Source organism: Lepisma saccharinum, chromosome 25, assembly GCF_977018435.1.
Source record: "Lepisma saccharinum chromosome 25, izLepSacc3.1, whole genome shotgun sequence".
Lineage (NCBI taxonomy): Eukaryota > Metazoa > Arthropoda > Insecta > Zygentoma > Lepismatidae > Lepisma > Lepisma saccharinum.
The window spans coordinates 20,192,885-20,431,653 of NC_139253.1; the positions used below are offsets into that span (position 1 = coordinate 20,192,885).

The 238,769-nt window shown below is 37.6% G+C and overlaps 2 protein-coding genes across 11 annotated transcripts; both read right to left on the bottom strand.

The window, feature by feature from the left end:
* Positions 1 to 52,571: 52,571 nt before the first annotated feature.
* LOC145978921 (calpain-A-like) lies at positions 52,572 to 238,354 on the bottom strand. Of its 10 annotated transcripts, XM_083111900.1 has the most exons (18): positions 238,100 to 238,354; positions 229,071 to 229,215; positions 102,906 to 103,082; positions 101,088 to 101,157; positions 99,154 to 99,271; positions 97,868 to 98,002; positions 96,933 to 97,101; positions 94,559 to 94,740; positions 93,478 to 93,725; positions 85,978 to 86,141; positions 83,426 to 83,643; positions 81,702 to 81,744; positions 80,681 to 80,722; positions 73,296 to 73,431; positions 69,518 to 69,619; positions 61,136 to 61,263; positions 59,779 to 59,974; positions 52,572 to 54,598 (listed from the first exon to the last, which is right to left on the bottom strand). In XM_083111900.1, the coding sequence occupies exons 1-18, from the start codon at positions 238,180 to 238,182 to the stop codon at positions 54,513 to 54,515; spliced, it is 2,442 nt and encodes an 813-aa protein (XP_082968026.1). In that variant the 5' UTR covers positions 238,183 to 238,354; the 3' UTR covers positions 52,572 to 54,512. The 10 variants fall into 10 exon arrangements, with proteins under 10 accessions (XP_082968026.1, XP_082968029.1, XP_082968027.1 ...); XM_083111903.1 differs by lacking the exons at positions 229,071 to 229,215; positions 238,100 to 238,354 and adding an exon at positions 169,868 to 170,195; XM_083111901.1 differs by lacking the exons at positions 229,071 to 229,215; positions 238,100 to 238,354 and adding an exon at positions 154,349 to 155,035.
* On the bottom strand, positions 183,515 to 205,342 carry LOC145978981 (uncharacterized). The gene is made up of 5 exons (XM_083112037.1): positions 205,181 to 205,342; positions 197,303 to 197,378; positions 195,617 to 195,831; positions 185,424 to 185,548; positions 183,515 to 183,528 (listed from the first exon to the last, which is right to left on the bottom strand). The coding sequence occupies exons 1-5, from the start codon at positions 205,183 to 205,185 to the stop codon at positions 183,515 to 183,517; spliced, it is 435 nt and encodes a 144-aa protein (XP_082968163.1). The 5' UTR covers positions 205,186 to 205,342.
* Positions 238,355 to 238,769: the final 415 nt, after the last annotated feature.

Sequence of the window (238,769 nt, forward strand, 5' to 3'; positions counted from 1 at the left end):
TGCAACTTTGTCAATTACTAGAAAGAATAGATATCTCCTATGATTCCCAGATTAATTTGGAATTTATATGCTGATCGAAAATTTTTTGCCTGGTTTCAAAATTCTATCCAGGGGGCTAGATTCACAACTACAGGAATTCCACAAGGAGCTCCACTCAGTCCTATACTATTTAATATATACACACAGTCTCTACACAATGAACAATTGGAGGATTTTGAACTTATTCAGTATGCAGATGATTTCTGTTTTTACAGAATTACTCCACAAGCAACACAGGGATTAATAGACATGACACGTTTAATACATAAACTTCAAGCATGGTTTTATGAAGTAGGTTTATCTTTCAACAATATAATAAATCTCAAGTTATGATTTTTAATTCTCGTAGCCAAAATGTATTTCCTAATAATAGTAATCATATTTCTGACATCCCAGTGGTATCTACATGTAAATATTTAGGAATTCATTTCGATCGTAAAAATAATTGGAAACTGCATATAGATTATTTAATAAATAGAGGGAAATCTGTCCTAAACATTCTTCGTGGATTGGCAACTACTAAGTGGGGCAGTCAACCCACAATTATGTTACTATTTTACAGAAACTGCTTTCGTTCCTTATTTGAGTATGCGGCTTTCAGTTACGGTGGTGCGTCCTCAAAACAGTTACAAAAAATTGATGTACTACAACGCAAAGCATTACGAATTTGCTCTGGATTGATGAATTCTAGTCCAAACGTAAGTGTTTATATGGAAAATAGAGAGATGGCTCTATCTCATCGGCGCAAACAATTAACAAATAAATTTCTTTTTCAAACCTGGGAGAATCATAATCATCCATTTAATTTGCTATTTGAAACACAAAAACAGTGGGCAATTATGAATGTTATAGATCCGATCAACCCGAAATTTTATTTTCTTCATTGTTATTGTATGGATCCTGACGCGTACCAAAATTCTTTCACATATCATTCACCTCCAGTATATAAATTAGATTTGCCTCTTTATGCTCAGGCTAACGTCCAATTTTTAGATCATGGTCAGCACGCTCGGTATAGAGAAATATGGCCAGATTTAATTTTCATATATACTGATGGCTCCAAAAAATTTCAGGATGTAGGTTGTGCGTTTTATATTCCTGAAATGAATCAACACCAAATATTTAGGTTACCAGCAGACACTACAATTTTTACAGCAGAATGCTATGCTATTTACCGTGCATTAACTTATTCCATACAAAATAACTATTAAAAAATACTCATTCTAACAGATGCGTTAAGTGTCTTACAGGCACTAACATCATCATATCCTCAACTATGTCATCAATCTATTTTCATTATATTGATTATACAATTAACTCAACAAGCACAATCCAAAAATATTACTGTTCAGTTTACATATGTCAAGGCACATCACATTAACCAGAGTAATAATATGGCAGATATGTACGCTAAGAGAGCAAGGGATTTACCTCAAATATCTTTCATCAGACTCCCTTATACAGATCTATTACCTAGAGTTAAAATTAAAATAAAAAATCACTGGAAAATTTGGTGCAAGGAACAATTGACGATGGTAGGTCATACATATAGATGGCTGGCGGAATTTGATGCAAGTCAACCATGGTTCCACAGATGTCCTCTTCCAAGACAGGTTATAGTTTTTATTAATAGATTGCGAACTGGTCATGTACGTACACCAGCACATTTAGCGAAAATAGGTATTATACATCAACAAAATTGTACATGTGGTAAAGATAATCCAGATGCCAAACATTTATTTTTGGAATGTGATCAATTCTCTCACCAACGAAACATATTATATAAAAATCTGATAAGATTAAAAATTCCATTTCCTATATCTTTACTTTCTCTTTTATCTGATTTATCAATACCAATTATTTGGATTTTATATGGATACGCTCGAAAATGTCAAATTGAATTATAAACAGAACATAGAATGTAAAAGTGTAAAAATTGAAGATTGTTTAGTGTCATCTGTTGCGTATTGTAAGGAAAAGTTGTGTAACAGAAATCCCATACCACAGACTAATGATGTCCCATAGTATAAATACAGAAACATTGGCCAAAGTCGACAGTGTTTTGTCTGACAGGGTCAGAAGAAGAAGAAGAAGAAGAGGGTACACATTATTTTTAGAAAGGTCAAGTTCCGTTCCTTTTGCGGGGCAATAGAAAAGCCTATGCTCTTTGGCGGCAACCGGCAAAACGCGGTTAGAGTAGTGTCGACTTTTGAGAGTGCGATATCTATTGGCAAGCGGTTGGGTGAATTTGTGTGCACTGACTTTCAGACGTGAGCGCGCGCGCGCGCGCATGTGTGTGTGTAGTGTTGTGTTTTGTACACTATGAATACTGTTAGGAGTTTGAAAGAAACTTCATTTTCGCGAATGAGTGAAGCAGAACGAACGGAAGTAAAAAGAATGGGTGAGCCCTCACCAGACGGACCTCTGCATTGTTCAATAGGTAAGTACTCACAAACTTCAATCATAAGCATCCCAACCGAGTTATTGTGGGTGGGGCGAGGGCACTCTGTATAATACCCAAATATCTTACATACACAAAATATTATTTTCTGAACTGGACGTGTCCTCCCCTCTGTCCCTCTTAACGATGCACGTGCTTTCAATGCTGAATGAATGTCGGTTAACATATGGTCGGTGTAATAAAAAGTAGATTGCGAAGTATGGTAGTCTTGCATTGTACATACCTGAGATTGCATGTTATACTAATTAGTTTGCATTAGCCATTACTAATTGTAAATTGCGTAATTAAAAGAGTGTTAATTGAATAAGAAATCTTGTATTACTTCAAATGTAGCGTGATTTTTGTGGGAAATAGTTGAAAATAAGTTGAACTGTTATTCTTACTTTTTCAATTAAATATGAAGTTACAAGGGGAGAGGAGTAAATCTCCATTCAGTATAAAAATTTTATTGTGAACACCCGTATGTGAACCGCACGCGACGCCACTGGTAACAGGTAGGTCTACTTTCAACAAATAACTTACCTAATCTATCTAGGCAAGATAGCATTTTAATCTTCTTTGTCACACTAAAAGGAAGCAAGAAAGAAATCGTTGAACTCAGAAGAGAGAAAATTTCCAAAAATGAAGGTAATCAAAAACTGACTCTCAGTACATAAGACACCGTGTTTTTCAGACCCATTTTTAAAAGAAAGTAGTGCATCTTGTACGCCGGCAAATACCATGCATGAAGTTTGATTCTATTAACTCTTTTTAAAATGTTTAAAATGATGTAATAGTAATAAAATACTTACTCACATTAAATAACTTTCTGGAATGCAATATATATATTCGGGGCATACACAAAAGAATGGTGTGGTTACGTTTTTATCTGTCGGTTTATTACATGTTTATTTTAATTTCTGTAACATGTGTGTGTGTGGGGGGGGGGGATGGCAGTTACTGTTTTGTTTATACTATGAGAAAACCAGCATGTTGACCACAGTGTTATGTTCACTGGCAATACTGCAAGACGTAAACTGAATGTCTAATATTTATTCGAAGATAGTTGAGAATTTCCATCAAGAAGAACGTTTTGTTACTGATTATAATGTACATAAGCTTCGTGAAAGTAAGGCCAAATCTAACTTTTATAATCACGCTGGAAAGAACATGGCCTTTGATGCAGATGTGGAGGGAATTTGCATGATGACGTCAAAGTCCCAGATTTCTGTCTAAATGGGAGTCCACAACAGGGTCAGCGAAAGTACAGATAAAGAAGCTCCCTTATGAAGGAACTTTCTAAAGCCTAGAGAACAGAATCTTCTACGTAATTGCTGCTACTTGGACTTCTTATAAATCAAATGAACAGATGGAATAGCTGCTGTTCATGTTCTGTGAATTTATCCTTCACCAAAGTTTTGAGCAAAATAATATCTCCTGTCTACATTTTCACTCTTCACTGCAAACAAATTATACAAAATAGTTCTACCCAATGTCAAAGGGGCTGACGGTAGTGCCAGGGGGAGCTGATGGCAATTCTGGCTACAGGGGCGTGGCCCTTGCACACGTTTCAGTTATTGTTGTACAAGTTTGATTCATGTAAATGAACGGCTATTGCAATTTAACAACATAGTTGGTGCTTTACATAATACTGATAAATGTACGATTGATTTGAATTGTAATGGCAAATTACTTAATTTTGAGATCAATACTGGAGCTTCTGTAAGTGCTTTTTGCAACAATGTCGGCCTTCAGCCCGTTGCCAAGGCACACGACACACCGGCTCGGTCCCCTCGAAAAACCAAGACCGTGCATCGCTGCCTACCAATTATCTTTCTGTTATAATATATGCCACGACTAATTCTCAGTTCCTGCGGGACATGAGAGCCCGCATCCAAAAGTTCGGGTAAGGGTCTGCTTTTGAAAAATAAAATTAAAATTAAATTTATGTTTACTTATCTAAGAACTCCAAAATAAGGTAACCATTCTGATGCTTAAACTTCCATCGTGATCGCACCCACATCCCACTGACCAGTGAGGATACGCATGCGAGTCGCGAACGAAATCATCATAACCTAAACTGACATCTTATGGATTGATAAAGCCTCCGCCTCACTGACCAGTGACGGCGGGACACCTCACCAAACCAAAAGGATGCCAGTTAATTTGTACTTATGAAACAAATTTACTATAAGGAAATACCTATTAACGATTACAAATTTATTTACAAATCCAAACAGGGCCTCCCCGATGGCGCAGTGGTAGCGTCGTCGCCTTGTAATCGAGGGGTCCCGGGTTCGATACCCGGTGGAGGCACAAGCGGTTCGGATCCCACTTTAAACTGTAGGTCCAGTCCCGATTAGCCTTACTGTGCATAAAGTGGACTTAAAACACCAAATCAATCAATACAAATCCAAACATAGTTAAGTTAAAATAAAAATATACAAACTTCTGATCAAAAGAAAACTACAAAGCCAAAATAAAATTTAGATCAACAACGACTCCGTAACATAAACTGAAATTTGCTTTAGAGTAAACATAAAACCCAGAGAGCACTCTCTTATATAACATGTCCATATCCCATCATAGAACTAACACAGCTTTAAGTTGGTTTCAAATAACGGTGACAAATTATTAACTAAAGGTCGACAAAACTACTATTAACCAAAACCAAAGAAAAATTTGCATAACATCTTTCCGTAAATTTCTATTTGTGCTTCTGTCATATTTTCACATCTGCATTATGTTCTCTAGAACTCATGAGGTAAACTACCATCTTCAGGGTCAACCTCCAAAAACATCATAACAAAATATAAGGGGAGCCTTTCTCTACCCAATATCAAAGCCATGTCTCGGCCACAAATTACAAATGTCCACGTGGAATTCCTTAACATAGGGGACTCTATGTCTACCCTTTTTGGCTACTCACATTGCAAAAGCAAAACAATAGACTTTTACATTAAATGATTTCTAGAAAAACTTATATACGACCAGTCACCTATTATAGCTGTTTCAAAATTACATCAAATATAAACCTAAATAAGAGAAACCAAGAAACTTTCCTTAACGTTCCGGATACTCAAACTTTAAAACGGACATGAAAACTATATGAGCTGTGAGATTTAAAAGGCACCCTCTGACCAGAGGTATGCTCTCGGAATAATGTAACTAAAGAAATAAACTTTTAATTAATTGAACCTCCTGACCAGGAGAATTCAGAATGATTTAGAATAAAAATTAACTTGACGAGAAGGATGTATATCGTTGATGAGCTTAATTTATTTAATTTGAATTTACATCGGAGCCACACTGACCAGTGACAACTTCGACAGGATTTAAAATTTATGAATAATTTCAAAGTTTAAATGATTAAGATTAAATATTTATATATGAATTAATTATTTATAAGCCTGCCAAAATCCCCTTTAAGGATCATGCGACCAGCACTAATCCTGAAAGGTGGCTTACGGAAAACCTCAGACATTGTGGAAGGGAGAGCTGACCAGCCACTCCCCACACAAAGCCCGCATTCTCCCAGCCCTGGACCTCGACAAGCGATTTAATCACCTAAAGATTCCGGAATCTACTGATCAACTGATTCAACTGATTATTTTGCCAGCGAAACGGCTGGTATTTATACTCGCGGGATTGCGCAATTCTATTTCCTGAACAAAAGATTTGAGCTTACTGAAAGTTATTTTTAGCCTAAACAATTACCCCGTTGAAAAAGCATATCGAGAAACACAATGCAGCAAAACTTACAAAACCGCGCAGCGCCGAACGAAAAATAACCCATTGTTGATAAGAAAGAAAAAGAATGCAAGCTTCAACTTGCTTTGCGTTCTTTTTCGCTTGGCAGAAACTGCGTTACAAATTTTAACAAGGATAAATATACATTCAAAAAGATTAGACTACAAAAGAATTTATACGAGGGCTATCGAAAAGTAATTTGATAATAAAGAAAATTACCAAAATTTATCAATCGTTACATTTTGTTTACAAACATTATATCCTTTCCATACCCATAAAAAAATGGGTCAACGAAGGGAATACAGATTATGATTATGATAAAAGCTTTCTGAATCAACTAGATATTTGTAGGTTGAATCTTTAAACCTTTCTAACATAATTCATAATTTTTAATTAAAATGAATTCATATGACTGACCTTTTCCCCTTTCAAATTATGTTTCAGAATTATTATACGTTTAGGAGTACTTTTCTTCGCTCCTCAAGTTTAGCCTGTGTTCTTGTAGTGTTTTGTGCCATTTGTGTATTTCAACGTCATGAGACTGTGAAGTTACACCCTGCCTCGTCATTGTGGGCTAGGGATCCTGTAATCACCAACTGGATACTTGGTTACAGAAATTACTTTGTTCCAGCCATTCAAATCGTTCCCGAGCTCTCTGCAGCCATGTCTCGGCCGCCGGTACAACGGGACCCGCACCCTCGAGGTAAGTCAACAACCCTCGCCAGCTACCGTTACTTCCTGTGCCTCGCGCTCCTCTTTGGTGACGTCCATCTGAATCCCGGGCCCATCCAACGGAACGCTACCTCCCTCTCAGTTTACTACCAAAATGCTCAAAGCATAAAAAATAAACTCACAGACTGCACTACTCATCTGACGGAGCTGTTGAACTATGATTGCTTGGTTTTTACGGAGACCTGGCTGAAGGATACTGTTCCAGACAATGAACTGCCTTTTGCGAATCACTTCAATATTTTTCGAAAGGATTGGTCTGTTGTAAGGGGAGGGGGTGTCATGGTGTGCGTAAATCTGAAGTGGAAAAGCAAAATTCGAAATGATCTGAACCGTGATTGTGAAATCGTGTGGGTTGAACTTAACATGGAAAAAGGTAGGAAAATTTTAATTGGCTCATATTATCGACCGAACAGAAATTCTCCCGTGCAAATTCTGGAAGTCTGCAGGGATTCAGTCTTGGCAGCCTTAATGTGTGGTGACGTAATGCTTTTTGGTGACTTTAACCTTTCAATCGATTGGAACACTCAAACGTCTGGTACTGCAAACTGCCCGGCTGACCAATGGTTCATGGACACATTCGTGAATGGTATTGGTCTGAAGCAATTCAACATGCATAAGATGCAACTTAGACTACGTCCTGGCAACACTGCCTGATCCAGAAATATCCCCGGAAAAAAACATTTTAGAGTGCCACACACGTAAATTTGCCGTTGCGTAGAAACGAATTTTCGTTTCGTCTCCCTCTCTCTTAGCATCACGTGTTCTACCCTGCTCGAAAACCTTCGCTATTGTTGCCATATTGTCATTCCATTCCTGGACACACTCGCGCAAACATCATTGAAAACAATTGAATAGTGCTCCAGCTCGCGGTTCCCACCTTTCGGCAGGGACGCTAATGTGGCAATATAGCACGGCGTAGTGCTTGCTTCTTTTATGCAGTGCATGTTCATTGGCTAGCTAGTAACTAGTGTTGCCAACTGTAATAATGAAGCACTATTTCTGTCACGTAAGTGGAAAGGCAGGTAAAGTGGCGGTGAGTTTTGTTGGATTGGAAGCACCATATTTTTATTTTATACTAAGTATTTGACCGGTTTGACGTTGTGTGCGTGTATTGCGTGTGTGTATGTAAAAGTGTGTGTTTGCTAATGAACGTTAAATTCCATAATGCCTCCAGTTCTGTCGAAGTTGAAATCAAAAACCTTGCATAGCCAAGCTCGGGAAATTCTAAGCAACGTGCACGCGTTAATGAAGGAGGAAGCCAGTCATGGTGTTAGCATCCCAATAAAGCATTTTGGCAAGAGAGCAGCGGCTGCGACTGGAGTTCCTGAAAGAACAATCAGGGCTATTATGAACGAAAGACAATCTCTTGAGATGTCAGAAGGCCCCTGCACATCATTCCACACTCCCGGGAAAGAACGACAAAGACCAGCGACCAAATCGTCAGTGGATGCTTTCGATGAAAACGTTATCCGTAGGCGCATATACGACTACGCTCTGCGTGAAAATGAAGTGCCGACATTGAAAAAATTGCATGTCAAATTACAGGCGGACATAAATTTTGCGGGAAGTCAAGAGAGTTTGCGACGTTTGCTGCGAAAGATGGGATTTAGGTGGAGGAAGACACAAAACAATAGAACCATTCTGACAGAAATGCAAGATATTCGCCTTAAAAGAACAAGGTTTTTGAGGCAAATAATGCACTACAGACGACAAGACCGACCAATAATATACATAGACGAGACTTATTTGCACAGCACAGCCCAGAGCGGCAAAATTTGAAGAGAAGAAAAAAATAAGCCTATTGAAAACTGTGATCGAGCGAGATATTCTTTTGCGCTGAATAGTATTGAAATAGCATAAGAAGTCTCATTATTTATTTTATATTTTGATGTTTTAGTTAGGAATATATTGATTTTCAATTTTCCGTTGCTGCGTAATGACCGGGGGGGGGGGGGGGGTCGAAATAGAGCGGCATCTGCCGCCACCTCCCAGGGAGGCAAAATGACTAGCGCCGGCCCTGGTTCATAACAAAAGAAAAAGCCGCGCAGCTTATCGTCCAGTGGCAGTATATGTACTTGTTATTGTTGTGGAAGCCGGCATCATTTGTAAATGTACAACAAAGGCAACCGACTGTCGCCGATCTCAGAGAGGAAATAATAATACTGCTTGAGGAGGAGTGTTATGGTGCAATTGTAGCGGTTTAACACGTTGGCATGTTATTATCTGCCGTTGCAGTTCCATACCAGTGTATACGGGTTTTGGGAGTGAAAAGTTAGAACGCCACCAGTGCATTAATGCAATGAAAAATAATATATATATTTTTTTATTTTGTTTGAAATCACTCAAATAAGGAATCGTATGAAGAAGTCTTCTATGCAGCATTTTTGGTAATTTTACTTATGTGTTAGTTCATATTTTGCGAATTTTTAGTCCATATGTATGTAGCTACATACAAAGCCACTTGTTAGTACATATTAATCCTAGTCCTGGTATAATGCATGACGTTTAAAACTCAACGTTAGATAGACCTGAATTCTCTAATTTTATTGTTGTACGTAACAGCTGTGCATCGGCGCACCGCAGCGATTTTTCTATCTGGTCCATTAGCAACACTGCTTCTTTAGTTCTGTCGCGCATTGCACGGCAGAATTATCTGCGCTGGACTCTACCATCGGACCACGACTTGCTAGATGTCCTTGTGTACCTGCCCCCCGTGGAGAAGAGAAAGTCTCGACCGCAAGAGCAGCCTTATCGCCTGTGGCGGAATGCACCCTGGGAGGACATTCGACGAGCTCTTCATTTCTACCCTTGGTGTCTGGTGCAGGATGATGACGTCAACAAATCAGTGGAGATGTTTGTGGATGTACTTCAGGCCGTGATTAACGACTTTGTGCCGACCAGGAAACCGAAATCTACAAAATATCCAGTGTGGTTTGACAATGAAGTTCTCCGGGTGTTAAAAAACAAAAAGGAAGCCTGGAATGTGTGGAAACATAGCCCCAATGTGCATACACAACAAACCTTCTGTAGCATCAGACGTCACTCCAAGTATTTACTTAGGAAGAAATACAAGGACTACGTACACAACGTAACAGCACAGTGCCTTACCAATCCAAATAAATTCTTTACATTGCTAAATTCAAGAAAGCAAAAATCACGCATCCCCATGGAAATCAAGTACAAATCGGAAACAGCCTGTGGAAATAAAAGAGTGCACTTATTTAACAGTTTCTTTCACGAAAACTTCTCCTCGCATGCTACAACCAACCCACTCTCCAACGTGCAGTCGGTCTGTTCACACTCTCTATCCACTATCAAAACCTCTTCTCAAGAAGTTAAATCTCTCCTTGCCTCATTACCCATACACCGCTCTTTAGGACCAGATGAAATTCCCACGATTTTCCTCCGTAACACTGCCGACTTCTTGGCTCATCCTCTCTCTCTCTCTCTTGCTAAATAGGTGCTTCTCTGAAGGCGTGTTTCCTCAGATGTTCAAGAAAGCCAACGTTATACCCATTCACAAATCTGGAGATAAAAATAGTGCTACATCATACAGACCAATATCACTCCTGTCACCTCTGTCTATAATCTGTGAAAAAATCATTAAGGAGAGATTATTCAGATTTACATCTCCGCATATCAGTACTGTCCTACATGGTTTTCTTCCTGGTAGCTCTTGCTTGACTAATCTTTCAGTTCTCCTTTCACATGCCACTAGAGCTATTTCCAAAAATTCCCAGCTAGATGTGATATGCTTGGATATTTCAAAAGCCTTTGACAAAATAAACCATTCTCTTCTTATTCACAAATTACGAACTAGATTTAACATACATGGCATATTTCTCTCCTTAATCCAGGATTATCTACACTCACGTACACAACGTGTCACTCTTTCAGGCGTATCTTCTGATTTTCTTCCTGTCTTGTCTGGGGTGCCCCAAGGGAGCGTTTTGGGCCCTCTCTTGTTCATCCTATACATGGACGATCTCCCTCAAAGACTTTCCTCACTTCCTGTCAATATATTCATGTTTGCTGATGACTGTAAACTTTTCAAAGAAATCTCAACCACGCAAGATCCTGTGATTCTCCAGAATGCTGTTTCCGAACTTGTCACATGGTTTAAGCAGTGAAATCTACAACTTAACCTGCAGAAATGTTCCTCCCTCACAGTCTCTTTAAAAAAGAACAAAATACATTCTCATTATGTTCTTGAAAACAATTATATTACTTCAGTTGCGACTCAAAAAGATCTAGGTGTTATCATAGATGAGAAACTGAACTTTAAGGAACACATCGCAACTACAACTAAAAGTGCAATGCGCCTCTTAGGCCTCCTCTACAGATTCACTGAAATTGATACTCCAACTTCTCTTAGCCTGTTTTTCAAATCATTCATTTTTCCGATTCTTGAATACTGCTTTCCAGTCTGGGCCATGGCTTCCAATACAAATCTTTTTAGCATGGATTCTGTCCTCAGCTTCTTTACCGCCATTGCTCGTCATAGAATTCCTTCTCTGCGGCATCTTCAGAAATCTGACATCCTGACTACTTTGAACATCCAGTTACTGCAGACCCGACGCGATATGGCCGATATGAAATTTTTCTATAAAATCATCAATGGAAAATTAAGATCTGAATTTCTGCTTCCAGAATTCAACTTCAGAGTTCCCTCTTGATCGACCCGAAACACTGAATTGTTCCACACCTCCACCACTAGGCTTTCATTTATACAGCATGCTCTATTTCACAGGCTGCCCCAGTTCTACAATAAACTACCCACAAACATAGACATTTTTGCCCCTGAAAGTATTTTCCGATCTTCCCTAAAAATGAACATGTAAATCTTTGTTTGTTTCCTTGTTTATGCTTTATGTTTATATTTAACCTTTCTTGTTTTTAGCTAAAACCATCTTGACTTGTTCTTGTTATTTGTTAGAGTTTTCAGTGTAAAATGGCCTTAAAAGTGCTGTATCTGAAACTTGAAATAAATAAATAAATAAATTTTAAAATAACCAATAATCCTAAAAATTCATGTGTACCAACAGTAAATAAACACACAAAGATATTTTTGTGTTGATCTTTGATCACATCATATGCATATATCTTATTATCTAATTATTATTATGGGGAGGCATGTGCATATTTTCCAATGGATGGAAAGCATGACAGCAAAAAGTTGGAAAACTCCTGCCTTATGTCAAATGAATATGTGTATGCTTGTTCTCAACTTTCTGTTCAATCAACTTCTAGTTTTTTGGCTGGTCATTTTATGGCCCAATTGGAGACAAAGATTTATGTTACAGAAGATAGGAGTCCATAGTGGTTCAAATAAGGAAGTACTGATAAATAACACTAGTGTGCAAAAAAAAAAAAAAATTTTCGAGCCCAGACACCATTCTTGCTGATTCTTATGTAAAATGACCTCCTGAATCCGAATATGACCCCCATTTTCCCCATCACCCACCGTTTTTGGGGGGAGTCCCCTACCTATTTTTATCATTTTTCGATAATTTGAAGGGATGAATAGGATTATTTTAGCCTTTACATTTCTTCTGAGGGGCTAGAGAGGTGAAAAGTTCTAAAACATGAACATTTGTAGCAAGGAGGTAGATTTGGGGGGGGATTTGCCCCCTTAAATTGTAAAAAAAATCATTAAAAATGATCGATTTTTTCCAGTTTTTTCGCAATTTTTTCACTTATTTTCTACATATTCTAGCTTCCAGCCCCCTCATCCTCCCCCAAACACCCCCAAATAATGAAAATATATAGCAACAATATATAGCAACAATAATAAAAATATATAGCAACAATATTAAAAATATATAGCAACAATAATAAAAATATATAGCAACAGTTCGGAAGATTCACTGTACCATGCTGGCGCTCTCAATACCTCGCGGGAACAAGTTTGCATAGGAATTTTCATGCTTTGACAAGTTTAAACTTGCATTGCTCTAGTCACTATAGTCCTGCACTGGAATCCTTATCTTCCCTCAGTATAGGTGAATGCTCAGGAGTAGGACCCCGAATGAAGGGAGAGGGAGGGACGGGGAAGGTCGGCTCAAAGGTACCCGTAAATCAATGGCAAGACAGGTGATGCATTTCAATTTTTGAAAACAAAATTTCCTCGTCTCAGTGAGGCTAAAATCAAGGAAGGAGTTTCTGTGGGCCCCCAGATAAGACAACTTTTCCAAGATTCGCCGTTTATTGAACACCTGAATCGAAAAGAAAAACGAGTTTGGCTTGCATTCCAAAACACGTGTGACAACTTTTTGGGTAATAACGAAAGTGATGATTATGTCGCTCATGTCAAGGAATTGCTGTCAGCGTACAAGGCCATCGGGTGTAACATGTCTCTTAAAGTGCAAAAGTGTATTTCCTTCACTCACACCTGGACTTCTTCCCTGAAAATTTAGGAACAGTTTCGGATGAACACTGGGAACGGTTCCATCAATAAGTTCGAGAGGAGATTTTCAGGGAAGTGGAACGTGAGCATGTTAGCAGAGTACTGCTGGTTTTTGGTACGAGAAACTTCTACCTCAGTGTACAAAAGGAAAAGAAGCACCAAATAAAGGTACTTATCTTATTTATTTATTATTCTCTAGATTTATTATTTTACATTTTATTTATTATTCTTTACAGCTGAAATATTCTTTTCACCCCTCCAAATCAAAATCATGGCCATAAAATATCAAAAAGTGATAAAAATAAAGGGCCTCCCCCGAAAACGGTGGGTGATGGGGGAAAATGGGGGGGGTGCACAAGGTATTGAGAGCACCGAGCACCAGCATGGTACAGTGAATCTTCCGAACTGTTGCTATATATATTTTTATTATTGTTGCTATATATTTTATTATTGTTGCTATATATTTTTATTATTATTGCTATATATTTTTATTATTTGGGGGTGTTTGGGGGAGGATGAGTGGGGCTGGAAGCTAGAATATGTATAAAATAAGTGAAAAAAATTGCAAAAAAAATGGAAAAATCAATCATTTTTAATGATTTTTTTTACAATTTAAGGGGGCAAATCCCCCTTACTTATGAAGTACCTTATAGTTTAAGTAAACAGGTAAAGAAAGGATATAAGTATATTGGTTTCCGACAGGCGCGGAGCGTCGATGTAAGCCGGGCTTACACTTTATTAATTCTAGTAAAATGTATGTAATTATATGGCAAAATTCGTAAAAACTTCAAAGTTCATCTCGGCCTGATACCAGTCTTCGAGATCCTGTTTGTTAGATTGCAACACTTCACACCAGATGGCACATGAGAACTCCCGCCTTTTGCTTGGGGAAAGTTGTAAGCCGTCTGAATGTTGCCTTACAAATTTCTGACCGCGAAGGAGCAGTGCCTACCGTCGCCCACCGTATCTGGAAGGAGAAGAACGAGGAATATAGGGAGAAGAGCGCGTCGAAACCCTAGGTGTGTAAACCTACGGGCAGAGGCTTACAGCAGCGTTGCAAACCTCATGTTTAGAAAAAGTGTTGTTCATGGACGTCCGCAGTATTTCTTTCCACCAGGGAGGATTAAGCAAAGTATTTTTTTCAGGGGTTGGGGTAAACTAGGTATATTTCCCTTCTCAAAATATACTAATTCAATTTGAAGTTAACATTTTTCTGCAACGCCCTTACAATAATTAACAATTTGATGTGACTGAAATGAAATTATATGTGTGAAAATGGTTGACATTCATTTTTCAGGAAGTGCCTCCTCCCCTTGCCCCTTCTGGACATCCATGGTGTCGTTTAAACTCCGAAATTATTCTACATACTACTAAATTCTTCTGGGATTTTCATATTATAAATATTAATTTATAACAAAAACAAATATAAATTTGAATGGTTCAACCAACGACATGGGTTCCACGTTATGTGAAAAGTTTGAGAAAATTCAACCACAACGAAAAGCGGCCCTGTTGTTTTATTTATATCTCCAACTTACAAACGACTTTTTAAACTTGTGCGAGATTTAGCACCATTATGCTTGGGTTGGCTTCACTGAATACGCGCCAGCGAGACACAGGTCCTGTAAGAGGAGGGGCTCCAGCGTTGTCGGGTATGAATGGTTGACTGTAAAGGAAATTTGAGCCGGTGGTGCTTCAAGGAGGGTTTTTTTTTTCCCCAGGAACAGGGAATTCTGAAGCAAAAAACTAACAGGAAGGGGAAAAAGGAGAAACCTAGAAATGAGCGGGATACGGGAAAACTAGATACACATTGATGTGCTAAATTCTTGTTGTTTCTGTTTTTCGCTTGTAGGAGAGCATAAACATTAGACATATTAAGACTCTGTTTTCCGTTTATGTATGAACTCAGCTGGTAATAATTGAGCTAAAAAGTGAAATAAATAAGTAAATAAATAAATAAATGTTAATGAAAACTGAAGATTGAACCAATTTTACAAATTTCATGTCAAATGTGAACCAAATATTATTAATTACGTAGTCCGTGATTCAAACACTCTTCGAACAGCGTTCGAAAAGCCTGTTTATGATCTTTTAGGTGCTAGATTTGCTTTTACACTATCCTAAGAAAACACTTACATGTCCTTTGATAGAAATTTCTGGATATATCCCTACAATTTGTGAGCATTTCTTTTATATTTTATATTGTATTTTTTACTAAATATAGGGAATTTTAAGGCAAGAGAGGGAATTTATTTATATCCGAAAGGGATATTCCCCTCACAGTCCGAAAGATCACTGCTTTGAGCAGTGACCGATTTTGGATCTGGTTTCTTTTTGTTTTCCCCTTCTTGCTGTGTGTTTGTTAAAGTCTCGAGGTAGCTATTGCTTTTGCGAATTCCATCTATTGAAAAGCGGACTGTCGTCCCTGTGCTGTGGTGTAATACAGTAGTGAAGTGCATTATGGAATAAAATGAGTGTGATTGTGCGGTGGGGTGGAGAACTTGTTGAAGACGCCGTTGTCCAGCAAGGATTTTGCTGCCAAGAAGAAACTTGTGGATATAGGTAGGCCTACCCCTTCCTTCTCTAGCAGACATAGTAACAGAAACGAAAAATAAAGTGCGCCGATTTTGCGATTCATGATACGGAGCTGATACTTGGTAAAAAGTATTCAGCACTTTTCTGTTTCCTTCTGTTTTCGTTTGTTTATTATTATTCATTTTATCTAACTTTGCATATTTTTTATCGTTACGTTACTCATTGTGATAGGAATAACACTGACTTAATTATCAGATATCCAGAATTTTTAATTTGGTGAAAAATTCCAGGGAAGTGTTCTGAAAAAAATGGGGGGGGTCGGGGGTCGATCTGTGTGGATAAATCACTAACCATGTCAGCCCAAAAATAAGCACAACGGGAAATAACCTTCATCATGATAGGCTTACACTGTTGGAAAGGTCACGCTCCGCCACTGGTTTCCGATGGTATACTGTCATAAGTAACATATTCTAACTGGGTATCACCACTGGTAGTAGTTGTCAAGAAGTCAAATGATCTTAGATTATGTGCTGATTTTAAGACAGGGCTGAACACTTTACTTGAAAAAGTAACTTACCCATTACAAAAATTGATGATATTTTGAATGCATTAGGCGATTCTGATAAGTATGTGGTACTTGACATGAAGAATGCATTTCTACAGTTGGAAGTACATGAAGAGTCAAAGAATTCATTGGTAATAAACACTAATTTTGGTTTAGTACCTTTTGGATTGCATTGTAGTCCTTTGATTTTTCAACATGTAATGGATCAGATATTGACAGGAATTCTATTTTCCAAATGTTAATTAGATGACATAATTATCTGTGGTAAAGGACTAGAACAGTGTTATAAAAACATGAGAAAGGTACTAGATCGTCTACAGAAGTATAATGTGAAAGTTAATGCAAACAAGTGTTTTAAATTTTTTTGCTATGGAAGTTGAGTATTTAGAATTTTGCATTTCTGGTGAAGGAATTAGACAATCCTTGAAGAATTTAGAAGTAATATTAAAATGTGCTGTACCTAGTAATGTCAGTCAACTAAAGTCATTCTTGCGAGGTATTCATTTTACCACAGGCATATACCCAACTTATCAATGTGTATACCGCATTTGTATGAGGCCTCCCCGATGGCCTTGTAATCAAGGGGTCCCGAGTTCGATTCCTGGTGGAGGCACATAGTGGTTCGGATCCCACTTTAAACTGTAGGTCCAGTCCCAATTAGCCTTACTGTGCATAAAGTGGACTTAAAACACCAAACCAATTAATCATTTGCATGAATTGCTAAAGAAAGGACATAAGTGAGAATGGACTTTTATTCATAAACGGGAGTATGAATTAGTAATGGAAATGGTGCAGGAAGCAGATGTTATTTTTCCTTTCGATGTGAATTTGGAAATTGTACTAATTACAGATGCAACTCCTGTAGCAATATTTTTTTACAGTAGGACCTTGTGGCTGTCAAATTGAGGAGCTACAGGCGGTACAACTTGGATCTACAGATTTAGGAGGGTACAGTACTGCTGCATTACCAACCACAGTAATATTATAACTTATGTGGGTTCGATTTAATATAACTTAAAATATTACAACCTGTGCTCTAACAGCTCAAGACAAAAAGTTTAATTTCCCAAAGTTAAATAATTTCACAATTAAAATGAATACTCAACTTTATGTTCAATCAACTTCTAATATTTTTTTAATGTGTTTCAGAATTGTTATATGTTTTTAAAACCTCCTTTTAAAATAACCAATAATTCTAGAAATTAATGTGTGCACTTCTAAAGTGGAATTTTCCATGCATCCCTCATCCCTCCCATACTCTATATGGAACCCTTTTAGGTCCAAATATTCTCCTAAGAAAATTATTTTCAAATACTCTCAATTTATGTTCCTATTTTAATGTAATGGACCAAGTTTCACATCCAAAAAATACTAAGGCAAAATTACTGTTTTGTATATTTTAACTCTTAGTTTCTTAGATAAGAGAAGATAAAAAATTATGAAGGGAAAAGTAGCATGCATTTCCTGAATTAAGACTGCTTTCATTTCCTCTTTAATATCATTTTCATTTGTTAGTATTACTTCCAAGTACAGCACCTTGAATAGGTAGTGTGGAAAATGGCACAGCTTCTGTGATTTATGGTGGTTCCTCTGAATTATGATCTGCTAAAAGTGCTTGTGTTGCCACAGCTCCGTGGTATTCGTCTGTTTATAATGGAAGTAAATGGAGTTTTCGCTGCAACGTCTGATCCTTTTACATGAAGTATTTCTATGAATGTGATAATTGCTATGATATTTGGTACATTGGTCGTGAAGATATTAATGGACATTCTAGACAGTTGACCACGTCCTGTTATCGTGACTTTCATTAATAATACCGGAGAAAATATATGCGTGCAATGCTCTTGGTAACTAAATTTTTGAATATGAATTAGGTTCATTATTATTATTATTATCATCAACATTTCTTTTAAAGAAATACACACTGAAACATTTGCATTTTTTTTTTACTGTCGCTTTTGTTCCCCTTGAAACTAATCACGGCGATTATGATAAATGACGATTACATGAAACGCCAAAGGAAAATCGACAAAACTCCCAATGTACCATTGACATGGGTGTAAGGAAACTTTCAGACCAATGGGACAAAAAAAAAAAGGCATCTCTTGTTGTTTGACGTCTACCTAGAGAGCTCGTAATTATTTTGTAGTTTTAGTGGTAATAAGGTTAAAAGTATCATTATCTTATAGAATATATGGTATATGAAGAGCAGCGATAAGTAATAAAATATTTGAAGAGCCCAGGAAACTGAAGCAAGAAAAGTAAGTAGCAAAAATGTTGCCATGCACAAACTGCGAAGATCTGCAAGCTGAACTTGCCAGCAAAAACGAAATTATAAGGATTCTAGAAGCCGATCTCTTACTGCTCAAAGAAAATGAAGTGTGTGAAGAAACTGTGTGTGCTTATCAAGAAAAATGGAGTGATGTAGTTAAATCACGTTCGTCGCGTTGCAAAAACCCCCGTCTGCCGAGCGGAACTTATTGTGGAAAAAATTTCCCACGTGCAATACTGGTACACAAGAATCAGTTTTCAGTGTTACAAGACATTGCGGAAGGAAGAACTTCCAACAACGACAAAGACTCTGGAGCAATAAAGAAATCCGTCACAAAGCGGGCATGCAGCTACAAAGTGCAAGTATGTAACAATGGATCAAAACGTGTGAAAGGCAATGATACTAACAACATAAGGAACATTGTCACATACGCAGACAGTCATGGGCGCAATCTAGCTCCACAAATACATGGACTTACCCCAAACATGCGCTGCAGTGCTATTGTGAAACCTAGTGCAAGGACTGAAGAGGTCACAAAAACAGTAGTTGAAGATGCAAAAACGCTGGGTGCAAAGGATAATGTGGTCATAATAAGTGGTACAAATGACGTCTCAAGAAACAACGCAGATGCCATCATCCCAAATCTGTTAAATACTTTACAAAGTCTAAATCACACTAACATAATCATTGCAAATATTCCCCACCGCCATGACTTAATGAAAAGCTCGTGTGTAAATTCAGAAATTACCAAAGTAAACCGTAAATTAGAGAAAGTATGTAAAGCCTTCAAAACTATCAAACTTTTGGATCTAAATTCAATGGACAGGGCACTCCACATGCAGCACGGCTTGCATTTTAACAGAAGAGGAAAAAATCGCATTTGTCAAAGGATCATGGTTTGGTTTGAGTTGCTGTTTTAAGTCCACTTTATGCACAGTAAGGCTAATCGGGACTGGACCTACAATTTAAAGTGGGATCCGAACCACTTGTGCCTCCACCAGGTATCGAACCCGGGACCCCTCGATTACAAGGCAATGACGCTACCACTGCACCATGGGGGAGGCCCTCAAAGGATCATGGATATACGTAGTTAATGAAGATTATACAGACTGTTCTACCATCCCTCTCCCTTTGAAACAAACCCCCTCTACAGTGAACGTGGAATACAACACAGTGCTAATTACATGCAACAGTGGTGATAGTGATAGAGAAATGTTTCAAGAAATTCCAGATACAGGCAGTGGTGATGATCATTATATGGAAATATATCATAAAGTGCCAAATGCATGCAATGGTGTTAATGATGGTAGTGATGTAGAAAAAATTCAGAGTTCAAAGATAATTACACCACGTACATTAAGATCCTCAGAAAGGGTAAAGCGTGTGCCCCAAAAATGGAATGAAGATTTTTTATGGTAAGTAGTAACAAAAGTGAAAGAAGAAATCTAGAGTGTCTAAAGCAGCCAAGTGGTAATTTTAGCGTTGCTCATTGTAATGTACGGTCTCTTGTACCAAAAATTGATGAACTACAGTGTGTTACATTACTGCATGATTTTGATATTGTCGCAATCTCTGAAACCTGGACTGATGCCTACACGCCAATGGCATCTATCAACCTACCAGGGTATCAGATCGTGAAAAATGATCGGATGCATAAAACCGGAGGGGGCATTGCCATTTACATGAAAACAGAACTGAACTTTCGCATTGTAGGTTATAGTGACTTGGACAATGGCAGTGATGTTGAATATATCAGTATTATTGTAAATAATAATAGTAGAAGAATAGGTGTGTGTATTATATATAGAGCACCAAACATAGCGTACACAAAACTCTCCATTGTAGAAAATCTACTCTCTGAGCTATACCCTTGTGTAGACACCCTCTTGCTGCTGGGTGATGCAAACTGTGACTTCTTAAAACACGAATCGGACACTATGTATTTAAAAGCAATTTTTAACACATTTGGCCTGACTCAAATAATCGACAAACCCACTCGAATCACAGCAAATAGTAGGACACTCTTAGACTTCATAGCAATAGATAATACTGAGCTTGTTCACGGGTCGAATGTTGAAAACCCTATAGGTACCTCTGACCACTGTCTCACATATGTATCATTGGTTTGAGAGAAGCCCATAAAGCAGATGAAATACGTTACATATCGTGACTTTTCTAATTTTGATAGTGATAAATTTGAAAATGATATGAAAGCCGTAGATTGGGAATTGCTGAAACCTATCCATGATATTGAAGACAAAATAAACTATTTTAATTCAAAAATCATCAGCGTCTTTGAAATTCATGCACCTACTAAAACGGCAAGGGTAGGTAAAAAATATACTCTATGGATCACAGATAATGTAAAACTAGTAATGAAACTCAGGGATAATGCCTTACATAAATTTAAAAGAACAAATAACCCACACGACTGGCTACAATACAAGGATCTCCGTTACTTCACAATGTCAATTACAAGGCAGGAAAAGAAAGCATATTTCACATCCCATATAAACAGCAGAAATATGAACACACATGGTACCTGGCAAAAATTAAAAGATTTAGGTATTGTTGATAAAACTACAAATAATATTGATGCCCTTCCATCTAATCTTAGGGATGCAGATGTTATAAACAACCATTTTGTTAGCATAACACAGAACTTCAATTTTTCTGAAACACTTATCCAAAAACAGTACAATTACTTCATGACAAACAAGAATGAGAATACCACAGATTTATGTTTCACAATTAAGACAATAACAGAACTTGACATATATAAGGCAATACATAGTATACACTCAAATGCAGCTGGAGCTGATAAAATCACAGTTAAAATGTTAAAGTTATCGCTTCCCTTTGTACTGCCTGCACTAACACAAATCATCAATTTCTCTATCTGCACTGGAGAATTTCCCTCCATATGGAAGGAAGCTCACGTAATCCCACTAGCAAAGAAGAAGAATGTTCAAAGTCTTGATGACCTTAGACCAATAAGCTTGCTGCCTGTTGTCTCCAAAATTATTGAAAAAGTAGTGTGTCAGCAACTCACCAAATTTGTTGATGCGAATAATATGTTACCAGAATTACAGTCAGGTTTTCACAGTAAACATAGTACTGCCACTGCACTCACAAAAGTAGTAGATGACTTCCTTCATTTCATGGATGAATGGAGTGCAGTCATACTAGTCCTCTTAGACCTCAGCAAAGCCTTCGATAGTGTATGGCATGATCTACTTTTAGCTAAACTCAGATATTATAACTTCAGCCCATTAGCAATCAAGTGGTTCAACTCGTATCTTACAGACAGACACCAGAAAGTACAAATGCCTGGCACTCCACTATCATTTTCAAAATCTGTGCCAATAGAAACTGGGGTGCCTCAGGGATCAATATTTGGGCCACTATTGTTTACTTTATACACAGCAGACTTATCGAGAGCAATACAAACATGTACATATCATTTCTATGCTGATGACACAGATATACCTACCTAACATGCCAATTACAGTTAGACGTGATGTTATGCTCCTCAACGATGAATTAAAAAGAATTTCCACCTGGTGTGATTCCAATGCACTGATTTTAAATCCCAAAAATCCACATACATGTTACTGGGGAACAGACAAACAATTACGAACGACAAGTATAACGACATAGTCTTGAAGATATGTGGGACGTGCATACCGCATAAAACAACATCTAAAAACCTGGATTTGGTGATTGATAGTTCTCTTACTTGGACAGAACACATCAATGGACTGTGTAGAAAATCATTCTACATTCTCAGAAATTTATATAGGTCTCAAAATTATCTAACAGAAAAAGTTAAACTGAAGCTCGTTGAGCTCTTATTGTGGTCACTCTTTGATTACTGTGATGTAGTTTATGGTCCTGGGGTCTCAGTCAGAGATAAAAGGAAAATTCAGGTGATGCAAAATTCTTGTATACAATTTGCATTGAACATAAGAAAATATGAACATATCCTGCCTCATTTGAACACAAAGAAAATATTAACAATGGACAGAAGAAGGCATCTGCACTATATCACCTTCATGAACAAAATTTTGAAAGAAAGTAAACCAGATTATCTATTTAGAAAACTTAAAATAGGCTCTCAAATACACTCACACTTCACGTGAGGGCATAACAAACTTTTTACATGTCATTACAGTACTGCCTCCTTCAAATCATCATTCTCGGTAAATGCAGTTTCAACCTGGAATAAATTACCCATAACAATAACTAACCAATCAACACTGCATGCTCTTAAATCCACAGCAAAGGACTATCTACTATGTAAACAGTTTGAATCTAGAAGCACGCACGAATAAAAATACACCCCACAATGTATTAATGTCAATGTAAGAATTTGGTATTACTTCATGTCAAATATTTCTATTTTTGCACCATCAAAGATTAACAAATATGCATTTACGTGAACATGTGTGTGTGCCTATATATATATACAGGTATTGGACAAAATAATGGAAACACGAGTCAGAAGTGGGAGATAGTTTCAATGTGCCTGGTAATACTGAGCATGGCGGAAATCAACCTTCTCTTGTTTGTTGCAGGTAGTATGGACTGTGCAGTGACAGTAGAGTGAGGCAGTGTGGTAGTGCACGTTGTTCAGGTGTAGTGATTGACCAGTATAGCAGACCTGACGGAGTTTGAAAGAGGTCGAATTGTTGGTGCGCGTTTCACTGGAGCATCTGTGAGCCAAACAGCATAGTTATGCGGTGTAACACGAGTCACGGTCTCGAAAGTCATGACCGCATGCACAGTGCACGGTGAAACAGGGTCTGCTAAGCACAATAGTGGTTGAAAGACAAAGCTGCAGGAAAGGGACCGCCGGGCCTTGAAGCATATTGTGACGTTGCAGAAGAAAACAATGGCCTCCAAAGTGACTACAGAACTTAATCAGTACCTAAACACCCCGTGTCATGCAAAACAGCGAGGCGGGAACTGCATCAAATGGGCATCCATGGGCGTGTTGCTATTGCCAAGTCCCTAATAACAGAGACGAGTGCTCGAAGGTGACGTGAATGATGCAATGACTACAAAACTTGGATGTTGGAGGACTGGAAACATGTCATTTGTTCAGACTAGTCAACCTTTACCCTCTTCCCCACTACTGGACGTGTGTTTGTATGGCGAACACCCTCGGCAGCATACGATGTGGACTGTCACCGCCCGACTGTCAAACATGGTGGCAGCTTTATTATGGTCTGGGGCATTATATCATGGTATTCGACAGCCGCCTTGTCACATTACTACACAGTCGGGTCTCGTAAGCAGTGTATAGAGAAATCTTGGGTAACCAGATCCACCTAATGGTGCAAACCTTATTTCCAAACCGGAATGCCATCTTCCAGGATAATAATGCCCCCATTCATACTGCTGGCACTGTTCAACAGTGGTTTAGAGTAGGGATGGCCAAACGGATCCGGATCCGAAAAATCCGGATCCGTTCGGATCCGGATCCAAAAGTTACGGATCTGGATCCGGATCCGAAAATTCCGGATCCGGATCCGGATCCTAAAGTTTCGGATCTGGATCCGGATCCGAAAATTCCGGATCTGGATCCGGATCCGAGAGTTCCGGATCCGCGGATCCGGATCCGGGTCAGAAAGTTTCGGATCTGGATCCGGATCCGAAAGTTCCGGATCTGGATCCGGATCCGAGAGTTCCGGATCCGGATCCGGGTCTGAAAGTTTCGGATCTGGATCCGGATCCGAGAGTTCCGGATCCGGATCCGGGTCTGAAAGTTTCGGATCTGGATCCGCATCCGAAAGTTTCTGATCTGGATCCGGATCCGAGAGTTCCGGATCCGAAAATTTTGGATCCGGATCCGGGTCCGAAAGATTCGGATCTAGATCCGGATTCGAAAATCCGGATACGGATCCGAGAGTTTCGTATCTCAATCCCATTATAATATTACCACACCTTAAAGGGTATTATGATCTTCGATTACAAAGAAATTTTTCGTTAGTTCTACAAGAATTTTTTTCAAGTGTTGTTCCTACAATACTTTGCTACGCATCGGCTAACACACTCGTGCACACATGTCAGAGGTGATTTTGTAAATGCCATTGAAACGAATATGTATTCATTCGAATGTATTGGAAATGAAAACACACATAAATGTGAGACATTCCATTCCAGGATGAAACCTTTAACACATATAACAAGATAGAAATGTTATACAAAAATTATACAATTGTTCTACAGTTACAGTTCTACAAATTAAAATAAAACATTACAATATATGCAGTGTTAAATAATTACAAAGTGTAAGACTAACAAGGGAGGTTATCTAAGTGTCCCCCTCCGGTTTCCATGAAACTTGGCAGTATAGTGGTGCCCAAAGGAAGAATTACGTGTTTTTTTTGTTTCAGCTAAAAAACGGTTTTAGGGGGCAAAACCCCCTCAAATGTCAAGATGAAGACAAATTGAAGTGAGGATCTGACCCCTGTGTCCCCCTCCGATTTCCATGATACTTGGCAGGTGTATAGTGGGGCCCAATGGAAGATATACGTGTTTTTTTGTTTGAGCTAAAAATCAGTTTTAGGGGGCAAAACCCCCTCAAATGTCAAGATGAGGACAAATTGAAGTGAGGATCTGACCCCTGTGTCCCCCTCCGATTTCCATGATACTTGGCAGGTGTGTGCATAAACGGGCCCAAATGAAGAAATACGTGTTTTTTTTGTTTCAGCTAAAAAACTGTTTTAGGGGGCAAAACCCCCTCAAATGTCAAGATGAGGACAAATTGAAGTAAGGATCTGACCCCTGTGTCCCTCCGATTTCCATAAAATTTGGCAGGTGTATAGTGGGGTCCAATGGAAGAAATACGTGTTTTTATGTTTCACCTAAAAAACGGTTTTAGGGGGCGAAACCCACTCAATTGTCAAGATGAGGACAAATTGAAGTGGGGATCTGACCCCTGTGTCCCCCTCCGATTTCCATGAAACTTGGAAGGTGTGTGTATAAACGGGCCCAAATGAAGAAATACGTGTTTTTTTGTTTCGGCAAAAAGTTGTTCTAGGGGGCAACCTCCTCTCAAATGTCAAGATGAGGACAAATTGAAGTGGGGATCTGACCCCTGTGTTCCCCTCCGATTTCCATGAAACGTGGCAGGTGTATAGTAGGGATGGCCAGATCCGGATCCTAGCGGATCCGAAATCCAGATCCAGAACTTTTTTATTTTAATTTGTAGAACTGTAACTGTAGAACAATTGTATAATTTTTGTATAACATTTCTATCTTGTTATATGTGTTAAAGGTTTCATCCTGGAATGGAATGTCTCACATTTATGTGTTTTCATCCCCCCCCCTCAAATGTCAAGATGAGGAGAAATTGAAGTGGGGATCTGACCCCGAAACTACGTAAATGTGGCATAGGAAGAAACAAGGGGCATACGGCCTCTCTATACACCTATCAAATTTCATAAGAATCGGAGGGGGACACAGGGGTCAGATGATCCTCACGTCAATTTGTCCTCATCGTGACATTTGAGGCGGGTTTTGCCCCCTAAAACAGTTTTTTAGCCGAAACAAAAAAAAACACGTATTTCTTCCTTTGGGCCCCGCTATACACCTGCTAAGTTTCATGAAAATCGGAGGGGGACACAGGGGTCAGATCCTTACTTCAATTTGTCCTCATCTTGACATTTAAGGGGATTTTGCCCCCTAAAACAGTTTTTAGCTGAAACAAAAAAACACGTAATTCTTCCTTTGGGCCCTTCTATACACATTTGAGAGGAGGTTGCCCTCTAGAACAAATTTTTTGCCGAAACAAGAAAATACGTATTTCTTCATTTGGGCCCTGCAAGTTTCATGGAAATCGGAGGGGAACACAGGGGTCAGATCCCCACTTCAATTTGTCCTCATCTTGACATTTGAGAGGTGGTTGCCCCCTAGAACAAATTTTTTGCCGAAACAAGAAAACACCAATTTCTTCATTTGGGCCCTGCAAGTTTCATGGAAATCGGAGGGGGAGACTTAGACCTCCTTGTAAGTGTATTAATTAATTACAAATCGCGCACGCGCGCACACACACTATATATATATATGTATATTAGCAGGTAACAATATGTTATAAGCACATTCTTACTTTCCAAAGAAGCGCATGTGGGATGGCAAAACGGATCCGGATCCGAAAATTCCGGATCAGGATCCAAAAGTACCGGATCCGGATCCGAAAGTACCGGATCCGGATCCGAAAGTACCGGATCCGGATCCGAAAGTTCTGGATCCGGATCCAAAAGTACCGGATCCGGATCCGAAAGTACCGGATCCGGATCCGAAAATTCTGGATCCGGATCCGAAAGTTCTGGATCCGGATCCGAAAGTTCTGGATCCGGATCTGAAAATTCCGGATCCGGATCTGAAAATTCCGGATCCACGGATCCGGATCCGAAAAATTTTAGGATCCGGAACCAACCGGATCCGGATTTCGGATCTGCCAGGATCCGGATCTGGCCATCCCTAGTTTAGAGCATGCTGATGAGGTTGAACATTTTCCCTGGCCCACCCAGTCCCCAGACCTGAATATCATCGAGCCTCTGTGGGCTGTTTTGGAATCCAGGGTTCAGCATCGATTTCAACCTCCTTCGTCTCTACCTGAGCTGGAGGCTGTGCTCCATGAAGAATGGCTTCAAATTCCACTCACCACCATTCAGGACTTGTATCGGTCTATTCCGTCCCGAATCCAAGTTGTATTACATGCTAAAGGTGGCCCAACACCGTATTAATACATGATGTTCCAACTTCCCCAGGTGTTTCCATTATTTTGTCCAATACCTGTGTGTGTGTGTGTATATATATATATATATATATATATATATATATATATATATATATATATATATACTTAAAATTGTATTTAGAATTTAGTTTTATGTGTATACATATACTCATTAATTGTATCTTTACAGTTCTTATTTGATTTCAAATTGTCCATACGTTTTTCTTTCATCTTTCTTACATATTTACTATTATTATTATTTTTGGTTTTGTTTCTTTTTATCTTATTGGATATATATACCTTTTGTAACTGTAGACTGTATTCTGACAAGGGTTAGGTGGGAGAACAGCGTACGCTGAAAGTCGCCCGCTCAATAAAGATATATTATTATTATTATTATGTTCACACTGATGTGACTAGTGACACAGACACTTCCACACTGTAAAACAGAATTCATTGCGCATGCAACAGCAACCGCAACCGTTCAGCAAGTGGCACATTCAGCACACGTTCATATCTCGTATTCGTGTGCTGCTTGTTACTTCGGTTGGAAAGCTCCTTAAAGGAAGGGTACCCAGATCAAAGTGACATGCTACAGGGGTAGTTCCCAACAAAGTGATAAGGGACATGGTACCTGCAGTCTATTAGCAAGCATTTGCTTCTAATTGTGTGAACAACAGATTTAGGCAACACGATAAGCCGCATGTGTCACTTTGTCGCTTAAACTGGGCCATTTCCTCAATAGCTTGCAACATGTTGCCGTTGTTTATTGTTCGTGCATGCGCAACACGATGAAGTCTTGCTTTAGAGAGATTGCACAATGAAGCAACAAGGGGCATGTAACACTTGTTTGAGGATCTCATTAAAAACGCTGGCATGCCCATCATGCCATAAAGGTGTGAAACATTGATCTTGATTGGCTCGTTTCCAAGCGACATGTGTCACATCTGAAAGCTGCCTTGGACCAAAGGATCCATGTCGCATTGGTGTGAAATCTCCATATCATTTGTTGCGTGCCGCTTTGGTCTAAAATCTCCTTGAGGAAACAGTGCAGTCAGAACTTGTGTCCCTATGGTTCGAAAGGCTGCATTATATACCGACTGCTCGCTTCCAAATTACACTTGTGGTTTGTCGCCTCGGCATGAAATATCTCTCAGGATATTATTTATATTCTAATAACATAGACAAATAATATAGTACACAATTCATCACCTGACGTCCGGAATCACAATGCGGTGTTTCTTCTTGTGTTACGCATGCTATTAATTTTTTTTATTTTACTTTTTCTTTCCAAATTAATGCCATTTCATGGCTGCAAATCGCTCCACAAATAAAACTGTTTCCATCAATTCATTTACCGTCTTTCAAGACAAACAAATCTACACAATATATTCCAAAAACTGAGCTGTATTACTTTCATAAGAAAATTAGTTGCGTTATTGATTGCACTGCCATCTATGTTATCATCCACCTCGGGAACCAGTTTTTGGGTAGTTTTTCACACTACCTATGCAAGGTGCTGTACTTCTAAGTACTTGGAAACTGGTCCAAACGACATCAATAATTAAATTTTGATTAGTATCTAACGTTCGGTTTCGGCCTGTAAGCATAAATTTAGTTTTATCTTTGCTAACTTTCAAACCTATCTCCTTAGCTGCTTTGAAAAATATTTTAGCATTATTCTTAATTGTATTTACACCATCCCCTAGTAAGGCTACATCATCTGCATATACTAGCAACTGAGTCAGACCATTTTAGTCCTTCATTAGTTTCTTTTACCTTCCTAACAGCATATTCTAAGGCAAAGTTAAATATTAGTGGAGATAATGTATCTTCCTGTCTTAACCCATCATGAATTGTAAATTTGCCAGACATATTAATACAATTATTGTCTAGTACTGTTTGTTCTAAATGGGTGTATTTAAGTATGTTTAATCAAGCTCTTTGATACAAATGATTATAAGATTTTCATGTCTGATATGGTTACTTGCTGGTTTTTTTTTCTATTCAGAACTTCACAATTTTCTTTATGATGCTGAATACACCCACATGTCTACCTCTCTTCCATGTAGTACACACTCGAGTGCATTTTGCAGACCAGCAAGGCTCTGGCATCTTGACTCGGAGCTAGTATAATCCAGTGGCGTCTCCTGACCCTTAACTTAAGGCGTTGGCAAAAAACGAATTCACTCATCCCCCTCTCATTTCTGTAAACAAATATTACAAATTTTCTCCGAACATTTTTGGTGTAAATTTAGAAATATTTAGAAAAACATTAAATTACATAAATTATTTTAAATGAAGTAAATACTTCATTTAAAATATTAATATATTTGAAGGGTAAGGAGAAGCAAGGACTTGCAAAGAACAGTTTAAACGAGAAAATTAATGTTCACTACTTCGCCATACAATTAATTTTTAAAGCACGAGTTTCAATGATCTTAACGTATGTGGACATTTCTAATTCCAGTGGGGGAGAAATTCTAGTAACTTATGATATTGTATGTATTATATATTTAACAACCCACGTTGGCTAAAAGTTTACAACCAGAGGGGTTTTTCTGAGAGGCCGAAAGAAAAACGTAACACGGTTGACACCTGAGATTTATTGCTAATGTGTGATGTTTCATCGACCATGATGGCCACAAAGTCTGTGTTTTGAATTTCATTGTAGATTTCATCTCTCAGAACATCCAAAACTGAATTTATTAAATCATTTTGAATGCCTGCCAAAGTACTATGAAAAACTGTAGAATTTAATAAATGTTCTTTTAATGAGGGATCATACTCGGCACTTGCAATAAGAAATTCCATGTAATTGCCCTTATTTATAGAGGCTGCATTTTGCTCATGGCCTTGTAATGGCAGTTCTTGATTTGCTAAATAGTAGACGGCGTTAATCAACCTCTGTAATATATCCCTGTTCTTTTTTACTTTTTCATTGTGTAGCTAGCTCTATTTCAGCTTTTCGTTTAGTATCCAAAAGAACGTAAATTCTAGTAGGGGTGGCAACAAAATTACAAAATTTGAAGAAACTCGAAAGACGCAATTCAGACTCATTGTTTTTTTTTTCACTGCAGTTTTGAGATGATACAAATCTGCATACCCCTCATAATTCCAAACACTTTTTTAGTTGAGAATAATAAACATGCCCAACAGTAACATTTATTCACCACATCACACCCGCAAAGCCAGTCAGAAATTTCATAGAGTTCTTTTCGAAAATGTCTCAAAACCTTTTCCAGCACCACTTTTTCCTTTAACAAATGTAGACATCGTGAGATTCGGACATGGTCGACCATTGTCAATCACTTGGGCCTCCCCGATGGTGCAGTGGTTGCGTCCTCGCCTTGTAATCAAGGGATTCCGGGTTTGATACCCGGTGGAGGCACATAGTGGTTCGGATCCCACTTTAAACTGTAGGTCCAGTCCCGATTAGCCTTACTGTGCACAAAGTGGACTTAAAACGCGAAATCAAAACCAAACAAATTGTCAATCACTTGTTTCTTCTCTGAATACGAAAGCGAAGAAAAGGAATTATTTAAATACTTTTGCACTATTCTCCATCTTAAAATAATCACATCACTTCACACCACACATTTAAAAAATAATGCACAACAATCACGAGCAAAACAACGTGGAACGTGGGGTGAATGAAAGCCAAATCGTTGTGAACAAATACAACGCCTTGAGAAGCAAATCATGGTGGTGGGTGGCAGGGTGCGCATGCGTGGTCATCCTATGTTTTGGCAGTGGTAAGACGTTGGATTTCCTCGGCAACATCCTGCCTGTCCCGGACCGATCTGACTTTCTGACAACCACTGCACGCTGCGCCACGTTTGAAAACTACTGGATGCTCGAAACTGACAAAGAAAAACGCTCAAAATCGTAATTTATGAAAGTACAGAAACTTTCTTCTTTATGTCATTTTCCTTTGGCCGTTGACACACGACTTACACACCCAGAGAAATCGCCACTGGTATAATCCTATGTGGGGTTTGCCAATGTGTGCTTCTGGTTGTCCTTTCACCAATCATCTTTGACAATCGCCAAATGTGGTAAAACAATACAAACCAATCAAGTTACTACTTCTTGTCTAAACAGAAGATCTGGTTGCTGTGAGATAGTATGTTGTGTCCATTTTGAATCTGTACAATAAGATGTAAAAAGATCAGAATACTTAAGTATGTGCACTCCTGTTCAGAAAAAGTGGCCCATGCTTCAATTGTCCAACCTCATAAAATGTGCCTCTATGTGAGCAGAAGTGTACATGTTTGCTTTCAATGTTTCGGTCTTTCACATGCTGACCTTCTTTAGGAACTCACAAGTGCAAGTTTAAAACACAGATAAAATTAGTAAAGAAGAGCAGGTTGAAAGATATTAAAAAGATATTCTTGACTTCTGTCCTTTGTTCAGTGTACAACATGAACAGAAAATACATGGTATAATCTGACTTACCTTCTGGCTAGAAAACACATTAATGTTACTTAGTGTTTCTTTTAGTCAGTTTTTTGGCTACAAGGTACACGTCCAGTACTTTGGCCCTATTTTAACTTATTGCACAATATACAGTTGTAATGCAGATTTTATTAAGAATATTAATGTGATTTAGGGATTCAGGACAATATGTATTTCAGAGTACTAATTTATTTCAGCTGCATTGGGTATAATGATATGAGCAAGAGGTTAGTGATCCATTGTAAACAGCTAGGGCCTCCACGATGGCGCTGTGGTAGCACCGTCGCCTTGCAATCAAGGGGTCCTGGGTTTGATACCTGGTGGAGGCACACAGTGGTTCGGATCCCACTTTAAACTGCAGGTCCAGTCCCGATTAGCCATACTGTGCATAAAGTGGACTTAAAACAACAAATCCATCAATCAATCATTGTAAACAGCTCAATCATCACTACATATGTAGAAGTTTAACACATTCGGGTCTGGCCTCATAATACAGCATTGTTACCTCTGGTCTGCGGTTTTTGGTTGTTTTTCAAAAAATCATAGAAAAAATATTTTTAATTTGTTTTTATTTACCACATATTTCTTAAATCTACAGAACTTCCTCCTTTCAATGAATAAAAATTTGTTAAATTTTATTTTCATTTTCAGACGTTTTTTAATCTTTTTTTCAGCAATGTTTTGTGAAGAAGAAAAAAGTACAACATTGTAACAAATGTTAATTTAGAGATATTTTAAGTTCGTAATCTGGAAATTTCAATAATTAACTACATAAACTATCAATACATCTTTTGAATCTTGCATAAGAATACTTCTTATGTGCACATAACGAAAAATAATTACAAATTACAAGTAATTATCTTTTGTATGAAAAAGTGGCTGCAGGACAGGACCAGACGATGTATCAGTTGGTTCTGCATCATCTGTAAAAATTAAACAAATAAATAAATAAACTAAATAAATAAAATAAATTTTCATTTGACATACACTATACAAAATAATAAATGGAAAAACTAAAAATAGATCAGTGCATGTATGAGAATCAAGCAAGAGGCAAGATGAATAAAAATTACCTCTTCTCACTTTATTCATAAAATACTAGAGTTTGCAACACTGTTTATATTGTCGACAATAATTATTACGAATATAACCTACCTTCCAAATCTTCAAATTCATCTGCATCATCAAAATCGTCGCTAACTTCAAACTCTGGGGCAGAATCCTCTATGCAGTCTGGATCTAACGACGCCATTCTAAACAATGCACAGTACATCAACCCGACAACAAACAGTCACAGGTGCGAGATAAAAATAGCACATGAGTACCTAGCGATCGGAATTCCAACAGAGGGGCTTGAATGAACACGCGCATGAGACGAAGTACGTGCATAGCCCATCGTTCAATCGGCAAAGCAATTGCATACCTCAGGAAGGGCTATGCCCGTCGTTCGTCCACATTGACTTTAAGTGCACTGCGGGCTATGCCCGTCGTGAGACCCCAATGTGTTAAAGAATGATCAATTTCCTTTTTTACCATTTTCTACCTCCTGAGTTAACCATGACAATGAAGATGAATTGGTGTAATGGGTGAAAGGAAGACATGCACAATGAATCTGTCAGGACAATGGCAAAATCAACTTGCTTCATAGTTCTACATTGAACAATGAATAATTGATCATTCCAAAATGCAATATTCCAGAGAATAATGCACATAGGCAAAGTACATGAAATCCTCACAAAAACCTATACTACTCCCACCTCCCTCCTGATGAATAAAGACACTGAATTAGCATTTATGTTTTCTAGAATACACAGCCCACCTTACGTCCCACCCACTGTACTTGTTCCCTAAATTCTCAAGCAATGCTTTCTTTGGACTACTTCCACAAAGCATTTGTAAGAAATATGATATGAAATTAACCCAATCACACTGGATATGCATGATTGAGGCAAGAATAATCCTGTACAAAAGGGGTACCCTTCTTCCACCCCCCACTTCCCTAACCTCTCCCACCTGAGCTGTTCAATGACAAGACATAATACTTAAATCCTTGCAGTCAACGTTTCATAGGCTATGAGTGCAAGGAAATATCACATCCCCACCCATTGCCATGCCACGCCCGCCTAATTGCCCTCCCAAAGATACACAATTTTTAACATTGCCATTCAACCCTCCGTACAGGATGCCCATCACCCATAATTCCCTCCTCATGTCCTTCCCTCTATATTGCTCCCTAGCCTTCTGCCAAGCATAACGTTGGCTCTTTGCGAAGCCTTCGTCAAGCTCTCATTGACTTTCAAGAAGCTTTCGCCAAGCCCACAATACATTTATAACAATTCTTGCTCAACCAAATGGTAGCAAATCCGCAACCATTAATTATGATCAGGATAAATATTAAGTTCAACAAAATTTTTGGAAAATGGTTTTTGATACTTTCCTTATGAGAAATTCTGGACAAAATTTAGAGAGAAAATATGTTCGAACATTGTGGAAAATAGCGCATATACCTTCAAGCAAAAATTAAAAATCTACATATTTGTTACCAATTAACTATGATCCCTCCTCTCCCTCCTGATCTATCGTATTGCTGGATATAATACTTACAACCTTCCCGGGTTCGATCCCCGGCCGGTTCAAATCCGGGAACTTTTCTAACGATGGAAGCGGCCCCGGCGCCCACCCAGCGTCGAATAACATGGGTACCTGGGGGAAACCCTAGGGGGTAAAGGCGGTCAGGGGCGTGATGCTGATCACATCACCCCCACTCACGACCGGATCAAGAAAGTGTGGGGCGTTACCCCCACACCCCCTATACGCCTTCATGGCGTGGTGCTATGCACAGGGGAACACTTTACCTTTTAATACTTACAACCTCTGCAACATTTCAAAAGCAATTACTGCAAGAAAACATTCATTATATGTGTGTGTTTTCTCTTTGTTATAATCCAGCCATGTCATGAAAATATTTACAGCACACTATTCTCAGATCACAACCTTTACCCCATTCCCAATTCATTCTGCAAACTAGTTTTTGTATGAAAGCATACTGTTTCTCTCCACCAATGCTTTTGAATACAAAATTGCAATTGAAATGTCAGTAAAACATGACCACATGACATTCCATATTGAAGAACATCTCACATAACTTTTAAGTTAACACAAGAAAGACTAAAATGGAAAGTGTGTTCTCTGTTTGTGGCCAGGATTGTACTACGAAATTTGTACTAATCACGTTGCTTATATTATTATATTTGTTGGCATATGCTGCAAAGAACAACATTGGTTTCTAGGAAACACCGTGCATTTTAAAAACAAAACTAAAACCCAACAATCACTTCTGTATTAATTTGGAAACTCTAGTAAAAATGGACTTTTTATGTTGTTTAACAATATAAATATATTATTAGATATTATTATAAACATTTTCCCTTTAATCACAAAACCTAGAGTTTGTAGGTCAGTGTAAGTTAGATCATGTAACTATTTGATTGTTGTTATTTGCTGTTGCTTTTCTTCCATATGTGTCTAAATGCGACTACGAGGATGAGTGATGGTATGATGAAATCAGAGTTGTTAAAGGTCCAAGAACAAGGGGTGCCTATCCCCCCAAGGCCAATGGCGCAATCCCCCCACCAAATCTCATCATGTATCCCCCCAAATCATGTGGTAATCTACACAAGGTATTTAATTACGATAGTGTGTCTACTGAAAGTAACGTGTTTTTTTTTAAGCTTTATTGAACACGCTAGACCTGTGAATGTCAATATTGGACAGTCACAGTCTCGAGGAAAAATTTTAAATGTTGAAAACTTTAAAAATTTTCTTCATAATCTTCTTCCGATAAATAATTACAAGTAACAATTCACAAACAAATTTTAAGTAAAGTAAATCGCTTTTAGCCAAGTCAACAAAATATAAAAGTTTGAAATACTGCAACTTTGCTTTCAGTTAAATGTTTACTTCCACAAAACATAACACAATGTAACCTTGTTCACTCCTATCTTACAATGTGAACTAAATACATATGCTTCAAAGAAAATAATTCAAACAAATAATTCATTTTCATTAAATCATAACTAATTACATTTATCACTTCTACTGAAATAAGATGATATTTTTACATTTAAAATAAATCAAGAACGATCTTCATGAACACTCTTCATTTTAAGCTCAAAAGCTCCTTTCCTTTTTCAATACTACAGTTGAATTTCTTAACATTTGATAAATTTTGTCTGCTAAATACCATCCTTCCTTCCATCCAATGATGTTAATTCTACATAGTTATATTTAACATTGTTAACAACATACGGATCAAGACATAGATCAAATAGTTTATAGATCTGTTTATTTAAGGCACTACTTTGTTGATGGTTTTTAATTAAGACAAAATCACCAGGTTTAATAGTAACTTCATTTCCAATTATTTCCTTCAATTTTGACTTATACCTTTGCCGCATTCTAGTTCTAGCCATTAAACATTTATTTTTCCACGTAACGTTCTGCAAACCTTCAGGCCAATTAATTTTATCCAAAATGGCATCCCTTACTTCGCTATGTAGAAATAATTCACTTGGTGTGTATCCTGTTACTTCTGAAATTGAGTTATTTAAAAGTCCAATTACTTCAGATAAATATTTACACCAATGTTGATGATTACTGTTCACATACAATCTTAATAACCTAATTATTTCTTTATTGTACCTTTCTATTGGGTTTACGAATGGTGAATAAACAGAAGTTGTTATATGTCTAATGTTGTTTTCTTGCATATATAAATTCCACTCTTGAGATGTGAATTGCGATCCATTGTCTGATAATATAGCTTTGCAAATCGGATAGTGATAAAAATACTGTCATTTTAACTTGTTGATAATTTCCTTAACATTTGCTTTTCTGAGTGGATAAGCCATTACATATTTTGACATGATGTTGACTATCGAAACTATGTAAGTATATCCTTGAAATCCTGGTAATGGTCCAATAAGATCTATCGACAACATGTTATGTGGGTTCATGGAATAAACGTGCAATTCTTTTTTGTTTATCTTTATAACTGCTTGTTTATTTCTAGCACAAGACACAGAGTTTCTAAGTTATTGCCAGTGGCGTCTTGTGGCCTCAAATTTGGCCGGGGCTTATTTTTTAAAGAATTTAAAATATAATGACAACTCACATGAATTACAAAAATAGGTATTTTTTTCTTCTAGACTACAAAACTGGACTTACTTTTTTGAAAGAATTTAAAATGTAATGACAAATTACATGAATTACAAAAAGACAGGTATTTATCTTCTTCTAAACTACAAAACTGGACTTATTTTTTTAAAGAATTTAAAATATAATGACAATTCACATGATTACAAAAGAAACAGGTATTGTTGTGAAACATACCTTTCTACGAACGTTGACTCCTGTTCTTCTGCTCAGCAAATTTTGTTATTACTTTTTCGTTGAAGCCCTCTATGTTTGAAATGTATTCTATCTCTATTGTAAGCAAGTGCCAAGGCATTTGGTCTGTCTTGTCCCATTGCATTTCTTAAGGAGATTTTAATACGCTTCAATGTGCTGAAACATCGTTCAGATTCAGCTGTTGCCACTGGAGTTATTAAGACTATATTTGTCATTTTTACTGTTTCTGAAAAGGTACCCTCTAAATAATTTAAAATAAAAAATGAATGCAATCTACTGATAGAGTTTATGATTTTCAACTCTTCACTACAATAAAGAATTCAAAGTTCCCTCTCAGTTTTCCCTCCTTTATGAAGGGATAATAAATCTGGGAAGATGCCTCTGTTTAAAGATTGTTCTCTTTCATTATGTCCTCGTAGAGCAAGTTCATGTCGACCACAGAATTTTAAGCAATCGATAATTCTATTTAATATATGCCTATTTTTCCGGACAAATTCATTCTGTCTTGTAATTGACAGCCTATGTCCTTCATCAATTTGTCTTCGAACATCAACCCTGCCAAACTCATTCAAACATAGCGAATGAAAGCCACCAAAACACTACAGAACATCACACGAGATCGAACGCGACGCAACGGAATTAGCCCCGAATCAGCACTCAAATCCATTGCACTCTCCCCTCCTCTTTCTGCTAGCATGTGACCTTCACTGTAGCCTAGGTGGGTGTAGGCCACGCCTTCCTTTGCGACGTGCCCCGGAAAATGATAATTGACATCAATGCCGCTAGGAGCGCTGTCGTATCCATTGCAACAGACGATGAATTTAGGTGGGTAAAAATCGCCTTTTAAAAGACTGTGTGATAGTTATGCATTATGGTGATTGATAATTACGTGAATACGTCCATTTTTTTTAGGGGCTAAGCCCCGGAAGCCTCAAGGGACAGACGCCACTGGTTATTGCCATGTTGTTTCTTTCATTTTTGGCCAATAATATAATGATTTACATTTTCTGTAGACCTTGAAATATCCGAAATGACTTTGTTTATCGTGTAATTTATGCAATATCTTTGGTACTAATGAAAACGGAACAATTAATTTCCAAGAATCATCATGAGAATATTTCATAAATAAAATATCGTCATGTAAAGTATATATCCTTTTAGTACATTTTGATGTTTTTCCTTCCTTCAATTTCCTAATAAGATTTATTACAATAGTTATGTAACCTTTGACTCCTCTTCCAAAATTCGACTGTCTCCTCATCTTCCAAGTCTAAATTTATATTGTTAATATACAAATCAGGAACAAAAGAATGTTCTGGATATCTGCTTAAAGTATCAGCTGCTTGATTTAAAGTTCCAGACACATGATGAATATTGATGTCGAAACTTTGAAGTTTTAATGACCATCTATTTAAACGAGAGTTCAATGTTTTATTGGACTCCAACCATGATAAAGATTGATGATCAGTATATAGATTTACCTTGGAGCCTGCTACATAAATAAGAACTTTTCAAACGCCAAAAAGGATTGCTAACCATTCGATTTCATGAATGCTATAAAATAGTTCATTACCTCTAAGTAGCCTGCTAGCATATTGGATTACCTTTGGTTCATCGCCACAACAGTCCTTTGGATCTTGCCACAGCACTGCTCCTATACCACGTCTCGAACCATCGGTGTTAATATTAAAAGTCTTTGTAAAATCAGGTTGAGATAATTAACTGCTGTAATCTTTTGAATGCATCATTATGAACATCAGTCCAATTCCAAACCTTCTCCAGTTCAAAAGTTCATATAACGGTTGAGCTATTTCTGCAAACTTCTCTATAAATTTGCGTCTCCAATTTTCCAAGCCTAAAATTTTTCTCAACGCCCTTGAGTAGGAGTAGGAAAATTTTACTAAATATCAGAACGTCGTCCAAATAGCATATCACAAAGTTACTAAAATCCATGGAGAAAATCTTGTTCATTCTATCTTGAAATACAGCAACAGCTGATCGAATGCCAAAAGGTAAATAACAAAACAAATATTGCCTTCCCTGATAGGAAAATGCTGTATACTCATATGAATCCTCGGTTAAAGGTATTTCAAAGTATCCACAAGATAAATCAATGGATGAAAAATAATTTGCACCCAAAAGGCGTTGTAGCGTTCATTTATGGGTTTGACTCTTACTTGAGGTGTAATTACATGTTGATTTAATTTCCGGAAGTCTACTACTGGCCTCCATAAATCTCCTTGTTTTGGAACTATGTGTAATGGATTCAAGTATGGAGATGATTCTTGATAAATAATCCCCCATTTCTGCCATTTTTCTAACTCTTCCTCCAAAGCTTGTCTTTTAGACATAGGAAGTGGATATGGAACACTAGTAACTGGAACTTGTGTGTCTATCTGGATTCTATATGGTTCAACATTAGCATGTCGTGGCTTATCTGAAAACTGAATGTAGTATTTCCTTACAAGTTCAAACATTTGGTCCTTCTGCGAAGCATTCAAAATTTCATTATCAGATATACTTTCCTTAACCACTTCCTTTGAGGGAATGTACTCCGTTTCATCATTTAACAAAATATAATTACATCACTGCCATCATTATTATTTAACATAATTTCCTTAGTAAAATCGTCACACAGTTCTCTTCCATTAGGATTTACAAGTTTAGAATTTTGTTTTCTAAGGTCCAGCATTGCCTTATATTTTCTCAAGAATGGAATTCCCAAAATTAAATCTGCATTCAGCTCCTTGAGAATAAACATTTCTACAGGAAAATATTTATCAGCAATTTTAAGAGCAATTACCTTCGATCCTACAATCTTACATCTCTTTGATCCAGTAAAACTACAAAGTTTTATGTCATTCACTTTGTCAAGTTTCATGTTCCCAATTAACGTGGATAGTTTACACCAAATATCAAAATTTAACACATTAGCCTGACTTCTTGTATCTATGTATTTGATACATACGTCCATGTATAACATGTATAACTGGAACTTCTATTAATGCAGTAGCTGTACCGTCTCGAGTGGAAAGCCAGTCTGGTTCTTCCTCAAACCACTCAAGCAAAAAAATAACTTGTAAAACATTTGTAAATTTAGATCCTATTATCACCAGATTTCTTCTGCACTTCATGCCCCTGCGATAAAAAGCAGAGAGAACGAGGCACATCTGTCTGCCATTTCAATTGAAAGGAGAATTATTCACATTATTTTGAGAGTTTAACGATTGTTGTCGTCTAGTTACAGGTATATATCCAGGAATAGCTGATGTCAATCCTGTATTACTTGACATACTAGTTTGAGGTGTAGTCTGGACTTGTGATGTGTGATAACCTTGCCAAGTTGATGAAACTCTTTTAGCTTGAGTACGATGTTGTGTATTAAAATAATTACTGTACTCAGGTCTATAACTACTCACTGTTCGTGTCATAGAAGAATTAGCATCATCATAAGGCACAGCTTGACCAGGTTGTACATCATTAGACTGATATCCATTACAATACCTGTTTCTGAGGAAATTTCTGCCTCTTACATTGGTTCCATTATTAAACCTATTTCCAAAATTATTAGAATATATTGGAGTATTTCCATTTTTTTAAATCTCCTAAACGATTTGTTTCATTACCATTATTGGCAGGATTCAATTGACGATTACCATTATAATATGTTCGTCAAAAATTTCGCTGTTCATGTCTAGATTCACATGTTTGAGTAGACGAAGTAGTCATAGATTTGTCCCTTTTAAGGTTCACCTGTTGAACATTCAACTTCGTTTCGGTTTTTTCGCACCTTTTATAATATTTTGAGACTTCGTCACTGTCAAATTCCTCTTCTGGAAGATACATTTCTCCCCTTCTGCTAGTTTTCACAAAGTCTAATTTTCTTAACACACTTGTAAGTTCATCTACAGATGTTATTTCATGGCATGTTATATTATTAGCAACGTAATCTGGCAATTGACTAATAATAAGTTGAATAACATCAATGTATTGAGGATAATTTACAAGATTACAGTAACTTGAATATGTTTTCAGAGCAATAAATTCTACTTATTAATCATAAAAATAAAAACCCAACAAATAACTTTCTTAACCCACTACTATAATTAACATTTCCATGTTGTGACGCTTCGTACTTTCTATTTCTCAACACTTCTAATTGTAACTGAATAACCTCTGTTGACGCGAATTGGTTCATAAACTTGTGAACGAAATCATCGTATGAAGAAAATTGCCGTTTATGTGCTCTACCGTAAACCAATATCCTGTACGATTTGTAAAGCACCGTTGCACGCATTGCAATCTCAAATGTTTAGGAATACCAATGCAATCCAAAGTGATAGTCAATTGTTCTAAATATTCTCTAGCAGATCAAACTTCTATTTTGCCGGAAAACTTAGGAAGATGATCTAATTCATTAATTTTTAAACATCTAGTTCTACCACTATCAGATGCAAAATGTATAGGCATGTTAGCTTGATTTCCAACATGACAACTTGCATTTGGATTAAAAATGTAATTTCCCACAAATTTTCCTTGAGGACAAGTGCTATGTGTACTATTACATGTGTTATGCTGATCAACATGTCTAGAATGTTCTCCTACTTCTTTCCTAAAATCGTGTACATAACTACGATGATCCTGGTTAGGTTAGCGGCAAAGCGGAACATTGATCAAATCAGCAAGCTCATCACTTGTACACCAAGTACAAAATAAAGGATTACTCTGAACAGTACAAGTATCAAATGATGTTCGATGAACATTGTCACATACTGAGTTTGTCGACGTAACAGATCTAAAATGAAATGGATTTGTAACAAGACCTGTACTTAGGTTGGAAGTATGCCTGCCTACATCATGAATAAAGCTTTGAGCAACTCGTGAACCAATATTATCTTTACGTTTCCAAGTAACATGTTTAGGAGAACGTGAACATTTTATCAATCGTTTGACATGTGTTGTTTCCGATGAAGCTTGAGGATCGGAGTCTGATGAACTCAATCCGGAATCCATTCTTCGGTTAGGTTGGCGTGTTGCATTTACACTATTTATTTGAATTTCACAGTTACTACGGACATTATTCGTAGTTTAATGTTGTTGTAAAATTTGTACTGTAGTTTCCATGGTCGACAACCTGTCTGTTTCCTGCTTAAATGATCATTGGATTCCTGCAGTTTCTTGTTTAGCTGATCACTGGATTCCTTAAACTTCTGATCTAATTTATCCATCATAGAAAGCTTAATACCTTTAATGGTGACCAGAAGTTCAGAAAAATTTGGAGTAACAGTTTCAAAATAGGATGGCAATTTGAAAGGATCATATTCGGGATTACATTTAGAACAACAAAATTGTTCACTGGTGGTAGAATAAATACGCCAGTGTGTTGCAGTTATCCTTAAGCAATTAACATGATACCAAGAAAGACAACTTACACACTGTATAGATCTCAGATCACTATCAGGATCATTGCAACAGGCAATATTCACAGATGTACCAGTCTGCTTACTTACCAGGTGTATAAGCTTAAATCTGCTGTTTTGTAGTCAGAAAAACACATGGTTTGTTCATAGAAAGCAACAAGAAATTTATTCAAAGTACTTGCCCTCGCGAGCTACACATTTTGCCCATCTCTCGGGCAATTTGTGGATACCGCGCCAAAAAAAGTCCTTCTCTTTCGAGACAAACCACTCATCAAGCCATTTTCGGACGTCTGCATACGAATCGAAGTGCTGCTCAGCGAGGGCGTGGCCCATCGACGAAAACAGATGGTAGTCGGAAGGGGCCAGGTCTGGTGAATAGGCGGGATGGGGTAGCACCTCCCAGTTGCGTGTCTCCAAGTAGTTTTGGACCAGTCTTGACGTGTGTGATGGGGCGTTGTCGTGGAGGAAAATCAGCTTGTCATGTCTTTCTTGATAATCCGGTCTTTTGTCACACAGAGCACGGTGCAATTTGATCAGTTGTTGGTGGTAGCGGTGGGCAGTGACAGTTTCACCAGGTTTCAACAGCTCAAAGTAGACGATGCCCTGTTGATCCCACCAAACACACAGCATCGTCTTCCGGCCGAAGCGATTTGGTCTCGAGGAAGATGTTGATGGTTGGCCGGGATCAACCCACGATTTCTTGCGTTTAGGATTCTCGAAATATATCCACTTTTCATCACCAGTCACAATCCGATGCAGGAAAGACTTTCTTTTTTGTCTGGCAAGCAAGATTTCGCATGTGTTTTGGCGTCTCTCCAGCTGCCGATCGGTCAATTCATGCGGCACCCATTTTCCGATCTTTTGAACCTTTCCCATGGCACGTAGACGCATGGAAATGGCTGCTTGAGTAACACCCAATTGCTCGGCAAGCATCTTTTGCGTTTGGGTATCGTCCTTGTCCAAAAGAGCCTGCAATTGATGGTCCTCAACCTTCCTGGGCCGATTTTCACGCTTCTTGTCGCTCAGGTCAAAATTGCCGTCTTTGAACCGACGAAACCAATCCCTGCACGTTGTTTCCGATACAGCACTGTCACCATAGGCCTCCACAAGCATTTGATGCGATTCAGCAGCCGATTTCTTCAAATGGAAGCAGAAAAGCAGAGCTTCCCGCATATGCTCTTTTTCTGGCACAAAACTAGACATGCTTACCACAGGAACACTGTCTGTTGTTGTCTGCACCTGCTAACGATGTGCACTGATTTGTGTTGGCAGATGTCCAACTCATAAAAACACCAGGTATGGCGTGCTCATGGTAGCTTCATACGCTCACTAACGCCATCTATGAGCAAACAGCAGATTTAAGCTTATACACCTGGTACTTCCCCATCTTGCACTTCAGATGTTGAATTATTGTTGTCGTAATGAACTGTTTCCTTCTTACGATTATGTCGTCTTACCTCTTTCCCTGTTTTATCAGCCATAATATACACAAGTTTCAAAATTGTACAAGGGCAATCAAATTTAAAAGTTGAGAACTAAATACATTCGTTCCTCAAAATCCGAATATACATTTCATTAATCGAGTCCTTTTCACAGTCGCCAAAGATTTGAGACGTGGCCCTTTGCCTAATCCCAAATACCCTTTTAGTTAAGTTCACGGATTGCACAAATAAAAATGTAGATACATCATAATTTCGAATTATATATCTATATTAACACACTTGTACAATCACAATGATAGATATTATTCACAGCCATTTCTTAGATACTCAATTTTTATCAACAACTTTTCAACAAAAGAAATATGTGTCAGTGTTGCAAGCACCTTATTTTTTCCCCCCAATAATTTCATAATAATTGTGATTGTCAATATTGGGACAGTCACAGACCGTGGATGCATTACCCCTCAAAATATTTTGTTGAATAGATAATAATTCATTTTATCTTAATACAATAGCCTGTTAAACTGTCCATATTTGTTAATGGTTCAAAAGTTGAAATAACTGAAAGCTAGCAATCTCAAGTGTCATAATTATATAAATATCTATTTAAACAGTGTTTGTGGTTGGAGAACAAGATTTCAATAACCCACAATTTGGTTTTTTAACATAAAGTCTTATACAACTTAAGATCAAAAATTTCAGAACCCTATCTAGAAATTCCTATGACTGGGATGAGAATATAATAAAGTGTCTCCTTCAAATGACTCATCCCCTCTGCTTGGGGTAATTACAATTTTTTTTAGTGATCCATAGCAATAATTACATGGATTTCATATTATGTGCAAATTTCACTTATTATAGCAAAATTATCCTGCAAAAGTTAGAAATGCGAATTTGACACTATTTTTCCTCTTACATCAAGTAATGTGCAAGGCGTTACTATGAAGTACACAGTTACAACTATTGCAGCATAGCCTACAGGGAATCAATAATACAATAATATTGCTAATAGAAATATATCATCAAAATTACCCACCTGTTTTAAATTAAATTAAATTTGGTTGGCCCAAAGCAAAAACATACAGCAGGCCAATGTTAATATTGGTCGTGGTTCCAACGTTGGGCCAACGTATGGTTTTACTACATTTGCCCAACGTACTAAAAACTAAAGAATGGATAGGTTTGTTTTCTGATATATACATAATTTATTGTGAGGCCAAATGTAAACAATAGTTAGAGTTATTTATGAAAATGAAAAATACACAGCACTTTCTCAGTCACATGATATCATGATTTTCAAGGCACCATACTTTCAAGTGGTAGCAACAAAAACCTTCTAGAGTTTACTAATTTTTCCATCTTTCATGGAATTTAGTCTGCACATAACATTGCTTAATCACCTTCACAATAATACCTGTAATAATGTTCTTGTTCTACTACAGCAAAAGAGACAAACAATAAGCAATTCCCAACATATTTTATATTCATGGCAGCTGACAAAGGACTGGTGAGTGACTGCAAGTTAAAAATAGCTTCTACTTTCATTATAAATATATTATATTTCCAGTGTGAGCTGTGACTGTAATATTTGAAAAGAAACACTGTTACATATCACTTATTTTACAGTCTAGAATTTTCAGCATTCTCCTGAAAGTTGTCTTAGCATTAAAAAGTTGTTTATAAAACTGATTTCGACTCTCATTCCCATGGTTGGGCAAACGTTGGCTCAACGTAAGACCAACGTCAATTTGCCAACCAACGTAAAGCCAACCTTTCCCACGGAAAGACTGAAGTTGGCACAACGGTTGGACACTAAACATTATATTACAGACACTAAACATTATATTTTAAGAAATTATATTATTAGTAAATATCGATAATATTTTTTTATGTCTTGTAATGCAGCAACAGTCTCATTCTTCACAATTGTCTCATGAAAATAGCAGACCCGCATTTCTCTAGTGCAAGATTGCGAGCGAAGCGATCAAGAAAATTTTTATATCCATTTCTTTGCAGGCTTGCAAGAATATTAATGTAATGGGATCCCTCGATATTTACTCTTTCCCATGTTCGGCGCCGAAACGTGCGCATACCATATCACTAAATATAATGTTCGAACCCTAAGGAAATTCCTTGACAATCTAAGATTTTAAAGTTTATTAAGAGCTCCATATCTCCTCGCCTGAAATTTAATATTCAATCCTTCAACCTAGATATTACTCCCTCCAAAAGAAAAAATCTCCAAGCCACATTTTCTGCTACAATCTCAGACATAATATTAATACACAGGAGTTGGATATCGCCCCAAATTTAATGCTCAGCCAAAAATTCCCACGACAATCTAAGATTTAACAATTATATTCAATAGTCTGATATTGCCCCCTCCCCTGTTTTACCCTCAATACCCCACCAGCATCCACGTGTCAATTTAAGACCCAATGTGTAAGAGTTGCATTGTACTGTTTCACATCAAATTTCCATCACAAAAAAATCGCCCGCCCTCCCAAAAAAATAAGTTGCTTGGACATAACGTAAGTTCACAATCCCACCTGTGTGCATCATCTCTCTAAATACTTCATTTTCTTCATCTAATGGATTAAATATGATGTACCTGAGGTGTAAATGTCTTTACCTTTATTTTGGAAGTAAATGTTGAATTTTATATTACATTAAGGAATAAAATCCCCCCCAAATTTTTGATGGCACAATCTGTACCACAATCGTCCCCCCCCAACCTGTAGGCACCTCTGCCAAGAACCCATAAATTCTAAAGGGTTCTATTGGGTTCTGCTGCAGGACCAGAACCTCTTTTCTCACACAATTTAAATTTGGTCCAAGTTGTGTATTGTTTCATTGAAAAAAGGTTCCTTGACTGTATTGAAATTGTTCCAGAAAAAAGGTTCCTGGATAGTATTTAAATTGATCCATGATAGAAGGTTCCTGACCATATTTAAATTGTGCTGGAAAAAAGGTTCCTGGATCGTATTTAAATTCATAATGTAAAAAGGATCCTGGATCGAATTGAAAATTGAAATACTTTAAACATGAGAAGGTTATTTACGACCTAGAACCCATGTACACTTGCTGATTTTCTCGTCTGGATGGGAATTGAATTTATTTGCAATTCCTGGGAAATTAACAACCCTGCGATTGTTAAAGATCCAGAAATCCATACATTATAATGGATTCTATTGGGTTCCATAACAGGAACCCCTGCAGGACTGGAACCCTTTTTCTAGCACAATTTAAATTCGATCCAAGCTGCATATTGTTTCATTCAAAAAAGGATCTGGGAAAAAGGTTCCTGGACCGTAGTTAAATTGATCCGGAAAAAAAAGTTCCTGGACCGAATTGAAATACTTTACTGATAAAATGGTTCTTTAAGGTCCAGAACTCATTTATGCTTGCTGATTTTCTCTCCTGGACTGGAATTTAATTTATTTAAAATTCCTGGACCTTTAAAAACCCTGGATGAAATTGATGCAGAACACTAATTCCTAAGCTGGAATTGGATCTTGAGACCCCTGGTGTCATAGCATGCTGTGCTAACCACTCTACCATGGAGGTTGGCTCACTTAGCAGCTTTATAGCATTAATTACATTTGTTCTGCTACTTTTGTCTAATTACAATGGTAAGAATGAATTATGGAACTGAAGTAACTTTTTTTTTACGATGTGCTTGGAATCCAAGCAGGCCCATGGAATTAGGAACTGGTTTCCATGAGCTAGTGCTGATGTATGTGATTTCTATCTCCCTTGCCGCTAAAAAAGAGATGAAAGCAGATGTCATATAATAAGTGGTCAGTACAAAGTACCATAATTCACTGCACACCTTGTTTTTTTCAGTCCAAAATTTGGTTTATAATGTTTCATCACATAATCGTCACATTGGTGCATCAGGTAATGATACTAATGATAGTGATACAGAATCTTCAAACACAGAAGAATATATTTTCTATGTCTATGCTTTGCAAAACTATAGTAAATTTTCTCAAGTCTAATACACAAATCAATAACGGCCAATGTGTTAACTTTTTTTTTCCCTGGACCAGAGAAATGTTTGCTAAACTGTCACGAAGAAATGGTATGTGTCGATTTGGGCTATTCAATTTTAATGTATATTCACGAGTATTCCGCACATCCTAATCTTGCAACAAAGAACGTTGACCTAGTAATAAATGATTGTTAAGTACAGGTAATACTGGCACAATTATTATCTGAAAATTGAAAGTGGGATTTACATATTGAAGCTACAGCAAATAAGGTTAGTGGGTTTGGTTATGCGATAAGAACAGTAAGAAATGTAGTACATCTAGAAGCAGCAAAAACACTATACTATGGCATCATTCACTCTGTATTACGATACGGCATCATTTTCTGGGGAAACATGAACAAAAGCATTACATTATTCAGACTACAAAAAAGAGCTGTTAGAATTCTGGCAAATGCTGCAACAGATGCACCATGCAAACCATTATTTCAAGAATTACAGATATTGCCAGTTCCATGCATATACCTACGTATATGAAATCCTAACAGGCATGAAAATTTGTCAAAATACACACGCAGCAAATAAGGACTACCACACCTACAATACCAGGGGAAAGAATGACTTACATATGGAATTACACAATACCACATTCTACCAAAAAGGGGTAACATATAATGCTATACGCTTATTTAACATGCTACCAAATGCATTCAAAAACATAAAGTAATTGCCAGTATACAAGTTACATCTAAAAAGATTCCTAAAGGTACATTGTTTTTACACAGTGCAAGAGTACATTGACACTGTAAGTGGCAGGAATAACAACAATAATGTAACAAAATAGAACTGCCCTATCATTAGTTTTTTTTGTTTTTTTTATATATTTTTTCCTTTGCTGTTTGATTTCATTTATCTAGATGTAAGTATAGGTGACTATTTAATGCTCAAAATATATATATATATATATATATATATATATATATATATATATATATATATATATATATATATATATATATATATATAAATAAATTTTAGGCAATATATCTCAAGAAAATAACATTGAGCATGCATTTATTCTCCTATATTTATACGATATCTTGTATCTCATACTATCTATTGTATTTTATATTATATTATGCCTAGAATTTTATAGATGTATTCTAAATGTAAATGTACAATGTGACAATTCCAAACTTTTGTAAAGTTGAATGGATGCTGATAAATCAATCAATCAATCAATGCAGAATTCTGTACACCGGATTGTAATGTTTGGCTTACATTTACAATGGTAATGCCTCTTATCTATTGGCAACAGGGAACAGTTTGTGACACACATTCACCTTCGTGAGGTTGCTGCATTCCCCTCACAAACACAAACACAAACACACACACACACACAAAAGCCGCAGATGGTGAAGTTGGGAAAAATGCTAGTGTTGCCAACATGATGGTCTTGCTCTCAAATTTGAAAAAGAGGTTTCCTGCTCTCTGGCTGATCGAAACAGGTGTGATCAGGTGTGTTTCTTTAAAATATGTAGATATATTTCTGCAGTTAATGCTGCAGTTACGAGAAGAGTAATAACCAAATAGAAGACGATATATAGATTGCGATGACTGAAAGCTAATATAGAATTATCAAGCAGAATAAACTTTGCCGTCGTTTGCAGTAAACAGAATCATTTATAACAGAATAGCACAACCACTCTTTCCGAATGTTCTGACCTGTCTGTAAATTTCTCTTGCCTAATGTACGTATTTGGGAAATGTCTCGTGTGGTTGAAAAGATTCATTTTCAACTAATATACTTTAATTTCATCTAAATCCGTAGGGAAGTTGTTTGAATGATTTTGTTTATTTTACTTCACATTTCTGCCAATTTTTGACTGATCATGAAGATGCGGATGAGTGATGATATGGAGAAATTAAAGGGACACTCACAAAGAACATCCATACCCAGGCCAAGATTCTATTCCGGGACCCCTGCTAACCACTCCGCCACGGAAGCCGGTCTATCGACACGTCAACAATTGTATTACTCACGTGAACCGATGTTTGGTTTTGTATGAAATTGTTTGTCTTCCTCTTAACTACTTTCGTTGCTTTCACAGTTAATGAATATTTTGGAACTATTACCCTTTCCACGTGCAATAAAATCACATCCCTCATCAGTATCACAGGGAGCAGTAACTTCACTCCCTGTGGAATTATTAGGGCTCAAACACTGAGAACTACAAGATGAGCGAAAAAAAGTGTATATTTTTATTGATTTGTTAACTGTTCGTTCTACTTATCTTATATTTCTTGCTTTTTTGAGAGCCTATTCCCATATTCAAACAAATGGTTCCATCTTGTCACAATACGCTGGGTATTGGTATTAAACAGAATACAGACAGCACAAGTAACTTGCACAGCTGAAGGTCCGTCACTTATATTACAAAGGTTGCCGCTCAACTGAAATAATTTGAGTCTTTAAAAAATCTTCCAAGCTCATGGCTACTTGACGTCCAGAAGCGTCAAGTATTAAATCCTATGTTACTATATTTTCTGTGGCTTTTTTAACCAAACTTTAAAAAAGTAAAAAAAGAGACTTCATTATTCTTGGTATACATGTAGCTTAACCTTACACAGCAATGTCACAAATGACGTCACAAACGCTACCTCATATTGACCAAACAAGTTGTCTAAAAGTTGAGATTTTTACTGTGAGTTAGGTTAATGCACGGCTTTCTCCATGCAAAGTTTCAGATTTTTTCAAGAGGACCCATCCGAGATATTGAACCCTGAAAACTGTCAAAATTCTATAGATGGCCATGTTTGAGCCCATGCTGAGAAAAAGGGTTGCATTTCTAAGCACTGATATTATATTTGCACACATCCCGCAGGTAGGTGTACACATGAAAAAAAAAATTGAAGCCTTAGACTAAACCACTTCATTAAAAAAATCTGACTAAAAATCCAATTTTTTAACTATTGTTACCCAAATTTCCACCATAAGTTTTGTTCTTAGGATTCAATTTTGAGCAAAACATACTTGAAGATCATAGAAAGTATGCTTCATTAGCTTCAAATTGAATTTTGTTTCAGGTCTCTAGGTCTAATGGTTTTTGAGATCTTAAGGTTTCCATAAACTGCTATATGTTAAAAAAAAAGCCATGCGCCATGTTGTAAAACTGGCTGGCCCAGGAGAATTAAAGACAATGACAATAATTTTTTTGAACATTGGTTTTGATATCTAGAAATGTACAAACGTCTGTACTAAAAATGAAATTGTTCTAAAATGGTCATGCAACCAATTATTTTAAAATTGGTTGATTTGACATGGATAACCCCATAAAATTGATAATTTTAATAACTAACATTATCTTTGGGTGTCTTTACTTCATATGCCAGCAAATATTTGGCACAACCGTTTTTTCTTTCTTTCTTCAGGTTTGAAAGCATTAGTGTACTGAATTGCATAGTCGTTCTCATATTCTATCAAGTTTTACCATGCATGTGCATGTGCATTGCAGTACATCAATGCTGGCTCACAGCATTACCTTTTAAAATTTATTTTTTCCTAGTATTCGGTTATGCACCTAGGATATGACTAAGGGGGGAAAATAAGGGTTTTTTTTAGTAGTGAACCCTGTATTTTTGCCATCTTTTTCTGCATTTGACTTAATACCAGGTCAAAGGAGTATATAATCACCTCACCGACATATGCAGGGGAGCTACAGTCCCTCTGAAATTGAGAAGATAAAAATTTTCAATGACAGCAGTAAAGAACAGTACATGCAAACTCCCCTTTAAATGACCTCTGATTACCATTTTTGTCTTTGAACAACTTTTAAAACAAAGGCTGCAAATTGCAATTACGAAATATTTTATAGTGCATACTCCTCCCCTAGCTCTGCCACTCTGTCCTCCCCTACACCTCCGAGATTACCACACATGTCTTTCCAAAAATTCATGTGTTTGAGCACTGCTAAGCATAAGTGCCTGCTGTAAAATAAACACTTTCTAGTTCCCACTGCACATGAGAGTGTAACACAGTGGCGTATTTGGTAAACCAACTTTTTTGTGTAGAAATTGTTGGACTTCTGTTTTTTTGTTTTACTTGCATTGGTGTCTCATTTATATTATATCAAATTAATATATAATACATATACACAATAAATAAGAATTGTTACGGTGAACCTCGTCAAATTTTCAGAACATGCCACTGGTGTATATATTTTTACAAAATTGCACAATATGTGGCTTGTGCATGTAAAGATTAATATAATAGACTCTGGAAAGTTTGCACAATCACTATTGTACATTACAAATAACAACAAAGATGTGTATTACAAAAGGGTTCAGAAATTAAAGAAATTCATCATGTTTAGTACTTATATTTTGATTATGAAATATATCAAAGCATGACACACTTACAAAAAATCATACACAGAACAACTTACTGCTATTCCTCTATAACTAAAAACAGATTGCATAGTTAAATATGAACACATATACTTAAAAATGTTGGTAACAGAATCGGGACAAAATAATACTGTGCTCTTTAGAACAGGTTTGTGATGTAATATTGAAAAAGGAAGACTATTCATACCTGGTAAGAAAGAATAAGATCGTAAATGAAATGAGTTTGTATATCCTTATGCAAAAAATCCATTTATTACACCTAACCACAAAATAGCTATGAAATATGGCATGTAAAAATTAATTTTAAAGCTAAACAAAGAAAGCTTATTATTTATAAAAATTAAGAAGTACATTGCTCAAAAATCTTATTTACACTTGTTAAAGATAAATATATGGAACTGTTTTAACACATTTTTTCACCCAGAGATTATTACAAATGTCCAATAAAAAGCACTAGAATCCTATAAAATATAAATTTAAGACTAAAAGAATCTAAAAACTGATTTGCAGCAGGACTTTCAAAATAATATCATTAATATGTTAATAACGTTATGCAACACAAAGTTTTTTTTTTTCTTTTTAAGGTTACCACTTCACAGAATCTTATACACACAAGTCTTTCTTTACATATGACATAATAAAATAGAAATATGTTCTCAAAATAAAACTTTTCTGCTACGACTCCACTATAACTACAGCAATTTCAAAGTATGAAAAAGCTGTAATCCATTTCAGAGCATAACAATCCTTTCCTTGTTACTTAAAGTTTCATGTGCGTAGTGTAAGTTGGGCATTGCATCCACTGAACTCACAAATAAAAGAATTTCAGTGTCTCAGCATAAATGATTGCCATATTTCCTGCTCAAAACTTGCAATAGAAAAACCCATTCACTTCCCACGAACACTTTACAAAATTCCTGTTGCATAGTTTTTTGGACTTACATGGAGGGTACAAATTTAATAACTTTATTTACTGACAACTGCAGTTAAATAACAATGTTGGTAAACACCAGTTAGTTTGAGAAAGTGTTTAATTATATATTTCCCAAAGTAGTGATTATTTCCATTTAATACACATTAGGCCACTAAATTCATCACCCATACTTTGCCTGAGGTATTGTAACTGTGCACAAATACATCCCAGCACTAGCAAAAATTTCAGATCTTAGTAGTGCTGTCACACTGATAGATTACATGGCTACTTATGAACAAATAAGCAAAGAGGTTACATAGCAATAAGCATAAATGCATGTTGGGTTACAGGTTATGTAAAGTATGCCAATATTTTGTCCAAATACATGTTTTGAATAAGAAGTGCATGTCACATGGAATTTTACCAAGTTTATACTAAAAGTATTTACCTTATTCAATAATGTCTAGATGCATTAAAAATTACAAGAGAACAATGTTGCCTGATGGAATCTTTAATATATTTTAATGAAATACATTAATGAAAATTGACTGATTATTAAAATACACAAGGAACTAAAATGTTTACGAAAATGGTCAACATAATTCACTGTTCATAATTCACTTACTTATAATGACAAAATACTATAGTTTAAAACTGCAAACATAAAATATATTTGTAGCTGTCTTGTGCAGTCTTTACTTTGTGTCTTAAGTACTTCTTGTTAAAATAAACTTCCAAAAGGCAACATAAGTTTTCATATTTATTAACAATTGGCAAAAAATTCCATCAAAGGGACCTAAATAGTCAGTAGTTGCCACACAATTGAAAATAACAGTAAATGTAACATATCAGTACACAATATAAGCAACAAATAAATATACATATTCACACATACACACATATATTGTACAAAAATTTACAGATGCACTTACATAAAAAATTACTGAAGGAGATATACACATAGCACATTTTTGATTTGCAACCCTATGAATACAATGTATTTTCAATCCACTCTTCAAGAGTGAAAGAAGCTGTATTTGTTTCATCTGGGTCTTTTTCTTTGAAAGTATCTGAAATAGACAAAACATTATGGCATATTTTAAAAACTAGTTACTTGAGTGTACATATTGAATTCTCGTAACTTTCATGTGATTTGATAGGAAGATTTTAGTTTTTGGAAAATTTGTGATGGTGCCTGAAAGGAAAGGGTGCAGATGCCCTTCCCCTTAGAAGACATAAGAAAAACTTTGCAATTAAATATACTTTTGTGCAAAATACATGTTATGGATCTATTTTGAGGAATATGAAACCTCAACTAATGTTCTTATTGTCTTTTCACTTCCTCCAGGGTTGTATTTGAAAAAATCCAGTTGGGTGGGGATAGGGATTCTGTATATAGTACAGCATTCATGGACTAAAAAAGTTTTAAGCAGTAGGAATTTCCCATCATCCCCCTTATAAATACCACCTTATTAAGATCATGTTTCATTTAACAACTGTGCTGGTTATTGGCCATTCATATACTAGCATTCAAGATTAAAGATATATCATCCTCCACTTCCTTGTGACAATGCTAGGCAAGAAGTCAAGTACTTTTACATTACTCTGTACAGAAATTTTAATTCTTCCCTGTACTTACCAATCATTGATTGGTGAATAGAAACCAGAAGCATGTAATGTATCTGAGCAGTCAGCATGCAAAGTGATCACTTGGTGAGCATTGCTCACATGATTTTCAAACAGACTTTCACTGCATTAAACACTGGATGCATCTAATTGACACAACAGTTGTGCAACGGTTGGGATGCCTACCGTCATGGACACTTCTGGGTTGTAACAAACCCATTTACTTTCAATGGCCTCATTTGAACCCAGAAGTGCCCATAACTCTACATGCTTGGAAACCCTATTTCACTAGCTACTATTGAGCAAGTCTTGTTGACAAATTCATCAGGGTAATGAGCATCCAACTTCCCCTTTACTGTATGTCTACTGATTTGGAGTTCCACATGTCAGCTGTGTCATAGACAGACCTGAGATTTTTTAGGTTCTAAAGAGTGTGTTTTTAGGTTCCTAAAATAGGATTTAAAAATCAAAAAGTAGGTTCTAAATTTCCTAAAATAGGTTCTACAAATCTTAAATTAGCCTCGAAAAATCCTGAAGTAGGTTCCAAAGAGACTTAAAATGGTTCAAAATTCCTGAAAAATACTGATTAGGTACAATCATTAAAAACAAAATTTTAAAACGTATATTAACAACCAAATATTAATTTTCTAACCAAATTTTCTAAACAATGTATTTTTATTTGCATAAAATTTGAAATCGAGGGGAGGAGGGAATTCCTCCTCTGTGCCCCCTGAAATTGCCCTTGGACATCAACGTTTGCCCCCCCCTAGAATTGACTTCCATTGAAGGTTGGGGGGAGGAGCAATGCCCCCCACCTGTAGTTGCACCACTGAATAGTACTATACTTGTGCTGTTAGCAAAAGTTACTTTGTTGATATGAAGAATCAATTACATATATGCAATTTGCTGCACAATATCAGGGTGGCTACTCACCGGAAATTCCTTGAATTCTGGGAATTTTGTGTGAATTATTGGCTCTGGGAAACATGTGTGAATTTTTCTCAATTGACGTGAAAAATTCCAACTTTTATTAATCCAGATCCATTGTATTTATACATATTTATTAATGGCCTGATTCTTGTTTTCTACAGTTTAGCTTTTATATTTATCGAGGAAGGAAAAGAAAAGAAATCTGCATGGAAAATAAAACAGAATTATCTCAATCTGTTTAGTTTGTTAATGTCCTTTTGCAGAACACAATCTATCTGATAGACAGAAGATTATTGCAAGATATGTTGAAGTTGATTAAGTAAAATTGAGTTTGAAATTGTTGTAATTTTTTTTTTTTTAATCCCATAACATTTGTGATTTGTAGATGTATTTTTAGTCTGAGTATGTGAAATGGCAAATTTAAACTCCGCACCTTAAATTAAATATATATATACCATTTAATTGAATTACAATTTATGGAAACATTGAAATCGCACAGACCCTTTATGTTGTTAATATATTTGTGTTTGTATGTGGGTGAGTGGTGAGAGGCGGCAATACTTAAGGCTGAAATAGAGAAACCATCAGTTTGTACTTTTGAATTTTTGGAAAGTTTGCCTTGTAAACTGGGAATTATAGTAGAATTTTATCCTAGAGTGACCACCCTGAATACAATCTTTTTCATGTTATCCACAGTCAAACTCTGTTTTTTGTCTAGGTGGATCATCTTAAATGCTGAAAATGATCTTTCACCAAAAACACAGTCAATGGTGGAAATTTGAATGCTGAAACATTACTTCGCACAGCATGAATGTCACAAAGAACCAAACTGATGCGAAAATGAGAAAGACCACATGGATCATAAGTTTTCACTTTGGAATGTGCAGGTAACACTGGCACCAGGCATTTTGCTTGTTTAGAGCTTTGAAAAAACATCATAGACTGGGTGGGAGGGAAATCGACAGAAAGCGTGTTTGAAACACGTTAGTCAAAGATTTTTTTTGGTACCAGACCAAGCAAATATCTCTGTGATATAAAAATCCTGAAAAACCTGAAAATGTATAAAGACCTAAAAACAGGTTTTGATTTAGGCACTTTAACCTAAAATAGGTTCTAACAAGCAAAGTAGGTTATTTTAGGCACTATAAAACTTCATCAGTTGCTGAGTTTTTCAATGAAATGTTGATGTAACTTGTTATTTCTTATTTACCTACAAAACCTAAAATCTGAAATCTAGTCATAAAACCACAAATTCACAGATTCAAATGCAAATTTAAATTTGCTCTACTTATTAATTTATTTCCTTCCTCTTATGAACATATCCAAAAATGGCTTCTAAATTGATCATCACTGTATATACACTATGGCTGGCAGTGATTCAATTCCCTCAAACATGTATGGCATTTCAATATGAGCAATTCATCCTCCACGTTAATTCATATTAATTGTTTAATTATTTGCCACAATTTCATAATTGTACTGGCTTATTCAGTCTGATAGTGGCATTATCCAATGACTGCACTGTTTGAAATTATTTTTCATAGTGTCTTGTTGACTGTTACTTCCGGTTCAGTGCTACTTAGCAATTCTTTCACCCAAGATGGTGAAGAAATGTTGGCTTATCTCTCTCAGTCAACTCAGTTGCAAGAGTAGAGTCTGTTTAGAAATTACCAATGCATTAGGCCATGGAATATAGAGTTGCTGTATGATTTGATGGTTTGTAGATGAAGCAAATATGTCACCATGTGTTTGTATCCACGTGAAAGTCAGTTATGATTTCTGCAGAAATCCCAGTAATAGGACATAATATCTATTTTTCACTTTTTACGAAAAAGCATTGGTGTAAAAGATATATGTGGTACTGCTGGTTGATTAGTGTGCAAAGGTTGTGCTGCATTATCATTGCTCTTGATACTTGATGTGTCTCCCTGAAAAAACTGTTCAGTAGATAAAAATAGAAAACATAGTAAAACTCACCAGAAATTACCATGCTTCATCAGGAAAGAGGTCAAATACGGCACAGAAAGAAATATACTCAGATCAATATTGTTTTGTAGGAATCCATGTATGGCTGTAACTATTGAAGGATAAAAACTTGTGTAACAGCCTGATGCAGTTGGTAGGTGTAGAGGAGCACGTGGGATCATTTCTAATGCACGAAGATCCTCTTCCTCAATAGTAATGTTAAACCAGAGGCATGGTGTGCATGTAACCTGTGTTACCGCAGGTAACAGAAAAATGTGAAGAACTAAGAAGTTGTTTCAATAAAATAACAACAATGTTAAATACGTTAACCGGTAGCGTTGCCATCTAGTATATATTGCAGAGGACATTCTTTTCTGCAGCCGACAGAAGCGAAGAGAGAGGCAGTTCTGCTACCCTGAGAAGATAACAAGAGGAGAGGGCACCAATGCAAGGGTAGAGCGAGGGAAGACTTTGGGGCAAGTGTGCCATAGGGTTTTTCATATGCTTGTTCAGGGGCCCAGTTGCCGGTTGGGCCTGCTGGAACAAGCCAGTGTTGTCACACTATTTCTCTGAAGCAACTAGAGCTAGACTGCAAAGCCAAGGCTGGATTGAAGTACAACTGAGACCGGTTAGGTAATAGTCAAGAAGATAGTTCCTTCATGCGATTCGTGATTTGGAGAAACGTTGCACCAAAATACTAAGTTGGCAACAGTAGTACATACAGCTGGACTTCTCTTCCACAATTTGACTGTCCCTGGAAGAGCGGAATTCTGTCGTCTGCTCACTGCACAAATGTCAAACTGACCCGAGAAATGTGTGGTGGTTCTTCTTCCCCTTTCCATCTCACTAACTCTCTAGCCTTCTTAAACCCGAAGGTTCACTGCTGCATCCATCTCAATTGCAAAGAAACAAAGAATTGACAAGGCTAGACCACTATTCATTGGATTTTCATGGTAATTGTCTGAAGAGTGGAAGTTCTATCTAGGAGTGTTTGTGGCTAAATCATGAGTGGATTGCAAAGAAAAAGAACGAAATGAATAAAAATATAGATCAAAGGCATGTTGTTGTTTTTTTGGAGGGGTTGGGGAGATGATAACGTATAGCAGGATAATTGTCTACTGATGGCCGGTAACACTTTTCACGCCACTGTGAACAATCTTCCTGAAGGACTGTGCTGTAGAAGAACATTAATCTGTACTGAGTAGAATATAGCTTGTGAAGAGATTTTTTTATTTTTAAGAAGTTGTTTTGTTTCTAACATTGTTGAGAGAATGGTTAATGTATAGTTGTAAATACATATGAAAGATTTGCTGTGAATTCAAAAACATTCATGTACAAACAGAATAAACAAATGTACAATAGGAAATATTGCTATAATTTTTTTTTAAAAAAAATTCAGATGAGTTTACTATTACCTAAATTTGCATCATTTACCTCCTGCACTATTTAAGTCAATTTTGTCTGAGTAAAATCACTGACAGCGAGATATCTACTAAACTAAAGAAGTTTGGGTTTTAGAGAAAGATAGGTTGATAAGATATTATATTTCTCTCTATCCATTTAAAATAAAAATTCCATCTGGGGGTAGGTGGGGGTGTAAATTCAGAGCCAAAAATACCATAAATTTGGTGTTTGTGAACAATTTTAGAGGGGTGTTGAGGAAATTTTGGGGGGTGGATATTGGAGGTGTGTGGATAAATCACACTGTAGTGAAAGAATATACACATACCTATCATAGACTTCAGCTTCACAGCACACATAATGAAATCATCAAATGACATGGTTCCGTCCTTGTTACCATATCGGTGGGCAAGAATATTCAGCAAGCGATTGTTGATCTTGTATCCAGCTGAATGAAGAGCTTGGCGGAGTTCAAAGGCACTAAGTTGACCAGCATTGTTTTTGTCATACATTTTAAAAACATTCTGAAATTAACAACAGCACATGTAAATTTATAACAGCTATTACTACCTTTGTATATAGAGGCAAGGTAAAAAGTTCTGACTTTTTCAATGTGTGGCCCTGTTATTATGTTGTTCCTGTATATGGTAACTCCTAACAACCCAACATCTTATCTCATTTGATTTATATGTGCTAGGAAATATTTCAATTTGCTGATACTCGTACAGATTAAAATATCACACTATATGAGCCTCATATTAAGCAATTATTAACTTTATTTATTTGTTGTAAAAAATTATGATGGTCTTATGTTTATACTAACACAACTAATGTCTGTTGCAACCCTTAGAAGCCAAATTTCAGTTATCAAAGAGTAATCATAGTAAAACAATGCTCCTACGTCCATAACTTATGGTACTTACAAATTAACATGAGCAATTGCAACACACATTGTTGTAAGTAATTCTTGAGGGTATTCCCATCAGTGAGGCTAATTATGATTGGATGAAACCGATGAAGAAAGAAACATTTATGCCCAGTCAGGTCTTAAATTCAGAACTTTGATAAAGTACATGTGGAACTTTTGTACTGGCAGGTGTTCACAACATTCTCAAAACTGCAAATAGGCATAACTTAATGCAGAATTGAACTTGGGGCTTAGCTTTAGGGGGAAGGAAATAAACTTGGGCATAACTTCCACAGGATGGGGGGGGGGAGGATCAAAACTTGTCCATCCCATAAAAATCAAATACTATTTTGTTACATTTGATAAATCATAAAAATTACTCCATCCTCATGTCCCACGAGGTTAACAAAAACACCCTTGTAATAGTTTTTCTTGTATAATGTCTTATGAAGGGAGCGTGTGTTCTCCTGAAATGTCACAACGAAAAACTGTTTTGTTATGCATGTAATAATCGTAAACTACAGGAAAATAATCACCCTTGTAAGTTATAATGAGCCTTAAAATTTGGGGGGAGGGAGTGACCTCACTTACCCCCACCAGGTTATGCCTGTAAAACTGAATTAATTAAACCTGGCAATGTTACACAAAACATTCTCACTTACATTTCAATATAGCTACAAGAAAGAACATGTCTCCTTTGAAACGTCATGAGATAAGCAGTTCTATGAATATGAAAGTACCATCTAGTTCTCAATACCTTTTTCTAACAGTACTTTACCTTCCAGTTTCGCACGGAACTCCAAAGGGCCTTAAATTCCTCAAAGCCTAGCTTCCCTGATCTGTCTGCATCCATCATAGCTATCATGCTGCGGCACACATCCTTTGAGAATCCTTCGAATTTATGTTCTGCAGATAATGCAAATCTAATAAATATTTTGCAAAAGACAGCCGAACACACATTCACAATTACAAACAATTCTCATTTCTATATTGAATGATGCTTGATTCACATTTTATCCTTAAATTCTGTATTCATGTGGTATTAATAACATTAACACTGGACCTTATGAGATTTCTGCAGTTTTTTTCCGAAAATCTTAATGGAAAGGGGATGTTGGTTAATGAAAAGGTGCGACAGAAGAGCACAGTGAAATCCATATATATTTTCAAGCTGACAAGAGAAAAACATATCTGCCAAGCTAGTCCCAATTGCAAATTATATTGCAGGTGTGATTTATCAACTCGCTCATTTGTAGTGTGCAGAGGTAAGTTCACATTTTAGAATATTCTTCATTTGCATATGCACTACAGAGTTTTCATTTGTTCATTTTCAAACAGAAACCTGATAATATAAAAAGGAAAGTTAAAAATTGTACTTACGTATGTGAGTATATTGTTCCTCCTGTAGAACGACGTTTCAGAGATTGACTATCTCCTTCTTCAGGTTCATAAAAAAACTAGGTACTTGACATAGTACTGCGTCAAAAATGTAATATGAGGATTGTGGTTGAGGGTTGGTTTGGATACATTTAAAATATTATGTTTTTTCTATTAGAAGTACGTAAAAAGCATGTTGTTCCCTAAGAAAACTTGTACAATAGACCTATTCACAGGTAAAAAGTTAAAAATCTAAAAAACCTGCTTGAAAAACAAAGCAACTTGCAGGTTTTTTAGATTTTTAACTTTTTACCTGTGAATAGGTCTATTGTACAAGTTTTCTTAGGGAACAACATGCTTTTTACGTAGTTCTAATAGAAAAAACATAATATTTTAAATGTATCCAAACCAACCCTCAACCACAATCCTCATATTACATTTTTGATGCAGTACTATGTCAAGTACCTAGTTTTTTTATGAACCTGAAGGAGAATAGTCAATCTCTGAAACGTCGTTCTACAGGAGGAACAATATACTAACATACGTAAGTACAATTTTTAACTTTCCTTTTTTATATTTTGGATTTGTGAGTAACACGCGACCAACCTACAATATGCTAAACCTGATAAGTGTGAAGATTATTAGTTTCAACACACGTGAGTGCTAAACACAGTTCTTTACTCAGAGAAAAAGTATGAATAACAATATTAATTTGTAATTACAAAAATAAGAACCCACGGTCTGGCCTTGTACACACCTTAACACCAAAGGTCACACTATCAACACCAACACAGTGCTCTACCCAACAGAGCACTCACTGAAATCTAAGAAATCTACGCCATCCTTCAACAAATTACTAACCCTGAACCCTGTACTCGTAAAGATTCAGACAGCAAGAAGAAACAAAGACCAATGGCCAAACTCCCCACTACCAGGGTACATATAGCTGCACATCCCCCAGTGCTGCCGAACAATAAGAGTCTGAACTCTCCCCAGGTGAACACTATAACCTTATGACAATGAAGGCACTGGGCCTTCAAGATCAGTTGCAAGAATAAGAAGTGCAACATGGAAATGCAGAATTCTTTCCATATGATACTGACACTTAGAAAATTTACTGTTCTGTAGGATATACCACACACATGAAGCTTCGGCCAGCATATTTAGATTTCTCATTCACCTTGCAGAAAAATGAATTATATATCACTGAATTGAAATAGTGTTGCTCTTCAGCACATCAAATCTCATTGCTGCTGTTATCACTCTTCCTAGATTGAAGTCTGGGACAACACAGATATTATGGGGTTCTCACCAGGATCTAAACTTGGGGCTTTGTGCCAAAAATCTTTAGCTAATACCCAGTGCATCAGCATTACTTGAGGACCATTGCAACTCAGTGCTTCCTTTGCATTCATCAAGTTATAACAAAATTTAATATTTTATGTCTGCTTATGTGTAGATTGTGCTAATTGTAATACCTTCATAAACCAACTACATAATGCGCCCAAATAAAGAGGTTTAATGGGTGACCCCCAAAGATCAAATTTTCTTCCACGCAAATCACCGTGGATTGCATTTAGCAGGTTAACAAGGATCTGGCATCTGTACTCTCAGTCAGTATAATCCTCTGTGGGGTTTGTGTTCTGTCCATGCGTTTGTGATTGTCCCTTCATCCATCTAGTCTTAATATTTCAGAGGTTTGTTTGAGTTGGTGTTTTAAGTCCACTTTATGCACAGTGAGGCTAATCAGGACTGGACCTACAGTTTAAAGTGGGATCCGAACCACTTGTGCCTCCACTGGGTATCGATCCCGGGATCCCTTGATTACAAGGCAATGACGCTACCACTGCACCATGGGGGAGGCCCAATAATTCAGAGGTGAATAAGGTAAAGTTTAGTATGCAATCTAGAATGCTGCATCGAGGTTTTTTTTTGCTCGATCGTCTAATAGTTTGCACGGATGATGCTAGTTGGCTTACGGAATAGACTGCTTCTTCGATCGTACAGGCAAACGATCGTTATACACTCGAAGCCCAGTAGTTCATGTATAACCGTAATTTGTCTGTGGTAGTGGGACTTCAAATATGCTTTGTGAAGTGAAAGGCTGTGAAATTGAAACTTAAGTGAACTAAGTCATCATTTCAATGTTAAAATATAATTTAGTCTATCATACCAATATATGAAAATGAATAGATGATTACGGGCTGATACTACAAGCACGAATTTTACACTTATATTTGTACGATTATTGTCACATTGAAATGATATTTGTAATTCTATATATTCGAGCATGGGAGAGTTTGAGCGAGGGAAAGTTGTCCAATGCAGTACTCTAATGCAATCTTAATGGGGCATTATCCATTGTCTATTTCCATTTTCTATTCCATCTATTTCTATTTTCTCTTCCAAATATGCCAGTCACGAAAGCCAGAAAACAGTGGCGATGGGACTCAGTGCACTGACCACATGCCACCCAATGAAAAAGCTGCTCTGTCAGAGCTTGGCTCTTTAGGGGGCTGTTGCACTCACACCATTGAGTTTAGTTTCTTATACCAACTATGGCCAAAGAAGTGTCTCTTCTACCTTCAGAACAACTACTTTCTATCCCGATAGTTTGCTAGCCACTACTTGAGGGTGAGATCACAATTTAAATTTTGCTACAATTTAAAATAAATAGTACACTGAGCATCCCCAACTTTGAGCACCGAGTGTCTAGCGCAATACAATGAAGACTTTTCTTTATTCAAAGTATTCACATTGAATACTTGATCAGTTCAAGAATATAAATATGATTCCACTGTTCAGCCTCAGTAACACCCAACATAAACTGTGTAATGCAATCTGTTCTTCAGATCAAAACATGCTACAAACTTACATATTGAGCCTCTACAGATTGTGAAATTAGCTCATTGCTAATGTATTATTAATACCACATGAAATTAAATATACCACCAAGTACAATATGCCCGAAACGTGCATTTCTCATATAACTGACCCAACACCAAACTGGGCTAGTGTACAAACCCATCCAGGATAACAAGGAAAAGCAGCAGGAATAAGCACATAGATGGATCTGAAGGTGAAGGATTAAAGCTCTGAAAAAGAAAGGGAAAAATCTTTTAAAGCTCACGAAGCAAACAAAGCAATTTATGCCTATAAAAAATTAAATACAATACTAAACCTTAAGTCAAAAGAAAGGTGTACAGTAGGGTTGGTAATGTACAAGAAATTATAATAGAATCCAACAAAACACTTTGTCAATCTCTACATAAAATGTTAACTGTAAAATAATTTTAAGTTACTTGCAGTAAAGTATTTTAATCATTTGTCTATTATGGTGATACTATCAGCTGTTTAATTGGGTCTAGGATACTAATTATGATGGTGGATTGTCACCTGTGTTCTTGAGTAAAATAAACAATTGTAAATTGAAGTTTCACTAAAATTGATGGTGGATGAAAACACCTCTTTGCAAGTAACGTGGAATTGTTATGATGTTACAAAGTGAATTTCAATTGTGTTTGTTCAATGGCTCTAAATTGTTCAACTTTTTTGATCAGCAAGGAAAAATAATGTTCTTCATTTGTATGCATGCAGACACCTTCCTTTACACATTTACTAACACAAACTTAATTAATAAGATCTATTTTTCAAAATGTCTAACTGGAAACAGTTTACTCAAAGGTAAAATACCTGAAGCTACAATGTTATTAATTCTGGAATTACTAGCTTCTTTTTTTCTACTTTTGTACTGATGTTGTTTGATTATTTATACTCAAACTAGAAACTGTTCTCTTTAAAGTTTAATAATTTACGACATTGATCATGTGGCTAATTTGCAAGAGAATTTACTCATGTGCGCAATTTATGTGAAGATTTAGTACAATCAAGTAGGAACTTGCTCCATATACAACAAAGTATTCTCACATTAGGATTTGGCACACACAGAAGATGTAGTAACACAATTAAGCCTTGTTTCCATATTATATACACTGAAGTTGCTGACCAAGGCTGTTTATTAAAAAATTAAAAGCACACGTAGTGGATATAGTGAGAAAGAAGGCGGGGAAAGACATTAGAGGTGAATGGGATAGTGAGAGAGTGGTGCAAGCCCTGGAAACCATTTGGGACAATGGGTACTGCAGATTAGTGAAGGTCTGAATATAGGTTCTTGTTTGAACCCTGTGCTCATGGAATTAGTTATGAATGAATGGGAAAAGGAGGAGATAAGATAATTTTGTTTTGCAGATATGTGGATGATTGTTTTGGAATATGGAAGGGAATGGAGAGGCAGCTGAGTAGGCTAGTTAAAGAAACAGAAGATGAAAGAAAATGATATTCCTTGAGCTCGAAACTGAACAGGAAGGGAGATTAAATTTCTTTGATATTATGATGAAAAAGAAGAGAGGAATGGGCATTGAGACCACATGGTATCAAAAGAAGTGTTCGGCAGGAGATTTCTGCCACAAAAGAAGTGATGTGAGCAGAGCAACAAAACAAAATTTTATAAGGAACATGGAGGACAGAATAAATAAAATATGCACAGAGAAAGAAGGAATCAAGATCAACAGCCTGTGGGAACAACTGGAAGAGAACGGTTATGAAAAGAAAGACAGACACAACATCAACAGAAGGAAATAAATAAAAGAGAAAGGCTCAGAAGAGAAGGAAGAAAAAGACATTGTTTGGCATAAAAAGTATGGGAGAGGCCACAGAGAAGATATGCAAAGTGCTAAGAAAAGTAGGTGTAAGAACTTACAGGAAGGGAGGATGCACCATTTTAGGTATAGCCAACAAGAAGGAAGAAAACAGAAGAGGAAGGGGTTGTCCAGGAGCTGAAGTGTAAAGAATGTGAAAGTATGTACATAGGTGAAACAAAGAAGAGACTGAAAGACTGGTTAAAGCAACACATGGATTACATGAGACTGTAGAGAAACAGGAATGCCATATTCAAGCACACTAAAGAAACTGGACATGTAGTAGAATGGGATTTGGTGGAAAAAAGAAGAAAGAACTAGTGAGAAAATGGAAGGAGGGCAAAGAAATAGAAAAGAAAGGAGAAGACATAATGAACTGGAAATGAGGACTTAAGATAAACAAGGAATCAAAGCAAGTGTTAGAAAAAATTGAAAGGATGAGAAAAAGGAAGGAGGAAATAATGAAGAAGGAAGGAAGAGAAGAGATGAAGACCAGGGGGTGAGGAATCATCCACATCCAAAAAGGCAGGAGGGGTGGGGAATGGTAAAGACACTTGCTAATCTTGACCTGTCAGTGATGGAGAACCATTAGTCACCTGTCAAGAGGAGATATGTATGTAAATTCCTTTAGAGAAATCGTCCCAAGATATGAACTCAGGACTAAAAGTGGTTAACGTTGTAAGTGCCAAAAGCGAAAGTGTTGAGAAATCGCATCATTCAGCAAATCAGCCCATAAGAACGTTCACACTAGTGCCTCTTTACATGCCCTTTGAACTACTTAGAGGGCTACCAGCCACTTTTCACGTTTACCACATTATTAAGAAAGCACATTTCACAGTTTAACGTGGAAAACTGTGTTTGAATTCTTGTGGCACTTACAGCGTTTATCAATTTTAGTCTTCAACTGTCAACATAATGTGTTTCTGAGTGCCTAGACACACTGTTGTGTGTATAAATACTTTCTCGTTGTTTATTCCATCATTTTATTGTAGTTCTTTGTCTGAGAAGACCCTAATATAGGGTAGAAACATTACGTGTAAAGTGGTTTTAATTTTTTAATAAACTGCCTTGGTCAGCAACTTTACGAGATGTAGAAATTTGAGCAAAAAATGCAGACTCGACCAGGACTCAGACCCGGGTCTCTAGCATACCATGTCATTGTTCTACCACTGAGCTACCAAGCCAGCCCTGGCTTCACGTGATTTTTTGCTGTCGCCGGTTTACCTGTATGGAATTGTGTGTCAGTGCTACAGGGGGATCTGTTACCTTTCAAACACTTAACTTTGATGCTACCTGGTTCCTCCCAGCATAGAGATGTAAATTACATTAGGATTTGGTAATTTGGCACAGTATGTTAGAGGCCTGGGTTCACATCCAGGTTGAGCCTGCATTTTTCGCTGAAATTTCTACATAAAATATTCTGTTGTGTACTAAATATTAGTGTATTTCCCTAAATATTTATTTCTATTTTATGTTTTCCTTTGGAGAATAGCTGCAAGCTACTACTTAATCATCTGTACAGTTGGATGCATTTATATTCCCACTTTTTCATAGCTGGAGACCAGCCAAGTAGCACAAGATTCTATGCATAAGATTGATGCCATTTGGGTCATAAGTTGCTGACAAATTTGGAGTGCGAAATACAAGGTTTACCAGGAATCAAACCTGAAATTCCAGTTATATAAATAGAAGCAAAAAATGGGATACAGGCATACCTGACTTGCTGTCTCAGTTGGATACTGCATTTTTTGCCGAGATTCTGAGATAGAACATTAGTGAGTAGCATATAACAATGCAACCCCACCTCACATATCTAGATCTATTGAAAAATTTCTGGAGATGTCTTTGTAATATGGTATACATATATGAACACTAGTAGAAAAAATCCTGGGACTGACTGACTTATTGTTCCACGAAATGCAATGACAGGGTGGTATGGGAGTCAGAACTCTTCCTTAAAACTTCACTTTTATTATTATTTTTCCTCTTATTCATGATTGCATTATATTTTTTTACCAGCGCTTTAAATTATTCCCTGCCCCACCTTTAAAAAATCTAGGTGAGTGCATGTTTCCTACAATTGATATCGCCACCTTTCCCAACTTCTAGACTTATGATCAGCAACAATTATTTTTCTCCATTGACTGATATGTAGTCATCATTTCAAATTCTGTCTCAACTTTCTGTGATTTTCTTGACTGAAGCAATATTTCTTACTTTAATAAATGTCGCGCTTTCCTTTAATACCAGAATTACCTAAAAATCTAGATCCTGGAAGGAAAATGTTCCTTGAAATCGTTTCAATATAATATTTGTAGCATTTGGTATAAGGCTACTATATGCAAAGAGTCTCACTGAAATTTGACACTGCTGTAGATTGTATCCTTATTTACATAGTGATTTAACCAATAGGCTATCGTGAAGATGCGAGACGAGATCACACCAGAGGGACCTGATCCAAAAGTTAAAAAAAGTAAAGTAAAGTGCTCCCCTGTGCATAGCACCACACCATGAAGGCGTATAGGGGCTGTGGGGGTAACGCCCCACACTTTCTTGATCCGGTCGTGAGTGGAGGTGATGTGATCAGCATCACGCCCCTGACTGCCTTACCCCCCCAGGTACCCATGTTATTCGACGCTGGGTGGGCACCGGGGCCGCTTCCATCGTTAGAAAAGTTCCCGGATTTGAACCAGCCGGGGGATCGAACCCTGGACCTTTAGCATGGTAGTCAGACGCGTTACCGACTGAGCCACCGGGACCTGATCCATTGTTGAAATTATTTTTTCCAAATAATAGTAATTTAAATTTTCCAAACTGAAGTAAGCTATCAATGAAAATCACTGATACAGTATAGATATTCTGTGGCACATATGATAAGCAAAATATACCTTTAAAAAACTACAATAGGAAAACTTTGTCATTGCCTTAGTCTATTTTTTACAAATCTACTTTAAAAAATGTTACACTATTTTCATGATAAATGCTTAAAAATACAATACTATGCTATACTATTTATACAATGCTAAGCCAAAAAAGCAATTAGAAAAACAATTAACTACAAAAAATTGAATAAAACTTTTGCTTACCAAATGCTTGGGACAGGGCAGTGTCACGGCACAGTACACCACACAGAATGGAAAGTAACAAGTTGATGTAATTATCTTGCGATTGCGAATTAATGGGAGACTCTAACAACAACAACAAAGAGGAATTAGATTATGCTAGAAAGAACACCAAAACATGTACACGCCACAAAAAAAGACAGAAAACTTCTCAACCACAGGTAGTAGTGTTTCTTGGATTAGTGCAAAAACCATCAGCCATTTGGTGTTCCTTCTAGCACAGCAGAGTAAGTGAGGATAAGTTCAAAGCAAAGCTGCAACATCTAGCAAAAACAGCAGAGGTATTTTTTTTAAAAAAAAAAAAATACAAACATTAACACTCAATTTTCAAACAGTTAATTTCTCTTTCTTTTCAATGTAACATATTGGTTATAAATTATTTGCAGTTAATAAAATTAAACAGTAAAACATTATTATGTGATTATATATTAAAACATTATGTAGCTACACGAATCATGCATCATCCATGAAGCACAATCATTTTCTTTCAAATAATGCCAACTGTTAGTATTCTTAGTGCAAAGAAAAACCTTTGGTAATAAAATAACTAAACGAAAGTGCATATATTATATTTATCACACACAACTACATTCATAATTGTGCTTAACCTGTTAACTGGGTATTTATGAGCCTGCACGTAACCTCCCTTGGAATTTCTATACTGCCAGGGAAAATTACGACAGACAAGGGTCAGTTGTAAAAGTGGCCCTACAGTCCGAAATAAAACGCACCTGCTAAATGAAAACAATATCTATCTATATTTTGTATTATATTAAGTATTCAAAAATAAAATGCAAAATAACTCAGCATTGCATGTACACTTATGGCTCAGTGCCACCATTTCTGTTGTAAGAAGGTTAATGCAGTACATTGCATTTCATCATGGTGTACTCTTTATGAAAAAGAAACATCAATTACTACAACAGACTTTGGATCCATTACGACATTTAGTAGAGAAAACAACAAATATTACTGAAGTGACATTAGTTCGAACTAGTTATACCCAGGGAATATTAACTACTAAACAGCATGGACATAATATGTCATATCCACAACAATATACTGGAGGAAATATATATTTTTTCATGCCATACCCAGTTAAAATGGTTAATGGTGGAGTTAATAGTGTCTTTATGTTCATTAGCTGTGCTATTTTGTCGCATCCAATCAAAAGCTTCATTAGTTCCATGTGGGAAACTGTTCAGAGTTGATACAGAAAAACAAATGCACATATCTACAATGAGCACACACAAAACATAATTGAATGCATATAAATATTACTTGTGTGAATTAACTTTATTACAGAAGTACCTTCAGAGAAACATAGAAGTTAAAACAGTACAAAAATAAAATTCCTAATATTAAAGTGAATATGTGTCTGCAGTCATATATGCAATGTGAATATGAAGCTGAAAATTATTTTTTTAACACACATTTCATAAATTATAAAGAATCTTATGTGCAGTCACAATAGAGCTCAGAAAAAGTCTCGCATGAATTCCAGCATTTTAAAATGTCCACAATATGTAACATTATTTATGCGATATTTACGCTCACTTTGTTGCATAACTGGAAAACTAATACCAATAAACACTTCCCTGTTAGGTTATTACTGAACGGAAGCCATCATATTAAAAAGGAATAAAAATATTTGAAATATTTCTCCCACTTAGTGTACAAATGTTAATGTGATGTTTGTATGTAGGCCCAATTCATTTAGTATGATCAGAAGAAGTTTTTCAAACTATGTCTTCTTCCTACTGGTTTTGAATCTGAATGCTGCTTCAAAAGAATCTTAAAGTATTCTTTAACATAATGTTTGGTATCCATTTTAGGGGAAGTTCTACAATAACTACTTTAAGAAAAGATTTTTTTGTGGATTTACTAACTTTGCATTGCACAGCATACAAAACAAAATTATATATTAACAGATCTCCCTAGACAGGTGTTCTAACATGAATCAGGCTATCAGCCTCCCCAATAACATTTTAGTCTCCTAATCTATGGACCACTTGGCTCCCTATCCCCTACATAGAAAATTTTATCCTGTGATTTAGGCTAATCATCTTATCCATAAAGTTCCATTAGATCTGCAGGGGCTGCATAGTAGTGTTGCCATTGGCATTGCTGATTTGGAAATTGCAGTGTTTATGACTCTTGACTGTTGGCCCTTTTAAGGAAGCCTGAGACAGATAATTAACCCCCACCCCCACCTTGCCAGAACACACAGAAGCCCCTAAAAGGGCAATAAAAGGAGAAGTTTCTTCTCCTAGTGAGAGAATCCCATGCATCATTTTTGTGAATGTGTTGACATAAGTGCAGGTCCAGTGCTTGTCTATTATTTTTACACTGCATAGGCTTCTATTTTTTATTATTATTGTTTGCAGAACCACTATTTTTATTATGCTGCCACGGCCAGATAAGGATGCATAAAGGGGCACTGAATAATTTTGGGAGAAGTCAAATGAAGCACTAAATTTATACTTCTTTAGAGGGGATGGGAGCACTGAGTTTTACTGCGTTAAGTGCCTATTACCAAAAAACGAGACCTGAAATAATCAAAGAATATGACTATTAAATACAACGTATGGGAATTCTGATCATTTTTTAAAAAATATCATTAGGTAGAAGGTTGTCCCTAGTTGTATTGGAAGCATTTCGTATCTTGTTTTTCTCTAGAAACTAAGGACTTACAACTTCTTGGATTTGATCAGTCCACACACACATGCTGCATGCTATTTATTTTAAACCTCGTACAAACTGGGACGGAAAATGCTACAGATACTTAGTGAATACTCTCATTTGCATACAGAGGTTTTTAAAGTTAGTAGCTTGCAGTATTCTTCCAGGCAGAAGATGTGACCTCAGTGTGAAAATTGGCTCAAATACTATTGAATAATTCATGTTAACACTTAACTGATATTGTTGGCTCATATTTGACCTGATCGAGTTTGTTTTTAGAAACTGTCACAAAGTAGTGCGCAATATCAACGAAGCCATATTCTCTCTATGCTGTTTTTTTTCTGGATTTTTTTTTTCAGTTTCCACTGGATGTCATTGCATTATTTGTTCCAAAGCTAATTTAAAATATATTTTTTTCATTATATTGAAATATAATATACCTTTACCTAATTGAGTCAGGCACGATCTGATAATACCATTAATATGGCAAAATTCACAGGTTGATTTTCTAGATGCAAGTAAGCTTTGTCAAATGCAAAATTTAAAAATATATCTTTTGCTGAATCTGTGCTAACATGCGAGACTTTTTCTGTCATGTGGGTTGCAAATAAACTTTCAGCCTGTAAAAAACAAAATAAAAAAGGAAAATTTTCTACCTATGGTGTACAGAGAAGGTGACTGTAAAATTAAAACACTGTTTACCTGCAGTTAGAAACTGTTAACTGTGACGAGAGTAGCGTTATTATTATTTTTGTCACTTTTCTAGAAAGGAAATATCCAAACTTATTCAACAAAAAAATGTCAATGTTAATTTTGTTACTATCAAGACTGATATGTACATTGATCTTGAATTAGATAACATTCTAACAGCTTTTTGGAACATAAAAACTAAACAGTTTTACTGAATCTACTAATTGACTAGTCTCATTCCAAGTCTTGTAATTGAACATGACCATGCAAAAGATACTGATATTCAAGCTATTTGATTTGAATTAGTTTGATTTTCATCCACAAGAAACTATTGAAATTGAAATAGGCCACGAAGGGAGTAAACACATACCTTTCTTCAAAGCAAAATCCAAAATTTCCTTGAGTTCCATCCAATCCACTTCCATATCGTCTCCTGCTATCCTTTGGAAGAATTCTCTTACTTTTTCATCTTGAGCTTTGGACTGGGGATCGGGATCAGTCACAACCTGAAAAATTAAAAGTTTGTTTATGCATTTTTCACAGCAGTGTTAACTGTAGTCCCAGGTTGATTAATAATTTCTTAAAATCTGACAGAATTTTATTGTGTGTGGTGATTTTTAATAAATTCTGTAAAAAACATATCAGTATCTAGATTTCATCATCCACCAGACTTTGTTTCAGATCTTCGAAGTTCTTGTTGTCCCTCTACAGAGCTGAGATGACAACTAGCATTTCTCTATTTTTTGGCCAATATATTCTGGATCTCTCTTCAATATAAAATAATGTTTCTATTTAACATGCCTGTCTTCATTGTTTTCTAGCAGAACGTGTCGTATGAGCTTGTGACAAATTGTGTTGTGGAAATGATTACAGTATTAAACATCTGAAAATTGTCTACCTGCCAAGAAAATGTTCTCCATGCTATGCCAGACAAATCAAGATTACAATGTACACTGCTGAGCGCATGGAGTGGGGAGGGGGAGAGAAGGGGGTGTCTTTGACAGATGTAATACCCCTTCCCTCATAGCCCATTAGGCCTGGGAATGGGTGTCCCTTCATCAATTTCATCTTCTTATCAATCGTCCTCATTGTCACAATTAGCTAAAAGTGGCAGAAAATACACTAAATAACAAAAATCAAATCAATTCTTAGCACATTATTCCTTTTAAAACATAAAAATATTTTTAAAAAGCCAGATACATGAACATCGTAAAATATAGCTTGGGCTCTAGTAAAGTAAGTCACACTCCACTCTTACAGAATTCATGAGGCACTGATCATGTATATCCCTTCTTTACCATCAAACACACACAAGATTTAGAAAACCTCATATTAGGATTGCTGCCTAAAAAGCTAGTATGTTAATGTGTCAGACATGTCAGGATAATAATTAACAGTTATTATGTTACCTGCAAGAGTATAAAGCAAATATTTGTGTCTAATTGTAAAGTGAGAAGTTTTTGCATGATCATCATCAACATATATTGTATGTGCTTAAATATTATATCTACAAGTTAACCTTCAAGAAAATATTACAGCTTGCAATGGATTTTTTATTAACTTCACCATGGCATGTATACTTCATTAAAAACATGCAAAGATTGTAGTCAAAATTCTGATTTTTCGTACAGCAGATTAACATCCTTTGGTTTTAATTACCCTGTGATTGTTCATTTTCTATAATATTACCAATAAAATGCTTGCATAAAAACAGCAGATATATACTCATAAGCAGGGAATGGATTTATATGTAATAAAAATGTGCTAAATATGTAAATACATAGTTATTTTCACCAAAATATGGAGTTAAAAAATATGTACTTAAAATTGTAAGAAATTACCTTTTTAACAATATAAGACACTACATACGTAACCAACTTTAAAATAATTGATTGTGCTTCTCTCGGCATTGTAACTATTACTGTCATTGTCTTCAAGAAAGACCAGAAGTTAACCCCATACATGCAAGGGTGGGGTTAGCAATGTGCAGCTCGACTGGGACTCTTAAAATTTTGCCAAAATAATGTTTGTAACAACCTGGAGCTGATGCTTGTGCCCTCATTCTACAATTGTAAATAAACAAGAATTTCAAGTGTTTTACAATAGCGAAAGCAAACAGTTGGGAGGTGTAAAATAGAAAAAAACAACATTGTTTGGATGACAGAAAACTTGTAATTAATGCAATTGGAAGATAAAAAGATTGTAAACTTTAGTTTGTTTAACATTGCTTCAAACTTTTGTCAGTTATTCGCAAGAAATTCTCCCAACTCTTTCGATCACACAGGGGCATGTAGTTATTGAGCAAATATGGAGTATATGTTGAGAAATGTTCTGAAATATGGAAATAATATGTAAAAATAACTAAAATATATAAAATATGAGCCAAAACCTAATATATAAAAATATGGAAAATAAAAACTGTATGTTTCGAGTCTACATGCCATGATGCGCAAAGACAACACAAAATATAACTAATTTCAGCTTCATACGTAAATATGTTTTTACATATAAACCTGTTCCCTGGTCATAAGTAATAATTAAATTTTTAGACAAATTTGATGACAAATTAAAGTTACTCATTTAAATGTATTTCCAATATTTATAGAACTTGTATTACCTAATTTAGTTCAGTACTACATCCTAATCAATAATTTCCAATGTGTTAGTTATAAATTCAGTTTACATGGATTCGTATGGTGGAGTTTTCTTTTTCAGGAACAAAAGTTATGTATAATCACCAAGAGTTGCATACAACAGTTGCAAGAAGAAAAAGGTAAGTGAAGCTTACTTTTGTTCATTTGGTTGAATTATAACTACAATGTAAACAATCAATGCCAACACCTTCACCAAGACTTCTAAATCTACAAATCTTGAATTATGAACAAGACGAAATGGTAATTCCACACACTGACAACTGAAGTGAAGTGATCCACTCTCTCTGAGCCATTATTTTCCTGTAGTTTACGGTTATTACAAGCATAAGAAAACAGTTTTTTCTCTTTGTGACGTTTAAATGTACATTTAATGAATTCAAAATGAGAAACTCGCTACCAGATGTGGAAACCACAGGAATATATAATATAAGTTGTTCATGTTCAAAAGATTATGTGGGACAAACAGCAAGGAAAATGGCAATAAGATGGCACGAACATGATTTGGACATTATAAATCTAAACCCAAGAACAGGTTTGTCAACTCATATCATCGAAGAGAAGCATTTGATTAAAAAGAGAAGGGTTTTAAAAAGATTAACGGGAAAAACAGAGTTGAATGTCTGGGAAGCCTCGTTCATTGCAGAAGAACACTGGAATAAATTAAATAATGAAAATGGTAACATAGATCCAGTGTGGAGTTTTCTTTTTCACAAATGGAGTAAGCCACCATCTTTAAAATTTAATGTAACAGAAAACATCAAGAGACTTTGTGAAAACAATGATGAATTTGAATTACCTGATGATATTTGGGATTCATAATTTTAAAAAATAGACTGCTTTTTTCACAGTTAAGTTGCTATATTACAACAATGTAACATTGACAACATCCATTATATAACAGATTCTTTTTGTTTAAAAATTACTAACCATTGTTATAACTGTATCTTTAGTCAAAATGAAAATAAATGTCTGATGAAAGGAGCGTGTGTTCTCCTGAAACGTCACAAAGAAAAAACTGTTTTCTTATGCTTGTAATAACCGTAAACTACAGGAAAATAATTCTATCATGCAAGCAATGCGTACATACAAGAAAAACTATCTCTCTGAGCCTTCTAAAACTAACAAATCTTGTATTAAATGGCAGATGTCCCAATCCCATCCCACCCAGAGGATGTCTAAAACTAACATTCTTTTAAAACAGATGCCATTATGTGTGTGTGTGTGTGTACATATGCTTGAAATATTGAAATTGCATTTATGTACTGAAAGTAATGTGAAAGTTTTAAAAGGGTCAACATGGACAATTTTAAACAGTCATGAACACACAGAACAAACACTAATAAGTTAAATAATGAATATTGTTGAGAAAAGCACAGACATTAACAGGACAACATGTAACAAATGTTCAGAAAACAGATCATATATACATCAAATAACACATTGTATGCTGAATTATTTGTAATATATTTAAACAAATAAGGTATTACAGAATATTCTTACGTGAAAAACATGCTTCATCTGGTTACTATGACAGTTCTGCATGTGTGCAAGTTCATGAATTATTAAATTAAAATTTTAGCCTCACGTTAAACATCAGAGTACTTCTTATGTATGCCTCCGATTCATATTTTTGCATTCTTTATATTAGTCTCTCTCCCTGAACCAAAAATCTACATTCTGTTGGCAATGGAGACAAATATTTTATGTACCCAAGCAGATGGTATTATACTAAAGCAGTTCCTTGAAACTGTAACTAAATAATCAAACTCAATGTTCTCAAAGTAGAAAAATATTTACAACAATAATTAATAATTCAGAACAACTTATAGCAGCTATCAAATTTAAGAATCCTTGGAATTGTTGAGTGTTCACTACAGTGAAGACATTTTAATCTTTTCATTGGGCTTTGCTAGATACAAAGCTTAAGAATGTTAAATGATCATGTTTTGAACTGTAATGTTTACATGCAAGATTATACACACTTGAGGTTAAGCTTTTATTTTTATGAAGTCTACTCTTCAGTAATATTATTTATGTATATTTAGTCCTTACAATTTTTTAAGTCTTTAAGTCTATTTTTTTAAAAAAAAGTTGATCAAATTGCGATCGCACTCAAACAGCAAGTAGATTCAAGACAATTTGCACAGAAATATATTCAGGCAGGAATATACTACATGGCAGAAAGTACATTGAACTTTTTTACAAATGATGTAATAGACAATAGCATGCATATTATATTTTTTTTTATTTTTAAATTTTAATTTTTTACTTTAGCAAATATGTTTTGCATGCATTTAAAGATAAATAAAGTTATTGCAAGTATTAGAAAGTGATTTGAAATCTACAGAGACTTAATAATTATGAATAGAAATATTAGCTTATTCTATACTAATTGAAAAAAGCACTGATCAAAATAATGTAAAAATACTACAAGTATGGAGTATTACCACCAAATGCTAGGAATTTTATTCTGAAATGCATGGAAAAGTATGAGTGATCGAAAAAATATTTTGCGGCACAAAACGGCTCCTTAGCAAAAACCCTATGTGGGGGTCATCATGATCAAGCAATATTTGCCTGTGCAGTAGCTCAAACCACATGGTCGCTCCGTTGTAGACTTGAAGTTTTCTTTTGTTTTTTGTGGCCAAAGGGCATGAAACTTTCTGAAATCTACAGAAGAATGAAGGTTTAATATGGAGACAAGTTGTTTGAGTCAAAGGAGAGTGTGTGAATGGGTACAAAGATTTAAAAACAGAAGATAAAATGTCAGTGAAACAGCAGATTGAGCAGTGAATCTGACTGCAGGTAAAAGGTAAAAAAAGGTAAAGTGTTCCCCTGTGCATAGCACCACGCCATGAAGGCGTATAGGGGGTGTGGGGGTAACGCCCCACACTTTCTTGATCTCGGTCGTGAGTAAGTAACGCCCCACACTTTCTTGACTGCAGGTAAGTCTCACTTAATGAAATTGCTGTAGAATTTAACAAGAGTTACAGCTCTGCATACAGTATTGTCCATGATGACCTCGGGTATAGGAAAGTGTGTAGCAGATTGGTCCCAAGGCAGCTGTCCGATGATCATAAGCATGCATAGGAGACAAGTTATCAGGAGCATTTAGACCACTATGCTCTTGAGGAAGATGCTTTTATCAATCGAATTGTAGTAGGAGATGAGTGCTGGATGCACCATTATAAACCAGGGAGTGACACACAATCGATGCAGTGGAAGAACCCCTCGTCTGCAGCAACAAAAAAATTGAAGAGACAGGCCTTTCCTGGGAAAGTCACGCTGACAATCTTTTTGGATGTCAATGGCCCTGTTTAGGTGCACTTCTAGGAAATGGGTCAAACTATGACTAGCGCTCAATACAGTGACATGCTAGTGAACAAGTTTAAGCCTGCGATATGATCAAAATTCTGATCTAAGCAATAATACTCTCTCAAAAGGAGTAGTGTTGCTTCACCACAACACCCACCCTCATGGCTGCGCAGTGAATGCACTGTGCATTTTTAAATTTGGAGTGTTGAAACATTCACCATACAGTCTGGACTTGGTGCTGTCAGACTTTCACTTGTTTGAACCCTTGAAAGAATATTTGCAAGGTCAGAAGTTTGCAGATGACAACAAAGTAATTGAGGCAGTGCAAAGTTAATTTCAGGCCACCCCTGTTTTCTAGAGGAGTATCCAAAACCTTGTGGAATGTCAAAAAATAAGACAAATAATTTCCGTAAGAACTCTTGTAAAAATGTTAATAAAATTCCTGTTATTTAATGATTTTCCCTAGTACTAGTTTGGATATAAAACCTAGGCATGTTCTTATTGCCACAAAATTTCTTGAAGTCATGCAAGTTTGACTTTCTACATTGGAACTATTATGAAACACATTTGCAAAATTATTTTTAAGAAATGTTTTGCAAGATTGCATAACAATCACTTTCAATGCTGACTGACACTAGGTGCACATATCAAATTGTCAGCAAGATCTTAGCATGTCAGAATATTTTGCTCTGAAATATTTTTACACGAGCACAAATGCTCTGTGTGGAAGAAATCTATTGAATATTGTGTTACTTCTATGACTTCTTATTGGCGTTAAAAAGTCTCATATCGAGTGAAATATCTGTATGAGTATATGCTCTGTTAACATTCATTTTATAGTGTACACAAAGTGTATGTAATTCCTTTTATAAATAATTCATTTCATTCTGTTATATTTTATACCTGAAATAATATAACAAATGAACCAGTCAAAATTTAAGTTCTGCATATTTCAGAAACAGAACAATTTAAAGTGTCAGAAGGGGTTAGATGTGATTTACAGAAGTTGGAGCAACAGCTAAAGCAATAAAATTGGTCAATAGAAGTGACAAACATATCAACGATACATGGACATATTACAGTTTAAGAAATTCTCAAAAGAGGAAAGACTACTGTAAAGCATGACAAACTTCCATAAGTTACACATTCCTTCATTTTCTTTGTCAAAAATACAGATACATATTCAAGAAAACATACAAGGGAAATATATAAATGAAAGAGTTAGTAAAAAAGTAGGGATGGACCGATATGAAATTTTGGCCAATACTGATCAAGTATTGAAATAAAATTTACCAATATTTCCAATAACCAATATTTTACCAATTTGACATAAAAGTACAAATTTTCTTTGAAGCACTTGAAAGGCTTATTCACTTCTTTAGGTAACGTGTGCAATCAGATGACTGCAAATTATTTCACCTTAGAAAAAACTATGTTTAAATATTTACCTAACAAAACCAAAGTATATGAATTACAAATTTATATTAATAAAAATATAAAACATAATTTTGTTAGGCTCTTTATAGCAATATAGGAGCAGTAGAATTATCAGCAATATGGTCATATTGGCTGATATGATAGTGTACCGATTAATCTGTCTCATCCCTACTAAAAAGTATTGAACAATGCAGACATTCCATATACAAGACAAATTAAAACAAAGTTTGGAAATGCACAAATCCCATAGTTCATTCACATATTCTGGAACAAAGTCGAAACAAAACTATAAAGCTCTGTTAGTAAAGGGAAAAAAGGACACACAAGTACATACTTGTATCTAACTTACTTTTGATGGACCTCTAACAGGATCTCTTATATGCCCATCTCCCTATAAATTTGCAGTTTAAATGTATTAGTTAATAACACAGTCAATATAAGTAATAAAAAAAAACAATAATATATTGATTGAAATTGGCTCTCTTCCACTGAAAGAAGCAGCAGCAATTACTACTACTAAAGAATGTTTTGCAAGTAAAAGCTTAGCTTTATAGAGGCAAATGATTTCACAAAGAGTGAATTTAAATCCATACCAAAGCAAAAAGAAAAGTGAACTGACTGAACGAAACAGTGAGAAGTATTCGCTATGCATTACTGAGCTATTTATTTCCTATCATCTTACACACTGTAAAAATATAACTTTACCTCTCAAAAATATTGCATACATATAGGTTAAGTCAATATAGGTTCTAGAATGTTAATCACACACCTTTATTAGTGTCATATCAAGGGGTACAACTGGATAAAATTAAAGATTGTGTTCACCAGTTACAGGACAAAGTTAAATTTCTAAAAGACTTTTCATTTCTCTTTTCAAGTATTCTCACTTCATAACAGAACTAATTTTGTTTTAAATTTGAGTCACTATTTCAATCAAAATACACAACTCATATTAAACAAAATGTTAGTTTATATCAGCTGCTATCCAGTCAAGGTGTAATATAATGCACACTAATATTAACTTGTTCAAACTGTTCAATCTACAAACCTCAATACTAAATTTATTACAGTGTGTAATGATAATAGGTCAAGTTACTACTTTCAGACCATAATGTGCATGTCAAATCTATGCCACAGAAACCAAAATTATTATTTTTCATGCATCTTCATAGAACTATTGTGAACAAGCATGCACTAGGTAAGAGTGTTAGAATTCAAACTACTACTTTTTACTAAAGATTCCACAACCATGTTAAAGATGACACAACTAAAGATAAAAAAAATCAATAGCCACTGATTCAAATATAAAGTCTAGCCTTTAAGTGAGATTATGCAAAGGAATTTGAGAGTAGAGAAAGTTTTATACATACCCTCTGATCAATATCTGTTGTCCCAACCTCTTCGTCAATTTCTCTGTAAAAATCAAATCGTGCATGTTAATATATGTTATTTCAATAACAATAATTATTCAGGATATTGATTAAAATCCATAGACAAGTAACCTATTCACATACTTCTATTGGGAAATACATTTCAGCAAAAAACAATGGGTTTGTGATATTCTTAGGTATCATTATTTAGTTTCATGTAGTCACAATCCTCTGCAGCAAAAATGCTTAACGATTTTACTCATAACAAACACCAACTTGGCCTGGAAATTTCTGATTAGAAATAATTGCAAATTTCCCAAATGCAAGGTAAATTCAGGTTTCGAGTAATTGTAAAAGCACTGAACTATACACCATGTACTTACATTCTCCACCCATCTCTTTAGCATTCTATTAATTTCAGAAATTCAAATTCAAACATGTATGGTGATAGAAGCCATCAAAATTATTAGAGCATATAAAAATAGATATGTGAATAATATAAGCACACATTTCAAGTTAAAGGTTAAGTTCTCAGAAGATGATGTTGATTGTTGCAAGTATGATCAACAATTAGAAGCAAAATGATTTGTAAACAAAATATATAAACTGGAGCCCTTTTTAAACAAACTAGATATTCCAAAGTAGTCAATCCCACTACCACTCACCTGAGCTGTGCTTGTTTCATTACTGCATGATGTTCACTTATTCATGATTAACAGGACGAGAGCAACATATTCATAAAAATGCTTTTAAAAAGTGGACAAAAGGTTCAATGAGATCTTTCCTCTTGGCTGTTCAGAATTCGTGAGATGTCACACATATTGGCTACCTTATTGAAAACTTTTCTTTCAGACACTATGACTTTGTTCCTTAACTTTTTTCACAATGGAGATATTGACTCTTGCCAGGGAATCTTTAGCAACTGCTGAAAGTGCATGTTACTTGTGCATTATGTTACTACTAAGGGTGAGATAATACCAATACACCAGCACAACCCTAGGTATTACATTCCCTTTTTCCAGAATAGGATATGTGAAATGAAGCAGTAGGGGTTTGAATATAGAATCAAGTGGGTAATTACAAAAAAAAAGGGTTGTAAACACCACTTTTAAATAACATATCAAAGAAACATAAGTTTTACACAAAACAGTGGGCATTTATGAAAACAAATACATTTACATGTCTCGAACATGAATTTATGGTAGCTGAGGAATACTGCATTGACAAGCATGTGAGATCTGAACCTTTAATACATAATAAAGACACTCAGGTTATTAGCCACATGGCATTAAAACTTTGAGAGCAAAATGTTCACTTATTTTCAGGTAGTTCAGATTTTTGGAAACTTCCACAACTCACCTGAGGTCAGTGGCTTTGCAAGTAAATGTTACTATTCTTCCAGTGGAGGCAGAAGGGAATATTTTCTAAGGGGCATATACCAGGTAATAGCATACTAAAATGTATATTTTTGGCTAAAGAGCATTATTTATCGAGTTTATCTTGTTTGCTGGGGGAGGGGCAGTAAGAGGGGTGCTGGGTAACTGCAGGAGGGGGACATACAACCTTCCAACCCAACCTATGGCACAGTCACTGCTTGAGACCCCCTCTCCATCAAGTCAAATGTTGTGCCTTTGACAATAATAGCCATTCAATTCTGATTTTAGCACATAACGCATATGACATAGCAACAAATTACACTTATATGTTGAACAAAATGTACTTACTCCATATTATTCTTTTTCTCAGAGAAAACTCTGAGGATGAATTCTCCTTCCTCGTTTGGCTCAAAGGTTGAAGGTACGATGCAGTAAGTTCCAGGTGGCAGTTTGATGCGAGCACTAACCTCACGAAGGTTGATGAATGATGGTGACCTAGCTATAGATGCATTATATTTGTAGAAATTCAGATCTAATGGCTTGGGCAGGTTTTCTGGATCTTTCAACTGCAAAATACAAAGTTAATTGCATTACAATTATGTAGTTTACAATTATTTACAGCATAAAATGTAGGCAATGAATAGACATTTTATGATTTGAATCTCAATAGTTGAACATCTTTAATTACATTTGGGAAAGAATGTGCCACTGACAATAGTGAATGTAAAATATGCTTGTTATGCAAGATACAGTAGAAAATGTAGAACTGAGAGTAAGAAAATTCACTTGTGAGAATTGCTATACAACAAATGCATATCTGAACAATGAAAAAGTACTTAACAAGAGTGGTAACTGTCACTTTAACAATTTTCTTGATGGAGCACAAGAGCCACATGAGGTGAAGACCTACTAACTATGTGCTGGATGGAAGTTAGAATTTACCTGGTTACTTATAGAAGTATTAGTTTTTATTTACCATAGAAACATCTAATATAAACACACAAAGTACACACTAGTGAATGGAAAGAGGAATGCCCAAAAATAACTTCAGACCAGAAATGTTAAACAGTGCATTTGAATATTGAACATTTGGTGATGTTATTTCTTATAGCAATTATTGGGCATGAATCTCTCTTTTTTGACGAAAACTCAAAATGTGAAATAACACATTGTTACATTAATTTTTAATGTTTTCGAAAGGTGTGAAGTGCATTTTGCTTCCACATTTTGTCACGAAATGATGTGAAATGAACTGCAAAATGCTAAATAAACTTAACCCTCGTTGGTATACGTGTGAGCAAGGTGCTCACCCTGGGATATAATTGTAAGTTTTTCAGGCCCAGATAATGATATTACTTTCTGGTCTTGTGTAGCTGTCATTTGGAATGTCTATGGCCAGATTATACCAGTTATAGGTTGTGGCATTGTTCTCAGTCTGAGCAGACACGTCATTTTGATGACAGTTCGTGTTAGGTTTTGTGAGTACCACGCTAACACATAACAACCACGTAACCATTTTCTGCAAATATATTTTATTTCTGTGCTCACTGAATTCATGTTGTGTCACTGTTTTCTGTTTTGATTCTTCAGTAATTATTTTGTTCCACTCCATTCATTTATTATGGCTGCTATTTATGGATAATGAACTTTAAAATCTGATATTAGTCACAAATGAAGAACAGCAGTTCCGAGCATGGCTTGCTGAATCAAATGATGAGAAAAGAGAAATCCTGTGTAGAATGTTTGATCCTTAGGGCCCAGAAGATAATGTTTGCTGATGAGTCATTGAAAAGTGATAATGAAAGCAACACTGATCAATCTCATAAAGATGAACTTTTTTTTACTTCTTTTATTGCCCTTAATATATTGGTCGGGTTGAAACTATGAAGTAGAATGTATCACACTCTAGTCAACAAGTAATAAATTATTGAATTTATTCTTAATGTTTTGCAAGCTATTAGACATGAAAAGTAAATTCTTCATAAAATTATAAACATTGTTATTTTTTTCTTGATAATGTGTCTCTAATAATAGGTAATCGGTAATTGCAATACAAGAATACAATTTTGTTATTATATAAAAAATAAGATATATTTTAACTTATAAGTGATATATATTAGGCAATGCATATTTATAAACTATTTTTAACGTGATGATCCTTAGAGATATTCGAACAATAAAATTACTTGTAAGCACGACACTTACCGTGTACCAACCACATTACTCTGGAAGACTTATACTAATGAAGGGTTAAATACGAAATATAGGGTTTATGTACAGACGAGACACCTTCTGAGGTTTGAATCATCGTAGGAGTTATGCAAATCACAGAAAATTGATTAATTCTGCTGTAAATATTTGAGAAGCAAAAATGGACACTTAACACACTGATAACTGTATAAATGCGTTATTAGAAGTGAAATGTTAATTTTGTGTAATAAGTATAGTTTTATACTTTTAAATTAAATTTAGGGTTTTATTCACCATTTTAACACTGAAATACCATTTTATATAGTGCTCTTGATCCCAAAATATGCAAAGTTTTTGTAAAATCTTGACCTTTTATTCACCAGAAATATGTGGCTCCAGCAATTATTTAGCTTAATAACAGACCTGGATTTAGATACATGGAGGCTTGGTGCTAATATCATCATGAACCTCACCCTATTCCCCCCGTCCCTCCATACATAATTTCAGTTATGATTAGGGCCTGGGTATATATGCCATAGCATCTCCTTTCATGTAGCCAAACAAAAGTAGCAAATGCCTAAATTGAATACTTTTATTTAAAGTACACGTAAGTTTAGTAATAAATTTCTGTATGAAATACCCAAAATACACATTACAGTGTTTTTTAACAAAGAAAAGTGTAAATCTTACTGAGAGAACTTTCAACTTACATGATACAGAGCAAATCCGATTGTTAGACACTCCATGCCCATTTTCCTCTGTGCCCGACGATTCTTTTGCATTAGCGCAACTATTACTGTGCACTTATTATCTTCATCTTCTTCATCAGGATCTTCTAAAGTAATCCGGTACTGAGGATTGTGCCAAAATGTCTCTGGAAAAGAAGGTCAAAATTTTAAAAATCTCAAACATGAAATTACTTTATTGATAATTTTTCACACAGTATTTGTGCATACCTTATTTTAGATATAAGTTTGTATTTCTGCTGTTGTTTGCAAATATTTTATTTCTTTATTCTGGAGCATTTCATGGAGGAGGATTGTTGCTCCTCTAGGTGTTATGGTGATTCAGTCAGTAGCATGGGTACCGCCAGAAATTTTTGTAGGGGGCAGGTCGGGCAAATGATTCAAGTTGAATAGTATTATTACCACGGTTAGAAATGTTATTATATAATAATAAATATTATAAAACAAAAATACGTTATATAAATGGGGAGACTCGATCCACCAATCGAGTCAATACAAACACAACTACTTTCCATTATTTCTTTTGCATTTTGTGCAGTTAGTATCTGAAATGAATTTTGATTAACTTTTGCAAGTTTTGTTCAAGAAAAGGCTTTAAATGTTGGGGAGATTTTTTTTTCATAAAGTTTGTTGTGTGATCTCTCACCTACAACTGTAATTATTAGAATTTTGGAAACTATGGAACAATTTGTTCTTTGGATGAAATGGTAGAATATAACCTTGTTGCTGTATTTTTCACTCCATGTTTTCGATCCAATGTATTTTTACTTTGATTATTCTGTTCAAGTACTAACTAAATTAACTTTATTTCTGTTCTTAACAATAAGAGTAACTTGTATCTTTAAATGAACGATGTCAATTTCCGGAGGGGGTCCACCGACCCGTCCGACCCCTCCTCCCGACACCCATGCTCAGTAGGATGTCAGATTCTTGCACGAGACCTTGGTCCCATTCCTGGGGAAGGTTATCTCATGCTAAGTTATGTGATGATGGCCTTGCATCTCTGGAACACACACAGTCTCTATTGAGTACTGAGGGGTTTAGGCAGCTGAAGCATAGCATTGATCACATCTCCTCCACCATTGTAAAGATTAAGAATATGTAAGGGCCTACCTCCACATGCCTTTGTGAGATAAAAGTAATGTACAAGGAAGGGATTTACCCTTTTCTTCATCCTTTTGTAAACAATGCTCCGATTATAACTCAACTCCTAGGTGTGTGTTAACAAGCAGCTTACAAAACTGCAGAATCCTGTTGTTACTTTTACTTGAGTTTCTTTTCAAGTAACTTCCAATTGTCCATATCATATTGATTAAGGTTTGATATGATGCAATTGGTTACAGTTTTCAAGAATTATTAATTTTGCACAATAACATTTTTTAAGAGCAACATTGCCAAAATGATCTAAATTCCACAGAACACATGAGTCATTCCCAAAACCTGACCATCTCCGATTTTCATGAAATTTGTGAAGTTGAAACTATGAATGGAACTTGGTAACTATGAAATTTTTTAGTTTCGTGCATCTTGTAATTGTTAAATTATTCAAGGTCAAAGTTAGCATATATTGCCCTTTTTGAGCCCACTTAGCTATACTAAATATGCTGTAACTCGGCCCCTATTTTGCCTAGAAAGCTCAAATAAAGCTTATTGTACAGGGAATTGAACAAGCTTTCCATTGATATATAACAAGCCTACCTTTCGATAAAAATATAATTTTGTCACGTGACCTTGACTTTTGACCTTGAATATCTCAAAACATGTCATCACCAAAAATCGTGTAAAAAATATATTTGGTCCTTCATACCATACTCTAAAACATATCAAAAAATCATATTCGGACTGCAATGGGATCAGAAGACACAAAATAATATGTGTAAATATTAGACTGATAAAAGCCCCATTATATGGACAATGACGAGTCAAATGTCCCTTAACACCAGTGGCGTATGCTGGTTCTAAAGAGTGGGTAATCTCCGACCCTTGATCCTCAAACTCCAAAAGTTTCCATGCAATTTATGTCAGGATCCATATTGGATTTAGGAGTATTGTGTCGGAATGTTTGTCTTATTGCTATGACCACAATCAATTAATTCTCGTTAGTGCAGTTTAATATATGTGTAGAATTTCAAATAATAAAACAAGAAAGTATTATAAAGCTATAAAAAAACAACCTGTGAAATATAAAATGAAAGACGTGCACTAGTGAAATAAATACCCGCAATATTAATTTAAGTGCAAAATTCAATTTACTCCAGGACCCTATTACTTGTGCTGTACCACATCCAAAGCATGCTGTTTGTCCAGTTGCACGTCAATACGTGTCTGTGCGAAAGATTGGAGCTTAACAAAGGAAGTTATGTGACTTTTGGATTTTTCATGTTTGACACAAGCGTTGCAAAGATTACAGTATCCGCCACGCGTCCATACATTCAGTCCATACATTTTCAGCCCCGAAAAGTAAGCACGGCCAACAAAAAAGCAAAGCTTATTAACATTTATACTTCCTGTCAACCATGGTGTTTTGTCATAATTTGCTTGCGAAAATGCCTCACATATTCCCGATTTTTGTCTTTGTGTGTAGAAATAAGTTCAAGCGATGACACTGGCCTACCTGTATTAACAAGTTGCAACTTCTCCTGAAAAGATCTTGTTCCAAAAGGTTTCACCAGCAAATCTTGTATCACATCCATTACCCTTTAACACAGCACTATCACGACAAACACTAACACCTAAATAAATAATAAACACGAAGCACAGCACGAAGCCAACGACTAAATGAGCTCGAAATGACAGGTTTTAAAAGTTTGAATAATTGCAGGCCAGAGCCAGAATTTTATTTCGGGATGGGGATCATCCCTTATTAGCAGCCGCCACAGAAAGTTGAAACAGTGGGGTTAGAAGTCCTGAAGATGAATCTCAGATTATTACAACGTATTATGCAAGGTGTTTAATCCTGCTAATGAAGTAAAATTAATTACCACTATACACTTTTTAAATTAGATATTTGTAGGATTTCGGGGAGGGGGGTTTCAGCCCCCCCCCCCCCCCGAGTCCTCCACCTGGCTACGTGCCTGATGATTTTTTTTTTTTCGTTTTATGTTTAATTCGTTCATCTTCATCACTATTAATCTAAACAGGCGGAATATAGCAACTTAAATTAACTAATATATATATATAATTTATTTTTGATATCTTTCCCTTTAAAAAATATTCAGTTCTCTGAAAGAAGTATTCTCGCTGCTTTTGAAGATTAGAGAAGAGAAACAATCACTATTTTTGTAAATACAAGGTTGGGGGAGTCAGCATATAGGTGCTTTAATTGCTTAAGCTTTGAATTTTAATTTAGTTTGCTTCATCTTCAATATTTAAGCTTTTTCCCTTTGATAAATTTATGTTCAAGTAACAGAAATCAGCAAGACAGAAGCAAATGTAAAGTGAAAATTAGTGTAGAATTGGTTTGCCCATGTTATTTAATTTTCCTGTGCTTCGCACTCTACCGGGTATGTTTTCCCTAGTTCAGCGGAGGGAACGGGAAAGGCTCTGAAGGTTGAGAGTGCGACCGGTGGACTCTCACAAGAAGGAGCTTACCCTGGCCACGGAATCACTGCACCTGAGAAGCAGTGTTTCCTCTCCCTCTTTCCTTTCTCCTCCCTCCTCGCCAAGGGTTGTAAGGGAAGAGGGAGGAATGACGTCAGGGTGAGATTCCCTGAAGTCATTCCACCAGCTGGAGGAAGGTTCCCGGACATTCAGCGGCAAACGGTTGGAAGCATTCGCGCGCTGGAAGCAAAGAAATGTATGCATCGAAATTGGTTTGGAAGAATATTGCGAAGAAATATGTGTGTGTGTGTGTGCGTGCATGCATATATATATATATATATATATATATATATATATATATATATATATATATATATATAATGACCCAGAGTATACGCCGCTGCTTAACACCCCCTACAAAATGTAAATGAGTTATCCTGGGTATAATTGGTCATGAAAGAAATAGGTTATGCACAGGGAGATCCCTAGTCGTGTGTGTCAAGCGCAGGTCCGGCATATTGTTGACCACCATATTGAATTCAACGCAAAAATTTCAAAGAAAAGGAGGTGATGTGATACATCAAATCAGGCTAGAATTTCACGAAAAATGAAGTGACTGAGGTTAGCCAGAAAAAAGTTATACGCATATCTTTCACTTATGATATATGCACATTATAATGTTGTTAATGTTCCTGTGAGCACACTAGTTGACGTCTCTCACACTCACATGGAACATTTGGCACTGTAGCAGGTGCAACAACATCGCAAGCAGCAACTATGCCTTCTCTCAGATGGTCAATATCACGGACTTTTAGTGCATGCACCATTCTCTTCAATGTTTCTGAAGGTAAATGTCCTCCTAAGATGTTAGATCTGCGAATGTGCAGGCCTTTTAATAGATCCCTGTCTGCCCATCAATCTACCTAGAACTTTACCATGAAGAAATTGCCACAATGTCCACATAGTGTGATCACACTCTGTCCTGTTTCAAAACTCTGGAAAAGTGCCATATCCTGTAAACAAGGATGAAAAACCTGTTATCTTAACAAATCCACGAAGCCCTCACCATTTAAGGTTCCGTTGTTGAATATGGACCAACCATTCCAGTTCTCCATACACTATAACACATCAATTTTTTATTCCAAAGGAAGTGTTACGTAATTGTTTGAGATACTTTTCCCAATATTCTTCACTATTCAACTATTTGGTGAATGTCGCTGATTGAAATCATATGCAATGGTGCATATACTTCTTTCTCTCCCAAGATGTCAGTGTTTTCTTGACGAGTTCCTAACACATTAGGAGCATTAAAATGTTTTGTGAGAAAATGGTTACAAGCATGCAGTAATAACTTTTTGCTGGTTAAATATATGTTGGATAAACCTTAGTCACTTCATTTCTCGTGAAATTCTAGCTTGATTTGATATATCACATCACCCTTTTTACTTTGAAATTTTTGCGTTGAATTCATGGCGATCAACAATATGCCGGACCTGCACTTGACACACATGGCTAGGGATCTCCCTGTGCCTAACCTATTTCTTTCATGACCAATTATACCCAGGATAACTCCTTTACATTTTGTAGGGGGTGTTAAGGGACATTTGACTCGTCATTGTCCATATAATGGGGCTTTTATCAGTCACATATTTACACATATTATTTTGTCTCTTCTGATCCCAGAATGATTTTTTGATATGTTTTAGAGTATGGTATGAGGGACCAAATATATTTTTTCCACGATTTTTAGTGATGACATGTTTTGAGATATTCAAGGTCAAGGTCACGTGACAAAATTATATTTTCATCCAAAGGTAGGCTTGTTATATATCAATGGAAAGCTTGTTCAATTCCCTGTACAATAAGCTTTATTTGAGCTTCCTAGGCAAAATAGGGGCGGAGTTACAGCAGATTTAGTATACCTAAGCAGGCTAAAAAGGGCAATTTATGCTAACTTTGACCTTGAATAATTTAACAATTACAAGATGCACGAAACTAAAAATTTTCATAGTTACTAAGTTCCAATCATAGTTTCAACTCCCCAAATTTCATGAAAATCTGAGATGGTCAGGTTGGAAATTGCACAAATCTGTGTTGATTTGGCATGGAATGATGACTCACATACAATAATATAACAGCCTCAGTAAACAAAGTATGTTATTGATATAACTACGGCTAAGTAAATACCATACCAGTTGGAATTTCATCACTGATATTGTTCAACTTTTCTCCAGAGTTAGTGTTTGCGCAGTCCAGAAAATTTTACATTGCACTTTTGCAGTCTAAACATCCTGGAAATTGTGCAAAAATGTGTAATTTTCATTAATTTGCAAAAGTATTTGTGTAAAAATGGATTTTGTGATTGAATGACAGTTAATTTTCATATTCTACATCATTTGTGAAATTATGAATATTTTAAAGTAAAACTGGCAGTTAATATGGTACCGTGCGTCCATTTCGATCTGCAGCCGAGAGATCGGGAGAAGCGTGGCGGGCGGCACTGACGGAGATGCAGACATTTGCGGCCTGAAATGCCCGCTTATTTTTATGGACATATGCAGACATTTATATAAATATTGCAAAACGAGCACTAACCTGTGTTATAAGAGTATGGTTTTAATTTTAGTAGCTTAGTGACTGTATGTGCCGATGATTTTGAAACGCCCACCTCTTGTGAAACACGGTGAAGAGGTTTGTTTGGAGAACATTCTAACGCTGCACCAATATCATTGAGTTTTGCTTCGGTTAGAATCCGTCGTTTTTGCTTAGGTGTTTTAAAATTTAACGATACAGTTTCTCGTAATTTAAGGACAAGATGTCTAACTGTATCTCTGTGTGGAGTTGAAACGCATGGGAATTTCTGTACAAATTACCTACACACGTCTCGACACGAGTTTGTTTTCACGTAGGTACGTGTCATACATAAAAAAATCTTTGTTCTAACGTGAATCTTGCGGCTGGCATTCCAATCATCTCACTGACACATCACACACACACACTACAATAACACAAACAAGTAACTGCAAGTAACCAAGAATAACACTCTTGCGCACAGTACGAAATTAACACGCTCTTGGTTAACACTGCTCGCCACTATATTTACAACTCTGTCTTCATCTAGTCGCGAAGGAACAAAAAACTCGAGCTCGGAGATTTCGGATTGCAAGGAAACTCACGAACACTATTGACTTTTAACGGTTTCTTCTACAGCGTAATCTTGATACAGTGTTGCACATTCAAAACCTCCAAACGATCCCCATCGGCACAAAACTCTTTCAAGGATATAAACTTAAGCAGGACGTTACTGGTCAAAACTATGATTAAAATGTTTTATTATCTGTGGCTCTTAACATCGTTTCTAAAGCGTATTTATTTGTGCATATAAGAGCAGAACTTGGATGAATTACAGAAGAACTTTTGCGTGTTATAACACAGGTTAGTGATCGTTTTGCAATATTTATATAAATGTCTGCATATGTCTATAAAAATAAGCGGGCATTACAGGCCGCAAATGTCGGCATCTCCGTCAGCGCCGCCCGCCACGCTTCTCCCGATCTCTCGGCTGCAGATCGAAATGAACGCACGGCATAATTGCAATGGTATACATATTAAAGTACAGTTAAGTGCTCTCCTCTGCTTTGCACCATGCCATAAAGGCATATAGTGGGTGTGGAGTTGGAGCCCCACACTTTCTTGATCATGACCCAGGTCTCTTACATGGTAGTCAGATGCCCTAACAACTGACTTACCGTGGCTTAAAGATTTATAAATATTCTGAATTGCTTTAAGTTGTTTCAAAGTTTAAGTATCAGTTTCGGTGGAAGTCTGCAGTGCTAAACACTAACACACTGAGTTTTACAAATGCTTGTGCACATGTATTCAGTATAAATGACAAAAATCAGTAAATTATACATTTCAATTTACCCAAATAGTTCCTGCAACCTCCAGCTGTGGCACCTCTCACCCATTCCCCTTCGTAAACACTTATTTCCCACTTCTTCCTGTCACTTGTTTCATCTTCTAGGAGAGAGTCTGGATTCAAGTTGCAGATTTCCAAGCGTGAAAAGTATGTCACAAAGTCCTTGTACGACATCCAAAACTCTCCATCGTCATCAAATGTAAGGCCAATTTCTTCTTTTTCTTCATCAGGTATGAATTGCCATTCTGCTGACCTGCAGCAGAGAGAAAAGGAAAGCATATGTAGACAAATCACCGCCTATATAAAACTTAACAATAACTAATTTACACTATTACCGAAGAATGGATTTATATGTACTAAAAACGTGTTCGATAAGGAAATATATTTTTAGTTATTTTAATCTAAATATGGACTTACAATTGTGAAAAATGGCAATTTTCATTAAGCGAGTGACTCACCTAGCTAAATAAAATGCTTAGTCTTACATGACATTAATTGCAATACAAAATTCAAATACAACCTTTGCTTTACTTTTTGTCACCAGAACAATGGACTACTTCTTTTAACTGCTGAAATGTGAATATCCTGTTCTCCCTAAAGACAGATTTATATTGAATGAAACTGCATTAAATTGATATGTAGGAAAATGTATGAAAATACGGAAATTACATGTAAAAATAACTAAATTTTGTGCCAAAAGATGATATATGTCAAAATATGGAAAATAAAAATAGCATTTCTCAAGCTTACACACCACAATCCACAAAGATAATACAAAATAATATTAACTTTTACATCACATAAAAATATGTAATTATATATAAATCTGTTCCCTGCTCATTACGTACACAGTAGCTAAAATTTCATGAGGTACCTGAATGGGTGATTCAGCTTCCTTATCAGCATAGCTCTGATTAATATGATTTCATGCATAACTGGGCTTCTAAAACTCACATGAACAAAAAAAAATGTATGTTCTCCACTTTCGAAACCAGATAAAACTTATTGAGAATTTTGGTATTTTCACACAAAACCATTAAAATTCCTATGTTATAAAAGTAAAATATAAAGGCATAATATACATACTTGTCACTCCATGGCCCATTCCATTCAGCTTCATTTCCCCAAGGATTCCTTATCCTGATTAGAGGTATCTTCCCGTTCATTCGAGGAGTTTGGATGTCCACCATTTGTACCCTTGTTATGCTGTAAGCATGTCCTTTGACTAAACCCTCAGAAGTTCTGGCTTCCAGTTCACTTGGATCAGGCTAATAGGGAGAAGGCATATTTATTCTTATCATTGTGGTATTTGGATGCAATATATATATAAATACCATATTGATAACACCATCAAGCCTTGTTACCATGATAACCAAAAATTCAAAATGCTGACCAAGACAGAATTTATTTTATTTTAAAACAAACTAAATGTTACGTTTCAACCTTCTAGCAAGATCTTCTTCAGACTCTGTACCATTTAGTTTAAGTTTTAAAATAAAATAAATTCTGCCTTAGTCAGCATATTGAGTTTTTGGTTAAATACCATATGAAGGGCCAGGGGGAAAAACGATGAATGTCGATTTTTCGCCCATTTTGAGATCGCAACGCCATCTGATAGTTCAGAAGCTGTACTATAAGAATGAGAACGGCCTTGGTTGGGAAACGATGAGAAGTGCCTGAAAAACGCATTATTATTTTGGCATATATTAACGTTCTTATGGAAAGAAATACTTTGTTTTTCATTTCCTGGCAAATTGTCTCGAATGAACATTCATTGTTTTTCCCCCTGGCCCTTCATATTAAATTATATTAGCAAGCAAGTACAGAGTTATGGGAAAGAAACAAAAAAGAAATTTAAAAAAAAGCATATCCATGGTAGTGATTTACTCTACAAACATGTATTTGTATTTTTGCATTCTTTCAGTAACTTTAGGCAAATCAATGTTTACAGTTTTTAGATCTTTGACTACTGATTTTTTTAAGAAGACATTTAAAGAAACAATGATATTTATAAAATTTCAAAAATATTGTTTATTATCTGGATTTCCACTTACCAGAAAATTGTTTTAGTATACTTTTTTTTCTTAAATAGTGTAAATTTGGCAGGCTGCCCAATCATGGCATGCATATCAGCTATGTAAATATCATGTTATGATGCTCATCATCTAAATCCTATCTATACACGTAGCAATGAATGGAAGTAAACTTTGGTAAGCAGGATTGCTATACAATTGTGACATTGCATCTTTCATCTTACAAAACTAAAGAATACAAAAATAAATTTTACTCAAATTGGAACTACTTACAATATTACAATAGTAAACAATGTTTTGACTATTATCAAAGTATTTTACTAGTACTGGGAGTATGGGAGGAAACCAAATAAAGAAAATAAACTAATAACAGACACAATGAGTCTTGATAATGTTGAATCTTTTAAATACTTAGGCTCAATTGTGAATACCAATAATTCAATAGAAGAAGAAAGAATTATAGAAGGAAACTAAGCTTTTTATGCAAATAAAAAATTATTACAAAATAATCTCCTCTCAAAAATATCAAAACTTAAGTTATATTGGGCAATTATTAGACCAGTGACAACATATGACTGTGAAACATGGGTCCTGAAAGATAGCCTAATACAAAAACTACTAATATTTGAAAGGAGAATATTAAGAAAAATATTTGGTCCCTCCAAAATGAGCGATGGCTCTTGGAGAACAAAAACAAATGTTGAGCTAGACAAGTTGATTAAGCATAAGAATATAAATCGATTCATAAAAGCCCAAAGACTAAGCTGGTTAGGGCATATCGAACAATTGTCCAATGAGAGAACAGTCAAAGAGATATATATAAATGGAAACCATTTGCCAAGAGGCCAGTAGGTAGACCTAAAGTTAGAGGGGAAGATGATGTTAGAAATGATATTAGAATTATGAAGATCTCAAATTGAAAGAAGGATGCCCAGGATATAATTAAATTGAAGAAAATCGTTGACCAGGCCAAAACTCAAAAGAGTTGTAGCACCAAGTAAGAAGGGAGTATTCACCATGCTTATATTACATCAAATGCAAAAAGGAACATGTACAGTCACAGATACTTCTGGGTTGTAACTGTTCCATTGACTTCAATGGAATTATTGCACACAGAAGCATCTGACTATGCATTATTCAATCTCATTAAATATAAAGAAGTTTATTATTATAGCATTTTAAGTTTAAATACATAAATGCATCCAAATTAACATAATTTTCTGGGTGTGTTAACTTTGTAAGCAGTTTTGAAAGCCAGAAAACAAACACGATGGGACTATGCCCTGACCACGCATCACCCAATGAAAATAGGGGCTTGGCAGGCCCTTGCCCTTAAAGTACTGTTGCACCACAGAGCTTAGTTTCTTTCAGTAACTTCACAAGTTGCAAAAATCTTACCTAACACTATTAAGTTATAAGAAACTCACCTCTATAGAACAACCCATCAACGATGATCGCTCAAAGGCCTTCAACATGATTTTAAAAAGATTAGGTGGAGCTTTGTCCAGCTCGTACATTTCCGTAACTCCACCTGTGAAATCCTCCATGGCTTCACAAGTTGTTCCGCCTTTAAGGGCTTCATATGAGCCATGTAATCTGTGAAGGGAAGTGAACAGTTTTATAATGAGGCAAGTTAAACAAGAAATAATGAAAGTTATTACAATGGTTATAATTTTTATTGTATTACACATGGTTAATATAAATAATATTGTTACTGATCATTTAAATCAAGTTCATTAAAATCTATGAGTTGTAGGATAATTTCTAGCATTTTGAGATTATTTTTCATTTAAAACTGCAGATAAGACACAATAAGCTCGACATGAAATTCTTACCAGCAGGGCTGATTAACAAATATTGTGTTCAAAATTGTGAGCCCTGTGTTAACTTGTCCACTACTAACTTGTTACTCGTCAACTAATGCTTCACAAGAATAAATAGAAACAAATTATAATGCAAGAAAAAAAAGCGATCCTATTGCACCATATTAAGCAAAATATTGATACTACTTTTGAGTTTGTACTGAATATAACAGTATATTTGATTAACTTAGATGAATGAAATTCACCTTATAAGAAGTAACTCGTGTGTGTGTGTGTGCAGGAATGCATCTATTTGGTTAAGTTCGTTTAGTGGGTTATTTATTTCAGGTTACATATCAAATGCTAGGTTCAGTACCCTTTAGCTTTACAGGATTAACAATTATAATTAGAGCATGGAGGCAAGACTTTTTTATGAAACATGGAAATTTGGGATGAAACACAAAAAGAGTTGATGTTCTGCAATTACAGTTGTCAGATGCGGTGTGAGAAAATATAGTCAAACTTGAATTTTCATTTCATAAACCAACTAATAAACTTACTTTGCGTATGCCTTTTCAAGAAGGGCACTCCAGAATTCATTAGTCTCTGCAGAATGAAGGAACACAAGTTTGCCATAAAAAGTTGGCAGCCTATCATCAACGACAACATCCACCCACCTTCCATACTGCCAAAACCTGTTGGAGAAAAAAGAAAATAGAATCTGTACACATTTCATATATTATAAATATTTGAATACAAAAATTTAGAAAAGAAGTAGAATACTCATTATTAGTTGTTTGAAGATCTGTGGCTGCTAAAAATGCAATTGCTTAATGTCCTGTAACAGTTTCCAACTGGTTTTCCATGAACCATGGAGTCCATGCAACCCATCCAGGGTTCACTTCAAAAAAACCTTCACACATTACGAATAGCATTATTAATAAAAATTGTGTGTGAAATTGCTAAATCTATTTGTTCAGCATTTTTATTCCCTACACGTACATCCTCATACGTATGAGGATGTACAGAGCTAAGGAGTTTGACCATTACAGTCACAGTTTTTAATAATAATACAATATATGCATGATGACTATCTGCAAGGACAAAAGTCATTTTACACAGACAATGTATGCTCAAGATTTGTTATACAGTCTCCAGAAAGTCAATTTGATTTAATATATATTATTAACATTTTATAACCCTCTTTTAGCAAACATTTATGACGTTTTACTACACGATAACAAAGCACAGAATTCTGCTTGATGTTGATCTTGATTTTCAAAGTCGTCAGGGGCTTACTTTTGAAAATCAATTAGGGAAGCACTGACCTCTGACATGCATCTATAATGAAAAAATAAGCTAAACTACTTCAGTGCCAACATTGAAATGATTTAAAACAATTTTTAAAATGACAACATCACAGGAAACTTCCTGGATCAGTACTTAATTTTGTTAGCAAGCTTTGTTTATTATAGAAATGCTTGTCAGGGTAAGTGGAATGTCATTTTTTACTTTGCAGCTAACTAAGTTATTACGTTTAGTTACTATGCACAGAATGTGTTGCATGCATGAAATGCAAACAGGCAGTCCATTTTTTCAAATGACCATCTACAATTAACATTAATTTTCTTTTAATCATAATAAACCTCATGTTTAAATATGAAAATGTAGAGATAAGAAAATTCAAGTAAACCATTATACTTGAAAACATCAAAACTGAAACTTAACAGATATACTCTCCCCCTGTAATCCCTGGAGTAAGTGAATGAAAACAAGCCCTCTGCTCAAGTAATGACTTGAGAGGGGTCGACCAATGAACGTGTGTAAATAATATTTAGAATCTTACCTGAAATGGAAAATTCCTGCATATTCATCTACAAAATTCTGATCATCTGGTACTACTTGATAAAATAGCTTCTTGTCAAGCGTAAGGTTAGCTACAGCTGCCAGAAGCCAGCAATCACCTGGTTAGGAGGAGGGAAATTTTATTACTGTATCAGCTACTATAAATGCATGTAAACCAACACAAATTTATCGTACCTCAAATACTTTCCCTTGTGTAGTCAAATGACGAATTTAGTGACTTCATAATTTATTATGGATATTTTTCCTAGGGGTTTATGGCCAAAGTACTTTTGTGATACTGTGACCTTGGTGGGCAAATGTATTGATATCCTGACTAACAATCTCGCTACCGAAGGTCCTGGCATTTTCTTGTATTCTTTCATATCTCTAGTGTCATCGGCCAGTCATTCCAATTGCGTGATTATCTTAAAAGGGGCAGAAAATGGGCACTAAACAACCCAACAAATGTTGTTACTGGAAAAATTGAGCTATGCTTCTAATTTCAGACAAACCCCTGCCCCTAAAAGACCTGTTAATTAGAAGTTTGATTCAGTGTAGCTAATGTGATCAGTTGAAGAGCAATTCAATCATTAAATAAGAATATTAGAACTGAATTGTGATAATACAGGGCAATTCAAAGACAAACATTTTAATAGTTGGTTCACCTATCATAATTAATAGGGCTCGGATAATTATGCATTTTTCATATGCAAATGCATATTTAAGGATTTTTAACTAAAAATTCATATTTCATATGCAGGTGCATATTTGTACGAAAATAAGTTGATGTGCATATTTTTGTACCCACAACCAACACCGAGCATATACTGTAAATATTTTTCTTCTCCTCGCTTCTCTTTTCTTTATCTTTTCCCTGTCTTTCTTGCATACAAATGTGTGGATGATCTGGAATTTGATGTGTCTGTCTTTGTTGCCCTAATATACAGTCCACTTGTATCTTGATGTTATTGAGTTGGTGTTTTGAGTCCACTTTATGCACAGTAAGACTAATCAGGACCTACAGTTTAAAGTGGAATCCGAACCACTATGTACCTCCACCGGGAATCAAATCCAGGACCCCTTGATTACAAGGTGGTGATGCAACCTCTGTGCCATCAGGGAGGCCCACTTGTATCTTGCAAAGTGAAACATGTGTTTTCTGAATGTAAGGCTATTCTAGCTAAAAACAGGAGTTTCAAGTTCGAAAATTTGAGACATCATGTTATCAAATGCAATCATGATCTTGATCTGTAATGTATTGTGTTTCATTTAACGACGAACCATATTAATTTTAAAAAATCTGTGTAGCGAATGAGCATTCAGAATAATGCATATTCATTGCCTGACATGTAATCCATCATAGTTTGTAATATCAGCATTTATAAATTAAACTAGTTTTTAAAGTTCATATTTTACACTTTTTAGTGCATATTTTGCATTTTTTAGTGCATAACTATCCGATCCCTAATAATTAACATCTGTGAGTGTGGGTTGATGCGCTGATAGAGCAACTCAATGTTTCTATATTATTATTTTCAGCCTGTAGTTCATTATTGTAACACCAGGAGGCCAGTGGTCGCAAAATGACTGCAACTCAGATTGAGAAGCTTTCTGTGTATGAACAGTCAAACAGCTGACAACGAACTACAGGATGAAAAGAAAAATTTTAAATAATACTTGCTCTATCAGAACATGCAACTCATGTTCAAAGTTGTGATGGGTAAAGAATTAGATATTGTCATTTTTTTTAAATCACCCTCTTTAAAGTTCACTTATGTGTGATATATATATATACACACACACACACACACACACACACACACACAAAGTTTCACTTAAATCTCATGTATTGAAGGTATATAAAAACCAAACTTTTTCCACAAGATTCTCATAGATACATATAGAGAGATCCTTTTAAAGTTTTATACAACTTACCTAATTCTCCTTGCTTAATGTCAAACCTAGATGCTCCTTCAACAAACAGATGAGGATCTGGCGAAATTTCCTGTGATAAGAAAAAAAAAGTCATTAAACTACTAACAGTGGCGAGGACTAATATTCTACCACACTTCCATAACTTAAATATGAAGATGTTATCAATATATGGTGTATAAATTTAATATCCACAAGATGTAAATATAAACAGTTTTGGATTAGATCCTATAGAAAATGTAAGTAAGGCAGCTACGAGGGTCATTCAAGGAAAAAGTTTACCCATGTTGCAAAAAATGTATTTCTTAAGTTACAGACAAAAATAAAGTTGCACCAAGTAACCTGGCCCTTTCTCACTTTTCAACATAATTTCCAAGGCGGCACAAGCATTTGTCCCATCATTGCACAAGTTTTTCAAAGCCATCTGCAAAAATTTTGGGGGTCCAGGGAACGAAGAACACTTTTCACGGCTGTCTGAACCTCCAAATTACTGTGAAAACGTTGACCCTGCAGCTGGGACTTCAGTGCAGAAAACAAGTCACTCGTGGCCAAGTCGAGGCTATAGGGGGGTAACCTTTCCCATTTCATTTCTCGAAGTTTATCCTGTGTTAGTGCTGCCGAATGGGAACTAGCATTGTCATCCAAAAGAATGACACCAGCAGAAAGGAGTCCAGGACATTTGCGGCGAATTGCTTTTTTTTCGTAGCCCGCACGAACATTGCATTGTGTGTAAATGTAGAGGAAAGATGAAAGAACACATTGCTAGTTTCATTTCATTTATCGGGCTCGTACTTTCTCCAAAAAGAAAAGGAAACTATTTCCTTGAACGATCCTCGTATAAACATACACTGAATGAAACAAAACATCATCTTAAAGACACATGTAAGTAGTTAAAAATGAAATATTTAATACCAAGAAAATAAAATTTGATTTTCCCTCTAGTTGATCATCCTGAACATGGTTCAGTGCAAGATGTAGTCTAATTGTTTGATCCCTTCTCTTACGTTAATTTGTTCTGAAGGTACATAAATAAGTTTGAGATTGTCACCAATATTTTATTGTATTTTGTGGGCTGCTTATGCTTTATGACTACTTTCTTAATGTATTTTTCAACAAAAGATTGCAGATATGTTTTTCTACGAGAATAACAAAGCAAGATAGAAGATGTGAATATGAAGATATAGAATAAGGACAATATTAACCTTGGGTAGTCAAATATCCAGAAATAATATTAAATAATTGATGTACAGCAAAGGATTAGCCAAAACAAAAGGAAGATAAGAAATTGATTGAACACACTAAGGAAGAAATAATTTAACTATACGAGATAGTGGGCAACACTTATGTAAGGATTTCATCGCATATTGTGCAATGGAAACAAGAGATAAATAAATATCAATGTACTCATATTGATAAATTTATAGATACCGAACTAAGCTGGCGCAACAGCATGTTTTGCCTGGTGGTGATGCATGGTCTGTGTGTCAAGTCCTATTACTGTTGTATTTTCAGGTTTTCAAGACCACAGTCTGCTACTATTGCCTTAAAAGTAACTCCCTAATTGTCCTTACAACGATATATCAAAACCAAGCCTCTGGAATTCCTACCAGGGATTGAATGGGACTGCTCCCACTGTGAGAATGCTAACTATTAGGCTATGCAAACACTCAATATTCATAGATAAATTAAATTAACTCATACCTATACACAAAGTATGTTCTCACAAGCAAACACCAAAAATCCAAAACTTCCACTTCTGGCATCTATCAATGACAAGAGCTGCAGTAAATAATTTTGATATAATTTCAAAATGCTACTTACATGTGGCCTTCTCCACTCGAAAGGCCTAGGTGGACTTCTACTGAAGAATATTGAAGCGTCTTCAGCTGGAAATTCTGCGTCTTCGAAGAGTTCTCCTCGAGCTAAGCAATCGCTCCGTAGTTTGTAGAAGTCTTGTATTGCACCTCTAGCCCGTATACCGGACCCTTTCTCACCAAGCTGCAAGAAGAGAGGAAAACCAATGAGAATTCAATTAATTTGTTTATCAGCCACACTTCTCACTTGTACTTGAATAAAATTAAACTGATGTTTATACTGCATGTGTCAATGCCATAGTGGGCAGCAGTCTGCAGTCCACCATTGCACCCCTTACTGCCCAATAAATGAGAAAAACTTCGCAATAAACTCTTACCCCAGGAATGTATGGGTGTATTAAGTACAGTATATCCAGTATGTCTGCCCACTGCAACCCCTCAGTAACTTACTGTTAGTGATGTAACTGTGGTAAGACTTTCCTAAACAGATGTCTGCTATGCAACAATTTGGTAATATCCCTTCAACGAATGCAGTTAGTGGCAAATTTAGAGGGGGGAGGGAGGGGTCAGGCTTAAGTAAAAGTTATGAAATTAGTGATGGTACTGAAACTTGAGACTAGAACGAGCCCACATCTTTGAGACGTGTCGAGGCAAGACCGAGACAGACCTGGTAAAATCGAGATGAGAATGTTAGAAACTCTCTGTTTTGAGACACTGGTAAACTATAATTTATGATATTTTAAAATTAACAGAAATTGCTTTCTTTTACAACTTGGACATATCAAGTGGATATCTACTTGGTTATTCATATGTAGGTTACATTTTATTTGCCATAATTGCTACATTCGTGCATCTTTGAACCCATGCAACATATAGCATATATTCAAGTTAAGATGTAGGTGTAATTCAAGATAAGATGAAGTTTTTTGATAGTAAAAACGTTATTAAGTAAAGTTATTTGTCTAATGACTTCTAAAGTTGGAAAGGTTTATGTTGTTGCACACACAATATGTTGCTTATACTATCTAATTCAAAAATAAAGACGAGACTAAGAATGACAAAAGCATTTACGACTCAAGATGACACGAGCCTCTACAAAGTCTCATCTTGTCTCAATACCATACATAGATGTAATCATGGACTGTGTGTGAATCACTACTGAAGAATGAGGAAACCCCTGAAAGAAAATTATAAATAAGAGCAGTTTGGAAATTTGAATATCAGGCAAATTTTCATATTTTATTCGTGTAATTTTCTCTAATTATGAGAGGGGTTAAGAACGAAAAGTAAAACTGATACAGACAATGATGGGCGCACTTCAGTTGCATCCTGCCGATTGCGTTAAGTGCTATGATTTTCAGTTTTCTTCTATAACAAACAAACCAATCGCTAACTTTGGTTTTTGCCTATTTCCCTCTTTTATCCCTTTACATTAAAACGTATTCTTCATGCGGTTTCGCAGCTGATAAAGAATTTTCGCAGTGTCTTTTAAATGCTTTTTTTCGTTTGTGCCTATTTCACATAATCTTATCTAAAACTGATTTTTTTTCTTATTGCTGCTTTCTTTCACTAGTCTGGCTAGCTCAACAGTATATTGAAGAAAGTAGCCTAATCTTGTTTTGTGAGTGTTCTTTTGAGAATTTCATCTAACCATCATTCACTCATCGTCGTCATCGCGATTAGCCAAAAATAACAATAGCATAAAATAAGAAAATGCAGTGTGATACAAAAAATTTAAGTCAACAAGTGCAACGGACTAAGTTCACTAATTATTTGGGTGTAATTAAGTGCCAATTTTACAAGTTTTTAGTGCCTATAAATCAGCACTTACCACAATACAAATACATACCTGTTTTTCAATGTTGAATTCGCCAAAGGTTAAAAAAGGTTGGAAAGGTTTCAGAATCTGCAATTTATGTTCAGTATCCCCCCCTTCTCCAAAAACAGTTCAATCGAGAGTACTGAAATGTTGGGTGAGCCATGAATAACTCGCGCAGACACACCAATGCATTTTTGAGAGGGGTTTCGTTCCAGAAAATTGAAAAATAAATTGGCTTGCGTAAATGACGACATGCAGACGTGGATCAAATTAAGCATTCGGCATAAATCTACGTACTTTATATCTATGATCACGGAGGAGGGGGTCTATGGTGTAGTCAGGAATTTTGTAAAATGTGGTTCTCAAGAGAAGCTATTATGCAATTTCTTTAAGAGTCAGAACAGTACGATTTTTAACATTATTTTTCATTTATCAATTTTTCAAAAGGAAGATGGATCGAATAGTGGTTATAACCCATGATGAATTAATGACACTCTTGGAGGGGCTGATGCCCCCAATTTTTGTCGCTCGCTAGTTTCGCTGAAAGTTTAATTTTTATAAAGTCTTTCCTTCTCAATTTACTTAGCTTTTCTGTCTTTTAATATAATCGTGACGATGAGGATGAATTATAATTAGGTGGAATTTATCAAGGAACTCTCGCAAAGAAATGCTCAGGGCAGGAGGGCAGGACTAATCAGGAATCTTCTGTGGCGTGAACCAAGTCTATGGGAGCTTTCAGACCGAAGCGACGCGGGCTCAATTCAGTCTGTAGATTGATTGATTTGGTGTTTAAGTCCACTTTATGCACATTAAGGCTAATCGGGACTGGACCTACGGTTTAAAGTGGGATCCGAACCACTATGTACCTCCATTGTTATCGAACCCGGGACCTCTTGATTACAAGGCGACGATGCTACCACTGCACCATCGGGGAGGCCTAATTCAATCTGTAGAAAAGCATTCATTGCGCATGCTCTACCAACAGACCGAGGAGACAATGCACGATATTGAGAAAATGGTCCAGTCTGAGCGACACGTCGCTTCGGTCCGAAAGCTCCCTATCAATCACGTTTGATCAGAGGCGGCTTTCGAGTTTCACGTTAAGAAGATAGGATCTTCTTTTTACACGCCCAAGGGCAGGTGAATTGCTATTTAATCTTGAGATTACGATTTATTGTTAGCTTTATTAAGCCCTTAATAGTTTGTAATTTTAATTTCAATCAACCACTTAGTAAAATTCCTGGTGGAAAGCAGCACCCTCGTTAAAAGCTGGTATTTTGTGTTGGGAAATGAAAACAAAGAAACTACCACCTATTATTATGCTTCTATACTTACCTTCTTGTGTTACATGTGTAGTTTCCTCGTAAAAGCCAAGAATTCGCAAGCACGGAGAAGAATATACCGGGTGTCCATAAAATCCCTTTACAAATTCAAAAATTCACTACAAATGCAAATGATGAGATATTTGAGTGAAACTTTTTTTATTGTACTCGTTTACTATTAAATTTTGTGCTAATAGTCAATTTGTGTATTTCCGGTAACATTGTGAAGAAAGGGAGGTCCTCGAAAGAGAAATGGCTACTCCGCAATAAAAGGCACAATGTGTGGCGTGGTTCATTGAAACAAAATCTGACACTCAGAATCAGCGAAACTTCAGGACTAGGTATGGGAAACAACCACCAGCACGTCCATCAATTCGTGAATGGCACAGGAAATTCATGGAGACCGGCACAATTTTGGATAAAGCAAGAAATGGAAGAAAATGAGTATCAGAGGAAGATATCGAACGTGTAAGACAAGCCTTTCTTAATTTACCAAAGAAATCCATTCGCACTGCTGCCAGACAGTTACAGCTACCACGATCAACAGTGCACGAAATCCTACACCACAACCTGCGATTGATTGCATATAAAGTGCAACTGTTGTATGCCATTGAGCCTAATGATAAACCGAAACGCAAAACATTCGCAGTGGACATGCTTCATCGAATATCGGAGGATGCAATGTTCCTCAACCAAGTGTGTTTTACTGGTGAGGCAACATTTCATGTTTCCGGTAAACTGAACACGTACAATGCGAGAATCTGGGACTCAGAAAACCCCCATGCGACAATGGACCTCAAATGAGACAGTCCAAAGGTGAATGGGTGGTGTGGACTGATGTTCAATCGAATCATTGACCCATTTTTCTTTTCGGAGCAAACAATTACTGCAAATGTTTACCTTGACCTTTTGACTGAATATTTGACACCACAACTGGCTGACCTTTACCAACAGGATGGTGCACCACCACATTGGGGATTAAATGTTCTTGTCTTCCTGTACCAAACATTTTTGGGTAGGTGGATTGGACGGGATGGCCCTATTCCCTGGCCACCTCGTTCACCAGACATAATGCCTATAGATTTCTTGCTATGGGGCTACGTTAAAGACACTGTGTATCGAACAAATGTACGGAACATTACTGACCTCAAACAAAGGATCACTGATGCCATTGCCACCATTGATGAGGCTATGCTAGAGAGGACATGGCGCGAAATCGATTGTCGCCTTGACGTCCTTCGTGCAACCAATGGTGCCCATATTGAGGTTTATTAAGTTATGAAAAAAAACTTCAATATATACTGCTACTATGTGACAAATTTCATTTAATTATCTCTTCATATGTGTTTGGAATAAAAGCTTGAAGTTGTAAAGAGACTTGACACCCTGTATAAACCAAGGGAGAATTCCCCCCTGCAAAAACCACGTCGCCTCCGACCGCGCGAGAAATATGGCAAGCATTCTATGAAGGATTTGAGGTCATAATTGGGGTTACATACGTACATCCCCTCTCCGCCTCATGCTTACGTATGTTTTGGTGACATTTGCAGCTGGCTACTTCGTAATATTAAATGAAACAAAATATTTATTCAGCTAAATATTCCCACTAAAAACAACATACGTTCAAGGAATTAAACAGAAATGCGAAGCCACAATTACAGAAAAGTTTTTATCTACATCATAAGCTTGCGAATTATCTTGTAACAGATAAGGTGCAGTTATTGCTTCAGATCTATATGACGTACGTCAGAGCAAGGTATATGAAGCTCCGATAATGGTCACTGGTTGAAGATAAGAGTTGTAAATATACCTTCAATATTGGAGCGATAGCAATGTTTAACACTTCACACTTCAAGCGCAAGACAAAGTAGTAAATTTGACAAGCTTGCTTCTTTTCGGAAAACCGCACGGATACTCCCACGCCCCCAAACTAAACTGTATGTCAGTTGTAGAAATTAATTTTGAAAATTTGAAGTTATGAGCGGTCGTTTACCACCAGGAGATTGTGTGCGATATTCCTGTTCAATAATATGGAAAAGTTCTGGAGGATATTGCAAGTTTAGGGAAACTTATATAGTCCAACGGTATATTGCATGAAAATTGTAAAGCATATGTCTGCAAGAGTACATGAACTTGAACTTGCATGGGATCAGAGACATTACACGATTGGGTTGATTTGGTGTTTTGAGTCCACTTTATGCACAGAAAGGCTAATTGGGACTGGACCTACAGTTTAAAGTGGGATCCGAACCACTGTGCGTCCACTGGGTATCGAACCTTGAACCCCTTAATTACAAGGCAACGACGTTACCACTGCGCCACAAAGTTGGTTTAATTCCGCTAAGAATATTTTAAAAATTATCAAGGGAAAACGTGCTCTTCAAATTTGCAGTCTTCTACAGTCTGTGGTTCAGGAATTTATCCAGAATTTGCCATCTGGGGCAGGGGGGTAAGTTCGTTTCTAGGAGGTTCAAAGGTAAATTTAGAGCCAAAATGGCCATTGGGGGGTGTTGAGGGAATTTTGGGGATTGTTATGGATGTGCTTTGATAAATCACTAACGGAAGGTGGTAACAAGGCAATCGATAGACGTTAGCAGCAAACCTTGGCACGCTCTTGAAAGCTGGCATTGTTCAATCCATGCTTTACCTTCAAAACGGAATTACTCAATATATTTCTATTGTGGACATTGCTTAAGTAGACTATATGAATTGTAACGCATTATATCGAAGCAGTACAGTGGGATCCATGAGTATTATCGTGCAAATTGTCCATGACTATTTTCATTAAAATTTCTCTTACATCCTATATGTTTTTAAGCGATGGATTTTTATGTATGATGTTGCAGAAGTTGTCAACAGCTTGTTTTGAGTTTTCTTTTAATTCTTGAAGCTCTTATTAGGTCAAATAAAGTGCGTGAACATAGTGATGGACAATTTGCAGGGTAATACTCATGGATCCCACTGTACATGCACGTGGAGACAAACAGTTTAGTTATATAGTCTACGGCACGTACGTGTTCGTTGACATTACGTGCACTGCGTAAACATGTTTCTGATGTTATGATGGGTTTAATTTAGAGACGAGCAACTTCGAACCAATCTGCAACCATATGGCACATTTAATATGTTAAAAGGTTAAGAGAAAACAGCAACTGTTACCTTCAGTTGTTTTCTTGACGGCAGAGAATATTTCCACTGTGGAATATCAGCTAGCGCACACTTGCCGTGGTGCCTCAGAGATGTCCGTTGAGATGGTGTCGGTTTCCGTCTAATTTCACCAATGTTACTGTCGATAACCTTACGTGGCGTCACTGCAGGAGGGACGTACCGATTATACCCCATTCTATTGTAGTTAGTATTCAACTGCCCTGATCGATATGGCGTTAATGTGAGCGAGTTATAGTTGACAAGCAAAGTGTCGTTCTCATTCATCTCGTCCGATTGGGTACGTTGGGGCGGAATTGTGATGTTTTGTTCAGTAACATTCTCGTTTATCTCGTCAGATAGTGTTCTTGTGGTGCGTTGATACACTAACGTTTTCACACGAGAATTTCCAGTGTACGTTGTGTCTTGTGTCACAGGAAGGTAAGAAGTTCCACTCAAAGTTTCTCGGGTTGCCTTAGTCTCCCATGTCTTGCTTACCGAAAAACTTTGTTCTGTCCTGCGAGACATCGTGTATCACCAAACAAAACACAAATATTAACACAAATATTAACTCAAAGATGATAAACGTTCACTAGCTAGTCAGCAACTGTTTTGTTCTGACACTTCCCTTTGCATATATATCTTATCAGCAGGAAGCGTACACTTCACCACATGCCTGATTGGGGCTAGCTGCATGATATCATTCTATACGCAGTTGATTATCATGTTATAACAATGCCGAAATGAGAGCATTACAATTGGGAAATATGAACAAAAACTTTCGAGAGACTACCGGTAATTGCGTTAAAAGTGGAAATATGACATTTACTTTCATATACATAGGATATAGGATATCATTGTAGTAAAGTGATATTTGAGTGACATCTTTGGATGTGTAATGCCCAATATGCCTAAATATATAGGTACTAACAAAAAATAAGACCCCGACCAGACTAGTCAGAAAAAAGACGGGATAGGATTAAAAGGGAATACTTTTCCGGCTAAATCTGGAAAGTCTGGTAACCCTGCCCAAACGAGGTATGGATATATTTGTCTTCATTACTATTCAGTAGAATCATTGTTGACTTCTCCAGGGCTTATACAGTCTCTTCAATTGCTTGCACATGCAACGAAGGCTACCTACCACCCCTTTATGTAAATTCCACAGAGATTATTTCGAGAGCGACAATTTACATACTAACGACAGGTTTTAAAAAACATCTAATTTGAGAAAGTCAATATTTTACCATCGCAGTACAGGTTTCCAACATTTGAAATCGAAATATGGACTGGTTTGTGGGCATTTGAGAGAAGCAAGTGAGTTGCCTACAGAACGATGAATCATGAATCAGACGAGATAGAAATGTAGAGAAGTCCACGCCGAAGCCATGATTTCAATATTAAGAACTTTGCAGAGAATTGTAGTAATATCCAAGACACACTCTTGCGGATACAGTATCGACACAGTACAGTCATGTGCAAAGATAATACGCAAATTGTCTATGGGTAGCTTCAAGTCACTTTTCTTTGCACCCTATGCAATTTAAGGGTAGAATTGTACTGGTGCTGGTACAAAAAAGTGGTGTGATTGATTGACATTTTTTCTCAATTTTGTAAACTCACCTTACTTAAAACAAAAGGGAATGATCATTGAGATGGATAATCTGTTTACTATTATCTTGACAAGGGTACATAAATACACTTCAAGTATTCCCATATACTCCCGCTATATACTTAAGTGCTTAAATTAGCACTGCCAATCTGGGCATGAAAAATCAATTGTGAAGTAAATACGAGTAAAAATAGAGCAGGCATTTACACATGGAGTTCAAAGCAAGCTCATTTGTTAAAACTATACACCCAATCATCCATTGTGCATGTCGTCAATTGGTGGTATGGATAAAATTTATGAACTTCACTTCCGTGTCGTGTAAGACTTTCCACTGTAATTTCATGAATTTAATCATGAGCTGGGGACGAGATTAGTGTCACGAAGGATCACACCCAAGTCAGACCGTGGGGAATGAATGAGAATGTCGTAGGTGGCTATTAAGATGTGTTGCAGAAATGAACAGAAAATGATTTCTTCCTACTGTGATTTATATCCAGACTACTGATCTTGCTGCAATTCACGCGCATTTCGCTTTCATGGCCCTTTCTCCTTCCTCCTCTCTAATTATACTGTTCGGCAAATTCGTTCATCAATTCATCATTAATCCTCACTGTCGAGAAGTAATAGGGACTAAAATAAAGAAAGGAGAAATGACAATAGTAGGGAATATCTTTAATTATTCATTTTGAAATCATTTACATACCCGGTTTTATAGGACCTTTCGTTAAATGATTGGTTGCTTGCTACGTTTCTTGCTTCATGGTTGAAGAAAGAATTGTTCATTTCAACTCCAGATATAGTATACACTAATCACGCACGTATCTATCGGGAGGGGTCCGAACCCAGGTATCTCACAAATAATAATAATGTTTGTAATTCGTTAATATAATTAATATCTATTAATAATAAAAATAGGCAATTTTCTATTATAGTTTTCTCATGGAAAGTTTTCAAAAAGAATATATCTTAATATACCTGTATAAAACGATAGTTCGTCCTATTCTTGAATATGCTAATGAATTATAGTTTCTGACAGCCACCAGTCACCTTCAAAAAGTTGAATCAGTAAAAAAGTTTTTATTAGGTTATTACGCACAAAATTAAAAAAATACTATGACCAACATTACTCTGAATGATTAACACAGTTGAATATGTTTAACTTAGAAGAAAAGAGAAATGAAAAGGATAAATTTTGTTGAGATCTTAACTTTCCAAATAGACAGTGAATACTTTTTTAATAATATATCTTATAAAATTCCCAGAATTCTTACATGTCTAAATAAGGCCAGAGGGTTAGTATCTGATCTTGTTGAAACCTACAATTTGAATATATGATGATGTATAAGATTGTAAGATCCACTGTATTATTATTATTATTTTATAATTATGTATTCAATTCTGTAATTTTGTATGACCAATTTTGACAGTGATGTACCTGGTTGTCAAATCGTGCTCATCACTTAATAATAATAATTATTACACGAACAGAAAAAGACTGCATTGGAACAGAGATACAACAGTATGTACGTGTTCATTATGTTAACTTAACGTGTAGTTAAGTTCGCTAAGCTTTGCATAAAATAACTGTCCTGGCAAGGAATGTAATGTCAAAGATAAAAAAGTAAATATTTATTGAATAAAAAAATATATTGTGTCCAATTGATGAAAAGTTCCTGATTAATATTTTATGCATATTATTTTAAGTAGTAGTGTGCACAAATCTATTCAGGTACTGTCAATTCAAAGTCGTATGATCCCAATCTAATCCTTGTGTAAGGTCGGCGGGAGTAAATAATCCTCGATTATACAACAGATGCTAAACAACCATATTTTGATTATTCGTTTTAAGTACTTGGTAACTGCTTCGGAGGGGGTCAGGAGGAACCCCATGAACCCCTCTAAATATGTCCTTGACACCAATTCAAGTCAGTGCGAGGCTCGTGCTGTATGAAAACCGCAGGCCGCCATTATTGCTTACACCGACATCCGGAGAGCTATGAAAGGTGGCAAACCCCGAGAATGCAAGAACATTGTTTTTACAATCTGCCCAGGCATCACGCAACTTGTCGATGGTGTGTTTCACGCAAATCGGGTGGGCATGCAACACGCTCAGGCTAGTTCTTCGCTTAGGATATTTTCCAGTTGCCACTCCACATTACAAAGAAAGAAAAAGTGACTCCAGAATTTGTAATCCGGGGGTGATTTCGTGACACTTATATTATTATTTGCAACATAGAGCTTTTAGTATACCAGTAAAAAATTATCATTAAATCAAACACTTGTACGTTTGTTCTGACATCTGCTACGACGAATAACAGCAGATTTTTGCTCAGCAAAGACCACATAAAAGTATTTCCAACGTTAAGATATAACATATTTTATAATATTTTTATTATAAATAAGACCAAATTGTAGAATGTGAAAGGAGACAATAGATTATGTTAATTGTAATAAAAGCAATTTCGTAACTAATTTATACATAAGGTCAACTAAAATATAAACAGTCAAATGTTTTAAAATAAGTTGTGACAGTTAAATACCATTACACAGAATAATGGAAATTGGGTCTACAGTTTGGATATTTCATCCCTGCCAAACCTCATGGCGAATGACTTCTACAGAACTGTCTTCCATAATTTCCCATTGAAACCTGGGTAATTTGGGGTACGGAGCTCAAAGCTGGTGCGAATTCTGCCCAAAATGAGGTCCATTTATACAACATGTGTTTTAGATATTAAAAATCCATCTGTTTGGCATCTTCCTGGACTCTCCTTCAGATGTAATTGTATAGTTCGGACGGCGACTGAACGAATGTGGCCTTGGTGCGAAACGGAACGACGCTGATGAATAGCAAAGGCTCACAACGCACGCACATTTCAGCAACAAGTTTTTTCGCTTAGGTCGCCATTAACAACAACGACGAAATGAGCGCCATGGGGAAATTATTAGGTTACGCCTCTTTCGGGAAAGCACAAAAGACGCGCCTGAGACACATCGTGACGACGCCCTCCTCGATGCACGCCATCGTTCATCGACGGGTATTGTTCAACAGAAGAGCCTACTTTTGATAACCAAATTTATTAGTGACGACAATTTACTTGTAAAAACTACAAGCTAATATAAATTTCCGGTTGTCTGTACATGAACATATTCAACAATATCTGTTCACACGTTAAAATAGTAAATTTGGATGAGACTTCATTTCCGCAATTTAGTTTTTGGGTGTCAGAAGGATTTTACCGTGAATTAGAAATAATTTTGCATTGTTGTTCTACTTTGTGTTATTTTGCATCTCTTTTTTTAATATCTCTATTAATTGTGTTCATGGGTGGATTACGGGGGAAGGTTGAGATGCGACCACCGGGTCATCTAAAACAATAAATCGTCAAGTGGTCGTCCGCCCCTGATGTCTAAAAATCAAGCGATCGACCTACCCTGGTGTCCAAAACTATCCCACACCTTCACCTTGACATCAAGAGATCGCCTTCTCTTGGCGTCTAAAAAATCAAGCGATCACCTTTCCTTGGCGTCTAAAAAATCAAGCGGTCTCCCTGCCTTGGCGTCTAAAAAATCAAGCGATCACCTTTCCTTGGCGTCTAAAAAATCAAGCGATCACCTTTCCTTGGCGTCTAAAAATCAAGCGATCACCTTTCCTTGGCGTCTAAAAAATCAAGCGATCACCTTTCCTTGGCGTCTAAAAAATCAAGCGATCACCTTTCCTTGGCGTCTAAAAAATCAAGCGATCACCTTTCCTTGGCGTCTAAAAAATCAAGCGATCACCTTTCCTTGGCGTCTAAAAAATCAAGCGATCACCTTTCCTTGGCGTCTAAAAAATCAAGTGTCTCCCTGCCTTGGCGTCTAAAAAATCAAGCGATCACCTTTCCTTGGCGTCTAAAAAATCAAGCGATCACCTTTCCTTGGCGTCTAAAAAATCAAGCGATCACCTTTCCTTGGCGTCTAAAAAATCAAGTGTCTCCCTGCCTTGGCGTCTAAAAAATCAAGTGTCTCCCTGCCTTGGCGTCTAAAAAATCAAGTGTATCCCTGCCTTGGCGTCTAAAAAATCAAGTGTATCCCTGCCTTGGCGTCTAAAAAATCAAGTGTCTCCCTGCCTTGGCGTCTAAAAAATCAAGTGTCTCCCTGCCTTGGCGTCTAAAAAATCAAGTGTCTCCCTGCCTTGGCGTCTAAAAAATCAAGTGTCTCCCTGCCTTGGCGTCTAAAAAATCAAGTGTCTCCCTGCCTTGGCGTCTAAAAAATCAAGTGTCTCCCTGCCTTGGCGTCTAAAAAATCAAGTGTCTCCCTGCCTTGGCGTCTAAAAAATCAAGTGTCTCCCTGCCTTGGCGTCTAAAAAATCAAGTGTCTCCCTGCCTTGGCGTCTAAAAAATCAAGTGTCTCCCTGCCTTGGCGTCTAAAAAATCAAGTGTCTCCCTCCCTTGGCGTCTAAAAAATCAAGTGTCTCCCTCCCTTGGCGTCTAAAAATCAAATGTCTCCCTCCCTTGGCGTCTAAAAATCAAGTGTCTCCCTCCCTTGGCGTCTAAAAATCAAGTGTCTCCCTCCCTTGGCGTCTAAAAATCAAGTGTCTCCCTCCCTTGGCGTCTAAAAATCAAGTGTCTCCCTCCCTTGGCGTCTAAAAATCAAGTGTCTCCCTCCCTTGGCGTCTAAAAATCAAGTGTCTCCCTCCCTTGGCGTCTAAAAATCAAGTGTCTCCCTCCCTTGGCGTCTAGCGATTGCTCAACCTTGCCCTCCCTTGATGTCTAAAATCAAACGATAGCTATTTAAATAGTATGTAAAAGCGAAATGGTATATATATACAGGGTGTCATTTTAATGGCGCCCACGGACCACGGAAACGTATAGAGGACATCAAAACAAACAACTTTTCTCAGTAACATTTTCCTCGTTGGTGCGTCGTTTCGGAGCTACAGTCGTTCAAAAAAGCCCGTTTTGCCGCCTGAATGCTGGCAACCACACACAACATTTGATTGCATTTGTGACGTCATATCCCGTCGTGAAGCGATGCGTTCCAGGGTTGCCAGGAACACACATAATCTGTGAAAAATGACATAGCTACAATCAGCCACATTATGTACCGTAAAAGAAAACGAAAAAAAGCGTTTTTTAACCTAACAATAAGTAAACAAACGATACGAAAAATAGTAGAAAGGAAATATAATTCAAGTGGAAGTGGTTATATCGAATTTTGTCTCAGCTTACATGTCAAATATTTGCAAATCTAGTTACCAAGTTGGCATCTACAATTTAGTCTATCCACTTCGTCCTTCTGATACTAGTTGTCTGTGACACTGAACAGATGACAAAATAGAAATGAAATAACTCAAAATTCGAAAGGTAAGCAACAGATAATATAATGTATATTCAGAGCATTATGAGGCAAGTGTCAAAAATGATTGAAAATACAGGGCTATAAGTAGTAGTAATACAAGCTCTAAGACGACTATGTGTTTATCTATGCACCGGATACACATGTAATAGTTTGCAAATGTGAACAGGGCAGTATATTCGGTACTGATTCACCATTAGATTGTTACTGTGGTTGTACTTGTTTTAGCCGTAATGTAACAAAGTGAACCTCGGATACTTCCGTTATCAGCACAAAAGTACAGCATGGCATCTGGACATAAATCTGTAGATATCAACCTTGCAACGAGATTTGCAAATATTTGACATGTAGTTGGGCGTAAACAGCCACGTGTAAGCTGTAAGTCCAATAAAATGTATTGTTGTTGATATTTTAGATGTAGACTGAGACAAAATCCGACATTGACATTTCATTTTGAATACGTTGTTTACCATTTCTCATATCGTTGGTTCACTTCCCCCTTCCCCTGAGATGACTGCTGATCTTTTGGCTGGTAGGCTATGGTGTTCGGTCTGCTGGACGTGTTTCTCGCTTCGTTTTACAGCTAATAATGTGGTTGGTAGTTTGTCATTTTTCACAAAATTTGTGTGTTCCTTGCAACCCTACCGTGCGCTGTTTCGCCGCAGGATATGAGGTCACAGATACGATCAAATGTTGTGTTGGGTTGCCAGCATCCAGGCGGCAAAACGGTCTTTTTTGAACGGCTGTAGCGTCGAATCGACGCACCAACGAGAAAAATGTTACTGGGAAATGTTGTTTGTTTTGATGTCCTCTATACAAATCTGTGGTCCGTGTGACACCCTGTGTATATATATTACATTACCCGATTAGATTTTCAAAATTTCATTTTTTTTTAATTCACGAGGGTTTATGACTAATTCAGAACGACAGTGAACATAAATCACATGCAAAGTATTTTCCTCTCTCTCTCTCATTAGAGAGAGAGAGAGAGAGAGAGAAAGGAGAAAGAAAGAAGACCCCTCCTAATTTTCAGTCATTCCCAACTGAAGATGTTTTGCGTTCGTCGGTGAAGAAAGCCTCCGTCGCCTGCTTCATTGGAATGAATGGGTGGAGAGAAATCTTGATCGGCAGCAGACATTTATGATTTACACAAAAGATTTATTGCCTCGCTTAGCATTTCCACATGCAGATGGGAACAACTACCATACAATTGCAACAGCAGAGCGCTCGTTACTGTAAAACAATCGGGAAGCTTGCTCTTCAGAGTGGCGGGGAACTCAAGGCCGTTGTCGGACGAGGCTTGCCTTTCATTCTAGGCGTATCACTCATCGCAGGTTTCCTTGCTACACGTGAAGCCGCTACGTTGCCACGATGACCCCTTTTCCGGTGAGGAGTGCGTTGAGATACGGGCGCTTTATTCTCGGCATCCGCTACACGTGTAGGATGTAAAATTCGACGCAAACTTCATCTTTTTTTCTTTTTTAACGTTTAGGGTTTTGTGTGTGTGTGTGTGTGTGTGTGTGTGTGTGTGTGTGTGTGTGTTAGAGAAAGGAAGAGAGATTGTCCAAAAACTCGGGTTTTGGGGCGAACGTTAGGCCTTGGATCGTTTCTGGCGAGACTTCTTGCGGCCAATTTGTTTTAAAAATCTCCTGTCTGAAAATATAATGAAGTGCTTAATTCTCTCTTTACAGATACAAAAGAATTAAATAAAGGGATCTGTAGATTCATACGTGGTATTTGATTCGTGCGTGCATAAGAAAATGAAGGTTGATATCTCAGATACTTTTTTTTAAATATTGAAAAATCGACATTTGTAAAATGGACACCTGTATATTTTGCAGAAGCACGTATATTATAATACGTAATTATTACTGTATTATTTAATCATTGTCCGACTGAGCAGGGACGGCGCTACAGGGGGGCTAGGGGGGGCTGAAGCCCCCAAAACTGGTCAGCCCCCTGCAGCCCCCTAGATTTTTGTAATACGGTAGATCGATCGAAAACTTAAATAGTAGAATTTTCCATTTTCCATTATAAAACTTCCATCAATGTTCAAATAAATTTTCTAGTTCGGTTAGATCGCAAGGTTATCTTATTTATGATGTTTGATTTGATTTGATTTGATTTAGTTTATTTTACTTCGCGTTTTGTGCCTCTTGGCTAATTTGCGAAGATGGGGATGAGTGATGAAATGATTAAATTGATGAATGGACATTCACAAACAACCAAGCCCGACCGGGATTCGAACCCGGGACCCTTGGCGTCGCAGCGCGATGTGCTAACCACTCGGCCACAGGGTCGGGCTTATTTATGATGTGTTGTAAAATTAAATAGGGGGAGAACAGCTGCAGATATGTCTGGATAACAGTGGCCACTGATCATTTATTTGTTACTAAGTAATTGGCCAATCTAGTCGTCAAACTTGCTACGAAATCTGGTGCCTGTCTGATAGGTGAACGTATTCAGTGACTGTGAGATTGTTCTTTGATTTTTGACATATACAGTTTCTGAATAGGTCTGGCAGGTGTGACAAATGAATTTTACATGAATAAGTAGTACGACGTTCAAAATCTAAAGAAGCGTTATGTTTCTTTTCTGTTTGTTAGTTAGTTAGTTCCTCATTGGAGTATCGACAATTGCACGAGTGTTAGCGATGTTCTCTCATTGGTTTCGTCGTTATATCTATTCTTATCGCTGCAAATATTCGAGAGGGACAAATACGATGATAAAGAATCAAAGAGTACACGAACTACCAGATTCTTAAATGCTAACATAAAAATTGGGCTCCCAGCCCCGATAGTCTAGCCGTAAACCTGATATCCTGGCTTGCATCCCCGGTCGAGGTATAACATTTCATTAAGTGGTTCGGTTGGGATTTCACTAAAAACTGTAGCTCTCGTCCATACTGTAGCAGTGTAGCGCTCTGTGCATATTGTGGACCTTAATACAAATCTAATCAACTAATCATTGCAATTCGGTGCGAAAATCAGCATGCTTGGGCAATTTTATTGCTCGCAGTCTTAGTCCCACATCTTAATTATCATTTGTGAGGTTAGAAAGCAATTTCTGCAGTACCGTCATAGTGGTATCCGTGCAGGAGAATCAATCTTTGATCCAATTCGGATTTTCAGTAATCAAAATGCTCAGTGCAAGGGTTGCAACCTTATTAATTGCTTTTATGTCAATATATTTGTCTCCTAATGGAGATGAATTTGTAGTGAAAATATGTTTGTTCCTTGAGAGTGGCACCTTCTATGTTGACGGTATTTCTCGTATCCTCCCCATTTTTAGCCTAAGTTCTGAATTTCAGTCGTTGAACAAGAAAACTTAAGATATTTCATCATGACAGCAGAAAATATAATATCATTAACACATTTTCTATTCAAGGGTGGTGGTGTTTATTTAGTACCACTTTTCTGAAGTACAAAAAGCTACAATCTTTTGCCGCTCCCTGTTGTGATTTGGACAATTTAGAGTTATGGCACACTATCAGGTAGAAAGGAACTAAAAATAAAGACCCTTCAGCACCTCCTTGCAATGGTTGAAACATTAAAAACTGCCTTTTACGAACTTTACAAGCTTTGTGTTATTGAAATGTGCATATCCCTATCAACGGCTGTTTGCAGCAAATCAGGTGTTATCTTCGTAATCGAACTGGTAACGAGACGTTGAGCGAGTGCTCTATCTATCGTCTCCTTGAGAAAGAGCTTGCAAAATCTTTCGATTTAAACAAGGTCGTAGCTGCTCATGAAAATATACGTATCTTATCGTATTTCTTGATGTGGTTCATTTTCTCATTTTAGCAAAAAAAAAAAAAAAAAAAAGTACTCAAATTCTTTACATAGAAATAGCGTCCACTCAAAAATGCCTTTGGAAGAGACAATAGAATTATTGCATTTTACTTCACATGAAAGATCCGTGCCTAAAAGTACTTTTGTGTGTGATGGAACAAAATTAAGTTTTATCTTTGGATCTAACTGTAAAATATGTCACTTAAAAATATACCATAGAAAAGTTTGACGTAAATACCTTTTAGCTGGTATAAGTTAGCCCCCGAGAATTTGACTGAAAACTTTAGCCCCCCCCCCCCCCACTTATTTCAGGCTGGCGCCGTCACTGCGACTGAGTAATAATGAGTTGTTTCTGGGTAATGACAGATGATATGGGAAATCTCTTAGTGCAGTGGTTCCCAAACTTTTTTCATTTCATGGCGCCCGTAGTGTTTCCAGATTCTTCCGCGGTGCCCAAGTCAGAATGTAGGCCTATCTAACACTTGCAACGCTCAGTGTGGTTAGGTTGATTGCCTTGAGTTAAAAATAAAACACAGATTTCCAATTCAGAAACATTTTATGTGTAAAAAGGACTAAAACCATGTGCAGACTGTCATTTCAGTAAAAATATCGGAACATTTCACTTGCACCTGAAGCATATTTCTTCAATATGCAATTTGAGCAGGAAAAAGTAAATATATTTTGAGGGTGGTAACTGATGTATAGAAATAGGGAAATTATGAGAATTGTCATAGGTGTGGAATTTTTTATGAAACTCTTTCTAATTATGGTTGAATTTAATAAAAAACAATTAAAATTGTACAATTATCTCCCTCAATAAATGTGATGAAACTTTATATTCTGACTGAAATTTCCTTAATTAGACTTTGCATATGTATTTAATAGAAAATATCGGTTTCCGTAGTGTTTTAGGACTTCTTGTTAGTTGTTGAGCTTATTTTCTATTTCTATGAAATTTCTGAAAAATTCAACTTTTTTAATATTACCCTCCCTGGTGGACTGTAAGAATATCCCCCCACTTTTCTGAGAAGATTTTTCTAACTACGTTCCTAGTTTTAACCACTGTGTAATATTTTTTACTCCAACATCCTAGGCGTTTCTATTTTTACACAACACACAGTGGTGAAAAGTCCAACGCGTGGTTTGCCCTTCAACTAGATAATGAACTGATGTTCTTTTCCCTACTACAGGATAGGCCTACCATCTGCTGATTCCCTTATCAAAATGTCAATACTCTGCAAAAGAACACCCCTATCTGCTCAGCTGTTGTGCTTATTAGATAGCTCGTCTACAGACAGTTCATCATCATCCAAGTTTCCAACAGAAAATTTAGATAGGAATGAACTAATTTCGATTTCTGGAGGAGTATAAAATAATTGTGGATAAAATTACTTATTCGAAATGTGCCAGATCATTTCTAATTGCAGAATTTGACTACCATAGCCTTCAACTTGTGTCCCCAACCTCGAAGAATTACCGCAAGAGAAACTGATAAATATGTTATACAGTTTATGCAATTCCAAGACGTCCCTACTCCTGCGAAGAACAGCGCATGTCGCAGTTGACCCTACTCCTGCGAAGAACAGCGCATGTCACAGTTGACATCTTTTTGAACCTCTCGCTTTGTCTGGCAGAATCATAAACTCTAGGAATTTTAGGGTGTTGTAAGGATCCCACAACAAAGGCAGTATCCTCATAATTTAGTAAACAGGGCAGAAATATAGCGTTACCGATATATTTTATTTTTTTCTACATTTGACTGTGGAGTTGACAGTCAGGCAGAATAAATGCTGACCACAAGAGCGTACTTGAGAGATCCAGTTTTTCAATTCCCAGAACCAACGTGTCAGGGAAGGATTTCCGGAAACAAATAGCTTCGTTTCCAGGAAGAACGATGCTGTTTTTCATCACGCGTAAATTCCAAGCAAGATGGAGCATCAGAGTTCCCACAACCCATTTGAGAGCGTCGACCTGGTATTTGAAAGGGAGGTTATGATGAAATACGCCAGAACCATAATTAAACATCGACTCGTAGGAGGGAGAGGATGTAAGAGCCTTCCATGGGCTGCGTTCTGCTAAGCGAGGTTTTCTGACATGTTGAGTGTCTTTCACAGCATCATGCGGGCTACTAGACTAGCACTTTTTACATTACAAATTAGCCCTTTTCACAGATTATTCCAAATCTCCGGGCCATAAAACGTTAGCTAAGAGCAACAAAACAATAGTAATTCTTACTGGTAGCTGGGCATATCTAGGGGAAATTGCAAAGTGCATCATGCGATTATTTTTTAAGTGACCTGCATTAGTTACACATTTACATGTATTATTCGGGATCTCCTCAATAGTGTTCTGGTTAACCCTGTCGCCTTGTAATCTAGGGACTATTCCTTTTTAAACGGTTAAGTAATATAATGCATTTTATTTTGAAAATGCTTTTTCACATCTACGGCTTGATTTTCTTTGGATTGAAAGCGCTCTGCCACTTTCGACAATGGAAATCGATGAGAGAGTCCTTCAAAATCTCAAAACTTTCCTAACAAGGAAATACGGCGATGGCAAACTCTTATCTAACTAGTAATCACCGCCAACGCTGTCTCATGCCAACTTTTGGTTTTCCTAAGCTGCTTTGCTTTCGAGTGAGTAGGCATCGACATTCATAAAAAAAGGTAAAAGTGCTCCCCTGTGCATAGCACCACGCCATGAAGGCGTATAGGGGGTGTGGGGGTAACGCCCCACACTTTCTTGATCCGGTCGTGAGTGGGGGTGATGTGATCAGCATCACGCCCCTGACCGCCTTTACCCCCCAGGGTTTCCCCCAGGTACCCATATTATTCGACGCTGGGTGGGCGCCGGGGCCGCTTTCACCGTTAGAAAAGATCCCGGATTTGAACCGGCCGGGGATCGAACCCGGGACCTTGAGCATGGTAGTCAGACGCGTTACCGACTGAGCCACCGCGGCCATTCATCTCTCTCCAAATTTCAAAAGTTCGAGTTGTAATAGAATTACATTCTTGAGGATAAAACTTCCAATATTAGTTTTCAACAGAATATTGTGAATAAGATCAAATTAGATTTGGAAAAGGTTATAGAAAAATTACAAGGACATATAAGTATGTTGCTATGAATTGCGTCTACATGAAATGCGATACAAACATGTAAAAAAAAAATCAAAGAAAACTGGTTCAGCAGTAGTAAAGCCAATTGCAGTGTATATCTCAGGCATGCATGGCTAAACCAGAGTGAACTAGCAACATGATAAAAGACGATCTTACGAAGGACAAAGAAGCAGAACAACTCAACATTCTACGGGCTATATGGTAAGCACGCCATAGTAACACATATTTAGATTGATTGAGTTTATTTTACTTCGCTTTTCTGCCACCTTTGGCTAATCGCGAAGATGAGGAATAGCGATAGGATAGCATGAAAGGACAATCACAAACATCTAGGGACGCACAACACGAGCTCCACAGAGGATCGTAATGGCTGAGAATCCAGGCGCCAGAGCTCTCTAGTCTGCAAAATGCAGTCCAGGGTTGTACTGCGTGGAAGGGAAGTTGATATTTGGGTCACCCCTTACACCCCGCAGATATTTAGAGAACGGAATGGACCATGAGAGGAGAACATCCAAGCGGAAGGAGAAAAAGAGGAAGACGTAGGAAAACATGGCAGGAGATTGTAGAGGATTTGAGCGACTTAGGGATAAGAGGATAGAGACGTCAAGCTCAGGACCTGAAGCAATGGGTAGAATTGTGCAGAAGGTTCTAGTTCTGCATGGATCAGAGAATCACCAAGATGAATAATACTGATGGAGTGAGTTCATTTAATGCATCGTTGAGATTTTGCTAATCATTTATCGTGTCTTGTGGTATTTTATGTTGTCTCTTCAATGTCTGTTTCCTCATTTTGAGTACCTGTTTTCGGGTTTTTTTGAGGAGTGGACGATAAGTTGGTCCGATCAGTAGATTTTATGGAATGTAATATATTTCTCGAATGCATGAGTTAAAATTTTGGAGTGCCTCAGCACATGTGGCCATTTTGCAGGCTTCAGTATATGCCTTACCTGAGAGTTTAAAAACGGGTGTAAAAAGCCCCTTGAGAAAGGTTAAAAATGCAGGTTGTAAAGGGACCTGCACAGAACATACACAACACATTAAAAAGGAGAGGACACAAAAGTAAAAACATTTGTAGACACTCATCTCCAACATGGATGATAAATCGCTGGGAAGGTCTTCTTCTGGGGAAATTAAAATCTGCTCATTCAAGAAAGATGTGCCAAATACTTAAAACAACATCACAGGTTGAGCAGTACAACTGTACGTACATACCTTACAATAATACATTTTTCTATATCCTAACCTCTCCCTCTTCTATTAAGAGTCTCCTACCGTCACCTTTTCCTTTCCTCTGCTGAAAGCGTAGTCCTTGCAATCATCTATGAAGGTGGTTGTCATTCAATTTGTATTGAAAAAAAAAACTTTAGCATTCAATACCCAGAAATTTCAATATTTATCTGCTTTACAACTAATGAAGTTTTTTTTTTTCTCTTTTTAGAATTTTGATTCTAATGGGAAGCTTCGTTCACTAATAACACACTGTTTTAGAGACTAAAGGTTGCAGAAAATACACCCCTTTTAGCGTTAATCGATATTGATTCCAACTCTCAACCTTTTCTGCGCTACCTCACTTCACTATTTATAAGCGCGTGACGATCACAGGCGATAATTGGAACCTGCCGAAGTGGTGGAAATGTACCTCCGTAAAAAGATTCATTTCCGGATTCTGGCAAGGTCGAACCATAATACAATGAACTTTGATTTCGGCCTAAGTTGTAGCGTAAAGAGGCTCTGACGACTGGAGCACCTCTTCTATCATTCTTTGAATTAGGGTCGGTACATCCACATACCGCTCCAGACAATACATTGGCCAGCAATGTTTCTTCCGATATTGTTTAGTCGAATTGCTGAACAAAGTAGCTAGGTCACTTATGGTATAAAATCTCGAAGCATGGAAAATAACAGAACAGTACTGAAGAACGTTGCAATGATTCCCTTTATAATACGAATTTTCAGCCATTTTGAAACTTATATAACGTATTCGATAGATGCAGCTCAAGTCTTTTCCATTGTTAAGCTGCATTGCAACAATAGTCATTTCGTAAAAAGATAAAGGTAAAGTGTTCCCCCTGTGCATAGCACCACGCCATGAAGGCGTATAGGGGGTGTGAGGGTAACGCCCCACACTTTCTTGATCCGGTCGTGAGTGGGGGTGATGTGATCAGCATCACGCCCCTGACCGCCTTTACCCCCCAGGGTTTCCCCCAGGTACCCATGTTATTCGACGCTGGGTGGGCGCCGGGGCCGCTTCCACCGTTAGAAAAGTTCCCGGATTTGAACCGGCCGGGGATCGAACCCGGGACCTTGAGCATGGTAGTCAGACGCGTTACCGACTGAGCCACCGCGGCCACCCAATAGTCATTTCGTAGGTTTGTTTAACTTTTACTTACGAAGTAAGTTGAAGTAGTTATAGCATTTCAGAGTTCAAATCCCATTTGGCGAATACTATTATTTTTCTGTGATCTATTTTCTAGGTGCAATTACCGTTACAGTGAAGGCTGTAATCGAGTAGCTATAATGAACTAACAATTCTTTAACATCGTCCTCATAACATGTCTAGAATGAGATGCAAAATGGCTGGAAGAGTACGCAGCATATATTACAAGTGCCATCCCGGCAGCTGCAGAAATGGATGAGGAAATAAAGATTTTTGCGATCTATTTTTGAGCCCGTGATATCTGTGTATAGTCTCTATGTACGTCAATGGGTATTTAAGACAAACTAATTTCGGTCCTACATGATAATCTTCCTTTGCATTTTTTTCGAGATTTCTCGTTTTTCGATTTTATCTTTATTAGTCTCGTTCTCGAGACAGGTTTCGCCGTCTCTGTGACCGAACACATTGTGTTAGATCCACGATATCGCTATCGAAGGTAGCGGGTTCAAGTCCCGGTCTTGAATGATCTCTCTCTCATACATTTCAGTTCATCCTCATCGTCGCGATTAGCGAAAAGTGGCAGAAAGCGACGCAAAGACCATACATATTAAAGACTGGTCTTCAGTAAATATGGAACATTAAATAACTCAACATAGATGGTTTTTGAACTTTCGTATATGCCAAAATTCAAGTCCTAGCTCAATGCTGCACTTACACTTTTTGCCTTAGAATTCTTCGTCTGGAATTAAGACATGTGCTACCACGTCCTTTAGCGTTAGCAAATTGATCCGTCGCAAATGCCAATGGGATAATCTGGAGTTCCTTTAAGAATGGAACGACCTTGGATGTAGCTTTTGAAGCATTGCGACAATAGTACCTACATAATGATCGCTTAACAGCAATCTCTCTTGTAAAAGCAGCGCTATTCTTTAACTGCTCCATGACTAAGAAACGTTGGAGCTGAGGTTGCGGAACTAGCTTGCGTAATCGCTCGAGCACTAATCGATACCATATATCTTACTGGGCATGCCACAAGGGAATACCTTGTTTTTCGAAACATACCGACACGCCGATTTTGGCATTCTTCTTGCCCTTAATGTGTTCAGTTATGTCCTTAAAAATGTTTTCGTAGGCACCGGCATGCAACTAAGTGTTGTGTTTGCATATTTATCGACAGACCGTTCGATAGAGACTTTACTCAAACAGACACTTTCTGGTTGTTAAGAAAATCCGTATACCCCAGAATACATTTCAGTTTGCGAGTTATTGGTGTTTCTATCATTGACTTGCAGCAAATGAAAAAATCTTCAGTTTAAAGTGGACTGGTTCGAAAACCCTTGAGTACAAGGCGATAGTGTTAACCAACTAGAATTTGCCAAGTTTAAAATTTTATCAAGTTTCTCTTTAGTTCTAATACACGCTCCGCCCACTTAAGTACTCCGACTCACGATCTCGCCTCCGAAAGTTCCGGATTCAAATCCCGACCATTTCATAGTCTTCACATTCCATCATCATTCACTCTCGTCAATACAATGAACGTAAGGACTTGATGACGTTATTCTCGTTAGCATTAGTTATAATCTTCCAGTTATCATAAAATTGATTATTTGAATGCTGTACAGCCTGAATAAATTCTATTTGAATATTGAATTCAATTTTTATAGTATTCAAGTTGTCACAAGAAAAAAGCGATGTTAAACGGAGATACATATTTCTTTATCCATGAAAATATAATTGCAGCCGACTTACGAGGCGGAGCACACCGCGCTATGAAACCAGGTGTCCCGAGTTTGAATCCCGGCCTGAGCATGAGTGTTCTTTGCGAGTATCCCCTCATCAAATTCATCATACCATCACTCATCCTCGCGATGAACCAAAAGTGGCAGAAAAGCGAAGTAAATTAAACCAAATCAATAAATGATTATATTTCTTGCTATTACACTTCCTACGATATCGGACGAACACAACGCTTTCCAACAGACGAAAAAGCACTATAAGAGGAACTGTCAAGCATTCTCGTGCTATTTAGGGCTTACCGAGACAGTAACTATAACGAACTAAGCATGTTTAAACAGAAAAGCGAATTAGCATCACTAAAACTAAACGCCACGACAAGCAGAGCTTAAGAATGAGATCTGTGTACCTTGTGCTTCGCAGATAGAACCTGTGATAGAACCTTGAATATAGGCATCACCCAAAATCAGCAACGGTCGCTGTGCAGTGATATGACCCCGGCGACACTCACGATCTTTGTAGTACAACACGTCACGACGAAGCGAGATGAACAGCATCCCTCCGGCTGGAACCTGCGCGGAGCAGAATCCATGATGGCCGGAGACCGCATTACAGCTGCATTGGCAGCGATGTAAAGGTTAATGAGAAATTCAGAAAAGGTGTCGCCACCAGATAAACAATGAGTTATCTCTGTTATCGACGCACAAGTATGGTCTTTTAGCTGATTTCCCCTGCGTGCAGGATATTAGCCGCAAAAGCCATGGAAAAATACTAGTTCCAGCGTTGCACAACGTTGCGACTTTACGATCAGCTGATTCCTTCCCACTGTTCATTGATAAAAGTGACGAATGTAAAAGCTTCTCTCGTTACATTACATTCTTTGCGGTTGCTTAAAATCTTTGTCACACTACATGCTTTGCAGCTTGCATAAAATCTTCTCGTTACACTACATTCTTTGCAGCTTGCATAAAATCTTATCGTCAGATTACATTCTTTGCAGCTTGCATAAAATCTTATCGTCAGATTACATTCTTTGCAGCTTGCATAAAATCTTATCGTCAGATTACATTCTTTGCAGCTTGCATAAAATCTTATCGTCAGATTACATTCTTTGCAGCTTGCGTAAAATCTTATCGTTAGATTACATTCTTTGCAGCTTGCGTAAAATCTTATCGTTAGATTACATTCTTTGCAGCTTGCATAAAATATTATCGTTTAACTACATTATTTTCAGCTTGTGCAAAAGCTTATCGTTATATTACATCCCTTGCAGTTCGCGTAAAATCTTATCCTTACATTACATTCTTTGCAGGTTGCGTAAAAGCTAATCATTACTTTACATATTCGCAGATTGCATAAAAACGTAGCGTTTCATTACATTCATCATTAGATTCTTTGGAGCTTGTGTAAAAGTTAATCATTACGCTACAGTTTGCTTGCGTAAAACTTGTTTGATATGCAGTCTGTCAACTTGTCCTAGGGTTTCTTCAACAACAACTTTTCACTTTCCATATAACTTCTATAACAGAGTGCGAAATAAAGGGGGTGGGATTTGAGAAATGGCATCCCTTTGTAGAGAAAGTATCCTAACGTACCTTCTACCCACTCTTCGGCAATATACCGATCTACAACGCAAATTTTGTTTTAGGGATCTTTCACTCGTGACTCCCAGCACTATTTCTCGTGTGGTGCGTCACTCGAAGAAACCTCTCTCTGGCTTCTACGGCTATACAAATCCACATCATAGGTTCGAATCCTGTATAAAGCACGGATGTGTCGTTGTAATCAGGAATAAAAGTTTGTTTAAAATAAGCACAATATAGCTACTGGTGGTTAAACATTTCTGGAAACAGGCAACGAACATAACTTGACAATCAAAATGTTATTTTAGTAATTCTGAGCAGATCTGGCACATTTGAGTAGAAGCAAATAATTTATTTAAAATTACCAAGTTTAGTGAAAGCTACAATGCATTTTTTCATGATTACTAAAAACTCAACCAAACATTTTTGGTTAATGCAAAGAAATAGGTTTTTCGTGTGCATCTGTTTCTTCAGTTCATCGTTACTCACTGTTGCGATTTGCGATTCACCTTGATAAGAAGAAAAGTGACAAAATAACCAGAATGGACATAGAACAAATCAAGTTTTAGCTGGAGTGGGGGAATACACTGCACAAGATGGCAAAATACGATTTGGAAAGGTACTAAAAGTAGGCACTTGACAAAGCGATTTCTACCATTTTTCTTGGTTTCATAAATTTAAGAGTAAATTTTGCTGTATATCGTCGAGTTTCGATTTCAAGGGATTGTCTAAGAGCTAGTATTATCAGTCAGGTTCAAGGCTCAAATTACATCGAGCTGAATCGAGATCAATATCAAATGTATATCAGTATGGTTCATAGTCCTCAGTCACGCTGGCTGGACAAATATAGCTAGGAAAATTGCAAAGTGAATTATTGATTCGCGAACCACCAAACTGGAAAATTCTGGAAAGGTGAGAGTCGACAAACTCCAGCTGTCGGTGATCAATCAACCGCGATGCGTTCCCTTTCAGTGTTCAAAGAGTGCGATTTCCACAGATATTTCTCGATCCTCTACTTCCTCAGTTTCAGTATTAAAGCACCAGGATTTGCTTTTGTTCTTCCAAAACATCTCCGGAATAACTTGCTAAAAAAAGCTATAATACGATGGTTGTTATCTGGCAGTGAATCTAAATAGGTGACACTCCCCTGTAGCCCCCCTTCTGGCGACGTTCTTTCAAGGTGTGAGAGATTCCTGTACCATAATTGTTGCAGTCACGAATTGCGAAGGCTGTCATAGCTTTGGGCCTGATAACCCAGTATTTCTGCTTGCCAATTCCTTTCCAACCAGTAATGACCAAGTCACCTTGAGAACAATCATCACGTTTCGTTATCGATGATATTCTCTTTCCAAACTGACACGTGCAACACGGACACTGATGTTCTCGATGGCCAGTGCTATACTAATATATACTTACCTACCGTATATATATGTATATATATATACAGGGTGTCATTTTAATGGCGCCACGGACCACAAGGGTGTAACTTTAATGGCGCCACGGACCACAGGAACGTATAGACGACATCTAAACAACTTTTCTCAGTAACATTTTCCTCGTTGGTGTGTAGTTTCGGCACTACAGTCGTTCAAAAAAGCCCGTTTTACTACCCCTCTTACCCGCAAATATGCAAACCGCCACTTTTACGTACGCCACTGGCCTTTGGAATGATAAAACCCTAGAAGTTACCATCTTGCAATCTTGGTCCGGATTCGATTTTCATTAGTAGCTCAAACCTTTAATTGTGTTTACTAATACAGCCGGTACCAAAGTTCTGGAAGTCGTCTGGGCATTCGAGTTTGCGTTTGGCGCCACGGACAACCGCAGTCGTCAATATTTTTGCGTGTCTTGTTTCTCGCGACTCAAGGTGTGTACATGTGTTTGGAGAGATGCATATATCAATTTCAGTAATACCATAAGTGGCACGGGAAGCTTTCTCAATTGATGAGAACTTTAATTACACTAACTTCTACCCCAGTGCACTTTACGTGGAAACCATAAAATATCATTAAATCCCCGATCTATTTTTTGCTGCGAACCTTACTTCACTATGAGTAATAGAGGTAAACCGTACCATACGAAAGCATTTATTGCTTCTCATTCGCTAATAAAGAAAAGTTGGTGCCAGTCCCATATATTTTCTTTATTTCGAAAGTAACGTGACGATATGGTTTTATTAGATTGAATGTATGTTTTTACGTGGTGGGATAGAAAATTGGGGAAACAAGAGGGCGGTAGATGATAAAACCTATTATTATAACAAATTATCTAGAATCTAGTTTCGGTACACCCCTGTTCACATAAAGTGGCACATTTCATAAGGTTGGACAGTTGAAGTACGTACCACTTTATCTGAACAAGCGTGTACAACAATTATCCTTATGTATGCAATGCATGCAACCAACAACAAGCTTCCAGGTTGCCTAACTACAAGAGCTTAAACAAGGTTTATCATTAGTGACAATCGCTGCTGCCACTAACAATAAGATTACTACCATCGATAAAACGAAAACTGATTCAGCAATGAATCACAAATTTGCAGTGATTTACACATACCGTCTGTTCTGACTTGGAACAGCAATAGGGCTCTGATGACAAAGATCAGATATATCAATTCCAGTTCCACGCAAAATAGGTTCAAGCAATAGCTTTGTAAAATATGTCTCAATAAGTTATAATAAAAATATATAATTTCAATAAAACTTTTATAACGCCCTAATCTATTTCCCTTGCTTCCTCGTGCTCTTATTCCTGCATCTCAATAAGAAACTTAAGGCAATGAGCCAAATATATGTACAGCAAACACCAAACGTGGATCTAGTTCATCAAATTAAACATGACAGTCTACATCCTTGTAGGCAGGCAACACATATTACACTTCAAATAGACGGCACAGGATGGAGGAATAAAGTGCTGGAGAGGGAAGTATGAAATATTTTACTAGGGACAACGAAACCCGGGTATCTGATTCTTTGCCTGTATCTGAAATGAATTTTCTTTACGTGAATGGTACATTTATATACAATAATAGTAAAAAAAAACATGTCTTACATAATTTTGGAACTCGCGAGGGGGAATGTTTGCTGTAAGAAAATTCTGACCATGGTGCAAAGAGAAAATTTGTTCCAAACTTAGAGAGGCTATGAGTAAATTTCTCATCTACATATGTACACTTATTTCAAGATAATGCAGGCCTCCCCTATGGCGTAGTGATAACGTCGACGCCTTGTAATCAAGCGGTCCCGGGTTTGATACTCGGTCGACGCATATAGTGGTTCGGATCCCGATTAGCCTGTGCATAAACTGTACTTAAAAACAAACTTTAACTTCAAGGTACACACAAAAGCACACACATATTGTCCCCAACTTAAGATTCCGAATAGAGAACACATTAATAGTAAAAGGCATGCTTAGCTATAAATAAACCACTACATCAACATGCACAATACTCACATTGTAAACCGTGTGGTTTCCAACCGGGTATGGCATTTTTTATTTGCACTGTAGAAACTTTACAAGAGATTACTAAAAAGTAGGCACATGTTAAGAAGGCTCCTTGAAACAACGTAAAAGGGGGGGCAGGTGGCAGGGGCTACTCTAATGCACAGCCTGGCTTTCCTTCTAACCCATTTGTGGCAACCGCCGATATATCGCCGACTATCGTATTGTAGTTGTCCAAAATCCACATGATGTTCGCAAGATCTCTGAAGAGGAATGCATCACAAAACTAACACTGACAGTTACCCGCGTATATAAATGCACTTCCGTACGACATGCAACGACACAGCTCTCCCTATCCCAACGCGTGTTCCCCCTTTAGCACAGCGGGAGAAATTGGCGGCTCATATTGATCCAAAAACTCGCCGAAGACTCCACCCACCGAGCGCGCTTTTCGGACAAAACTTGCTCAAACAAAGGCTTCCACCAAGAAACTGAGCTTCGATGGGTAATAAGTGCCACGCACCCATGGGATCGCATTCTTTTCCCATTGAATAATGCTCGCCACGTGACAATGGCCGAGCCCTCGGAATATACAACAGAACTGCTCCAACTCACGATGAATGCTAAGTATGATACCGCATCCACACGCTAAGGACATAGCGCGTCGCCTCAACTACAAAACCCATACTTATAGTACAAGGTCTGTACTTCAAGCAGGCGCTCCCAAATCGCCACTGGGTCAATTTGAAAACTGCCGACTGAGCTTAACGGTTCGTATTTTTTTTCCTTCTGTTCCCATGTTGTCGCTTTTGGAGCTTTCAGACCGAAGCGATAAGTCTCTTGGAAACAAATCTTCACAAATAAATGCAACTTTTCGAACCGAAGCGACATGACAAGCTGAACCTGTCGCTTGTCGCTTGTGAATGCTCTTTTCAAACTGAAGCAACAAACTACAAGGGGGTTTCACACCGAAGCGACAAACTACAAGGGGGTTTCACACCGAAGCGACAAGGCCCCCCATCTAGTCTGTAGAAAAGAATTCACTGCGCATGCGCTACCAATAGATCGAGGCGAGACGATGCACGAGAAAACAGCACAGTACGAGCGACAAGCGACACGTGCAGCTTGTAACGCGGAAAAGGAACATTAAGCTGAGTCGCGGAGAAACGCGGCAACAGACGATAACCTGCAGACTTCTGGCACGGAAATTCCGCGCGGTTCCCTGTAGTGGGCGTTACACTATTTGATTTCAATAGACGCAGACAACAAAAGTTCTGTTCCCGCATTTCTCCGTTGTGGCGTTAAGCTTTAGCCAGTGGTGGAACGAACCGTGAATAATTGGGAAAAGATATTTCTGTGAATGAATCATTATTAATTTTATTGTAATGCTTCCTTCATCATTTCATTAAATAATTAAAGCCTTGTTTTTCTTTACAAATATATTCAATTTCTGTTTACATAAATTCGTATGTAGTAATCTATATACAAGGAGTTTCTCTTGCAAATATGATTGCGTTACATGTGCATGTGCTGCATTCTCGTGTGGAAAATGTGCATTATCCATTGCCTGTACTTCAAAATTAAGGTGCGGGTTATAATGGGTGTTCCGTATAAGACGCCGAATTAGAAAATTAAATAAAAATAGGGAAAATATCATGAAAATAGTTATATTTCACATATATGTAAGCAGTAACATCTCCCATGAAAGACAATGTCAGGCATGTCCACCCCTACTGAGTCTGCATGTTTTTATACGCTCAACAAAATTATTGATAACCCTCTCGCAGATGTCTGTCCCGATCCCTCCAATCACCCGTATGATTTCCGCCTTCAGTTCCAAAAGGGTTCGTGGTTTGTTGGCGTATCCCTGTGATTTCACAACCCCCCATAAGAAGAAATCACAGGGTGTAAGATCGCACTCCAACTGCCAAAACGCACACCAGACAGTCGTTCTCAGCGGATGAATGGATGGATTTCACGCTCCTGGATTATTCGAGGATTTTCGGAAGGAAACCACAACAAACGAGTCAAAACAATTGAGGCTACATTAATCGGCATGACAATTGATGCCAACATTGGTAAGAACAGGTCTGCCAACCTCGAAACAAAACAATAGCACTCGATTCAAATTCGGCGTCCTATACGGAACACCCTATATTTGTAAAATAAGAATACTGTAAGTTGTTTAATGTGTTTCTAACAACAACAAAAAAGTTATCTGAATGTAATCAAATGCCACAGGTCATGGGCAGAGAATGACCCTCGTCTGGCCCAAGAAGTGAAAGCGCTCCCACAAAACAAGGCCACCAGCTGCTTCACATGGGCTAAAGGCAAGGAAAGAGGAAGAAACTGTGCAGAAGAATTCAGTACATTTAGGATTGTTCCAACCCTGAATGGGTCTATTTCTGTATCAGGTATTAGGTAAAGCGACGATCTACTCATATAATTTTATGTGTCTCAGTAAGAATTCCAAAGCTCTTAATAATACAAAACGAATTGTAAAATGCAATGCAATAATATTGTAAGAACCTAAATAACCTTCTCAATATTGACAGTAATTGAATGGTTGAAAGATAAAATTTCAATTTGCACTAAGGAAAAAGATAAAGTCTTATCAATAAATTAGCTATTGACAAGTTTTCCGATGAACGTAAGATAAAAAAAGCTCCATTGTAAACAATACCTTTGGTATTATACCGTGTAGAAGTACATGAATGGTGAACCAAGTCGTTAAATATTCTATTGTTCTCAAGCTTCTGTTGCTAGCAGTGTTACAAGGAGGCTAAAGACACATTATTCTAAAACAACTGTTTTATTAGCTTACCAGCAAATATAATGAAATCTTGGTCACAACACATTTTCAGTCATTAATTTTAAATCTTTGTTCAAAAGTTTTATTTATAATACATAATTCCAAATGCATTAGTTACATGACTACGGGAAAGTTGCAGTGAAATTAAGTATTCTCACAAGCCATGACTTGATAAGGCCAGTTGGGTTGAATAGTGCAGACTTTGGGGAGAGGGGCAATTCACTCTGTCCCCTCCCCTAAAATTCTCAAGGGAAGACAAGAGTGTCATTCTGCTCTCCTCAGTATCCATTGTTTTCTTAACTTTTTTTGTTTGACGCTACGGAAATTAGTTTTATCCTGAAGTTTATGTCCTTCCCCTACTCAAATTAAATGAATCTCTGCGCAACTGAACATTGCTGCGAGATTCTACCATTCCGGGTTCAAGCCTCTGCTGGGCCACATTTTCCACTTTCAATCACCATTTTGACTTGCCACGATTTCTAGTATCAAATACCCAGGAAAAGTGCACCGACGATAATCATGGATCAAAGTATACAACAAAAACGTTCATCGCGATTCGATCCCAGGACACGCTGTGCATTTCGCTAGCGAGAAACGAGATCGGTCAGCAAAGTCTGATGTAGTTCCTTCCAGTCCTGCATTAGCAGATTGAGGCAATTTCACGTAATGTCTTGAATAATGAATGAACGAGAGCGAAGATCTGGCATTTTTCCATAAAGAAAGTGGAAATTCGTAGGCGAACTGGTTTGTTAATTCAACGAAGTACTGCTTTGTCAGACACTCGCAAGAGAAGAAAAACAAACTGATTCACGAAAGAACTGCCTTTGCTGGAACATTAGTTCTTTGAAGACAGATTTCCTCGGATAGAACTTTTAACCCACGCAAACGCATATTTTTTACTTATTTTAATTCGCTTAGTGACCTCACTTCACCTCTTAAATGACCTTGAAATTAAACAAGATTCTTGTTTAGTTGTGTAATCCAAGAAAACAAGAATACAATCACCTATCACAATAGTTAATAAATGACTAACTTATCCTGCTTAAACTGTCATGTGCACATGTCACAAAGCGCAATTCTCGATGTGCAAGCACAATATATAATCCGCAGCACTTCCATTAGTAAATACTATTTTACCAAATATAGTAAATATAATTATTTCATTAAATCGAATTAATTATAGATTTAAGTCTTATGTCCGGCAGAGCTACCACCTTTCTTTTTATTCTCCCAAGTTCCAGATCGGCATCATCGTGTATAACAACGATATTATCTAGCGAAAATTTGTAAAGTTTCGTATTTTTGCGACACGAAAGGCTTAGAAATTGAAATAACTATAGAGATTACAGAAAATATTTGTTTTGAATTCGGATTTTTAAGTTTCTATGAGAACGAGAATGAATTTGCAAATAATGAAGTGAATAAAGAACAGTATGTATTCTTGACACACGCTTAATTCGATGCAAACGATGGCAAAATTTAAGAAGTCTAAAATCATAAATTTGCAGTAAATTTTTCAGATTTAGACTAAAGTACCTTTTCCACAACTTTCCTTTTCGATTGTGTTTTCTTAGGATTGTCTACTCATCTCGCTTCTTGCATGTATATATTATGAGGAAGCTGTTTACATGTATTTTCTTGTCAAGTATAACAATAATTGCAATTTCTTTAAAAACAATAATGAGAGAAAGTATTGTAGACAATTCATCATAGCAAACATGATTATCTAAGCTAACTTCAGATAAGTGAAAAAAAATGAGAACATTTGTAGTTACCGTAAATGTCATTCAGACTAGAGTTTGTAGAGAGAGACTCCCTACGACAGTGTTTTCAACAACCATAGAAAACATACGCTCAACACGTTATAAGAGTTACGAGTATATCTTATCTAGAATAAAGTACTATAAAAGTATCTTAGTTACATTCTAAAATAACAGTAATCGCAAATTCAACGCTTTCTACTATTACAGGTTACAAACAAGTAAAAAAAAACTTGCCAGGAACCCCACAAATGTCAGTATATTTTCGTGATTGAATTTGATATTTATATTAAGGCACGTCTTGAAATCTATGCGATGTACGTATATAATGTCCCTCAGCGAGGTTGATTGTCCACTATAGCTTGTGCACTTTGTGCACATTTCATCATTGCTTTAATATGTCACACCCAACTTTGAAACAGTAGTAATGCTATGATTTGACTCCATTTGCTCAATACAATTTCTAGATCGACAATACTGTGCACTGCACACTGGATCCAAGCCATTACGTCACAATTGCCAGTGGCGTTATGAAGCGAAAACGCTAACAGAAGAAACTATTCTCTTTAAATAAAAATGAAGGTCAGTCAGTCACGGGGCCATGACTCATACGCAGAGACCCTCCTCTGTTTCGGATTTAAGTCGTCTGTAGTTACGAGGCAACGCTTTCGAGTGTGTATCTGCAAGAGTGCAATTTACATAAAACGTAACTCGGTTGTAGTTACTAATTTAGAAATTCAACACGATTACTGTTATTTTAGAATGTAACTAAGATACTTTTATAGTACTTTATTCTAGATAAGATATACTCGTAACTCTTATAACGTGTTGAATGCATGAACAGCAAGCACTCTGTCCTTTCCCCACATAATCTAGAATGTACATTAATTTTTCATTATATTATTATAAACCTAATATGTACATAGCATGTAAGATGAGAAAATTTCAACTAAACCCTTGTGTTTGAAAATTTACGTCATTCAAAATATTTATATGTATGTGAGCGCGTGTATGTGTGTAATGAACTTTTTTTTAGAAAGCCATAATTTTGTTTCTTACTGTTGAAACGAAGAAAACTACCTGTAAAAGTAACAACTTCGACATTTGTTAGCTACTCTAAAAAGTAATAATTCTAACTGCGTTACAAGTAACTCATTGCAAACACTGCAATTTACTCTTATGCTTTTTACGTCAACCAAGCTGATCTCACCACCTCTTCGTCGTAAAAATCAACGCAAATGGTACCCTGTATGTATATGACGCGATTCAGGCACGTAGCCTACAAATATCTAATTAAAATATTATTTTTATTGTTAGTAACAGAAATAAAATTATAATCAATAAAAACTGCATTAGATCGAAAAAAGTTTAGTGTATAATAGAGGAACCAGGTTATATATATTTTTATATTCTACCATTTAATCCAAAGAATAAATGGATTCACAGTTTCCAAAACTTAGTTTTCTTTGTGAGAGGTCACAGAATATAAACTTTATGAGTAAAATTTACCACAAACTGTTAAAGCCTTTTTTTGAACGATTGTGTAAAAGTTAATAAAATACAATAACTATGATTTTCAGTACACTAACTACAAATTATAAGAAAAATAATGGACAACAATTGAGTTAGATATTCACTGATACTGTGGATCGAGTAGCAAAGTCTCTCCATTTATGTAATAACAATAAATTTGGATTGAAACATATATGTTGAATGTGTTTAATAACTTATAATAGTTATCATTGTTAAATAACTATTATTGTCATTATTATTTGTACTAATCAAGATTTATCTATGGTCTGACCCCCTCTCTAGAAGTATTTCTGGCGACACCCGTGTTGATAATGGATGAGCGCCCCACAACCCCCAGAAATAAAATTCTGACTACGGGCCTGACGCGATTAATTTCGAACAGACGCATATCCAGGCCATTAATTTCCATAGTTTTAAGACACGTTCAACTTCTGAAGACGTCACCAGAATGTGCAATTGTTCCAGGAAAACTGTTATACACTCGTGAGCGTTATCTTGTAACACTGAATATTTACCAGATTCATGCACGTGCACCTGCGTTGCTCGACAAAGACAATAGTTTATAACAATAAGTTTTATTATGTTAAGTTCATGCTTGATGCAGATCCATTAATACGATGTATTCCTCATTTGAATTTCAAATTCATTTCATTTGAACAGAGCGAGTTATGTAAATGAGCGTTCTATCTTGTTTTTAGCAACTCCGGTTTTTATTACCTAGCTTCCAATGCATGTCGATGATCATCTGCTACAGGAAAAAAATGTGTCGATTCTGAGTCTGCGCAGTAACATGAGCGTAGCCTCCTGCGCATGCGCCCTGAAAGGAGCAAAGTCGTCAGCTGTGCGCATAATACAGGGCAGAATTTCCATCTGTCCTTTATATGTTGGCAAAATGTAATCCGTTGTGAACTCCGTATGTGTCGTCTAATTCAACAAGATAAAACGGCAAGAAGTATAACCTCTCTCCCCACAATTCAAGAAAACTTACATAACACAGATAAGAGTATTATAATACGTTTATCAGTGGTAATAATTACGTATAACAAAAATAATAATAATGTTGGTTTTCGTGCAGAATTAGACGAGAAATGGATATTGGCTATATTTTCACTTTTCATAATATACGGCCCTCGCTGTTATAGTTTGCACGGGGCCTCGCGTTTCCTAATGGCGGCCCTGGGGACAAGACAAGATTCTAAAGAACTGAACTCAGAAGCGAACGCTGAAGCACTTTTGTACGTACAGTCCAGTGGCGGCTGGCCAAGTGCAACAAGTGCAGATGTTTTCACCTAATTTTCAAATTAATATTGACATTTTTCATTTGCTTGTTAAATTAAACTATTTCTCAGCAGAACGTACGCGATAATACTCAAATTACGCCGCTCGGCGCTACGCACGTGAGTTCGTCGAAGAGCAAACCCCGCCAGGGTGCGGAAGACTTAGCCGGTTGTCATGGCAACGGTGACGTCACCTAGCGTTGGCCTTGAACATGGTGTCGCCCTCTACGTGAATCAGTTCTCTCGTCGGAGAAAACATTGCATCCAGTGGTTGTGACAAAATCTTTGCGTTCTCGCGAGATCTTGTTCCGCGTGTGTGTTTCGCGTTTCCTAATCGTGTGTTGTGTTCATGTGTTGAGCTGTGGTTTGTACAATGAACCCAGTAAATGACTTAGTGTGTAATTTGTTGCAGACACCATTTTCCAGATGGACGGATCAAGACAAAAAAGACGTTTTAAATTGTGGGCGGCCAACTGACATTCTTCAAATATCAGTTAAGCGAGAGAACAAAAAGGCAGGGAAATCATACAACATTAAATTTAAAAGTTCCTGGTTTGTCGACTTTCCTTGGTTGTGTAGTAGTCGATATTTGCAATCGTTGTTCTGCTGGCTTTGTTTACTGTTTAGCAACAAATACAATGTGTGGAATAAAGAAGGGTATAACGATTTTGTCAATATAACGCGTTCTCTGCATAAGCACAATGATTCGGTGGAACATTTAAAGTGTAAATTACAATTCAAAGTTTTTGAAAAAAACTATTTGTTTTTCATTGCCTATAAATGTACTTCTTCACCTGTTATTTTAGGCACGAGCCGCTACTGTACAGTCACGGACATTTCAAGGATGTAACATCCCCATTGACTTTCAATGGGATCACTACAACCCAGAAGTATCCGTGAAAGTACAAGGCAATAGTTTCTAAGAATTTTGCTACGGAATGTTGCACGATCACTGGCAATGCATCGTCGTAACCGGACTGGTCGCATCAAACGCGTGCCAATTGGAAGCCCACGTTCACAGCTTAAGCAGCAGCATAACTCAATAGTCCTTAATCTTGACCTTTACACACTCTTGACGGTCCATAGCATCTTAAAAGAATTCATGACATCATTTTTGCAGTTAGGGTGTGGCATCGGTTTGTTGTTCTAAAAAGGGACATAATGTCAAGGTAAACTTTAGAGTATAACTTAACAAAAAATTCCTTTGGGTAACAACCTGTGTGACGCACAGCAAAGAATTTCCGTGCTGGCAACAGGAAACTGGCGCTTTTGTTCACATTTCTAGGGCGGGCGACACGCAATGAAAAGTGCGTGAGCAATGAGGAGACACTCCTACGTACATTACTATAATTTGAGGGTCACTAGCACGCAATCATCGACCGATACTGACATCGTGGATGTGGTGTTTTAAACGGCGTGCACGCTAAAAGTACAAATTTAACAATATGGGGAATAAAGTTAAACAATTTTAAACTTTGCGTAGTAAAAAGTTTACAAAATTTATAGTCTTATACAGAAACAATAGAAAGATTTTCAATTTCCAGTAGTCACGTTGCTGAACACTTTATTTCAACCACACAACCACAGACGATTATCCTGGGACCTTAGCCTTATATCCTGCACGAATTAAGTTTTCAGGTGTACAATCGACTGCAGTAAGCAATTTGCTATTTTCGCTCTCTCTCTCTCTCTCTCTCTCTAGTCTGTGTATTTTTTAGGGAATGTAATTTTGATGCTTTTGTTTCAATTCTTGATTTTTTTTTTTTTTGCGGAAAACAAAATTATCATGGTTGTGCACAATTTGACTACTAGCATTTGCCGTTGACTGTAGTAGGTATGAGAAAAAACAAACTTTCCGAAAGGGTCACCATTTTTCATCCAGTAGACTAAACGTTTCTGCTTCCATTCGGTTATTTTACACTTTTTTCTACCTATTGGGTTAATCGCGACGATGAGGATAAGTGATGAACTGATAAAATTAGTGATGACACGAGCATAATGACAAATCCTGCCCAACCAGGGTCAGAGACCTCTGACTTCGTATGACATTGCGCTGTCCACTCCGTCACAAAGGCTATCGTGTGTAATATTTGTTAACGTCGATTTCCGTGGCGGAGTGATTAGCACAGCGCGCTGCGAAGCAAGGGGTCCCGGGTTCGGATTTAGGTATGGACATGGGTGTTCTTTGAGTGTCCCTTCATCAACTTCATCGTGAGATTCATCCACATCTTCTTGATTATCCAACCGTGGCAGAAAAGCGAAGTAAAATAAACCAATCATTCAATTTGTTTACGTTAATTCTATTAAATCCTCTTTACAATTAGGGTAAGCAGGGAATTGGGAGGTATGTTTTTAAAACGAAACTGTGTAGACTGATACTTGTTTTAAGACTTTGGACACAATTTATTATCTTGAGAACCTTTCAATTACCATCTCTTAAAAACACTATTTTTACCTCCTTATTTTATGCATTAAAAAAAATTAAAAAATAATTTACAACCCAATTACCCCCATGGGGGTAATTTGGAGGAGGTATACCTAGAACTCATAAGATATTAGTGCTACAGTCTGTGGAAAAATGGATGTCAAAAAAGAAAGTAAAAACTACATTTTACACTCAGATTTAATATAATTTTTTAAAAATATATTTTCTTAAAATTACAAATGTTAAGAAAACTTCTAAATTTTCTTAAAACTAAATAAAACAATATTATCCCAGTATTCTAGGGCTTTGAAAACATACTGCTTACAGTAAATATGTAGGTAAATGATAATACAAATTTTTTGGTACAACCTAAATTTTTTTCGAGTAAAAAAAACAACGATTACGGTAGTTGGGAGGTAATTCCCCCCTCCCACATTAAATTCCCGCTTTGAAGTGCATGTATTAAGATTTTTAAAAATGCTTCATACTCCTTGGGAGTATATTTATTTGTTTTAAGGCTAAAAGTCAAACAATCCCCACTTGACAAAAAAAATAGTGTTATATTTAGTTAAGGCAGGACAAACATAGTTTTCCACTTTTAAAGTCAGAAAAGTGCAGCAGTCGAAACAATATATTTTACTCGCTAGGGAATTTAAGCAAAATGCTGAAAAAAATACAATTAGTGCCCAATGAATAAAGCTATCATTCCATGTACTAGTTATTGTTTTATGGCAATACAGGAAATTAATTAAAACAAAAAATAAAATGATATCACCCAGTTACCCCACCCACCCAATCCCCCCCCCCCCCCGCTTACCCTACATACAATATTACGTAATGTGTTAGAAATAAAATCGTAGTGAGCTTTTTTCCGAGTCAAAATAACTTATAGCATGTGTATATCCATTTTATTCATTTCTGAAAAGTCACGTGATTATAGTATTGATGTATGGGTGGGTTCGCACCCTGGAAATTGTAAACGATCATCAAGCAGTTTGGTTCAACACTAGAATACGCTGAAACAGTGAACTGAATCCACGTCCACGGTTATCTTTATGTAACCTACAAAACCACGAAGAAAATTTCCAATATAGTCAAGTATGGTGTTTCGTCCAATTTTGCGGGCCTATGCATTTGACTACATAATTAACACGATGTTTCTTAAATTGATGCAGAGGGGATGGCCAGTTAAAACCCTCCCCTCGAACACAACCATGCAACTTTGGGTTTCAAATTACAAGATGAATATTCATGACGCGCGGGCAGCAGTTCTGCGTTGCTAGGCGATTTTCTTTATGCGATCAGTAATCCTGTTTAGAACTTTATGTTATAGTTGGCTGCTAGTGATTAAATTCCTCTGTACATCAAGGTAAAATCAACGAGTTTTCAAGTCTACTTTATGCAAAGATAGGATCATAGGATAATCGGAACTGGAGCTACAGTTTAAGGTTGGATCCAGATCACTATGTGCCCCCGCCGGGTATTGAACTCGAGACCTCTTGATTACAAGACGACAACGTTAGCACTACGCCATTGAAGAGGCCAGAAAAATCAATTATCATTAAGATAGAAGCTATAAATACCCTAGAAGTAGCAGGTTATGTTCATACCTTATATATTGCAGCTAAGCTGCCAAGTCTTGGTAGATGCTTTATAGGTTTGCGTGTCTCTCCATACTGATACGCATATTCATTTATTCTGTTCGAACCAAGCGACCGTTCAATTCGAGAAGTCAACATCGTCTCAGCCTGCTGCTTTTCCGTAAAATTGAAATTCCGGATTTGCTGGGACAAAGTTTCCCTCGAGTTGAAAGCTGAATATGGTGTGGCGGAAGAAATATGGCGTGCTGATTTGTCCACAACGCGGTATATGGTTGATTTAGATTGACGATATGGTCCGTTTTCTTCAACGAACGGAGATTTTTCTTTTGAGAATTTTGGGTCACACGAGCGACTCTCCAGAGGGACCGAATGCTTGGAGTCCGCCACTGGATGCTTTTTGATTGGCACTCTGGAACGCTCTGCACGGTGGCCTTCCAGGCAGGTATGTGCCCTGCACTTCCGATGATGATGATGATGATGAGAGTGATGGTGGTGTCTACTACCCTCTTCGGACGCTGCTTCATTGTTTTGAAGGCTCTTGGAAGTTTTCTGAAAATACTTGAGGATACGGTCGACAAAACTTTCACTGGCCATACTTAAGATATCACGCTGCCATTTGTAATTCTTGTGATGTCTTGTTGCAACACTGTCAAGGATTTTCACATGAAACGAATCCAAATTATTGCACTTTCACTCTTTGCCAATGCTTTCGCCGACTTGTCGAGTCTAAGACGCATTCCCAGTGTCCTTAATACTTTTTACGTTGCTTAGGTAGCTTGAAGCCCTTGCAGTTTCATACACGAAGAATTTAAACATTTTTTATAAAATTAACATGAATTTTGATTTTAGGATTTCGGGCACCAAAAACACTCCTGGCAACAAAGGAACATTTCATTATTAACGTACGTTATTGTTAAATACTTTCACAGCTTCGCTGCAATCTAGGCCACGTGACATAATATTGCTTCTAATAAAACTGCTAAGCATTCGAAAGGTGATATGTTCAAAGTTATTGAAATTGCAAAATATGTCAAGAAGGTTAAGTGATAAGATTATTGATTTAGCTTTTTATATTGTTACTGGACATCCAATCCTGATTAGCATTACACGTATATACAAGATTTAATTTCGTCCTTCCGATTTCACGGCCAGTTCATACCCTATTACTTCAGGGGTGTTTAACCCGCAACTATTATGATGGGGTCATAAAGGACTCCAGATTATGTTAATTTTTCTGAAAACAAAAATCTAAACTGATTTGATTTTGATTTTGTATATAATACAAAATATTTTTTATTCATTCATAATTCTTAGTTGTTCCAGAAAGAAAAACGGGAGAAAAGAAGTATGTTATTTTTTAAATAAAAGGATAACTATATTGTTGAATATTGTGAAGAAAAAAGAGAATGTTTATTTTTTTAACAGTTTTCCTCTTCTGATTAAATCAATTGACAAAAATTTGCTACATAAAATTTTATTTAAAAATTAAATAATATACCACTGGTCCCGCTAACTGAACTTTTAACTCTTTCTTGCTCTCTCTCTAATTTGTTATTTTCTGTTATTTTTTTGCTCCTTTCATGATTTTCAACTTTTTTGACAAAATTTCTCATATTTCCAACTCAAAAATGAATGATAAATTTAATTTGGTTCAAATAAAAAATAACGTAAAAATTCTAAAAAATGACAGGTTGTTCCTGTGTGAAAATCTCAAAATTCAAAGAATAAAAAACAATTTATTTGCTGTAAAATGATCTTTTTTAGTAAAAATGATCCAATTGTAAAATATAAGGCATTTTTGGGGAACTATTTAAATTTATAACTTTTACGCCACATGCATTTTCCATTCAGCATAACTAACTTCTAAACTCCATGGCACAACAGCACTTTGAGGGCCAGGGCATACCGAGCGCCCTTTTTCATTTGGTGACGCGTGGTCAACTCATCGAGCCCCATCGCCGCTGCTTTTTGGCTTTAGAGACCAAAGCCCGCTTGTCCTCGCGATGCTGGGTCAACACTGAAATTTTGGGGGTTCCCACCGGGAATCTAATCCGGGACCGTTCGTACCAAATGCGAGAACGCTATCCATTTGACTACGCATTTCCCACATAACTTAGTACTTCCCTTACATCTTCACCTTTTTTTTAAAAAAAAAAAGTTATCCTTTACAGGTAATCAAATAAACAAATGTCTAACTTGTGTATTTTTAAATCTTGGGGTCAATTTTGACCCCACTATTAGTGTTGCCCACGGGACGAGACGGGACAGGCTTTTAAAAATTCGAGACGAGACGAGATTGATCATGTGTCCCGAGACAAACTCATATTTTCGAGACGAGACAGCATTTCACAGCATTCCCACGAGACGAGACAGGCCAAAGTCTCGTCTCGTGGGCAACACTACCCACTATAGTATTTATATGATGGAGAAACAACTGATAGTTGCGGGTTAATTCATTTGGTGCAATATGTGAAAGAGTACACGTCACTGGCTATAAAGAATTCAATTGCCCATAATGCGAGATGACAAGAGTAATGATAATAACTACATTATCAGAAACTGACTCATATCTTCCAGGAAATTACTTCAAAATCTTCACACAAACATTTTTCTCTATAAAACGTCAAGCTTCAACATTTTAGTCGAGCCTTTGTGTATTTCACCATTGTAATGCTTGTTACGTACGTGGAAGTGCAAAGTTCCAAACGGGTAGATAATTTTACAAAACGATAACGCCAACTTTTTACACCAGACTTAGCAATGTAATGATAACATTCATTGCTCTCAAATGAGTAACCCGCTTCGAACAAGGGAAAATGCTCAAATGTATGGAAAACTACATTGTTCCCTATTAGCCTCCAAGGCGGATAATTGCGGGACGTTAAGGGTCATTATGCCGTTTGAGAGATACAGCGTTTGAGAGCTAGCTGGGCGTGTACAACAGATTAGGAATGATATCGCAGAGAGAAAGAGTTATTGGGTGAAAACTAGGAAGAAGAAAATTTAGTACCAAAATGAGGGAAAATGTTACATATACGGCATGTGCCAAAATGGGGGGCAATAGGCGCTCCAACACGGTATACAAAAATAAATGCATTGTGCAGCCGCTGACACCTCCGGTTTGTAATTTCGTCAATGCGGCTGTTCTAATTCAGAAGTGTCAGTCACGCTCACGATAGACATTTGGAAGGGGGCAAGAGAAGCTGTAGCCCCCTGGAAAATTAATGTTAAACTAAAATAGTTGCATTCCAATCACAGTAATTTACGTTAATTATTATGACAATTACAAATAAGACCGGTACATTTCATTGCAGGAACGTGATAAGTTGAAACTGAAGAAGTGTTTTGGGGGTGGATACCTTCCTCGCGCCCAACCGGAAATAAATAAGGATGCCCTTGTCCGTGACTGTACTACTAGAAGGGGTAATATGGACCTTACCGAAACTTAACGAGAAAGCAGGTTGTTCAACGTGCAAAACAATAGGCAAAAATGTTCGTTAGAAAAACTTCGAAGGATGGTGAGATGGAATGTTCTCTATGCAAATTCCCAGCTTGAAGCGGCAGTCTGAAAGTTCAAAGAGGGAATCATATTTCACAATAGAGACAATTATGCTCTTGCACTCATTTTTCAAATCTCAGTGCAAGATGGTTCACTGATTTTGTTTATTTTACTTCCCTTTTCTGGTACTTTTGGCTAATTGGGAAGATGAGGATTAATGATGATGAGATCAGAATGCAATCCAGGGTGTACTACTTGGAAGTGACATTTCGGTGTCTTCGGAAAGGGTCATCCCTTTAGTGCAAGAGTCCGACGTGAAGTAAGCAAGAAATCCACATAGTAATAATATAATAACCGTGGCTCCACAGCCCTTGAAGGGCCTAGGCCGATCTCCCGACTGCCAGTCTCCCTCCAACAATCCTACCTAGAGGTGTGGAGATCTTCAACCGGTAATGGGGTGACGTAGGGTCAACGCGTCAAACCCCCAGCCGTTATAGATTTCCGAGACCGGGTTACGCTACTCACTCGTAGCTCCCCAATTTCCTCACGATGGTGGGCTGCCACCGGTCGTATACACAGGCCGAAAACCCAGAGACTGAACCCAGGCGGACTCGAACACATACCGTCCCGCAGTCGGAGTCCAAAGCACAGCGCCTTAGACCTCACGGCCACGGAGGAGGACACTACATAGAAATGTATTGTCTAATAGGCACATTTTCAGACAAAATACTAATGCCAAGCACATTTGTGGCGAATGTCATTCTGAAAGACAAGCTGCATTAGAAGATTCACTGCCCTCCCACTAACATCCTGCTTTGTGAATTTTCAGAGGAAGACTTCGCTCACTGAGACCGAGAACTGGATTGTAGATGAAATTCTTAGATGCTGTGGAAAATATTCTACAATGTATTTCAGAATTTAGAATATTACCGTGGTTAGTATTGGCGACACTTGGTATGCTTCATAATAAGGAGCTATGGCGATCGTGCAGAGCACTCAATCACAGCTGTTTATCGTTTCGCTTCGCACGACTCCGTCAACCTGCATTATAGCAGACTTGCATTTTGCACCGTGGCAGAATTACGGAAGAACCACGTCCAGCTTTGAAGGCCAGTGTGTTAGCAAGAAGATTCCGGAAGTGACGCAATTTTCCAGTCTAATGACTTGTGAATCACGTGGTGCGTGGGTACGAAGTGCCTGGCTGACCTTCAGTGCTCCACAACTATATATGTTTAACGTTGCTTCGTGCAATTGGGAATGAATCATGTGTATAATACAACTAAGTTTTGAATGTGCTTTCTTGAGTCGAAGTGCATCTTTGCTTCTGACATTTTTAGATAGCGCCTAGGAGCCCGGAAAAGTGGGGGGGCGTTAGAACAGGCTGTGACTCTCCCCTTTGGGAAAAAATCAGCCTACAATTATATATTTCACACACAATTTCATTCAGTCACAGTAATTTGCGTTAAGTACATGTATTATAAGGCACTCATAACAACAAGTAATACAGGTGCAGTAGAGATCGTCGTAGGAATACAATAACTGCAATTTTAAGCATTTTTTGGGGAGGGGCTGTGTCTTACTTGCCCACTCACCCTGGAAAAAATTCCTGCGGACGTATACCGTGGATACATAAGTTTTGGGGGTAATAATGAAGCGAAAGTAAATTGTTTTGAATTGTATTTAGGGACAGAAGTGTAATATTAATTAAAAAAATGTTGACCTCAATCCTTCACTGGTATATCTACTGCACGCTACATGGAAAAGTGTGACCTAAGTTTCAAATATAGGCAAAAATTACGCATAATACTGTCATTAATTATTTCGGTTAATGAACTATTGAAATGGGATGGGACGAACAATGATACTTCCATGCCTTACATAGGGTTCGAACTTGAGACCTCTAGCTCCATAGCGCGTTACGATGACAACCCCGTCACAGACGCCGGTACGCATAATATTGTCAAGATTACATTTGTCAGTGGCGTTCTCAGCACCGGTTGATGGAAGTCACATGCCTAATTGTTTTAGTTATTCAGAAAAAAAAAGTCCGGGGGGAGGGCAGAAGAGGAAAATTTCTTGGCGTACACAAGGAAGATCATCATGACGTTACAAGGAAACTATGCATAGTGGTGGAATATGTTATATTGTTGAGGAAAAGCCATGTAAATAGTTTACCGGGTATGACACAGATAATTGTGCTTCCGCAGGTGTTGTACCCGGAAATAAGTTCCTAGAAAAACTGGAATTCACCTATGAATTGTCAATTGTATATTTTTGACGTCATACTTAATGGCAATGGACACAATGGAAATACCTCCTTCCCCTCGGCTTTTCTCCTTAACACTTACATGTGAACATTTATTCGATCTATTCAAGTGATCACAGGTTAGAGGACGAACTATATTTGTTTTGTTTTATATCACCAGTAAGCTAGTTATCAATCTCAAGTAAACTGGTAATGATAGTAATAGCAGAACCGCAGTGATGATGACTGATCATACGAATAGTGGCACTCGTTCCATGGATATTCCTATGGTTCGTATGTTAATTACTGTTGTAATAAAGTTTACTGCACCTAGAATAGAGGAAACTCCTGCTAAATGTAATGAAAAAAATGATAGTAGTAGTATATCGTAATGATATTCAGCAGCCCCTCCCCTTCCCCGCAAAGATATTTCTCAATAAATCGCGACTTTTTGATATGATACATGACGTAGATGTCACAATGCTAAAACATTTCATTTCGACTTAACATTTAATAGACTTCATTGTTAGACGTTCTACAACGGATCTACAACGAAATATAGCCTATGTCAATATAACGGATTAACGCTGTATGAACTGATTATATACTTGGAAAAGGTTTTTGGCAGACATATTTTTCAGAATTTGAAATATACAAATCACACTTAGGTACTTGAAAGTCACTTTACTCTTTTGTACTTCTTTATACAGGATACGGACGAATGCTCCTTGAAAAAACAAGTTGGTAGATTGTCATTAACCTCTAAGTCTAAAGCGTACATGTAGCAAGGAAATAACTGAAATGTTTGTCCGCCCACAGACGCACACTGCATGCTGCCAGACGGGCTTTCAGTTGCGTAGGAGTTACTGTACTGCATGCATATTGTATGATGGCAAGTACATGACCAAACCACAGATTATATCCTTTCACGGAGTCGGCGACAGTCGCAGTGGAACATGCTATGAATACACACTGATGTCTTAATTCACAAACGACAGTGAAATCCACAATTGTTATTCCAGATGCTGATGTAACTTAATCAGCATTTGTGCGAAATTCAAATATGAACAAAATATTTCCTGCGAAAGCTATCCTCTTACGAATAGGTACCGCTGGGGAAAGATTCCGTCTGCAATATACTATCCTCAGTAACAAGCAGTGTTCTCTTTGCTCAGGTAGCATACAGGTGGCGCCACCATCTGCAATATGCGAACCTTGCTATGGAGGGGGGTGGTTTACAACGTGTGTTTCAGTGAAGAAATTGCGGCCATATATTTAATCTCGAAAATAGTTGCTGTTAACACTTTGTGTCCAATGTTATAATTTTTTTTTAAGTTTTAGCACTATAAAATCATAAATAAATTATTTATGCTTTGCAGTACGGTTACATCTAAGTTCAAGTGGTCGATGGTAGAACAGTTTCTTTTTGCATCCGGTCTGATCTATGCATAGTAGCTTTTGCCCTTATAAATAGAGTAAAGTAAAGTAAAAAGTAAAAGTAAAGTGCGCCCCTGTGCATAGCACCACGCCATGAAGGCATATAGGGGGTGTGGGGGTAACGCCCCACACTTTCTTGATCCGGTCGTGAGTGGGGGTGATGTGATCAGCATCACGCCCCTGACCGCCTTTACCCCCCAGGGTTTCCCCCAGGTACCCATGTTATTCAACGCTGGGTGGGCGCCGGGGCCGCTTTCACCGTTAGAAAAGTTCCCGGATTTGAACCGGCCGGGGATCGAACCCGGGACATTTAGCATGGTAGTCAGACGCGTTACCGACTGAGCCACCGCGGCCAACCCTTATAAATAGAGTCCAATGTTAACTTATCTAACTCAAATTTAGAAAGAAACCAGGCAATTTCTTACATAATTTGCATATAGGAGACGAACTACAACAGAAATTAAGAAAATTTAGTAACGGCTTAAAATAAATTGTTTCTAAATGGTATTTAAAAAACGATAATTTTATTACATACACACTAAACCAGGACTGGACCTACAATTTTAATGAACAGCTATATAACATGCACTGTAAAACAGTCACTTATAATTTAGTATTATATATATTGAAAATAATTTGGGGGGCGCGGATCTCAAATTGGGGTGTTTCAAGCACCCCCTGTAACACACCCCGGCGCCGCCTACGCTGTAGCACGAGGTATTCGCCCATGTACCAAACCTTCATGTCAGATTTTAAATATCGGAGTACATCATGGTGATTCCTTGTTGGATAAACAAAGCACCATCATGGTTCTCAATTCGAAGTTCATATTTTTTTTAAACATTAATGACATCGCCGCTCTCTATTTATTCTTCACGTAATAAAGTGATGAAAACAAATTTATTTTATTTTCCGACAGTAAGTCGCCGCTATCATTTGGAATCATCTCCACTCTCGTTCCCATAGTAACAATCGTGTTGCATCATACCACACTGAGAAAAATCTTAACATTCGAAATGTTAGCACTGGGCCGTGAGAATTATAAAGATGACATCATTGAGAAAGTCTCAAATTCGTCGGGAACTATGAAACGACTACGTCACCAGTTCAAGGACGAGAATACGTTTAGATACGAGCAGGACATGTTTTTTTTTTCCCCAATAACATTGGACTTGTTCTTTAAGTAGTCGATGACAGAACTGTGGAAGGGGAATTGAAAACACAATGTGCTTTGAAATTTTCCGCCGGCGGAAGTGAGGGTGCATAGGTTAATTGGCCCTCGCTATTTGAGAAAGAAGCAAAACATTATCGTTCAAGGAAAAAGGTGCTATTGCAAAAAATGTAAATGTTGAGAGCTTGGCAACTTACTAAAAATACAAATTAACGCCTTCGTTACTTTGTTTACAAACGTAATGCGTTACAGTTACTTTGTCATACAAAAAAGGACATTTAACGGTTTACACAACTACCTCATCTGTTCTCTGTAGTGTATATTGTCCCACTGTAACTTTATATACACAAATTTAGAACACAACAAGCATGTTTCGTCCTGGCAAATAAATCCTCCAGAGTTGAATGTATCAAGGTAATGCAAGTAATGCAAAGTAACGTTTGAGTTACTAATGTAAATTTCGTGACGCGTTACTTGTTACGTCCCACCGCAACTCTGAATGATAGCAACCAGTTGCTCGAAAAGTACTGTAACATACAGAAACTATAAAAGTTCTTAATCACTTATCGTCACCTAATTCTCTTATTTCCCTTATTGTCAAGCTTGTATGCGTTCAAACAAGCATCAGAAATACGAGAATATAATAATTCTGCAGCAACGCCAAGATGGGGTGAGTGCGCCCCCAGCAACTACTTGTCCTTTCAAACATTCTATTTACGCTCACGGCGCCAACTTTCTGTTCGAAATCCCCTACTTACTATGACACATTTACTGAAACAAAGTAACTCCATTTCAGATTCACAAACTGGTTTCAAGTCTGGTAAGAAAACTTATGAAGCGTCAAGTTGATTGACTTGCTAGTGTCCTGTCTGCGCCAAAGACATATTGGTTGCCTAGGAAGCAATTCTGGTAGTCAATTTCAAAATATTGCGCCCCTATAAATGGTTAAGTGGATAATTATTTTACGAATAGTTATACCTAAATAAACTTTTTGAATATATCGATGAAAAAATATATCGTTAAGGATATCCGAATCCTGATAATCTGTCACAGTATTGGATATATTTTTCATCCGGACTTCTTGGCCAATGCGATTTTTAATCCAGCCGCTCACACAATTTTCGTGCAATTACGCTGCACTGAACGGTATAGAGCCATTTTTTAATATACAAATGAATAACAAGCGACCTTTTTGGTGAAACATTTTTGACAAACTCATGACTCAAGGTCAATAGCAAAAAAACTAGTGGAAAGGGTCATAAATGAGCTCGCGTGATCGTTGCAGACTCTTCGTGGAAATCTGATTTCCAGTTACGTCTGGAGCACTTTAGCTGGAATGTCGCGTCTCCAGAAGCAACATAACTTTTTGGAGCATCGCATTATCATCCCTCACCCTGAGCTTCATGATCCGAAATAGAGATTTTCAAAGTTGAAAAATTATCATTACAATTTTAATTCAATATTAAGGTTATTTGGACCAAAACATATATTCAGATTTTCATTATGCCATATTCTACAATAATGTTCTTATCGGACTCAGTGTTTATCTTTGATTGATTGAGTTGGTGTTTTAAGTCCACTTTATGCACAGTGAGGCTAATCGAGACTGGGCCAACTGTTTAAAGTGGTATCCGAACCACTATGTGCCTCCCCCGGCTATCGAACCCGGGACCCCTTGATTACAAGGCGACGACGCACTGCGCCATCGGGGAGGCCCTCCGTGTTTATCTTACATCAACATAAGGAGGGGCTACTGGGCTTAAGCTCCTCGGAAATATCCCTATATGTACCGAAAAATACATAATCATCCCATTAGGATTTAAATATTCTCATTCAGAGTTTTTCATCCAGCGGGGAGGGGATGTAAATTCCTATTTAACGGGATCGAAGGGTAAATTTAGAGCCAAAATGAGCATAAATTGGACCTTTCTGAAGTTAATAGTACGCAAATTGTCCATTAGTTTTCTCATTATTTTCTCTGCTACATCCTGTGTACTTGTAGAATGGAATGAAATTCGGTTTATGCGAAGCCCATGTTGTCTGTCCTCTGTTTATTGCCGCTTTTATTTCAGATCATGACCATCACATTGTGGGAAGCACACTGGGGAAAAATGGTGATTTCGTCTACCATTTCTTTTACCGTTGGGTGTACGTACAGTACACATATAATGCAATGAAAACCCCCTCCGCATCCCCAGAATGAAATCCTAAATGCGCCGCTGAAAATTAGTAACCGAAATGGTTAGCTTGGCTTCCACAACAATCTTCTGAGTTCCTCTAAATGCAACTACCCCAATTTTTAGGGTTTGTCTGACTTCAAACAACATTGCAATACAGACTTTCATCTCCCTAATTTTTCTGGCAATTAATTAAACAAAAATAAAATAAATTATTTTAAATGTCACTGAACTTACTATTTTCAAATTGAAAATCGAGGGCAGGACCCGTTTGATGTCGGTGGCAGTTCTAATGAAGAGATCCGGTCCTTTATCGTCGTCCTCTTCGCCTTTCAATTCTTGGTCCTCCTGTGGCTCCTGTTCTTCATCGTCCATTGTGTTGTCGCCCATTCCACTTCACTCAGAACACGAACCGAGAATCAACCGGCAACCTCGCACTTTCAGTTCGCAGAGACGTTCGAGTTCGCCTCGAAGGGGGAGAATCCTCAACTTTACCGCACGAAGCACAACAGTCTTCTGTTCGCGGATGACCTTGACACGAGTTCCAGGGAGCAAATTGTATCGCAAAGCAGCAACTTAATATTGGTATGCGTTCATTTGAAGAAGCTAGTTCGCTTGTGTCTTCAGCAGTTTAGGAATGTTATCAGAGGGGGGAAAACAAAACAAGATTGTGACCGGTTTGTCAGGTTACAAACATGCTTGCATCACGAGAAAAAGGGGGAGGGGTTTGTAGTGTTACCCGTATACGTCATATAGAGCCTCTACACACACGCGGAGCACAACGTCATTCACAATTCCATCCACACGCTGACTGTATAATTTCCACCACTAATGCACTCTCCAATTGAAAACCTTCGGCAGGCGGTAAATCACAACGTAACAATCATACTGAGCGACCTGGAATGTTCCGTTCGCTCGTCGCACACGAGTGACCTTCCAGGGGAGATCGTGACGTAGCTAGGAGTGACGTCATACTTCAAAACAGGCTACAAGACCACTCATCTTTTTTTTTCATACCATGACACGAGCGCTTCATCTTTATTTTGGTGTTGACTCGACACTAAAGATAACCTTCTATGATTACACCAACGCAAATTATTGTATTTGAATCGCTATGCAAGTCTCCGCAACCACCACACCCAACTTTCTCTTACGGCACTCCAACCAAAGATAACTTTGGTAGAAGAATTTCCGGCCAAGCAGCAGCAGAAGCCAGAGATGCTCAGACTTACATAAGCAAACATTAGCGTTTCTCAATGTAACCATTTTCGCACCTTGTTGATTCAGCAATAAGGCAATGAAGGACGGCGTTAGGTTGCAAATACTACTCAGTACTCAATGCCACCTGGCATTTGCAGACCATTTCTCACATGGTTTATTGCATACAAACATACAGACTTCGAGCTTTGGTGTATACATTAGCACAGCGCCATAATCATGATTTTAGAGATGGATGGGCGACTTTTTAAATTTTTTCAGGGTGGGCAATTATGTCGCGGACACACACTGGCGATGCCCACCTTGGCCTCCATTGGCTACGACCCTGTATTATACTTGTTTCATGATTATCGTAGCGCCCTACAAAGTCCAAGGTTCGAATCCTGGTTAAGATATCAATTTACCATTCATCCTCCCAGTAAGACGAATTAAAAAAAATACTTTCGCATATTCAACATTGTTTTTTTATTTAGTTTTACCCCAGAAACAAACATGTTACTCTCACTCATCATTTACTCTATGCACCAGTGGTTCCCAAAGTGTGCGCCGCGGCGTCCTGGCTGACTTGCAGGGGCGCCGCGAAATGATCCAATATTTTCACTGAAATGATATAATTGTTCCAAATATGTACTTACTTTTTACATATAAAATGTTTCTGAATTTGAAATGTGTGTTTATTTTTTAACTTAAGGCAAGCAACCTAACTACACTGAGCGTTGCAAGTGAGGTAGGCCCAAATTCTGATTTGGGCGCCGCAGAAAAATCTTGAAACACTAAGGGTGCCATGAAACGAAAAAAATTGGGAAACCCTGCTACACACCCTTTGCTGTCAGCAACCTAATTCACTTCCAGTGTAATGTGGGTTGTCTACCTATCCGGGGGAAATAGGGATGAAAATGGAAGTTACATTATGAATAATGCGTTTGAATCCTGGATAGGTATGAAATGAGATTACAATATCGCAATTCAACTAGTTGAAATCTGCATTCACGTATTTTCCAATTTCAAATGCAAGGATTTCATAGGTAACTGTAGAGAAATTCAGAACCAATAATATGGTTAGTAATAGTCCAAGATGATAAAATTTTATGTATCGCTGTGGTAATTTGAATGCACTGTATTCAATGTTCAGACACATTTCGAGTTCAAATACACAGGAGTTTGTCCAGAATTTTCCTTATAAGGGAGCGTAAGTTCATATTTAGGAAGTGCAAGTGTAAATTGTGTTTGTTTGGGGGAGGGAGTGGATAAATTACCACAAATACATGCGGTTCAACTAAAATTAATGATGAAACAAGGAAGGGAAGTAGCAAAGGAAGTAAAACAACACGAGCAACTAAGGAAGAAAGACAGAGGGCGAGGATCTAGAAGATACGGGAAAAGCAAAAAGGGAGACTGAAAGCAGATTTTACTCATGTAAAATTTTGTTAAACTGTAAAACCGGAATACTACTCAAAATATTTGTATTCATGTATACTAATTAAATTTGTAAGACTTGCAAATGGCATTACGAATTTTTACCCGCACATTCTTCTTAGGTGTACAGAAAATGATTCCAGTTTACTGGATTAGATTCTGTTGGGGTGGAAATTCCGTGGATCGGTTCCAACTGTAAACCTTACTAGGTCAAGTTTCGATTTTTGTCTGTATTTTTTAAGTTGCCGGCTAGTTTACTTTTGTCTCGCTCAAATCCCACGCGGAAGCTCACAGTGCTACAGTAAATTTACAGAAGCTGCAAATATTGCACTTGGAATCACAAAACTCAAGTTCCCAATTTGCTTAACAAGATGTCGTGACGATCGCGGGCGGCGTCAGATGCAGGGAGGTACCTTCGTGACTGCCTGACAATTGAATTTCCGAGAGGAAGTAAAGATGGAACGGCAGTAGTTTTTTCTTCTGCCTCTTCCGTGTAAGCAGGTGGAGGACAGTCAATACCTATTGGTTGTCGAGATTCTCCCGACTGGTTGATTTAAAGAAATAACTAAGGGCCTCCCCGATGGCGTTATTGTAACGTCGCCACCTTGTAATCAAGGGACCCGGGTGCGAAACACGGTGGAGGCACGTAGTTGTTCGGATCCCACTTTAATCTATAGATCCAGTTCCGATTAGGCTAGCTGTGCAGGAAGTGGACTTAAAACAAACATTAAATAATAATAATAATAAAATGCCCATATGAACTGAATCCCTATTGCCTAAATATTTCAGATAGAGAATATTTTAAGTATAGAATTAAGTATGAAATAAATCCACAGGGCAAGATAGCAAACTGAGGGATAATAGAGATTTTGATGGCTGTGTTTCTCGATATACGTGGCGTATCAGTGATTTTAATTACAGTCGAGAAACAACTACAAGTCGCTGTTTACGTCACACCAATTTGTTCCACAGAACATGCATTCAATTTAAGCAATTTGTACGGCCACGAGAACAAGAGGGTTGGAGTTTGAAGTATGAAAATATAGAAAGGCGAACTTGTCATTTTCATCCACCCTTAGAGCCAAGCTAACTCCTGGCGTGGGACAGTGAGCCTGTTGCCGTGTTTACGTACGAAGAAACTTGCAGACAGACAATTAGACCTACCGCTGTCCCCCCGTTGAGGCAACAAGCGGCAACCTTAGAATCCCTCCTTCTCGAAGTGGCCAGCCTGGAAACATGATTTTATCAAAATAACCGTTCTGCGCTGTGATTGGGGGCCGGGTATGCTGAAGTATAGAACCTGCAGAGCAAGGAGAGAACAATCCCTCGTTCCTCCGATCTGCCCCTTCCACCGCTCCCCCAGCAAAGAGCAAACGTTGGCAAATATATGCTCCTTTCGCAAAATATACATTTTCTTGTGACAGTTGCTGGTATATTAAATGTTACCTCCCCTCATCAAATATTCCCGTTCCCTTCTACCTTGTCACTATTTTTTTCTGGGGTTGCCACTGTCTGTTCTCATCTCTTGTGGGAAAGTTATCCAACATCTTACAATTGTATTCGTATTTAGGTTATTTAACGTAGCTTCCTTATCTAGTTAAGCTAATCGCGACGATGAGGATGAATGACGATTGGATCAAACTGATAAAGGGGAACGCACAAATGAACCACGCTAGGCGGGACTTGAACATGGAACCTGCTGTTGCGAGAGCTCTGATCTCAAGGAGCAACAATCTCATGTTAAAAAAATAGACATTCTTTTTGGATAACACTGTTTAGCGAGAAAATACACTTGTCAAGAACCAATATCGTAGCAAAGAATAAAGACATGAACAAAATAAATTCGCGTAGACACAGGCTAATGATGAAAGATGTTTTTTTTCCCTATTTATTAGGGCCAAGTAGACGCTCGTGCTACCAAGGGAATAATCGATGTTCATTTCCTCCACTTATCTTCAATAAGATCTGTTATCCTGCGAACTACGTGTACTGCATCCCTAGTGATTCACTATTTGAAAGCAGAGCTCGATAAACACTATATGAACTTCAGTAAACATGTTATCAGGGGGAAAACCAGGTTGGACCTGCGTTTAAGGCCCGTAATAGTGATACGCTGTGCTTAGCACCACGCCATGAAGGCGTATAGGGGGTGGGGGTAACGCCCCACACTTTCTTGATCCGATTGGGAGTGGGGGTGATGTGATCAGCATCAAGCCCCTGACCGCCTTTACCCCCCAGGGTTTCCCCCAAGTACCCATGTCATACGACGCTGGGTGGGCGCCGGAGCCGCTTCCAACGTTAGAAAAGTTTCCGAATGAATTAACTAATTACCGGTCGCGTTCAGTACGGCCCTTTCAGCCTTCAAGGGTGTCCACAGGATTCTTAGGGGGAAGGGGATAGTAAGATTTTACATCTTGCCCTGCAGTCATAGAAACTTACTGTATAATTTACTTTTTATTATTAGTAATGTTATTTTACAAATCATAAAATTGAAATTGAATTGAAAATATTTTGGCGTTGTTGAAAAGTTCAGAGTTGAGTCCACGATTTAAGTAGGAACTGGATTCGCCTTGCTTCCTTTCCACAAACATCTGTCACTTTGATTATGAACACGTCTTTGTCTTTCTGTACCTTTTCACGATGCACAAATATTAAAGAGAGAGCACTTAATCTACTATCCCTCACAGCACCTTACGGCAGCCAACATGATTGTAATTCTCTGGTGAAACGTTTCCTGGTTATTTTGTTGGACATAGCAGTTAATTGCTGTAACTTACAGCTTGAAAATCTCGGAAAACAGTATTATTTAAAATAAAATATCGCTACAATTTCCCTATTTGATTTGCATGAACATTTTCCAGACATCTCGGGAGTGGGGAGTGCCCCCTTGTCAGTCTCGCCACCAAATTTTCAGTGTCCGATTGACGGTCTGCAGGTATTTCTAAGTGTGCAATTTCATCCAATCGTCGCGATTGACCTAAAAAGGCATAAAGACGACGTAAGAAATAGTGAAAATGTCCTAACGGGGACGAAATAATCATAAAAAACCGCTAACAAAGTCCACCCACTGCATACAGCACTGTACACGAAGTTCTCTTCAAGAAAGCTAGATGGCATTAATAATCAAACTCCTTTCCCCAGCTGCATCCAGTAAACCAAGGACACTGTGCTGAAGCGAGTCTGCCAATCACGTGATCTTCTGTAGTGCCGCCTGAGGTCTCCACTTCTTTTTTCAGGTGTTACACGTCAATTAAGAATCCTCTGTAGTCTTCCACTCGTAATTTACTTCGTAGACAGTGTCTAGAACAACAGTTTGTTTTTGTTTTAAGTCCGCTGTATGCTCAGATGGGCTAAACGGTCAGCGTCAGCCGCTTAGTGACCCAAATCACCATGTGCCCACACCGAGAGTCGAATCTGGAACCCCCACAGTTCCCGACAATGAGAAATTTATCGCCTGCATCCTGTAGTTGCCGTTGCGTATCCAAATCCACAAGTATTCGAAACACGAGCAGAAAATGTAAGAAGTGTCGAGTTCAAAATTAAAAATCATAAAAGTCAACAAATCTTTATAACGAACTCCATATTGAAACAAGTAGAAACAGCTTTCCATCATCGAAAGTACATATTATTCACCGTACAGTCCATTTATGGGTCTCATTTATCGCACGTAAGTCAAACACCTCGGTCAAACGTCGTATTTTGTCTTCTGACGTCAGGTTAAATGCTTTCATCGTTAGGCTAAATGTAGTGTATTTGTGGTAAGACACAAGCCTAACCTAACCACGAAATCATTCTGCGATTGTGTTAGAAGACGAAATAAAGCGCTTGACCTTAAAGGTGTGACTTACGTGCGATGAGTCATACCCGTACATTTATAGCTTGACCAAGAAAAGAGAACCCCTGGCACTGTCTTCGAAGTTTCAAAGGTAAGGGAGCAGGAGTAGCGTGAGCGATGCGATCAGCTGTTTACCATGCAATCCTGCCCCTGCATTGCCAAAATGTGCGGCGTTCTTCAACGCATCGTTGTCATCTTTATTCACTGCTAAGTGTTTGTGTCATCAGGAAGAGAAAACCGTACACATTTCAGTTCACGAGTTTGCCAGGGTTTTTCTCATGATGTTCGAGCTCTGTACATTCTTGAAAGACCACGTAGGACAGTTGCAAAAACTGGTATACTTTTAAAACTTTACTACCTATATAATATACAAACAGTAAGAAGAGGATTTGGTAAACACGTTTAAAAACTCAATATTACTTACAAAAAAGTTAGTACAAAATAATACGTTCACGCCAATGTTAAAATATACAGTTAATGTGGGATCCGGACCATTCTGCAATGTGACTACTACTGGAAATCGAACCCGGGATCCTTTTATTACAAGGTGATCCTATGGAAGTTTCTTCGTGTTTATTCCTTCATTAGGGTTACAACATTTCTCCTTGGCCAATATAGAACACACGCTGAACGGAAATGTAAGAACTAGTTTTTGTATAGTAACTTGGTTTCGTAAAGCCTCTCACTAGCAGAATCACTGGCGTACGCAGGAGGAGGGCTGATGGGGCTGCAGCTCCTCCCGAAATGTTGAGAAAAAATCGAACAGAAGTCGCAAATAAATCGGGGAAAGCCAATGATAAATACAAACTTCCGTTAAAATGACCCCGCATTACCATTCTTGCCTTTGAACAACTTTTAAAACGATGGTTAAGAATGGTATTTACGTAATATGTTACAGTGTATCCCCCAGAACAGTTATGTAATATCCACCTTTACAATTCCAGCCCCCCCAAAAAAACTTGCGTACGCCAGCGAGCAGAATAACTAAAGCAGCAAGCTCTTTAGAAACCAGAAAAAAGCATATCCCACCACTTAATTCTCTAATAGTTTCTGCGGAGAATTTTCTTGACGTTTATTATTTTATAATGATTCTATTATTATATCGCAATTAGGCCTAACAATTTTATATCAACGCCCTGTACCTCTACAAAAGCTCTTGGTGAAACTTATGGCTTACACTCCTTTTGGATAGATTCGAGTTGGACGAAATTATCATGGTGTAGTCAACATGCTTTTGAAATTTCGTTCCCCCAATGGAAACTTTATATTTAAATTGTTAGTTCCCAGATATAGGACGAATTGACGTATTGTACAAACTTTTACAGGATATTGTGAAATATAGGACAATCCTATAAAAACAGAACTTCTGGCAACCTGCGCCTGACATATTTCATCGTCGCGATTAATCTAGGGAGGTAGGTAAAATACGTAAAATAACCAAAAAACAATGCAGTGAAAGATATACCATTGCAGAACTATTCAAATAAATAAATAGATATCAGGATTTTCCAAGGGGGGAGGGGGATGTTACGTATACTTTTTCAGTAGTCAGACCTCATTATGCCACTTGTCATGCCTTTGACGTTCTTTTTTAGGAATACTGGGCCAAAAGTGGGGTTTATGACCCCCACCAAGCCCCCTTGGGCACGCCACTGTATACCACAAAGGAAATGCAAGAGAAGGAAATAGCCTATATTTGTCATTCAACGAAAATGTTGCGAGCAATTTAAATGTATCATATTGCTACGTATATTTGTAGACCATTTCACTCTCCACCGTTCTATGAAGAGCAAGCAACAAAATCACTGACGGAATTAAAAAGAAGAAAACTCCCAAATCTTAGATCTTTCACAGAAGCCTCAATAAAAACTGGTAAAGCATGGCCGCTCCGTCAAACAAGAGTTCAAAAAGGAATGTCACAGTCAGATGTTTCTCATTAGTTGAGTGGAATCAGCTGTAGGGAAGTCCACTTCCGTTCCTCAACTCTATCGAGTTTTGCATTTTAAACAAATAGTCTTTTTGTTTTGCACTGGAAGCAGTGGCGTGTTCCTGAGGTTAGGGAAGGATATTACAGTAAAGGCCAGTGGCGAAGCGTGACATTTTCATGTAGTCGTCGCAAGACTTGTCAAACGTCAGGGTCCATCTTTCAACATGGAAGAGGGGGGGCACAATATTTCTCCTCAGTAAACGCCAAAAATATTCCAAGCTTTCCATAGCTAACGTCACTCACTTCTACCCTGAAGATTAAAATGGCGTTAGTTCTCGAAAGCTTGGAATCTTCTCCACAACTCACCTGCTCGATAACCCGAGAGAAACTTTTCATCAAAGGAGAAAATGTCTTCAGTAAAAATATTGTTTAAAAGCATTGCAAAAAGTGCACAAATACATACGCTGTACACCTGCCTGGTCCATTTCAGTTGTCATAAAATATTAGAAAAAAAGTCAATTATTGGCTCCCTGTACTGTTAGTTCAACTGTGTTAACTAAGCGTGATTTATAACACCACCTGGGTTATGAAAAGGATGGGATGGTTTTCTCTTAACGTTCTTGTGTGGCAAAGTGGATAAGAATACATGGTATTTCATTCATTCCCTGGGACAGCACTAAATCTATACTTGAGCGTAATTAACGCCTTCGGGTAGCCTACTCATCCTGGACCTTCTTTTACAAATCCGCTAAATGCCCCGACATAAATGTCATCCGATACCATCTTACGGCATCAGTGAGTACTACATGCATGTACTCGGCACTTCCATCTCTCTCCAGGCCATTGGCAATGGAACAGATTGTCGTTCATGCAAAGTTGACCAGTTTGGCACTTACATCCTTTTCCATGTCAAGGCTTCAATTTTGACTACAAAACATGCGATTAATCGTAATAAACCAATCTGGGCTCCAGGCATCGTACGATTCCCAGGTCTGTTCCCCCACCGAATAGCAAAAATCGCTAGCATCAAATGCAAATGTAATTTTACATTATTTCTTGCAGTAATTTTCTCCCTTTTGTAGTTTGATATGACGGTGAACAGTAATTAAAAGATTAAATTGATGAAGGGACAAACAAAGGAAGGCCCATTTCACACTAGACCGGAACCTATACAGCGTGAACAGAGCAGAATAAAACTGTATCCCACACAATGGAAGACAGATAACTGAAATGCTATGGTGGGATCCGAACCACTACGTGCCTCCACCGGGTATCGAACCCGGGACCCCTAGATTACAAGGCAACGACGCTACTACTGCGCTATCGGGGAGGCCACGAAACGAGAATAGATGGAGACACTAGGAGTGGAGTCATAATGGAAAGAGAAAGACAGAATGAAAGTTTTAAAGAAGGCGATAAAAAACGAGGGGATATTGCTGGATGAAAATACTATTAGTGTCTTAAGTCTGTCCAATAACTAATTTTATTACATCTGTAATGTTAACCTAACGATTACCACCCTTGCCAGAGGTGTGTTCAGAAAAAAAGTATTTTGACAGGGTCGTAAATTACACACACACCTTTTATGACAATTGTAACCATAAACGCATACTGGAAAATATATATATATATATCGGGAACCGGAGTTCAATACACGGTGAGGAGCATTCCACAGTGGATTGAAAATCATTTGAAACTGTAGGTTCAGTCCGGATTAACCTATCTTTTGACATGTAGGTAACGAAAGCTATTTTTTTAAATTTTATTAATATTATTATTTCTGCGGTATTTCGAGGGGAGTTCAATCCCCAGCTAGGCACGCCCTTGAGCTTGCAGCCGTTGTGGAGAAGCGTGTGGAGATCGACTCACGTTCTTGCTGCTGTAGGTCAGATTCCCAGTGTGACCTTGGGCTTTCCTTTGTGTTTCTTCCTTCTTCATTTTCAGCTAATTTCTTAAGTTTACCGTCGAATCAACCAAAAATATAGAAAAGCTAATAAAATACGAAAAATACAAAGCACGCGATAGAAAAATCTGGGGAAAAAAGGCGATTAGGATCCAGGAATATGAACATTCTGAGAAAATAAATCGGACAGCACAGTATGTGTAGTAAGGAAAGGAAGGTAGTTTGCCGACAGATGCTACTGTTCAGTTTTAAAAATGTGAAATGTTGCAAATTACGTAGATGTGAAGGGTTGATTCTTATAAGTGCTAGAAAAATTAACCTTCTAGCTATGTGTAATATCGCGCGTCATTATAGTGGCCACTGATCCATTCGATTTTGATTTATTTGATTTAGTTTATTTTACTTCGCGTTTTGTGCCTCTTGGCTAATTTGCGAAGATGGGGATGAGTGATGAAATGATGAAATTGATGAATGGACATTCACGAACAACCAAGCCCGACCGGGATTCGAACCCGGGACCCCATTCGAAATGATAAAGGAAATTGAAAACATCAAGCTACATTGGAGTTCAAGTTCAGTGCAAATGAACGCATGCCATAAGTAATTGAGTGGAACTGACTTCTGCCCTTGGCTCCAAGTGAGCACTTACGCTAAAGCAAGCACGTCGGTTTGTATACGTAATACACACGCATGGTAACTTGGAGAAAACATTTTTTTGCGAGCTGCTGCTCGCCGATTCAAGGTTATTTACAGGAAGTAGTCGACTGTCACATTTTGATGACTGCAATTTCTCACGCACAGCAAAGAATGAAACATACCGCTAGCAGTAGCGTGTCCAGGGTTTTCATAAAGAGGGATGACTGTTTTCAGCTTGCGAGTATAGGATGCTCTTGGAGCGCTCCCCCCCCCCCTCCCCCAAAAAAAGAGGGACAACGCTAAGGAGCTAGGCATTTTCAGCGCTGACTACTAGCAAAGAGAATCTTGCCTCTTAGAAAATTAATAGGTGATTTATTAAAAGTTTAGAGTATAAAATAGACCCGAGGTCGACCCCAAGCTATATTGTAACTGTTCGTGCTTAAACGCAGAAATGAGAAATTCACGTGCGAAATTGTCCACCTATACACGTCATCAGATCTATTGGTTCTTGTAAAAAAAAAAGTGACTTGAAGATGGTGGAGTGGTGCAATGGTGCTTTGGAGGAGATGCGGCATTACATGTTATATCGTATGAAATGTGCATTTTTGAAGAAAAAAGTATATGTACATTTGTGTGTGTGTGTTTAATTACAGAGTTCTTCTCGTCTGTAACAAGACAGATTGACTTTAAATGAGCATATACAGCAGTGGCGGTCCCTCCATGGAACAGAGGGAACAGGCTGTTCCCTCCTACTTATCGCCAATTGAAGCTATTTAAATTATCTATATTAACATAATAAGAACACTTCTTTCTCCCGAAATCAACATTTCCAAAAGTAACGCCGAAGAAAAACTTTCACCGTGACTGGGAGTTTGTTTACTTCACGTACCCTCGTCATTCCACCCTTGGTTCCACCCTCTACGGCCTGATGCCGAGTATTTCCGACCACGCGCGAAGGTAAAGGATCCTCGTCACCCCGGAAGCTGAACACACTAAATAGCTGTTCCCTGCGAGAGACATAGCGAATTCCCTTTCCTTCGAATTTTTGCTAAGTGCTAAAGTTTAATTGCGTCGTAGTGATAGTTTTGAGTGTAGTAAGTCCATATTTTCCTAATTTCATTGCAAAATTGCGTCTTGTCATTCATAACGAACTGGAAAAATCTTCTACAGTCTAATCGTCTGCTTCCGAGGGAACAGCTCGCGTCAACCTGTTCCACCAGCCCCAAGACGCACGCAGCGGCAGGACAAGAAAGCCAATGTTGCGAGCGTAGGGTTCCGAATGTTGTATGATCGACCAACTAAAGACGAAGACGAAAGCTTTTAGTTCATTGAACTTTACAGAAAAGACAGCAAACCAATACCTATCCTAACTTGATTAAAGACTAAAACGAAATCATACACAAGGCATTTTCAAACAAGTTACTACAACTCTGTAAAATGATTAACTGGATACTCTTCCAGCGGCAAATTATTGTTGCCCTTGTTTGTTCCAGAGAAGGGAGTTTGGAACAGTTCGGGTTTTGTCACAATTTCTACAAATCTAGCGGAAGTCATGAAAAAACTCGGCCATCTGAATGTAATTATTTCATTGAGGACGTTTGAATTACAAGAATACTCAACTCTACAAAAAAAAAAAAAAAAAAATGCCAAAGTAATCTACAAATAGAGAGATGAAACAGGTTTCGACCAAACATTTATTTCCTCTGATCACTCATAAATTGTTTCATTATTTTTTTTCTTTGTTGTGCATCAACAATTTTGTTTTTAATGTTTTCTTTACATTATATCATATTTGCTTTAACAATGTTATTGTCATAATTTTAACGTGCTTCATGTATGTCACATCTGACAATTTGTAACATATGTATCGTATATTTATTTGGTTCATTTCAGTAAGGGTTGAATTTTACTTGGTCAACTGCATTATAATTATATTACGACAGGTATGGGAGCTGGGGGCAAGTGCAGGTCACTTGTTCCCCTGCCTAATTTAGCACCGCACGCCAAGTACCCATTGCTACCTTCCACTCCAGAAAAAAAAAATGAGTAGTGGCAGAGGAGAGGGGTGAAAATTTCTGTGGGGGGCAGTCATATTTAGTATACACCTAAATATCGTAAAGAAAAAAATGTACCATAAATGAGCTTTTGATATTTCTAGTATTATTTTTGGAGGGGCGGTGGAGTAAATGCGCTTCCTTTGGACGCAATCACTGCCACAAGTGGTTTTAAATCATTTCAAATGTTGCTGAATCTGAACCACAATAATGCTTAAAATTTTCAAGTTTAGTAAATATTCATAAAAATTTCATTAAAACATTTGCAACAACGAAAGAAATTAATTGATCAAATTGGGCTATTTCGTGTCACGGCGATAATAATGAATGTATAGGCACCAAGGAGTACACTTCCCAACTTTTCTTATTCAACCAGGAAAGCTGTAGGATATTTATATATCCTTGCTCCGTTACACGCAGAGACCAGTGGTCAAATTGACGAGGAGGGGAGGGAATCTCGCCTTCTGAATTTCCTTTCCCAGGCTCTAAATTCGTTCACATAAGGAAGGAAAAATCTTCCTCCGAGGAATACGGTATTTTCCATTAGCCATCAAGACTTTCAGTATTAAAACTTTACTTTAAAGTGCGAGAGTCAAAGCTGTCTGTACTGGTCTGACAAATCTTGGCGATATACATTTTTTTCTATAAAAATGGCCTGTGACTTAATAAAAATACCTTACATAACAAATTATATTATTTAATGGTTTAAATAGTACACTTTGATGCTATTGTTATTGTAATGACTTTTATATAATATATGTCTTAACACTCAACAACTAACAACACTTAAATTTTTAAAAAATCTGGAATCCCACTCTCCAACTCGAATATGTTCAATTCGAGCACTGTCTATAACAAATGCTACAAGACCGAGACACACACTGCACCAGTAACAGGATTGCGATTGCGTTAAAACTATGATCAATAATTTCACTGAGGAAATAATTACGTATTGAGGAGTGACATAATATGAGCTCCCCGAAATAACAAATACGCCGTTCAGGCAGTTGTGTATCAATTTCTTTGTAACACAAGAATGATATTAATAAATACAACTCATGAGCACTGGAAAGCAAAGAAAGCAACATTTACCGCTATTGTATTGGCATGGACGTCTATTTTACAGTTATTCTGGTTATTCGCGACTGATTCTGCATGATCAAATAAATGAAGCAACACACACGTACGTTATTTTTTTTTAGTAGTTGGTTTTCAACCCAGCGCCCATCTTCAAGGTAGGTTATTCTAGCCAGTAGTTAATTTAAGTAAATTACGACCACTGAATTTATTTTACTGAAATGAACACACATGCGGTATTTATAGAGGAAAGATATGAGCGAAATTGCAACTCTTCACGGTGCTTTCACCCGCTTATTGAATGCAAATATTTTGCTTTGGGGGAGGGGTGATGCAATGTTCGGATAGGTTAATTAAATTGGAATACGAATCGTTAAATGAGCTTAATCGGAAATCGGTACCCTTGATTAAATTCAGAACGCGCATAGGAGGAGGGGGGGATATGCAGCTCCTGTTGACCTCCGCTATGTGGAAAGATAAAACAATTATGTTCCGACAAGGATCAAAATTAGTGGTAATGCCCTCAGTTCTGGACGTGCTGCTGTTACAAGGCGATATTACAGTGATGTATTCACACACTTCCAATGCCGCCTCTCCAAATTTATCGGTGACAGATGACTCCAGTTGTTAGCCACTACCACTAGTTGATTGATTTAGTTTATTTTTCTTCGCGTTTCTGCCACTTTTGGCTAATCGCGAAGATGAAGGAACACTCACAAAGAACACCCATGCCCGGGCCGGGATTCGAACTATATTGTTAGTTTTAGAAGCCTGAGAGTCACTCCCCCAATACTCAATCCAACCATGATCTGTAAAGCTAAGGGAATTTTCATTTATCAAAATTGTCTTGGAAACTATTGAGAACCAATCCATTCAACGTTCTGAACTGTGACTGTGATATACGTAGCTAAGTGATAAAGATTGTACCTTAGATATCCTGTTGAACAGACAAAATCCAGCAACAGATTGAAACACAATTTTCAAAAACCATATTCAGGAGAAAGATACGCCATTCGAAAGGGGTTAATTGGCCACACTCCCAGAGAAGGAACTGCACCAATTTTTTTTTGTTTTTTGTAAGGAAAAAAAAACATTACCATGCAATATTCTGTAATAACTTCCGAACTTCTGAGAATTATGTGCCCTCCCTTTCAGTCACTCTCCTCTTCCATTTTTTCTGGCTTTGATTTTTGTTCTTTAACATCGCTTTTCTTCCACTCTTGGCCAATCGCGACGATGAGGATGAGTGATATGAAGGGATACTCACAAATAACACTCGTGCTCACGACGGGATTCGAACCCGGCCCCCTGGCGTCGTAACGCGCGCTGTGATAACCACTCCGCCACGGAGGTCAGCTATTTTTTCCTGGCGTTGCTGCCAAAAGTTAACTAATCAAATAATTAAATATAAGTACTATATTTCCTTCGTGGGGGTCGTTCATTTGCCCTTCTCCTTATTCCGCTAGTGCCTCCCGCACAGGTCAACTTGGGACTTCGCCTAAAATTTTAATTTCTTCCTATTCTGTGTGGATAATAGATTATGCAATTATTACACGCACAAAACGCAAATATACTTCCCATTACTATAGCATGCCATAATATCAATGTCATGTGAAGCACATTCCGGCCCGGCAGTACATAGAGAAAATGTTCCAGGATGAAAAAAGAAAGTTAATAGAATAAACCTCACCTCTAATAAAGTCCGCTCCTCCTTAACGCAGTGTCCATTGTCATTATTTTCACTGAAACCATTCCAATAGGTGGTCGTTGAATTGTGCACAGTCACCTTATTAAAAACCTCAGCGGACATAATGCAGAGAGAGAGAGAGAGAAACGTAGCGACCTTCGCCTTGTGGGAAAAACACGAACCAACGCCGAGCACAGCAGCGTTCAACTGACACACATGGGTTCCCGACGCTTTTTGCTTTGAGGAACAGCTCTGCTTTCCTGCTGAAGCCTTGACCCTGGTTGAACAACGATAAGAATCGGGGGAACAAGACACCCGGTTGGCCCGGCGAAAAGTTAGCAAAACAAATTGAATCATTTTGCTTCCGGGCACGTCTGAAAATTCTACTTTCTTCCTGAGAGCCAATCAGGACAAACCTAACAAGACCAATTAAAACTTTTTTTCTCTTACTTTCAGAGCATTCCCAAGTAAACCGTTGCTTCTTTTTCTGATTCTGAGTTGTGTCCATAACTTTTAGATTTTCTTCTTTTGGCAACAAAGGATTGTTGTTAATGTCCAAAAGAGCGTCGTATATTGTTGGCTTGGCCAAAGTAGAACGAGTACGCAGCCGTTTGGTTGTTAAAATATCAAACGATACATTCCATTTTCCCTCGTAACCTTGCCCAAGGCAACAAAGTGGAGAAACTCTACAATCTGGAGCATGAACATGCTCTTGCTTCATCAAGTGTTTGTTGAGCTGCGGTTCCTAATCTCTGCACAAAAGCGATCCATTTTTCTATGCTCTGATTCCATTGTTGTGTCAGACATGTGTTCGCGAGTATGATGTCAATTCTTGCATGCAGTAGCGTGTCCAGCAATTTCCCAATCAAGACATAATACTGTAAAGAGACGATTATTATGACATATATTTAGATGGCAGTGGTAGACTGGAGTTTGAGCAACATATTGCAGTGAAGGTTCAAAACCGACGTCGCTCTATTTCCTGATCGCACCTGAATCTAGAGCCAAGGTGCCTCATTATTCCGGTCCACGGACGAGCCACGAACGATCCTTAGCAATCTACATAGCTATATTAGCCCAGACAATTTATCATCTCGAAAAGGATAATATTAATACAGAAACAGATGCACGAAACCATTACAACTCTCATTGGTCTCCAAAGTCTGGCAATACTTTGAATTTGATCAATTATGTTTTGGGTTGACTTTACGCATAGATAAGCTAATGGGAACTAGATCCGAACCACTGGGCAGAAGATCTCCACTAGAATTTGACCTCGGGAACTATTTATTACAAGGTTCGTCGATTTTTATAAATAAATGCAGTAGGTACAGCTTGACCAAAAGAAGAAAAGAAGACCCGTCGGCGCTGTCGTTGAATTTTCAACCGCAAACGAGCGGAGCGAGCGTGGGAGATGCAATCAGTTGCTTGCCAGGTAATCCTGCCCCTGCGTTGCCAAAGTGTGCGACGTTCTTCAACACAGCGTCGTCACCTTTATTCAGTGACAAGTGATTGTATCATAACGAGAAAGCCGCACACAGCGTTTGCCGGCTCTCTTCTCATCTTGGCTAAGCTGTAGGTTGATTGATTGATTCAGTATGTTTTACGTCATTTTTCTGTCCCTTTTGACTAATTGCGAGACGATGAGAATGCGTAATGATTAGATGAAATTTATAAAGGTTGGTTGATTGGTTGATTTAGTTCATTGTACTTCGCTCTCTGCCACTTTTGACTAATTGCGAAGATGAGGATGAGTGGTGATGAGATGGATGAAAGAACAGTCATAAACGTACAGGGAGAACACAAGACGAGTCTCACAGAGGATGTACTGACTGAGAGTTTAGACGCCGCGGCCTCGCTAGTCTGCATAATGCGGTCCAGGTAATGGAATGAAGGATGACAATTGGGTGTCCTGAGAATGTCATACACCCTGAAATTGATGGGCAAACTCGAATTGCGCACAAAACCTGGCCAGAGATGAATGTTGATAAGGGTTCACTAATCTCTGAGCACGAATTGCGCACAGAGCGGCACATGATAGAAGCAGGTCCAGGTGCGCTTGCAGGTGGGTGTCAATTAGGAATTGCGCACAAGCCAGTGAAGTGAAAGTGTTCGTGATAGATTTCAGCCAATAACATTCGACCTAATGTGAAATCTGTTAAATTGTGAAGCCATTTCTTTCATTTGCATTTGTAACATTAATTTGAACTCGTGGGAATAAAGTTACTTGCGTACTGTGGAATAAAGTGTAGCAATATGGAAAAACAAAAAAAATTGGAGTGAGAGAGGCAACGCATACGTTTCGAGGAGGGAAGATATTGAAATCTACGGGTGAAGAACGCTGGAGGTTTACCAGTAAATCATTTAAGGCCATACTTTACACACTCGGCGATGGAACTACATTCTCGTCATTAATATATATGAATGGCTTATTGCAGAAAGGGACCTGAGTCACATTTTTGAGGTATCGGAGTCACAATTTTTTCATCTCCTCTGTCTCTAGCAGCATACTGCAGGAGGGCGCATTTAGGGTTGCAAAATTAACTATTCATTATGCTAAAAATTTGAGCCAACAACAGCTCATTTCTTTCTTACACTCTCAATATTATACGATTTTTCTTGTTTTTCTCAGAATTGTGCAAAAGTGACTCAGGTCCCTTTCTGCAATAAGCCATTTATATATATATATATATATATATATATATATATATTATAAATACATTATTTTTTGTAGGTGGAGGAAACTTCAGAGGCTCGGTTTGTCTGCAACATACAAAGACAAGGACTCCGAGAAAGGGCAGTGGCTCCACTACTGCTTCTTTCTAACGTTCTTAAAACCCAAAGATGTTGAGGACGCATTCTGCGATTTAATTGGGATACAACCACCGGATGAAAAATTGACTGGTTTTGCAGATTATCTTGTAGAAAATGATATTGACCAAGACGAGCACGCTACTTTCCAACCACGCATTTGGGCAGGCGATTCAGCAGCTTTGTGGAGGACGACAAATGCATGCGAGAGCTTTCACTCCAGATTCAATGCTTCCTGCAATTCTCCGCATATATAACTTCTTGAGAAGCTTGAAGTCAGCCCAGACAGACATTTACGTCCGTGTTCCACAGACTCACAAACAAAAGAAAACAAAAGCAGGCATTCATCGAAAATAAATTAGCACAGCATAGAAATAATAAAATTGTTGGTTTGAGTTTTGTGAAATGCGTATCTTACAAGGTATCTTGTTAACTAGAAGTGAGTGGTTGAATCATAATAAATTTGTTAATGTCTATATTAAAATGTAATTATTAAGTACATACATGTGACTCGTTTGGATGTCTATATTAAAATGTAATTTGGTATATCATTACTGACAATTTTGCCCAAATCTTAAATAAAATTCTTATTCTTAGTCTGCGCTTGGTGCGCAGTTCGTGCTCGGTCGAAGGTGGCGACATTCGGTCCTGTGCGCAATTCGGGTTCGGTGAGACACCTGCACCACGGTAGATGCGTGATTCGTGCAAGCCCAAATTCATAATGGGGCACTTACAAAGAGCACTCTCCGATGGCGTAGTGGTAACGTCGTCGCATTGTCATCAAAGAGTTCGATACCCGATGGAGGCACATATAGTGGTTCGGAAACCACTTTAAACCGTAGGTCCAGTCCCGATTAACCTTACTGTGCATAAACACAAACTCAAACAAAAGAACACTCATACCAAGGCCGGGACTGAAATTGTGGTATGTGAAACCTAAACGTTTATGTGGTAATTGAAACTTGTAAAAATGTCGCATCCTTCACTAGAATCTGCTCCATAACCGATCCAGGTCAGGGAAAGAGTAAGCAAAACCTCTTCCGCCCTTCATAGTGTCGATTCCCAGAGCAGTTCCTGACACGTGACGGAGATGTGTAGACAGATTAATTTCTGTTGTACTTGTACTAATCGTTGATGTTGATTGGTGTTTTCTTAAGTCCACCTAATGCTAACGGGACTGAACATACAGTTTAAAGTGGGATCCGAAACACTATGAGCCTCCACCGGGTATCGTACCCGGGACCCCTTCATTATAAGGCGACGACGCTACCACTGCGCCATCGGGGAGGCCCTTTGTACTAATCGTGATCCGGACGAAAGTCTATGAAGACAAGCCAATACCGAAAATTCGAATAGGATTTATTTCAACAAAAAAATTCCCTTCCATCCAATTGCGGAACTTTTGTGATTATCGATGTCAGTGTAATACAGCTCTCGCCGAGAAATTCTAACCTCGGTGGCCAATTGGGTTGAGTAATGGATGTTTCTTTTAAGTGAGTGTCCCTCCATCAATCTCATCCAGTCTTCAATTCATCCGCATTGTTGCGATTAGCCAAAAGTGTTAGAAAACGACAAAAATAAAAATACACAGACAGAGAGGTGAGAGGGAGCAGCCATAGACAAGGAAAGACTTAGTTGGTTATAAACAATTGACTGGGTACATGGCCGTATTTAGAGGGGGGTTTCTAGGGTTCAACCCCCCCCCGAAACTTCTGACATGTTGGATTAATGGATGTTCAGAAACCAAAATCTGTAACAAATTTTCAATTTTTTTTTCGAAGCATCACAAAAATACAAGGAGACAATGTTGAAACGATCGAGCTAGAATTTTCATACATTTGGAATTCTGAAAGTTGAGTGAAACAGGATTTATTCTCGGAATCGCAGCCCACACGCGACCCCTCCATTTTCACTTCTGCTGTTATCTTTCCAGTGTTGTTCCTGCGTCACAAGGAATATACACTGAAGATTCCTTTATGATTGTCCCAAAATTCCCTTTCCAGCTTTTAAATTCCCCGTCCGATAAAGTCGAAAATAAATCCCCCTTGATAGGAGTTCAAACCTAGTACCTCCAGATTCGTAGCGCATTACGTTCGCGATTGAGGTTACAATCCATGCACCAGGCTAAGCTTTTAAAGAGAATAACTGGTTCCACACTTTTCAAAATTCCAAAAAAATTAATTTTAAAGTCAAACAACAAAAACTTTATGACTAAAATTTCCATCTAACTTTTAAAGTTTTTTCTTGAAGGCATCTAAAGTTTAATGACGAAGTAAAGTAATTGTGCATTTCAGTACACACTGTATGAAACGTAAAAAAAAAAACAAAAAGAAACTTATGCTGGATATTCACTCATCTGCTGGATTGAGTAAGCCCCCTCAAGGATATAACAATAATATAATAATAATAATTATTAGTATTATTATTATGGAATAAAATTGTTTTATTATTATGAAATTTTAATTATTATTGTACAATTATTATTATTATTTCTATTATTCAAATTTCTGGCTACACCCTGGGAACAATTATGAATGAACCCCCCCGAACATTTTTCCTGCCTACGGCCATGACTGGGTAAATAATTTTCCCTTTTTGGTAAAGGTGATCTTTTGTTTACAAAGCTTAAAAATATGAGAATAAATATCATGCTGTACACATTTCATTTCGTCGACTGTACTGTGCATTTGCATTGCAATTACAAAATATAATTAAGGTTCCCTAAAAACATCAACATCTGTTCCGGGAGTGGCTTTCTTTTACTCTTTCCCTCTCTTTTTCTCTCTCTCCTTTTAAATCCCCCTCCCCCTCTCTCTCCCTGTATATCTTACTTTGTTTCTATTTCAGTCTCTCTTTCTATGTCTATTTTTCTATTTTATTCTTGCTTTCTTCCCTGTCTCTCCGCAAATTTCTTTCTCTCTCTCTCTACTTCCGTCTCTAGTTCTCTCTTTCGCTCTGTTTATGATGCAGCCGCCATCGTGTAATCAAGTGGTCAGGGGTTGGATCGCCAGTGCAGTCACATTGCACTACAGTTCAAGTCCAGTCCCAATTAGCCTCTCTGAGCGTAAAGTGGACTTAAATCAAACTTCAGACCCCTATGTTTGTGATACTTTTCTACTATAAACGACGATACCGAAATTTTCTGATACTAGCTGGACTACTTCGGTGGGTAGAGCCCCCGCCCAACCGATAACGATGCATACGTACATATACGAGGTGTGGCTAGAAAAAAAAACCGGATTCATGTTGCTGTCGACAAACGGCAAGCGCGTCAAGGTCAAGCGGTGCATGAGTGTATAACGTGATATCCTGCCTATCGACTGTGTGATTTCCCAGGGTGTGCGGCGATCAGTTCCGCTGTAGGTTGTGGACGAAGTGAACCGTACATCTGTGCTTCGTCGGAAAAATATTAAGTGTGAAAGTGGAACAGCGTATCAATGTGAAGTTTCTTATGAAACTCGGAAAATTCTCCACAGAAACTTATGGTTTGTTGAAAGAAGTGTACGGAGATCAGTGTTTATCACGCACGCAAGTGTTTGAGTGGTTTCAAAGGTTTAAAGAGGGACGAGAAGTGATAGCGGACGACTCGCGTCCTGGACGGCCTTGCACGTCAAAAAGGAATCAAACATTGCAAATGTCGGTGAATTGGTTCGAAAAGATCGTCGCTTAAGTATTCGAACTATTGCTGAATTCACAGGAGTTGACAAAGAAAGTGTTAGTCAGATTTTACACGAAAGTTTCAACATAAACAAAGTGTGTGTTCGAAATTGGTGCCGCGACACCTGACAGTGGAACAAAAGGACACTTAACATTTTAACAAACATTGAAACAGACCCTACATTCTCAGTGAGAGTGATAACCTGTGACGAATCGTCGTTTTTCACCTACGATCCAGAAACCAAGCGCCAATCAATGCATTTGAAGAGCCCGAGTTTGCCACAACAAAAGAAAGCTCGAATGAGTAAACGAAAATTCAAAGCCATGATGATTGTTTTTTTCGACATCCGTGGGATTGTGTACGTTAATTGGGTACCCGAAGGTCAAACAGTCAACCAACATTATTACATTACGGTGCTGAAGACCCTTCGTGAGTGAATAAGAAGACGACGAACCTGATTTGTGGAAAAGCAAGTCATGGATTCTTCATCACGACAATGCTCCTGCCTACACAGCATTGTCAGTCAAGGCTTTTTTGGCCAAGCATGGGATCCCAGGGTTAGAACATCCACTCTATTCGCCGAATATAGCTGCGTGCGACTTTTTTATTATTCCCAAAGGTCAAATCAACACTGAAAGGAACCAGATTTACGAATCTAGAATCTGAGAAAACAAAAGCGACGGAGGTCATGAACATGGTTTCAGGAAATGATTTTCAGCACTGGTTCCAGCAATGGAAGATTCGTATGGACCGGTGTATCGCTAGTGCAGGGGATGATGTTTGTATTGTACAGGGAGGTTATTGCAGCATGCCACCGCAATAGCGTCGGCCGCTTGCCGGCCCAGTCATGCAACAGGTGCCGGCAAATTGCGTAACAGATAGCCCGTTACACAAACCGCTTGTTTTGTAATGTTTCCACTTTTCACAATTATAGTTACAATTACAACTTAAATAAGCACGTACCTTGCCGCAAGGATGCTGGAAAAGGTGTCCTCTAAAATACAAATATTTCTGGCACTTTATTTCTGCCCATATCGCTTCTGACAGCAATGACTCATCCAACATAAAGGATTCAATTTTTCATTCTTGTCTTGCCTTCGAATAAACAAAACCGTGACTCTTATTTTGCAGATAACACAAGATTAATCCTTTTGAACACTAGAGTCAGTGGCGTGCCCAAGATTTTCGAGGGGGGAGGTTACGTATACATTATTATGCAAAATGAAAGCGCAGATAAACGAATTATTTAACAGTGTCACTTAATTTTAACGTGTGAATATTTTTGAAGTAAAGTAGCGATCATACACTGTGTGCGTTTTTCTTTCTGAGAGCGCCATTTGAAATAAGCACTTTTCCCCTTTTGCTACTATGGGATAAACTGAATATAAAAGGCTATAACTGCTCAACAACTGCATCTTTTTAAGAAATTTAAATTCTAAATGTAAGAATGAACAAAAAGCAACATTTTATGTAAATTCCGACAATTGTGAGTCCAGGGGGAAACGGGGGCCAAATCCCAAAGTTCTATTTTCCCCGTAATTACGCAAAATTTCTGAACGTCGTAATTTCCATATTTTTTTTTTCAAAGTTGCGGCGGGAGCATTACATATCCTCATAGAGTAGTCTTTTGTTGTGCTTCCCTCAAAATTTGGTCCATCCAGTGTCTATAGAGCCGACGCTAGAAGCGAAATTCCTCAGATGTCGCAAGAGCGTCAGCGGCTTATCGGAGTAGTGGTAAGCCGCGAGAAGCCTCTCGATACTACGCGAATGCGACAGCTGTCGGCTACCAGTTGTTTAGACGTGTTCACTTCGGTTTGCGTTTATCAGTACTCGTGTTGTTTATACTGTGTTATTGGTGTGCTATTAAGTGCTAGTGCTTTATCGTGTGTTAATTGTTATTCATTCATTAGTTATGCCGCCAAACAAATATAGCCTTGAACAAAGAGTTTTTATGTACGATACTTACGTGAAAACGAACTCTTGCAGAAAAGTAGTCAGGCGATTCGCAAGAAAATTTCCTGGCAATCCTGTTCCGGACAGACATACTGTTTACAACCTCGTTAAAAGATTACGAGAGACAGGATCTCTTGAACCTAAGAAACGTGTTTCCAGACGACGTGTTCTTACGGAAGAAAAGCTAGACGAAATTGGTGAACGACTTGAACATACTCCAAAAAAATCCCTCCGTCGGCTTGCTCAGGAAACAGGCATTTCAAAATCCTCAGCACGAAATGCCACTAAATTACTTAGATTAAAACCCTACAAAATTACAGTGGTTCATGAATTGCAACCGCGCGATCACGCGACTAGAGTTCGATTCTGTAACTGGATGCTGGATAATATTGTTGCTGGCAGAGTAAATCCAGAATTAATCATATTTTCAGACGAAGCTTGGTTCGAATTGAATGGCCGAGTTATTTCACAAAACAATCGCTATTGGAGCGCAGAAAAACCTGACCTTGTGCATGAAGTTCCGCTCCATCCTGCAAAAATTGGTGTGTGGTGTGGTTTGAATGCGCACAGAATAATAGGGCCTATTTTTTATGAAGGTACTATCAATGGTGAAAGGTATCGAAGAGACATACTACAACCTTTTTTCGAACAATTAACGGACATTGAATGCCAGCAGTCATTTTTTCAGCAGGACTCTGCTACTGCTCACACTGCTTATGAATCACTTAATTTTATTGCCGAGATTTTTGAGGACAGAATTATCAGTACTGAGTTGTGGCCCTCTCGTAGCCCCGATCTTACTCCTTGTGATTATTATTTATGGGGAACATTAAAAAACAAAGTGTATCAGAATAACCCGCGTACAATAGAGGATTTAAAAGAAAATATAAGAAGAGAAATTGCCAGAATCACACCTGAGGAGCTTATGGATGTTCAGAGGAATTTCATACGCAGATGCCGGAAATGTATTGGTGTTGAAGGAGGTCATTTTCAACATCATTTATAACACAGAAGGTTAGTGATCATCATTATTATTAGTTTTAAATATAATTTTACACTTTCGGTTTGCTTTATGCGCCGCGATGCTGTCTTCCCTTTTTGTCAACCGAGGATAAAGTAGAGATGTCTAAGAAAGATTAGATGTCTGAAATAAGGTTGTAATTGTAACTGTAATTGTGAAAAGTGGAAACATTACAAAACAAGCGGTTTCTGTTACGGACTATCTGTTACGCAATTTGGCGGCACCTGATGCATGACAAGGCCGGTAAGCAGCCGACGCTCTCGCGGTGTCTAAGAAAGATTACATGTCAAAAATAAAGTGCCAGAAATATTTGTATTTTAGAGGACACCTTTTCCAGCATCCTTACGACAAGGTACGTGCTTATTTAAGTTGTAATTGTAACTATAATTGTGAAAAGTGGAAACATTACAAAACAAGCGGTTTGTGTAACGGGCTATCTGTTACGCAATTTGCCGGCACCTGTTGCATGACTGGGCCGGCAAGCGGCCGACGCTATTGCGGTGGCATGCTGCAATAACCTCCCTGTACAAGATAACCAATAAAAGATTTTGTAGCAACAATCCAGTTTTTTTCTAGCCACACCCACCTCGTACTACTAAACCTTTTTGCATCAGTACAGTTTGATTCTGATGTACTGTAGCATTAATGCTAACGTTGTCTGTTCGAGGATGGCTGTACTATCATAAACGAAAACTGAGAACCTGGCAGTGTAGAAGTAGAATGTAATTTAGCCACACCCTCTAAGATTCACAAATTTTGATCATTGGACATGGACGACCGGAATGGGAGTAAGGGAGGACGCCCTCCCGGAAGATGAATGTCAATTAAAATTATACATTTTACACATGTACTTATAACTTCATTTCAGTTACAGTAATTTAGGTAAGTTATTATAAGGGTGTTGCAGGAACATGATAACTTCAGACTGAAGGAGCATTTTTTTTATGAAGCAACAATATTATATGCCTCCTTGCCCCCTCCCCCATTGAAAAAATACCTTGCTTGTCTCTCCCTGGAAAAAAATCCTGTGGATGTCCATGCCATTGGACTTCTCAAGAGGAATGCGGAATTTCCATTTACATATTTAATTACATTACACTGTAAAAGGGCAGATGTCTGTTGTGCGCAGGATAATAAATAAATAAATAAATGTCCATTCCCAAGATCGATAACTCGACAGATCATAGGTGTAACATGGGATGGAAGAGGGCACTACCACCCCCTCATATTTTCAGGTTTATTAGGTCATGAGAACCATCCTTCCAAACTAACCCCATATCTTGGGTAAACATCTCCACACCACCCACTTCAAGCACAACCTCTCACAGTTAAGAAATAATATTGTTGAACAAAATGTAGGGGGTTGGACAAAATGTCAGAACCTTTACCATTTTGTGCGATCCCAGGCCATCCTTGTTTTGTCCAATCATCTTATCTTCAATTCAAGATGGTGCTCAGCAACCTCAGAACCACAGTCATTTTCAACAGTCATCTTACAGTTAAAAAGTAGTTTGCGATAGTGTATTTCCTGTTCTCATTTATGAATCACCAGAGCCATATTTGCATTCCAAATAGTGTCCCAAAAATGCTAACTGCCTTATATGATTTTCACAAGATTGAAACACAAACTGAGTGTTGCATTGTGTATCCTGAACCTACTCCAACTGGGAAATTGTCTCTCCACTCAGAGCAGAATGTGATTAGTCACTCATCTACTAGATTTCATCGCTAGTTTGTCCCCATGCCCATTTTGTATAACTTTTCCCTGTATAAGAACTGCATTACAAGTTTATTCCCCCCCAAAATATTATAAATGCTCCATATCAATTGAAAATTGCATTTGTTGCCTTATATATTCCTTTAAGTTTAGTAAATGCCTATCATAAAATACAGAAATGTTCCAATATTTCTTTCCTTGAACCAAGTTTCAGAGATTTATTGGTACGAGGGGCGATCAGGTTGCTCCGACCCTAACATAGAAGGAATGACGTCACGATTGATTTTTTATTTTGTTATTGTTTAGTGATCCTTTATATGCTTTCAATCTGAATTGCAAGTCTAAGTAACGTACAGTTTTCTTTTTACAGGGGTTTAACTGAGTGAAGTTGTGTCAATGTGCCAGAATGGAGAAAACTGAGGTGAGAGCTGTGATTAAATATTTTGTGAAGAAGAAGTGGACGGTATCCAAAATTCATGAGGACTTGGTGGATACATTAGGGGACAGTGCTCCTTCATACAATATGGTGAAGAGATGGTGTCGTGAGTTTAATTGTGGGAGAGAGTCGTGTGAGGATGAACATGCAGGTGGAGCACCAAAAACTGTCATGACGACCGAAAACATTAACAAAGTCCACATATCGTGCTGAAGGATCGTCGAGTCACTATCCGTCATGTTGCTGATATGTGTGGCCTGTCATATGGCACTGTGCAAAACATAATTACCCAGGAATTGCAAATGAAAAAAATTCCTGCAAGATGGGTCCCTCGAAATCTCACCCCAGATCAGAAGCGCACCCGAGTGCTCATCAGTCAAGAACTTCTTGACAAGTTTCGTGCTGATATAGACGATTTTCTTGCCCGATTTGTAACTATGGATGAAACATGGGTCCATCACTTCGACCCAGAAACAAAATCACAAAGCATGGAGTGGAAACACCCACATTCTCCACCAACGAAGAAGTTCAAGGTGCAAACGTCAGCCAAGAAGGTGATGGCCTCAATTTTCTAGGACTGCAAGGGTGTCCTTCTTGTGGACTATCTACAAAGAGGCCAAACCATCACTGGCACATACTACAGTGACCTAATCAAGAAATTACGTGATTCCATCAAGAAAAAGAGGCGTGGGATGTTGACCCGTGGTGTGCTCCTTCACCAGGACAATGCACCTGTCCACACCTCACGCATTGCGAGGGCCGCTATCGCAGATGCATCGTTCGAATTGCTGCCCCACCCACTCTATTCCCCAGATTTGGCCCCCAGTGATTTCCATTTGTTCAAACATTTGAAGAATGACATTCGTGGGCAAAAATTTTCTGATGATTCTGAGGTGATAAGGGCTGTGGACTCATGGTTGGAGGACCAGTCGGAAGATTTTTTTTTGCAAGGTATCCACGCGTTGGAGCACCGATGGGAGAAGTGCATTGGAGTTGCAGGGGAGTATGTTGAAAAATAAAAATAAAATTGAAACCCTATTGCCGCTCTTTCTATGTTAGGGTCAGAGCAACCTGATCGCCCCTCGTATGTCCAAATTGAATATTGTTGCCTTTAAAATTCAGAAACATATAATATTAAATAGCTGAAAAGGGAGACATATACCCTGGGTGGTACTTGTAGTGAGGATGGGAAGATAAATTCTCCATCTAGTACAATGCATATCCCCTCTAGTTGCAAATTCCTTTAGCCTTTGAGTGGGTGCAAAATTTTCACAGGGAATACACAGTTTTGTGAAAATTCTTTCAAAATTGATGAAATCATTAACTTTACAAAAAAAATGTTATTCATGTTAGAATATTGATGATGATGATGATGATGATCTACCCATGATTGAGATAAAAGAAGAATATTACAAAAGAGAAAGCATATAAAGAAATTAAGTGCATGTGTTAATGATTGCATTTAAACAGGCTACAGTAGTATTTTATGGGCTACAGTATAGGATGTTATTATATTTTATTTTCTTCTTTGATATTGCTTTTGTGAATTATCAGTTTGTAAAACACTTTTATAACACTTCTAATTACACTTGAAAAACACGTCTAAAAAGTGAAAAACGAGCAGAAAAAGCAACATTGTTTTCCCTCCGTTTTTAGAACTGAAATACGGCAGACTTCAATGGTGGCATTCAAGCTAGCAAAGCTTCTGTTTAAATACACTGTAAACATTTTACAAAATTATTGTAGCAGTCGAATGATGGTGATAGAATTCTGATGTGCATTGTTCATTCACACCCTCTTCCCTTCCCTTCTCAATATTATGTTCCCTGATCACGTGAAACCAAAAGTATTTGACCATGATAACCTCAATGGAGTATTGCCCAAAGTACATAAATACAATTATTTTTCTTGTAGTTTGCGGTTGTTACAAGCATAAAAACACAGTTTTTGTGACGTTTCAGGAGAACACATGCTCCCTTCATAAGTCATTTATTTTTAGTTTCATTAAAGATGTAGTTAACTGCACAACTCTGCACAATGAATCTGTGGATAGACTACTGAGATGATCCTGTTACATAAAAGAACTGAATTTTTATTACTAGTTTTGAAATATGTTATATTCAATAGGTAATGATAGTATATTCACATATTCTTTAAAAAAAATCATACTGTATGTTGCAAGTAGCACAATATGTAACACACAACCTTTAATACTATAACACACATAAAATAGTAAAGAAGAGCAATACTTTGGATCTCTGATTACATGTATGTAAATCAGTTTGATAATATCCAGGGCCATAGAGATTCAGGGGTCAAAGAAGGCTGAGCCCACCTGGCACTGCCATCAGCCTCCTGGCATTAGGTAACCCTACTGAAAATTCTGTCTACTGTTTTCAGTAGATCAATGGGTGTTTTGAAACATCTACTGTTTTCAGAAGATGAACTGTAATGCTACTGTCTTGTACTGTTTTCAGTAGCTGAACTTTACTGCTAATGTTTTCTACTGTTTTTAGTAGCCCAACTGTTTCTACTGTTTTCAGTAGATGGATGACCTGTATTGCTAATGTTTTCTACTGTTTTTGGTACTCCAACTGTTTCCTCTATCTTAAGTAGTTGAACTGTTATATTGGTGTCTGAAAACAGTACTCTTGTCAGTAATGAAAATTTTCTTATCTGTACAACTGAAAATGCAATGGAAGAATCATGTAAACAACTAAAATAATTGTGTGCTAAAGCATGTGGAACTTGCTACTTAGGAACGTGTTCACACAAGAAAGAAATCAAATAAAGTGAACACGTTTTTAGTGTGTACCTTCATTGTGGTTAACACACTTGTAGAAAATCGAAAAACACTCTTTTATACATAAGTTGACATATTGTTCTTCTTATATTCACACGAAAACAGCAAAAAATTAGTTTAAATGAAGACCTGACCCTCAATGCTTGAAAAATCAAAACAAGCAAACACTGTTGACTACGTTGATCAAAAAATGGACCCCTTCTGCAATTTCATTACACAGATATAATAATAACCATGGAAATTCCATGCTGAATAAATAATCAACTGATATGATCATGTATTCAAACTGCTAGCTGCTTTAAGGTTGAGTTATTTCTTAAGAAAGAATTGTAGTAACTTATTCATTAAGATATATCTGACTTCAGTAGTATTCATTAGAAAAACAGTAGAAATTCAGTTCATGTACTGTTTTTTCAATTCACTTCAAAATCACTGAAAATATAGTGTCAAGAATTAATTTGTCTATTCTTGGAGTCAATAAATTATTTTATAATATATTGTAGCAAATATTATGCATATTATTCACATTGTTTTTTCAGTACAGTAGGCCTACTGTGCAGTACAGTAGTCCTACTGTGCAGTACAGTAGTCCTACTGTACAGTACAGTAGCTGTACAGTAGATCTACAATAGGATTTCAGTACATTTCACAGTACACAGTAGAAGACATTTGAAAACAGTAGAATTTGTCTACTGAAAACAGTAGAAATTTCCAGCAGGGCAAACTATTTTGTAAAAGTTGTTTGCAGTGACAAGTGAAAATGTAGACATATGCCGATAACTGAATGAAAGATAAATTCACAGTGCACGAAGAGCAGCTGTCACATTTGTTCATATTCTTTGTGAGCCAAACTCAAAGGAGTAGAAAGTAATTAGAAGATTATTCGGCTTCAGTTATGAGTGGGAAAAAGTGGGTGTACACCAGGGGCCCCGGGTTTGAATCTCACCAAGGACATGGGTGTTCTTTGTGAGTAACTTTAATTGTGACCATCCCGGTATTTAATCATTTTATATATTAGCATACCTTTTATGGATGAGGCCATTCTCTCAAAAGATTTTACAACTAATAATGATATTCTGCCTCATATCCAGAGTATACAGATGACTATTTACTAACTACAAAATTTGTTGGAAAAACATTGCAATATATGCAATACATACTTTCTGAGCTTTGAAGACTTACAGGTATAGCCTTCATACTACGTCTTGGATCTGAAACTCTTGAAGTTAATGAACCATAAGAACCACATATAGAAGTTGCTGTTTCTCTTGAAACTATAGGCTTTCTGAAAAGTGAAAATATATCTATCATTTAGCATATTCATATTCTAAAGCCTGTTCTGCGAAAAATAAACTTCAAAATTCAATTTTTGTCTTTTCCATTGAAAGCCAGGGAGAGTCACATGAATCGTTGAACCAATCGCTTGCTCCAGTTGCCGAGGTGAGGGGAAATTCTCGTGGTGTTCTGTATTGCCAAAGTTTTCGTTTCGAGTCATTTTCGAAACAGGTGGTCCCCTCAACAAGGCAAGCACAGCAAAGCCTAATGGTTGCCGTCATGTAGCAAGCGAATGGGTCTCCGATTCTCTGCCTCTCCCTGAAAAGCGAGCGAAGGGTGCACGTTGACAGGAATCGTGTACGACTGGACAAAAAGCAGGCATGTAGTAACACCACTTCCCCCCCTCCCCCCTTGAAGCTCCCACATGTGGAGCCGAAAAGTCTGAGTTTCCTGAAGTTTATTCTTTGGCCAGTCGAGCTTTAGCTTGATGAACTCTAACACTCTAAATGATAAGGCACAGATTATGCCTAGAATCTAGGAGCAACCAAAGTTGATAAATATTAGTTTTTTAATCATGAGTGTGTCCTTGAAAAATGAGTGGTGAAAATTTTCATTCTGTTCATTGCTCTCCCTGGTAAAGTATTGTTCTCTCCCGTGGAAAGCATGTTCTTCATCCACCTGGAAGAAAAATGTTTGTTTCCACCACAGGGTGAGGTATCGAAGATATTTGTTATACAGTACCTATTCTGCTCATAACACCAATTCAGATAGAGACTGGAATGTTTAATTCTGGGAAGTTAATGTGCCCTCATGGAGATGGAAAAAGTTATCATTTAACTAAGAAGTGTATATGTGATTTACAACATTGCTAATGATACTCTGAATGCAATCATAAATCCAAGGTAATAAAACAGCTTTCCAAGAATTTTAGTTGTGTGAAAAGTTAAAATGCGATACTTTTTCACTGTAGATAAATATATTGTTACTACTTTATATACAAGTGGTGAATTTCAGAAATTATGTGTGGATATTTATTGGTTAGGAGGTTTAAATAGTTGTAAGCTAAATTCAAAATATGAACAATAGCTTTGGTTAGTTAATGAACAGATGTACCGGGTGTCCGAGAAGTGTTTGTATGAAAACAAAAAATAACTGTATCCGCTATATGCAACATAGACATGAAAAAATAGTACCAAAATGTTCGGAAACTATTCAAGTTTTTTTTGTATCAGATTTCTGTACCGTTGCAGTAGTGTAGCAGTGCCAGTGTCCAGCAAACCGGAAATGTACACAAATCAGAAAAAGGCTGAGTGTGTCCTGTGGTTTCACGAGAGCAGGTCACAAAAAACAGTGCAGAGACAGTTTCAAACATCGTGCGTATCTGGGGTAAAGAGCCCCCTCATGAGGTGAGGAAGTCGACCATGGGCAACCCGAAGGTGAACGTTTGGTGCGCGCTGCTGCATGACAGAATAATCGAACCATTCTTTTTCTGTGAGGACACCGTAACATCTGGAGTGTATCTCGACATGTTGCAATTGTTTGCTGTTCCTCAATTGCTAGAATACCACCCAGATGTTATCTTTCAACAAGACGGTGCACCGCCACATTGGAGTCTGGAGGTTCGTTCCTACCTTGAACAGACATTTCCTGGAAAATGGATTGGTTGAGATGGACCGACGGCTTGGCCTGAACGATCTCCAGACATAACCCCTTTAGATTTTTCTATGGAGTTATGTGAAAGACAATGTCTACAGAACTCCTACATCCGATCTTGCAACTCTGCAACAACGGATAACCCAAGTCATCACACCAATCCCTCCTTTGATGTTGGCTAATGCATGGCGAAAAGTTGAATTTCGACTAGATGTACTCCGTGCTACCAAGGGTACTCACGTGGAGCTTTATTGATTTCTTTCCTATTGCCAATAAAACTTGAATAGTTTCCGAACATTTTGGTACCATTTTTTCATGTCTATGTTGCATATAGCGGATACAGTTAATTTTTGTTTTCATACAAAGACTTCTCGGACACCCGGTATTTATCTTCACATTGTGCAAGGTTTAATGTATGGTGTAATGAATCTTAACGAAGGATACTGATGGAATACACACCATCTGTTCTGCACAATTCATTATCTATTTAAATACTTCAATTACAGTGGTATACAAACTGAATATTATAATAATAGGCCAAATATTTATAAAACATGGAATATCGATTATGGGACAGGTTTGCTTGGGCATCCGTAGGATTTTCTTCAAAGGTAGGGGGAGGGATTACAACACATTTTCCTTCCCCTACAACACTGCTTCAGTTTGAAGTTATTGGGTTCCTGTAACAGTGTGTCAGTCTCATTGCAATTATAATAATTATTAGAAATTATTGTGACTGAAATCACACTTTATGTATGAAGTACCCCAAGTAACCACAACCGTTGGGCCAACTGCAGTTTTTATGTGGGGAAAAGTTGGGTTTACGTTGGTTGGAAAATTCAAGTTTGCCTTACATTGGTCCACTGGTTGTTGCCAATGTTTGCCCATCCATGGAAACATGAGTCAAAATCAGTTTTAAAAATTAATTTCTCATATTAAGACAACTTTCAAGAGTGTAAATTCTAGAGTGTAAAATAAGTTACATGTACCAGTGTTTCTTTTCACATATTTTAAATAAATAAGTAAAATAAGTGACATGTAACAGTGTTTCTTTTTTAATATTTCTGTTACAGTACATACTGGATATATATAATATTTTGTTAATGAATGTAGAAGCTATTCTTAACTTGTAGTCACTCACTCACTAAGTCTTTTGTCAGCCACCATGGATGAAAGATGTGTTAGGAATTGCTTATTGTTTCCCTCTTTAGCTGTAGCAGAACAAGAACATCTTCTGAAGGTGGTTAAACAATGTAATGTTATGCCCTACTGAAAATTCTGTCTACTGTTTTCAGTAGATCAATGGGTGTTATGAAACATCTACTGTTTTCAGTAGATGAACTGTAATGCTACTGTCTTCTAATGTTTTTAGTAGGCTACTGTTTTCAGTAGCTGAACTGTACTGCTAATGTTTTATACTGTTTTAGAAGCCCAACTGTTTCTACTGTTTTCAGTAGATGAACTGTACTGCTAATGTTTTCTACTGTTTTTAGTAGTCCAACTGTTTCCTCTATCTTAAGTAGTTGAACTGTACTCTTAACTTTTTCAGTAATATAATTGTACAACTAACATATTTTATTGTGTTCAGTATATTGCTGTCTGAAAACATTACTCTTGTCAGTAATGAAAATTTTCTTATCTATACAACTGAAAATGCAATGGAAAAATCATATAAACAACTAAAATAATTGTATGGTAAAGAATGTGGAACTTGCCACTTAGGAATGTGTTCACACAACAAAGAAATCAGAGGCGAAGATATAGTACAAGCAATGCAAGCACTGCTTGCATTATTCGAATATCATTTAATGTACTTAATGTTTTAGCCTTATTTCGTTTCCATCGCACTCGATTTGGCGAAAAATTACGGCCGCAAACTCCCTCAGCAGCTCTGTAGCAAGCACCAGCCTCAATGCTTGCGGCTGCTCTGCAGGAAAATAACGCACCCGAAGGAGTCACATGGCGAAGCGTGAAATTCGAGTGGAACCCGTCCACAACGCTTATACCAAAAGCTCTGCTTGCTGAGCTTGCGTTATTCCCGAAAATAGCCGAGCTCAACCGAAAGCAGAAGGATGGATATATTGCCACCAAAAACTACGAGTAAAGAATTTGTGTCTTCATGAGCACGTAAACAAGATCGCAAATATAAAAATAATTCTTAGTCATAAAATAACTAAAATAAGTTATTATCATTGTTCTAAATTACATATATATATCATTTTATATTACAATTTATTTTAGAATTGTAAAACGCGTAAAAAAAAATGGATATTGGGAGTTCGGGCGAGATGGTAAAGGGCGGGGGTTTGTGTTTCCAGTAAGTGAAATGTCTGCACCCCCGTGAAGAGTTTCCCCAGGGAGGGAGGGAAGATTCGACGGACCTTGGTCTGCACCCTGTGTCCAGCTCGGTCCAGCTCAAATTACGTCAAAAGTGTTGACCGCACCAGTGTTTGCAACTGCCAAATTATTTACACAGTAATTCAAGTGAGCTGTTTCACAAATTTTACAACCACATTCAATAAATTGACTGCTTTTGAATAAAACTTGGGGTGAAAATAAAGCTATCTAAAAAGAACTCTCTACTGATATTTACACAACACAATTAAATCGTATACATTGTACACATTATGAACACAAGAACATGTTTTAAGTTTTATTATTATGACACAAGTGGTGCTCCCAGGATTTTTTGTGGTAGTCTCCTCATTTTGTCATCTTTTCCTGCCTTTGACTTTCCTTTTCTTAGGAATACACAAACTTTAAAAATTTCATTTCAAACCAAAGAAACACATGCATAGACGATGTACTCACCACAATAAATTCCAAACTCCTTTACATATATAGGGAATTTCCCGCTATCGAACAATTCAACAAATCTTAGGGCCTCAAGGTTCTCAAAACGTGAAGACACTCCCATGCTCTTTCCACAACTGGGGGGTAAAGGCGGTCAGGGGCGTGATGCTGATCACATCACCCCCAGTCACGACCGGATCAAGAAAGTGTGGGGCGTTACCCCCACACCCCCTATACGCCTTCATGGCGTGGTGCAATGCACAGGGGAACACTTTTTACTTTTTTTTTTTAGGAATACTGGGCCAAAGGAGGGGGGGGGGGGTTATGTCTCCCACCAACCCTCCTCCGGCCCTGGGCACGCCTCTGTATGACACTTTATTACTTAAATATTATGTATATACTCTTTCTGCTGTAATGATTCTGATTTCACCGCTTAATTTCTATCTCCAAACTGATACATTTTTCCTTCCCATGAGGGATAAAATGAAGGAAATAGGTTGGTATCACTTTCGGTCGTTTCAGAGATTTCCAAAGTGATCTTGCGTGGATGCTTTCCAGTTGTGGAAAGAGCATGGGAGTGTCTTCACGTTTTGAGAACCTTGAGGCCCTAAGATTTGTTGAATTGTTCGATAGCGGGAAATTCCCTATATATGTAAAGGAGTTTGGAATTTATTGTGGTGAGTACATCGTCTATGCATGTGTTTCTTTGGTTTGAAATGAAATTTTTAAAGTTTGTGTTTAACTTTTTATTTTAATGTTTGACTCCGAATGCGATTTTTAGGGTGCCCACAAATCCTAAATTACAATCACGCAGTGTAAATTAAATAAATGAGTTATTTTACCTAAATCCGTTTGGTCACCGTTTGTCCACATTAAAAAATTATGAACAAATAAAAGTACTAATAAAGAAATAAGAAATTACGTACCCCTTTAGTCGTATGCGGAAAGTTCGCATATGTAAGACGTTTACTACCATACGAATAACGTTACCTGGAATTTCGAAAGTAAATGTGACGTTTGAGGATCATATGGTTTATTTTTAGAACCGTCACTTTATTATGATATTTTGACAAATCCAGCGACCGGGCCAATGAGGCTATAAACCTTTAATCCCCCTCTTGGCGTGCTATTGTACTACATGTTTTGTTGTACTGAAACATTGCTTGCCTCCTTCGTAAGACTACGCTTCGCTACTGAAAGAAATCAAATAAAGTGAACACGTTTTTAAGTGAGTAGCTTCATTGTGGTTAATGCACTTGTAGAAAATTGAAAAACATACTCTTTTATACATAAGTTGACATACTGTTCTTTGTAAAATAAAAATAGTTTAAATGAAGATCTGGCCCTCAATGCTTGAAAAATCAAATCAAGCAAACACTGTTGACTATGTTGAAAAAAAATGGATCCTTTAAGGAATTTCATTACACAGATATAATAATAACCATGGAAATTCCATGCTAAAAAAAAATAAACTGATATGATCATGTATTCAAACTGCAGCTGCTTTAATGTTCAGTTATTTCTTAAGAAAGAGTTGTAGTAACTTATTCATTAAGATATATTTGACTTAAGTAGTATTCATTAGAAAAACAGTAGAAATTCAGTTCATGTACTGTTTTTCCAATTCACTTCAAGATCACTGAAAATATGGTGTCAAGAATTAATTTGTCTATTCTTGGAGTCAATAAATGATTTTATAATATATTGTAGCAAGTATTACGCATTATTATTCACATTGTTTTTTCAGTACAGTAGCTGTACAGTAAATCTACAATAGGATTTCAGTGCATTTCACAGTACACAGTAGAAGACATTTGAAAACAGTAGAAATTTCCAGCAGGGTGTGCAGATTAAATTCCAGGGAAGGTTGAAAACTAAGTAAACTCTAGAAAGCTTTTTGTGCTACCACTTGAAGGTACCTTGAAAACAATGATAACATATGAATGAGAAAGTGTTGTGTATTTTTTTTTATTTTGCATAAATAATTTATATTATAGTTTATATTTGGCCTCACAATAAATTATGTATATATCAGAACACAAACCTATCTATACTTTAGTTTTCAGTACGTTGGCCTAATGTAAAAACCACTGGGCCAACATTGGAACCATGGTGAAAATTACCATTGTACAACATTATGTTCTTACGTTTGGACAACCAATTTCAGTACAATTGGCTCAATGTTGGGCCAAAACCTTTGGTTGCTTGGGACGTAATTTTATGCTGAGTTTGCTTATATTGTTTATTCAGGGTGCAATCAGCTCTCCTTGTCCCCTTTCTTCAGATGGCTTTGGTTAAATGTAAATCAAGCAGTATGTGCAGAGTAGATTATATTCTTCCATGTGCCTGCCACACTGATGTATTTAGCTTTAATGAAATATATCTGATTCAAAAACTCTTTATATCATACTTTATTACTATAGGTGTTTTAGTTCTTACAGCAGGTGTTCTAGAAGCTGGCAAGGGAAGTGGAGAGCAGGCAAGCGACCAACCCAGTGCTATAAGAAAGGCAGCAGCCCATAGAACGAGGTTCATGAAGTATTTATTTGCACCACGTCATATCTCTCGGTGCCACCGCTGTTGTCGGAATGATCTGCGGCGAATTCCCTGCTCCCCACTTCCCTTGCAGGTTCTAGAGCACCCGCTGTAAGAATTGAAAAGACCTATAGTGGTAATGCATGTAGTGAGGACTGAAAATGTTGAACTTGTACTATTTGGATTCAAATGTTAACAGGTTAACTGATACTAGCTCTTTTTCATTGTTACCATCCAGACTCAATGCATCCAGAGGATAATTATGGAAGATGTGGGAGGGAGAAAAGCTTGAAGAGATTACTGAGGATGGAAAGGGACATGGAATAAGCACATAGAGGTAAGTAAATATGACAAAAATGAATATGTGTAATTACATTATAATAATAATAAAATCATCTTTATTAGAGCGGGCATGTTTCGCCCTCATGGGCTATTCTTACAACAAACCCTTGTCTGGGAAATTAATACAATGCAATGGAATAAAGGGTATACATTGAAAAAACGTAAAAAGGATTACAAATCAATGAAAATAAGAACAATTATATATATACACGTATATGCATATATAATGGAAAAAAAAGTGTACATGTAAATTATTGAACATAGGTATCTAATGTTTGTTACTTTTGTCTTTAGTACAAATATATGTTTCAGTAATCTGGAACAATCATTAATATAATAATAATAATGAAGTGAAATAAAATAATGAAATTGGGCCTCCCCGATGGCGCAGTGGTAGCGTCGTCGCCTTGTAATCAAGGGGTCCCGGGTTCGATACCCGGTGGAGGCACTAAGTGGTTCGGATCCCACTTTAAACTGTAGGCCCAGTCCCGATTAGCCTTACTGTGCATAAAGTGGACTTAAAACACCAAATCAATCAATCAAAATAATGAAATTATAAGATTAATATGCACACAGTTGCTAAATGTTACAGTGGGTATATTTATGATTGAAAAGTTGCTTGTGATTAAGTATTTCGCTGCCTTGCCAGTAGATACTGCTTAAGATTCTTTTTAAATAATTTATGGCTTTTGATGGATGTTAGATTGGTTGGGAGGGAATTCCGTTCTTTAGTGGCAGTTATGGTATACGATTTTCCATAGGGGGTCGTATTATGTACTGGGACTGACAATATATTTTTTTAACTTACATGTTCATGTCTGCTCGAATTTGTGTTCAGTTTCTCAAGGAGATATGCAGGCTGCTTAGTACTTTATGTGTTAAATTGGTATTAAACCAATTCAAACTGAATAAGTATTTCGAAATGTGGTCCCTTTTTTTCAGCTTGTAAATGAGTCTTATGCATGCATTTTGTAGCTTTTGTAGCTTATTAGTTATGGAACTGCTTGCATTGAAAGCAACTGTTGGTCTGTAGATTAATCGAGATAAAACTAGACTCTCGCACAATTTTTTTTAACCTCAATGTCTACAATATTCTTTAAGTGATACAAAAAATGGTACAGTGAATGATGCAATGAAAACATGATGCAAAAAAATTCTTAGAAATACTGCTAAGCAACTAAACATAGAAAAGGCATTAATAAAGAAAAGAGGCAGGATTAACTGCCATTAACTGACAAGTAAAAAAGAACACCAAAAGAAGACTATTCATTTCTGCAGCTGAATATCTATGCAGGGAGGAGATGTAAATAACAACAGAAGCAACATTTTTATAGCACTCTGAAAGTTAGTTATAATTTTTCTTTCTGTCAGAGGTCAACCTTTGAAACTACGGTTCAGCCGATACCAACACTAAAGTATCGGATCAGCCAATACCAGCAAAAAGTTTATTTTTCTACAGTTCGAGTAACTTGCATTGCAGATAGTCTGCAAGATTCTGTCTAGAACTTTCACAGAGTCTAAATATCCTGGAAATTATGCAAAATCCATAATTTTCACTGATTTTCCACCAGTATCATGTAGCAAATGAAATGGCAGCTATTTTAATCTCACATGCAAAATTATTTAAAAATAAAGTTCTGGCAGGTTAATGTGGTACAGTTACAAGGAATTCCACATATTGCAGGGAAAGTCAGGGAAGTCAACCAGAGTGTAAATGTGGTGGAAAAGTCAGGGAACTTTGAAAATACATCCAACAACCATGGAAAGTGAAAGTGAAAGTGAGAGTGTGTTTCTTGTACTTTGCCAGGATTTGGTAATTTAAATAAATTCAACCTTTTCTCTTGGGCCAGCTTCTTGAGAAGAGATATTCGATATGAAAATATTTTTGTACCTTATTTTTGTTAATTTATTTTCATCAATGTTGAATATCAAGTACAGTTTGAAACCTTAAAACTTGGTTATTAGCATATTGAGGTATGATAATGATCTGGAAAATTATTTTTAAATTACCTGGAAAACCTGGAAGGGTTGGGGAATTTGTTTTGCCAAAATGAGTGGGAACCTTCCATACAATGAAATTGTTGCATGTTCTGAACTACTTTAAGTTGATGCAATATTGAATAATTAGTGAAGTCAGAAAGAGTGCAGTATCATTATTAGTATGTGTTCAAATTGGAATCAGCTCAGCGCTTATTTAGCACCACCTATATGGAGCAATCCTTTATCCAATGCCTTTTCTTGAGGATGTCTGAGGCAATGCATGGAATATTTTCTACAATCTCTCAAGGTATACCACCATTTGTGTGTGTGTGTTTTCACACTAAATACTTTTCTTTAAAAGCATTTTTTTTAAAGTGGGATAGAGTAAAAAATTTTAGGAATAAAATATTTCAGTTCTGATTAACTACTCACTAGAGTTTGGTAGATTCTGTATTTCTCTACTTCTCTGCAGAATATTTTCCTTCCACTTTCAATTTCAATTATTTCAAAAAAATATTCTCTAAAAATAAGAAGAAAGCCAATGTACCACTGAAAAAAAAATCTATACAAAAGAAGATTGTTGAAAGCTAACACAGGTTTGGTTGTGGTCAGGAATGAAATACAAACAAAATACAAAACTCAATACATGAATAAAAAGACATGTGTAGTTAATACATAAATAAACAATTTCTACTCAGAGACCATGCCGTTTTCTGCTAATTGATCTAATGCACTGAAATCTACTTGTAAGTTCCAGGCTTATAGCATTTCTAACCTTGCTTCCCCAGACACCTTTCTCTCTTTCAATATGCTTGGTCTACTTTGAGAAGATTGTTGCCTTTCTAAACTTTCAATCCTTCTGGGGTGTACACCAAAAAGCACATGTCTCTCTTCCGTTCCTCTCCCCCTTTCAGTTTCTCGATTCTTTTTGTCTTGAAGCATTTCCAGTTGCCTAGGTTGTACATTACTTCCAGCTTCAGTCGTAGACAGCTGCAAGAAAGTTAGGAAAATAAATTTGTACTTTTAAGGACAACTGCTTTTTGAGTCCTAATCTTTCAGTAATGGTCTTTCTTCAGTAAGATTTAAAACACTTAATTAGTTAATTGATTTAACAATGCCAACTAACACTTCCCTAAACACAGAGACAGAGGTCCAATTTAGTTATTTTGACACTAAATTAACTCATACAAACCCCCTAACAAGGACCTTATACCTCCCAGATGGAAAATTCTGGATAAATCCCTGAAATGAACATAACCAACATGTAAAAACAGTAAAAGAAGGTATAACTCTTCCCTGTAAATTGCACCATGTCATGAAAGCACATAGGTAGGACTCCACATATTCTCAATCTCACTGTCTTAACCATAGCAGCCCTGATCTGCTGAACAGTGATTTATTCACACCTCCTAACACACCCTTAAAAACTCATAAAATTTTCTGTGACCATCTTTGCCCCTCTCTCTCCCCACACCTACCACTCTTATCTTGCCTGAACAGTTTGCTGTTCAATTTTACTTTCATCTTCTAAAACCCCATAAGTATTCCCTACCTCCCTCATTTATGCATGTATGGTCAACTGCAAGAGATCTTCAGATTCTATAAGTCGAAATCTGGAATTTTTGTTGATTCAAAACTTGCTCAGGATTAATGTTATTAAACTTTATGCTCATCATTTGTTAGAGGTGACTAAGATTTCAAAACAAAAAACACATAAAACACACACAAACTGCAGAAAACTTATTTGGCAAGGAATTGCTATCCATATTTCATAAATTCAGACATTGCTTCATTTAGCAAAATATTTATATTTTAATTTAAGAATAGAATTGTAAAGCTAACTTTAGACACGTCTTCATTATATTTCACAACGTATCATAACCTAAGAACAAAAATAGTAAATCAATGGGAAGTCAATTTTCTGTTGTAAGCAAGGTAGTGGTGTCATTTCCTGCCATGCTGATGCTGTGCTGGACTTTATTATGCTTTCTTTCATTTCATATGCTTGACACTTCCATTCATCAAAGCATATGTTTTCTGTACCTATTGATTTACATATTAAGTAACGTTTTGCAATTAAAAGTTCATTTTTCTGGAGTTTCACTAGCGTTGACTTTCCGGTTTTTCCCTCTGAGCCTTCATTTGACTCCTCCCCCAAATATCATTACATCTCATCCTCTTCCTTCAATCCACACCAAAGAGAATGTTTCAAACTTTCTACTGAAGCCAATTATGAAAACTTCTTGAACTTTGCTTTTTGTTTCTGCATATCTATATCTGCATGTGTGTGGAGGGAAGGGGAGGTGTTGAGAGACAATGTAAAGCAAGTGATTAATCCAAAAAAAAAAAAATGTTTGGACGACCATAATTCAAAAAGTAAATAATATTTCACATTTCTTTCAACAATATGTAATATTAGTAACTTATACAATACATTGAAAATATAGCAGTGCAATCTTACCTCAATTCTTACATGTGTTAATTGTGCCTTTAGTTTTCCTTTTGGCCTTGTTTTATTCATTTTTGCAGCTGAATATCTAGAGAGGAGATGTAAACAAATATTATTATCAATATAATGTTGAGAATCCCTATCGGCTATTAATTAGTTTGTAAAAACAGTTAATGGGATCAATATATTAATGAAGTACAGGTTTTTATGTATAATTCTACTCCTTAGAGAACTGGTATCATTTAGATATTGTCTACACTTTCAGAGACAATGTACCTAGTGCCATAGTCAGAATTCTAGATGTGGACATGCAACTATTTTTTAGGGAGTGCAAACTGCTGACTCAAGGTGGGCATGCCAACCCTGGCCCTCCTCTAGCTACAGCACTGAATGCACATACAACTATATGAGAATTATTGTGGCACCAAGAATCAAATGCAGGTTCTACATGAATTTTGTTCATGAATGTGAAACGTAAAATAACAAATAAGTCGAATACTTAAAACTGTTTCACTGTCTAATAAAAATATTAATACTTTTCTTATGTCAAAGGTAAAAGACAAATTTATTTAAACCTAAAATCTTTGGCATGGGCTACATATGGAATAATCGAAGGACAGGGAGAAAGAGTGAAGGAAAGAAGGAAGAGAAGCATCAGTGGTGGCTTGTGATTCGGAACGTTGGTGGTAGCTGTGAAAAAAATAAAATTTTACGTACATATTGTGTACATGTGAGTGATTGTGTATTTTACGAAAATTTATTCATACAAGAATGTATTAGCAGAAACAACTTTTTCCCTTCTAACAACACAATCTCAATCCCGTCCCAGCACATAGAAACCAGATTTGGAAATACCCCCTTGAAATCACACCCTGGTTGTAATGATGCCGTTACATACTGACAATCATTTTCCCCCTAAAATCTGTTGTTTTTCTATGGGGGAGGGCCACCTTGACCCCTATTTGGCATCATTTTCCCGGTTTTCCCACATTATATTGGGGAAATTTAAAGGAAAGCTACAAAGTTTTAAAAAGATTGACGGGAAACATAGAGTTGAATGTCTGGGAAGCTTCGTTCATTGCAGAAGAACACTGAAATAAATTAAATAATGAAAATGGTAACATAGATCCAGTATGGAGTTTTCTTTTTCACAAATGGAGTAAGCCACCATCTTTAAAATTTAATGTAACAGAAAACATGAAGAGACTTTGTGAAAACAATGATGACTTTGAATTACCTGATGATATTTAGGATTCATAATTTTAAATAAAAAAAATAATGTGATCAATTTTTTTTATCTGAAATAAAAATAAAACAGACTGCTTCTTTCACAGTTAAGTTGCTATATTACAACAATGTAACATTGACAACATACATTAAATAAGGGATTATTTTTGTTTAAAAAATTGCTAACCATTGTTATAACTGTATCTTTAGTCAAAATAAAAATAAATGTCTGATGAAGGGAGCGTGTGTTCTCCTGAAACGTCATCACAACGAAAAACTGTTTTCTTATGCTTGTAATAACCGTAAACTATAGGAAAATAATTATATTGGGAACTTAATTATATCTTCGAACCCTGGTAGGACGTCTAACTACCATGCGGAAGATGCAGGTTTGATTTCTGGGGAAGTGACCAAATGTCGGAATTTTCTGGCATTGTCCCTACATAGAGCGGGCCTGGGGTTCACTCAGTCTCTAATAAATGGGTGCCAGGAGTTAAAGTGAAAAAGAAACCCTGCGATATGAAGGTTTTGATTACATTATGATATTGTAAATGAGCAGCAGAAATTCCCACAACTTGAAAAATGCCAGTAATCAACTTCCTTCACACACTATAAAATGTTTTTGAAGTTATAGAAATATATCTAAGAATAAGAAATAGCTGTTAGTCTGCACACAAACACAGACTACAACCTGCAGATAAGAAACCAAAGCGTTCAGAAAATGCCATGCCATGTCAAATTTTAATCTTTTTTTGACATCGAAAGTAGCCTATTGGTTATACAGTGGAACGTTGATAACTCGAAACTCAACATCTCGAATACCTTAATGAGTCCAATTTTTTGTAATTCCCTTGAATTGTTCATAACAGTCAATACTAATTTTACCTCAACAATTCGAATAAAACATTGATAAGACGAATTTTTGTACAGTTTATGGAATGCCGTTCTAGCTCAACTCGAAGGTCAGTGGCGATTTCTCTGGGTGTGTAAGTCGTGTGTCAACGGCCAAAGGAAAATGAAATAAAGAAGAAAGTATCTGTACTTTTATAAATTACGATTTTGAGCGTTTTTCTTCAATTGTCAATCTCGAGCGCCCGGTAGTTTTCGAACGCGGCGCAGCGCGCAGTGGTTGTCAGGCAGGCAGATCGGTCCCGCATTGCCAGGACGTTGGAGAGGATATACAACGTCTTACCACTGCCAAAACATAGGATGACCGCGCATGCGCACCCTGCCACCCACCAGCATGGTTACCTTCTCAAGGCGTTGTATTTGTTCCCAACGATTTGGCTTTCATTCGCCCCGCGTTCCGCGTTGTTTTGCTCGTGATTGTGCATTATTTTTTAAACGTGTGGTGTGAAGTGATGTGATTATTTTAAGATGGAGAATAGTGAAAGTGTTGTGCAAAAGTATTTAAATAATTCATTTTCTTCGCTTTCGTATTCAGAGAAGAAACAAGTGATTGACAATGGTCGACCACGTCCGAATCTCACGATGTCAAGATGTGTTAAAGGAAAAAGTGGTGCTGGAAAAGGTTTTGAGAGACATTTTCGAAAAGAACTCTATGAAATTTCAGACTGGCTTTGCGGGTGTGATGTGGTGAATACATTTTATCGTTGGACATGTTTATTATTCTAGACTAAAAAAGGTGTTGGGAATTATCAAGGGTATGCGGATTTGAATTATCTCAATACTGCAGTGAGAAAACACAGCGAGTCTGAATTGCATCTTTATAGTTTCTTTAAATTTAGTAGTTTTGTTGCCACCCCTACTAGAATTGGCGTTCTTTTGGATACTCAACGAAAAGCTGAAATAGTGCTACACAATGAAAAAGTAAAAAAGAACAGGGAAATATTAAAGAGGTTGATTAACGCCGTCTGCTATTTAGCAAAGCAAGAATTGCCATTCCGAGGCCACGAGGAAAATGCAGCATCTGTAAATAAGGCCAATTACATGGAATTCCTTATTGCAAGTGTCGAGTTTGATCCCTCATTAAAAGAACATTTATTAAATTCTACAGTTTTTCGCGGTACTTCGGCAGGCATTCAAAATGATTTAATAAATTCAGTTTCGGATGTTCTGAGAGATGAAATCTACAATGAAATTCAAAACACAGACTTTGTGGCTATCATGGTCGATGAAACATCAGACATTAGCAAAAAATCCCAGGTGTCAACAGTGTTACGTTTTTTTTTCCGGCCTCACAGAAAAAGGTCATTGAAAGATTTCTTGGATTTCATGACATGAGCGCCGATAAAACTGCAGGAGCTCTTTTTAGTCACGTGACTGAAATAATGGATAAATATAAGTGTGGGGATAAATTAATTGCCCAGACATACGATGGCTATTCTGTAATGAGTGGTCATTTGAATGGCCTTCAAAGTAAAGTTTTGGAAAATTATCCGAAATCTTTTTTTACGCATTGTTATGTTCATGTCATGAACTTGGTGCTGCAACAATCGTTGGAATGTAACAAAGAGCTTAAGGTGTTCTTTTGTGGTCTTAAATCACTGTCTACGTTTTTCTTTCATTCTCCAAAGAGGTTTCACGAACTTTCTGCTTTCATGTCCAGAAAGCTCCCGTTATTAGCTCCTACCAGATGGAATTTTACCTCTAGTCTACTGTGGACAGTCAATGACAACAGAGAAGCACTGCTTATGTTTTTTGAACATGTTAGTGAAAGTGGAGACTTCGATCATTTAACTGCAATGACTTCAAGAGGTTTTTCTAGCTTCCTGAAGGATTTCGAAAATATATTTTTAATACAGGCTTTATCCAACTTGCTTGCCTTTTCAGACGTATTATTCAGTATATTGCAGTCTAAAAATGTTGATATTTTGTACTGCAGTAATAAAATAACTGAATTTCAACAACAGCTGAAAAAGGAAAGTGAGAATTTCGAAACACTATGGAATTCTATAACTGATGCAGAGGTTGTTGAAATGAAAAGGAGGCGACTGAACAACGAATCACAGAAAGATCACTTCCGGAGGCTTTACTTTGAAATCATTGATAATATCAGCAACCAGATAACAATTAGATTCGCATCATTTGAAAACTTGCAATATTTTGATTTACTAAATCCCACAAAACGGGGCTACTTGAATAAAAGAGAGAACTTTCCTCACCATCTCGTACATAAATTGCAGGAAATTTATGGCAGTCTGTTTAATTTATCCAAACTGCAGAATGAACTTTATGTTTGGTATGCTTCCACTGAAGGATCAGAGAAAACACCAGTTGAGATTGTAAATTATCTACTGGACACGAATCTGAGTGGGTGGGTTTACGGAAATATATAAATTAGCAGTGTTGATCGCAACAATTCCTTCCACGACGTCATCCGTCGAGAGATCGTTCTCATCATTGAAGAGGATCCACACATTCTGCCGCTCTACTCAAACTCAGAACCGGATGACGAATTTAAGTCTTATCTCCATCCAGAAAGAATTACTTTCTAAACTGCGAGAAGGGGATAAATCCCAATTTTGTGAGGCGGTGATCAGCGCATTTCTCTCTAAAGAAAGAAGAATAGAGCTGGAATTCAAGTAACTGTAAGTAATGAGCAGTTGATTTTTCAAAATTTACTTTTTGGAAGGATAGATGAAGGGTAAGGGGAAAAAACCGGGAATGCATTTTAGCGATTTTTCAATGAACGGGTCATTCTTATGTCCACGGTGTTTTTTGTAGGGGTGATGGGAGTTCCACCAACCCCTCTGGTTGCAAACTCGTGCTTTAAAAATTAATTGTATGGCGAAGTATTGAACATATTAATTTTCTCCTTACCCTTCAAATATATTAATACTTTAAATGAAGTATTTACTTCATTTAAAATAATTTATGTAATTTAATGTTTTTCTAAATATTTATAAAATTACACGAAAAAGGTACGGAGAAAATTTTTAATATTGGTTCACAGAAATCAGGGGGGAGGGGTTAACATTCCTTCTTTGCCAACGCCTGAAGTTCAGGGTCAGGAGACGCCACTGTCGAAGGTAGAGTATGAAAAACCTCTATGAGTCGAAGTTAAATTCTAATCACCTCTATAACTCGAAGTTTTAGTCGCACGGACCTCAATAAGTCGACTTTAGACCTCTACCTAGTCATATCATAAATTCTGTTACAAAGTTAATAATGAACTACAGGCACAGTGAGCAAGCTAATGTATTAATATTTGGATGTTACAAAGCTACAGGTCTTGCAAACACAGAGCACCAAACTTTGTTCAAAATGGCCACCTCTGGCCTTCACAGAGGCCCAAAATCTCTGAGGCCAGTCATCGATCGCAGCACGCACGGTCTCGAGGGAAAGTCCGTCACTGACTTCACAAGAGAACGCTTGAGACTCGCAAGGTTTGGATGCCTCTTCCTACAGACCATGCCCTCCAAAACGGACCACAACCTGTAGTCCAATGGGCTGAGGTCGGGGCTGCTGGAGGGCCATTCAGCCGGAGCAATGAAATCAGGCACATTCCTCTGAAGCCACACCTGTGTGGTCTTTGCCTTGTGGGCCGGTGACAAGTCCTGCTGGAAACTCCACGCCTCATTGTTGAACTTGGTGCGGGTCGACGATTTCACAAGTAGCACGAAGACTGTCACTTGGTACACTTTTGCAGATGTTTTCACACCGTGTTCACAGAAGTGGAGGTCAGTTGTGTAATCGTACGAAACCCCCCACCAAACCATCACTGAGGCGGGATGATGGCCTCTGAGGATCCGTGGCGTGTTTTCACGAGCTTCCTGGGATGTCGAGGCATAAACACGTTCGTTTTGACGATTGTAAGATTTTGCAAGCGTGAATATTTTTTCGTCCGTGAAAAGGATCCTCCTGTAGCCACCATTTGCGTAACGCTGAAGAAGTACTTCGCCGATAAGCGCAGAGTCCTAGGTCACTTCGGAGCACACGTGACATCGACATTTTCGAAATGTTCAGCTCTCGAGCCATCACTGCTTGTTTCCTGACAGGATTTCGTCGAACACGCGCCGCCACTGCTTTCACGAGCTTCTGGCTCCTCACGCTGCGAGGTCTACCTTTTCTTGGGCGGTCCTCAATTGTCCCTGTGTCACAGTATCTGTTGATGGTCCGATGCACGAACATCCTGCTGATATTCGGCTCTTTAAGGGTGTTGAAAATGTCCGATGGTGATTTGCCAACTTTGTGCCACACGGTTCTTGTACACACCCCACTCCATTCGACTCGCAGTGAAATTCACCTTTCCGCTACTACAGCCAAACACACAATGATACTGGTTGTTGTTTGATCCAACATTGTGGGGTTACCTTGCCAACCAGTGTTGCCATCCCTGTCTAAACTTTGTAACAGAATTTATGATATGACTAGGTATAACTCGAAGTTGGCGATTTTGTGGCGATTTTGGCCCTCAATAACTCGAACCTTGGTAAGTCGAAATCCTTGGTACCTCATTTTTTTCTTTTTCCCTTCAAGTTCGAGTTATCAAGGCTCCACTGTATTTCCATCGACTTCTATTGTGTTTATTTTACATCCATTTTCTAACTCGTGGTCTAATCGTGATGATGAACTGATGAAATTAATGAACCGGACAAACACAATGATACATCCATGCTTTGACCAGGGTTCGAAGCTTGGAGCTCTGGCATCGCAGTGTTTGATGCTGTCCACTCCACCACGGAACGGGCTGTTGTATAAAACGTTAAGTGCAAATGTACTGTCCAGAAGACAAGAATACGGTCCCTTTGACATGCGTGTTTCAACGTTCTGAGTGGGCACGGTACCATCTGGACAAAGTTGCAACTGGCCTGCAACCACTCACGGCCCATACATTGGGATAGGGGAAAGGCAGGTATAGCGCCCGAAATGCGTATAAAGCATGGGGAAGCAGAAGTGGCCGAGTGCACCACCGGACAGAAAGACGGAGGTTTCCATCCCGTGCTAGGCACACAACAGAAAATACTCGGGAAGAAATTTCCCTTATGATTATATTATGTAACTATTATTCTCTCTACACGTATAAGTGCAAGAATATGTGGTGGTTCCGCAACTTTGCCACCTAAGGAGCAGCCGCCACTGAGAAACATATTTGCGATAGAATTAGGGACATTAGAGGAAATTATAGAGAAATAGAATAGAATCTCTAATGGAGTATGGAAAATCAATGGGAGGCAAAGAATGAAGCGAGAGAAAGGTGGGGAGGTGATAACACAAGTAGAGAAAGAATGATAGAAATAACTGAATAAGAAGATATACGTAGATGTAAATGGGTACAAGACTGATTTATCCACACCCCAGCACCGTCCCAACACCGCCTCAAAATTTCCTCAGCGCCCTTTAAAATTTTTTCACAAAGGCCCAATTTATGGTAAATTTGGCTTGAAAATTTCCTTATACTCCCCTAAATTTGGTCTTAACACCCTCCAAATGCAAAATTCTGGATAAACTCTTGGAAAGAGATACGAAGAAAATCGGTAGTGAGAAAGGTAAAGGGAGAGAATACGTTTTTGAAACTCATATAATGGTTACTATACCTACCCACCCTCATTTATCAATATATAGCTCCTGCTCACCTGGTCAAAATTTTCTGGCGCCGCCCCTGACTCACAGTAAACAAGAAAAATAGATAAATAAATGTTCTTTTAGACAAACTTTGCATTTCTGTGTGGTATTGGAAGTATATTAAATGTGACTAACCGCATAGAAAATTTTACTTCCCATTATTCTGCCTTCTACTCATTTTTTCTGGCGCCCTCACTGAGTTTGGGATGGTATGAACTCTCTAGGTCTATTTTGAACAAAGTAAAATGCTAGGCACTGGAACTTAGTGATGCTTACATTCAAACCATAAATGTAGAATACTAGAAAATATTCATGTTCATTAATTTATTTGCAAGCGAGTATACCTTTTTTGAAAAACATTTTGGCGGATTATGCCCAATAGACCACAATATGTGTTGGTCAGTCAGGATGATAGTGATTCTACTGAGACGAGACAAATCTTGGTCTCGATATTGAGACGAGAACCAGATTTGTACGAAAGCTAGGCTAACTGTGCGAGAATCTCATGTCATTCGATACTTTGTAAATTAGAATGTAAGGCATATGAAAACTGTGGTTAAAAGCAAAATTGTTTTACACGTGCATCAGACTGGAAGGGGGCTGTCGGATCATGTATACGCGTAGATAGTTTGTAGTGCTTCTTCTTCTTCTTCTTTTTTTTTTGTCCCTGTCAGCATTATCTTGTCGACTTTGGACATCGTTATTGTTTTTTTTTATTTCTTTTAATGTTTTCTTCTAAAGTTGGCAGTTAGTCTCACAAATTAATCGGAATCACAAATATATAACAATTATTATAAATAATTCACTTTTTTTGTCCATTTTGCTTTGTAGTTTTGTCCAGTTTGTAGTGCGTGTACTTTAGTATCTGACTTTTTTATGCGCAGTTTCTTTAATGCACAACCAATAACCGTTCTATTTTATCTGTTGCCAAGGAGTGTGATATGCATTTATTCGAGAATCGATATTGATTGTGAACCAACCCAAGCGTACGACGTAATACAAACTATGTCATTGATTGTTATACGTATATTTGAACACGTAAGATATGTAGTTACGTGGGCTTCAGTCCGAGAAAGGCACAGCGCCTACGACGCCAGGTTCTTTGTGAGCGTCCCTTCATCAATTTCATCACATCATCAATCATTCTCATCGTCGTGGTTAGCCAAAAGTGGCAGAAAAGCGACGATAAATAAAAAATTAAACAATCAAATCAATCTGTTCGAAAAAGAAGTTTGTAACGAGAAGAGATAATGCACGAGGCTCGAGTGGCAAACGTGGGGTAGGTATTTCATTAGGAAGTTATAACTCCCCTTTTTATTAGATTGCCAGCAGTGACGTACTGAGAATTTTTTTAAAGGGAGAATTTGACCGAAAAGGTAGAGGGCGGGGTAGGTATATATATATACATTTTTGTAAGCCTAAGCCCAATGTTTTGTCACCTTTTCCAGTGTTTGCGGTTATTTTTCTTCCCGGAATGTCAGGACAAGAGAGAACTTTAAAACCACTACTAACATCCCTTGGGCACGCCACTGGTTGAGCAGTGCTGTATCTTTTCATCTCTTCAACTATATTTTCAAGAAAGTACGTCCGAGGGAACTGGACATTGAATAACACCTCATGTGCGCTCTCTGAAAACAATGGGGGATGGGGGCTTATAGCGTCCACCATTGAGGTTCATCTTGCATTTGCATATCTCAGATTTTACGTTGCATTTCTGTAAATTCTGGCTAATCGCGACGATGAGGATGAAATGATGTTCACAATAAATTGATGAAGGGGTCCTCCCAAAGGAATAGGATAAGGGTGGGGCAAACGGACATCCCCCCTAAGAAAATTGTTTAGTCTGGAGTATATATACGGCACTGATAAACAATGAGGGGACAGAAACAGAAACGAGAGGTAGAGAGAAGAAATGTAAGAGAAAGGCATATGAACAGAAACATGTAAAGAGACACGCAACAAAGAGAGAAATAGAAAGAGGTATGAAAACAAAGACAGAAAGAAAGAGAAGCACAAAGGCAGAGAGAAATTAAAGAGAGAAGGGTTTAGACAAGGAGGAAAGAGTGTGTGTGTGTGTGTGTGAGAGAGAGAGAGAGAGAGAGAGAGAAAGAGAGAGCGATAGATACTGATTGATTGATTGATTTGGAGTTTTAAGTCCACTTTATGCCCAGTAAGGCTAATCGGGACTGGTCCTACAGTTTAAAGTGGGATCCGAACCACTATGTGCCTCCACCGGGTATCGAATCCGAGAGAGAGAGAATAACGAAAAGAGGTACAGCGACAGAGGAGGTCGAAAAATAGAAAGGGAGAGAGAGGGATAAAGAGAAAGATATAGAGACGAGAGCAGAGAGAAACTTAGAAAAGAAAAAGAGGAACTCGCTAATAATAATTAATAATAACAGTGGCATACACATGCAACTTTCCAAGAGGTAGCATTCAAAGCTAACATTTCCAGGGAATATATCGTTCGAATAGGTTGAGAATCAAACGTAATTAAGCCATTTCCTATGTGGTTTAAAGTGAGCATATGGCTGATGTGAATGTGACTACAACAGAAACCAACTCTTGACTACACGCATTGGATCAATTTCTTAGGCTTTTTCTTCAGCATGACTAGTAAATTTATGTAGTGTAATGAACATTTTATAACATTAGAAGAAAGTCGATTTATTTTGCATAATATCATCTCGTGAATTGTTTGAAATATTAACATGTGAATTTAGTTGTGCACAATGTTGTTCTTATCTTTTTTTGCGTCAGTTGGTTAGCTTATTGTGCTTTATTTTAATCTTAGACTTATACTCTCCGTAGCTTCGTGTTTATTATTATTATTTGCAGATGAGCCTTCTGTTGAAAATTACAAGAGTTTTAGAAACACATAATAACCTAAACTTCAAAAATGCATTCAAACTTGATAAGTAAAGAAAAATTGAATACTTACGTTTGTCAGTATCTTTCTTCTTCTTCTCATCTTATTAAAAATATTGAAACTTTCTAGCCATTCATATCAAACACATTCACTGTGGATGGAAAAATATTTGAAAATTTCCCACTACAATCGAATGTAGACACATTTATTTTTCGACATATGCATTACCCCATAGATGCGTGCGAAAGCACATAATCAGCAAGTTTAATGCTTATACTTCTATTAACCTTGTTTAATGCGTGAAGAACCTCTTGGGCGTGAATCAAGCAATTTTGATTTTGATTTGATTTAAAATTTTGGGAGCGTCAGCACTTAGGCTATTTTGCGCCCGTCACATTATACGGGGGCCAGCCCCTTACCATTTCAAATAACAACTCTAACGTTGCATAACTAAAAAAAATTAAATGTTCTGACTTCTGTTAAAAGCTGAGGCTGTAAAGGGGCACTCAGCACACATAAGGACAAAAGAACAGGACAATACAAACAAAATTATACTGGCCATGGGGCCAGTCGCCAGAGCCTCGTTAGTCTTCATTCCAGGGTGCACTAATGTGGAAGTGAGGTTGACATTTGGGTGTACTACGTGGAAGGTCACCCCTTACACCCCTGTGAATCAAGCAAATCGTAACTTTAAAACAAATATTGAATTTTATATTTAACATTGCCTTCCTTGTATATTTGTATATTTTTTTGTATTGTTATTCTATTTTTTTCGTTATTCAATTGTTATTTTTCTTCTTCGGCAAAGTAGGGGAAACCAAAATAGAATTTTTACAGCTGGGACACTTTTACGTTGGGTAATCAAGGTCAGGAAAATTTGTGATTTTTCAAATGAAACAAACCGCCTTTTTTTGTTTTAAACAGTGTTTTAATCAAGAACAGAAAATGCGTTTTAAACAATTAAAACGATTAAAACAGTATGCTAAGAAAACGTATTTACTAAGAATAATGGTTGATAAGGAATCTTTTAATCATCAAATGAAGGTCTGTGTTTCTAGTTATATCTTAGCACTTCATTAATTCGTTATATAGACGTTAGTTGAAATCTCTCATGATGGTTATTCGAGAAGTTTCCATTCCTTCCATTTATATTTAGTAGATCAATGTTTCCCTTTCCTCTTGTTTCTTTAACCTTTGTCGTTGTTCCATACTCGTATTATTTAATACTATTCTCTTTCTCTCTCGCCGAAGTACTCACAAGTTGGCCTCAATATGATCAATGAAACCCACATGTGTTTCTCTTCCAGTTTTCTCGAGTGGACCATTTCCTCCATGTCGGTTTCCAAAAATAACACAGCAAGTTCCATCCTTATATATACACACACACACACACCATAAAGTCTTTTACCGTTTTTTTTTAAAGTGAGCTAAAATTAGTTAGTTGCGTGGAAAGGCACATATAAACCGACTCGACAACGTCTCTATATGTGATCGACAAGGAACTAGGTTACGGGATGCGGAAGCATCGTTAGTTTGTCAATCCGAAGTTAATTTTATCTTTCCACAATTGGAAAGTGTCTTGCATGCGAATATAGTTGTATGTATTTTATAACTTGTTTAAGTGTTTGATGAGCTTTGTCTGTAACGAGAGAGTGTTCCGTTCAAATGTCCCAAATTTCAATTAATTACTGTGAACGAAGTACGATGAATTGTGAAATAACTGCAACACCAAATGAAAGGCCAGATCTTCAAGTTTTGTTTTCATGACTTGAAGTTGTCCGTTTGCTCACTACGCAGCGCCACGGTCGCATAAATAGAAATGGCGACTGTTGAACAACGCGCGCAGGCAGTGGTGTGGTATGCTGAGACAAAATCTGTGATTGCAACGCAACGAAATTTCAGACGAGTGTACTGGTACGGAAGAGTGGCACCTGATGCTAAATCAATTAGGCTGCGGTTTAGTAAGTTTCTAACAACCAGCAGTGTGCTAAAACAATCTGGTGGAGCTCGCCGTCGTATGTCAGAGGAAAAGGTGGAAGAAATTCAAGCGGGGTTTCCATACCAAATTCTTTGCGACGCGGCTTATCATCTGGCTTCAATTGTTGCACAATCTGCACTTTATACGGATACAACCGAAGCCGCTTGTGCAGAACTCCATGCATTGTTGTTGGAGGCACATTGAATTGCCTAGATGCCTGGAGGATGCATTTACTTGGGTTTCTCTAAAACCCCGCTCGAATTTCTTCCACCTTTTCCTCTGACACACGACGGCGAGCTCCACCACGAGTCACTAAACTTTCCTCTCACCCTGTTAGGTAACCAATGAGCACCCTGAACCTAGTGCAGGCTTACGATGCCCTGGTAACTTTAGTTTATGGTTTGATGGTTTATGTTTTCTTTTTTTTCCCACCTAGTCACTGCAGAGGTGGAAAATTTTCAGTCAGACTCCTAAGTAGATAGAAATCAGCGCCTCGCAAAGTAACACCTAAAGTTCAAATCACCAACCCTGAGACCTTCTGTAAACAAAACCACGTGCATGCAGAAAGCATTGCAAACTCATAGGAGTAAAATGGTCCATACGAAAATCCAGCGTTGTTACAGGATTCATTCATTACGTAAGGTAAAACAACGGCCAATTTGTAGTATGGGATACGCTGCCGCAAATGACGTCTCACTTTAAACCCAATACTCTTTCTTTTGTACTTATTGCTTCACCTTTATGGTTAACTCTTTGCACCAGTAATCATTTCCAATAAATTTGGCTTCTTTCTTGCATGCGAATTGAATATATTTTACTTGCATTTTTTTAGACAAAATTATATAACATGGTAATGTATATTTCTAAGGTTTCGAAATTTGTTTGTAGATTTTATGTAAATTGTATCTTATGTAAATAAAATATATAATTGGCATAAACACCCATATGCAATGCTGTAAGTCCAATAAATATTTTGATGATGATTAGAGCCCGGAAGTTTGGCAAAATGCCTCTTTTTATCTACTGCATATATTGATAAAATTTTTCCGGATATCCTATACGGTTTTTATGTTGTTTCGAATGTTTTAGAAGCCTTTTCATTTTGCATATTTTGCCTATTTGGGACCCCACTGCCTATTTTCAATTATAATACCTTCTTTTTGCCTTTTTCAATGAAATTTGACCATTTTTAAAAAAAAAATATGTATATAAATTATTTTTCTCCCAAAAAAACGTTGTTGGCATATATTTTTCTTCCGTTGATTAAGTGAATAATTTTCGCCTTATTTAATTAATATGGAACTCACACATGTTTCAACATTGCTGAAGGAGAAAAATGTGAGAAAAAAGTATTTCCTGCTGAGTTAGGATATTGCCTTTCGGTTAACATTTCCTTGTGCATGATTGACTGCTGAAAACCTGTTGCAGAACACCTGCACAATTACGTCATCACGTCCTTTCATGGATTCCAAAATCAAGTTCTCTATCTTTAGTTTAGTTCTGCACTTTGGAGGGAAAGGATTTGTAGTTGTCATCATGCCGAAATTTAGTGTGCCATTAAGTGGTAAGTTACATGGTTACGTGCGTGAATTTGGTGAAAGCACATTTTCGACAGACGGTACTATTCTTCTCTGCAAGATATGTGAAGAAACAACCAACCATGAGAAAAAAATACTTTATATCTCAGCATGTGTCAACAGCCAAGCATAAATCTGCAGCTGCTAAAATGATCGGACAGAAGAAGATATTCCTAACTTCATCAGTGGGCACTTCATCCAACAGGCAATCTCAGTTTTCTCTTGAATTGTGCAAAGCTTTCATGGAAGCAGGAACACCTTTCTGGAAAGTGGAAAACAAGTCACTGAGGAAATTCCTGGAGAAATACACTAAAGAAACGGTGCCGTCGAAATCTATGCTGCGGAAAACATATTTAAGCGTCTGCTACGAAGAAGCTCTGCAAAGAATTCGTGCTGAAGTTGGTGAAAAGAAGAACTGGATTTCAATCGACGAAAGTACTGAAGGTATGGGACGCTACATAGCCAACGTCATCATAGCGTTACGTATCCCTCATTTTGATTTTCGAGTTACGTGTAGCTAGGCAGCCTGACAGGAAGTATAGGAAAGTGTTAACTTCAGCACCAGCTCAGCGAAAAGCATTCGCCAATATTTGCAAAGGAAAATTGATGAGAGAGAAAAAGGGGAGGAGTTTTGAGGAGGAGGAAGGCAAGTTGGATCTGGCTCGGGAGTGACAGGGATTTGGTCTTGGGTTTTGGAAGAGAACAGGAGAGTGGTTCGGGAGTAAGAAAAGGGGTTTTTTGAGTTTTGGAGAGAGGAGAGTGAGTTGGATTTTGAAGGAGATTGAGGCTGGATGCAGACTTTCAGAAACTTGTTTGGAAGTGGAGTGCAGCGAAGCTGAGTGAGAATTTAAGAGGCGAACTTCAGCAAGCAAGTGACAGTTACTTTAGAAACTCTTCGGTCCACGATTCTAAAGAGAGACAGGTAATATACTTTTATAATGCCATCCTTTGCCAATGCAGACTTAAGGTCATAGTAACCCAAATCATGAGAGTTGCCATTTTATAAAGGGTTCTGTAAATTTAAGTTTATTCAGGTACCTCCTGCAGTTAGCAGATGCAGCCAAGCGAGAGCTTACGAGCTACCGCTAACCCCCAATAGAATAATTACTTTAATCTAAAAGGCTCCAGGTTTGATCCCCGAACCTTTCGAGGTTCACACACTCAGTAAAAGTGTGTCACAATGCGTGGTAGAGGTGCGAATTGGGCCTCTCATCCATTTCCTTTCCGGAAATGCGATGAGAATAGACCGTTAATTTTCCACGTAATGGTGGTATCAGCCTTTATTTATTTCATCTTGCAATACATGCAACGGGCATTTCTTTGCCAACCCAAGAGAGTGATGATATTGTGGAAAACTAGTCGCACACTTTAACAGCAACCCCTTTTACTAACTGGAACTTAATTTTTCTCACATCTCACTTCTTAGTGTTTTGCACTCTTAACGCCACTTAATGTTCTCACAAATTGCATTCATTGTTCTAAATTTATATTGGTGACCACGGCAAATTATTTCATTTTTGACAGCGACGTCGTGATAGTTAATGATGTGGAATGTTCAGTTTAGATTATTGTGACGAATTAGATGCAACCCTAGATAGAATCCAAGCTTTGGCAGAGAATGTGGTTGGCGGAGAATCCAGTTTTGTATAAATACTCAACCATCTGCGTCCTCCACCCCAATAAGGCGTAGCCCTCTATTTACCCGTAGCCGGGCTAGACTTTTGCCTGTTAGCACCCCAGTTCGAGTCCCGCCCAGAACTATGGCATGCACAGGTTTTATTAACCCGTTCTTGTTGGACGGCTTACAGTTCCAAGGCACGGCCGGAGAAGATGCAACTAAATTTTTTGATAGAGTGGAGAGTTTAGCTCTACTTAATGATTGGGATACCCCGAAAAAACTACAAGTTTTGCCGGCTCTTTTACATGGGCCAGCCTTAAGATGGCACCAAGCATGGGTACCAACTATGGGAAATCAGGCCATTACGTATGATCTCTTTAAATCTAAAATGATTGAAGAGTTTACCGGATCCATAGACAAGCTGCAATTAGAAGAACGCATTAAGCATAGGCTACATCGAGACGACGAATCAGTGTCGGACTACATAAGAGATAAGCAGCTTCTCTTATGTAAAATGGATCCGAACATGCCCATCAGTAAACAAATAAAACATTTGTGTTTGGGTCTTCAACCTGAATACATTCGCGAAACTTATAAGAAGGAATATGCTTCGGTCCCTGAGCTCTTGGGAGATTTAAAGCAATTCGAAAAAATTCAGTTTTTGATCAAACAGAGAAAAATCCAGGAGTTGATGTCAGAAGCTCAGAAAGGTTCATTGTTCTATCCTGTGAATGAATTGAAACTGCCATGCCATGAAACAGGTCCCCTTTCACAACACGCCGGCGAGACCTTGTGAAACACCACGTTCTCAGGCCCATCTCGACCTCGAGAAGCGTGTCACCGCCATGCAGGCTGAACTGGATTCTTTGAGAGTACACAACGTTGTACCTTCAAACCCAGGACCTTCGTCTCAGGAGACAGGTCTCGAAGCTCAATTAAAGAGTTTATCTCTTAAGATGGATGAAATGGTGAACGCCCAGAATAAGCAGGACAGGCATACACAAGACACCCGAAATAACTTCCCACGTTATAATAATTATGAAGGTCAATCCTATAGAGGTAACAATAGAAATAACAGAGGTTATTTTGGCCGTGGTAATGATAATTTCCAACAAAATGGTTACCGTCGGAACAGACATTATCAGACTCCCAATCGCGGCCAGTGGCGCAATGGAAATTCGCGCTTTCATTCTTCGCGTAATTTTTCGCGGGGCCGGGGCACGACCGGCGATCGGGGCGACCGGGGTTCGACCGGTGACCGCCGTGAGGGGCAGAGATGTGATATTTGCAATTATCCCAATCATGATTCGTCTGTCTGTTTTCAGAATAGAGACAATTTAAACGACTAGGGACTGTGCATAAAGGAAACATATGCCCAGCAAATGTTGTAGGTCGTACGTTGACAGTTTCCACTTTTCAAAATGCTGACTTAATTTATGTAAATGGTAAAGTCTGTGGTACGCAGCACAAGTTCCTTTTGGATAGCGGATCTCAAATTAGCGTTATAGGAGATATACCAGCGCCCGCCCATACCCCAAGATTTAAAATTAATACAATAGTTCAAGGCGTCACTAATGGGCAACTCCAAATCAATGAAATTGTAATTTTGACCTTTTCTTTTAATGGACATTCTTTCAGACACCCATTCAGATACATTCCAAAATTTTCGCATGGCATTATATTGGGGAATGATTTCTTAAAGAGTCACAAGGCAAATCTTGATTTTGAGTCCAACAAACTTGTTTTAACACGTTTTGGTACTCCTCCCAGAAACCGTATCCAGAGGGAAAGTGGTAAACCTTTTGCTGTGTCCGTGAAAGTTTCAAATATGCTACAACACCTTTTACGACCAGAATTTGTGGCACCTAAAAAGATTAGAGTAAAACCTAGATCTCACTTATGCATTCCCGTGAAATTAGTTAATACTCACGATAAGGCTAGGAATCTTTTAGAACCAGATCAACAATTTCAGACTAAATCCGGCTTGCTAATCCCCCGGGCTCTTCTCAACTCGGATTCACCCCTGATTTGGGTAACCAATCCACTTATGCATAACATTATTATTAAAAAGGGGACAAGACTAGGACAGGCCGAACTTTGGCATCCTCTTTGCACTCGTGACAGCTCTAGCCAGTGCACGGACGCAAGTAGGGAAAGTTTAAGTGAAATCTATGTTCAGAAAGAAAGTTTTGGAGAAAGTACTAAAAATGCACAGGTTAATATCACAGCAGAATCACAACAACCCAGTGGCGTGCAGCCCGACGTCACTACACTTGACATTAATCCCGAACTGCAACCCGAAGAGAAAGAACAATTGCTACAATTACTGCACAAATATAAACAGGTTTTTTCGTGGTCCGAAGATGATATGGGAAAAGCGACAAATTATGTGCACAAAATCAGGCTAAAGGATGATTCAGATTTTCATTTGCCACCTTATCAAGTACCGATTCATCTTCGTGCGCAACTTTATGATCAAGTTGATACTTTGTTACGGCAAGGCGTAATTCGTCCGAGCACCTCACCCTTCAATTCTCCTGTATTTTTAGTTCGTAAAAAAGATGGTGATTACAGATTACTCCAAGATATGAGATTTCTCAATTCACGTACTGTCTTTGACGCGCTTTCGATAAATAATCTCCAGGAAACGCTCTACAACATGGGTGGCAAGCGGTACTATACTTCGTGTGATCTCCGCAGCGGATTTTTTCAAATACCATTATCGGAGAATTCAAAACAGTACACAGCATTCACAATTCCTGGGAAAGGTCACTATGAAATGCAGTATGCTGTACAAGGCCATATTACATCTCCAGCAGCGTTAACCCGCTGCCTCCAATTGGCTTGCTCTGGCTTAAATAACGATCATTTTTCATCCTACATGGATGATCTCTTCTGCTATTCCGACAAATTTTCAGATATGTTAACAACACTTGAACGGCTATTTCAATGTCTGATTGCTGCAGGATTACGCCTGGCCCCACACAAATGTCATTTTGCATATTTTCAAATTATGGCACTTGGGCACAAGATTGGAAAGCATGGCTTTTCCGTGTCTGACAAAATAATTGACTCCATCACCAACTATAAAGTTCCAACTACTACAAAGCAGGTCCGACGTTTTTTAGGACTTTGTTCTTATGTCCGAAAATTCATCAAATCCTTTTCAGAAATAGCTGAACCACTACAAAGATTGATCGGTAAAAACAAGAAATTCGTATGGACTGACGAGCAACAAGCAGCCTTCGAGAAGTTAAAACATGCACTAATTACAGCCCCGGTTCTGTTACCATATAGCCCCGGCAAGGAAACGCGTCTTTATACCGATGCAAGCACAAAGGCGATTTCTGGCGTTTTAATGCAGCCTAACGCCCAGAATGAATTCCAACCTATCGCATACTGTAGTCGCACGTTAAAAGAACATGAAAAGAAGCTAGGAATAATTGAATTGGAACTTACTGCAATTCTATATGCTTTTAAAAGCTTTAGATTCTACTTACTTGGCAGGGAGTTCGATTTATTTACAGACTACCGAGCTATTACCTATATTCGCACATCACGTCATCTTTCTGCTAAACTTTTAAGGTGGTCTTGCATTCTCGAAGAGTACAATTATACTGTATCACACTGTAGATCTACTCAAAATATAGCAGATTCACTTAGCAGAGAGTGTGGCAATTTGCCTGCCGACAACGAGCCAGAGTTGCCAGAACCACCGATGTTTTTATTGCAGGACACCACTGTGGACGTCGCCTCACACCAGCGTACAGATTCATTTTTTGGTGATATTATTAAAGTTTTGGAAAGCCCAGAAGACGAAAATGTGGACATTTCGCCAGCCCTTCAAAGACAAGCGTGCTCCTACACACTGGAAAATAATTTGCTATATAGGCAACATAAAATGGCAGGTGGATCTCGTAAACTACTATGTATACCCCGGTCCTTGCAAAAATCGGTTGTCGAATCGATTCATTGTTCTCCTATAGGTGGAGCTCACTTCGGCTTTACCAAGACGTATCATAATGCTCTTTCTAGATTTTATTTCCCTTTCATGAAGAATCTCATACAGAAAATTGTCAGGGAATGTATTGTTTGTCAGCAGCATAAGAGGCCTGTCGGATTCCCAAATGGCGAGCTTTTAACCTTCCCCCCACAAAAACCTTTTGAGAGAATTGCGGTCGATTTTAGCGGCCCCTATCCTGCGAGTGGCATGTTACGCCACAAGTATATTTTAGCGTGCTCAGATTTTGCGACCCGTTTTCTCATTGGCAAGGCGGTATCCGACGTTTCAGCTGCGACCGCTGCTGATTTTATTTACGAGGAAGTAATACTTAAATTTGGCTGTCCGCTAGAGATCACTACGGACAGGGGAACAGGATTCACCTCCAAAGTATTCCAGGAATTGAACTCTAGAATGAGGGATACGTAACGATAGGAACTATGGAACCAAAATACGGAGAATCCTCGTCATTTCTTCTCACGTCAGAACAACTAGAGAGAGCCAATGGTTCGTCAATAGCTCAGTTATTCTCAAATTCCCTACCTCTGCTCGGGCCACATGGTGTACATTATGATGACGTGTTATTTTTTATTAGTGATGCAGCTCCCTATATGAAGAAGGCTGCCATAGCATTGAAAATTCTCTTCCCGAACATGCTTCATATCACATGTGTAGCACACCCAGTGCACAGAATCGCCGAAGAAGTTAGTGTTGCATCCAGAAGTGGACAGGTTGATTTCAAACACAAAGAAAATATTTCTGAAGTCTCCATCTCGAATCCGAAAATTCCAGGAAGTTGCGCCTGAGCTTAGTTTACCTTCACAACCAGTCTTGACGAGATGGGGAACCTGGATATCAGCAGCTATATATTATGCTAACAACCTTGAAAAAATCAGTGAGGTGATCGACGCTCTTCCAGAAAATGAAGCGGCTTCAATTCGTGAAGTGGAAAAAAAAAACTCCTGTGCTATTCAGAACTGAAGAATGAACTGTCGTTTATTTTTGCACATTATGGTGCATTGCCAGAGACATCCATGAAAATCTTCGAGGAATCTATGCAGCAGATGATGGACGTGCCAAGAGAAGAGGGGTCAGCTGTTGCGGAAAAGTGCAAACGGGTAGTGAGTGCAAATGAGGACTTGAAACAATTGAAAACAATTTGTGATATTCTAAAAGGTGAAAATGCTGTTACCGAAATGAGTCCAGCTACATTAGCTTATTTTATGTATGCTCCAATAACTTCTGTCGAAGTAGAAAGATCATTTTCTATTATGAAAAAACATTCTCTCTGACAGACGACTATCAATGAATATTGAGAACTTAAAAAAACACTTTGTAGTTATGTGCAATCAAGATGGAGAAAATTGAAATGCTCTTCCCAATGTAGATTTTTTAAAAAAATAAGTGACTTCCAAATCGGCCTTTTTTCGGTTTATTTTGCCTTTTTTTCATTTTCAGTGCCTATTTTCCACATAATAAATGCCTTTTTGCCTGCCTATTTTAACGAAAATAAATGCCTGAACTTCCGGGCTCTAATGATGATGATCAAAACAAGACAAAGAAAGTTCGTACACTCTGTAGTGCATGAAGATTTTTATATATATACAGACGCATCAAAGTCCGCAGCTGGTAACACTGGAGCTGCAATATATTGCATCTAATGGAATACAAAATCTACCCATTACCAGCAGAATTTTCAATATTCACGCCGGAAGCGTTTGCTATTCGTCAAGCATTGTTGTGTATATATATATATATATATATATATATATATATATATATATATATATATATATTTTACCCTATCAACTGTTAGTCGATTTTGGTCACCTTTCTGAGTTTTTGCATCATATATTTAGTTCACTATGCACTTATTTTTCACAAAATTACATCTTCTTGCATATCCATAAAGAAGCCATATAGTTCGAGGAATAGGATCCGTGAGCAGGGCAATTAGAGATGTAGGGAATGGAACTCCATGGCGACACAAACCTTTATATAATTTATCTCGTTTTCGGTCGAAATTAGGACATTGTAAAAAGAGATGTGTGGCATCTTGATTAACTTCTCCACATGTGCAGGCTTGTTTTGTTGTAATATGTAATTGTGCTAAATGATCATTAGTGCGAACATGACCTGTACGTAGACGTATTATAAAAGTAATAACTGATCTTGGAAGATTATATGAGTAGTACCAAGGTTTGTTTTGTGAATGTTCTGCAAGCCATTTATATGTATTGCCCGCGGATTGAAATTGTTCCATACACCACTTTTTCCATTTATCTTGAAGTTTATATTTAACTCTTGGGAGAAGATCCATGTATGGAAGTCTCGCCAAGTGAGGAAGATTCCGATGATCGGGCGGCTTTGGCATATACGTCCACACGTTCATTTCCCGTGTTTACTTGGTGAGCCTTTACGTAACTAAACTGAACGTTGATATTTCTTCCATTAGCATACTGGGTTTGTTTGATTATTAGTATGATAAATAAAGAATGTTTACAAATCTGAGGATATGAGGAATTCAGCGGCATTAATACGCTTAAAGCATCTGTTATGATAAGACTTTTTATATAATTATTATGGACAGCGTATGTAAGAGCTTTATATATTGTGTAACTTTCTGCAGTGAAAATAGAAGTGTCAGGTGTCATTGTTGTATATACAGGAGAAAAACCTCAAGAGGGTAGTGATCGCCACTGATTCAGCGTCAGTCTTACACTCCCTGGGGTCGATAACAGCTGATTACTATGTAGTCTGGTACATTGTTAACATAAAAATTTTGTATTACAAACTAACCAACTCAGGTTACAATATTTCTTTTGTCTGGTACAATATTTCTTTTGTCTGGACTCCTGGGCATACATCCATAGAAGGGAACCACATAGCAGATGCATTAGCCAAGTACGCAGCTGAAGAATCAAGTCACCGATCGCTTCGGATTAAATTTTCTGCAAAAGCACTAGAGTCGCATGCTAAAACAGAATTGTTGAAAAGTTGGCAGAAACAATGGTCAATTACAGGGAAGACTAATGGAAAAAAATATTATTCAATTCAACCACTTATACCTAAAGAATCTTGGTATCAAGATATTAACCTTTCAAGAAACTCTTTAACAAGCCTTCTTAGATGTCGGCTAAATTATACCCAAGCCTCTAAAGACTTGTACACTAGGAAGATTGTGCGATCCCCAATCTATCAGTGTGGTGCAACTGAAGGAACACCTGATCATATTATATTTGAATGTCGTCTTAATGTAACTACGCGTGATTATTTCTTAAGAGATCTAAAAGAAGCAGGATATAATGGCGCATACGCCTTGTCAACACTTTTGAGGAACCCAACTAAGAAAATAATATATGTACTTACCAACTATATTGTGAGAGAAAATATTATATTATAAAATTATGAAATGTAAAACAAATGTAACTGGTGCATACCTGAAAAGCTGCAACCAAATGCGTATACATTTATATATATAAAAAAAAATCGTAAATTTATTGCGGTTGGAAACTTTGACAAACATCCTAATGACGATTTTTGTTCCGCCAAATATAGTGCACTTTGTAAAATAACTTGGTGACATGGCAAGGCAAGATAAGTGTGAACATTTTGTAGGAATATGCATTGTAACTTTCAATGAACTTAGAGATTTGTGTACATAATGATATTTTATAACATTGGTTATTTTCTAAAACTAATCATGTGAACAGCAAGGAAGTAGTGCCACTTTCAACATGGCGAGTTCTATGCATTCGGGAAGGTCTCCGTGTTCTCCGAGCGGAGTGATACATCGAATCAGTGAGACGGTTTGTTTACAGAAGGTCTCAGGGATGGTGATTTGCACTTTAGTCTTCGGAAAGTTATTTTTAAAAGCAACAAGTTACAGTTACTTTGCTCGATAAAGCAACTCAGGTAAAGTTGCAGTTACTCATTTTGAAAAGTAACTCAGTCGATTAAGGTGGGTGCTATTGATGCTGCATCATTAGGCACATTCCTGAAATAGCCCCAGATGGAAACAGACGAGAATTTTACGAAAGCTGAACAGTTTTCTTTTGCTAATATTAACCTGAAAATAAATCTTAGAATGAAATTTGGAGCCCCAGTTTCGGACGCCTGGACACAGGTAGTAAAATTTTCACCTTGAAAGTTAGTTGTATACAAAAAAAATCGACGGTATGCACCATCAGGCCCAATTTCGTCTTAATCCGCCCTGGAGGTATTTAAGCTATCGACTACAAAACCATGAAATATCAGAAAGTCAAATTCAATGCCTTAAAAAATGAACTGAATGTGAATTTAGACTGCAGAAAAACATAACTATTGATGAGCAACAAGGACTGTGAATTTCACAGGAAAAGCAGCATTAGCGTGAGGCCTTGAAACGAATTCTAGGCCTGTATGTCATTAAGTATTTGGCAGAGCATGATCTTGCATTACGGGGCCTGGGGCATAAAATATTCGCGGGACGTACTATATATATATTTCAATTTTTCTTCCTTAGTCTGAAGTACAGGTGTCCTACAAAATCATAATGTAAACACTATTACATTTTCATTTAGTTTTCATTCTGATGCACGTCGTTACCAGGTGGCACAGTCGTTCGGATCCCACTTTAAACTGTAGGTTCAGTACCGATTAGCCTCTCTGGGCATAAAGTGGCCTTACAACAACAAATCAATCAATCTGACGTTCATTATATTTAATTGCAAAAACGGGAATGTTTAATATCATATTGTTACTTTAACTAAAAAGTAGCAATATTTAATCATATCCAGTAATATAATTGTTTTCTTTACTTTTCATTGAATTTTGACACTAGTGAATTTGCATTGCTTCCATAAAATAATATTTTCATATCATATTTCATTCTATAAGTAAGCAAACAATAGCCTATATGTTAAGTATTTTTGATACAAATATTTGTATTTTTATGATTTCAGTAATTTTGGATATATTTAAGTATGTCAAAATAATACACGCATGCAGGCTATATCAGATTAGTTACTTAATTGGAAGCACCAGCATCCTATAAACTCGTTAAAAGTACGCACACAAGTTGCCACCCCTGTCATGACCCCCTTGCCGTATTTAGTGCGTTTTCTGGCAGAAAAAAATCATATCAACAACAAGGGTAAATTTACAGTACATGTCTGCGTACAGAAAGAATAAGAAAAAAATTCTGGGGCTTGTATCGCTAAAATTAGGTCTCAATCAGCAAAAGTTATTAAGAAAAGCTGGTTGCCAAATTTTAAATTTTATTGGTGCTAAACGGCAATATTGCGAACGCGCGCTCGTGCTTAGCAATAGGTAATATTTGCACAATTCTAATAACCAGGTTAGAGTGAGAGAATAATTTTACAAGAAACGGATGCTATCGATATTTTAACATTACATAATACAAGGGCCTCGCGGATATAGTTCGCACAGGGCCTCGCGTTCCCTAATGGCGGTCTGGGTGGAATAGCATTCAGGAAGTCCTGGATGAGCTTTCGGCAGAAGGCAGATGCGAGAAACCAGAGCGCGGGATTTTCACGCAGAAAGAACGAACTTGAGACAGCAGTTGTGGCGACTGCCTGGAACGATATCCTTGGCCGTCTCAACAGTACGAGTATTAGCCTCCAAGATCCTACAGTCAGCCTGAATATATGGCTACTGGCTTGATGGCATCACTGGTCGACACGGTTCAGTTTGCACGGGATAGATTTGACGTGTATGAGCAGATGGCGACCGAAATGCAAAGATGAGCAGCGTCGAGGCCGTAAGCGAAAGCGAATACCTGATGAAGGAGCTACAAACGAAGCAGATCTCAGCCAAAGGGGAACTTTCAAAACTCAGACGTATCTGGTCATGATCTACAGTCTGTTATCTGAACTGGAAAAGCGGATGAAGGCATATGACGATATTTGTAAAACATTCGGATTTCTCTCGGAGCTAACGTCATTGAGCATTGAGCAGATGGAGGAAAAAGCAAAGAATCTCGGCGGCTGAGCTGGTACAGTTTGCTACATTTATGCGCACTCAGAAACCGGCGACTGTGAACGAATCAGCAGAGCTTACCATGTGCAGGCTTCTGTCATCGTTGAATCTTTCTCAGACATTTCCAAACGTCGAGATTGCGTTGCGCATCTATCTGTGCAGGATGGTGTCCAATGCCACCGGCGAACGGAGCTTCTCAAAGTTCGGAATAGTCAAAGGAGAGCTGTGGTCTTCAATGGGGCAGGAAAGGCTAAGCATGGTGGCGCTTATGAGCATTGAGCATGAGCTGCTGCGCAGCCTTGACTTCACTGACGCGATCGAAGAATTCGCGCTTGCTAAGGCTCGAAAAACAGCAATATAAGTAAGTAGCAGTAGCGCACCTCTCATAATCATTTCATGGTACATTATCATAATCACAATAATATTAATAAAAAACATAAAAAACAAGAAAATCATTAAAATAGAATATATATATATATATATATATATATATATATATATATATATATATATATATATATATATATATATATATATCAGGGTGTTTCTAAAGGTCGTTTACAACGCTTGGGGGGTGATTCCTCACACGAAAACAAGCAAAAAGTCTAAGTTCCATTTTTACGACTGAGGCTTCGTTTCCGAGATAGGAGCTTCGCAAAAGGTGACAAAGTGAACGTCACACCTGACTGGGACGAATACTATAACAGATAGAGAGGCGGTTCCAAGGGAATCATAAAGGAATCGTATGTGCTCAGTCCGGAAGTCACTATGAAAAGTTCACTGCACGCATGCGCAATGGAGTCCTCAAAGGAATTTGGGATTTCCAGCAAGAACAATACATGGAAAGGGTATGTAACGCAGCAAGAAGGACCGTGACAATAAGAAATGCGTTCAAGACAACACATCCCGACCTCAAACATCAAAACATGAGCACCGAACACAAAATCCGAGAAGTTGAGCACGGTTGCATACCCCAGTTACACGCGAGGAATGAACGAATCATGTCATGTGGCATACGAGAGACACATTACTCCACCAGGAGGAGGGAAAGAAAAACACAATATTAGATGATTGCGACAACGTGTATTTTTACACGCGACAACTACGTAATATCCCCCCCCACACACACACAACAAACAACAAATGCTACAATGTCTTATGCACAGACAGTGCGTGTCACTGTACACCAACTGAAGATGTCACAAAGGGGGTGGGGAGCAATACCAAAAGTGTTTGCACGCGATCATTGTGACGTAAAAGAGACCAGTTTTGGAAGCGCTGCACAGGCAAGTCTGGCTCTCGTAGTCTACGTTGACCTTCATGACTGCTGTTCCCGAGAGAGGAGCTCGAAGGGTTGGTTCTCTCCGGCAGTCGTTCCAGTCCGGTTGCAGGTGCTGGGATATGATCAGCAGTTCGCTCTAGGTTGTCATACGCATTGAAGAGTACTAGTATGTTGTATTGAAAGAAGTTGACGTAGTGGAGTGGGCAAGTCAAGTATCACAACAATTGGTCTGTGGTGTTCGTACGGTGATACGGCCAATTTGTTCAGTGTGCCAGTGTTAAACAAAAACAATACTTTGCAGTTCCAGCTCCCTATTACACAGATGGCTGCGTATACGACCCAGCAGCTAGCAGACATGCATCTCATGTATGGGGAGGCACGTGGTAATAGCCGTGAGGCAAGGCGTCTTTATGGAGAACGCTTTCCACATAGACGTTTACCATCTCACACCTTATTTCAGGTAGTGGACAGTCGACTGCGTGAAACAGGGTCAGTGTTACCACCGCGGCAAGAAGTTGGAAGACCTCGAAGTGTTCGCACACATCAGTTTGCAGAAGATGTGTTAACAGCGGTCGCAGAACATCCTGGCACCAGTACGCGAGTGTTCGTTCGGGCACGAAACACGTCTCATGTGAATGTTTGGCGAGTGTTGTCAGAGGAAGGAATGCACCATTTTAAACTGCAGAAAGTACAAGAACTGTTACCTCGTGACTTTCGCCCTCGTATGGAGTTTTGCCAATGGCTGTTGCATCAGTTGGACACAAATCCTCACTTCGGGGCCAACGTATTGTGGACAGATGAAGCCATTTTCACCAGGATGGATGTCTTCAATAGTAGAAACAGTCATGTATGGGACTTTGACAACCCACATGCACTTTTTGTGGCCCATCACCAGCACAGGTTTTCAGTGAATGTGTGGTGCGGGATAGTACATGATAATTTAATTGGACCATACATTCTCCCTGTTCGCCTGAATGGTCGCACGTATCATGCATTTCTTAGTGAGGTTCTGCCTGAACTGTTGGAGACCGTACCTTTGGCAATGCAGCAAGAAATGTGGTACCAACACGATGGTGCACCAGCTCATTTCGATTGTAATGTACGACATTTCCTGCATGACGTGTTTCGCAATAGGTTCATTGGTAGGGATGAGCCTGTGCCTTGCCCACCGAGGTCGCCAGATCTCAACCCTCTCGATTTTTTCTTCTGGGGAGAAATGAAAACCCTCGTATACGACACACCTGTCACATCAGCTGAGGACCTCGTTGTCGCATCAACGTCGCCGCCGCGACGGTAGCAGATACACCTGGCTTGTTTGCTCGTACTCGACAATCCTTGATTCGTCGCTGTCATCTCTGCGTAGAAGTAAACGGCAGACATTTTGAAAACCGTCTGTGATTATTGCCCTCGGCAAATCTCAGTGAGAACACTTCTGGTATTGCTCCCCACCCCCTTTGTGTGGTGAAAGTTACATCTTCAGTTGGTGTACAGTCACACGGACTGTCTGTGCGTACGATATTGTAGCATTTGTTGTTTGTTGTGTGTGTGGGGGGGGGATATTACGTAGTTGTCGCGTGTAAAAATACACGTTGTCGCAATCATCTGATATTGTGTTTTTCTTTCCCTCCTCCTGGTGGAGTAATGTGTCTCTAGTATGCCACATGACATGATTCGTTCATTCCTCGCGTGTAACTGGGGTATGCAACCGTGCTCAACTTCTCGGATTTTGTGTTCGGTGCTCATGTTTTGATGTTTGAGGTCGGGATGTGTTGTCTTGAACGCATTTCTCATTGTCACGGTCCTTCTTGCTGCGTTACATACCCTTTTCATGTATTGTTCTTGCTGGAAATCTCCAATTCCTTTGAGGACTCCATTGCGCATGCGTGCAGTGAACTTTTCATAGTGACTTCCGGACTGAGCACATACGATTCCTTTATGATTCCCTTGGAACCGCCTCTCTATCTGTTATAGTATTCGTCCCAGTCAGGTGTGACGTTCACTTTGTCACCTTTTGCGAAGCTCCTCTCTCGGAAACGAAGCCTCAGTCGTAAAAATGGAACTTAGACTTTTTGCTTGTTTTCGTGTGAGGAATCACCTCCCAAGCGTTGTAAACGACCTTTAGAAACACCCTGTATATTAATCACAGTATGTAAGTGCATCAGGCCCAATTTCGTCTTAACACAGACAGGCTGTTCTTATACTGATACCAACGTCTAATGTTTAAATATAAAAATGTAAAAAGTAAGAAAAGTCAAATTAAACCCAAATTTCCTCCCGCACGTAAACGTAAACTGCAGTTTCCTATTATAAAAAGTAAATGGTTTACAGGTTCCGTTACTAGAAAAAGTAACTGCTACAAGCAAGTTGTTACTTCCAAAGACTGCCTTTAGCTAAGTCTAACATCATTATTCTAGCATTAATGAACAAATATTGAGCTCATGAAGTTTCTCTTTGTCTCCTTCCAGAAAAACCATTGCCTTCGTTTTCCTGCTATCGGAAATAAATTAGAGGTATGATTATTTTGCACATAAAAACTATATGCTTTGATTCCAGACCTTGGCAGACACTGTTTGCATCTTAAAGTAGGTAATAGAAAACTTAGTTCTTATTGTATGCATTGACTTTATATTTGCACAAGTCAATACCAAGAAATTCATGAATGTTACCCAAAATCACAAAACATATATTTTAGGGAAAAAAGAAAATTTCACACAAAGGAAGCACTTTTGAATTGTTATCATTGTGAGGAAATGGGATTTGTGTGATCTTATGCAAATGTCACGTAACAATAACTATTATTATTTTTCCATTTTCATTTTCTCTCTCTAAATGCACGAGTTTGTAAATATAAAGTTATCCCTTGTGCATCCTACTGTGTCGTGAAGGCACAGATAGGGTATGGAAGATGAACTCCACACATCTTCGATCGCGGCCATGCTAGTGACGACACCACTCTCTGACTGCCATTACCTCCACGCTCCTTGGTAAGACTGTGTTCCGACAAGGGTTAGGTGGGAGAACAGCATATGCTGAACCTCGCCCGCTAAATAGATATATTATTATTATTATTATTATAAGAGATGGACAAACCTCGGAGCGGCTTATATGGTGTCATGTTTTTATATTTATTTTAATCTACCCGAAATCACCCATCCCGGGAATCGAACTTGTAATCAGAACGCAGGGGTGCCCGCAGGGAGGGTCAAGTGGTCATGTAGCCCTTTCTTAGAATAAGGAAAAATTTATTCTTGCATTCTCTTTTCTTTCCTGTGAGCTTCTCAAGTAGTCGTTCTTCATGCTTGCTCAATCTTTCTTGATCATTTTTTTCCCTATAATTTTTCTACTGTTTTCTGTCTCATTGTTTCTCTCTCTCTCTCTTTTGCTCTGTTGATCTCCCCCTCTCTGTCCATTAGTGTCCAGTTTCTTACATATATATGTAAAGGTAAAGGTAAAGTGTTCCCCTGTGCATAGCACCACGCCATGAAGGCGTATAGGGGGTGTGGGGGTAACGCCCCACACTTTCTTGATCCGGTCGTGAGTGGGGGTGATGTGATCAGCATCACGCCCCTGACCGCCTTTACCCCCCAGGGTTTCCCCCAGGTACCCATGTTATTCGACGCTGGGTAGGCGCTTCCACCTATACTATATTAATCTCTCTCTCGCTCGCTCCTTAATTTCTTCTCCTTCCTTCCTTCCTTTCCCACCTCTTCTTTGTCTATTTGTACTTGGCTTCTTTATTACTTTCCGACAGCGGAAAACGAGACTAGCTCGAGAGGACGAATATACACGCCGTAGTGGAGGTACGTAGAAACATGCACGAAGCAAGGCTGTAGGTTTCAGATCAGTATTCCATTCGTATGAGTTCGGTTGCCTTGGTTATTATCGCTCGCTTTTTTATGTTTGTGATGACTTTTACAACTCTAACTCTTCTCTTAATGTATTTTGGCCAACAATGTTGTTTCAGCTCTCAGCACATGCGCACTTACGTCGATTGTCGCGACTTCTTTTCTCACTTTCCCCTCACACTCTATTGCTTCTTGCATTAAGATTTTTGTCTCCTTCAAAAAACGTTTCTTCCTTGTGTTCACACGTAAGCACAACGCCACAATTGTTTTAAATTTCGACCTCTTTGAAAAATTTTCTGCGGGCGCCCACGCCAGGAACTCTACCAATATTCTTAAAATAATAATAATAATAATAATAATTGACCAGCAAGCACTTGTGTAAACGCAGAGAGACTACCACCGGTCCACCGTGGTTCTTGCAGAAAATATAATTTAACCCAACCATTAGCGTACGCATAAATTTTTGTTCGGAGGAGGCTGCGAAGCGGGGTACACAATAAAATATTTCGTAATTGCCATTATTAACAATCGTTCTAAAAGTTGTTCAATGACAGAAATGATAATCGGGAGTCATTTTATGGAGGGTTTGCATTCATCACTTTGGTTTTTCCCCGAGTTCTTTATTCCTTTAATTTAAAAATTTTAATTTTGTCAAAGGAGTTGGAGTCTCATCAGCGTACACCAGTGAATCCAATCAAGAATTCTTTAAGTACACTGGCTTATCGCATCCAGTGCAGAGGACAATTACTAAAGAGTTGTTCAAGATCTAATCTAGTTCGATATAATTTTACATTAGCAATAGCATGATTTGCGATATTGGAACGCAACCAACAGTACAACACAGATTATAATTTATCATTTAATTCATCGAACTCACCCTGAATGTCGCTCTGAAAGGATTAATTACATCGCCTTGAGCTGGACCTCCGCCAAAGAGACCTCGCTTGTTGAAGTGGTACTTGCCAAATGTCCACGCGAGGTTCCCAATCTTTCCTAGGTCTATGCCTGCAATCCGTGGGTCTCTGGACAAAAACGAACAAGAAAATATGAATTAGCTTAAATCATGGGAAACCTTTGCTCTATCTTCTAAATACCTTATGCATTCAAGAAAGCTCTTCCCTTAACTAATTGGGGAAGGTAAAGTTTGAGAATCCCTTCCAAATTTCCACCTCAACAAATAGGTTTGGATCATTTCCAACAGCACCGTTGCCAAACGTGCAGTTTTACAATAGTCGTGTGAATGTGGAGCAGGCAACGTTTATGTTAGGCGTTATCTTGAATTTTGTAAAATATTTGAAAAGAGAGCAAGCAAAAGTTCAGCATTTAACATTCTCTTTCAATTGAATTGTTCACTGTTACAATTTCAATTTCCAAATTTATACGCCTGACCAAGAGGCCGTCATATCTCAGGCTAGTAATACGATAGTTACAGAAGGGGAAAACAAATACTTTGTCACGTTCCAAAGGTTGTTTCTTAATCAGTCTACAGGACCAGATTAGATTAGATTGATTTAATTTCCGTTCCTATTATAATTGGCTGTACAGTTTGCACAACTGTGTTTAGCAGGTTCAGGTCAACAATGAATTTCCTTAGTGCATTACAATCAAAACAAATTATTGAGATAATTAAGTATTACAGTAACACTTGTGATTATACTCGGCAATTAACAATAACAATACATATATTTTTGTAATAAGATGTAAGAAATAACTTACACAAAACAGCAATATGAATATATTCGAGCATAAATATATATAAAATTCCTCTTATATCATTCATTGGTAGCAATTAGTAATTTCTTATTAATTTTGTATTGATTAGTTGTGTATTAGGATTTATTTCATGAGTCACACCTTAAAGGTTTGTTTTCTAGTGTGTTGTTGGAAATTATTGTAAACTTTCTATTACATCATGTAGGCTACATTAATTTTAAGTATGTGAAGGAAGAACACTCACGGTAGTAAAGTCTTATTCGCTTTACTACAGGAACAGAATTGTGTGCGCTTGGGGGGAATTTTTAACATTTTTAACCTATTATTATTATTCCTTTGTTTATCAATTTTGGTTCAATAGACGATATAACTTCTAATACACCCCCACAACCTCGAAAAGCTACTGCACAGAATATCAGTGAAGACAGTGAAGAAACTGAAACATTTGGAAACCGAGGTAGACACTGGCGTACGTAGGATTTCTTCAGGAGGGGCTGAAAATGTAAAGGTGGATGGAATATAGAATAAACTATTTTTTACATTTACATATTTCCACCCTAAAAAAAAAATTAAAAATTGCAATTGGGGGTCATTTTAAGGGAGGTTTGCAGTGGAGGAAGGGGGGGAGGTGATCTACATATATGAGAATTATAAAAGTTCCAACCATACTTGGATGGCAAAAATATTTTTTATTCAAGAAATTGGAAATTACGTATTTTGCAGTCGTTCTAATCCACGTGATGTGGAAGGGCGGAAAAAAGTTGGCACGATCCGAGGAGGTCTGCCTGGTGTGAGTGACTCACTTGGCAGACGCCCATGATTTTCCGGAAGGAGCACAACGCCATCTACGAGATTGATGATTTCTGCGCCCGTGAGTTTTCCATTAGACAAGCCAGATGGCGTTGGTGATTGTTTATTTGAGAACAAAGACTTTCTTCAAAGGACTCGTATCTAACACCACGTGGAATATCTCACGTCGACTGCTTATAATTTTGTACCCATGCCTTTGGACAAATTTAGATTATGGATTGGCGCGAAATAGAACTATAATGGGAGCACACGAGAAAAAATAATTCCGTCGTAGGTTATGTAACTTGAAATGTTAAACAATCGTGACAACTGTTAATATCAAGGTGAGATATTTATGCAATTTTCAGCCTGCCTATTTTTTATTGATTTTCTTACACACACACCAAAGAAAGTCCCATGACTTTTATTTTTCTACCCGCATGTTCATGAATACACCTGCCCGAAACTCTTGCACAACTTGTTTCGTATTCACCTGTTTCTGGGACTCCTAACCAGTGTTAGTGCTAAGGCGAGATCACACCCTTTGAAAACTCAAAGGGTCTCACCAGTGGTGTAGAGTAGTTTTCTAGTCCTACCCGCAAGTAAAATTTCGGGATGCTTTGTGGAAAAAAAAAAATATATATATATATATATATAGAATACTGCAACGTATGTATGCATTGATGATGCCAGAAGGATGGACGGACGTAGTAATGACCATCCCTTCTGCAGCCAGAACCACTGGTGGGGGCTGAAGGGGCTACAATCCACCCGAAACTTTCAGAAAATAGAAACAAATCAAATGAAGGTAGTAATAAAATCGGGGGAAAGTTAAAACGTCTCCCGAAAACAATTTTTGTGTTTGAATAACTTTTGAAATGAATGTTTAAAATGGTAATTGGAGATCATATCACATGAAAATAGAATATCAAGAACGAGGTATTGATTTAAGCAGATGCATTCTCTGATTCAAGCCAATATTTAATCTTACTCTGTTCATTAAATGTTAGATTCATGGCACTGAACCCGCGTTCACATTCAGCTGTGGATATTGGTACAATTTCAATTGAATTCACACAATCCTTGAGCGAGGTGGAAATATGTTTGGATTTGTAGACGCACACATGCTTTCGCTTGCATTAAAGTTCACCTGACATGTCTCCACAAAACACACGTTCTTAATCATCTAAATGTCATATGTGTGCATTTTATAGGACTACATGTGAAAAGAAACCGGCTATTCATATTGTCCACCAAAGATTAAAAAAATTGCTTTCGAATTGCTCTAACCCCTGAACTACGTCCTACCACACGGTGAATCAATCGTTTTCAATGTTTCAAAAGTAGCCATGTCAATTTCTTGCTTTGCTCGAAGAACTGCAGCATTTTGGTTTTGCACATAATTATAGTACTTTTAGTAGTTGCAGAGTGTCTTAAAATATAGCAAATTCCATCATAAATTACTACTTTTCCGTATGTTATACCAATCCTTCAAACCTGAACCTCCCACGAGTTAATCGGGGACCATCTCGAATTAATTTTATAAGACACACAAAGAAATAAACAATAAAGATCTCAACAAGCTCTCGAACAGGATTAAACGACGAAACGATCCAACATACGTCAAAAACACAGACAAGTTTTAGTATTCGATACAAAAGTAGAAACACCAGAAGTTTGAAAAAATACCGAATACGTGGCATCTATAGATAGACAGCGCAACTTTTCAAGAACATTGGGTGGGCTCAAACACTTGAATCCTAAGTTCACAAAAAATCACATAAATTATTGGGTGGGCTTGAACCCCACGCACCCATATAAATTGACGCCACAGTACACACTCGTCATAAATTGCGTAACGAAATTTTTGTATGTAGTTACGGTGCGGTAAACTTAATTGAATTCAACTGGAACACCATAAGTACGATATACGTAGTTCAAAAGTTAGTTGGTTGGATGTAATGATCCCCGGTTGAGATGTGTCATTCATAACCAGAGATTTGATGTTTCACAAAAGAAAGGAGGGGGAGGGAATCCCTCCTATGCCCCTTCAGATCGCACCTTGCTTTAAAATGAATAGATGCACGATTGTTCGCTACTTTCAAATGACAAAATTCTGATTTTTTTTTTTGGTGGGGGGGGGGGGAGAGAGAATTGTTTGAAGTAGAATGAACACTCTTGTTTTGTACTTTGTGGGGCGTTAGCCCTGAAAGCCATCCTGGCCGAGCCAGCCCAAGTTTCAACGCAACGTCACTCCCATTCACATACCAATACAAATAGTGAAGAATGTATTCAAGATAACTTTCAATGTCAGTGCAAGGAGTGAATTAGACCTCTAGATTGTCGGTATTGACTCAGCATCACAAGGTCAGTTTTAATCTACTCGAAAGAAATAATGCGGCGGTTTACTGATCATGTGTCGCTCAGTAAAGCCGATTGAAAGGAGCACGGAATTTACTTGTACCTCGATATTGTTAATCATAATTTTAACGGTGTCATTTCTTTTCCATATATAATTGAATATACGGTTATTAGACTTTTTCATGAAACTAGACTTTTTAAAATAATATATCATAATCAAAACACTCATAACCAACTAAAAAAAATAGTTCGGCAGAAATGTCTACAAAACTTCAAACGGAAGAAAAATGAACTTCAAAATATTCCCCAGAATTTAACATTTAACTCGTTTACCACGGTAGCCTGCGCGTAAAAAGAGGCATAGAATACAGAACTTATTATCAGGGGCATCCTGACCTTTAGAAGAAGAAAGCAATTGCCCCCTGGACCCCACCTGGTGCCGAGATTTGGGGTCCATTTGAAGGATGTAACAGATAAAAAAATGGACACACGTAACAGGTGTGGACATAGGCGCCGACTCCATGGGGCTTGGGGTAGCTCGAGCCCAGCCCAATGTTAACGATGTGAGGGCAGAGCCCCCAAATAATTTTGCTTAATAGGATCTAATGTAGTATTATTTTGCTTCTCTTGTAAAGTTTACTCTGAATTGTGCCACATGAACTTAACTTTAAATACGCATTTGAAATGTTCTAGACCAACAACTTTGGGGGGGGGGGCTGAGACCGCTAAACCAACAACTTTGAGGGGGCTATGACCGGAGACAGCAAAACACATGACTTATTACTATATACTAAGTATATAATTATTATTTACTATTATACATATATTAATCAGATACATAATTAATTTAGCCAACGACTTGTTAAAGACTGTTTGGGAATCCCCTAAAAGAATGCAAATATTTAGGAATAATTTTGATTTGAATGAGAAGGCTGGCCATACTGGACTGCGACCACATTGCCCTCCTCGGTGGACGTTGAGAGCCTCCAGTATGCAACAGATCTTAAGGAACTATGAAAACCTTCTCAATGTTTTTGAGAAATTTTCTGAAGAAGATTCTACTGACGCAGCATCAAAATGTGCTGTATACCTGGAGACAATGCTTCACTTCAAGACATTTTTCGTTCTCTCCCTCTACTGCCATGTGATGGGTCCAATAAAAGAGGTAAACTGTAAGATTCAGTTTCTACGCATTGGTGCTACAGAAGTGAAATCAAAACTAAAATACTTGACTGACATCTTTCAAGAAAAGCGAATGGGTTTTGAGCAGTTCTGGCAGAAATGCACAGAGGGCAAACCCAGCCTCGTTGATGAGTCAGAATTGCCCCGGCAACGTCACGTCCCTAAGAGACTTGAAAATCCTGATGCTGCCAAAACTCACAAGTTCTACACTCCAAACTAGCATTAGGATTACCATACGTCCGGGATTAGCCCGGACAGTCCTGTTTTTTTAGTGCTGTCCGGGGTGATGTCCGGGATTGCAAAATGTCCGGGGTTTTGAGAATCTGAAGATGAAAATAGCTATCGGTATTGAATATTCACGACCAGAATTTAAAACAAACAAGCCATTTCTGAAAAAAAGTCATGTCTAGTGAAAAGTGCAACTGAGTCAACTAACAGATAATGCTACCTAGAACAGAGAGGTTTCCTAAACATCAGAAAATGTATTATTTAAAATTTATTTATTATTTAAAAATTAATTGATTGATTTTAGAAAATAATGTTAATATTTTTCTTGTACAATTTATAGTTTAATGTTCCAATAAAATTTTAAAGCTTTTAAGTAATTTCAATTTATTTTTGTAAAAAAAAATGAAATTCAGCAGTAACGAGTTGATCGCCTATATGTCCTGGGTTGGACCCAAAAAAATATGGTAAGCCTAACACTGACGTCTGCGACACAGCAAAATCATGTGTTAAACAAGGACATGAATCTACAGGACTACAAAAGTGCTATTCGCCGACTAAAGACATATTTGAGATCTACAATGGGACAGAAGAGACTAAGCAGCTTAGCGGTACTACACATACATCAAACTGTGCTTGATAATTTGGACCTGAGACCGCTCGTTAATGAGTTCATAAAAAAATAACCCAGTGCGTAGAGCAACTTTTGCTTTATTTTTAAATCATGTTCATATGTTTTTGTTGTGTATGTCACTTTATATCTTAGTGTACATGCTATGTTTTTTTATTATTGCAAAATTAAATTTCAAAAGTAAAATATTGTAGCAAGAAGAAAAAAGTAAACCTATTTTCCTGCGATTTGTGTTAGCATTTATGTAAATAATTAAATAAAACTGTTAAATATTGTAAATATTCGTTATTTTATGGGTACGTCAACACTAAGGTTATTTTCAACCCGTCACATGTCTGTTGCGGACATTAAAACACAAACCCATGCCCTCGCCGGGACTCGAACCCGAGACCTCTGGATCAAGCGAGTTGAGTCGACCACCCAACACGCTCGGCTACCGAGGCCGGCATAAAACTGTTAGTTTGGCCTCGTAATATCAATACATACTTTTCAATAAAAATGTTAATTATCTAAAAAACAAATGATCAGACACCAAAGACATAAAGAGACTTTGAAACATTTTCTAAACGTTTTTCATGTTACATTTCATTTGCATGAGGAATATAATAGCTGCTTAAAAACTCCTATATGAAAACGTATTTTTTTTTTAAAAAAAAAAAAGGAGGGAGTGAGTCATTCATTCATTTATTTCAGTGATCAGAGCTCCCCCCCCCCAATCATTTAGACAAGTCGGCGCCCCTGGGTGTGGACAATATGGGAAATTATTCTTAGCTCTTAGCTTGGAGCCAGCGGTTTATGATTTAACATATCGAATAAAAACATTGTGTCTGTGATGCAAAGAGTGACTAACAGCTAAAGCTCTCTCAGCAGTACTGCAAAGAAAGAAAAAAAATGCACAACAAACCGTTCGTATAATTAGCGCACAATGCACTTATGCCTGGTATGCGCACGAGAACAATCAATTTCACGGCTCCGTTTCTCAGAAGATAATTGGACGCCTCTTGTCTTTCTTTTGTGAAGGCTTTTGTTCACTGACTCAAGTCGTAATCTGGTAAGACTTTCTGTGACATAATATACAGGCATGTTTATGGAAGCATGGAAGCCGACGAAGAAGCATTCTGGAAGTAAAGTGTGTTGATTATTTTATAAAATTCGAACGTGCATTCGAAATGTCATCCTAGAGAGCCGCGATCGATATTCAAAGAACATGAGTAGATAGCGTCACGTGATGACCGTTGATTTTATTCAGGAAATCCCTACATATGCCTTAATTTACGTTAATTTTGGGCAAAATGCATAGAGGAAGCAGGTCAGGCCTTCATATTTTAATACTACTACTTAATCCAAACAATAAATGCTTCCACGGGTTGACAAACTTGATTGATGAATGTCCCTTCATCAATTTTTTCACGTTATCACTCATTCTCATCGTCGCGATTAGCTAAAAGTGGCAAAAAAGTAAGTCTAAGTAACGAAAATACAAAAAATACAAGTATTATTTCTACTATTCAATTTCTATATCAATGGCCGTATTCTCCCTGCAAAAATTCCTCATGATAACTGTCCTTATACATGCAAATTCGTGAAGACCTTCAACCGAAGTCACAAATGAATAAACTAAAAAGTACCGAACACAAAAAGCATCACACTGACCCACCTTTGTACATTTCACCTTGCGTTTAATCAAGGTGGAATACATGGCCCATGGACTTTTATGTGTTAGAGACCCTCATAAAGTTGAATAAATTATATATTCTGGAGTGCATAAGCCCGCAAAGGGTGTAAGAACCCACCTTTTAGAACTTAATTTTCTTCAAGAAAGTAGATCTCCATTTTCCTACTCGTTATGACATTTAAAGCGATTTTCCAGAAGTTAATTCCCTAAAATCTTCAGGTTGCGCCATTCTGAGTACCTTTAAAAAATTCAGTGGTTATTGAAGCAAATAAAGGCGTACGTGATAAATTCATTGCATGTAAAATTTATCATATTATCAGTATTATTGTCCAGAGTTCGCATTGAAAAGCCTGGATCATCCCACCTATATAAATTCCACCTTATTTTTTCTTCAACCAAGGAAAATATTTATATTATATTTGCCCCAACCCTGAAATTGGTTGTTGGTTTACTCACTGAAACTGTTCACTACATGTTTTCTACTTCACTTCAGTAGTTCAGTACTTCTTTCTTCCCTTCGAGAAGACTGTCTTCGTTTTTAAGGACGGCTGGTTGGGATATTGGATTATATATATGATGTTCTTACTTTGTTTCATTACTCCAATTTTTCCTTTCCTTCTATTCTGTCTTCAATTTCGGTTTCATTATTCCTTGATGTCGCAGGATATATCCTGCTCTGCTATGCTGTATCTTTGGGCGATACAATTCCACACGTTCCCCTTGGAATGTCGCGTGAATGAATGAGAATATCCTCATTTCTTACTTTATTCACGCATTTTCACTTGTTTTAGTTCAATATGAAGTTTACAGAGACGGACCCATCTGGAATATTAAGATTACCGAAACAGAATGAATGAGTTAACATTTTTGGGTGTGGCCATTTTGCACCCTTCTAATTATACGAGAAAAATCCTCCTATGTATAAACCTTTAAAAAAATAAGAAAGTGCAAAGTTGTTCATTAAAAAAGTTAAGGATAGTCTAAATTTTTTCTCAGAAACAGTGTAAAAGGCCCGCTCTTCTCAAAAATCTATAAACATTTGTCATCATCTCCTAACATGGAACGCGGTTGGGAAGATCTATTCACATTTTTTTATTTCCTGAGTGAAAAATTACTTCGAGTCGGGCGGGAACTGCTAATATACGTGAGTAGGTTAGCAGTTCATGTTTGGTGTACAGAGGTTTGTTTTATGACGTGATTCATCAAAGGCTGGTGCATGCGTTGCGCATGTGTTAAAAAGTGAAGCTCAAAATCACCCTTGTGGTCTCTTGTCCCGAGAGAAAGTTGTTATCCGCCACTGACACAAACGCTAGATAAACAAACTACTCACCCTCTAGTGAAGCCAAAGGTGCGCAACTTTCCATCCTTGTCTGTCAAGGCTTTGGTGTAAAAGTAAGACAAATTATAAGACATTTCGCCACTTAGAAAAAATCACTCCCGCATAAGTTTGCAACTCTCACAAATACGAAATAAGAAAATTTAAGTTAAAAACTCTAAGCATTATCCACCAATCAGTAATCGCAAAACAAATACTAACACCCACGTTTCTAACTTTCCCCGACCATTGCACCCAGACAACTAAACAGCCCATCCCACTGAGCTAATTTTGCCGCCCCAAACGTAACGTGTAGCAGCGCCTCACACAGAGGAAGACTGAACTACACAGGAGAGGCAAGATGTGAAATAGACTAATAATAGAGTCTCTCTCCACACTGATAACCAAATGTCAACCCTCGTCTCCCTGACTCATTTTGATCCGGAGAAAGGAGCGATGGTAGTCAATACGATTGGCTTGCGTGGGTGGGTAGCGTACAGCGAGAAACCAAACGTGGATTGCATAGAAATGAAATTAGTTGTCGCCAGTGAATTTCTCTCGGGTGCGGATGAAATATCTTTGGTGTTTATGGATTGTAACATTCTCTTTTTGCACCCTCCCCTTCCCACAGTACCAAGCATCGACATTTTATTCGCATTCTTGGATATTTTCTTCTTATGCCATG

Coding starts and splice junctions, on each gene's coding strand:
- LOC145978921 (XM_083111895.1), bottom strand. CDS start 144,176: ATGGCCAGTGAAAGTTTTGTCGACCGTATCCTCAAGTATTTTCAGAAA. Junction 101,158..102,905: donor TCGAGTGGAGAAGGCCACAT/GTAAGTAGCATT, acceptor TTCTTATCACAG/GAAATTTCGCCAGATCCTCA. Junction 54,599..59,778: donor GAAGCTGAAGTCTATGATAG/GTATGTGTATAT, acceptor TGTCTATTTCAG/ATACTTTCAAAGAAAAAGAC.
- LOC145978981 (XM_083112037.1), bottom strand. Junction 195,832..197,302: donor TAACACATGTAAGAATTGAG/GTAAGATTGCAC, acceptor ACTTTCTTGCAG/CTGTCTACGACTGAAGCTGG. Junction 185,549..195,616: donor AAGGTGTCTGGGGAAGCAAG/GTTAGAAATGCT, acceptor TTCACTTTTCAG/AAAGCCTATAGTTTCAAGAG.